The sequence below is a fragment of the Cupressus sempervirens genome, chromosome 5 (genome assembly GCF_028749045.1).
Source record: "Cupressus sempervirens isolate cs-2001-9-10 chromosome 5, ASM2874904v1, whole genome shotgun sequence".
Lineage (NCBI taxonomy): Eukaryota > Viridiplantae > Streptophyta > Pinopsida > Cupressales > Cupressaceae > Cupressus > Cupressus sempervirens.
Window position 1 is genome coordinate 965,093,838 of NC_143122.1, and position 288,358 is coordinate 965,382,195.

General features: G+C 36.6%; 1 protein-coding gene and 1 pseudogene across 1 annotated transcript; one reads left to right on the top strand and one right to left on the bottom strand.

Annotated features, from left to right (window-relative positions):
* Positions 1–1,564: 1,564 nt before the first annotated feature.
* Positions 1,565–121,241, bottom strand: LOC149559165 (protein CNGC15b-like). Its single transcript, XM_089833084.1, has 8 exons — positions 119,745–121,241; positions 119,460–119,583; positions 84,306–84,852; positions 62,157–62,369; positions 61,546–61,856; positions 56,106–56,217; positions 55,050–55,286; positions 1,565–2,542 (listed from the first exon to the last, which is right to left on the bottom strand). Exons 2-8 carry the CDS (start codon positions 119,483–119,485, stop codon positions 1,760–1,762), a joined length of 2,229 nt encoding a protein of 742 aa, XP_089689210.1. The 5' UTR covers positions 119,486–119,583; positions 119,745–121,241; the 3' UTR covers positions 1,565–1,759.
* Positions 121,242–127,214: 5,973 nt separating this feature from the next.
* Positions 127,215–238,604, top strand: LOC149559166 (uncharacterized; annotated as a pseudogene).
* Positions 238,605–288,358: the final 49,754 nt, after the last annotated feature.

Sequence of the window (288,358 nt, forward strand, 5' to 3'; positions counted from 1 at the left end):
AACTTGTATTATGAGATTAAATAAATTAAATAAATGGTGAATGTCTTGCATCTCACATTCTAAGAGGCCATTACTCTTAGAGTACTTGGTGAATATCATTGATATTCTGAGAGGCCAATACTCTTGATATCAAATGTGATATCTAAACGTTTTGAGTAAGTGGTGAATATCATTGATATTCTGGGAGGCCAAGACTCTTGATATCAAATGTGATATCTAAACGTTTTGAGTAAGTGGTGAATATCATTAATATTCTAGGAGGCCAATACTCTTGATATCAAATGTGATATCTAAACCTTGTTTTTGAGTACTTGATGAATATCGAATGTCGGTATTCTGGGAGATCAAGACTCTTGATATCAAATGTGATATCTAAACCTTGTTTTGAGTAATTGATGAATATCATATGTTGATATTTTGGAGATCAACACTCTTGATATCGTATGCAATATTAATGGTGGAAAACTTCCGAGACATCCTTAAATTCCTAATATTACCAATGGTGTAATATTTGTCTTGTGTTTATCCTCCCTTGCTAAGAGGGAGTGTTAATGTTTGGTAGCTTCTGTCGGATAACTCTATGGTTATTCATATAATTATATATGAGATATAATAATATGTGAGATATAAGTTTATTATATATATATATATATATATATATATATATATATATATATATATATAACACAATTAAGTTTGTATTATTAATTATTTGTTTATTGAATAGACATGTCGATTCATTGACCTATGCCTAATATAAATGAGAGGATGTTGCATATGGAAAACATATACCTTATTACAAGCAATGCTTAGTACATTTGCAGCAACAATCTGGGAAACTTAACAATAATCATCTACAAATATGAGACCAATACAAGCTCTTGCAAGCATAGCCATGAGACGATTATTTGCTCCTTTCAAGCAACCACACTAGAGACCATTTGTGGAAAACCAAGACTCCCAACATAGAATTTCATACTAGATGCCCCCTTGGGATTTAAGCTTGGGTTTCCATGTTTTGAAATCAATGCTTTAACCAATTAAGCTCAAATCCTCGGACTCGGCTACAATTTTCAGTCATGTATTAATGAATATACCAATTATTGAAATTAAAAGAAAAGACTCTCGACTAGTCATCTGCAAAAATATTAATGAATTCAACAAAGATATCAATGAAAAGCCTCATAGAATTGTCAATAGTAATCACAGAATCATACAGTTAGTGAATAATTACACTGAACTGCAAAGCCTTAAAGAATTGTCAATTGAAATCACAGATTCATACCATTGGTCAATTATTATGCTCAAAATTAGTGTCAATTTTCTGAAGGATATGGATCCATTCAATAAATTGCATATTTCCTTTGCACTTATACAGATTATATGTCTGAGATCCTCCCAATGTTTATGAGAATCAGATTTTAGTTTCTCGACAAAATTATTGTTCTTCCCATAAATTAGCATGCCTTACAAAGAACAGAGACTTAAATGTAAAAATCCCACATGCAAATACTGTTGTTACTGAATTGTGAGTAAATTGTTGAAGCTAGATGAACACATGATATGAAAAAACATTCTTCGAACATAATAGATAATACACAAACCAAGGTCCCTTGCAATGAAGAAACTGAAAACAGAAAATCAATTCAATGCACAAGAGATTACATGCTTTATGTTTTAGCTTCCAGAGTGAGCATTAAATATTTTACTGTAGATGAAATTTGGCACCCTATTGTAAATGTGACAATCAATAAACATGTTACTCATCCTCAACCTCAACAGAAAAATTTGGCTCTTCGGGCTTCTGTAACTTCGGCATTTGATCATTTGCGCCATGAGAACTCGTAGCCCTTGTCCTCAGAACCCCTCTCCTTGTATTTGCAGCAAAGCGAGATGCCAATAACGTAGCCCCTAGAAGGGGGTTATTCTGAGGAACTTCTGCCATGGTTGTGGAAGGGGTACCATTGCTATCAGCATTAGCATCATCTGCTGTAGTGAAAGAGTGACTGGGTTCAAATTCTTGATTTTGATAATAGCATAAGCTTTCCTTCTCAAGAAGTTCTGCTGCTAACTTTCTTTTCTTGTAACGCCGCCAGGCTGCTTGTATAAAGCAGGCTGACCACGTCCTCCACTGATGAGAGTAGAACCGAAATGTATGTTGAAGTTTCCTGCTGTGCAACCGCCTGAACTGATTTGCAACAAACTTTAGATCTTCAGCCCGCAATGCAAATGCTTCTACTTCCACCAATGCTTTAACTGTCCTCGTCGAGGATGGTAAGTTCAAGCTGGATTTTGGAAGCAGTGCCCAAGTGAGCAGCTCCTCACCACAGAAGTCACCAGGACCCAATGTAATTGAATTGAAAAAGCCAGTTCTACCTCCATTGGTTGTTGCACTGTCTAAGTAACCACGAATGATAAAGAGCATTTCATTCACTGGGTCGCCTTCCCGGACAATATATGTTCCTTCAGTGCTTAGAGCAGGTGTTAGCCGTTCACATATAGCATCAATAAGCTGATCATCCATTTGAGAGAAAAAAGGGACCTGTATATAAGAGTCTAATAAGAACATCTTTCTTTAGATCAAGGAAAAACAATGCTAACAAAAAGTTCAAATATCTTGGTAGAATGTTAAAGCTACCTACCAATGCTCTATTCTTCTGAACTATTCTGTACTGAAACAAATAATTTGGATTGCTTTCATAAATAAAATCCTAATGCACAAGAAAGATTTATCCCTTATTGTGTCTCGATACATGTGGAGGTAAATGCATTTATGCAATGTTATATTCAACAAGGGGCATTTGCAGGAACTGTAGATGAAAATGCAAGCAGCTAATGTGAATGTATATAAAATCAAGCCCAAGTTACGTAAACAGTTCCTAGCGGGCTAATCAAGCTTACTGGCTGTGGTGTTAGTTTAAATTCAATAATGTTATATTCAAAGAAAAACTTCCAGAATTTTGCTCAATTTCATCTATATGAAACTCAATTCATCAGTAATGGACCCGAACATGCAGTTTCATTACTGTAATCTGCACTCTTGAGGGTGAAAAGAGCAATTTCACAGTATAAATGAATGACACATATTTTAAATAAATGAAAGCTTTTGGTTTTAGGTTTTATTGCTGTGATGGCTGTCATTTCCCTTAGATATTTCTAGAACATGCATTTTTTTTGGGTGATTTTTTGATTTTATGCCAACTTGTACAAACATCAAATTATCAAACCACACTAACACGTAATAGTGGGTACCCTCATCTGAAATTTTCATTGATGCTGTAGCATCCAGAACAGAAAACTTATTTATATAGCAAGAAATGACAACCCACAATGTTGCCCAATACCAAATGCTCTGGAATTTCCCAAATACCAAGGAGAATGTAATGTCCGTTTTTTGGCTAAGTTGGGAAAGCTGGGACAATTACTTGAATCTCCCTTTCTACTATGTCAATTGAATATTTATTTAAGCAATTCATCGAAGATAAAATCAAAATCAATTGCAATTCCTAATATAATCAATCTAAATCACTTCAATTTATCCAGTTGTCTATCTTCTGGACAGGACTCCAACACAGGATGTTACGAAGAATACTCCATACGAAGTCCATTCTGGTAGAAAGCCTGAAATCAATCAACTGAAAGTCTTTGGTTCTTTGGCTTATGTTTGGATACTAGATGCCAAACCCTTGAAGCTGAATTACAAGAGCCAAAAGCTCATGTTCACAGGATACAGTGAAAATCACAAGGCATATTGGCTGATTGATGTAGAGTTAGACAATAACAGTCTCATATTCAGTTAAAATGTTGTCTTCGATGAAGAAAATGGGCCTTTTCAGCTCTCCTCTCCTATTTTGAGTCTTGAGGATCAGCCTCTACAGGCTAAGGATATAACTGCTAGTCTTCCATTAAGTTCCCCAGAATCTGACTCTGAAGTTTATGGAGTCTCATGGGCTTGATATTGCACCACCTAACTTTCCTCAGAAAGATATACATCATGTTGAACCTATTCCAGCCGTTCCTGGACTACAGGTTGGTACTTCTACCATCTGGCATGTTGCCAAATTCCTCCCATCATTAGAAACTTGTCAATTTCTTGTCTTTTACAGGCTTAAATGATGTTGTTCAAGTCTCTTCTCAAGTTAATTTGCGTTTTTGGCCACTTCCTACACACCTGTGAGACCCCAACAGACCACTTGTAACCATGGAAAGGAAGAAACAAATATAAATTGTAAGTTTGAAAGGAAGGGGCATAATTTTCTAGTTACACAATAGGCATCGAAACTCAACAGCCAAATTAGGACCAAAGGCATTGGCATTTCAAGGAAGTCAATCATTCAAAGTGGGTTAAATTTAGAACCGTCAAAAAATTTCTGTGGTTTTGGAGGTAGAGGCCAGCCCCAAGGGAAGTTCCAGAAGTGTAGTTAGAACCTAGTGGGGCATTTGGAACCATCATTGGACCTGCAATAGTTGAAGGAACAATCAACACCATCAAAGCCTGACAAGTCATGTGTGTTTATTTGTGGTGATTGATCAGGCAAGTACTGTACTCTTTCAATAAGCTGCACAAAAAGTTTTCGGTTAACTTGTCAAGCATTTTCGAGTTGACTCATCAACCATTTCCCAAGGTTGACTTGTCAAGCGTGTTTAGGGTTAACTTGTTAAGCCAACACAAGTCATGTAATATTGGCCTAGTGTAATGTCCCCATTTGTGACATAAGTCATGTAATATTGGTTACAGTTTTTTCGAAAGAGAATATATAGCTTCTTGCAGTGGTATTGAGTTGTAAGGGAGATTGAAGATTACAAGTGGTTGCAGTTATTGAATAATAATATTGGATTCTATTTGGTGGATGTAGCATAGGGATTGGGTGAACCACGTTAAATCTTTGTGTCTTCAATTCCTTTTATGTGTGCTTTATTCCTTTGCATTATTGGTTATATTTGCATGGAACTGTTATTTTATGTCCAAGAATGTAATGTTCCTATCATAAAATAAATAAATAAATAATCAAAGTGTTGTTTATCGACCAATTGATTTAGTATATCTTGGACCCATTTTTATTTTAAGTGTTTCTATAGATGTTGCCATCGGCTATCTTTGTAAACCCTCAGGAGTTCCTCTGAAGGGTATTTAGCACAGCATGTAGGTAGTAGTTGGTATGCAATTTTGGATTATTTCTTTGTACTACGAACTCCTGTTGGAGTTCTATGTTGTTCGCCATTTCGGAAGTGAGAGATCTTCCTTATTTGGCTATATTTCAGTTTCGTTGGGATTCAACCCTCATACTATTATGTTTTGTATTACTTGGTTTTGGATCTGGCACATCTGGAGTGCCATCTTGGTCTATTGATAAATATTCTATGTTTGGTGATAATTTGCATACATTAGTTTTCCTTGGCATATCCCTCTATCTGTGAATGTTTGATTTATATTACCTGGAGCATATACAATCTCATTGATTTTTGACTCGTAAATTGCCCGTATTGCCTGCGCAAATAATACCCAGTATCCATACAGCATTTTGTTTGTTCCACCGTACGACAATTCCATTTGCTTGTCGTATGGCGCCTCCCTCAACTTCTCACCGTATTGCCCTCTTCCCACTTTGTACGGTCCTCTTTCTGTGATGGCCTTCCACTCACTGTACAGTCAACCTACTGCTACTGTATAATCAAACCCAGCAAACATTATACAACAACATACTTTGCCGTACACAAACAGCTTCTGCATGGTATGATCAAACACTTCTCCATGTTGTATGCACGTCATTCATTCATTGGCAATGAAGTATATCCAATTTGTATCATTATCATTTAGCAAGATCGAATCGGGAATATTACAAAGAAATCCTAACAACACGAGCCACAATGCAATATATACAAGGCAAGAAAAGATGAAGATGAAGTTTGATTCCGGAACTCCTGTCAGAACTCAACAAAAAGTTTGGAACTTCAATCTTGCCAACCTGTGGACAGTGAATGAGAGTTTATTGCCCGAAGAGAAGAAGATTCAATTCGGTTGATAGAATGGTGGCAGAACCAAAACCCACAGCTGCCGAATTCGTAGCATTGCTAAGAGAACTTGCAAGGAATTAGGCACAGATCAATGATACTTAGCGACTCATGGAAGAAACTCTTAAGAAATTGGCAAACAATAAAATATCCAGTGAACAAAATGGTCACAACATAGACTCGGGGTCAGGTAAAGAAAACCCTCATCCAGCACGTTCACGACCTTCCACGTCATCTTTTCCCACATGTATGGAGGCACCATACAGATGGAAGCAACCAGCCTTTGAGGAAGTTCAAGAACATTTGAGAGAAGATTGGAAGAATGCGAATTTTGAAGAAGATAAATCTTACAAAGACTACGTAGATTTGAGAATGAGATATTCAGGAGGTAGAAACCAAGAATATTTTAACGATGATCTCATAAGGAAGTTGAGTAAAGTAAATTTGTCTCCATTTGACGGATCCGGATTCATATCTGCACAAGCGTGGGTAATGAAGGCCAATACTTACTTCCATCTTAATCCTATGCCAGAAGAAGAAGCAATCAAATTTGCGACATTACACTTGGAGGGAGTAGCGCATGAATGGTGGCATCACGACACCATCACACTGGGGCATAACCAAATAAATACTTATGCGGAATTCACTAAGAAATTGATAGATCGATTTGATGGTAAAGATCCGGAACTTAATTTCAAAGAGTTGGCACAATTGAGGCAAATTGGATTGGTCGACCAGTACATCATAGAATTTCAGAAACTCTCTATTTTGGTTACGAACATTTCTAAAAGGAGGAAAATAGTGCTCTTCATGGACGGACTAACCAAACCATTGAGAGGTTGTGTAAAAGGTTTCAATCCTGCCACCCTTTCGAAGGCTATAAAAAAGCACGAAGCATGGCATCATCATTTCCAAAGGACAAAGATAACAAACCTCTACTAAAGAAGCCTTCATTGGATGAAGCTAGCCGACAGGAGCTTGAAAAGAAGAAATTATGTTTCAATTGTAAGGAGTCATGGGAATTGGGCATAAATGCCTGGTAAAGGGGAAAATACACTCAAAGTCGTGTCTGATGATGAGGATGATCAGGAAAATATATTCATAGAGGGCAATCACCCCCACGAAGACTCCAATATGGTTAATTTGAACCGTATGGAGAGGATCATCGCATTGGTATGGTGTGGAGGAACCATCGCCCTGGCTGGGAGTCCGAGATGTACACTATTTCGAGTATGGGGAACCCTTCAAGGAAAGAGGATAATTGTGATACTGGATAGCAGAGCCACTCTAAATTTCATAAACTCATCATTGGTGAAAAGAAGAAGTCTACCTACAGAGACGCACGCAAGATTCTAGGTCGTGGTCACCAAAGGAACACTTTTACCCTATACGCACTTTGATCCCCAACTGAGGATCACCATGGCTAATCACACTGTAACAGAGGATTTCTTTATAGTGAACCTCGATGATATGGAAGTTATTCTAGGCATACAATGGATGGAGACGCTAGATGAATACACGTAGAGTTTCAAGCAGATGGACTTCACTTTTGTTGTCTCGATGGAAAGAAGGTTGTTCTCCGTAAGATGGTCAATGAGGGACCGAAAGAAGTTTCAGCACAGCGGATGGAGGTCAATTTTTGGCATGACGATATTGCATGGGTTGCACATTGTTTCATTTCAGCAGAACTTATAAAAAGACAACAGACACCCCACCACGATGATGATCTTCAAAATATCTTGAGTACCCATGATAAAGTTTTTATAGACATTCCTCCTGGCATACCTTCCCATCGTGGGTTTGAGCATACCATCAAGTCGAAAGATGGCGCCAAACCAATTATCACCATGCCATACCACCATCCTAAAAAATTTAAATATGAGATCGATAAGACAATTTAGGAGCTGCTCAAGAAAGGATGGATCTCTCCTAGCTCTAGCCCTTTTGCATCATCAGTAGTATTGTTAGAAACAAAGGATAGAATGATGCACATGTGTGTGGACTACCATGCATTGAAGGAGACATTAAAAAATAGATACCCTATTCCCAGGATCGATGAATTGTTGGATAAGCTGCATGGTGTGGTTTATTTTTCTAAAATAGATCTTCCTTCTGGATGCCATCAAATCCACGTGGAAAGAAGACGTGGAGAAGACAGCTTTTCATTGTTACTACGGGTATTATCAGTTTATTGTCATGTCATTCGGATTAATGAATGCGCCAGCTACTTTTCAGTCTTGCATGAATTGCATCTTCAACAAACAACTGTGTAAGTACTTGCTGGTATTCTTTGATGATATCCTTATCAACAACAAAACTTGGGAAGAACACCTAAGACATTTGGATGAAGTCCTAGGGATCATGAAGGCTCGGTCCTTGTTTGCCAAGCAATCGAAGTCTGAATTTGAAATGACAAAAACATTGTACCTAGGGCACGTTGTGAGTAAATATGGGGTGCAGGTCCACACCAAGAGAAGATTCAAGTTGTCCTTGATTGGCCCCCACCAAAATCACTCTCTGAGTTGTGAGGGTTCTTTGGACTATACAATTATTATCAAAAGTTTGTAAAAGGATTCTCTTAGTTTAGTGCAAGATTAACAGATCTGACTAAGAAAGGCTCTTTCCAGTGGAATAAAAAGATACAACACACTTTTGATAAGTTAAAAAAAGCAATGAGCACTTGCTCGGTTCTCACCTTACCTGACTTCACTCAACCATTCATTCTAGAGTGTGACGCATCTGGAGAGGGCACTGGCGCAGTACTGATGCAAGATAGAGACCCTATAGCCTATGAGAGTCGGAAGCTTACACAAGCGGAGCGTCTATATTCCATTTAAGACAGAGATGTTGGCAATCGTGCGTGCACTGGCCAAGTTCGACAATATCTAGTCGGTGCCAAGTTTGTCATCCGTCCCGATCATAATAGTTTGAGATATTTCTGGAGCAAAGAAATCTGAATGAAAGGCAACAAAAATGGGTAAGTAAGATTCAAGCATTTGATTTCGACATTGAATATGTGAAGGGAGAGAACAATGTGGTTGCAAATGCTTTGTCAAGAAAACCCACCATCTACTTACTGTCTCAAATTTCAGCTGACCAAAAAGCACACTTATTGGTGGAATAGTCCAAAAACACATTTGCATGTAAGTTAATGGATGACAACACTCAAAATGACCAATACAAGGTGATGGATGACATCATTTACTATAAGAATCGGATATACTTTGTGCCTAAATCCAAACTGAAGCAGAAAATCCTGACGAAAATACATGCCTCACCCTTGGTTGGGCACCTAGGGTTTCTCAAAACCTATAGATAGCTCAGGGAGATGTTTTCATGGAAGGGGCATAAAGGTGATGTTTTGTAGTACATACGGGAATGTGCAATCTACCAGCAAAACAAATCCAAACACAATTTACCTGTCGGGCTATTACAACCCTTGCCAATACCAAAATAGAAGTGAGAATGTATCTCTATGGACTTCATCATCGGACTTCCTAAGCTAAATGGAAAGGATTGTATCTTTGTGGTGGTTGACAGGTTGACGAAGTATGCAGAGTTCTTCGCCATCTTAGATTTCTAGGCCATAGAGGTTGCTAACTTATTTTTCAAATAAGCTTTTCATCTGCACGGATTACCCTGAAATATTGTTAGTGATAGGGATGGTCGGTTTATTAGTATTTTTTAGACAGAATTGTTTTGATTGGCAACAACAAAATTGTCGCCAAGTACTAGCTACCACCCTCGAACAAGTGGATAGACAGAAATTGTGAACAAGTGGTTGGAAGGCTACCTCTGAAACTACGTTTCAGCACATCCAAGACCATGGGTCAAATAGATGCATTTGGGGAAATACTTTTATAATTGTTTCGATTGGCAAGAACAAAATTGTCGCCAACTACTAGCTACCACCCTCAGACAGACGGACAAACGGAGAATGTGAACAGGTTGTTGGAAGGCTACCTCCGAAACTACGTTTTGGCACATCAACCGGCATGGGTCAAATGGATGCATGTGGGGGAATACTACTACAATACAACTTATCACATGTCTAATGGGATGGCGCCCTTCAAAGTACTATATGGGTATGAACCTTTTCATTTATCGACATGGTATTGGGTGACAATTGTGCCCCAAGGGCGAGAGATTGGTTTCAGGAAGGGCAAGGCTGTTAGAATAATTAGTCCACCAATATAACTCAGAGGGGGGGGGGTAGTCAGTTATCCAACTATTAAAGCAATTATCAACCTTATTAAACCTTAACCATATGAGCAATATAATCAGCAACCATAACAAGATACTCATACACAATAACACCAAATATGTTAACTAGGGAAATCCTTGGTCAGAGGGAAAACCCCAGTAGGTGTGGTTAGAGGATGGACCCTATTAGGAGTCTATGAAAACATTTAGTACATATCAGTCCCTATTAGGAGACTGAATCCCTCTTAGGAGTCTATGAAAACATTCAGTACATATTAGTCCCTGTTAGAAGATTCAAACCTTGTTAGGAGTTGTAGAAGGTAGATGGACCCACTGTCCAAATAGCTTCAGGGGCAAGACCAATGAACCGGCCATCCAAATGATCTTTGTATTATTCCTTGCAACATAATAGAATTGAACTATACTTCTCCTTCCTCTTTCTTTGTCCTGTCAACTAGACTTCTACTTCTGATCTCGATACCAGATCACAAACTTCGCATCTAATAATCCCTTGGGTCGCTTACTCGAATTTACCAAATACTTTGCTCTTGTTCGCAGACTTCACACTTGATTCGCATAACAATCACACACCTCTCTTTTCAAACAAGGAAAACATCTTTCCTTTATACCAAGTCCTCAAAAACAATTCTTGAGTCGACCTTAAGGCTTTCCCAATTAATTATAATAGGACCACAATAAGATAAGTAATTATTTCACAATCACGTAATATTGTTGGCTCACAGTCTATACAACTTCTCACACGTGCGACTCCAAGACTTGTGCACTTGTTGACGTTATCATCAAACTCCTTTGTCACTGTATAACTTCGCATACCCTGATTATATCTCTATTAGGAGCTACAAAAAAAAAATCAAAAACTGCTTATCAGGTACTTTGTCTCTGCACTGCTTGTAAATCGCGTATATCTTCTGTATTTCTTCGACTTGTGTTATGTGCACTTAACCTTGTCATTAGGACAAAGTGGAACATGTCCTTGACCACGCGTCACCTGACCACCAAAACTCTATCCATACGACCACGATCTCTATCTGCTACTCTGTCAATCTTCACAGAAACCATACTATGTTGTCATCAATGAAAACAACAGTCATTAATGCAACATGTAGGTTATGTCACATGCTCACCATTGCTTACGATACTCCCCCAAAGGAATACCATCAGCATTCATACTAACAAAAACATCCTAAGATTCTTGAAGGAGAACTTACAAAGTGCACAGAATCAACAAAAGATGTACACCGACAGACATCGAATCGAAAGAAGTTTTAAAGTGGGAGACTTGGTCTATCTCAGGCTCCAGCCATGCAGGCAATCCTCATTGAAGGCAAAAGGGAAAGAAAAATTGAAGCCACATTTTTATGGTCAGTATCGTGTAACTAGTTGTATCAGTAAAGTTTCCTATGAACTCGAGCTTCGAAAAAAGAGCCGCATACATAACGTCTTTCATGCCTCTTGCTTGAAAAAAGCTGTGGGACAAAACATCGCAATAACCACAGACCATCTGCCACTCAATGAAATAGGGAAGCTCGTGATAGAACTGGCTGAAATCATTGATGTACGGGAGAAGACTCTACGAAACCGTACCCTAAGGGAATACTTGGTACGCTGGAAACACTTGCCATTGGACGATGCGACTTGGGAAGGTGAACACATTCTTCAGCATCCGGCATTGCATTTGCTTGAGGGCAAGCAAATTTTGAGATAGGACTGTAATGTTCCCCTCATAAAATAAATAAATAATCAAAGCGTTGTTTAAAAGTCGATTCATTTAGTATATCTCAAACCAATTTTTATTTTAAGTGTTTTCGTAAGTGTTGTCATCACCTTTGTAAAACCTCGGCAGTTCCTCCAAAGGGTATTTAAGCACAACATGTAGGTAGTAGTTGGTATGCAATTTTGGATTATTTCTTTGTACTACGAATTCTTGTTGGAGTTCTCTATTGTACGTCATTTCGAAAGTGAGATCTTCCCTATTTGGCTATTCTGATTTCAGTGGGATTCAACCCTCACCTTATTCCATTCTGTATTACTTTGCTTCGGATCTGGCACATCTAGAGCACCATCTTGGTCTGTTGATATATATTCTATGTTTGGTGATAATTTGCATACATTAGTTTTCCTTGGCATATCCCTCTATCCGTGAATGTTTTATTTATGTTACCTGGAGCATATACAATCTCATTGATTTTTGACTTGTGAGTTGCTCGTATCGCCTATGCACATGATACCTAGTAACCGTATGACATATTGTCTGTTCCACCATACAAGAATTCCATCTACTCACCATACAACCTTTACTCCAAACCGTACGGCCCCTCCCTCGACTTCTCACCGTACTGCCCTCTTCCCACTCCATACGGTCCTCTTTCTGTGACGATCTTCCACTCACTATACGGTCAACCTACTACTACCCCACAGTCAAACCTATTGGGTAGATATTTTGCAACTAATAGTTTTGGGTAAAAATCCAATCGCAAAATAGGATGACCAGCCACAGCATGTGAGATAGTCTCTCCAACCTTAAAGAGAAGTCTCCCCCTTCTCACCGTTCCTTGGATCAACTCAAGGTAAGCAAGAAGTTGAGAGATTTTATAAAATGGGTGTTACCAATATCCTTTCTTCTTATCTTTCAAGAAAGAATCCACTTACTCGTGGACCGAGTAATGGGCAAGGTAAATCTCTAACTACACTTCTATCAAGAGCTGGAAACAATGATACCGATAAACCTTCACTAACTCAAAGGCTAGCTAAAAATGTATCAGTTTGGCGCTAAGTCCGGTCATACTTCTGTATAGAAGAGCTTTACAATTAAAGCACAAAGACTCCTAAAAGTATTAATGACAACTATTTTGCGAATTAAAAAGAAAATATAAGCTACAGACAAAGCTTCTAGCTATACACTTCCACAATTGCTCCTGGTCAAAGCTTTAGCTCCAATTCTTTCTTAACTCTTTTCTATTCAATTCACAAGATACAATCATCAAGAACATAAGATAACATGAATCAAAGATAACATAGATGAATTATAGACAAAGCTTATAACTCATGCAAGCAACAATCTCACTTAATCAAAGTTAAGTCTCAAATGCTCCTTTGTATTCACTTTCTCCAAAAATAGTGCTTACACAAACAAAGTTTTGCTGGCACAATTTCTCCAGAGCTCTCTTGCATAAAGATAATGATGATTTTACAATGAGGGGGCACTCTTTTATATAGACACAGGAGTTGAGAAAAAGGTGGAGGAAAAAGTGGGAGCAACTCAACCAACTTTGACCTAGTCTAACTACAGGAGAAAATAAAGGTTTACACGCCACTGCACATGCAACTCGCATTAAATCATTTTACATACATGTAACTCGCATTACATGTAATTACACTTTTTCATGTAATGAATCCTTTACAACTACTAACATAAAAACAAAACAACAATCTTAGAGATTGTTTCTCAGTGCCTTGAATTTGACAATGATGTCATGCACTTTGGGAAGATCAGCAATTCTCATGGTATTCGATTTGGCCTGTTCTCTTATTGCATTTGCATATGTTGATTGCACAACTTTGAAATTTGATGCCATAGTATCTAACAAGTGTTTTGTCAAGGATTTATACAAGACAAACTTTTTCATTGTATGTGAACCAAAGTCTTCAGAATCTACATCAGCATTGATCCTAATTGTATATTCTGAGCTTACTCTCTTTGTTACAATAAGATTACCAAATTCATTAGTAATATGGCATCCCATCTATTCCAAATCACAAGTAACACTTGTTTCAACTGCTTGACAATCTCCAAAGGCCACCTGTAACTTTGTGATCAGCTTCCTCAATGTTTCCTCTTTGTAACCAATGAGTCCTTGAAATCTAAAGAACATTTTATATGATGGAAGAATGTCACATGAGACCACAGCATCCAAATCAAATTTTACCATTTCATCCCAATCATCAAGGATTCCCTTCAAGTTATCCGCTTCTTGAGTCAAAGAAGAAATTAAGTTTTGCTCCATTCCATTCATCTCTTTGACACACCTAAGAACTACAAATGTCTCCGTGATGGCTCGAACTCCTTTAGAAATGATTTCCTATATCCAAGACTTGGCGGCTTCAATCAGCTTTCTCCCCTTAGATGTTTGAGACATAACAACACTTTAAGAAGATTATTTCTGAATGGCCTCATTCAGATGAGAGACCTCCTATTTCAATTGATTTTTCTTTTCCCAAAGCTCATGATTGCTCTTCGATACATTGGCCAATGTACCTTGAGCATCTTGCAAACAACTCAAACGTGATTGCTTTCCGATTTCAACCTTAGTGAACTTGTAATCAGAACGAGTAAGTTCCTCAACAGGGTTATCTACCAAGGACTCAGCAACTTCAACAAATTTGGTTTTATCTGAATCAACCAAAGTTTTGGAAACAATCTTGTCTTTTAGAATTTTGGATTTGGTCTTCTTAATAGGGAGATTGTCTAGAGGAACAACCAATTTTCTCCTCTTCGTTATTATTTTGCTCAACCATGCAAGCAAGCTAAAACCTTCATCCGTAGAAGCAGATACAATAGAGACCATTGGCATTTATCCTGATTGTATTTCCGTTGTAACAGAACAAGATTCAATCTGCACAATTGAAGGCGTAAGAACATGCTGAGAAGACTCCATCATAAAAAGCTCAAAACCTATCAAAGATGTATCAAGTTGGCAAACTTGACCATTGGTAAGAGTCTGAAAATCCTCAAACACATTTGCTAAACGTTCATATTGTTCATTTGCAAGAATGCGAGGAGCAACAGAGGAAATAGGAAGAGCCATGGTATTAACTTTCGAGACTAGAATGGAAGGAGTAAAAATGGTGGAGAATGAATCCACATCATCATCCACTTCATGCAAAAAAGACTCTTCATGTATAGAAGTTGTACAAGCTTGTGCAGGTTTTGGAGGAGATATGATCATGATTTCCCCTTCTTCATCTGAATCTTCTTTATCAGATTTTGTTTCCAATTCCTTTTCTGATTCTTCCACTGATTCTTGAATTGGTTCAAAGATTTGTCATAATTTAGCTACTTTTCCACCCTTCAATTTGAGTTTGAGGGAACCTTTAGCATCAGAAGATGAAGCACCATCTTTCCCAGTGATTTCCAGTTGTGACTTTCTGCCAAGACGACCAAAACTTCCACAATCCAAACCCATCTTAGGATTTATTCTTTTAAAGCCTTTACTTTTCAACTATTTGTCGGTGTTTACTAAAATGGATTGAAATATATCCATGATTGATGTACCTTCATTTTGGCCACTAAATAGGAAAATGACACTTCTTAGCAAAGTCGGCTTGATGAAATTCTAGATCAAAGATGTCGCCATCATCTTTAACTTGGAAATCTAAAGGGATCTCCAACATATTAAGATTGATTATTTACTGCAGGGTTAATCTGCAGTAGTTCATATTCATTATGTCAAGCTCTATTCTCATATCAATCCAAATGTCCTCAATGCGATAAACATGTGTAAGCTATTTTTATTTAAGAGTTCATCTCTCGGTAGTCAAAGTCAAATCAGGCATTAAACTTCTTCAAGGTGATCAACTGCAACTCTACTTCCATGTTCTTTGCTTTAGGCACAAAAATGATCGAATAGTTGCCAATAGCCAAAGGTTTAGTTGAGGTAATGTTGAATCCAGGCCTATGCATAGCATGTTGATCACTCTGCACGTCCATGAGCTGTCTAGCTAACTTCATCAAAATAATTCAATCTGTAGCATGCCTAGGTAAGGTATACGGCTCACCTTTGAAATACCCAACTCTCAAATATGTGAAAGTTGGAAACTGAATGAAAATACAACCGTCTTGGTTCACCTTCTCCCATGCCGCATCAGATACTCTTTTAACTAATAACTATTTATTGAATAAACACCGGAAATGCCCAAAGAAAGCATCTTGGACTCTTCTATAATGGATTTTACTATTTGCCAAAGTGATTTGGTCATAGTAATCCCAAACAAGAACCTAAAGACGATCTCCCTTGGTAGAAAGACCAGATAAAGATCCCATAGCAGCAGCAATGTAAACAAGGTAAGAATTCATATAGAAGGGTATTGAAGTTCCCACGTTGCATATCTGCTGGCAAAGTGTAGTGCTGATGAGCTCTCCGCAAAAGATGTGTTCTTTATTTTCCATGATTTGAAACATGATCTTATACATCCATGGCTCAAAATCAGTAGAATCTTTAAGGCCACAAATTTTGTTGAGAAGGATAATGAGATCCTTATATTCTTCCTTGAAATTAGACCAATGAACAGTCTTTGGCCATCTGGAAAAGTTATTTCTTTTATTTACTAACCAATAAAGGTTGACATACTTCTGATAATCACCCTTTTGCCCATTCCAACATGCCAAAGATGATTCTTTGATCAAATCTGTACATTCTTTTTTTATGTGGAACCTTGAAGATTTGTTCAATAACTTCAAGATCAAGGCTAATGATAACCTTACCATCAACATCTTTGATAGTCTTTGTGTTTGGAGTAAACCGTCGTGCACATTCGAGAATGAAGTCAGGTTCTATGGCTGCAATAGGAAATGTAGACACCAAGTGAATGTTGTTTCTCTTGATATGCTTCATTTCATGACCAACTGGAGTTTCAACTCTCTGTAGAAAATCAGCCACGTCCACATGATCAATCTTTGTGTCCATCACGTTATCCAGAATACATATGACTGATGAAGGAGCTACATGAGCCAATTCTTTTTTATATGGATATTTCATTTTCCCTTTAGATTTTGATGATGAGGACATTTCTTGTGCTTGTACTGCAACACAAAAATGTCAAAATATAAATACATCATCAGATGGAATCGCCATACAAGTTGATTTGTGATCAACAAAGATTTGGAAACAAATTGAAGACTTGGTAGATCCAACGAAATGATCTCGAAGAAATCATATGCATATGCAATGGATGGAAATGAAATAAACCGAATGCGGAATCTAGTGTTATGAAGGTGGAAAATATGGAAGATGAAATGAAACAAAATGAAATGAGAATATATAAAGGTGGAAATGCATGGGGATGTGTGCAAATGAAGATTGTTGATTTCACACGTGACTTGGGGTTTTCAAGGCATTATTGCATAAAAAATGAGTACATGTAAGTGCAACATGTAACAGGAAATGAAAGGTGAGATGAGATGCGAATGCCAAAGGAGGATGCACTTCACATGTAAGTGCGAATAGAGAATGGAATGAAAAGCATGGAAAGATGCAGAAACATGTATTTGCTCACGAAGGCACAAATGCATATGTAGGGATGGAAATGGAAAATAGAAGTGGGATAATGAGTTTTATAGTCACTTTTGGTGAAAAGGGGAAGTCAAAGTACATGGGAGATGAAAATGACATCTTTTTGACTTTTCAAAAAGTGACTTTTAATCAAAATCGGACCTTTTGGATGCAATTACACGTAAGGCATTTCATGTTATCATGTTGTGCGAATGGATGCGAAAAGTGAGATGAGTGAAAATGGAAGCGAAAAATGAGATCACATGCATGTGTAGATGGTGAATGAGATGAAAAACATGTAATCGCATTCGTTGAATGAGAGGTGAGGTGTTGTGACACGGAAACAGAATGTGGAACGTGATAATGCTTTTGCATGAAGTGAAGCAACAACAAATTCTTATAGAAGAATTTGTGACTTCTCCAAAGTGGAGAAAAACTGGCAAGCAAACACAAAACACAAAAACACAAAGAAAAACGTACATTTAGAAAGTGACTCAAATGCCAATATGCAATACACTTCAACGCTCAAATTCGAAATTGGGACTTGGGAAAGAACCAAAAATATGAAAATGAACAATTTCTTCATTTTAAAAGGAAAAATGCACTTTCCATGGCAAAGATTTCAACAAGTGGCAATCATCAAGCAATTACATGCATAAAATCAGCAAAATAAGCACAAATTAAATAGCAAGAAAGAAAGAGTCCACTTACATGAAGATTAAGTGTCAAAAATGAAGGAGAAAGATGCTCCAAAGTTGAAAAATTCTCCAAAAACGTTTGAATATTTCAATCTTTTACAAATTCGAATTGAAGAGGGCAGCAAATAAAGAAAAATTGTTGAAAGATGCCAAAAAGTGCCCTAAGATTGCTCCAAAATCCAATGTTTTTGAGATACTCATGCTTGGGACGTTTTTGGTAAAAAAAAATGTTTTCCACCATGAAGCAAGATCAAATCAATTTAGTGTTTAAATAGGAAAATGTGCACCAAGATGCCATCCAAACACCAAATAAAGCCAAATCAATTTGGAATGGAGCATAAACATGGACCAAAAATAAAGTTATTTGCTAATTTCTCCAAAAACGTGCCCTAGTTTGGAGCTTCCAAAAACACTTTTTAGCTTGTCGAATCCATTTTGAATGCAAAGAAACTCATTGCCCACCAAAAACTCTCAAATGAAAAACATTTCATGCAACCCATCAAGAAAATCTCCACTTATGATCAAAATCAAGTTCTTGGAGGGCAAAAACATGGAGTTCTTCAAAATCGGACTTTTTGGAGGCCAAAGCATATATTAAAACATGTCTTAGTATAAAATCTGACCTTTAGAGTCAAGAGCATGTTTTAAAATGTGCATACAAGCAAAATCGCACTTTTTGGAGGAGAATGCATGTTTTAAAATATGCATACAACCAAAATCGGACCTTTTGGATGAGGATGCATGTTTTAAAATACATCTCACATTTTAGATGTAAAGGCATAAAAATTTCACCCTTGATGCAGTAGCATCAAAAAGGTCCACTAATGATAGACTTTTGATGTAATGACATCAAAAAAGTCCACCAAAATGAACTTTATATGCAATGACATGTAAAATGTCCACTTTTGATGGATTTTACATGTAATTGCATATAAAATGTCCACTTTTGATGACTTTAAGTCATTTAATTCACATTTATAAAAAATGTTACCAAATAGGCCATAAACAATATTTATCTATCATATTTAAAAATATAACATATAAACATCATTTAAAAAATAACATTTAAATAAGCATTTGATTTAAAAACCAAAAATTAAACTGGAACTATATAGTTACATAGTTACTTTAAGTGAAAAATTAAAAAGTAACTCAACTTAAAATTATAACATAAAGTGCACTATAGTCACTTTAAGTTAAAAATTTAAAGTTAAAGTAATTTAAAAACATAACAAAAGTGAATATAAGTTATATTTATCAAAAAGTGAAAGTCAAATAAAAAATATAACATCATATTTTTAATTCGTGTTGTTGCACTAAAAAGATTCACTTTTGAGGCACTAAAACGGGCATATCTCTTGACTGACAACTCCGATTGAGCTCCAGGTTAGACCGAAACAAAGGGAAAATAGAAAGGCGTGACATGAGTAAAACCAAAGGACTAAAAACCAACAAACGCAAATTCATAAGCAAAGAATGGACGATGAAGGCTTCAAAAATCAAGCAAAGGCTCGACAGAAAGCAAAATGAAAAAGACTTGACGAAGGCCTCCAGTAAAATGATTTGATATACAAATTGAAATGGATTTATCGATCAACATTAAGCAATTGAATATCAAATTCAAGCTTAGAGAAATGCGAAACTAGCTTGAAAAAATTTTGTGTTGTTACCAACATTTTGTGGTAACAAAATGCAAGACAGCAAAACCCAACAAACACTATACAACAACATACTTCATCATACACCAACAGCTTATGCATGGTACGGTCAAACACTTCACGTCGTATGCACATCATTCATTCATTGGCAATGAAGTATATCCAATTAGTATCATCATCATTTAGCAAGATCAAATCGAGAATATTACAAAGAAATCCTAACAATACAAGCCACAATGCAACATATACAAGGCAAGAAAATGCGAAGATGAAGTTTGATTCTGGAACTCTTATCAGAACTCGACAGAAAGGTTGGAACTTCAAAGCTATATATATATATATAAAAACAAGCAGCAATAGTGGAGATCAATCAAACAAGTGGTTCATGTTGTTGAAAAACAATTATCAAGGTATATATGGTGATCTATGGAACATCCAAGATGTCTTGTCCATGTTGTCCTACATTTTGTCATCACAAAATGCAAGTAACAGTACGAAAATTTTTCAAATTAGTTTCACATTTCTCTAAGTTGAATTTGATATTCAATTGCTTAATATTGATCGATCAATCAACTCCAATTCGTATATCAAATTGTTTTACTAAAGGCTTTCGTCAAGTCTTTTTCATTTTTCTTTCTATCAAGCCTGTGTTTGTTTTTGAGTTTGCGTTTGTTGGGTTTTAGTCCTCTGGTCTTGCTCAAATCATGGCTTTCGATTTTCCCTTCGATTTGATCTAACCTTGAGCGTAATCGAAGTTGTGAGTCAAGAGATAACCATTTTAGTACCTAAAAAGTGGACCTTTTTGATGCAACAACACGAATTAAAAATATCATGTTATATTTTTTATTTGACATTCACTTTTTGAAAAATATAACTTAAATTCACTTTATGTTATGTTTTTAAATAACTTTATCATTAAATTTTTCACTTAAAGTAACTATAGTGCAATTTATGTTTGCATTTTAAATTGAGTTAAGTTTTGATTTTTCACTTAAAGTGACTATGTTAACTATATAGTTCAGTTTAATTTTTGATATTTGAATCAAATGCTCATTTAAATGCTACTTTTTAAATGATATTTATATGTTATTTTTTAATATGATTTATGTCTCATTAAAGTAACATTTTAATGAAATCAAATTGACATATGTTTATTTAACTACTTTAAGTTATCAAAAGTGGACATTTTATATGTCATTACATGTAAAATCCATCAAAAGTGCACATTTCACATGTCACTGCATATAAAGTTCAACTTAAAAGTATAATGTCATCATAAGTGGACCTTTTTAACGCCATTGCATTTAAAGGTGAGTTTTATGACTTAAAATGTGCTATTGTGTCCAAACATGAGCTTTCACTTAAAATATGCAATCCATCCCAAAAGGTGTGATTTCCACCAAATGCATGTTTTAAAACATGTCATGCCTCCCAAAGGTGTGATGTTCATCATAAGGAGTTTTTAAAACATGCATTGCCTCCCAAAAGGTGCGATTTGCATGTTATGCATATTTTAAAACATGTTATGGACACCAAAAGGTGTGGTTTACATCTTATGCATATTTTAAAACATGTTATGAACACCAAAAGGTGTGATTTGCACTAACGTTCATGTATTTGCTCCCAAGAAACCTGATTTTGGAAGAACACATGCAAAGAGACTCCAAGAAATCGATTTTGAAGATTGTGAGAGATTTACTTAATGATTTTTCACAAAATCTTCTCTAATAGGGTTGTTTTTGCTTAGCCATGGATTTTTCAACATTGAAAATGGATTCATCTTGCTGAGAAAGTTTTTCCAAGCTCCCTCCAAGGGCACATTTTTGGAAAAAAAAATCCAAAATGCATCATTTTTAGCTCACATTTTTGCCCAAAGAGGAATTCTTTTGGTCTTTTTTGGTGTTCTCATTGCATCTTGGTAAATGTTTTAGCTTTTGGAAGCCAAAACGTTTTGATCTCACATCTTGAGAAACACTTTTCACAAAAAACATCCCATTGCATGTGCATGTCAAAAATGTTGGATTTTGGAGCAATGATTGGGCACGTTTGTGGCATCTCCCACTAAAATGCCTTATTTGCTGCCATCTCCATTTCGATTTGCAAAGTTTGAAAGATCAAAAGTGTTTTTTGAAGAAGTTTTCAACATTGGACCTTTTCCCTCCACCATTTTTGGCACTTAATCTTCATGTAAGTGGACAATTTTTTCTTTGCTATTTAATTTGTGCTTATCTTGCTGATTTGATGCACATTATTGCTTGATGATTGCCACTTGTTGAAATTGATACCATGGAAAGTGTATTTTTCCTTAAAAAATGAAGTAATTGTTCATTTTTATATTTTTGGTTTTTCCCCGAACTCCAAATTCGAAATTGTGTGTTGAAGTGCTTTGCATATTGACATGTTTGAGTCACTTTCGAAAGGTACATTTTCTTTTGAGTTTTTGTGTTTTGTGTGCTTACATTCCGGTTTTCTCCACTTTGGAGAAGTTATAAGTTCTTTCTCAAGAACTTGTTCTTGTTCCACTTCATGCAAAAGCATCATCACATTTCACTTCCATCTTCCATGTCACAACACTTCACATCTCATCCGACAAATGTGATTACATGTTTTCCATCTAATTCACCATCTGCACATGCATGTAATCCCATTTTCCACTTCCATTTTCACTCATCTCACTTTCTGCATTCACTTGCATGACATGATTACACGAAAAGCCTTACGTGTAATTGCATCTCAAAACCTTGTTTTTGACTTAAAAGTCACTTTTTTAAAAGTCAAAAAGATGTCATTTTCATCTTCCATGTACTTTGACTTCACCTTTTCACCAAAGATGATTATAAAGTTTATTATCCCTCTTCCATTTTTCATTTTCATCTCTCCATATGTATTCGTGTCTTTTGTAATGTCCTCCACTTAGCCAGTTTGGAGATATGTTGTCATTAGCCCATTCTTGTATGGTCCCGAGGGGTAACTAGGACTTCAAAAGGGATCCTGAGGTTATTTGGCCTAGTCAAATTTAATTACAGGCCAAACAGAGTTCGTTTGTTGGGTTGTCAGGAAGACTTACTATTTTTAGTAAGCCAATAGGGGGATGCAGTGCCTTCAATTTTCAGCGACAAGATGAGATGTGTTTTGTTGGGCTCTTTCTAATGAGCTATTATATGTGGGATTTCGAGTTTATTCGGTGTATTATTTTAATATTTGAAGTTACAACGGTAAAGTGACTATTTAAATTAAATATTATAATGTTTCATAAAGTCACTTTATAAAAATCAAGAGTCCCCCTTTTGAGTACATACATGGACTTCGTAAAAAGAAAAAAAAGAAGTAATATTAAAAGTCATGTATTATCCCACATTGGCAAGACGGAAGCGTGGAGCAAGTGAGGAAGGGATTAAAAGAAAGAGGATAGCTCTCATTTATTCATGCTAGGAAATATCAAAGAAATTGGAAAATTTTTTGGAGATTATGTCTCAATAGTTTGAAGGACAAAATCCCTTCAAGCTGGAAATCTTGACGCCATTGAAAGATATGGTCTTGAGATTCAATAGGGTAGCAGTCTGAAAAAGCAGATACGAAAAGCAGTCCGAAAAAGCGGAACCGAAAAAGTAGGCCGAAGAAGCAGTCCGAAAAAGTGGAACCAAAAAAGCAGGCCGGAAAAGCAGGCCGAAAAAGCAGTCCAAAAAAGCAGTTCGAAAAAGAAAATCGGAAAACAAAAGCAGAAGGGGTAGCATTGAAGAAAATTATTACAGCTATCTACAACCAAGTTCCTTTATTAGTATTGTTTTTTTAGGGTGTTATAAGTTTCAGCTGTAAGTGTGCATTATACCAGCATTATCATTTTGTAATCCATGTAAATGCCAAAAGTCTTGGCCATATTTCATGAGCATTGTATTAGAAATTTCATTGCAAATTAAGAAGATAATAGTTGCTGGTGTCATTTAAGATATTCAATATCATTATTTATCAGCTAGTTAGTTTGCACACCAACTGTTTGTAAAAATGCCAGTTAGCTGTAGGTGTTCATTTCTCATGCTTAGATCATATATATGCACTGAATATTGTCAAAATTATTAGCATACTCATGTTAGGCCATTGTGTAGTCCATTTGGAGTCTTCTAGCACAAGATTCTCATTGATGCAAATTGAAAAAGAGTCATTGAAAGCCAGCTGAAATACTATATCAGTCATACGTCCCTTGCATGTGAATTGTTTGATGAAATTCTTTGAGCTTTCATCAGCATTTTTTGAGAGCAGATTTGAGGAGGGTCATTACAGTGGTACCGGAGCTTGTTTATCCTGCCATCCTAGTGGGTACAAACACAATGAACAGGTGGTGATATGACAAATTGGAGTGTTCGACCTTTAACTCATCACTATAATTTAAGAAGAACTAGGGCTCGTCTAAACATAGGACAAGAGGAACAGGGAAATCTAGAGGATCATATTGATACAGGTGAACAGGTTATTGGCAATATGGGAGACAGAAATGCTCGAGATCCTGGAGAGGAAAGATTCTTACAGTTTTGAGACCTTGGCATAGGGACAGCGATTAGCAGAACAAAGGGCTCAGGAACAAAATCAGAGAATGGAGCTTATGATGCAAATGATGGCTCGTCAAATGGGGTTGAATGCTAACATAGGTGGAAGAAATAATCAGAATGGTAACAATCAGAATGGGAATAATCAGGATGGGACACATAATGGAGGTGAACAAGTTGGGAACAATTTCGGTCATGCACCCCAACAAGCTAGGACAGTGAGTTCGAGGCCCATGATTCCCACATTTCCTCCTAGAGCTCCAGAGCAACCCGTACCAGAGCCCCAGATCACTGATATACAGGACCAGTTGAGGAGAGATTGGGAAGCCGGAGATCCAGATTTTACTGCTGCAATTACCTTTAGGGAGTATATGGATGTGCGGATGAAACATATGCCACGTGGACATGACAGGAACTAGAGCTATGAGCTACGAAAGAAAGTAGGGAAACTTCAGTTACCATATTATGATGGCTCGGGGAAGTCTACAGCAAGAGCTTGGGTTCAAAAGCTTGATACATACTTTCAATTGAACCCTATGCCTGAGGAAGAAGCTATTAAGTATGCAGCAATTCATCTGGATGGGTTAGCACACGAGTGGTGGCATCATGGGGGCATCATGGTATGGTCACTATGGGTCATGCACACATTACCTCATATGTGGAGTTTACGGAGAGACTGATTGGACATTTTGATAGGAAGGATCCAAAACTACAGTTCAAGGAGTTAGCTCAGCTTAAACAATGGGGATCATTGGAAACATACATTTCAAAATTTCAAAAACTTGCAGTCTTAGTAACAGATGTATCTGAACGGAGGATACTGGTTCTATTTATGGATGGGTTAGCTGATCCGTTGAGAGGGTGGATTAAAGCTCTCAATCCTCCCACTTTGCAGGAAGCCATTAAGAAATCTTGTGACATGGATTCCTCTTCAGCTTCTAAAAATAAATTCCAGGCAAAGAGTTTCCCTTTGAGGAAAGATAAGGATAGTAAACCGTTTCATAGAGAGGGTCAGCCACCTAAGGAGGAAAGTAAGAGGTTGGACAATGAGACACTTAATGATCTCAGGAAGAAGAAGCTTTGTTTTCATTGCAGGGAGCCTTGGGATTTGTCACATAAGTGTCCATTGAAAGCAAAAGACAAGCAGATGGAGTACTTTTCAGCCGAAGAGTCAGTGAATGGAGATTTAGAGCAGTCATCAGAATCAGATGGAGATGATAATTCTTCACATGAGGAAGCACACAGTGATAGCACGATAGCTCAGTTGTCCAGTATACAGGAGGCCGTCACTTTCAGAGTTAGGGGAACTTTGGATGGACAAAGATTTGTGGCACTCATTGATATAGGGGCAACACATAACTTCATTGATGAAAAGTTTGTGACACGTAGAGGGCTACATACAGAAGAGCATAGGGGATTTAAGGTGATGGTTGCCGACGGCTTCAAAATCGACTGTACCAAGAAAATCTCCAACTTGCAGCTTCATTTGGGAGATTATGACATGGTGGGAGATTTCTTTGTTGTCAACATTGGTTATCAAGATATGGTGCTTGGGATGAATTGGATGAAATCTCTGGAAGAGTTCACATTTAACCTCCAGAAAATGGAAATGAGGTTTGAGGCAAATGGTAAGAAGATAGTACTCAGAGGTTTGTCAGATGGGAGACTACGAGTGGTGTCACTCAAGCGGATGCAGAGTTTCTTCAGACACGACCAGGTGCAGTGGACAATAGAGTTCAGAGTAATGCCTGAGGTGACAGAGCAACATAAACAGGAGTATCCCCTTGATGTACAAAAAATAATAACCAAACATACTAAGGTGTTTGGTGAGATACCTCCAGGGAGACCCCCGGATAGGGGAATTGAGCATGTTATTGAGTTAGAGGAAGGGGCTAAGCCAGTCATCATCACACCCTACCGCCATCCAAAGAGATATAAAGATGAAATAGAAAAGGCAATCAAGGAGTTGATTGACATGGGGCACATACGACCAAGCAAGAGTCCTTTCGCTTCTTCAATAGTATTGGTGAAGAAGGATGGTACAATGAGGATGTGCATTGATTATAGGGAACTAAACAAGAAGACAATCAAGAACCAATACCCTATTCCGCGCATTGATGAGCTTATTGATGAATTGCACGGTGCCTGCTACTTCTCTAAGATTGATTTGAGATCTGGCTACCACCAAATACGGGTTAGAGAGGTGGATGTGGAGAAGACAGCTTTTAGATGCCACTATGGACATTTTGAGTTCTTCGTCATGCCCTTTGGGTTGACTAATGCCCCCGCCACTTTCCAGTCCTGTATGAATAGAGTATTCAGAGATCAGTTGAGGAAGTTTGTGTTGATTTTTTTTGATGATATATTGATATACAGCCGTACTTGGGAGGAACATTTGAAGCATATTGATGCAGTGCTCAGCATTCTAGAGAGGGAGTCATTATATGCCAAGATGAGTAAGTGCGAGTTCGGGATGACAGAGTTGCTCTATCTAGGGCATATTATTAGTGCAGGAAGTGTTCAGGTTGACCCAAACAAGATCAGGGCCATTCTGGATTGGCCACCGCCGAGGAACACTTCGCAACTCAAGGGGTTTCTTGGGCTTTGCGGGTTCTACCGCAGATTTGTGAAGGGATTTTCACAAATAGCAACACCACTTACAGATTTGACATAGAGAGACAATTTCAAGTGGTCAGAGAAGGCTCAGGATTGTTTTGACAGGTTCAAGGAGCTGATGAGTATATGCCCTGTTTTAGCCATTCCAGATTTCACCAGGCCTTTTAGCTGCAGTGTGATGCCTCAAGAGAGGGCGTAGGAGCTGTCCTCATGCAAGACAAACATCCCATCGCATATGAGAGCAGGAAATTACGAGGTGTTGAGAGAACTTACAGCATCTATGACAAAGAAATGCTAGCAATCATGCACGCGCTAGCTAAGTTCAGGCAATACTTAGCAAGGAGCCGATTCACAGTAAAAACAGATCATAACAGCTTGAAACATTTCCTTGGACAGAAGGATCTCAATGACAGGCAACAAAAATGGGTGAATAAGTTACAGGCTTATGATTTTGACATAGTCTATGTCAAAGGGAAGAAAAATATCGTCGCAGATGCTTTATCCAGAAGGCCTCATTTGCTTGTTGTTGGGATAGTCATGGACGATTAGAGAGAGCTGATATTGGCAGAGTATGCCAAGGATAGTTGGGCATCTAGTGTTATTGAAGGAATTATTCAAGATAGTCGATACACTGTTGTAAATGATTTGATCATCTACAAGGAAAGGATTTATTTAGTACTCGGGTCTGCTATGAAGCAGAAGATTTTGAGGGCATTTCATGATTCACCATTGGCAGGACATCCCGAATTCTTTAAAACATATCGGCAGGTGAGAGAGCGCTTCACTTGGAAAGGACTCAAAACAGAGGTGCTTCAGTTTGTTAGGGAATGCCCAGTATGTCAGCAGAACAAACAGGAACATTCCTTTCCAGGTGGTTTACTACAGCCCCTACCCATACCAGAGAAGAAGTGGGATAGCATTTCCATGGATTTCATTACAGGCCTCCCCAAGGTACAAGGTCGGGATTGTATTTTTGTTGTGGTAGACAGATTGACAAAATTTGCACATTTCTTTGCGATTTCGTCCACATATTCAGCAGTACAGATAGCAGAGCTATTCTTTCGAGAGGTATTTAGATTACATGGGATACCACGGAACATAATCAGCGACAAGGATAGTAGGTTTATGAGCCACTTTTGGCAGGAGTTGTTTAGGTTGTGTGGAACAGAGCTAACTCCGAGTACCAGTTACCACCCCCAAACTGATGGGCAGACAGAGATAGTGAATAAATGGGTTGAGGGGTACCTTCGAAACTACATTGCAGGAGAGCAGAAGGCTTGGATGAAGTGGCTGCATCTAGGGGAGTACTGCTATAATACCTCTTTCCATATGTCTATTCAAATGTCACCTTTCATGGCACTGTACGGGTATGATGCTCCTAATTTTCTGGATTTGTTATTTGGGGATAGTAGGGTGCCTAAGGCCAAGGATATATTGCAGGTGTCAGGACATTATGCGATCCTTGAAGGAAAATTTGCAAAGGGCACAAAATCAGCAGAAGCAATATGCTGATCAGCACAGGGTTGAGAGATCTTTCGAGGTAGGAGACATGGTGTACCTCATGTTACAGTCGTATAGACAGTCCTCTCTTAAGAGGAGTGGAGCAGAGAAATTGAAACCATGCTACTATGGACCATTCAAAGTAATCAGGAGAGTGGGTGAGGTAGCTTATGAGTTGCAGCTGCCTGCAGACAGTAAAGTACATAACGTGTTCCATGTGTCACACCTTAAGAAGGCATTGGGGCATAATGTGGTGCCTTCAGTAGTATTGCCACCTCTTGATGATCAGGGAAAACTTATCTTGATTCCTGAGGCTATACTTGACTCCAGGGAGAGGGTGCTTCGCAGACGGACTATCAGGGAGTACCTAGTAAAGTGGAGGAACCTACCAGTTGAGGATGCGACATGGGAGGCAAAGGAGATTATTCAGCATCCTGAGTTGAGATTGCTTGGGGACAAGCAATTTCAAGAGGGGCGAACTGTAATGTCCCCCACTTAGCCAATTTGGAGGTATGTTGTCGTTAGCCCACTCTTGTATGGTCCCGAGGGCTAACCAGGACTTCAAAAGGGATCCTGAGGTTATTTGGCCTAGTCAAATTTAATTACAGGCCAAACGGAGTTCATTTGTTGGGTTGTTAGGAAGACTTACTATTTTTAGTAAGCCAATAGGGGGATGCAGTGCCTTCAATTTTTAGTGACAGGATGAGATGCGTTTTGTTGGGCTCTTTCTAATAAGCTATTATATGTGGGATTTCGAGTTTATTTGGTATATTATTTTAATGTTTGAAGTTACAACGGTAAAGTGACGATTTAAATTAAATATTATAATGTTTCATAAAGTCACTTTATAAAAATCAAGAGTCCCCCTTTTGAGTACATACATGGACTTTGTAAAAAGAAAAAAAAGAAGTAATATTAAAAGTCATGTATTATCCCACATTGGCAAGACGAAAGCGTGGAGCAAGTGAAGAAGGGATTAAAAGAAAGAGGATAGCTCTCATTTATTCATGCTAGGAAATATCAAAGAAATTGGGAAATTTTCTGGAGATTATGTCTCAATAGTTTAAAGGATGAAATCCCTTCAAACTGGAAATCTTGACGCCATTGAAAGATATGGTCTTGAGATTCAACAGGGTAGCAGTCTGAAAAAGCAGATACGAAAAGCAGTCCGAAAAAGCAGAACCGAAAAAGTGGGCCGAAAAAGCAGTCCGAAAAAGCGGAACCAAAAAAGCAAGCCGAAAAAGCAGGCCGGAAAAGCAGGCCGAAAAAGCAATCCGAAAAAGCAGTTCGAATAAGCAAATCGGAAAAGCAAAGCAGAAGGGGTAGCATTGAAGAAAATTATTACAGCTATCTACAACCAGGTTCCTTTATTAGTATTTTTTTTTAGGTGTTATAAGTTTTAACTGTAAATGCATTATACCAGCATTATCATTTTGTAATCCATGTAAATGCCAAAAGTCTTGGCCATATTTCATGAGCATTGTATTAGAAATTTCACTGCAAATTAAGAAGATAATAGTTGCTGGTGTCATTTAAGCAATTCAATATCATTATTTATTAGCTAGTTAGTTTGTACACCAACTATTTGTAAAAATGTCAGTTGGCTGTAGGTGTTCATTTCTCATGCTTAGATCATATATATGCACTGAATATTGTCAAAAGTATTAGCATACTCATGTTAGGCCATTGTGTAGTCCATTTGGAGTCTTCTAGCACAAGATTCTCATTGATGCAAATTGAAAAAGAGTCATTTAAAGCTAGCTGAAATACTATATCAGTCATACGTCCCTTGCACGTGAATTGTTTGATGAAATTCCTTGAGCTTTCATCAGCATTTTTTGAGAGCAGATTTGAGGAGGGTCATTACATCTTCATGAGCAAATACATGTTCTCGCATTTTTCCATGCTTTGCACCTCATCGTCCATTCACACTTACATGTAAAAGCTCATCCTTCAACCGCTTTCGCATCACTTCATCCCTTGTTACATGTTACACTTACATGTAATCATTTTTCATGCAATGCCTTAAAAACCCTAAGTCACGTTTGAAAATCAACAATCTTCATTCGCACACATTCTCATGCATTCTACCTTCACACATTTTCATTCCATCTTACATTTTCCACCTTAATAACACTTTGTTCTGCATTCCGTTCATATTTCATCTTCATTCACTGCATATGCATATGATTTCTTTTTGAGATCATTTCATCGGATCTACGAAGTCTTCAATCCATTTTCGAATCTTTGTTGCCAACCACAAATCAACTTGTATGGCGATTCCTTCTGATGATGTGTTTATGTTTTGGGATTTTTATGTCTCAGCGCAAGCACAAGTAATGCCCTCACCATCAAAATCAAAATAAAAAGGCAAGATGAAATATCAATTCGATAAAGAGTTGGCTCATGCAACTCCATCATCAGTCGCATGTGTTCTTGATAATGTAATAGACGCAATGATCGGCCGTGTGGACGTGGCTGATTTTCTGCAGAGAGTTGAAACTCCTATTGGCCACGAGATGAAGCGAATCAAAAGAAGTCACATTCACTTGGTGTCTGCATTTCCTTTGGTTGCCATGGAACCTGATTTCATTCTTGAATGTGCAAGACGTTTTAGTCCAAAATCAAAGACTATCAAGGACCCTGACGGCAAGGTTGTCATTAGCTTTGATCCAGAGGTCATTGAGTAGATCTTCAATGTACCACATAAAGCAGAGAGTGTAGATCTAACCAAAGAATCATCTTTGGCAAGCTGGAATGAGAAGAAAGGTGATTATCAAAAATATGTTAACCAATACTAGTTAGACAATAAAAGGACCAACTTCTGAAGATGGCCAAAGACCGTTCATCGGTCTAACTTCAAACAAGAGTACAAAGACCTCATCATTCTACTCAATAGAGTTTGTAGTCTCAAAGATTCTACTAATTTCGAGCCATGGATGTACAAGTTCATCTTCCAAATCATGGAAAACAGAGAACACATTTTTTCGAGAGAGTTGATTAGCATTAGCTAACAGTTGCTCAACGTAGGAACTTCAACGCCTTTTTACATGAACTCTTACCTCGTCTACATTGCTGCTGCCATTGGATCTTTCTCTGGTCTCTCAACCAAAGGAGATCATCTTCAGATTCCAGTTTGGGATTACTATGACCAGATCACTGTGGCTAATAGTAAATTCCATTACGGAAGAGTCCAAGATGTTTTCTTTGGGCATTTTCGGTGCTTGTTCGATATACAGTTATCCATCAAGAGGCTATCTGATGTAGCATGGGAAAAGGTGAATCAATACAGTTGTATTTTCATTCAGTTTCCAACTTTTACATACTTGAGAGTTGGGTATTTTAAAGGTGAACTGTATACCTTACCTAAGTATGCTACAAATACAATCATCTTGATGGAGTTAGCTAGATAGCTCATGGAAGTGCAGAGTGATCAGCATACCATGCATAGGCCTGGTTTCAGTACTACTTCAGCCAAACCCTTGGCGATTGGTAACTACTTGATCAACTCTATGCACAACGCAAAGAACATGGAAGCAAAGTTGCAGTTGATCACCTTGAAGAAGTTCAAAGTCAGATTCAACTTTATTTATCGAGAAATGAATTCTCAAATGAAAAGGGCATTCACACATGTTCATCACATTGAGGATGTCTAGATTGATATGAGAACAGAGTTTGATATCATAAAGATGGACTACTGCAGATTAACCTTGCAACAAATAATTGATCTTAACATGCTAGAGATTCCTTCAGATTTCCATGTTGAAGATGATGGTAATATCCTTGATTCGGAGTTTCATCAAGCCGGTTTTGATAAGAGGTGCCCTTTTCCTCTCTAGTGGCAACATAAAGAAGGTACATCTATCTTGGATAGATTTCAATCCATTTTGGTAAATACCAACAAATTGCTGAAAAATAAAGACCTTAAAAGAGTAAATCCTAAGATGGGTTTGGATTGTGGAAGCTTTGGCCCTCCTAGCAGGAAGTCACAGTTGGAAATTACAAAGAAAGATGGTGCCTCCTCTTTGAATGCTAAGGATTCTCTCAAATTCAAATTAAAGGGTGGAAAAGGATCTAATTCATCTCAGATCTCTGAACCAATTCAAAAATCAAAGGAAAATCAGAGGAGGGACTGGAGACAGAATCGAACGAAAAAGATACAGACGAAAAAGGGTAAGTCATGATCATATCTCCCCTAAGGCCTACACAAACTCGTGCACTATCTATACATGAAGCACCTTTTTCTGGACGATGTAGATGATGATGTGGATTCATTCTCCAATGTTTTCACACCTATTCTAGTCTCGGAAGTCAATACAATGGCTCTTCCTATTTCTTGTGTTGCTCCTCTCATCCTCGCAAATGAACAATATGAGCATTTGGAAAATGTGTTTAAGGATTTTCCAACTCTTACAAGTGGTCAAGTTTCCCAACTTGATACATCTTTGATGATTTTTGATCTTTTCATGGCAGAGTCCTCTCAGCATGCTCCTATGCCTTCAGTTGTGCAAGCTGAATCTTGCCCAGTCACAATGGAGATACAATCTAGATCAATGCCAATGGCCTCCACTATACCTACTTCCGCAGATGAAAGTTTCAGCTTGCCTGCATGATTGAGCAGAATAACAACAAAAAAAAGAAAAGTGGTTGTACCTCTAAAAATCTCCCTGTCAAGAAGACCAAATCCAAATCTTTGAAAGATAAGATTGTTTCAAGGATTTTGGTTGATTCCGATAAAACCAAATTTGTTGAAGTTGTTGAACTCTTGGTGGAGAAACCTATAGAAGAACTTACTCGTTCTGATTACAAGTTTACTAAAGTTGAAATTGGGAAAATCACGTCTGAGTTGTTTACAAGATGCTCAAGATGTGTTGACCAATGTATAAAAAGAAATCATGAGCTGTGGGAGAAGAAAAATCAACTCAAACAGGAGGTTTCTCACCTGACTAAGGTCATTCGGAAACAATCTTCTCAGAGTGCAATTGTTATGTCTCAGACATCTAAGGAGAGAAAGCTGATTGAAGCCGCCAAGTCTTGGATAGGGGAAATCATCTCTGGAGGAGTTCAAGCCATCATGGAGACATTTGTAGTTCTTAGGTGTGTTGGTTCCCAAAACCACAAATTAGAAATCCAAGAGCCTGCCACTTCTCCGATAGGACTTCTCAATTAGTTCTGGCCAACGAACGGAAATCGCTTAGATTTCCCTGCTTAGATTTCCCTGCACTTCGGGCTCCGCTACACCCAGGCGGGTAAACCTTCACCTTGAACACTGACTACTCAATTCAAGGGTTTTCTATAGCGAATTTAAACTTTATGAGTTCCTCAGCTGGCAAGGTCCTTGTACTCGATAAGAATGAATCTAAGAACTGGATGCTGAATACTTGATGATTGAATGTTTTGTATAAATTTTTTAAATAATGAATTTGATGCTTGGAGGAGGAATATTATAGATTTTCTGACTTCAAATAAAAGACCAGTGCCTTCGCTTATCCGGGTGATAGAGTCAACTTCGGAGAATTTTTACATACAACTTCATAATGTTCAATGCATTTGTACTGTCAATAATTTTGATAATCTAGATGTGACAGACCAATTATGATGCAATCTTAAATTAGTCCAGATTGAATTTTAACTCTACTGAGACAAACTGGACATAACTGTGGAAACAATTAAATATTTCACAACACCTGTGATGATCAAATTTAAAATGCTTAATCGACCATGTCTACTTATCTGATAACAAAATCATGTGTAGAATTTTAAAATATATTTATGAAGGACAATTCGTCTGCAGTTTTAAATCTCCACGCCATTAAAGGTAAACAAAAGACATTTTATTTTATAATAATAAAATAATGGAACTTCATTATAAAATCATACTGAACCCTTATCCCTCCTTACAATAAATATAAAATGCCTCTTCTCAATAAGAATGTGTGTATGTTCGGATATATCCTTTTTGAATGGATAGTTTTTACATATTTATATCTTAACATTTGAAGGAAGGTGACCTTTTAGATTCAATACTAATGTCTCTTCGAAAGTAATCGCACCTTTCCATTATAGTTTGTTTACTATCGTTTTCTCTCCCTTTAATAAATTTTCGTATGATCTGCATGACTTAAGATAACCTTTGATTTTAACAGCAAATTTAAACTATCATCGCTTTTAATATTTTTGATAATCTTTTACTTGGACTTTGAATATATCAAACTTTAGAGAACCTTGTGCGACAACTGAAAACTTCACCATCCTCTTTTGTATGAATAAAAATTCGATATAAATTGTAAGAGATGGCTGTTACATAGTGCTCCCTGCCCATGGTTTCTCCCGTAGTGACTTCAACATTGACGCATACTGGAACTAATGATAATTTCAATTCATTCCGGTTTGGTATTTTTCGATATTGAATGGCCCTTTGTTGCTTATGAGGATCATCGGCGGCATATTCTGTATTCATTGCGAACTCCATTGTATCTCGTCAACATTCAAACCATCCTTTTTTGCGACTCCTGTACATTTTTCAGAACTTGACGGCTCCTCTGCTTCTATTTTTTGTGGTGTAGCGAGCATTGTCGCTGTATATGATTGGACCCTTTTGGCACCGTGTTTGGCTATTTCATCTCCAGACTCGACTCATTTTGCTTGTGCTCTATCGGGATTTGAGACTATTGCTCAATACGCTTCACTATACTGTTTGAGATCCATTGAAAATTTAAAAACACTGACCCAAAGTCGACCTTTAGATGCAGTTTTCAGTGAAATATCATCATCAAGTTTATCCATTATCCCAAGAGCTTCATCTACTTGCTCCAAAGTGGCACAAACAAATTGACATACATCAGCACTCAGGTTTTGTTGGTCAAAAAATCTGCATCACCCATTCAAAATAGTGAAACTTCCAACCAACTGTCGTATTGAGACCTAAATGTTCTAAACCTGCTTCAACAGTTAGCTCCAGCAATGCTTGACTGGTGCTCAAAAAATTATAATTTTCTCCAGAGGCAGCCCCATGAGATGAAGATGTGCACACCACTCTCCATCAATGCTTTTACCATTTCTTGAAAGCTTTTGCTGATCTGAATGCTCATCAACAGTAACAAAGAGGTTCTCAAGAACACCATATTGAAGTAGCGTTGTTGAAAGAGCAATGATATGAATAGAAAGATTTTTTGACTGATTGCCACTTTCACCCCAAAGGATCCAACTTGTAAATATTCATGCATTACTAAGCACTTCATCAGGACTTTGCAAGGTGCTCATCCAATAAAGCAAGGAAGACCGAGTTGCGACCTCGTGCACCCATGGGATCAGCTGAAGCTTTATTCTTGATACGTTGGCAAGTTGCATATTCAACTGTCCTTTAATTCTTACCACCTAACTAAGAAGAAGAAGGAAGTCTTTGGCGACTAAGCAAGGCGTTGACACTGATTGCCAAGACTTTGATGTTCTGACCCTCAAAGTCTCCAGTAGCTGCTTTTCAATGAATTCTGCAATTGTTGTATATATTTGTTCTACTATATACAATATTATAAGGAACTCTACAGAAGATTGCATTCTGAATATGATGGTGATTTGGAATTTTATCTAAGATCTTCATATCTCTTCATCAACTTATAATCATTCAAAATTTATCCATCTTTCATTTCAAGGAATCCATTGTTTACTTTGTTTTTAGTATAATCCTCTAAAAATGGGATATAAATGGAAACCTTAAATCGCAAAATTTTAGAGCTCCATCAAGGTGCGTCAAAGAGATGAATGAAATGGAGCGTAACTTAATTCCTTCTTTGACTCAAGAAGTGGATAACTTGAAAGGAATCCTTGATGATTGGGATGAAATGGTAAAATTTGATTTGGGTGCTATGGTCTCGTGTGACATTCTTCCATCATGTGAAATGTTCTTCAGATTTCAAGGACTTATTGGCTACAAGGAGGAGACATTGAGGAAGCTGATTACAAAGTTGCAGGCAACCCTTGGAGATTGTCAAGCTGTTGAAACAGGTTTTACTTGTGATTTGGAACAAATGGGATGTCAAGTTATTGATGAATCTGTTAATCTCATTGCAGTTGAAAGGGTAAGCTCGGAATATTCAATCAGATCAATGCTGATATGAATTCTGAAGATTTTGGTTCACACACAATGAACAAGTTTGTCTTGTATAAATACTTGACAAAACACTTGTTAGATTCTCTAGCAACAATTAGTGTATGCAGATGTAGTGAGGATCGAAGCCATATCAAAGACAATGGAAATTGTTGATCTTCCCACAATGCGTGATGTCATCGTCAAATTCAAGGCACTGAGAAACAATCTTTAAGATTGTTGTTTTTGCTTTTATTTGTGTCTGTAGGTTTAAAAGGATGCATTACATAAAAAATGTAATTACATGTACTTGAAAAGATGTAATGCTAGTTGCATGTGCAGTTGCATGTAACCCTATAATTTATCTTCTAGTTAGACTAGGTCAAAGTTGGTTGAGTTGCTCTCACTTTTTCCTGCATCTTTTTCTCAACCCCTATACCTATATAAAGGAGTGCCCCCTCATTGTAAAAATCATCTTTATGCAAGAGAGCTCTGGAGAAATTGTGCTAGCAGAACTTTGTTTGTGTAAGCACTATTTTGAAACAAATTTTAAAACAAAGGAGCATTTAGACTTAACTTTGATTAAGTAAGATTGTTACTTGTGTGAATTATAAGCTTTGTCTATAATTTGTCTAACTTATCTTTGATTCATGTTATCTTGTCTTCTTGGTAATTGTATCTTGTGAATTGAATATAAAAAAGTTAAGAAACAATTAGAGTCGAAGCTTTGACTAAGAGCAATTCTGGAAATATATAGCTAGAAGCTTTGTTTGTAACTTATACTTCTCTCTTAATTCGCAAAATAGTTAAGTTATTTTTACTTTTAGGAGTCTTTGTGCCCTAATTGGAAAACTTTTCCATATAGAAGTACAACTGGACTTAGAGCCAAATTGGTACGATTTCAGCTAGCCTTTGAGTTAGTGTTAGTTTATTGGTATCCCTGTTTCCAGCTTTAGATAGAAGTGTAGTTAGAAATTCACTCTGCCCATTACTCGCTCCACAAGTAAGTGGATTCTTTCTTGAAAGATAAGAAAAAAGAATATTGGTAACATCCATTTTACAAAATCTCTTGATTTCTTGCTTACCTTGAGTTTATCCAAGAAATGGTGAGAAGAGGGAGTCTTCCCTTAAGGTAGGAGAGACTCTATCTCACAAGCTATGGTTGGTCATCCTATTTTGTGACTGGGTTTTTACCCAAAACTATTGGTTGCAAAATATCCACCCAATTGTCCAAATGCAAACTTCCATCGATAAGCTTTTATCAATATAAACCATGTCCATTCTTGGTGATGGACAATTTTTTGATAGAGCCTGGGCAATCTGTGAAAGATCTTCTACGAAGTGTCTGTTATGTTTTATGCCCAGAAATTAGATAAACAACATAAGAAAATTAAATTAAATGCACAAAAAACACAAGATTTATCTTGGGAAAACCCTTCCACTTGAAGGGAAAAACCCAAGCACACCAGCAAAATATCTATTTTATTGATGACAAAATGTTTGAGTACAAGGATTTTCACTTGATTGATTTACAATATACCAAGCAATCATATAAATAGATTGCACAAGACTCTTCATCTTACATACGAAGGTCTCTTTGAGTCCCAAAAATAAGACCCTTCATATCCATACATTAACACTTTGTATTTCCATATGCATACCTCTTCGCATGACATATGACACGTCTTTTTGCATAATATTAACTTACATATAATCACAAATTTCTTTTCAGCTGAAGGTGACCATAACAGTCATAACTAACATATTTCTATCTCATAAAATCAAAGATGAAGATCTCTATTGCATCTACAAACTTCAACACTCCCTCTTAGCAAGATAGAGATGTTTAGTCAAGCATCCAACCAAAGATGATAAATTCACATAACACATATTATCTTAACATAACATAGTCCACCATAGTTACTTCATAAGCGCAAAGAATGGAGTCACACGCATGACTTTCACATTGCCTGCTCGCAGAGGTTAGAACGAAGAGTTTTATCTCAAAACATTTCCAAGAGGATGCATGTCCACCATGCCTACTCGCAAAGGGTGGAACATCGTACCTACTCGCAGAGAGTGGAATGAGGGCTTTCACCTCAAACTTCTCCCATAGAAGAATGCACTATTAGCAAATATTTTCTCTTAACAGAGACACCCTCTCAGCCAAGATAGCTTTGATAATAGAGAATCCCTCTCAGGAGTGACAACTTTAATCTCCACAATAAGATGGTTGAATATTGCACAAACTTGCAAAGGGTTGGACATCTCCCTCTGTCATGTAACGTCACTCTAAAGCTGAATAGTCTCTGTCTAAACATGCTCTTTCGCTTTTTAATGAAGATAATGTGCCACCAATTTTGTAACGTTTGCAAAAACTCTTACTATCCCATTGCACCCTACAACCAAGAGATTTATAATAACTCATAAGATCCACTTTATCATAGAGATCAAAGCAAAGGTATACTTTCTTTGCAGCAAGATACAATATCATAAAATACTTCTCTTTGAAGTTTGATCTCAACACACATGCATAAAAAATGCAGCCCAGCATTCATATGAACAAAATGTGTTACTCAATAAGAATGTTACCATAGTAATGAGAACCGGGGTCTTTTAGAATAACTTGTCAATCTAACCATAAACATTTACACAAGGTCAAGTCAACATATACATGATAACTAACAAAACTGAGCATTGAAACCTCTTATGTCTGATTATTCATTCAACCGAACATCAACAACTTGTAATCGTTATCATAACATACCAAAACCCCTTGTTATTGATACTAATCTTTATGTTGATGCTAGCCTAAAGTGCATTATTTTAATAAATCTCTTCACACATAGAGTAGCACTGCATGCACACAACAACGAAGATGCAAATAATGGTTCATCAAAAAATTTACATGCTAATAGCCTCTACTCTTGAGAATCACAACATGAATACGAGTTCTCTTTACTTAGAATATTAATTGTTTGAAACTACCTAATTACATGAACAACTATTATTTATATACAACACATACAAATAAAATTAAAATAAATCGATCTAAATAAAAACATGCAGGCTCAAGATTAGAGTAAATGATTGAAAGTACTTAGCTTACTAAGCACGATTGTCCTGTCCTGCTCTTTAAATGACCAATTTCAGCAATCCCATCATAGGATCCCTAGCATCCACTTAATTCTAGTAGATCATCCTCTATTTGGTTTTCCTTGAGAAAGAAGTGCTTGCAAGCAAGTCTCTGACCTCAACACGACAATTATTAGCAGCTCTAGGAGATATCCAATATAATCAACACCTTGAATCTTTTAGATTAAATGCAATAAAAACACCCAGTGAACTGTAGTCTGCTTGGTTAAAAGGACACTCAGCATATAATCCTGAGAAAGATTGCAACAACATATAATCCCCAGGTTGCCATAATCATCCTCCAAAGGTCACACAGACAGGCAATCGAACATGAATACCTGACATATATGCCAGAACAGACATCTTCAAAATAAAAAATAAAAAAATACGAGCTGTTCAGATACAAGACACCTTGACCAACAATTAAGCACGCATGTTACACTTTGATAACCACCAATCATGCAAACACACAGCTCTTAGTCATGAACATTCAAGTCCATCAAATATGACTAAACGTTACTTTTGTCACCGAGTAAATGAAGGGCAATCAATGTTGACAAAGAAAGACGAACAAGACAAGAGCCAGAATGCATATGCACAAAGATATCAAGAAAATGAATCACAAGAAGACAGTTAAAACAAAGAGCGAGGATTCTGATAAAGATACCCAAAAATAGTGTGACTCTCCACTGGTAGCACTCCAAAAACAAAAACAAATAATCCTCCTACAAATGCAAGTCAAAGGAAAAGGCACTAGAGCAATCAGTGGCATCTCCATTTGTATGACGTCATTGAAACTTGATTGTTCATAGAAATTTAAACTCCCTTCCAAGCATCCTAGCCAAAATTGGAATAGGCATATATAGGGCGAGATCAGATGGTCCCAAATGAAGATAATTGCAGGAGATGGGTTGGACACAACTCGACACTGCAATTCATGATTTGCCATTTCACTCCTATTGCACTTGGGCTTCGAGGCCTATGACTGCCACATCTACTTCTTTGATAGTCCATGTGCACTTTTGTAAATGCAATCGCCATTACTCACATACCCTCGATCATGGACAGCACTTTTCCTACCATAGTCATAATATGATCGACAAGACCAAGAAAAGGAACACAGGCTTCAGCTTCAGCTACAACATAGATACAACCACCTTTGAGCATCCAAACAGTCTTCTGCATTGGGATTGTCTGGCAATTTGGATGTCAAAGAAGCCATGCTTCTTCAAAATCTAAATGAACTACTATGATTTGAGGAGAGTTTGGAGATTCTACAAAGGGGGGGTTCAATTGGAAAAATAGAGAGATGTCATCCATAGACATTCCATAATTTTGACAAGGCAAAAGGTAAAAAGAGGCTCTCCTTCTGGGCTCCCATTCAAGTGACAATAAATACTCAAAACTGACGACTTCTAGTGTATATAGGACAGATCATTAGCCAACTTATGATGCCAAAGTAAAACACATCCAGACTAGAGTAAAACCTGGCCCTAATATCATGCTAAGTTTTATGCCCAGAAATTAGATAAACAGCATAAGAAAAGTAAATAAAATGCATAGGAAACACAAAAGATTTATCCTGGGAAAACCCTTCCACTTGAAGGGAAAAACCTAGCCACACTAGAAAAATATCTATTTTATTGACGATAAAATGTTTGAGTACAAGGATTTTCACTTGATTGATTTACAATAAACCAAGCAATCTTATAAACAGATTGCACAAGAGTCTTCATCTTACATACGAAGGTCTCTTTGAGTCCCAAATGTAAGACCCTTCATATTTCCATACATTAACACTTCACATTTCCATACACATGCTTCTTCGCATGACATATGACACATGTCTTTTTGCATAATATTAACTTACATATAATCACAAATATCTCTTTCAGCTAAAGGTGACCATAACAGTCATTACAAACATATTTCTATCCCATAAAATCAGAGATGAAGATCTCTATCGCAGCTACAAACTTAAACATTGTCGAAGTTATAACCTTCTTCGATAAGTAATATCAAAGGAAAATTGATTGGTCTTGCCGATGGAGGTGAGATAACATAAGATCATCAGGAGGATTCTCAAATGATCAATCGGAAGTCGACAAAAGGCAATGTAGAGATAAAATCCATTGGTAAGACAAGTGACTTTGGAGAGACTTCTTTTTGTCACGTCGACAATACAAGTCATGTCGATAATGATGAAGAGGTGGTTACAAGAAAAAAAAAGCATCTATGATTAGACATTCAAGAATCAGTTACAGGAGCAAAAACTGAAAGGTTTTTGGTAAAATTTATAAATATGTAAACAAAAGACATAGGAAGGGTCTGCATATTTATCCCCCTTGTCCTTCGAGGCATGAGTGAGACTCGATCAGAGTTCTGATCAACCTGGTTTTAGCTTTGTCAAAGGAAAAAGCAACAATGATTTCTTTATGCATATTTTGTTGTACAAGGGAAAAGGAGATTTCTGCTTTCCGGTTTCATTAAGAGAATAAAGGAGATTTTCTTGAATTTTTGCGCTCATTTGCATCTTCTTTTGATTGTAATTTTCCTTTGTGGTTATGCAATCACTCCTTAATATGAATCACGTGTAATATTAGATAATGGGTATGTTAGCTATATGAGCTTTGAGTCATAAGTTTGTTCATGTCATCTAAAAGATGTTGATTTCCTAATCGCCCTTTGTGGTTGTTGAGGTGGTGATCTTTGTATCATTTATCTTTGTTTACCTCATTATGAATTTGTGGTTGCATCCATATCATGGTGATAAAGGGGTGTTAGTTTTCCTTTTCTTCTTTCTAGTTAAAAGCATACCATGAAAATTCAAATTTTATCATACGAGGGAGTTGTACCTCTAAAATTTAGAGGAAGATCATCAATCCCATGATGATCTCTCCAACTATTGGTACTTCTCAATCCTTTCTAGCCATTCTACGTCATTTTTTATACTATCTTTGAAGGACCAATCTGCTAACCAGCATGATCCAAATGGTGGGCCAAGACCATCAATGACCTCCATGATGATGAGCACATTGAAGGTAGATTAGCTAGAAACAAGATAAAACAACAAGATATAGTTAATTTTGCTCTTATAGCCAATATTCACAGTGTTTATGAGCCTCCTCAATCTTATTAAGAAGCTAAACGAATACCTAAGTGGGAACAATTTATGAAAGTTGAACACCATAATCTTCTTACGAACAAAACTTGGGTCCATTATGATTTTCCACCTAGAAAGAAGCCCAAGCTACAAATGGGTGTACTAGTTGCTAGAGAATATTCTCAAGAGAGGGCATTGATTGTGAGGAGACTTTTGCTCCCATAGCCAAAATGAGTACCATTCGGCTCATCCTCGTCATATCAGCCTAGTTTGCATGGAAAGCCCATCAAATGGACATCAACAATACATTTCTAAATGGTGAGTTGTAGGATGAAGTCTAATACTAGCTTCTTGGTGTCAAGGTTCTTAGAAAGGAACACCAGGTATGTAAACTCGTGAAAGGACTCTAGCTTGAAACAGGTTACTCAAGTTTGGTACATAAAGATTAATAAGTACCTTGATGATCAAGGCTTTTAGAGGAGTCCATCTAATTCCAATAAGTATGTCAAAACTACTGTTAGTGATTCTTTTACTTGTCATCTATGTTAACAATCTGATTATTACTCATAGTTCAGCAATTTTGATCGAATGGATCAAACAAAGTTTGTGCCAATCATTTGACATGACAGATCTGGGACTTCTACATTACTGCTTAGGTGTTGAAGTTTGGCAAACAGATCACAGTATCTTTATACCTCAGTTGAAGTATGCCAGGAGTTTGCTAGAAAAATTTCAAATCAAAGATTACAAACCAGCATCCACACCTATGGAGTCTTAGTTGTCCACCAAAACAGATTCACCTATGGTGGATGAATCCATGTTCAAGCAACCAAAGGGTAGTCTCATCTATCTCACTTCCATTAGACCTAACCTCAATTTGTTCTGAGTTGCATCTCTTGCTCTATGAAAGCTCCTAGAGCTAAACAAGCGAAGCATGTGGTGAGGTATGCGAAGAGCACTTCTGACTTTACTATTTTGTATATCAAAAGTAAACATCCTAGACTCACTAGTTCACAGATTTAGACTAGGCAGCTTTTGTTGATAACAGTAAGTCTACATATGGGTATTTCTTGAGTCTAGGAAAAGGTGCAGTCCCATGGACCAAAAAAAAATAGCAGGCGAAAACTTTTTCCTTGACTGAAGTAGAATACCAGGGAACTGTTAAAGCAGCCTGTGAGGCGGTTTGGGTTTGACGAATGCTTTATGATATGCGCATGCCTCAAGTAGATCCCTTACCTCTATTTTGTGATAATCAAGGGGTGCTCTTGCCAAAAAATTCAGCCTTCCACAAGCAGCCCAAGCATGTTGAGCTTCATTGTCATTACATACGTAAGCTTATAGAGGATAAATTAGTTCAGTTGCATTATGTTCCACATAAGGATAATACTATAGACATTCTCACCAAGTCTCTAGGCCCTAACAAATTTGTAAAATTTTGGGGGCAACTTGGTGTAGTTGACAAATTGGCCACTATAGGAGGGTACTAGAATAAGTTATTTAATGGTCAATAATGTATTATTAGTTTGATAAGATAGTTTCTAATTTTGTCTTCAGTTATCAATTGTTTCTTTAGGAAATGTCGTATTTGTAATTGCCTATATGTCTGCATTCCATTCTTTGAATAAAGTAAGCAATTACCAATAATTTAACATGCCCCAATGCCTTTTTGAGGTTGGATATATGGAACACATTGTGTATTCTTTTGTCTTTGGAAAGATCTAAAGCATAGGCAAGTTCTACAATTTTCCTAGTTATTTTATAAGGTCTATAGGACCTTGGCTTGAGTTTTTCTGCTCCATGCTTCTCAAAAACTTGCTTGTCGTAGGGTTGTAACCCTATTCTTGTCCACATAAAGCATTTGGTGATTTTGAGCATTCTGAAGACTGTCTTTGTGTCATGTCCCCTCTTTAACTCCGTCTAGCAGAGACTTGTGAGTCGGCTTATTATGCGGTCTTGTGGGTTGACAGGGTTGGCTAGAGACCCAGTATGGTTATACAGTGATGAGAATTTGGTGTTCTAGCAGTTGTTGTTTAGTTTGGAGACATTCCTTGTTTTTAGGAGGCAGTTTCTAAAATTATGGGGGTTATTCCTACTTTTAGGAGGGATGATCATGCCCAGGGTTGGACCTCCATGAGAGGATTCCTTGAGTTCAGTTTTAGAGGAATAGGGTTTGTTTCCTAAGTTTTAGGAGCAGCCCTAGATTTTAGGAATGAGATTGCCAGTGGATCCTTGATTTCTGACTTCAATCACAGACAGATAACAGGATGATTTCATGGTTTGTGGTGTCATTGGGGCATTTTGTAGCTACTTGGGTTATATTTTTAATATTTCCTAAGTTAGCATTTAATAATTAAATAAGGCTAAGTTATAGCCATTTTGGAGTAATAAGGAGTTTTTTGGCCTCATCTGGATGCATATCCCTTGGTGTAATAGCTCGTTGGAAAGGTCTTGAACTTTTCTAAATATTTCTCTCATGGCTCAGAGCATTTCGGTGAACGGATTTCTTTCTATTGGGAAAAAGGTCATTTTCTGGATACTTGACCACTTAAAAAATGAGAAATATATTATTTTATAACCCAATGCCACATAGAGACACTTTTAGGGTTCAAGCTAAGTATGATGGGTTATAAGGAGGCGAAGACAAAGTTCTAAGGCATTATTGACATATTACATCTTGGATTTGTGATTTGGGCTCTGATTGAGCTTTCAACACTTGGGATGCCAACCCCACTTGCTTTGCCTATTTGGGACGTAGCCCCCAAAACAGTGGTTTGGATTCGTTGCAGTCAAAAGCATCTTGGAGATTGTGCATTGTTTCTTCTGGGAAACGCAGTATTGAGTTAGAGTTTTAGTTGGGGTTTGGGCATTCTATCCACATGTGGGCACTTGTAGTTGTACGGCAACACCAAGCGGCCATATTATTTCCCACGTGCAGCATTTGAGAGCTAGAATCTGGTCATAGCTTCCTTCTAGGCTCATATTTCTCCTTCATGCCTTCAGGTTGGATTTATCCTTGGTTGTAATCATCTGGATATTGTTGTAAATCTTCATCTAGTTACAAATTAGGTTTTATATTCAAAAATCTGCTTGAAGCAAAATTGCTTTGGTTGTATTTGGAATACATTTTCAGCACTAGTTCATGTTATTGTACTTTTGTTATTACTTATTGCAAAATCACCAAAAATATAAAATAATCAAACCCTTCTGCAACTTCCGTCTAGCTCTACAAGAAAATTTTAATAAACAGGGAAAACAAATTTAAAAATAATAAAATTACAGCAGATCAGCAGAAGAGATCCATCAAGGATCTTTCAGTGGTATCAGAGCCATGCTTCTTGCTAGCATGTTTGGTTAAATAGATTTTATTTCTATGCATCCGAGAAGAGCTGATGTAAACAGATTTTATACATGTAGAAGAGCTCAGAACGAGCGTGAGTTTGGAATAGACCAGGAACCTATTATGGCAAAAGAACAGGTGGGCAGCAGAGGGAATCAGGATGATGAAGATAGAGAGAGATGGTGTAGACCCTAATCACTACTCAGCCCAGGATCGTCCAAGCTTTAGACAGATTACAGGATACCTTGGAGCATTTGGAGATGGGTGGACACGGAGGCAGGCAAAGTAGATCAGTTTTAGTGGCTGGTAATCAGGTAGCCATCAGTCCCATTGTTCAGTTGGGAGCTCTCTTCATTCCTCTAGGCGGCATCGCCATCGTACACCTACTATGAATAGACCATTGCTTCCTCAGTTCATACCAGTTGAACAACCAGCGCAGGTGGAACAACCAGAGGTGGGGTTCCAGGAGTCAGTTTTGGCGGCCACAGCTGAGTGGAGAGCTCTACCCCCTGAGGTTAGGGACATCTTCCCTCTTCCCCAGTATTGTGCATAGCGTAGAGATATAGCTAGGTTCAGGGGAGATCGTGGTTATAGACCACCACAGCAGTAGCAGAACTATGACCTCAATAGAGCTACTAGGAAGATCACATTGACTACATATAATGGCTCAGGAGATGCAAGTGCATGAGCTCGGGTTCACAAGCTGGACATATATCTTTCATTGCAGCCCATGCCTGAGCGTAAGGCTATTCAGTTTGTTGTGTTGCATCTAGAGGATTGCCTATGATTGGTGGCACTATGGATTGATCACCCAAGATCACACCTTAGTACATTCCTATGCTAAGTTCACTAAGCGACTCATTACACAGTTTGACCGTAAGGATACAGAACTTTACTATAGAGAATTGGCTCATTTAAGACAAACTGATCATGTAGAAGCTTATATTAATGAGTTCTAGCGTATTGCGGTTATGGTACCTGATATGCCTCAAAAGCGTAGTGTGATGCTATTCATTGAGGGATTGCAGGACAGGCTTAACAGATTGGTTCGTGCTTTCCAACTGGCCACTCTTAAGTATGCTATTGATGTGACATTGAGACTAGACACCACTCCTACTTATCCATCGGATAAAAGGCCATTCAAAGATTCATGGCCTCCACAGAAGGCCAACACCTCATAGCTTAGGGATGGTCAGTCAGCTAGACCTCCTAGGATGGACCCAGAGACAAGGAATGATTTGAGGAGGAAGAAACTATGCTTCTCATGCAAAGAACCTTGGGAGCCAGGGCACCGTTGCATGGGTAAAGAAAAGGTTCATTTGACTGAGGTGACTTATGAGTTAGGAGATGAGGATGTGCCTGACACTGATGTTGAGGATAATACGGAGGATGTTGAGCAAGTTCAAACACAATTGGAGTTAGATACCCCTAAGCCCATGGCATCAGCCAAAGTAGCTATGGCTACTCTCTCCAGCTATCCTAAGTTTCATGCCTTCCAATTGAGAGGTACACTAAAGGGCGAGCGGGTCACAAGCTTGGTAGACACAGGTGCTACCGCGCTACGCATAACTTTATTGATCAGAAGTTGGTTGAGAGGTGTGGGTTACAGTATGAGGAGTTTGGTGGTTTCAGAGTGAAGGTGGCAGATGGTGCAGTTTTGGGTTGCACCAAACGGATTCCACAGCTTAGTATTCAGATAGGGGATTATACTTTGACCGATGATTTTTATGTGCTTCCTATAGAGGATTATGATGTGGTTTTGGGCATGTAGTGGTTATAGGGTGTTGGGCATTACATTATTGATCACCACCGTATGCAGTTAGAGTTCATTTTTGGGGGGAAGAAGATTATTTTGAGGGCAGCTTCAGATGGTGGACCTAGAGAGGTGACTTCTCGCAGGATGGAGACTATCCTTAGACATAATTATGTGCTTTGGGCTACGCATTGTTTGGTTAAGTCCAAAACACCCACACCTCAGGATGATTGTGTATTTCATGTTGACATTCAGTCAGTTATGGATCATCATGGGAGAGTTTTTGTTGACATATCTCCTAGAGTGCCTCTAGATAGAGGTTTTGACCATGGTATAGAGTTGGAGGATGGAGAAAAGCCAGTAATGACCACCATATCGTCATCCTAGAGCCTATAAGGATGAAATTGAGAAGACTATTCATGAATTGTTGGATATGGGTTTCATTCGGCCAAGTTCTAGCCCCTTTGCTTCTTTAGTAGTGCTTGTTAAGAAGAAGGCTGGGACTCTACAGATGTATGTAGATTACAAAGCATTGAACAAAAGGACAATCAAGAACAGATATCCTATTCCACGCATTAATGAGTTGTTGGATGAGCTTCATGGAGCTATTTACTTCTCTAAGATTGATCTTTACTCAAGCTACCATCAGATACGTGTACGAGCAAAGGATGTACACCAGACTGCCTTCCATTGTCACTATGGACACTACAAGTTTTTGGTAATGCCCTTTGGCCTTACCAACGCACCAGCTACTTTCCAGTCTTGTATGAACCATATCTTCAACAAGCAGTTGAGGAAGTCGGTTCTAGTATTTTTTGACAACATATTGATTTACAGTCGTACTAGGGAGGATCATATCAGACATGTTGAGGAGGTACTTAGCATAATGGAGAGTCAGTCTCTATTTGCTAAGCTATCCAAATGTGAGTTTGGATTGAGGGAGGTATTATATTTGGGTCATGTGATTAGCGCTGATGGGGTGAAGGTGCATGAGGAGAAGATTCAGGCGATTTAGAATTGGCCCAGCCCTTAGAACATTACTGAGTTACGTGGATTCCTTCGTTTGTGTGCTTATTATAGAAGATTTGTGAAAGGTTTCTCTCAGTTGGCAGCACCTTTGACAGATCTCACAAAGAAAGAGGTGTTCAAATGGGTAGAACTAGCACAGGGGGTCTTTGATAGACTCAAGGAGGTTATGAGTACTTGTCCCGTTTTGGCACTACCTGATTTCTCGCAGCCATTTGTCCTACAAGGTGATGCTTCAAGCTTGGGTATATGAGCAGTGTTGATGTAGAATAGACACCCCATTGCCTATGAGAGCAGGAAGTTGCAAAACAATGAAAGGTTGTACTCTACCTATGATAAGGAAATGTTGGCTATTATGCATGCATTAGCCAAGTTCAGACAATATCTTGTTGGCAGCAAATTTGTGGTAAGAACTGACCATAATAGTCTGAAATATTTCCTAAATCAAACTGAGCTCAATGATCGACAGCAAAAATGGGTTAGCAAAATTCATGCTTATGACTTCGATATCGAATTCATAGAGGGGAAGAATAATACTGTGGTTGATGCACTCTCTACGAAACCCTCATTGGCTGCCCTATGTTCATTGAGCGAGATTTCAGCTGATTGGAAGGCTCAACTTTTAGTTGAGTACTCCAAGAATCAGCATGGTTGTGAGATCATGGAGGGTTTGATAGTGGATGACAGATATAGTGTGGTAGATGATATTATCTACTACAAGGGCAAGGTTTATCTTGTTCCGGGTTCTTAGTTGAAGGAACAAATTTTGCATGCTCTCCATGATACTCCTACAGCAAGACATCCAGGATATGGTAAGACTTACAGGGAGGTTTGTGAGAGATTCTCTTGGAAGGGTCTCAAAGATGATGTTTTACGCCATGTCCGTGAGTGTATGACTTGTCAACAGAACAAGTCGGAGCATACCTACCCAGCGGGTTTATTGCAGCCCTTACCTATACCAAAACAGAAGTGGACAGGGATCTCTATGGATTTCATTACAGGTCTTCCTCGGGTTTAGGGGAAAGATTGTATTTATGTTGTTGTGGATAGGCTAACCAAGTATGCCCACTTCTTTTCCATTGCATTAGATTTTACAGCATCACAGGTGGCTGAGCTATTTTCAAAGAGGTGTATAGACTCCATGGTCTTCCCAAAACCATTGTGAATGACAGGGACAGCAGGTTCATGAGTTCCTTTTGGCAAGAACTTTTCAAGCTAACAGGCACTGTGTTGACACCTAGTACTAGTTACCACCCTCAAACTAATGGACAGACTGAAATAGTCAACAAGTGGGTTGAGGGATATTTGTGTAACTATGTGTCAGGGCAGCAAAAAGAATGGTTACATTGGTTGTATTTGGGCGATTATTGTTCTAATACCACGCACCATATGTCCATTGGCATGATGCCTTTCAGAGCTCTCTATGGATACAAGGCATTATTTTTCATTGATTTGGCACTTAGTGACAGTAGAGTACCCTTGGCTAAGGATTGGTTACAGGAGAACTAGGATATCATCAGATCTCTCAAGGAGAATTTATAGCAGGCTTAGAATTTGAAAAAGATATACGCTGACAGGCACAAGATTGAGAGAGCATTTGAGGTAGATGATATGGTCTTTTTGCGCTTATAACCCTATCTACAAAGCACCCTAAAAAAGGGGGGGAGCTGAAAAGCTCCAACCACATTTTTATGGTCCATATCGGGTCATCAGGCAAGTGGGGGAGGTTGCATATGAGTTTGAGTTACCTCCTGGCAGTAGAATTCATAATGTATTCCATGTATCTTGCCTGAAAAAGGCCCTTGGACAACATATTACAGTTTCACCTGAGTTACCTCCATGGATGAGGAAGGTAAATTGATTTTGGTTCCTGATGAGATTCTGGAGGTAAGGGAACGACGATTGAGAAGCAGGGTGATTTGACAACATTTGGTACGATGGAGAGATCTTCCCATAGAGGATGCCACTTCAGAGGGTGAGAGCATTTTACAGCATCCAGCATTACAGTTGCTTGTGGGCAAGCATCTCCGAGAGGGGAGGACTGTCATGTCCCCTCTTTAACTCCGTCTAACAGAGACTTGTGAGTCAGCTTATTATGGGGTCTTCTAGGCTGACGGGGCTCGATAGAGACCCAGTATGGTTATACAGTGTTGGGAATTTGGTGTTCTAGCAGTTGTTGTTCAGTTTGGAGGCATTCCTTGTTTTTAGGAGGCAGTTCCTAAAATTATGGGGGTTATTCCTACTTTATAGGAAGGATGATCATGCCCAGGGTTAGACCACCATGAGAGGATTCCTTGAGTTCAGTTTCAAAGGAATAGGGTTTGTTTCCTAAGGTTTAGGAGCATCCCTAGATTTAGGGATGAGATTGCCAGTGGATCCTTGATTTCCGACTTCGGTCACAGACAGGGGATAGAATGATTTCATGGTTTGTGGTGTCATTGGGGCATTTTGTAGCTACTTGGGTTATATTTTTAATATTTCCTAAGTTAGCGTTTAATAATTAAATAAGGCTAAGTTATAAGCATTTTGGAGTAATAAGGGGTTTTTTGGCCTCATCTGGATGCATATCCCTTGGTGTAATAGCTCGTTGGAAAGGTCTTGAACTTTTCTAAATACTTCTCTTTTGGCTCAGAGCATTTCAGCGAACAGATTTCTTTCTATTGGTGTAAAAAGGTCATTTTCTAGATACTTGACCACTTAAAAAATGAGAAATATATTATTTTATAACCCAACGCCACATGGAGACACTTTTAGGGTTCGAGCTAAGTATGATGAGTTAAAAGGACGTAAAGACAAAGCTCTAAGGCATTATTGACATATTACATCTTGGATTTGTGATTTGGGCTCTGATTGAGCTTTCAGCACTTGGGACACCAACCCCACTTGCTTTGCCTGTTTGGGACGTAGCCCCCAAAACAGTGTTTTGGATTCGTTGCAGTTAGAAGCATCTTGGAGATTGTGCATTGTTTCTTTTGGGGAACGCAATATTGAGTCAGAGTTTTAACTAGGTTTTGAGCATTCTATCCACGTGTGGGCACTTGCAGCTGTACAGCAGCACCGGGCAGCCATATTCTTTTCCACGTGCAACATTTGAGAGCTGGAATCTGGTCGTAGCTTCCTTCTGGGCTCATATTTCTCCTTCATGCCTTTAGGTTGGGTTTATCCTTGGTTGTAATCATTTGGATATTGTTGCAAATCTTCATCTGGTTACAAATTAGGTTTTATATTCAAAAATCTGCTTGAAGCAAAATTGCTTTGGTTGTATTTGGAATAAATTTCAGAACTAGTTCATGTTATTGTACTTTTGTTATTACTTATTGCAAAATCACCAAAAACATAAAATAATCAAATCCTTCTGCGATTTCCATCTAGCTCTACGAGAAAATTTTAATAAACAGGGAAAACAAATTTAGAAATAATAAAATTACAGAAAAATCAGCAAAAGAGATCAATCAAGGATCTTTCCCTTTGAGTGCCTTAAGGATATCTTGGCAATTTTGGATCCATTCTTTAGCCCTTGGAGCTTTACTTCTTCCAATACTATATCTATGAGTGAATGTGGATCACATCCATGTAGGGACTTGAAAGGAGTCATTCCGATGGACATGTGACGTGTAGTGTTATAACAATGTTTTCCTAAGTGGAGCCATTTGATCCACAAATTTTGTTGTTCTGCCACATAATTGCGTATGTATCCTTCTACCCACTTATTCACTACCTTAGTTTGTCCATCGGTCTGGGGATGGTAGCTGGTGCTAGGCGTCATTTTTGTGCCTGCTAATTTAAATAATTCTGTCCAAACCATGCTTAGGAACTTACAATCCCTAGCACTAACTACAGATTTTGGCATGCCATGAACCCAGAAATTTTCCTTAAGGAATACTTCAACTACTTGTGGTGCAGAGAATTTTGGTGTGATGGCAAAGAAGAGAGATATTTAGTTAGGCAATCGCCAAGCACATCAATGCAGGTGGTGCAGAGAATTCTGATGTCATGGCAAAGAAGTGAGATATTTAGTTACCCCCAATTTGCCTAAGCACATAAATGCAGGTGGTGCAGAGAATTCTGATGTCATGGCAAAGAAGTGAGATATTTAGTTACCCCCAAGCACATAAATGCAGGTCCTTCCCTTGAGCCTTAGGAAGTTCACTAATAAAATCCATCAATATACTCTCCCATTGTGGTTCAGGGATGGGCATGGATTGTAGTAATCCTTCTGGTAAAGAATGTCTGCCCTTATTCCCTTCACACGAAGAAAACTCCATTATAAATTTGAGTACATTGTTTAGTCCCTTCCATGAAAGCCCTTCACTCACTTGTTTACACATTTTGAAATACCCTGGATGCCCTGCCATGGGAATCTCATTTATGGCCCTTTAAAATCTTTTCCTTGAGTTTAGATTCCAGTACCAAATAGATTCTCTCTTAGTGATAAATGATTCAATATAAAACATTATAATCACAATTCTTTGCTTCAAGTAGGTTGCTCGTGTGAGTGTTTTCTGAGTATTCACCTAGGAAGTGGGCCTTCCAAACGTTGTTTATGGTGTATAGTGAACACATAGCTTCTTTTCTTGATAAAGCATAAGCTACTGCATTTTTTTTCCCTTTGACAAATCTGTACGCTGGTATTAAATAAAATTGAATGGAACTTACAAATTGCAAAGAAGTGTCATATAAAATAACAGTACCATAACCTAAGATAGAATACAATTTCTTTACAAGTGTATGAACTCAACTCATTTAATTAATAATATTGCAAACTTAAAGGACTTCATAATTAGACATTAGAATTGACCGTTAGCTTGACTCCCAAATGGTTGTCATGGTATTTTGTAACATTTTACATGTATTCATTGTTTCTGAAGCATTCAGTTTTAAGATTGTCATGAGCTGCCTGTATTTTGTCTCTTAGCTTGATAGAAAAGTTATTGGATGACTTTGACCAAGCAATGAACTCATCCCAAACAAACAGTGGTAATTGAAAATGTTCATCATATATATCACCTGACTCATATAGATTATAACCAATTACCAAAGGGAATTTGGGTGGCAGCAAGAAAAGTTGGCTCCAATTGAGTAACATTATATGCCTTTGAGCTAAAGCAAACAATGGTAAAAGCAATTCATTAGCAACAACATAATCTGTTGTCAAGATGGTTGCAGACTTGTTCTCACTTATGGAGACAAATGCTCCAATATACTCATTTTAACTTATTTGCTCCCATTCTTCCTAGATGCTTGCTAAAGCTTTCATTTTCACAGAATGAATAACCATGTTTTCCTGATTGATTTGCAAATGGTATCTCGACTATTGAAGCTATTGAACTTTAGTAACAGCAACGTTTGACATATAGGTCACCAATGATAAGTCCATCCTTGAGACACTCACATTCCATGCTCTCAATACCTCTAAATTACTTTCAAAACCCCACCCTTTACAAACCTCATAACCATTACAACCCTTGTGATGACATTTCTTAAGGCATTCTATCACCGGCTATAATGCTGTCTTTATTTCCACATTTTTCATATAAATTTACTAGGGTGGCTGCAAATATAGCATATGCTTTAGTGAGTATTAAGCCATTTTTCAATGCTCTCATTTCATAGAGGCCATGAGACGCTTGCAAATGACTGGTTTAGGCAGTTGTTCATTCACATTATATATGGTGGAATAATGTGATTACTTAATAAGGATACACATGTCCTCTATATGCTGCGAAATTCTTATTCCATGAAATGTTATCTCATTCTTTTATGTGGTAGAACAATGTATAGGCATCCACCAAAGTACTGCACCTATTTTAAGTTCCAAAACTGCCATTTTGGCATAGGTAGAGAGGCTGTCTGGAAAGGCCATGGTATTTTGGCTTCACTTATGAAAGCAATATTTGCTAGAAAAGTGTTGATTATTGTAGATTATTCCAGTCGTCGTATTTCCTAAGATGACATCCCTCCAGAATTGAGGTTTTCTTCAAATGAAATACTTTTTATAAGCTTAAATATATTATTAATAGCATACACATAATTTGAACTCTTGTAAGAAAAAGATTAGATGACACAAAACTAATCCACTTTTCAGAACATACCCGCCGTACGAGGTTCAAACACAAGTGACGTTGTATATCACGACGAAGGTCTGTAGGTAAGCCACGCAAAAGTGCCTCTTCATCTACCCCTCGAGTAGCAACCCATTTGTACTGAACATAGCGGCGAACACGTTCACGGAGATCTTGAGGTAGTTGCCGGTGTCTCATCCATTCCTCTGTATCCCTTCTTTTGACTCTCCACTCTTCAAGCCTAACTGTTAGAGACTGTAAGTAGGTCTGTAGGAAAAATCATAATGAGGTATTTAGATGAGTAACATAAGTCAATTAGATGTATCATAATGAAAAGCATGCTTCCATATCAAAACAACTACCTTAAACTTCTAACAAAGAGAAGATGATATTGCAGGGTTTAAAGCAACTTGTAAAAGAATAATATATAAATTAGACAGCAGAAAATATCCTAAGATCATTATGGTTCCTTCTTTTAAGCATATTGTATTGTATTTGGGGCAAAGAAAGACCATAACTATTCTATACCTATGTTTTTTGGTTTTTTCTTTTGCATTTCCTTCCATTATAATAAACCTGCAGTACAGCTACATTTCTCGGCATACAATTAACACAGTGAAAATGCTTTCTTATGAGATATTTCTCAATTTAATTTTTATCAGAGAGAATATAAACTCCCTTCTAGTTCTTAGCACCAAAAAGCGTAATATTGAAAATCATCAATCCCTGGCCTTAGAAAAATTTCCAATTTTGGTACAGCAGCAGTGCCTCACGTGTATGCTCAATCCGATTAAGTTATTGCCTTCTTTCACTTTAGAAATATTTCATATTCCAAAAATTGTGGTTGGATCAAACCAAGTAGAAAATTAAATGTTCAACATAATTTTATGGTAAGTGCTTAGCTTCCATCACAAGCACACTTAAGCATGATTTAAAGAGTTGATGGTGATCATGAATATTTCATTTGCATATATTAAAAAAAATCTTCCTTGAGAATCTTATTTTGTGAAAACCTCTTTATCTGTTCAAACATGTAAGCTTGCATAGATGAAAACCTTATATCAAAGATGGCAAAAGAAGTTTTACCTGCATATTTCCAATCAGATGTGCAAATAATACCAAACCAACAATGCAAATAACAATCGCAAATGAGTTCTCCCAGATATATGTGCTGGTTACAAGATTTTGCCCCACTGAACTGCAAGAACACAGCACACAAACAGTTAGATCCTATATTCTATTTTATAATCCAACGAATGTGATTTTTCATAGTGACAACTGTGTATGACATATCAGTGCAGAATTTCTCCTTCAGTGTGTCATTCTCCATTAAATCAGCCAGACTTTGCTCATTCAAAAAAATAAATGCAGAGCAAACCAAACTAAAAGCTGGTTTTCAAGTGTGATTAGCATAAAGCTAAAACCCAAACTGGTTATGAGGTGAAAGTGTTAACCACTGACTCTACACTACCAAATTAAACCGGTATTATTAACAACAATAGTTACAGTTAGCACAATAAATACCAGAGAAGCAGATATTTTCATATAGGTAATATCCTTACAACTGTTCAGTACAGCAAGGCTCAAAATCAGCATACCTTCTCTGACATGACTTTGTGTGTTAAACGAAAATACATTAGTTATGGATCATATAACCATTAACAACCAAAAATAATAAGTTACATCACTACCAAAAGCAAACAAAACATAACAGATCAGCTACAATATTATTAAGTAAATTCTATAGACTCTACATTAACCCCCTCGTAGAAAAGTCAGCCTCTCTCAAACAACACTAATAGAAAAACAATTATTTTAGCAAGAAGTTAGAAGGTGGGGGAGAAGACGTTCTCCAAGGTCTGGTGAACTAGATGTCAGCTTCTTCTCAAGATGCAATATACAGCTGCAATTGGAATAGCTTCATTGTCAGCTGATTTGTTACTTAAGCAAGACCAGATGAAATAGTGTGCGTTTTTCAAATCAGTCCAGATGGCACAAATGGACCTACATGCTCTTATACACACAAACATTAAGAAGTGTTACACATACTTTGCAATTCTTTCTAAAATTGAAGACAGATTATGTTTCATAAGCAATAGCAATTCAACACTAGGTCCTTCCCTTCTAGAGATTTGAACAGTGTGTCAACCAGTTCCTCGAAAAAGACCAAATAATTCTAAACATGGTGCGGCCAATGCATCTACACAAACAAAAGGAAGACTCTCAAGCTTTTTTCTAACATGAAACTCATGACATACAGGCACTAACAATCTATTTGCCATAAAAATTTCAACATTGTTCATGCTTGGCAGAAGTATGTCAATGTCAGGTTCTTTAGCATTAACTACGAATTTCTACACTTAAGGAGAACACACAGTGTCAACAATGGAGCATAAAACTAGTAGAGAAGTAAACCATTTAACAAACTGTAATGTCCAGTTTTAGGAACAATGCAATATAACCACAAAATGCAATGCTCTACTACCACTTGTAATGTCCCTTTTTGCGATAACTTATGAAATCGAAAAAACTACATTGCAAAATCAATTGCAACAGACTTCTTTCCTTCAACTCTCAATTATTACCATGAATTATGATCTATGATACCACTTATGAATGTTTAAGTTATGCAAGTAACAAGATATGTGTTTGTGTGTGTATTATTCAACAAAAAGTATATAGACTGGATATTGATAACTGCTGTATCTGATATGACTGATAACGATTATGCAAGGATGATCTTGAAGTTCAATATATGTTTCTGCTAAATGATATTAGCCTTCTCTAATTTGACAATGGAGAGTATGATATATTATCTTCCTATTGCTTTTAGCGATGAATGCTATTTCTGATCTGAATTTATAAATTTACAAATGTCTCTAATATCACATTAAGTGAAACAATTGCTATATCTGATTTCACTTCTTGAATATATGCAATGTATGTATATGATAATATCGCTTAGAGCGATATGGTACTGTCTCTAATCTGTAGATATGTTCTTGCAACAATAATAATGGTGCTATTTCTGATCTGTACAATTTGCTCTTGCAACATTGGTGCTGTCTCTTATTATCACTTTTAATTTATGCAACCATATTATGCCAAAAGGCTGATGCTATATGACCAAATCCAATAGCGAATAAATAAGAGAGAAAGATTACCAAATCGCATTAATGTTAATTGTTGACTTAGTTGAATGAACACATTAGCTGACCATTATGAATCATTAATCTCCAACGTCAAACAGTGTATTAGATAGTAATCTAATCAATCCTCATGGATAATATTTTTAGTTATATGTGACAGCTGCTCCATGCCCTATAATGATTGGGCTTGTTATGGTGTTTGTTAGTCACTATTTGTCGCTGCTTTTATCTTATTTGTTTATTCTACTTCACATAATGTATGGCTTGTTTATGAATGTAATCAAACCCTTGGAACTGTAGTATACTATGAAGGTAACTCTTCATTGGATTGGCATAGTATCAATTTGACCAAACAGTTGCTTGGGCAGCATGATGAGACTGATCCTTGTGTACCACAGTGAGATTTCCAACAGTTCATTAGATTGCTCTTATCAACTACTTACTCACAAAGACATGGATAACAATTTCTATCTGTAGCTCATGATGTTGATCAAAAAATCTTAAACATGGTATTGATGAAGATTTTTAAGCATGGTTGTCATTGCTGGCAAACCATTGAAGAGGTAAATTCATTATTGAAAGTTAGATCAATAGATAAATAGATATAGACAACAACTAAACAGATATACCTTATCAACGAAAAGCAGTAAACAAGTACACTAAGCACTATCGGTAAAGAGGATGGACAGGAAAAGACAAACAGGCAAAGTACTATCGGTAAATTGTAATAATAGACCTATCAGTATAAAAGAGAAAAGTCTATTATCGGTGAACTGATATTATCAGTAAAAAGAGAATGAAGTTTACAAGTAAAAGTAACAACAAGTTTGATGACATCAATGTGTGATCACAAAGGAACGAGATTCATTGAATCTGGACGAAAGATGAAACGTGTTACACAGATTGAGGAATCAAATGAAACAGTTTATAGAGATTTGTGAACAAATTTTAATGATGAACTCGAGGAAGTTTTAGTGAATGAATAATAAAAGTTACTTACCACCTCGGGAATGATATAATAGATCAGATGCAGCCAACGCAGTCAGGAATTTAGGAAAGTTTGAGAATGAGGAAGATTCTGGAGGAAGCTATGGAAGATTCTAAAATGCTAATTAGGTATTACAAGCAAAGGCAAGGGGAGATAAAAAGGGGATGAAGTATGAGGAAGAATGATTTGTTGGAGAAGTGATAACAGAACGAGTTAGAAGCAGTACCAAGGACCAATCACAGAGCAGACCACAGAAAGGGAACAGAAGGATTGGAATGACCGCAGCAGGACATAGAGGATCTGACAAGATTTTGGAGAAAGCAATTACAGGTCATACCCTTGTTTTTACTTAACAGTCTGCTACAAGTTTGTAAAATCCTTCAACCGAGTAGTTCCTAACAGGACTGAAAGTGTTTGACATGACTATTTGTAAATCCTCTAACAAGGTGAACACTGTAATAGTGGGATAAAATCTCTTAACAAAGTAGTCCGTAATAGGACTGTTAGATACTTTTAACAAGATATAAACCACTCCTAACAGGGTGAGTTACTCAGTAGTTCCTAACAGGGCAACCTTATCTACTGCAGTGATGAGTTGTAGGTACCATGCCCACTGCAAGTTTTCCCTCCAACCAAGGGTTTTCTGCGAGACCAAAAATTTGGTGTCATGTGTTAATGCTTTGTGTTGATGATTACTGCTTTACAGTTCTACATTTCAGCAAATAGATAAACTGTTTTATAGGTTTACATTTATTGCTTTAAAGTTTTACTTATCAAAAAAAAAAGCCTAAGTTCGTTTTCTGAAGCATTCAGAGCTTGTTTTATTGCAATTAAGACATAATAAATGGCAGGCTATGAAAGTCCCTATGACCATGAAGGCCACAATTTGGGCTTAGTGGCACTGCCATTCAACACAACCAAACACAATTGCCCCTAGACTCCCGCTCTAGTTTAAAAAGAAATATTGTTTTGCATTACACTAGATGAAAACCAGCATTTTTTTTCCCTTTACATGGCTTGAAATTAAAAAAATTCTAAACTGTTTTTCTCCTTCTCTGAATTTTTCTAAGATTTTAGTTTCTGAATATTTTCCAATTAAATCTTGAGAGCTTGAATTATTTATAATTTTACTTTTCAAATTACATGTAATAATACAACATAAACCAGTTTTATTCATCTTGACATTTATAATTTATCAATTGTCATTGAATCATCAATTACAAGCTATATTCTCAACAGTCAAGACCATTTAATTTTGTACACTTTGAACAAATTATGGTCATGTTTATGTTTTATATTTATATGTTTGTATTGTACAGCTGGACCCAGCCATACTGAACATGGGGAGGAAGAGACATTGCTGAACTGCCAAATCTTAACTTTAATCGGCAAAGCAGCTTTTGAAATATATGATATTATTTTGCATTTAAAAACAATCATATTACTGTTCACTTACCCTTTGGCTGGAGTAAGCTATTCCATAGGTTTTAGAAATTGTCAAGTACTCGTAAGATTTTTTCACAGCCGAGAAATTCAACAGTGTACTTGTGAATTCTTTCTGGCAAGTTTTATAAAGGCTGTGGTTAATACCCGGCAAGTCAGCATGAGCAACTCGTACATATTCTTTGTTGAGTTTTTGCCAAGTTTTAATCATTTTTGTTTTGAAGTTTTGGATATTTAAGTGTTTTTTAATTTGCTGGGTTAAGCTGACTTTATGCCAAATCACCAAATCTGATTCAAGATTTGTGTCTAGCAAGTTTTACTGATTCATGAATTTTCAGAATATTTAAATATGAGAAATTCCAAGTCCAGTAACATTATTTCTATTTTGTTAAATAGAAAATATGTAAATTTAAGGAGTGAGGTGCCATGCACACATACAATTTCATGTTGGGTATGTGTGGCAGGAAATACAGTAGTTTCTTGTAAAAATAAATCCTACTACTTCATGTCTATTCAGGAATTTTGTTATCACTTTAGGTGAAATCTTCCAATATGAGATCCATTTTGAATAGTCTAGAACTGGAATAACCAACCTAAACTATACAGAAAGGATAAGCTAAACAACAAAAAGAGATGAAACTGGATGCCTTTTTAAAGGGCATTTCTTCAAGGGGCGTTAATTAATTGAATTGACCCCAAATTTTCAATACATGCCAAGGAAAGTGGTATCTTTGGAGTTTGAGAAGATATCTTTCTTCTTTCTGCCAGTTGCTTCATCTGCACAGTATTAGACATTAAATGATTCTACAGAAATGTGAACACAACATTATGGAAAACAAACTATAAATTGGCAAATTTGGACTCTTCTGTAATATTATCGCAATTCCTTTTCTTAACTGTTGGAATCTTATACAGTTTGGTATCACAAAAGAAATTGACAGTTTACCTCAGATTTCTCAATCCCCACCAAAAGCAGAAGAAATACTTCTCGAGGAATTTCGAAGAGACAATCCCAGATTGCCAAGCATCCCCATAAATGCCAAAATTAAAACTGATGGTTGCATTATTTGCATCGCAATTATTTATTACTTGTGTAGTGTCCTTCCACAGTTGACGAGCAGAACTCAAATCACCACTCAAACTGTTACAATCTAAAAAGTCAAGTTGACAGTTTGATATTAAGTCATTTTTGCACTCGCTCCGCCAACATGTGTTTTGACGTTCAACAGACAACAGATACCAAGAAGCACCTAAAACCTGTGTATCAACAAAGCATATGTAAACATTTAACAATCCTCAAATAATATATAATGTATGATACAACTTTTTCTCCCAGTAACATGATAAAAGATTTTTAAAAAAAGGAGATATAAATCAATCTTCCAATTGTCACAGAAAAAACAAGCAAAGCAATACAACCTTAAAGAATTACAACCCATGTGTGCACTTGGAAGACTCACTATCATGTAGAAAGCACCATAATTTTTTTTATCGTACAAAAGAAAATCTCACAACCGTGATATCCCAAGCATTCTAGGAATGCATGAAAGAACTTACATGGCTAGCTAGCATGTAAAGCAATAAGTTGTACGCAGCTCCAGCCCAAGCGGTCTTGGTAACAACTCCAGTAGTTCTAACAATTTCGGATGTTAAAGGAAAGATTAAAAACAACCTAGGAAAATACTGGAACAGGACAATCATAGCCAGGACATTCTTGGTGTGATCAGCACTTGATTTTCTTAGAGCAGGTATTACACTCCAGATAACAAGCTGCAAAAACCTTTCAAGGAGTAAGCACCAGTTTAAATTATCCAAAATGAAAAGAATAAATTTCTAACCACGCAAATTTTATTTTGAGAAAACCAATTAGAGTGATTTGTGGGGAAAAAATTACAGTGCTAATTTATTTAAAACCAGTTAGATATAAAAACATTCAGGAACTTCAAACTACAAGCACGCATTGCTTATTTGATATTTCGTCAGCAACCAGACCAGCTGCCATGCCTACTATTTTATACTCGCAAAGATAATAAAATTGGTATTAAAACCAGCAAAATGGAACATCATATTGCATCGATAAATAATGTTAGGACTCTCTCTCTCTCTCTCTCTCTCTCTCTCTCTCTCTCTCTCTCTCTCTCTCTCGCTCTCTCTCTCTCTCTCTGTAATGTTTTTTGGGTTGTTTCACAGTCATGCCAAAAAACCTAATGGTGTCTTTTTGGATTCATCTAGGCCAAAAAGGCTGACACACTCATAAACTCGAGACAATATTTTTAATGCTTTTTGACAGTAGAAAAACACCTACAATTACAGACTTTAATCACCCAACTAAGAGAAGACACTGAATATTGACTAAGTTTTAACATAAGTATGCAAATGCTTGACAACGTCCAACTTGAACGGGTACATGTATCCCAAGTACTGGGTACTCAGTGGAGAGCATCATAGCTAAGGACCTTGATTAAGATTTCTGAATTTTTTTTCAGTATTTTCTTTGCATATCAGCTTGTTGTTTATCAACTTTAATTCAATACCTTATCAGTTTAAACCTTTGATACAATATTGATTAACATTAAACTTTATGACTGTTCAAGTCAGAAGTTTATCATTAGCAATATGTCATTGTCGCATGATTTATAATCTTCTTGTTCATGTTTAAAAGTCTGCCTTCTCTATTATGCATCTTAACATTTATCATATATTATTACAAACATAAAGAAAATCTGAAACTGATAACAATACATTAGATTTGTAAACTTTATCACTGTTCTTGTTTTGAAAAACCATTGTCATGACTCATTATTTCAGATTTTCTATAAATATAAAAGTATAATTAAAAATAAGGTTTGACATACCCAAGTACCCCCATCCCCTATTATGAAAAATAGTCGTACCCATGCCCTAAGTACCCCAAGTACCCTCGTCCTCATGCAACCTTGGTAATTTGTGAGCCTCTCATCTGGGAGGTCTTGGGTTCGAGTCTACTCAAGCTTAACACCTAATAATAATTAATCTCAACAAATAATAATAAATAGTCTAGGCTTCAGCCCATTACCTATCAAAAAAAGAAAATTCCAACAAGTGCGCTTAGCAATCTCATTAGGAATTTAAATGCAAATAGCATTTATTTATGATATCTATTAAAATTTATCAAAGTTGCATTGTTCGCCCTCTAGCCCTCACGACCAAGCAAAGTTCGAACCAGTTTGTGATCTTGGTATCAGAGCCGGTTGATGGGATTTCATAAAATTTGGCAAATGTTTTAAAAAAATTGAGCCTCTGCTGATATGGAATTGTTTTTTCTAATTTGCTTCTCAATTTTTACAATAAGAATTGTTAGAGGTATTTAATGAAAATTTTGTGGTTTGTCTTTGAAGATTTCTGCTAAAAATCACGAAACTTGTCAAAGAGTTTGATCGAATGATTTCTTGGTTTAAGCAGAATTCTCCAACTATCAAGGGTTGAATGTTCTTGCATGTGTTGTTTTACCACATGAAGTCTTGTGCTTTGCTGCATGTTACCACATGAAGTCTTGTGCTTTGCTGCATGAAGCTTTCAAATTTCTCTAATGGATTTTCATCAAGCTTGCACAGGGATGGGGGTATTGTGCACAAGCACCTAGGCTAACTCCTAGTCCTCGTTCCACACTTTGGTTTTTGGCTTGTACTAACCTTAGCCAAGTCAGTTGTGTTTGGACCTTAGAAGGTCATGTGTGTTTGCTCCTAGATGGATTTGACTAGGCTTAATCCATTCTAGATGTTTTGCTTACCTTGTGCTTAGGTTAGAAGCAAGATTAGAGTTATGGGTCTTATACCCTAGAAGTCTAGGGAAAGTTTGGCTTTGAGCTTAATTTGTCCTCTATGGTGTTTTTACATCTTTTTGCATAGGTTGGAGGTCATACATTGTCATTTGACACAAAGTTGAGAAAGATCTCAAAAAGTTGTCAATTGTTGCAAAAGTTGTCAAACAGGTCAAAATGGCCCAAATCAAGTGGGTTGGTGCTCCGAAGGCTAAATCATGCTTGGACATCATAAAGAGGTCATACTACGCCTATTTGGAAGTTTCCAAGGGCTAAATGTAAAAGTTGCTCGAAGATGCAAAAAGTTGTCAGCAATTTTGAAAAATTGCTTGACAATATCGTGACAAGAAAGTTGCATATCGTGGAGATGGAGTTGATGGTCAGCATAATTGTCTGAAACCTCTGAGACAACCTATAAAACCACAAAGAGACCCATCCCGAGGGTTGGACTTTGTAACAAGTGAATTTTGAAAAGCTAAAGGCATGAACTAGTGTTTAGAATTGGCAGTTTTTCATGTTTTTGATTGCTCAAGTACCATGATGGATTGAAAAACTTATGTTTGTGTTGGATCCTTGTAGTTCGTGTTCTTCCAATGCTTTTTGTTTCATATTTCAAGTTGATAGGAGTTCATTTGGTTATAGTTCTAAAAGCTTTTGTTTTCAGCCTGTCTATTGTTCTTGTTTTGGCAATTTTGGGAAAAATGGCTCCCCCATGAATTCTGACACTGGAATCATCATGGCCTTGAGGAACATGGAAGTGGAGTCCTTGCATAGTGTAAATACCAAGAGAGAAGCCTAGACAAATTGGTTTTCCATTTTTCAAGTGATGCCCTAGGCAAGCTTTCAATGCATGGCTAGGCAATCACAGTGCTTGCAAGATGATTTTGATGGATTGAATGTGTTAGATATTTCAATCTGAGAGTTGCAAAAGGGGGAGAGATGTATGAGGATGGTATGTGTGTGAGCAGAAGTTTCCAAGACAAGTTTTGTTATGCATTCCATTGGAAATTCTTGAAACCCTTGTTTTTAGGCATAAAAGTAGCAAGGTGGTGTACAAACAGGTTGAGGACCTGAGACCCACAAATTCTTGAAGTACTTCCAAAAGGGTATTCATATAGGAAGTTAGTTTTCCACCTTGTTAAGAGAAATTTGGAATTATAGTCCAAAAACTGAGTTTGGAGGCCTAATTCAACTAGGCTTGAATAGGACAGTTCTGTCAAGTTTGAAGGAATCAATAAGGAGACATGGATCTTGAGTCCAAGTGGATAGGGGAAGCCTAAAATCCCTCAAGTCAAATTCCTCACTCCAAGTTGAAGGTAGAATGACCATTCTTGATAGAATTGTGAGTTTGGAGAGCAAGTGGGAAAGACTAGGATGGATGAAAGTTGTAAACACCTTGGTGTAATTGGATAGTGGAGATTGGAGGATAGGATAGCAATCCTCTTGAGGTTAGGGTGACAAGGGGAACCCTAGTAGGTTAGAAGAGAAGCCTAGGAAAATCCTTAGTGAAGAAAAGGTCTAGTAGCAATCCAGTTACATCAGATTGGTATCAGAGCCACCAAAGATTTGGAGCTAGTGGCATGTCTTTATATACTGAAGAGTCAGTAGGGCAGGCAGACATGGTGACTAATGCAGAACTTGCCGAGGAGATGAAGGAGCAAAAGGAGAGGAATAGGCTCCTAGAGGCAGCATTAGAGGAGATGAAAACAAAATTTGAGGAAGTTGTTGAGGCAACTAAGAAGATAGATCAAGAAGGATAAACTAGTGATAAAGGTAAGGGAAAGATTGATGAGGAAGATATCATTCCTGAACTAGACCCTCCATTGATTGAGGAACCATTCCCAAAAGCCATCAAAGCATTGGGTGGAAATGCCTTAGAAGGAATCCCTTTGTTTAGTGGGAAGATGGACCCTGAACTTGTGATGGAATGGATTGAAGGGATGGAAAACCACTTTGAGTTTGAAGGGGTCAGTGAAGCACAAAAGGTTAAGGTAGCCAAATCTAGACTGAGGGGATCAGCACTAACATGGTGGAAGTGCCTCCAAGAAGAGAGGGAGAAGATGGGAAAGAAGCCAATTGCAAATTGGAAAGCCATGGTGACCAAGGTAAAGGAACAATACCTACCTAAAGATTATGAAATTCAAATACACAAGAAAAGATCAAGTTTAAAACAAAAAGATATGGATGTGGCAACATATACTGAAGAATTTCAGAAGTTGTGTTTGAGATCAGGAACCCAAAAAGAAGAGCCTCTTAAGGTGGCTAGGTATCTAGGTGGGTTGAAGTGGAACATACAAGAGGAAATCAGTTTATCGACACCTGCAACAGTCCATAAATGTTTCCAATTGGCATTGAAAGTGGAAGAGAGGAATAGAAAGAAATCAGACACCAACTTTAGAGGCAAGGGTAGAGGCAGAGATGGTAGGAATCAAAGAGGTTATGGTGGTAGAGGTTCAAATTCAAGAACCCAAGGGGAAACTAAGTTGACTAAACAACAAGAAGGGAACTCAAATAGAGGGAGTTTCAGTAGGGGAAGAAGCTTTAACAGTAGTGGAAGAGGAAGAAGCAGCAACCAAGGTAGAGGATCCTACTTTGCAACCATGAAGTGCTATAATTGCAACTAGATGGGACACTCTACATATAGGTGCCCTGAGAAAGGTTCTACTTCCCAAGGGAGTGTGAAAAGAATCAATTATGTGCAAGAAGAGTCTAGTAACAGCAGCAAACCATCTGAAGTGCCCTTAGAATCAAAAGACGGGGAAAGTCTAATGATAAGGACACTAACTAAGGAACCCATAAAAGAAGAACCAAGCCAAAGGAGAGCACTATTTAGGGTGAAGTGCAAGATGATGGGAAAAGGGGGTAAGGTTATCATAAACTCAGGTTCCACAAATAATATCATATCAGAGGAGGCAGCTAGCAAACTGAATATGAAAAGAATTCAACATACCAATCCCTATAAGGTTACATGGCTCAACAAGTGGCAACATATTCTTGTAAGTGAACAAGCATGGGTGGAATTTTCAATAGGAAGGTACAAGGACAAGGTATTATGTGACATTCTACCTATGGATGCTTGTCACCTTCAACTAGGAAGGCCATGGCAGTTTGATAGACAAGCAATGCATGATGGAGCCAAAAATGCATACTCATTCAAGAAAGATAGTGTGGCATTCAAGATTCAATCCTTAATAGAAGAGGGAGAATTGAAAACTTCAAGTCCTAATGTTCTTATGGTGGGGGAAAAGGGGTTCTTGAAGACCTTGGAAGAAGGAGTAGGGTTTGCCTTAGTGTTAAAACCTAGACAAGAAGTTGCTGACAAGGAAGGAAAGAAAACAGAGCTACCTAAGGAAGTGCAAGAAATGTTTGAAGAGCACAAGGACATTGTTAGTGATGGACAACCTGCTACCCTACCTCCCAAGAGACCTGTTAGCCATCAAATTGACTTTATTCCAGGAGCCACCCTTCCTAACAAAGCTGCCTATAAAATGACCCCTCAACAAAATGAGGAAATTGACAAGCAAATCCAAGAGCTCTTAGACCAACGCCTGGTTGGGAAAAGTATAAGCCCGTGTGTTGTGACTAGTGTTTTAGCACCCAAAAAGGGGGGAACTTGGAGATTTTGTACTGATTCAAGAGCCATTAATAGGATCACCATTAGGTATAGGTTCTCAATGCCTAGGATTGAAGACCTAATGGATTCTTTAGGGGACTTTACCAAGATAGATCTCAAAAGTGAGTACCACCAAATCAGGATAAGAGAAGGGGATGAATGGAAAACAGCCTTCAAGAACACAGAAGGTTTGTATGAATGGCTTGCAATGCCATTTGGCTTGTCAAATGCTCCCTCCACTTTTATGAGGCTTATGGACGAGGTATTGAAGGACTACATTGGTAAGTTTGTTGTTGTCTATTTAGATGACATTAATTTTCATTAAAACTAGGGAGGAGCATATTGAACATTTGCAAATTATTTTCAAGAAATTACATAAGGAAAGGCTAATGATAAATTTAGAGAAGTGTGACTTCATGAAGTAGGAGCTAGTGTACCTCAGGTTTGTTTTGTCTCAAGGGAACCTCAAGATGGATCAAAGTAAGGTGGATGCCATCTTAAATTGGCCTACTCCCAAAGTTGCAACAGAGGTGAGAAGGTTGGCCCAATATTATAGGAAGTTTATCAAACATTTCAATGTTATTTGTGCTCCTATGTCAGACACCATCAAAGGTGGAATGAAGACAAAGTTTCATTGGACACCTCAAGCAAATGATGGGTTTGAAACACTCAAAAAGAGGATAGCTACTTAGCCCATTCTTGTTTTGCCTAGTTTGGACAAGCTCTTCACAGTGGAGTGTGATGCTAGCAATGTGGCTATTGGGGCAGTCCTAAGCCAAGAAGGGAGGTCAGTGGCTTTTCATAGTCAGAAACTAAATGATGCAAAGAGGAAGTACTCTTCCTATGATCTAAAGTTATATGCTCTAGTCCAAGCTTTGAGAAAGTGGAGGCATTACTTGCTTCCAAAGGAGTTTGTGGTATATTCAGATAACCAAGCCCTCAGTTTCCTCAACTCCCAAGATAAGCCAAGTAGCAAACACATGAGTGGGTGGAATGCCTACAAGCTTACACTTTCAACATCAAGCATAAGAAAGGAGTGCAGAACAAGGTGGCTGATGCATTGAGCAGAGACTCCTCACAGTATAAGAAGTTCAGATTATAGAACATTGGTATTGATAGCTTCAAGGACCAATATGCTGATGATGAAGATTTTGTACACATTTACAAGGCATGTAAGGAGTACGAGAACAATTTTCATGGTGAATTTCTGATTACACTTTGCAAAATTATTTGTTGTTTAAAGGGAGTCAACTATGTGTTCCTAGGGGATCAATGAGGGAAAATTTGATTCAAGAAAAACACAAAGGGGCACTTAGTGGTCATTTTGGGGTCAATAAGACACAAGAGTTAGTTACTAGGTGTAAGAATTCCGCTTTGGCCAGAATTCACCCAAGAACTAAAGAACTCAACACAAGCACACGGTAGACCAAAATAGACAGAGTATGATCAGAATGATGATATTCATTCAATATGCCAGCTTAGCCCACTTAAGAGTACACTAGGAGTGCCTGTATATAAAGGCCTCTCAAGAAGCACCTAGAATGTCTCTAGAAACAACCAGGAGATAAGACAACTAAGCACCTTATCCAACATTCTAGATGAATGGATGTCATGTCCCCAATTTCTACCCTTCCTTAGTGATAACATTTCTAGCAGGGTTGATCTATTATCTGGTTCCCATAGGCCAACAGAGCGTAGAGGGAACCAACCCAGGGGCTTTGAGAGTCATGCATGAGCTTCCCAAGTAGTTTGGAGCAGTAGACAATAGTTTCCTACAATTTAGGAGGGATTCCTAATTTGTAGGGATTGACTAGGAGTGGTCTAGGAAGCATTTGGAGACCTCGGCGAACGTTTTTGGAAACTTAGAGTGCATCTCCTATTTTTTAGGAGGAACTCCCAGTTCAGTGATAGTTCTCTCAGAGGTGCACACAGTAGGGGAGAGTCATTGGGACTCAATTTGGTTGATTGGGGCTGTCTCCTACTTTTTCGGAGCATCCCTGGATTTTAGGGATGGACTGCCAGTTGACCCATCTTGTTCGACATCAGTCACAGACAGGTGACAAGGTCAGATTCATGTTTGATTGGTCATTTTGGGCCTTTTGGGACCATTTGGGAAATATTTTAATATATTTAAATATTTCCTAAGTTAGTGATTAAATAAGGTTAAGTTTTAGCCATTTTGGAGTAATAAGGGGTTTTTTGGCCTCATCTGGATGCGCATCCTTTGGTGTGATAGCTCATTGGAAAGGTCTCAAAATTCTCTAAATCTTTCTCTTTGGTCTCAGGGCATTTCAGTGAATGGAATTCTATCTATGAGGAAAAGGGTCATTTTCTAGTAACACGACCACTTTAAAAATAAGAAATTATAACATTTTCACTACACAACACCACTTGGAGACAGCTAGGGTTCGATTTACAATTGAGAGGGGGTTATAAGGAGATGGAAGCTTCATTCTAAGATCATCTTTTGCATATTGAAAAACTTGTTTTTGTGAATTGGCTCTGAGAGAGCAATTCTTCATCTGGGACGCAAACCCCAGGTTCTGGATTGGCTGGGACGTAGCCCTCAGCAGTTATTGGCATTGGATTCTTCAGACAGTGTGCATTGCTATCAGGGATAGAGTACACCATTCTTTATTGTGGATTCAGATTGCAGATTTATGATTTCAGCGTTAAAGATTGATTCTTTCAGCTGGGACGTGATTCCTTGCAGTCTTACGGCTGCCATTTGCAACAGTTTGGCATCATTGTTGGATGTAAGCTCTTTGGAACTGTATTGGATTTATTATTTGGCTTTATAAATCAGAAATCTGCTTGGTACGATTTATAGCAATTCTGATTTGGTTCTATGTTCTTATTTATTTTCAGTCTCCTCTCATGTTTATTGTTCATTATTCATTACTATTGTGAAAACTATCAAAAAACACAAAACAAAAACAAAACCTTCTGCAACTTCTGTCTATTCTCAAAGACCATCAAAAAAATCACAAGAAAATATAGTTTATTAATTTAAAAACTACAGTAGATCAGCAAGGGCATCTATCAGGGATCTTTCAATGGATAAGAATGACAAAGTGTCATATGTGTGTAGAAGATTCCTGTGTTGTCGACAACATGTGCTTAAAAGAGGTGCGGACCCCTGTGATGACATCATGACAACTCACAAGAGTGTGCATACTCCTAGGTGACTAATAAATAAATATTAATATAATGCATTAACCTAAGTACACTTAAGTGTAATAAGTAAATACTTATTTACACCAACACTAGGTTCTACTTTTGGCCTAAAATGAATGGGGATATCAGACAATATGTTTGTTTACCGCATAGGGTAAGAAGTTCAACACATGTATAACACAATTCAATTCAGAACAAGTACTTTATTCATGTATGCACTTGCAGATTACAATCCGATTACAATGACTATAATGATCCATCATGATTCCAAAGTCCATCTCGGACGTGTACATATACCTTTCCGAAGGGGTGACTAAAGCGTCATGGGCCCGTTCGGATACTACTCTACCTGTCGGCTACATTATACATTTTACCGACATCATCATCCCCCCCCCCAAAAGAAGGGTAGTCTCCGGACGACAATACAACAAAATTCATTACAAAATTTCATTAACAACAAAATACATTAACTGACTAAGTACAACAAGATAAATCTGCTTCTGCCACATCACTTTCACGTTTGTCTCATGGTTGCACCAAACTGGTCTCCAAACCACGTTGCATCTGTAGCCTCTACTAACACAATATTGTCTCCTCAGCTGACCTTGATAGCCACCCATGCCGCTTTCTCTGTTTTCAACTCCTGGGTACACTGAGCCAAGTGTCGTCGTATTGCCTTCAACTGGATGATCAACTCCTCCCGAGCTCTCTATGCATCCACCAAGACAGCCTCATATCCAACACCTACGCCAAGTGCCTCTAGTACACAGACACTCATGCCTACAGTCGTAGCTCCAAGTCTCACCAATTGGTCAAACTTTCCACGACTGATATCCGCAACAACTGGGGGCCTAGGAGGCAACGCCCCCAGCGGGGTCGAGGGGCTCGCCGCCAAGACCAAATTAACACTCTGAAACCCACACAAAACTGCATGTAACACACTATTTCTATCATTTTCTTCCAATTCCACACTCTTTCTGGCAACTGCTTATGTCTACCCTTCCCTTTGGCATCATGCATTACTCATTCTGAACAATTTCATTCTGTCGTCATTTTTTTTTTTTTTTTTTTTTTTTGCTCTTCCACTTCCTCTTTCCTGCAGACTTACTTTGTGAATCGGCTACAACAATTCCTCTTCCTTTCTTGATACCATTCGTACGGCTGTCCCATCTTCTCCCTTGCCGTACGTCGTACGACCTTCTTCTTCCCTTTCCTCTGGTCGCCCAATCCGTACAAGCAGGCCGTACGGTCTTTTTTGTTTCTTCTTTGTTATTCCTTACATATGCTCTTTTTATTTTCATTACGCCCAAAGGCCGTACGGTCATCAATGATTCACATGTATTTCGAACTTCCTTGGGTCTGTACGGTCCTTTGTATTCTTTCCCACTGGAGACCATACGGCTTATTCCTTCTATCTGCTTATTCCGTACGGTCTTTCTTATTCCTTCTATCTACTTATTCCATACGGTCTTGCTTATTCCTTCTATCTGCCGTACGGTACGGTCTTGCTCACCTCACCAAAGCTTCGAGGCCGTACAGTCATCTAGGGGCCGTACGGTCATGTAAAACTCTATTTGATTTTCAGCACAAGTTCTTTTGGGGTCGTACGATCGTCCAATAACGTCGTACGGTCCTGCAAACTACTTCCCAATTCCCTTCAAGGCCGTACGGTTCTCCTCCAGTATTTTTCAAGTCGTCCAATTAGTCATACAGTCTTTGTTATAGTCTAAGCCTTCAGTCCGTACGGTCATAAAGGAATGTTGTACGGTCATCAAAAACTCCTTTTCCATTCTTTGTAAACTCACTTTATTATTGTTTTCTCCCTTTATTATTATTTTGCTATTTTGCTCCATTTTTCTTCATACTTTTTCTTCTGATGATGTCTTCTACGATCGTGCTACAGGCTTTTGTTTCCCCCATTTAATATTCAAAATTCCAATGCGTTTTATGCTTCACGTTTCATTATTTTATCACTTCATACTTTTACAGTTTATCACTTAATATTTTAAACTATATTCGACTTTAATATTATACATATGTACATTATTTACAGACATCTTTTCTTCGTTCAATTATTTGCCCACGGAGGATCCTTCCTTTCCCTGTAAATTTTCAACTTCGATCCATTTACGGCATCTGGTATTTATTTCCCGTCTAATGTCCACAATTTAATTGCTCCGTTATATCCAACTTCCCGTATCTTGTAAGGTCCAACCCATTTAACTTTAAATTTTTCAGGCCTTATTTCATTTCGTCCATTATACTTCAGTACCAATTGACTGTGTTGAAAGTTGTTCAATTTTAAACGCTTCTGACACCATACCTTCCACCTGTTTTGTGCAACTTCCACAGCCCATGCTGCATAGTTCTTATTCCTTCGATACGGCCGCTTTCGTACGGGTACCACACCTTCGATTAATGGTATCCGGTGGACACATAGCTCTGGTGGCACTCCTTTTAAGTCCTTATATGTCTAGGCTGCCGCCTTCAATACTGGGTTCCAATCATCTCCTACAAGAATGTTCTTTGAATTTTCCTCATCACCCAAGTTTATTGTTTTCATCGTCGGCTCTTCATACTTCATTGGTTTATCTTTACTGAACGTATGGGCAAGTGTTTCATCCACCTGCACTTCTCCCTCCTTCAGTTCATTGTACTCCTTCGAAAACTCATGGCCTTCTTTTCCTTCCATGATACTCAAAATATTGCAGCTCGAAAAGACCTTCCATTTGCCAGTGTAGCAGTCCATTCACAGAATTTAGGTCGTCATCAGTGGACCCTCCTAATCTCAGCACCCCTTCATCATCTGGTTTCATCCTTTTTTTCCCTTCATCGTCATTCTTGCCTTCGCCTTCAAAGTCTGAGGACGCTTCTTCTTCTCCTACCATCTATGTATGCAAATCGATTATAAATCTCCTACCTCCTTTCTCCATTGACAGGGTATTCCTTTTCCAATCATGCTTTACCTTAGCTTGCACCAGCCACCCCCGTCCCAAGATGGCGTCGTACCCTCTTCTCTTTAGTGGAATGACCACAAAATCCAGTAAAAATGGTTGTGTCCCAATTGTTACCAGCTATGCCATCAAAGTGCCCAAAGGTTTTATCCCATGTTGATCTGCTGTAAGTAACTGAAAGGTGGGTGGCCATAGTGTTGGTTGTCCAAGTTTTTTTCAAATATCTTTCGGCATCACATTCACTCCCAATCCTCCATCTACTATTGTATCCGTTAGCATCGTACCCAAAATGCCCATCTCCACCACTGTTGGGTGTCTACCTGTCATAAGTGCTAATAACATCGAACTCTCAAGGACGATGTCATATTTATAATAGCCGTACGCAACTGTGGCATGGTGAGAAGATCATTTCATTTAATTGGCACTTCTGTTTGCATTATCTGTTTCACCATGTTTTGTTCCGCCAAGTTTCTTTTCGGAGTTTCAACAGTGTCTTTTACTTGGGACTTCTCTACTTTCATCTGCTTCTCTATCTTTGTTCGGGCTTTTTGTAACCTCTCCTTCTCTTCTTCCGCATTCAGATATTTTGCTTTCCTCGCCTGCTCCTGCGTGATCGCCAACACGTTCTCATTACTTGTTTCAATACTTAATAAATTTACGCTTTGCTTTGGACATTTCGAATCTTCATGGTCCCCTGGACCACACCATCTGCACAGTAGTTGTGGTGTCTCCTTCATAGTACAGTCCCTCGCGAAGTGACCCCAAAGATTACATGCCCAGCATTGTATCATTGGCCGTCCACTCACATCATATTGTATTCTACTCTGGCCTCCATTGTTATTGTTATTGTTTCCACCCCTTCCACGTCTATTATTATTTCGATAGCCACCTGAAGTTGCGTCATTGTCCGTGTTATTGCTATTGTTCGATGCTTCCTGCGTTATTAACACCTGCTGGTGTCCTTTTGTTTTCAAGTTAAACAGGCACTCTTTCAGGGAATGCCCCACCACCTGGCAGATGTCACAAAACTGCTTCTTTGGGCATGAACCCTTCATATGGTCGTCCTCCTTGCAATCTGTGCACCACAGTTCTCCTTTTACTGTATCTGGATTCTTTTTCAAATTTTTGAATTCTTTCATCATCCAAAGCATGTCTTTCTGTAGTGCTTTCACCTTCTTGTTTGATTGCTCATCGCTATTGCTGCTTTTCGAGGATGAATCATCCGAATCAGAGGATTTATGCTTCTTCTTCTTACTCATCTTTTGTTCACTTTCCAAATCCATGACACGAGTATACACATCGGTGTACGATGTTGGTGGTACAATCTTCATTTTCTTTTTATGAGCCAACCGTAGCCCCGCCACAAACCACCGTTTTTTCAACCCATCCGCTGGTTGACTCTACATCTTTCCGATCAATTCTAACAGTCGCCTGGCATAGGTTCGAACTGTCTCATTCTTTCCTTGTTTGGTGCTGTAGATTTCTGCCACTATTTCATTATCATCTCGGAGTAATCTGAATTTTGCTATAAAAAAAATTTAACATTCTCCCATGTATTAAGTTTCTGAGGACTAGTGTTAGAAAACCAATCTATCGCCACACCCCGTAGGGTCACTAGAAATTGTCTTACCCAATCATCCTCATCCGTCACACCATTTGCCGTCCATATGGTTTCACACGTTTTACAATGTCTGATAGGGTTTGTTGAACCATCACCGTGAAACTTGGGTAACTTTTCTTTAGGGCCAGCCATCGTTACTTGCCTTTGATTCTGAGGTACTTGTGTACCCATGTTGTTCTGAGCTCCTGCACTGTTTTGGACTCCCGCACTGTTCTGTGCTCCCACGCTGTTCTGGACTCTCGCGTTGTTCTGTGCTCCCATGCTGTTCTGGACTTCTACGTTGTTTTGGATAACAGTCTTGTTCCCAACAACTACGTTGTCTGGTGAAAAGTCTTCAAGTGATGTTCTATTCTCCGCCTGTATCCGCTCGTCCGGTGTATCGAGAAGGAAGAGATCACTCCACGCTCGTGCTCCCTCGACACTTCGAGTCGTGCGAGTTGTTTCCCTTCCGTTCGGACACTCTCCCCTCGGTGTATACAGGCTAAGGAATTCTTCCTTCTTTCCTCCACCAAATTCAAGCGTTGTCGAGTTTCTTCCAACAATTCCTCGGCACTCCTGTCTACTAGGTGAGTGCACTCCCTCCGTCTATGCCTCTTCACCCCTTCGGTGGCCCTCGACAATCTGCTGAAGTCTCTGCCTGCGCTCTACTTGCTGTGTTAAAATTAAAATTTATTTTGCTGTACTTAGTTCATTTTTATCTTTTACCTTGTTCTGATCCTTGTTTGGCAAATTCGGCATTAATCTTCATATTATTTCTTCGTTCCAGGTACGCCTGGCAACGGCGCCAAATGTTTACCGCATAGGGTAGAAGTTCAACACACGTATAACACGATTGAATTCAGAACAAGTACTTTATTCATGTATGCATTTGCAAATTACAATCCGATTACAATGACTATAATTATCCATCATGATTCCAAAGTCCATCTTGGACGTGTACATATACCTTTCCAAAGGGGTGACTCAAGCGTCACGGGCCCGTTCGGATACTACTCTACCTGTTGGCTACATTATGCATTTTACCGACAACAATGTTGAATGTTGTGTAGTGTGTCAAAAAGCAAAAGGCAAATCTTCCAATGCAAGCCTTTATCAGCCCCTTCCAATTCCTACCAAGCCATGGGACTACTTAAGTAAGGACTTTGTTGTAGGGTTACCAAGGACCAAGAAAGGGTTTGACAGTATTTATGTTGTAGTGGACAAATTCAGCAAAATGGCACATTTTATTCCTTGCAAGATAGTCCATGATGCTTGTAAAATTGCACATTTGTTCTTCAAGGAGGTGGTAAAAATCCATGGCTTACCTCTAAGTATTGTTTCAGATAGGGACACAAAGTTCATGAGCCATTTTTGGAAAACCTTGTGGCATAAACTAGGCACAAATCTGTCTTTTGGATCTGCCTATCATCCTCAGACAGATGGTCAAACTAAGGTCATAAATAGGAGTCTTGGCAACTTGCTAAGGTGCCTTACAAAGGAATATGGACATGTTTGGGATCAACTCATTGGGCAGGCTAAATATGCATAAAATGATATAGTCAATAGGTCAACTCGTACAAGACCATTTGAGATTGTCTATGGGTAGCATCCTAGAGGGGTGTTTGAACTAAGGGAGCTGAAAGATGGTGCAAAAGGTAGTGGATATGTTGAATACTTTGCCCACTCCATGAGGGAAGTCCATGAAGCAGTAAGGAAGACCTTAACTGAAAATGCCGAGAAACTCGAGCATAAGGTGTGTTGGTTCCCAAAACCGCAGATTGGAAATCCAAGAGCCTGCCACTTCTTCGATTAGGACTTCTCAATCAGTTCTGACCAACGAACGGGAATACTTCTCGATTCCCTTGCACTTCAGACTCCGCTACACCCAGGCAGGTAAACCTTCACCTCAAACGCTGACTTTCTAGTTCAAGGCTTTTCTATAGCGAATTTAAACATTTCTGAGTTCTTCGACTGGCAAGATAATAATTGAATGTTTTGTATAAGCTTTTAAAAATGGATAATGGATGTGTTGCTTGTAGAAGGAACATATAGATTTTCTGACTTCAATAATAGAAAGACCAGTGCCTCTGCTCATCCGGGCAATAGAGTCAACTTCAATGAATTTTTACATACAACTGTATATAGTTCTTTAGCACTTATACTGCCAACAATCAAATAATCAAGATGCGACAGATCAAATGTATATGCAATTTTAAACTAGTCCAAATTGAATTTTAACTCCTCTGGCAGGGAGACAAACTGGACACAGATGCGGAAACAATTATTTATTTCACAATATCTGCAATGATCAGACTTAAAATGCTAAATGACCATGTCTACTTATCCTAATATTTAAATTGATGCAGAATTCCAAAAAAATAATTACAAAGGACGATTCGCCTGCAATTTAAATCTCCATGCCATTTAAAAATAAACAAAAGACTATTTATTTTATTATTAAAATAAAATAATAGAATTTTTATTACAAAGCCATAGTGATCCCTTATTCCTCCTCACAATAAATAAATATAAAATATTTTCTCCTAAGAGAATATGGATGTCTTTTCGAATATGTCTTGATTACAAATAATTCATTTATATTTTATATCCTCCTCCTAATAGAACGTGACTTTTCAAATCTAATAACTTATGTCTCTTCAGAGATAAATCACACCTTTCAATCTTAAGTAACTTTCTTAAACTTCTGATTAACCAAATTCATGGAGATACGCAATGTTTAATATGAAAGTCTTTGCCCTCGACACATGCCATGAGTCTTTATTCAAACATCCTTTACATATATGTAGCGTATTTAAAGCTTTAGTCTTCCATTAATCAGTGATGTGGCGAATTAAGCCTATTCTGTCACGCCTTATATTTCCTTCGGTGTCTTTATTTCATTCTTTATCTGCATGGTTGTGAGTAATACGTATGTGTCAAATTCTCTGTTCCGTTTGATCCTCTGACATAGACTCTCGGTTACTAAGGGTGATAGCTTTTTATATCTCTTACTAGACGTGGCCGGTGAATGGACGACTTGGCTTTCACATTGCCTATCAATTCCTATTCATGTCCTTTATTATCGATGCTTCCAAAATTGCCGCTAGACCACATCTAGATGTATTAGTCATCTCATATCTCTAATTATGAAACAAGCCTGTCTCACAACAATACTCGACATTTATATTTTTTCTCTCTACGAAGCTAACTTATCTGAATCACTATCTTTGTACATCCAAAAGGCGTCGCTCCTTTGTGGTGAAATGATCGATCTAGGAATTCATGATCGGCTGAGCATGTTGAAACTTTTCATTTATTTTTGTTCTAGTATTGAGTTTCTGATTCCAAGCATCTAGATTGTTTATGAACCTCTAATGATATATAAAGAACTTTTCAAAGGGCATCCAACATGCGAGCGCTAATATCTGCAAGCAGTTTGGGAGGCTTTTGTGCTTTCCTACCTCCTTTTTTGTTTTCTATGTAGAAGCGTAAGATGCATTCCTTATCTTTTATTTGAGAAGAATAGTCTTCATAATGGCCAGAAAACGAAATATGAATTCTTGGCATCATTATCCTTTCTAGGAAGTCATTTGCATTCCAAATGTTAAGCCATGCTTTGGCACGCCTATATAAGTACTTGAAGCCAAAAAATGATTAGTGCCTGAGCTAATGTACTCAATTTCTTGTTGCATTCTATCAACTTATGGTCAAGGTTATTTTTAAATGCAACCTTGCAAAGTCTTATAGAACAGAGGCTTTTGCATAGAGGAGGTCACATATGAATTCTGCCGTAGGCTTATCAACTGATTTGCCATTTGTCACTACCCATCATTTCATAGAAACAAAATAATGTGGTCTGTATTTTATTTGATAAACTGACATCATATGTTTTAGCCACATTATCTACCATTCTTTCCTGATTATATGGCACACTGGATATGTAGTGGACATGCCTCTGAAGTTTACATTCCCATGCAACTGCATATTCGTGTATCTTATCAATTCTAAGAGAATTTTCTGTAAACTTTTCAACTTATTCCTCTTCTAATTGAAGGCTCTTTGACAATTATATTTATATGACCTTCATATTTTTTATGTTTTATATATTTCAGTCACCTATAGTACCAATTTTATCCATACAATGCTGAAGCTTTTTGACATTGATAATACCATTTCATCATTTATCTCCTATAAGATTTCACAAATGGAGATCAATAAAAAATTTAATATTTTGAGCTCCATCAAGGTGTATGACAATAAGAGAGATGTACAATTCCAAGTTGGGGATCTTGTGATGGTTCATCTACACAAAGCAAGGTTGTAGAAGGGAGTTCCTCATAAGCTTCAGATGAGAAGGTTGGGACCTTGCACAATACTGGCCAAGTATGGCAATAATGCATACCAAGTAGAGCTTCTTGAAGATATTGGACAATCACCAATCTTCAATGTTGCTAATATGGTTAGGTACAAAGGCCCTACTCCAGATGTTGATCAGATACTTAAGGAAGTCATTCAAGATGTGGAAGATCTGAACTTAACTCCTCCACCACTTAAGGTAGCTGAGAAGGTACTTGGCTCAAGAGTTTACAAGCAATCCAGGACAAAGGCTTATTGGGAACATCTTATAAAGTAGCATGGAAAAGATGATGCAGAGGCTACTTGGATCAAGGAAGCAGACTTCAAGAAGTTAGGCATAGACCCCAGCTTGCCAAATCCAAGGATGGATTGAACTTTTGTGTATGGGGGAGTATGGTGCAGAAGCACCTAGGCTAACTCCTATTCCTAGTTCCACAATTTGGTTTCTGGCTTGTACTAACCTTAGGCCAAGTCGGTTGTGTTTGGACCTTAGAAGGTCATGTATATTTGACCCTAGATGGATTTGACTAAGCTCAATCCATTCTAGATGTTTTGCTTACCTTGTGCTTAAGTTGTTAGGAAGCAAGATTAGGGTTACGGGTCTTATACACTAGAAGTCTAGGGAAAGTTTGGTTTTGAGCTCAATTTGTCCTCTATGGTGTTTTTACATCTTTTTGCATAGGTTGGAGGTCATACATTGTCATTTGACACAAAGTTGAGAAAGATGTCAAAAAGTTGTCAATTGTTGCAAAAGTTGTCAAATAAGTCAGAATGGCCCAAATCAGGTGATTTGGTGCTCTAAAGGCTAAATCATGCTTGGACATCATAAAGAGGTCATACTAGGCCTATTTGGAAGTTTCCAAGGGCTAAATGTAAAAGTTGTTAGGAGATGCAAAACATTGTCAGCAATTTTGAAAAATTGCTTGACAACATTGTGACAAGAAAGTTGCATATCGTGGAGATGGAGTTGATGGTTAAGATAACTATCTAAAACCTCTGAGACAACCTATAAAACCACGAAGGAGACCCATCCCAAGGGTTGGATTTTGTAACAAGTGAATTTTGAAAAGCTAAAGGCACGAACTATTGTTTAGAATTGGCAGTTTTTCATGTTTTTGATTGCTCGAGCACTATCATGGATTGAAAAACTCCTATTTGCATTGGATCCTTGTAGTTCATGTTCTTACAGTGCTTTTCATTTCATATTGCAAGTTAATAGGAGTTCATTTAGCTATAGTTCTAAAATCTTTTGTTTTCAGTCTATCTGGTGTTGTTGTTTTGGCAATTTTGGGGAAAATGGCTCCTCCATGAATCCTCACCGTGGAATCATCATGGCCTTGAGAAACATGGAAGTGGAGTCCTTATACAATGTAAATACTAAGGGAGAAGCCTGGACAAACTGGTTTGCCATTTTTCAATTGATGCCCTAGGTAAAGCTTTCAATGCATGGCTAGGCGATCACAATGCTTACAAGATGATTTTGATGGATTGAATGTGTTAGATAGTTCAATCTAAGAGTTACAAAAGGGAGAGGGACATATGAGGATGGAATGTGTGTGAGGAGAAGTTTCCAAGACAAGTTTTTCTATGCATTCCATTGGAAATTCTTGAAACCCTTGTTTTTAGGCATAAAAGTAGCAAGGTGGTGTACGTACAGGTTGAGGACCTGAGACCAACAAAATCTTGAAGTACTTCCAAAAGGGTATTCATATAGGAAGTTAGTTTTCCACCTTGTTAAGAGAAATTTGGAATTATATTCCAAAAACTAAGTTTGGAGGCCTAATTCAACTAGGCCTAAATAGGACAGTTCTGTCAAGTTTGAAGGAATTATGAGGAGACTTATAGATCTTTAGTCCAAGAGGATAGGGGAAGCCTAAAATCCCTCAAGTCGAATCCCTCACTCCCAGTTGAAGGTAGAATGACCATTCTTGATAGAATTATGAGTTTGGAGAGCAAGTGGGAAAGACTCTAGGATGAATGCAAGTTGTAAACACCTTGGTATAATTGGATAATGGAGATTGGAGGATAGGATAGCAATCCTCTTGAGGTTAGGGTGAGAAGGGGAACCCTAGTAGGCTAGAAGAGAAGCCTAGAAAAGTCCTTGGTGAAGAAAAGGGTTGGTAGCAATCCAGTTACATCAAGTACTTGGGGTACTTAGGGTACTGGTACAGGTACAGATACGGCTATTTTTCATAATAGGGGACGGGGTACTTGGGTATGTCAAACTTTGATTTTAATTATACTTTTATATTTATAGAAAATCTGAAATTATGAGTCATGACGATGGTTTTTCAAAACAAGAACAGTGATAATGTTTGCAAATGTAATGTATTGTTTTCAATTTCATATTAGCTATATGTTTGTAATAATAATATATAATCAATGTTTAGATGCATAACAGAGAAGACAGACATTACACATGAACAAGAAGATCATAAATCATATGACAATGACATATTGCAAATGATAAACTTCTGACTTGAATAGTGATAAAGTTTATTGTTAATCAATATTGTATCAAAGTTTCAAACTAATTACATATTGAATTAAGCTTGATAAACAACAAGCTGATACACAAACAAAAAACCGAAAAAAATTCAGATATCTTAATTAAGGTCCTTAGCTATGATACTCTCCACCCAACACCTGGCACTTAGGATACATGTACCCGATACTTGGGTAGGTGGGTATGAGTACCAGGGGTGTGGGTACAAGTACCCATGCAACCTTGGTTTTCATAATTTTATCCCTTAAAAAAAATTGATAGGTTTTAATATTTTTTTCCTCAAAAAATATTTGTTGGGTTTTAATAAATTTTTCCTGAAAATATCTTGTATTTTACTAATTTTTCCTCAAAAATTATCTGTTATGTTTTAGGTTTTTCCCCACAAAAACTATCTGTTTGGTTTTAACAATTTTTTCCTCAAAAAATTATATCTTGAGTTTTACTAATTTTTTCCTCGAAAATTATTTGTTAGGTTTTAATATTTTTTTCCTCAAAAATTATTTGTTGGGTTTACTAATTTTTTCCTTGAAAATTATCTATTGGTCTTTAATCATTTATTCCTCCAAAATTATCAATTTGGTTTTACCATGTTTCCTAAAAAATCAAGTCTTGTACTCTCTAATCCATGTATTGGATTTTGTTTTCTGGTTTTGATTGATTTTTCACCTCAAAGATCATGTCTGGTTTTGCAAATTCTTGGAGCATTAGTGGCACTCATCTTGGTGATGGAAAAGTCAGTGGCAAGCTCTTGTCTCTTGTTGCAAAGTATTCAAAAGGGGGCAGCCTGCTCCATCTTTTCTGGACAGATTTTGGCTACTCTTGGTCATGACATATTGTAAATCCAAGGAGGGTTTCGACTCTCAACAGTGGCAAAATGTTCTAAAAAATTATGACCACAAGACATGTATTGTCTTCTGCAAAGTAGTTAAAAGATGACCATTAAGGATAATAGAATATTGTAATATTTCTTTAATGATCATCTTAGTTAGCCTTTAGTTTTTTTTTTTTTTTTTTTTAATAGGTAATGGGCTGAAGCCTAGATTGCGTGCTAAGTTCAAGTATACTCGAACCCAAGACCTCCCAAATGAGAGGCTCTTGCCTCATTAGCCTTTAGTCTATTAAGTAGTTTCTATTTTTGACATTAGTTCACAATTGTTTCTTTTAGAAACATCGTCTTTGTAAATCTATATAAGGAGCTTTCATCTCCTATTTTTAAGAACATTGATTTACCATAACAAATATTGTCAGGGAAAAAGTTAAAAAAATACAGAATTCAAATCATAAATGCAGCGGAAAATAACCTTGTTCAAGGTGAAATTCCCACATCTGTATTTCTGCAAAGGATTGATGTGACTAATTCAAACAATAATGCAAAGTAACACTTGTAATTCTTATGCTTAGTGACACTTGTAACTCCCTTATAAGACACTGAAAGCTAAGCAAACAGCTATCTAAAAATGACCAAGCAAACAGCTCCTTAACCATGACCACCAATAGATATCCTCTATTTATTACTTTTGTCTCCGATGCAAGTTTTTGAGTCTATGGATTGGCATTTAACATTTATCTTAATTATAACCAGTGAGCCACATCTAAAACTTATCCAGATAAAAAGTAAAAATTAAATATATATTATACATTCCAAAATAGTCTAATCAAAAAAGAGAATTTGTGAAAAAGGACTAAAGGATTAAATTATACCTGAGGGAGAGGCAACAATGCAAGAAGATCTAGAAAGAAATCTGTCTTCAAATATCTCTTTGCAATTTGCGTCGGATCAGTAACAAGTTCACCCCTGCCAAAAACCCGTGAGCTTGGAGCAATATATGCAGTTCGGAACTTTAATATCATATGCAAAATGTAGAACAGGTCTGCAATTGATCGGAAAACAGTGACAACAATTGCAAGAGTCTTATCAATTTGCATACATGCAGCACCACTTCTGTATAAAGGCAGATAGAAATAAAGTGGATCAAGAAATAAGGCAGTTAAAGAAGAAACAAGAAATATTTTATTCCAACGCTGAACCAGCTCATCTCCAGGGTCCAAAATCCTCCTACTCAGTGGTACAGAATCATCAGCTAATACTTTGGATTTCCCAAAGTGAGACGGCCGTCCCAAATCTGTCAAGCCATCAGGTTTTCTGAAATGGTTGGGAGTTGATATCTGAAATGATTTCAAGCTTGTCTTGTTCATTTCATCCTTGTTTCCCCATGTAGACACTGGACTGTCCAAATCATGCTGAAACCTGGAAAGCATAAACGAAGCAGCTATTAAAGTTTTAAACAATTGCATGTTATGTTTTTCAAGGACATTTATTAGCAGTCAGAGTGTTATGCCTATTCATTTGTACAAGCAGATTCCCGTGGAAAATGGAAAATGTCAGTTATTAATATAATACGTAAATAATTAACATTTAAATTGTATTGTGAAATTTTCCATGTGTACTTCTTAACCACGCTTCTATTATTCTATATACAGAAACACAAGCATTTGTAAGAGGTTAGCATCTATTAGGTCAGATAAAATACAAGAAAAAATTCAATAAATATATATTTTGCAGATGAACAATTGTTTTCTGCACAGAACTAAGAAAAGAAGAAATGTTACTAAGTTCAGGGATTTAAAGGATTATTCTGTAAGCAATGGAAAAAGACATGAGAGTACTGTTATGAGGTCACACAAATGCCCAAAGCTTGAGCCAAACAAAGGTAGCATCAATGAATACCATGGCAAGTTCTTCAGAACAAATAATGAAGAATATGCATTATTTAAGCACCAATACTCATTACTGAACTTTAACCTTCAATTTTTTTAGATTTGGCTAGCTGAAATTAGATTCGCTTATTCGTCAACTAATTAATACCAAAAACTCCATATCTTAAAAGAATCTAAGTGGAAAAGGCCAGTTCTAGCTTGTGTTGGTTTACTTTGCAAATGCTCACTGATGATATCTTTTGGATTAAAAATATTTCAGCATAATCATTAATGACTTCAAAAACATCATTCTGTTCCAGCTAGAAGCAATGGATGAAGACAAATAATAGTTTTAGAGATTCTTTTCGTCATCTTTGGAGCAGGTTCAAATTGCAAAGTGCAGAATAGTTCAGCAAATCGGTGTTGCAGAGAAAGTTCTGTTAAGGTTGTAGCTTCAGTCGGATTGTTTGGATCTGAGATACATTATTGTTATTGGTAAATCATCATTTTCCTATATATATATATATATATATACTTATCCATGTTAAATAATATTATAGTATATAATATATATATTATTATACACATTATAGTATGTATGTATATGTATATGTGTGTGTATATATATATAATATTATATATTATTATTGTTTATGTTAATATAATATTACTGAATGATGATTAAACCATAGAGACATGTCTCTTCATGAGACATGTCTACTCCTCTCATCTATATGAGATCCAAATCTGCATTTGGAAAACATCAATTAAAATGGCCATGTTAGTACATTTGCAGAAAAGATCCATGTTCTCAACATGATATCAAAGACTAGTTGCAAATGTAAGAAAATCAGAAACTATGATAATCTGGAAGGAAGATCAGATGATGGAAAAGAAGGCTTCATATATGCAGGGCAGTGTGTGGCAGGAGGAGGATAAAGAACTGATTGATTGACGGGTCTGTTAACTATAATAGAGATTGGTTGAAAATGAACTTTTGTTGGCAATGGTGTCGATTCACTCACTATCTTTGTAGCCAAATGGTACATACCTCTTTCTAATGGAAATAGATAAATTACACCTGTGGAGGTATTTTTGAGTACACTATTGCAAAGAAGAGACCTACTGAATAACGTGAATCGTGTAGAGCATCGAAAACTATGTCTACAGAAAATTTAGCCATTAACTTCTACATTGACAACAAGGAAAAGTATTTAGAGGGATAATGAAAGAGAAAATAATTGAAGAATGGGTAAATGAGTATATACCACTCACCCAATAGGCAGTGGTGAAGCCTGCGATCCTGAAAGGGAAAATAAATAACATAACCACCAGCAAAATTGACAGCCACAAGCTTTATGTGAAAGAAACCAGTTCAAAGAAAATAATCTCCAATGGAATAAGAGAAAGTAAGTCAGAGTGGCACAAACAACATCCAAGACTAGAAGTTCATCCTACCTAGAAAAGATCCTTCCACCAGAAGCAGTATACTAGCTGTAAACACAAATTGAGAGAACATGTTGGTAGGGATGAATTTTTTATAAGTTCCCCATCAGGAAAGGAGAATGTTTTCCCTAGAGCCAAAAACTTTAAGTGACCCAAACATGGGATTGAAGGAGATATTATAGGCAAACAACATCCACATAATGACCACAACCACAAATGCATAGAGCATCATCAAAGAAGAATTGACTGTCCATTTCTTCTTCACTATGCCTCCGTATAGTGTGATGAGCCTCGATGCAGATTGCATTCCAACAAATGATCACCATCATCATCTTCCATGTGTTGTCTTCATTCTGCACCCATTTTTTCTTCACTAATGCCTCCGATCTTTAGTTTGACCCCCATATTCATAGGTGAATCGCTCCATCGCAAGTCTTGAACAACTTATAAACGTGGATCATTAAGTTCTCCCACTCTAACCATTGGTTGAGTGATCAAACATAGAAGGCATTATCACTATGGATGTTTCCCTCGATTATTACGAGTGTCCTTGTTTGAGTTCCTCGACTTTGGACATTGAAGCAATGTTGAAGTTTTGATAAATTGCGTCCTTGTGATGAGTGGTTGTGTTCGTGTTGATTACTCAGAGATATTGATTGTCTCCTCTGCTTCTATTGACAAAGGTTCAAATAGAGACTGTTCTTCTAAAGTTAATGGGGGATTATCTTTTGGCGTCGATGAATGAGTGTCACGCAGGCTCCACGGTATTCAGTGTACTGGAAATGACAAATCCTATTAAGGGGGGTGTTATAACTTCCATGGAAATGGTCTACATGATGGGTTATCACCAGCTCTATGAGGCTCTACGCAATCAAAATTTATAAACCTTGGCGCAGTTATCTCCCGCCTATGTGGCATCTCTATTGACCGACCACTCCAAATGAATTTCTTGTTTATAAGGGACAAACATTCAGTAGTGTATTCCGCTAATGACGAGGAAACATTCATGAAGATGAGATTGGGTCATCGCATGGTATGATCAGCCTTGGGGCATGTGTTAAGGGTGGAAGATTTTTGGACAACACACATAGTTAAAAGGTCATTTATACAGATAGAACCTTTCTTCACTTCTATTAATAAGTCAAGAGGTACGTTTATGAATCTATTTCATTTTTATGAACTTATGTTCATTTATATATAGAGATGTAAATGTTCATACATAATTTTAAAAGGATTATATATATATGGTGATTATAAAGAATATATATTTTCTAAATAATTTCTTATAAATATAAGTGAATATAAATTGAGATATTGATCATATAAGAAAATAATATGTTGGAAATATAGATTATAGTATGCATATAGAAGATGCAATATATGCATGTATAAAATTAATTAGATATTTATTATATTGGAATAATAGGGATCATTCTAAAAGTAATAGAGTATCACATTGGTTTCTAATTATCCACATTTTGTTGGAAAGATCTTATATTGAATACAATCTAGGTCTCTCTCTTATTTTTCCAATACGTACTATAGGAGCTATATGCCTTAATATTTTCCTTCGAGAATGTTCTTGCAGGAAAAAGACAGAGATTGAGATTCAAAGGGAGATTGACAGTTCATCAGAGGCAACCTTAAAAGAGAGGGAGCATATAGAGGATATGATATAATCAACCTTTGGTGATCTTGATCATATTAATTCAGAGGGAATAAACCACATTGTGATAGATTCACTAATGATATAAATGTGGAATACACAGATTGCAAGATGTACATAATATAGGTTTAATCAAAAGATCGAACAAACACCTTTGCATGAACAGAGGAAATTTGAGTTGTTGTGAGACATTAATGAAGCTTTTAAGAATTCATTTGAACCATATACAAGTCTCTTGTTGATGAAAGGAACTCGACATATGAGTTGTAGGTTCATTCATGTGGCACAATCATACTCAATCAAGATATTGGCATATTGTGGACAAGTTTGAGAAAATGGAAGGACATGTTCCCTTCTACTGTTAAGCTAAATGAACCTTCAATGGACAAAAAGAGAAAGTTGGAACTTAGAAAGAAGTTGTCATATTTGATACAAAATTGTTTAACGATATAAGAAAGAATGGAAATTTTACATTGTGGAGGGCAATAATAGTCAATGTTCCATTCCTACTTGAACCTTATTTAGAGGAGAGATGTTTGATTCTCAAATAATCTAAGAAGACAATTTCTGAATCTTCATCTGCAGATAAGTATTCTTATTTTTCCATTTATCTATTCATTGTAGTCTCTCTCTTATTTGTAATTCTATACATATATTATAAGGGTTATTTGCCTTGATCTTTTCCTTCATGGTTGAGTATGTTCTTACAGGAAAACAAGGTTGGTACTTTTAACATGCTACCAAATATTGTGCAGACTCAATCTAATGATAGTAGCTCCAAAGATCCTGATGATCAAGATGGATAAAGTGAGGCTCTTGAAGTAAACATCTTTGATGATTGAGATTATGAGTATCCTTCTACATTAAGAGAGAGTATGACACTTCTTTGAAGGCAACGTAGGAGCTTAGAAGATTTACACTCAGAGGGAGTCTAGAAATACATGTGTGACTGCATGATTTTGATGGGCCTACTCTTGAGTGCATCATGAGGAAGTATTGACTTATCACTAGAAAATCGGAAGATTAATATCAGATTCAAAGTAAGTCTAACAAGAATCCTTGGGGAAAGAGAGACTCTAAGGGAGTAACTAGAGGACCTGAACTCCCAGGATCATTGTTCAGAGGGAGAATTTTGAGGTGCAATCCTTTGTAAATAATATCTTCTCTATAAGGAGAAGTTCTAAGTGAAATTCTTTGTGATGCATTTTTCTATGAAAGAGAATTGAAGTGAAAAAGCCTTTGTACCACTCTTTGACTGGGTTCATGAGGTTACTATTTCACATATGATATGTAATGAAAGGTGACAATCTTTTATTGACATATATAAATAGAAGGTAACCATTGTAAGGTGACGATCTTATAAATGGTAGACCTGTTATCATGACAGACTTCATTAAGTTGTTATCCCAAAGTGTTGGAAGTCGTGATAACGAATGTATCAATCATTGTAAGGTGATGGCCTTATCAATAATTGATCTATCTCCTCACACCAAATGTGTTGAAGCAAGCGTTATCATAGTTCTTCGGGCTAGATTTTGTCGGACACCATGAAAATCAATTGTTATGGTTCTTCGGGCCAGATCATGCCGGACACCATAATTTAAATCTGTCATAGACCACACTTACAGTGGTGTTCAAATCTTGTATTATTATTGCTTCAATTCTCTTTTTGCTAAAGAGGGAGTGTTAAGAAATTTAGCCTTATAGTGAATTGAATATCATACTGAGATGATATCTCTTCATATACTTGAGAACATTATGTGTTCTACAGATCCCCCCTAGCTAAGAGGGAGTGTTAAAGTTGTAGCTTCAGTCGGATTGTTTGGATCTGAGATACATTATTGTTATTGGTAAATCACCATTTTCCTATATATATACTTATCCATGTTAAATAATATCATTGTATTTAATAGTATATAATATATATGTTACATACCAATTTTCAACCCAATTTAAAATGTGCATATAGCCATTGAGGTTCACATGAAGTCAATTGACAGCTAAATTTGTTATAATCCCGTGAAATGGTAAGATGGTTAGTCGTTATAATTTCATATATAGATAACATGCTAGTTGATTATTTATTATGAATTCATAGAATTGAAAAGGCAATTAGCCGTTATGATTATTTATGATTAATAACTTGTTATGATAATATGATTTAACTGTGGAGAATTTCCTTATAGGGAGCACATCTAAGGGGTGGAAGCATTGTCAGAAAAGAATTGGGCACAGGGGCATCACCATCACTAGGCACATGAGTATGAATCTTAAATCACCATGGTTAAGGACCTAGCGATTGCATAACAAGATACACACATTAGACACACATGAGCTATTAGATAAACATTAAAAACATTAATGATCTTAACTTAATTGAAGTACATACCTTTATTGGATTATGGTTGACATTTTCATCACTTCATTATAATACATATTTATGTACATGCACATATATATAAAAATAAAGGTGACACCATAGCATTATTTTTATACAAGATTTTATCTATTTTATACGTACATTTAAATGTGTGTACAAGAAGATAAAATAATCTACCAGATGAAACATGTATTAGATATACATATTTAAAAGGTATGACCTTGGATAAACATTTAATATGGTGTCATCTTAATAAAATATATTTAAGCCCAAGTAAATAAATATGCTTATAAATTATCCTTTTGATTTATAACTTTCAAGTTCTCTTCCATATTTATTTATTTCCTTATAAGAGGCCGAATGTACACTTGGCATATGATATCGGTGATTCAAGAAGACAAATCTTTTAACTACTCAAGAGTTACGGCTTCTTGGAAGCCTTTGGTATTTTCAAATGCCTCCTTATTTATGGAAGTCGAGTGAGGCCAAAGACATATTCTTTCCCATGATTTTACCTCTACTCTCGTACGATTATTTCCTTCTTTTACCCTTATGTCACAAGTGATTCAGACCAGTCGTAATCCATATCTACTCTAAGTTTTGCATTGGGATTGCTCACGTCAAAGAAACTGGCTGCTTAGAATTAAGCCAAGGCTCATGTCTTCTTTTATATACCAGCCAGAAGAGCAAAAAAAGCGAGACTTTTGCATCATTACTTCCGCTTCCCCTCTTTTTTCCATTAATCTTATTTGTTGTGTTTGGTTTGGCTGGAGGATACACCAAGTCACAGACTTATCTGATATAAGCTTCGTGTTGGATATGTGATTCAGAGAAGTTGGTTGAACAAAAATCAAACCAAATTTCATACCTTCGTGATCAGGTTACATGATCCACTTTTCCTTTTCTTAATGCTTTATTCATGCATTCAAAATTGCAGAAGTTATTCAATATCCCATATGACTGTATATTGAATTGCTTATTTGATAAACCTTCCTCTCCTTGATTAAGTCTATGTCAAATGTAATGCTATGCTAAGATGTCACTTGTTTCCAGTCGAATTCCATTATCAATCTATTGAATAGTAAATTCTTGAGAAGAAGTTCCTATGTCATAGGAATAGTATTATGACAGTAATGGAACCATATTATTCTTTCACTAGCTGAAGCTCAGCGAATGAGTTGAAATACTTGAGATTAAAGACCTAGGACTCACCCAGCAAAATAGCCAAGAAAAAAGGTGAAGAGGTGAGAAGAAATCTACAAGAACATGAAATCCAAATCAGAAGCGATTCATAAACTTATTACATTTTAAATAGCTCATGCATGTCCAATTCATTCTCTGTGATCAAAGTCGAGTGGTGTGATTAAGTACCAGAATGTTCAGTGGCTGACAAGATGTTCTATGTCTATTCCGGGTAGGGAGGGCCTTTCTAGTTGGAGAAAGTGTGGGGATAAGTTTAAGGTCCGTGGTTGGGTGGTTAAGCCCCTAACAATGTTTCCTCTCTCCACAAAATGTCAAGACGTGCATCAAACAAAGATAAGTTAACCATTCAAACATTTATTGGTAACAGGTATTTTACTTTTATGATGTTTATTCAAGTAGAAGATAAGATGGATTGAGTTATATCATCGTTTCAGTTATTTCTTTAAATGAAAGCAACTTCTATCGTCAATGTAATTGGCAACCAGTTAGATCGGTTGATCTTCCAACTGGACATGGAATATATCGATATGCAAGAGATATGTTTATTTCGTGGATTGTTATTTTAGTCTTCCATTTATTTGAATAATGAATATGAGCGTATTTTCCTAACCAAATGTTATTGCCCTAATTGATACAGTGGTATGCAATGCCCTAGATGATCCAATGATAATTGATGCCCTAGTTGATACAGTGGTATGTGATGCCCTAAATGATCCAATGGTAATTGATGCCCTAATTAATACAATGGTATTAAATGCCCTAGATGATATATTGGTAATTGTCATTACAATAAAGTAGTATAGCTATTTGTTCCTTGAGAGGTATTTTATGGACTAACCTAGGTTTTGTAGAAGGATCCCTAGACGATTTTCACTTTGAATTCTACCGTATGTAGATTTCAAATTCTTTGGTAAATTCATTGATGGTGTCTTCAATTGTTAGTTATGAGATTTCCGTTTAATTGATTGTAACCGTTAATCTCATTCCCATGAACATAACTGTCTTCCTATGAATATGAAGTAATAAACGTATTTCTTTGATATGTTGGTTGTTAGTTAAGACCCAGGAAAAGTGGTTGTTGCAATATATATTATATTTGTTATATATATATATATATATAAAATTCGTGTTAATAATATTATTAAATGATGATTACAACATAGAGACATTTCTCTTCTCTTCCTCTCATATTTATATAAGATCCAAACCTTCATTTGGAACACATCAATTAAAATGGCCATGTTAGTACATTTGCAAAAAAGATCCATGTTACTCAACAAGTTCCATTGGAGAGCCAAGTCACGTGATGCGCACGACAGTTAATTAGTTAGGGGCGAGTAAAGCATACCATTTTTATGGAGTCTACTCTGCAGTGAGTTTCTGCATAGTGAATCCAAAGTAGCATTTCATCAAAATAGAATTTATTTGCATCTCTCTTTTGCAAAACAACTTAAACCAGAACAGTTTGTTCATATTTTAATTTGCACCTTTGAGTGCTCCACAACACAGAATAGTGTGCAAGGTATTTCACCTCTACAAAACTCAAAGTCAGTACTTACTTTTGTTATTTGTCATAAAGGCAGTAACCATTGCATTTGAACCAAATTCGAGTGGTTCCCCGAATAAGCTTGTTAGGCCATTTGTTATCAAAGTTTTACTCTTCAAAATAACACATGCTGCAGATTGATAAAGCTTGGAACTTTTTGTTGTCAAACAAAGGCAAGACTTAGATAGGATATTAGAGCCATTCATTAGAAAGGCAGGCTGAGTTATGACTTCTCCTTCAATTCATTCCAAGCTTGGCAAGAACAAATCTGAGGTCTGCCCAGATAGAAAGTGGGAAAGTACTTTGAGCTTTCCCCCATGGCAATCATAACACAATCTCACATTTAAGTATGAAAAGCCAGCAAAATGGAGTGAGAACTCCACTTGGCTATGTGACATGATGTTAGTGCTACTTGGCAATGAAAAAGGGTGGCAAAAGCATCCAGAAGTTTCACCTAAAAGATAGATGCAGTTTAAGGGAGGACAATTTCTACCCAACACTAAAAAAAAGAAGCAAATATCAAGCAAGCATGTGTCTAGAGTTGGAATATATTAACCATTTCTAAAATTTGACACGTGAAAAAAATGGCATAAATGACTGAGATACACACCAATCTTGGTTGAGCCATTATGAAATTCAACTTGACAAAGTTATCAGAAAGTTCTGCTGTGGCACTTCAAAATTCTGCCTGGTTAGGTCACTTGAAATTACCACTTGACAGAGATGTGTTAAAGTACCACAGCAGAACTTGAGATTCTGAAGATGGTTAAGACACTTCAACTTTCCACTTGAGACCCAAAACAAGTGTAAATGCACTCCTAAGGTACACCTATCAAGCAATCCAGGGACAAATTAATAAGAAGGGAGCATCCCATTTATGAAAGTTGATCAGTTAGGCTAAAATTGACGCGACTACCATACATAGTTGTCTAGGAAAGCAATCATCAGAATTTAGGACATTAAAATTCAAGCCTTTTTCATAAAGATGCAAACCATTTTCCATTGGGTGTCTGCAGCAGAGATGCCTCCCTTTCCACTCTTGTCACAGGTCTGTCAGCAAGATTCAGCACCATCACAAGGCATTTCTGAAAGTGAAGTAGTGCTAAAAGTATTCATTACTCTTATTAAACATTTTCCTACCATTTGAAGCAAATAATCAATGCAGATATTCAGAAAATTTTGGGGTCTAGGGCTTTCTGATATGAAGACTATTTTCCAACCATCTAGGGTTTCTGACCCATAGATGCAGCCGTATTGATCTCCCGTGGTTTACTTCCCCTTAGCTACTTTCAGTCATTTAGACTTGGTTTCCATTGCCAAGATGGATGTCGAATCCTAGGGTTTGGTGTTTCCAAAGATTGTTTTGGCTATGCCCATGGCTAATCATTTGCTAGTCCCCACCTCTTTTCCTAGTTTAACCTAGTTTAGAGTCAAGATTTTTAAGAAAGAATTTCTAACTTCATCAAACACATTTAAAGAGTCAATAGTCTCATGGGACTTCGAAGATTTTAGTTCCTCAAAGCATTGGTGCACAAACACCACTTAAATCTCTCACGAACTTTGTATAAGATAGCTGGCATATGGAAACCTTTTACCACTCCTACATTAACTATTGTAGGCCATACCACAACTGCTCTCACTTTCTTTGGATCTATCTCCAATCCTTGTTTTGTGATTACAAATTCCAAATACACCAATTCTGTCTGCATGAAACTAACCGTCTCAACATTGATCAATAGATTTTCCTCTCTCAACAATAATCTACCATACTCTTAAGTATTTCTCCTTTTTTTACTAAAACTCAAAATATCATCCAAAGTACATGACCCAGCACTCGTACAATCCTTTTTCATCTCAAATGTAGTCTTCCCTTAATCTCATATAATTTTGATCTAATGATAACTACTTTTCAAATTTATCTTGGTAAAATATTTTGCAATAGTTAAACAATTCATCAAATCATTCTTCCTTGGCAATGGAAATCAATACTTGATTGTGAACTTGCTGTAGATTTTATAAAGTATTCTCCACTCATCTTCTTCCTAGTACTGCAAGTATCACACTTCAACTTTCTCTAATCAAACCCTTAAACAGTATCAGCACATGTTCAACTCTACATTCTCTACCAGTACTGTTCTATGTGCAGCTTCATTCGGTAAGCTTGCTCCTAGCATCAAATCCATATGATGGGTAATACTTTTAACTAGTGGTAATCCGACCAACATTATTTAATATGTTATCAATGTACTATGTTACAACTCCAAAATTTCCTTCTATAGCACTATTTTTCCATCTACACCACTGCATACTATAGGAAACAATGCAAAACACATTTTCCAGTGTCTCAAACCATCTAAAAACTTGCTTCCGTCCTATAAACAAATTCTAGCATCATCAAAATCCTGTTTTTCTCTCTCCTTCATTGGGCCTAAGTAGATTTCTTGACCTCTTTCATTGCAATATAAGTATTTTTTATGCCATCATGTATAGATTTCCTATCATACTACCCATGGTGTGTTCTCAGCAACTATGGCACTCAGAAATCAACATAACATACATAAAACTTCATCATGATATGTTCATATCTTAAGCTTTACCAAACAGTGCTCACTTATCAACACATTGTATTCATTTTGCAACTAGGAAATCCTATATGTACTCTGATGTTCTAGCTTCAACTTGAATTAAGCAGTTGTCTTCTCTGACAATAGATTATATGTTTTACCACCATCAATAAAAACTTTGCAACATTTGCCTTCAATCTTGCATATTGACCTAAATAAATTTCTTCTCAACTGTCAACATGAATTCCTCCTTACCTATTCCATTAGGTTTCAATAAAACTATTTTAAGGATCATTGACTCCACCTCTCTCTACGTCATCTATTAGACTGTTTTATCCTCTTGGCTTTGAGAACTTTCACATGATCTATGTCCTCTATACCATATAGCTAAAACAAGTTCCTCTAAATGATCTTCCACTACCTCTACCATATCTTACTTTCTCTTTCTAATAACCTATTCTATCATTGTGGTATGCACTGATGCTCTCTCTTGCTTTTGCATCTTCATTATTAATTCTTCTGCCACCTGCTTGATCTCTTACTCTGTAGAAACTTCCTCCCTTCCTCTTTGTCTACTCTACCTGAAGTTAGATCTTTTGTTCAACTTCTCTTCTGGCTTTAATGCAAATTGGTATGGTGCCTTTAATGTGAGTTGCTATGCATCTTCAATTTTTTGCAATTTTACCACACTTAATTTTCTTGGATAGCTACCCCTCAATGGATCTTGCAACCTTTTCCAAATCAACTTTATTATGACAAGCCCTAATTAACGAATTTTAAAACTCTCAGTATAGTTCTTCAAAATCTTCTGCTTTTCTCTAAAATTATGTAATGTTTTCAACAATTCTAACTAGTAATAAGCAGGTACAAATTGGATTTTGAGTTTTATAACCATCCTTTCCTTCCATCTGTTTTTGTTTTACCCCTCCTATTTATTTCTGATCTGTACTTATTTTCACCATATAACAACATAGACTCGCATTTAGTTTTAGCCAATCTAACCCTCTCAAGATCTAGAATTTCTTCATGCTCAAGATATTCTTCTATAATGTTTATTCAGTCAATCAATTCCACTGGATTCAACTACCTAAATGACAAGCAATATCAGTTCTGGATCTCTAACCAATTTTAGAAATGACTTTAAAAATCCTTGCTTGATTAATCTTCTTTTTCTTTTTCTTCTTCTAGGTCTTTCACATCTTGTTGAGCAACTGATGCAATCTATAGTACATTCTTCGTTCAATTTCTTCATTCTCACTTTCATTAATTCTAGAGTTATGACCTCTTCTACCTTCTTCTAACAACATCCAACTAGATCTGCACATTACTTATCGATTCAAAGATTTCTCCTATCCTTCCAACAACATTAGCAACACATTGGTTTCTACCCACTATTTGTGGAGGCATGTTGATTTGGGTCTGATGCAAATTGCCTCTAGTTTGGCAATTTGTGCAATAAATACATTGTAAATAGCCTAAAAGCAGACACTCTGTTCATAAGATTCCTTTACAGAATGTCTCAAATTCAAAAATATGTTTACAAGCAGAACCTTGAATATCTTCCAGCCCACAACACAGCTTGCCACAGAGGGTTGCAATATGAGGCCTCAACCTTCAATAATACACGTACAATCAGTGTGTAAATTACAATTTTCATAGCTGATATCCAATACAATACTCTTCAATATGCTATCAACCAAATCTTAACAAAATTTATCTTTCAAAGTTAGAGCCCCAAGAAAACTTCCTTCAAAGAGTTGCAAGTGATGTTTGTATAGGAAGCCTTAGCATCTAGAATACTCTACATCACTCAGAAGGTGGTGCAAAACTCAACGCACAATGAAATGTGTAACCATGAAGCATGCAGATGGGAACCTTCTAGAATGAGTGCGGCAAAGGATATGCAACGGATCTCACTGCAGTTCATACCACAAACCTCCTTAGAACCAATGAACTCAGGAAAGTATTCATATGTTGACACAATGCTTTGATATTTGCAGCATACTCAAATAGATCTTTCTAGAGAATTGATTCCTTGAACAAGATACAATTTTCAATTAATAATATTTTTGAAAAGACAATATACATTGATGCGGAATGATCTATCTTGAAGCCCATATATGAATTTGGACTTCTACAAATGCATTGCAATCATCTATAGCACTCTACAATGTCACAATGAAAAGAAAATCCAATTTATCTTGAAATGAGCTTGGAACCTAAGTATGCCTTTCAGATGAGAAGTATGCATGTGGTTAGCATATGATGCTTAGAACAATATTTGAAAATGTTTTTCTTTAATTCAAGCTTGCTCTTGCACCATAGATGCCCCTACATCATTATACACTGAGGAGAAGAGAGATGTGTGAAGATGAAATGCTTCGGATGAGTAGCAACCATACTTGTGGCAAGGGCATAAATCAGAATCTCATAGTTTGCAAACCCTAGGAATACTCTTAAGGTTGCTGAGAACTTTTTAGCTGGGCAAGTTTTCACAAGTTAACTCACGAGTTTTTTTTAATGCAAAAATATGTGGGTAAATATATCGACAAAGGTAAAACACTGGTTAAAATGCATTTTTTTACAATTTTTTGCTATTAAAGCATGCATCTTCTCTTCTGAGAGGTCAATTTTAATTTAAAACTGTAAGAATCTGCCTCAAGCTTGATACTATGTAAGAATTTGCCTAAGGCAAAGAATATAATGCCAAGATCTAGAAGCTCAAGAGATAGCACAAATGAGATAGGCAAAATGATTGTCAATTGATTAAGTCAATCATGGTCAAGAGTATAATGCTCAAATAGCCTATTGACTAATTGATGAAGATGTGCCTCAAATAATGCCCTAAAATTTAGTTGGAGGGTCCATGGGATCTTGAGATGCACTTCTTCTAATTTCCATTTAGGATGAATCTACACTGAACACCTAGAAAACAACAACACCCTAAGAAAAGAAAGTGTAATGTATGAAACTTCCTTCAATCAACTCCCTTATGGATTATTCCCAGAAAATAAAATATAAACACATAGCAAATGATGTATGCAAATGTGGGAAATATTAATAGAGCCAAGAGGATACAATGGATGCTAATAGCAGAAACAAGTAAAACCCTAGGATACCGATTCGTCTGGAAATGCAGAGGCTTCCGCATCGGATGCGGACGGATGCGGGATACTTCTGGAAGCCTTGTGGATGCTGGCCGGAAGCCACCTGTAGGCTCCCGGATGTGTTTGGAAGCCAGTATCCAGCTTCCAGATGCATCCGGGAGCCTGCGGGTGGCTTCCGGCCAGCATCCACAGAGCTTCCAGAAGCATCCGGGAGCATCCACGGGCCCAGTTGCATGAAAAGTGTAAAACTCATTCATGTTATTTATCTTTCCAGCATTCATGTTATTTACACACTGCTTATCTTTGTTATATATATACATATATGTTTTCTTTAAATGCCAAACTTTGATATTGCTAGTGCCTAGAATATTTGATTATTAAACAGTATGTAGATACAACTTTGTTTATGATGTATGATTCTTAATATTTGCTGCTAATCAAAATCTTTGACCAAAAGTATTCACGCAGACTGTATGTCTTTACTAGGTCTTCAATACTAGATACTCATCTCAGTTGTTATATATTAATATATATAGACATATATTAGTATATTTGATATTTCTTGGATTTCTTTGCATATATATATATACACGTTTCCTCCCGCATCCGCATCCAAAAAAAATAAAAATCCCCGCATCCCGTATCCACTTCCGGAATCCGCTTCGGAATCCGCATCCGAATCGGTAACTTAGGTAAAACCTTGTGTAGAAGGCCAAAACCTAAGAGGTGTACAAGAAAAACAATGGCCAATAGAATATCAAATGGAAGATATGGGAGCAAATAGATGACAAGAGAAAGTGACTGCAAGAGAGTATACAGAATTGGGAAAGAGAATGGACTTCTTAAAGGCTAGAGAGCTGAAGAAAATAGATGGAACCATTTATGAGCAAAGGAAAAGGGAGATGCACAAGAGCACTAGACCAAAGACAAAGCAAGTTCCAAAAGCATGAACTACAAATGGCACTAAGCTTCAACAATATTCCATCAAGAAAGCACATACAAGAGAGCACTTGCACAATAAAAATCACTACTTCAAAGTGTAAGCAACTGTGAACAGATTGATTGCAAGAATGTATCAAATGGGAGGAATGGTGGCCTCTATTTATAGGTTTACAAAAGAAACTAGTTAAGTGAACACAAGAAATGGATAGGTGGATTCCTTAATGACATCTCAATTTTGGTGGTAAATCCTACCAAAACCAAATGCACTAAATAAGAGGTGCACTTGATAGCACAGCTGGCATTTAATGCTAGGGGGCCCAGATTCACAAAAGAAAAAGCGGTCAACAATAAGCTTATAGGAGGTAGTTGCACATTACTTTGACTGTTCAGGAGCAAGATGTGAAGAAAACAACAATTCTAAACAGATGAGGAGGGAGACACCAAAATTAAAATGTTAGGCGGGGAGAGATACACAGCACATGGATAGAGATAAGGAAGGGTTATGCAAGGGGCTAAACTCATGAGAAAGGGAAAGCACAAGATTAACAAAGATGCACAAAACTATACAAAGTGTGAATGGGAATTGAACAAGGATGCACAAGTTCAGACAAGGGGTATATTAATGGTAAAAGCACATACTAAAGGGAATGCCAAAAATGAGGGAAAAACATATTAAATGAAGGTATGCAACTTCTCTCATTGCAAAGATTTCCCTATGTCACAAGTCCACTTTGTGGACATTAAATTAAACATAAGGCCTTACAAATCTAAACATTACAGAGCCAAATATCAAATACTAAATAATATAAATATTTAAATGTTTATAGCAAAGCAAAAGACTAGTGTGAACCGATCAAACATCAAATGGTTACAATCCTTAAAACTTATACTGAGAATAATTGGTAGCAATCCCCAATGAATAAATTTCCTTAAAATAAAGTTATTTGCTGCTTAGCTTCATCCGATAGATGTGTTACATCATCATTTAATACCAGACATCTTGCTATATATAAAAAGAATTCATCAAAGCACATTTAACAGTATTTGTAAAGAAACTGCCTGACGAACTAAAATGGACACCCTAGAATTGCCCAAAAACTGAACCAACTGCTCATAGGAATTTAGTCAGATAATTTGCATCCAACTCTTAATTTCTTCGTTAAATGTTTAAACCCCTTTATGGCTCCGGAAATATAATGTTTGTTTGTTTTTGTGTTATTGATTAGATTTGAAACCACATAACATGAACAAGAAGGAATTTATAATAATATGCAAACTGAAGATTGAACTGTTGCTGAAATAATATTAATTTTCAACTAGTAAAATCAAATACATAGCAGACTTTTCAACACACTAATTACTCCAACATTATAACGTAATATTTCAATAATAACTTCCCATCTTGTTGCTATAGTAATATAAATAGTGCCGTGCTACAGTGCTGCTACAATAAAATTTGCCTTCAATCAGTCCAAGACCCTCATAAAATCATCCCTTCACAATGGCATAAGCATCGGACAAAAAGCGAGAATGATATGAGCAAACACCCAATCCGCCTATAGCTGGAAATTCGCCCAATCTGCCTATTAATGAAGCTGATAGCAATGAATTTCAAAGGCCAAACTCAAAGGGAATGATGTCCAGAATGTCACAAGAGAGGATAGACATCCTCTAATGCCAAGAATGGATCTGCAACTCACACATCAAATTTCTTCTCATATTCCACCTGCCTAATGAAGCCACTAACGCTCCCTTCTATTCTTTCTCCAAGGGTCCATTCCACTCACATGAGCAATGTAGGATAAAAGATGTGCGACATAAAACATAATAAAATAATCACTTATGTCTCCCTCATGTGCCCCTTTTTATTTGCACACATTCCCATAAAATTTAATATTAAAGTAACACTTTAATATTAAATAACTAAATTAATTGCTACTTTAGTAATACTTCAAGCATAAAAATATATTAGCTATTAGACTTCGAATAGCACGAGTGATAGCTCATCGGAAAGCTCTCGCCGCGGAGTATCAAATTCAATCACCAAAACTAGCCTCCCCTGTGTCTTGTTAACTTACTAAAAATAGTAAGGATCCCTGAAACTAAGTAAATCAACTCCGTTTTGGCCCAAACTAGAGATGACTAGGCCAAAACACTCTAAGATCCCTTTAAACCTTTCGTTGGCCCTCAGGACCATGTAGAACTAGGCTAACGCACACACACTTGGTCGTATGCTAAAGTGGGGACATTACAGTCCACCCCCCTCAAAATTGTTTGTCCTCAAGCAATCTCAGTCCAGCCTACTGAATAACCTACTCACTCTCCCATGTAGCATCCTCCTCCGGCAGGTTTTTCCATCTAACCAAATACTCCTTCACTATCCTAATTCTGAGTTTCCTCTCTCGGGTGTTCAAAATAGCGTCAGGTACTAACATGAGCTTCCCCTCCTCATCCAAAGGGGGTAAATCCGTAGAAGGAACAACACTCTGACCAATTGCTTTCTTAAGCCTCGACACATGAAATACATTGTGCACCCGACTGCCCTCTGGAAGCTCAAACTCATAGGCGACTTCTCCTACTCTGCGAATCACCCTATAGGGACCATAAAATCTAGGCTTCAACTTCTCTGCTCCGCTCCTCTTGAGCAATGACTGCCTATATGGTTTTAGCCTCAAATACACCATATCCCTTACCTCGAAACTGTGCTCTACCCTATGTTGATCAGCATACAACTTCTACTGATTTTGAGCCTGTTGTATGTTCTCCTTGACTGCTCTCAGGATATCTTGACTATCCTGCAATAGGTCTTTGGCTTTGGGCACTCAACTGTTCCCCAAAACTAAATCCATGAAGCTGAGTGCTTCATGCCCATACAATGCCATAAATGGAGTCACAATGATGGTCATGTGATATGTGATATTGTAACAATACTCCCCCATGTATAACCACTTGACCCACACTCTTTGCTGCACAATCACATAATTTCGCAAATAGCCTTCCACCCATTTATTTACTATTCCCATCTGTCCATCTTTTTGAGGCTGGTAACTCGTACTAGGTGTAAGATTCGTACTGCACAACCTGAACAAGTCCTACCAAAAGATGCTCATGAACTTGCTATCCCTATCACTAGCAATAAATCTTGGTATCCCATACAACCTAAAGACCTCTCTGAAAAATAAATCTACAACTTGTGTTGCTATATAAGTAGAAGGAATAGCAAAGAAGTGAGCGAACTTTGTTAATCTGCCTACCACCACATAGATACAATCTCTTCCCTGCACTCGTGGTAAACCAGTGATGAAGTCCATAGAAATACTTTCCCATTTCCTGGTCGGAATGGGCAAGGACTATAGTAAACCTGCAGGAAATGTGTGCTCTCCCTTATTCTGCTGACAAACTACACACTCCCTGACATACTTCTAAACATTATCCTTGAGCCCTCTCCATGAGAACCGCTCTCGGATCTGCCTATAGGCCTTGAAGACCCTTGGATGCCCAGCTGTAGGTGCATCATGAAATGCCCTCAGAATCTCCTCTCTAAACTATGATATAGGGATCAAATAAACCCTGTCCTGAAATCTGATCAACCCATCCAACACCGCATACCTGTCATCCTGAATGGTGCCTGTAACTACCCCAGAAGCCCAATCATCTCTTGCATACTCTGCTGCAATTTGATCTCTCCAATCTCTTGAAACCTCTGCCAGAACACATAAGTGAGGTCTCTGAGATAAAGCATCAACCACCACATTTTTCTTACCTTTGACAAACTCTATACCAAAGTCAGAAACCTAAAATTTAGTAACCCATTTCTGTTGTCAATCATTAAGATCACACTGGCTCATGAAGTATTTAATACTATTGTGATCAATTTTGATCACAAAATGTCCACCTACCAAATATGATTGGAATTTGGCCAATGCATGCATTATGGCCAACATTTCCCTATCGTAGATCCAATGACTCCTCTCAACTTCTCGGAGCTTCCTACTCTCGAATGCAATGGGGTATCTCTCCTATATCAATACTGCTCCTATCCCATCTCCTAAAGCATCACATTGAAGCTTAAATGGCTTCATGAAATCAAGTAGAGCTAGAATTGGACAAGATGAGATCACCTGTTTGAAATGGTCAAAACATCTCTACGCTGCCTCTGTCCATGTGAAGGCTCCTTTCTTGGTAAAATTTGTCAAAGATGTGACAATCTGTGAGAATCCCCTAACGAACCTCCTGTAAAAACCACATAAACCAAAGAACTCCTTAAGCTATGTGAGGTTTGTAGGAGTAGGCCAATCCACAATAGCTCTAATCTTTTCAAGATCAACCTGTTGTCCTGCATTTTGTCACCACAAAATGTAGGTAGCGGTATGAAACTTTTTCAAACTAGTTTTGCATTTCCCTAAGTTTATATCATTATTTAATTGGTTTGTATTCATTAATCAAACAACACCAATTAATATAATGAATCCTTTTACTAAAGGCTTTCGTCAAGTCTTTTTCGTTTTGTTTTCTTTCGAGCCTTTGCTTGATTTTTGTTTTTCAAGCCTTCATTGTCCTTTCTTTGCTTTTGAATTTGCATTTGTTGGTTTTTAGTCCTTTGGTTTTGCTCATGTCATGCCTTTCGTTTTTCCCTTCGATTCGATCTAACCTAGAGTGTAATCGGAGTTGTCAGTCAAGAGATATGGCCATTTTAGTGTCTCAAAAGTGGACCTTTTTGGTGCAACAGCACGAATTAAAAATATGATATTATATTTTTTATTTGACTTTCACTTTTTGATAAATATAACTTATATTCACTTTTTGTTATGTTTTTAAGTTAATTTAACTTTAAATTTTTGACTTAAAGTGACTATAGTGCACTTTATGTTAGAATTTTAAGTTGAGTTATTTTTTAATTTTTCACTTAAAGTAACTATATAGTTTCAGTTTAATTTTTGGTTTTTAAATCAAATGTTTATTTAAATGTTACTTTTTAAATGATGTTTATATGTTATATTTTTAAATATGATAGATAAATATTGTTTATGGCCTATTTTGTAACATTTTTATAATTTTAAGTGAATTAAATAACTTAACGTCATCAAAAGTGGACATTTTACATGTCACTGCATATAAAGTTCATTTTGGTGGACCTATATGATGTCATTACATCAAAAGTCTATCATAAATGGACCTTTTTGATGCTATTGCATCAAAAGTGAAGTTTTTATGCTTTTACATCTAAAAAGTGAGAAGTATTTTAAAACATGCATCCTCCTCCAAAAGGTCTAATTTTGCTTATGTGCATATTTTAAAACATGCAATAGCACCTAAAAGGTGCGATTTTTATAAGATACATAGTTTAAAACATGCAAGTGACCCAAAAAGGTCTAATTTTGATCAAAAACATGTTTTAATATATGCAATGACACTCAAAAAGTCTGATTTTGAAGAACATGTTTTTGCCCTCCAGAACCCGATTTTGATTATAAGTAGAGATTTTCTCAATGAATTTGCATGATATTTCTTCTATTGGAGGCGTTTTTGCTTAGCCATGGATTTTCCAACATTGAAAATGGATTTATCTTGCTAAAAAATAATTTTTCAAACTCCTTCGAAGGGCATTTTTGGGAAAAAATCTTCAAATAGATCCATTTTGACTGATTTAAATCACGTTTTTGCAAGGAAAAGAGGAGTTTTGGCATCTTCAATCATTTGCAATATATCTTGGCTCACATTTTTGCACTTAGAAGCCAAAAACGAATTCATTTCATGTCTTTTATGAATCACATTTTTGCTAAAAACGCCAAGAAAATTGGGGTTTTTATCCACTTTTTTGCATTTTGGAGTCATGTTTTTGCATTTTGATCCATGTATATGCATTTGGGGAAGTTGTTTTTGCATTCACAAGTCAAAAATGACTCAAAAATATGTATTTTTTGGCCACGTTTTTGCAAAAACGGCCCAGATTTTTGCATTAAAATGTAATTTTTTTGTTCAAAAAACTCAAAAAAAAAAAAAAAAAAGCATTTCCAGCCCATACCTTTAATCAAGAGGAATTGTTTTGAGTTTTAAATGCATGTAATTGTCTTTGAAGACCATGTATTTGGCACTTTCATGTCAAATTTGACCCTTCATTGCTCATTAATTTTTGTTAAATGTAAGTACGGAAAAAGTCAAAGAGTTATATGAAAATCCGGATTTGAGGGAGAATTAGTCTTTGTTGGTGTAAACAAGTATTTACTATTTACACTTAAGTTTACTTAAGTTAATGCATTATTTAATTATTTATTAGTTAGTCACCTAAGAGTATGCGTACTCTTGTGAGTTGTCATATTGACAACATAGGAATTAGCACTCTAATTATGCACATGGTGTCTACAACATAAGAGTAAGCACTTTATTTGAGCACATGGTGTCTACAACCTCTCTGCACATGGGACACCTTATAATGCTTATCCTCTCATTGATGCACGTATATTCATGCACAATGGAGGACGTGTGCTTAGTTGTCATGCTTATCCCCTAATTCTTTCTAGAATCATTCTAAATGCATCTTAGAGGCTTTTATATACAGGCACTCCTAGTGTATATGTATATACTTGAGATAATATATTCTCATATTAATCATATTAATCATACTCTTTTAGTCTACTGTTGTGCTTGTGCTTGAGTTCCTTGATCTTGGGTTAATTTTGCTCTAAGGCAAATTCTTACATGGTATCAGAGCTCGAGGAGACTCTTTTCACATAGTCGTTCGAGACCATTCTTGTTTCAGCACCTCGACCCAAATCCGGAGAATCTGCAGATATTGGGAGTGTCTAGAGCCAAAGCAGACCTCGCCAATGCGTCTGGAACGTCGATTCGGTGAAATTAGACTATAAATTTGTCAATGTTGACTATAGTCAAAATTGAGGCAACATTTTTTTGCAAACTAGCAACCCAAAGGCCCGATTTCGAAATTAGTATGATCATTTCAGACCTGTACATTTAATTTTCAAATCTGCATTTTTTTCATCTACATCCCTGCAATTTTTTTCGGATCTACATTATTTTCCGAAATTTTTTTGGCCATCAGGCCTGTAGGAGAGATATTTTGCAAGTGAATATTGAAGCTTGCTGGTGCAAATCAGATATTTGCATCACATTCAGAAAGTCAAAAAAATCCCAAATCGACTTTTGTTTCACCAAAATCGGACATCTGAGGTGAAAGCTAAAGTCGTTTGATTTTTGGAGGCGCGATGGCAGCGATTCGGGAAAACTAATTACAGCAACAATTTTCAAACAGCGATATCTTCCTCATATGGACTCATTTTTTCGAGCAATTTTTTTTGTTTTGGGGTAGAATTTCGTAATCTACACATTGGTGCAGGTGGTTTGATATCTTTGTTCCTGAATTTTTTTGCAACTCACAAATCCCGAATTTTGCCACTTCAAATGCTTAGTACGGCTCATCTGGACTCCAAATCAGGTTCCTTTTTTTTTTTAAGTGCATATTTTTTTGTCTACTTTCTAGATCTGCAATCAGATTATAGGTTCTGTAGACAAAAATACTGTTTTCAGAAATAGGCCCTAAATTGGCTATTGTAATTGCACTAAGTGCCCAAATCATTCATTAGAGGGGGATTGATTGACTATTCTTGCATTTTGGGGGTGTATACGTATATTAATCTCATGGAGTCTTGTCACATATGTCAGTCTAGTTTAAGACAAAAGTTAACACCGAGGAATTATCAAAAATGGAGTACTTTGATGCTTGATAATCTAAGAGAACATCAGGAAGTGATTCCTTCTCTATATTCGAAGATACCACCTTCGTTTAAATATCTTCATCTTCTTCTTCGCTTTATGTATATAAGTATGAATAAGAAATCTTTTGCTCCTCTTCTTATGGCAAGTTTTCCTCATGATGTTTGGATAGCTCTTTGGGAAGCATATGGAGATCCAAATATTCCTCCCTTTCCAAGAGACATTATATCTTTAGCAGCTTTAGTAATGGTTTCTTCAACTCTAGATGAGATCACACCTCCTGATACTCCTGTTGATTCTATTGAACCAATTCCAGCCACAGATGCTTTTGATTCAGTGCAGCAGGAAATATTGTGTCTTCCTACTTCAGCATTATGAGACAACTTCCTTCCAGACATTGCAGGTTTGTTCGTGGAGTCTCACATTGAAGATGTGGGAGACATCATCGATGATATTCGTCTTCTCTTTGTTGAGGAGACTACTTTATGCATTGTGGAAACTGATCGTGACACCAACAATAGTGCTTCAACAGATTTAGATATGTGGGGTCTTATCGACAGTTGTAGCGAGAGGTCATGCCATCAGCATATTCCACATGCATATATTGCTACAGTGATAGGTCCAGCACAGCAGGGTACACCTCGTCTTCTAGCTCCAGCATCAGTGGATGACTTCTTGGCAGACATTGCAGATTTGGGAGACAGCATTGATCATATACATCTTCTCCTTGATGAAGTAAGATCTTCTTTAGTTGTCACGAGGGCTCACTCTGAACCTCTGTCCATTCTCTACATGATCGATCTTCACAGGTTGATGTGATTGTGGATACTTATGAACAACAGTTGCAGGTCTCTTTCTCATTTGAGGAGACAGATGGCTCTTTGGGACAGGTTCTACATTCATCCTCGACAAGGATTGTTGAGCAGGTTTCAAAGACATCATCCATCTATGGGATTCTTTCTACACATAGGGGAAGCATCTCATTTGTACCTTTGTCATTGTTTCTTCCAAAGGGGAAAGGGGAGGAGTAGTATTCAGCATTTCTGGATCAGCTTCTACATCGGAGCAGCTATCACTGGTCGGCACTCTTTTGTGGGAGGGGGGGACTACCTTGTCTCTCTTCTTCTTCTCATATTTCTCCTTTGTATATACTTGATGTATGTCATAATGGGGGGGGGCTCTTGATTACTCCATCCATCCATGCATCTTGTCTTTTTAACTCTTTTTTGGGAGAAGGGTTTTTCCCATAAGGTTTTCCCTCCTTCACCGCTTTATGAGAGATTGCATTTCATTATGTACATGTGTACCTAACATGGCCTAGTAGCGGGACCCATTCATGCATTTCATCCTAGATTTTGTGAGCTTAAGTGCATTCCCCTAAGTTGCACTTAAAGGGGGGTGTTGGTGTAAATAAGTATTTACTATTTACACTTACTTAAGTTTACTTAGATTAATGCATTATTTAATTATTTATTAGTTAGTCACCTAGGAGTATGCGTACTCTTGTGAGTTGTCATGTTGACAACATAGGAGTTAGCACTCTAATTATGCACATGGTGTCTACAACATAGGAGTAAGCACTTTATTTGAGCACATGGTGTCTACAACCTCTCTACACGTGGAACACCTCATCATGCTTATCCTCTCATTGATGCATGTATATTCATACACAATGGAGGACGTGTGCTTAGTTGTCATGCTTATCTCCTAATTCTTTCTAGAACCATTCTAGATGCATCTTAGAGGCCTTTATATACAGGCACTCCTAGTGTGTATGTACATACTTGAGATAATATAATTTCCTATTGATCATACTCTTTTGGTCTACTGTTGTGTTTGTGCTTGAGTTCCTTGATCTTGGGTGAATTTTGCTCTAAGGCAAATTCTTACAGTCTTCAAGTCTATAAAACTTTCTATTTTGGCGCTTTAACCTCCAAGTGGACATTTTCAAACTTGCTCATCAATTCATGTTTATCTTGCTATTTCCATGCACATTATTGCTTGATGATTGCCATTTGTTGAAATCAATGCCATGGAAAGTGCATTTTTTCTTTAAAAATAAAGAAATTGTTCATTTTCTTTTTTTTGGTTTTTTCCCAATTTCCAAATTTGAATGTGTTGAAGTGCATTACACCTTGGCATGTTTGAGTCACTTTCCAAAGGTACGTTTTTCTTTGTGTTTTTGTGTTTTGTGCTTGTTTGTCGATTTTCTCCACTTTGGAGAAATTACAAATTCTTTCCCAAGAACTTGTTCTTGTTTCACTTCATGCAAAAGCATCATCACATTCCACTCCCATCTTCCATGTCACAACACTTCACATCCCATCCAACAAATGTGATTACATGTTTTCCATCTCACTCACCATCCGCACATGCATGTAATCTCATTTTTTGCTTCTATTTTCACTCATCTCACTTTCTGCATCCACTCGCACGACACGATTGTTAAGAATCTAACCTAGATAACCTACAAGTCTGATGGTACAAACCGTACCTCCTCTTTTAGACATATATTCCTTATGAATGGCTTAGGGATAAACAAATTTGTTAGGTAGACGCCAAGGGTTATGTCCCTTGAGGGACATACCCTCTAGAAGGATATATATGCGGGTTGAGAATGTACTTTGGATGACACACATACACACAACAGTCTGATCTTCCAAGCATTCTACTTCCTTCATAGCAAAGATATTCTCATTCATTCAAGATCGAGTATAGAGGACTAGACCTGCTGTAAACATTTGCAAAAGATCCATGTAGTTAACATGGTATCAGAGCACCAGGCTGCAAATGTGCTCCCAATACAGATTGAATTCTTAAAAGCTAAGTCAAGAAAATGCTTAAAGTGTTGGCCATTGGCATCCTCTGCCGCTTCTTTCAACCTACATACCCTGAGATATAATAATCGAGGGAGTCAAGTATAATTCGGTTGGTGAAATAGATCAGGGATGCAAGATTTGGCCAATCATTGTCTACTGGGTCATTATTACGTGAGAGAGGATAATGCATCACCTCTTCATTGCATAAATTGTTGCACATGTGGGCGAAGAATTTCTCTGTGGTGTGGTTGTTGTGAGATTAGGCAAAGAAGAATAATGTGTAAGATAGTGAACATAATATTCAATGTGTATATGTATGTTGTTCTTGTAATAGTCTTGGCTGTTGCGTCAAAATCATCCAGAGATTGCGGCTTTCAAACCCTAGATCAGATCGAAATCCTGCGCTGAAGTATTGAACTCTGATTCAATGTGAGTATTGATAGCCCCAAAGAAGGCTGATTTATCTTATATGTGTTTTATTCTAGGAAACTTGGATGGTTTCCATGGGAGATGGAGGAGTTTCTTGTGTGTCGGCATCACAAAATTTTATGGAGCATTTTAACTCCTCTGAGCTCTTTTGTGGGAACCACAGATTTTTATTTTTTTTTTAAGTCAGAATTCCAGGCAGGTCCCAAGTGATGATCAACAGGTTGCGGATAATTCGCAGCAAAACAAGATAAATAAAGACACCTCGGAAGGGACCCACCTATTAGGCTAAAGTATTTAAGTGGTATGCATCAGGTTACAAATCATGTTTGTAATTAAAAGGTATGATTGCCTGTGTTACCTCTTATAAAATGTCGAGGTAATGTATTTTCTTTATATTATTATTGTTATATCTCCATTATTATGTATCATTATTCATAATTATTTCGTAGTTATATTATATGAGATAGTATAACTGAAATAATATATGGTGATTATATATGTATATAAAGTAATAACATGTGAAAACATAGATTAAAGATATATACTTAGATCACAGACTCTCATTGAGACTCGGAAGTAGATCGCAGGCCTGCAACCTAGGTTTGGTGTGCAACTTCAAACACCTATCTGGGTCGCGCATGGTTTGGAGATGACTAGACAACTAGGCAGCTATATTTGAGAAATCATTAGTTAAGCCAAATATTGCTTGTGGTTGATAAGGAACAATTTCTGTTTTCTCTATCCTGATCCAATCTAGATTCAAATTAACCTCGATGTTGAATTCATTTGGATGGGAGGATTCCTTTGGCTTATGAAATATTAGAGACTCTTGAAGCAGCTAACGTGAAACCCTTTGACACATATGGCAGTAAATAAGAAGTCTTATAAAAGCCACAAGGAAAATGCCGATCTATCTAGAGGAGACAATATGTTCTAGTGACCAATACTTAAGGGAACTCATGCATCCAAATCAGACAGATCTAAAACTCAGAACACTTGTCTTGTCAAAGTTGCAAGGAATTAACACTTCTTCTTCTTAAGTTGAAACCAATCTTGAGGAAACAATTATGTAGTTAAATAGCCCAACCTAGAGAGGGACATGTTCATTCAGTAGATTTTACTATAAGATCCAGATGAGTTTTAGATCATATTGTGATGTTGACATTGCTATGTTCATGGGTCACAAATTGGATAAAGGAAGAATCTTAGTATTCTCCGGGTTTATCCTGTATTCTGGTAGATCTTAAACTCAGGATCTCGTTGTGATATAGAAATACTAGTTTCTATGAGTCACAACATGTGTCTTATCACTAGTAGCAATGATTTGTCATATCACAGGTTTACTAATATGACTTTGTATCATGTGTTCTATGACACCACATATTAAGAAGAGACAGACAGATATAGAGTATTAATTCTTGCTTAAACATCTGTATTGGTGTTGCTAGATTTGATATCTTTCTATAGGATTATCAGGTTAAGAGGGAGTGTTAAGAATCTAACATAGATAACCTACAGGTCTGATGGTACAGACCGTACCTCCTCTTCTAGACATATATTCCTTATGAATGGCTTAGGGATAAACAAATTTGTTAGTTAGATGCCAAGGGTTATGTCCCTTAAGGGACATACCCTCTAGAAGGATATATATGCGGGTTGAGAATGTAGTTTGGATGACACACATACACACAGCAGTCTAATCTTCCAAGCATTCTACTTCCTTTATAGCAGAGATATTCTCATTCATTCAAGATCGAGTATAGAGGACTGGACCTGCTGTAAACATTTGCAGAAGATCCATGTAGTTAACAACGATTACACGAAATGCCTTACGTGTAATTGCATCTCAAAGGTTCGATTTTGATTAAAAGTCACTTTTTGAAAAGTCAAAAAGATGTCATTTTAATCTTCCATGTACTTTTACTTCATCTTTTCACCAAAGCTGACTATAAAGTTCATTATCCCTCCTCCATTTTTCATTTCCATCTCTCCATATGCATTCGTGCCTCCATGAGCAAATACATGTTTCAAGATCTTTTCATGCTTCGCACCTCATACTCCATTTGCATTTGCCTATAAAGTGCATCCTCCATCCACATTTGCATCTCATCTCATCCTTCATCCCTTGTTACATGTTGCACTTACATGTAATCATTTTTCATGCAGTAACACCTTAAAAACCCTAAGTCACATTTTGGAAATCAGCAATCTCCATTTGTACTTTTAAAAATAAAAAATAAAAGAGTTAAAGGTGTTGTTACATCCAGAGACCATCAAGAAGGTTTTCAAAGTGTCAAAGAATCCAAAATGTACCAATCTACAAAGAAGAATTCACAACCACTTGAACAAGAAATAGCTTTATCACATCAAGCTATCAAAAGACACAACACCATGGTCATCAAGGTAAATGCAGCGGTACAAAATACAGGAAGTCCCAATTTTGTTATCATCCGGGATAGCATCGCCAAGTACAAGGCCCTTCAGAATAATCCCTAGGATTGTTTTCTTATCTTTCGTCTTTTTCTTCTTCTTTCATGTTTGTAATTGAAGAGGATGTATTACATGAAAAGATGTAATTACATGTAATGCGAGTTACATGTGCATGTAAAGATGTAATGTGAGTTGTACATGCAGTTGCATGTAACCCTATATTTTCGCTTCTAGTTAGACCAGATCAAAGTTGGTTGAGTTGCTCCCACTTTTCCCTCCACCTTTTTCTCAACTCCTATGCCTATATAAAAGAGTGCCCCCTCATTGTAAAAATCGTCTTTTTTTGTATGCAAAAAAGCTCTGCCACATTTGTGCAAGCATAACTTTGATTTTGTAGTACAAATTAGGGAGAAAAGTGAACAAAAGAAGCAATTGGATTTGAAGCTTTAACTGGAAGCAATTGTGATAGAGCAAATTAGAAGCTTTGACTATAATTTATGCCTATTGTCTTGATTCATGTTATTATTGTGTGTTCGATAAAAGAGCATGGTGATTTAAGAAGCAATCAGAGCCGAAGCTTTGACTGGAAGTGGTTGTGAAAATATAAAGCTAAAAGCTTTGTCTATAGCTTATACTTCTTTCTTAATTTGCAAAATAGTTAAGTTATCCTTACTTTTAAGAGTTTTTGTGCCCTAATTGTAAAGCTTTTCCATATAGAAGTACGACCAGACTTAGAGCCAAACTGGTACATTTTTAGCTAGCCTTTGAGTTAGTGAAGGTTTATCGGTATCACTGTTTCCAGATCTTGATAGAAGTATAGTTAGAGATTCACCCTACCCATTACTCGCTCCATGAGTAAGTGGATTCTTTCTTGAAAGATAAGAAGAAATGATATTGGTAACACCCATTTTATAAAAATCTCTTGACTTCTTGCTTACCTTGAGTTGATCCAAGGAACGGTGAGAAGGGGGAGCCTTCCCTTTAAGGTAGGAGAGACTCTATCTCACACGTTGTGGCTGGTCATCCTATTTTGCGACTGGATTTTTACCCAAAACTGTTGGTTGCAAAATATCCACCCAACACAACCCGAACACCAGTGGCACTAATGATATGCCCAAGGTAAAGAAGCTTGGTCATGCCAAACTCGCATTTTGATTCCTTCGCATACAATGACTCTCTATCCAGAATAGATAACACCTCCTCCAAATGCTGCAAGTGCTCCTCCCAGGTCTTACTGAAGACCAAGATGTCATCCCAGAAGACCAACACAAATCTCCTCAATTGCCCCCTGAAAACCTGGTTCATACAACTTTGAAATGTGGCAGGTAAATTGGTTAGCCCAAATGGCATAACCATAAACTCGAAGTGACCATAGTGACTTCAAAAAGTTGTCCTCTCAATGTCCTATGCTCTCATCCTAATCTGGTGGTATCCGAATTGTAAATCAATTTTGGTGAAGAAGCGTGCACCATGCAACTCATCAATCAGTACATCAATCCTAGGAATGGGATACCTGTTTTTAATTGTTTTTTTATTTAGTGCCCTGTAATCGATGCACATGCACATCGTCCCATCCTTCTTCTTCACTAGAACTACTGCTAAAGAAAAAGGGCTTTTGCTAGACCTAATGTGCCCCATCTCCAATAGCTTCTTAATTGCCTTCTCTATCTCATCCTTGTGTTTCTTAGGATGACGATAGGGGGTTTTCATGACCGGTTTGGCTCCCTCCTCGAGCTCAATAACATGCTCTATTCCCCTGTCAGGAGGAACCCCGTGTGGAATATCGCCAAATACTTCGGCATGCCTGTCAAGAATCTCCTAGATATCTGATGGATGACTCTTTACCTATGGCTCCTGTGGGGCTGCCAAATACTTCGGCATGCCTGTCAAGAATCTCCTAGATATCCGATGGATGACTCTTTACCTATGGCTCCTGTGGGGCTAGCATGATAAAACACTTTGCTGCCCACTCTATGTCATCATGCCGAAAAAGTCTCTGCATTCTCCTTAGGGAGACTACTCTGCAACTCCCACCCGAGAGTCCTCTAATTACAACAGTTCTTCCCTCATGCTGGAATCTCATCTCTAGTTTCGCTAGGTTGAGTGTGAACTCAACTAGCAAGGCCATCCATGTCATGTCGAGGATGACATCACAGTCTCCCATGTCTACTACATAGAACTCATCCTCCAACTCAGAGCCATCTCCAAACCTGATGTGAAGATTAGATATCTTCTGAGTGCATAATAATTTGTCATCATTAGCTACCATGACTGTAAACCCAACATGCTCCTCAGTCTATAAACCTCTCGTGGCTACTAACCGTGCATCTATGAAGTTATGGGTAGCCCCAGTGTCAATGAGAGAGATCACTTTCTGCCCCTGGATAGTACCCCTGACCCCAAATGTGATAGCGTTTTGAGCCCCTATAAATCCTGCCAATGACCTATCATCCTTAGGAATGATGTTCTCCTCTGGAGTGTTACTCTCATCCGAATCAGAGTGTTGATCCTCCCCCTCCGACTATGACTCCTCTGTTGAAAAATACTCCATTTGATTTGCCTTAGCCTTGAGAGGGCACTTATGAGATAAGTCCCAAGGCTCTCTACAACGAAAACACAACTTCTTCCTCCTCAACTCATTCAGGGTGTCATTATCCAACTTCCTATTATTCCATTTTGGTTGTGCATCCTCGTAAAAGGTTTTTTGTCCTTATCCTTATCCTTCTTTGTATGTGAATCCCTAGGCTGAAATCTTCTCTTAAAAGAACGTGCTAACTCACGAACCTTCTTAGTAGCCTCTTGTAATGTAGCCGGATCATGGCCCTTGACTCAACCCCTTAAGGAATCTAAGAGTCCATCCATAAATAGCACTACTAATCTCCTCTTTGAAATATCTATAACCAACACAGCTAAACTATGAAATTCACTGATGTATGTCTCAACTAATCCCCACTGCTTGAGCTGTGCCAACTCTTTAAACTGTAACTCAAGATCTTTGGTAGAAAATCTCTCTATGAGTCTCTTAGTGAACTCTTCGTAAGATGTGATCTGATTGTGCCCCAAGGTTAACATGCCATGGTGCCACCACTCATGCGCTGGGCCATTCAAATGAATAGTCGCATACTTGATAACCTCCTCCTCAAGCATTGAATTCATCTGGAAGTATGTATCTACCTTCTGCACCCAAGCTCATGCAGTCATCTTCCCTGAGACATCATAATAATGTAATGAAAGTTTCCCAACTTTCTTTCTTAACTCAAAGTTTTGATTTCTCCCTCCTGCTCTAGGCATGTGTCTCATCCTCAAGTCTATATAATCTCTGAGGGAAATATCCACCTAAAACTTCGGTCCACTAGCCTCCCAATCCCTCTTGAACTAATCCTGTGACTTGGTGATCTGTGGTTCGTTTACTAGTTGAATCAAATCTCTGGGTGGGAAGGTGGGTAGAAGAGGTATCGAGCTCGCTGTCCGAGCTGAGCATGCAGCATGTCTAAAGTTATCAGCCTCGTTCCCATTGTTGCCATGTTCATTATTATTACCGTTAATGTTATTCTCAGGACCACTGTTGTTGCCTCGGCCTCTATTATTATCATTGCCCCCATTTTCATTGTTTGCATCACCTGGATTAATATTGACACCCATCTGTCTCGCTATAAGCTGCAACATCATATCCATTCTCCTATTTTGCTCTTGTTGCATACGCTGACCCTCCTCTAACATACCCAGTAACCATCTAAACTTTACCTCCTCCTAATCTGGACCGGCATTCCTGCCTCTGCCCAGTCTTGTATTCCTATCATCTCGATCACCCATATTATTGTCTTCTTCAAAGAATATCTCCTCTATTTTTGTATCACTGGATTCTATGTTCACCTGCACAGATGAACTAGATTGCTCGCTCTATGACTCTGAATCTTTGTTGTCTTGCTCTGGTATGGCGGAAGTTATTGGCCTCTGTCGCATGCTCAAACATACATTCTAAACCTATTTTATTTCTAACTTTAGTGTTTTTGACATTTTGTCAAACACTTTTCCCCTTATCCGGTTGTTCCAAATTGCCTCTGAGGCTTCCACAGGATAGCAGGACTTAAAGCTTTGATACCACTTAAATGGACACCCTAGAATTGCCCAAAAACTAAACCAACTACTGATAGGAATTTAGTCAAATAATTTGCATCCAACTCTTAATTTCTCTGTTAAATGTTTAAACCCCTTTATGGCTCCGGAAATAAAATGTTTGTTTGTTTTTATATCTTTGCATAGATTTGAAGCCACATAACATGAACAAGAAGGAATTTATAATAATATGCAAACTGAAGATTGAACTACTACTGAAATAATATTAATTTTCAACTAATAAAATCAAATACATAGCAGACTTTTCAACTCAGTAATTACTCCAGCATTATAACATAATATTCCAGTAATGACTTCCCATCTTGCTACTACAGTGATATGAATAGTGTCAGGCTACAATGCTGCTACAGTAAAATCTACCTTCAATCAGTCTAAGACCCTCATAAAATCACCCCTTCACAATAGCATAAGCATCAGGCAAGAAGCGAGAATGATATGAGCAAACACCCAATCTGTTTGTAGCTGGAAATGCGCCCAATCTGTCTGTTAATGAAGCTGATAGCAATGAATTCCAAAGGCCAAACCCCAAGGGAATGACGTTTAGAATGTCACACGAGAGGATAGATGTCTAGAGTGTCACACGAGAGGATAGACATCCTCTAATGCCAAGAAAGGATCTGTAACTCATAATGTGAGATAAAAGATGTGCAATATAAAACATATTAAAATAATCATTTGTCTCCCTTAGACGCCCCTTTTGATTTGCACATATCCTGAGGATAGACATCCTCTAATGCCAAGAACGGATCTGCAATTCACACCAATTTTCTTCTCATATTCCACCTGCCGAATGAAGCCACTAACGCTCTCTTTTATTCTTTCTCCAAGGGTCCATTCCACTCACATGAGCAAGGTAGGATAAAAGATGTGTGATATAAAACATATTAAAATAATCACTTATGTCTCTTTTAGGCGCCCCTTTTGATTTGCACACATCCCCATAAAATTTAATATTAAAGTAACACTTTAATATTTTACAACTAAATTAATTGTTACTTTATTAATACTTGGGGCATAAAAATATATTAGCTATTGGACTCCGAATAGCACAAGTGATAGCTCGTTGAAAAGCTCTCGCCGTGAGTATCAAATTCAATCACCAAAACTAGTCTCCCCTGTGTCCTGCTAACTTACTAAAAATAGTAAGTATGCCTGAAACTGAATAAATTAACTCATTTTTGTCCCAAACTGGAGATGACTAGGCCAAAACACTCTAAGATCCCTTTAAACCCTTTGTTAGCCCTCTAGACCATGTAGAACTAGGCTAACACACACACACTTGGTCGATTGCTAAAGTGGGGACATTACACGGACCATTTCAGTTAGGAGGAAAGAAAAGTAAACATCCAGAAGTATTTGAAGAATGCAGGTATGGAAAGTGATGGATGCAGCAATAGCAATTCTTCACCTCGTTCCTTACTGGTTCTTCAAAGAACACAGTAAATAGGTGCTCCTAGCAAATTAATTTATCATATAAAATTGAAAAGACACCAAGCGAAACTAGATAGATGCAGAACTGGAATGACCATTATCAGCAGGAAAGCAGGAAGGAAAATTTGCTTGTAGATGGATAACAGGTGAAAATTTGCTGTAAATTTAGGGGAAATAATGATGTAATTGATCAAAACCCGATAGTGCACAGTTTGCAAAACATGGATAGCATGTCTATGTCGAGAGATGAATCGTATTTCAAAAATCTGTGTACGATGATCAAATAAGGCATCTTCAAAAAGTGAATATGGAAGTAAAAGCACATACCTCACAGACTTGTTCTTGAATTCCATCGCTTGAGATGCTAATCACCCGATGCAAGCTACTCATGAATCTTCCCCAGCAGAGGTAGAATGAGACCTAAGCTAGGCCGAAGCTAAGAAAACAAACCCTGAAGAACTCCAAGGAACAATTAATCTTATCAGAAAATGGACCCAGCCAAAGCAATAACAACCCCATAATCTCAAATTGAATCCTAAAAACTTAACAACAAAATGTATAAACTACATAAAACTCATAATCATTGATGTCTCGAACAAACTTCCAACTCACCGAATTGGGTTGCTTCATTGACCATTAACAATCAAGGATCGGAACCAAACGCTTGGACCGCATGTAACATTTTCTAGCCGAAAGAATCCAACCCTATGTCTTCTCTGGTTCGCTGTCCCCTCCAGCCTTCCAGCTCTACCAAACAATAACACTTGCTTATTTCAGCTCTTTTGTACCAAATCACTGAGAACTCATAAATTCAACTCAATGTCTTCTCTGATTTGCTGTCCACTCAGACCTTGAAGCTCGGCCAATAGAGGAAGTAATCTGAGATGGATATCTTGTACGGGAGATGCTAATTAGCACTGGCGTGTGTCTGTGTTTAATCCTTTTAAACTCGACAGCTCAAAATCAACCAAAATGAACGGAAAGTTGCTGGATTTTACAGTTTACGGGATATTCTTCCTCTATCCTTCAATTAATAATATTATACAATCTCCGCCTTTTATCCTGTTTTTTCCTGCAATTGTTGGTGCAACGGAGCACATTCTTTCATTAAGGCTGTAAGCATTTGGAGAAAAAGCAACAACTTTGCGAGAGCATTTTCTTAAATTATTGTATTCAGTAGAATAAGATTGAGCCCATATAACTTCACGATCAAAAAATATATATTCTAACACATATGATTCTGCAGCCAAAGAACTCCAAGGCAACTGCAACGCCAACAAATTTCAATTATCTAACGATTGAGCCATAATTCGTCAAACCCAAAGGTCAAAAGCCCTGAATTAAAATTCAAAACCTCGCAACCCAGGCTGAATAAAACAATAATTCAGAATAACATCGCAACAGACGCTTCAAACACAATTCTGTCTAATGAAGCCCTCAAATTGCACACACAACTTAAATGCCGCACACTGAAGCTCTGCATTGAACGGAAATTTCTTCAAACCATACAAGGATACAGATTTGTTCAAAACTGTTCAATAAGCCGCTCCAAAGCTGAAATTTCAGGAATAAGCCACACTTCCTAACATCGAAGACAGCTCAAACCTCGCATCAGATCAGGGCTCCAGGCTGGTCGAAACATTTCAGTTCAAAGCGCCGTAAAATCAAAAACCACGGCCTTAAACTCAAACGGGCTACCAACGACGAAAATTAAATCCGAACCTGTCAAAATCCTAAACAAGGAAAGGGGTTTTGAACAGATCTTCGATGCTTCCGACGTGCATAAGTGCACTCACTCCAAATTGTTTTGAATTAATCCAAGTTCTTGGACACAAAATCCCTCAACGGCAAGCTCTGGATCCCAAGCTTTTCGCATGGTATCTGTCGCAAATTTGGAATATGTTCGGAAAATATAAAAGCGTTAGAAAAGTCTTCTATGGGATCCAGTTTGGCCTGCCAACTCAGCTAACCTGTAATTTCGACTCGCTGAAATATTTTACGGCCCTTTTGACCCTGCTGAGGTCAAAAGACGGGAGAAATGTAAGATGTAAGGTGTAGATTCCTTCTCGACAGTTTGGAAGCTATGTAAACATCGCATACATGTTTATTCGAGCTCCTTTAGCCACTTCTCTTTCATATTTACTTGAATCGACAAACATTTCTACTTCGTAATAGAAAATTTAGCATTCCTATTTCTTCCACTGGTAGAAAGTCATATTTAGGAGAAACTAGTTTTATATTTTATTTTATTTTTGTCTTTTTCCTCACGTAATATACATAATGTGTAAGCTGGAAAATATTTTTTAAAGAAAAATCTTAATTTAAAGATGTTAGTTTTTAGATTCTATTTATTCATAAAAGATGACTCAAATCATTTTGATTTGAAAACTACAAAATTCAATTTTCATTGCAATGTTACAGTTTGACTTTATTTTATAGAAAATATCTCTTACCTAATTACGCACTCACTTATAAGAATACAAACATGAAGAATTATGAATATAGTCATATTTCATTACTAAAATGAAAATTTTGAATTGCAAATATAGTCATACTTCATTACAAAAAACGAAAACTTTTAATTGTGAATATAGTCATATTTCATATAAAGAGAGAGGGGGTGAAAGTGAAAGATGGATATTAAAAATGTTATTAAATATGATTTGCCTTTTGCATAAGGAAGCTATAAATTGGAAATATTAAATATTATCTAGTCTTTGAGGCCTAAGTTGATTTTGGCTCGAGGGGTTGGAATTGAGCTCTTATTAATTAAATTATTACACCTTGTATGGGTACATATTATTGTTTTGTAACTAGACGGTAATTCTGATATTAATTTGCATCTTAACAAAAATAAACAATTTTCTTTTTCTTGTTTGTTAATTTGAAGAAAATTAATTTAAAATTTCAATATTAGGCATTTTATTCAAGTATCTTTGTTGGAAAATGCTGACACAAAAGTATGCACCCTTGCTTGAGGTATGACCCTCAAGCGACCTTATGTAACATGGAAACAACCTCCAAGTGTGAGACTTGCACTCTAAGGTTGAATCTCTGGAGAAGGTCGACTTCCTTACAATTAGGATTCATCTAAACTAAAGCTTGGGAGGAAAGGGGAGAAGGAATGCATGAGATTAAAATGTTGAAAAGGAAAAGGGGTGATGCACCAGATTGAAATGTGGTTACTAACTCTGCCTATAGATGCACAAAACATGAATAAAACACTTAAATACACAAATTTTGGCTCAAATCTACTCTTTCAAAATTCACATGAAGGTAAAACTAATAAGATGTTGCAACTAAACAAGTTCACAAGACAACATTCAACGATAGGCTACAAATGATAAGCAAATATGAAAGAACAAAAGGAAATAACCCAGACAAGGCAAGAGATTGCACAATGTATTAGACTAGCAAGATAAGGTAAGCAAAGATTTTCATTCATGCAAGGTAAAAGGGTTACAAATACAGAGCATAATGTTGTTGTAATGAACCAGAGAAGAACCCAGAAAAAGTTTACAACTTTGCTATTTAAAGAGTTCAAGCATAACTCAAATCTAAAAGTGAAGTTCAAACCTCAACAAGACTAGAGTTAAGAGTTGGACAAAGCAATAATAAAATATCAATATGAAATCTGATCTTACCATGCATCTTGCCCATGAAGTGATAGGAAGAGACCAAAAGAATGCATACAGTCATAAGAGGATAATATCCAATAGATTTGATCCTGAAAAACATTAAAGACGCATGGAGATGCATTGATTCCATAGAATAAGGCCTAAGAAGTCATTCAACAATAAAGAACTAGCCTTGGAAGAGTGTGGTGGCTGTAAGAAGTCAAATCGCGCCACTATCAAAAAATGTAGGATGGGATAGTATGCATATTAACCCACTTGCATAAACTATAGAGTTGACCTGTGTGGAAAAGATCAGATATGCCCCAAAAGTAGTGGATCATTGATGTGGATCTCTCCTATTGAAATGGATGGCCTAGATGCTGCAAAAATCTCCCATTAAATGATGAAAACACAACAGTAGATGAAAAACCTTTTAATCTAACGATTGGCATCTTTTTCAATGCATGGTTGAAGAAACAACATACACTTTTTCTATTTTGCAAGCTGCCCAAAATGACCTTTGTGAAATAGCGCGATGGGATAACATGAAAATTCAACCACCAACGGACATGTTAACCCACCAAAGAATCCAACCCATTGCAAATATCTTAGATTGGTTATCAATGATGGGTTGAATGGGGGTAAAAATAGCTAATATTCTTGTTGAGTCAATGGGGTGCTTTCCTACTAAGCATAGATCAATGGCCTTGAGCAATCCATTGGGCATAGAGTCACCAAAAGAGAATGACATGTTATCCCACCTACAACTTCACAAAATCTACAACTAGCAGAAAAGAAAAAGGGTTCCAAGGAGCTCCAGAAAACTCCAAAAAGTTTTGACAAAAGAAAACAATTGTGTCCATGCACTTCTTGGAAAGCTAAAAACACATACTCTGCTATGTACAAGTATTTACAAACAAAGAAATCAAACAAAGCCATTGATCAGCTTGTTGAAGTCTTTCCTTCCTCACAAGTTGATTTCTTGTTCCATGCATGTGGCAAGTCAAGTGAATTAGCAAGTATGACAAGCATATTGTTGCATGGAACATCTTCCCAATGCTAAAAACAATGAAGCATTCCATCATTGGAGCATTGTCACTTTGACCAAGACTTTCTTGCTCCTTTTGGAACTCATCCTCATGCTCAAGAGTAAGCATGATCGAGGGCAACATGATAATTTTTTGCAGAGCTAGATTCCTTATGGGGCATCCTCTTGATGGCTTTGGGTCTAAGCAATCAGCCTTGACTAGGTTGATGTGCCCTACAATGATGGTATCTTGTTGGTTTGGAAGTGGCTCCTCCTCATCTTGTAAAAAAATATTCTCCAACTTTTCTTGATTGTGTTCATGAGTCACCTCCTTGGGAGCTACCGATATGGTGTGAATCTCCACTTATTGCTATTGCAACTCATAATTATCTGATGAAGGGAAAAAATTTTGATATCCATGGATGAACAAAACATTTCTAGCTCATCCCAAAAGTTGTCTCCATCAAAATCTTCTTGCTCTGTTGCAGTAAAATACATAGGTTGAGGAGAAACATCATGCATATCAACATGTTCTTCATCAAGGATAGAGTTGTCCTTAAGGCTCTCTCTTCCATCCTCCATATCAAAGAGGATTGTTTGCTACAATAATTCATTTTCTTCTTCCTCTTTCTACAACAAAACCTCATTTCTTGTAAAGGCTCAAAAGCCATGACTTGTTCCTCAAGAGAAGGAATAACCTTGTTGTCTTTTTATTCCTCAACAAAAGAGGGAAGCTCTTCAAATAACAGGATTGGATCCTTTTCCCTTTTTTCAACAGCTACCTCTTTGTCCTCCTTGATAGGTTGCAACTCCTCCCAAGGTAGTTTTTTGGGCTTTTCTTCATTCTCCAAAATGACATATTTGGACTAGTAGGAGTCCATATGACTGGTCCACCCTCAAAGAGTGAAATGGCAATGGATGGGCTATCTTTTTGGTGTAGGGAGTAGATAAATTACAACAATAGGCTCTTGTGATGGAGGGGGCTTCTTGAAACTTGGGATGACAAATCTTGGAGAAGGGGTTGCCTATGCTTCTTTGGTCTAAAAATGAGATGACTGGAGCCTCATTTCCTTTTCCTTTTCTGTAGTAACTTGCATAGCAAGTTTCTCCTAAATATATTTATGTCTCTCCCTCTCTTATTCTTGTTGTTGGAGATAGGCTTGGTATGTCATCTCCTCCTGATGTCTCTCTATCTCTTGTTGCCTCTCAATCTCATCAAGTTACCTATCATATTTTAGAAATCGCTCATTTTGCTCATGGAACCACATGTCCACTTTCCTACATTGCTCATGAAATTTCATTTCTATTAATCTTCTCCTTTCATGAAACTTCATGTCAATCTTCTCATTTTATTCATGAATGACCTTTTCATACCACCACTATTTCATCTTAAAACTAGTAGATGTGCACTAGAGTCCCCATGGTGTTTGATGGAATGCCTCCAAAGGTCAAATTTACTAAGAAAACACCCAAATTCTCAATGAATAAATTTGAAATGGTTACCAATAGACTTATGTAGCTAAATCTATTTGTCCCATCAGGTGTGCTAAGAACTATTTATACAAAAGTCTGCACCCTTGCTTGAGGTATGACCCTCAAGCTATCTCATGTAACATGGAAACAACCTCCAAGTATGGGACTTGCACTCTAAGGTTGAATTTTCGGAGAAGGTCGACTTCCTTGCAATCAGGATGCATCTAAACTAAAACTCTTGATCTCTAAACCTATGTTTTCTATTAGTGTTAAAAAACTTAGTCATTTACTAAACAAGAATGAATGGTCATCACTGTGATCAAGTTGTTTAAGTGAAGGTAAAGCATATATAAAGACTTGAAATAAGCATCACATTTTGAGCAAGTCAATGATTGTCGAGCACCCTAGTTAAGACCGAGCGCGTATGTAAGCCGAGCTATTATAGTAGAGATTAAGTAAATAGAAAATATAGTTTTTCAAGAAAACAGAGAAGTACATATATGTAGAAGCTGAGTGCAAGTATGCATGTTATTTAGGATCGAGTGTTAGCACATTTAGATGTCGAGTAGTTCATTTTTGTCATATAAGTTTGTAATTGCACAAACAACTATGTAAATCACTTTGGTCGACTTCCATATGATATGTAATGTTTGTAGAGATAGTTAAGATGGAGAACATGTGTCATTACAAAAGGTAACAATCCCAAGGAATGTAAATCAACAAATAAAAAAATTAGAAAGAAATGAAAAAATAAAATGAAGTGTAAATCGTTGATTAAGATCTAGAACTTTCGAAAAACATCTATTTAAGGAGGATTCTAACCCTAGAAGTGTGTGTGTGTGTGTGTAATGAGAAGACAAGAATGTACAAGTGAAGAAGTAGACAAGGAAAGAATAGAGCAAGAAAGGCTAAGTCTAGAATCAATTTAGACTAGGGCAATCGAAGCAGTGAAGGACTAAAAGGAGACATCAGATTGAGAGATCATATCAAGATATTGTATAGAGGAGATCCAAAATCAAGCTTGCAAAGCAAACCAAGGATCAGGTACTGAATCTATTTTAATAAATTGAGACCAAATAGATCTCTTAATATATCTTTGTAAATCTCCTAAAAGAGTCCTTACTTAATTGTAAGTGTGAAATCCTTTAACAAGGTAGGGCTTAACAGTCTTGAAGTTTTTAACAGGGCAGACCCCTCACAGGGTAGATCACATATTATGATCAAACATTATAGCCCTAATAGGTTAACTTTATTTTTGTAATAGTAAAGATTTATGGGTTTCATCCCCCCCAGTTTTGCCTTCACATCAAAGTGTTTCCGGGTTACCAAATCATTTGTGTTATGTGTTGAATCTTTTGTGGATGTGATGTATTCATTTACTATTCAACATTATAGTTTTAATGTTATATTTAAGATATGAGATGAACCAGGTGTGAATTCAATAATTTGATTTTGTAAGTAAAATTTTAAGATCTTGATTTACACCCCACCCCCACCCCCCCAAGTGTCTTGTTTTCTGAATAATCCTTCCAACAATTGGTATCAGAGCCTAGTTCTCTTGGAAGAAGTTTAACAACTTAAGAGGATGAGATTATGGAGATAGAGGAATACATGATGGGAAAAATCATTGAGAACCAGATGATTGAAATCCAAATCATATTGCAACAACTTGAAGGAGCAAGGGAAGAGTTAAGAAAATCATTGACAAAAAGGAAAGAGATAGCAATTTAACAAAATGACACAGTATACAAGGAAGTAGACACAAAAGGACTACTTGGCAATGGAAAGACTAGTGAAAATAGTGAAGCAATAGAAAAATTACTAGAGAAGAATAGTGCTCTAAGAAAAGAGGCAAAAGAAATCAAGAGAGAATATGAAACTCAATCAGTAATACTATGTGAAGAAATAGAGAAAAAGAAGAAAGCTAAAGAAGACAAAGTTATGGGTGATGAAGACAAGAAATAGATGGCAACCAGAATCGAAGAGAGAACATTTGAGGTTGATGCAGGAGCATCCAGAGGTATAAGGGCAATCCTGTGTCACCCAAAAAAAAATGTACTTAGACTTAGTTTCTGTTTCATATCTTTACATTTTTGGATACCCATTTGGCTCAAATAAAGGTTCCAACTCTCATAGTTCAACTATCAGTGCGTTTGAAAATCCTGAAAAAATAGGAGCATGTATTTGGGCCATCATTTTGATAAACTAAAAGGTGTGAATTGGCCAGATGAATGTAATCATGATTTAGAGCATTCTAGAAAAAGAATCAGGTCAATAGGCCCCACGGTTTGAAAGTTATTGCAGTTTTTCGAGTTTTGGAGACCTCCTAAGAATGCTTCAAAGTCAGGTTTGGGGCATTAAATGACCTTGAAAAGGGTCAAAAAATGGGGTACAAGCAAAGCTTGTCCATAGGGCTATAGAGCGCTTCGAGAGCTTTCCAAAAATGTAAACGATTCGTCAATCAGAGCTACGGTTCAAAAGTTATGCCTCCCGGAAGTTTGGTTACCGTTTTTGGATTCTTCTAGATTTGCACCAACTTCTAACGCAGCTTCTGGAACCTTCTATTTCATCGGTGGATGCCTACTAGCACTTTCTAGAATGTACTCCTAGTCCTTAACCCTCCGGGGTCTATTTAAGGAGATTTCTGGCATTGTAAAAGGCAGTTCGGAGTGGAGTTTGAGAGGAGGTGCTAAAAGGAGAAATATTCTCTAGATTTATGCTATTGTAAGCCCTTAGGGCATGTTCTGAAGTTTATTTTCTCTGAACTATTTGTACTAGCTTATTTTCTTAGTTAATATAATTTTCCTTTTCTGTTGTGTCCATTCTGTTCTTGTGTTGTGTCCCCATCAAGTGGTATCAGAGTGAGTTTTCCTGAGTGTGTAGACAGAGCGTTGAACGTGAGGCAGTTTGCATCAGGACTGTGTGGTTGTGGGTTCGAGTTAGAAGATGCCTCCATGAAGAGAGTGTGGCGGAAGGGCCAGAGCTATTGATCCTGAGGACGTTAGAGCCCTCCAGAGGCAGGTACAAGCATTGCAAGAGGAGCTTCGTAGAGGAGCAAATGTTGCCGCAGGTGACCATAGTGAGGATGACAATGAAGAGGAAGTAATGGGACCAGAAGAGGAAGTTGACAGGGAAGTTCTGAATCCTGTAGAGGAAAGGCTTTTTAGGGCCATTACTAAGTTTGGGAAAAGACCTACAATTGAAGTGGGTATATTTTCAGGAAATCTGAAACCAGATGAGTTGATCGATTGGATCAATGAACTGGAAGAATACTTTGAGTATGAGGATATAAGGGACCCAGATAGGGTTAAGTTTGCAAAGGCCAAACTAAAAGGCCATGCCAAAATCTAGTGGCAAGAGGTTCAACTGGAAAGACTTAGAAGAGGAAAGGAGAAGATCACAAGATGGGATCGCATGGTGGACAAATTGAAGAAGCAGTTCATTCCTGTGGACTACGAGCTTGATCTATTTAAGAAGATGCATGGGTTAAAGCAAGTAGGAAGATCAATCCAAGAATATATAGAGGAGTTTTATCGACTCTTGATTAGAGTGAGGCATGCAGAAGCAAATAAGGAGAAGGTTGCTCGTTATATCAGTGGTTGCGACCTAGCATCTAGGAGGAATTAAGTCTGGTAAGAATGACTAGCGTTGAAGAAGCATACCAGTTTACCCTACGAGTTGAAGAGAAGCTGAGTAAAAGGTTTGAAGGAAGACAAAGAGGGCATGGTCAAGGAGGAAGGGGAAGCGGTAGATCATCTGGAGGCCGCAATGAAACTCAAAAGAAAAATGAAGATGTGGGTACTAGCAGAAACTAGAGGAATGAGGGTTTCAACCGCTCCCATGATCAAGACTTTGGAAATCAAAGAGGAAGAGGTAGAGGACGTGGACAAGGAAGAGGAGGCTTTCGTGGTACCTATTTCCATTGCAATGAAGAAGGTCATCATGCTTTTGAATGCCCTCAACGACAAGGAAGGACAGATAGGAGAGCTGAGGGCCAAGCTAGGGTTGCCCATGTGGATGAGGATGCACAATCATCACATTCAGAGGATGCAGAAAGAGGAGAGACCTTGGTAAATGAAAGAGTCCTACTAAGTGGTGAGAATGAACCAGGACAATGAAGGAGTTTGTTTCGTACCAGATGCAAGTGTGAGGATAAATGTTGTGACGTGATCATTGATGGTGGTAGCACTGATAACCTGGTATCAGAAGAGATGGTCTCTAAGCTAAAGCTCAAGAGGGAGAAACATCCCCAACCCTATCGGATTTCTTGGGTAAAAGATGACCATAAGGTCCTGGTAAGTGAACAATGTTTAGTAAAATTCAAAATTGGGATTTACCATGATGAAGTTCTCTATGATGTTATTTTGATGGATGTTTGCCATCTATTGTTGGGTAGACCATGGCAGTTTGATAGACATGCAATACATGATGGAAATGCAAACACATACTCTCTGACAAAGGATGGAGTTCGCCACAAATTGAAGCCCATGAAAAAGGAAGGTGAAAAGGTATGTAGCAGTGCTAGGATTTCTCTTGTTGATGGAAGGAAGTTTTTAGATGGCATGAAACATCAGCATATGTATTATGCTTTGATTCCTAGGAAAGATAAAGAAGGTAGTAGTGAAATACCATTTGAAGTTTCAAATTTACTAGGGGAATTTGGAGATATTATCTCTGATAATGTTCCAGATGGATTGCCACCAGTAAGGCAAATCAGTCATCAGATAGATCTGATTCCAGGAGCTAGTTTTCCTAACAAGGCTGCTCACAGGATGACTCCTACTGAAACAGAGGAGCTAAATAGATAGGTTCAGGAGTTGTTGAGGAAGGGCTTGATTCGAGAGAGCCTGAGTCCATGTGCAGTACCTGTAGTACTTGCACCAAAGAAGGATGGAGAGTGGAGGATGTGTACAGATTCTCGAGCTATAAATAGGATAACCATCAAGTACCGATTTCCTTTACCAAGGATGGATGATCTTATGGACTGCTTGAGTGGAGCTCAGTACTTCACAAAGATAGATCTGAAGAGTGGCTATCATCAAATACGGATTCGAGAAGGAGATGAGTGGAAAACAACCTTCAAGACCAAGGAGGGTCTTTATGAGTGGTTAGTCATGCCCTTTGGATTGACGAACGCCCCAAGCACCTTCATGCGGCTCATGAATGAGGTACTTAAGAAGTTCTTGGGAAAATTTGTTATTGTCTATTTGGATGATATTGTAATTTTCAGCAAGACTTTGGAAGAACATTTACTGCATATTCATAGTGTCCTTGAAAGGCTAAGGGAAGAGAAACTGTTAATTAATCTAAAGAAGTGTGTCTTTGCAAAAAGGGAATTAGTCTATTTGGGGTTTGTTATATCACCTGAAGGTCTCAAAATGGATCCAGAGAAGGTAAAAGCCATCTTGGAATGGCCTACTCCAAGGTCTGCTACTGAGGTAAGATCATTTCATGGTTTGGTTAGTTTTTATAGAAAGTTTATTAAGAATTTCAGTGGCATATGTGCACCCCTAACTGATACAATAAGAGGGGATAGAAAAGAGTTCAAATGGACTGTAGAAGCTGTGAGAAGTTTTGAATTGCTGAAGAAGAAGGTAACAGAACAACCTATGTTGGCACTTCCAAATTTTAGAAAAGTGTTCCAGGTGGATTGTGATGCTAGTGGTAGCGCTATTGGGGCTGTATTAAGCCAAGAAGGTAAGCCTATTGCATATTTTTGTGAAAAATTGAATGATGCAAAGAAGAAGTATTCTGTTTATGATCAAGAGTTCTATGCAATAGTTCAGGCCTTAAAGAAATGGAGGCATTATTTATTGCCAAAGGAATTTGTTTTGTGTACTGATCATCAGGCATTACAGTACCTAAATAGCCAAGGTAAATTGAATCAGAGGCATATGAAGTGGGTAGAATTCTTGCAGAGGTATACATTTGTGTTGAAGCATAGAAGTGGAAAATCTAACAGGGTTGCAGATGCACTAAGTAGGAGATAGTTGTTGCTTACAACAATGCAGGTTGAAGTAGTTGGATTTGATGAACTCAAGAATTTGTACCCCGAGGATCTTGATTTTGCTGAAGCATGGAAAGCTTGTAAAGAACCTATTGCTGTAGATAGAACCAAGTGGTTAGACTATTTGATTCAGGATGGCATGTTGTTCAAAGGTAGTCAATTGTGCATTCCAAGGAGTTCCATGAGGGAAAATCTGATTAAGGAGAAACACAATGGAGGGATGGCAGGACATTTTGGTCGGGATAAGACCATTGCCATTCTTAGAGAACATTATTTTTGGCCTCAAATTACACAGGATGTGAAGAAGTTCGTGCAAAGTTGCTAGGTTTGTCAAGTTGCCAAGGGGTTTAGTCAAAATACTGGCCTATATCAGCCATTGCCTGTTCCATCAAGGCCATGGGAGGACATAAGTATGGATTTTGTTCTTGGATTGCCAAGGACACAAAGGGGTAATGACTCAGTATTCGTGGTGGTTGATAGGTTCTCCAAAATGGCACATTTCATTCCATGCCACAAAACTCATGATGTTGTCCATATTGCAGACTTTTTTTTCAAAGAGGTGGTAAGACTACATGGTCTTCCAAGGAGTATAGTTTCTGACAGAGATACTAAATTTGTGGGGTATTTCTGGAGGACATTGTGGAAGAAGTTGAGAACAGACTTGAAATTCAGTTCCATGCATCACCCACAGACTGATGGCCAAACAGAAGTGGTAAATAGAAGTCTGGGCAATTTGCTGAGATGTTTAGTTGGAGATAAGCCCAAGGGATGGGATTTGATTCTACCACAGGCAGAGTTTGCTTATAATAACTCTGTAAATAGGAGTTCTGGAAAATCACCATTTCAAATTGTATATGGGAATAGCCCAAGGACTACACCAGAATTGAGGAAAATAGAACAAGGGGAGAGGACAAGTGCTGAAGCTGAGGAATTTGCTGAACATATCAAGCGTCTACATGAGGAGGTTCAAGCACACATTATCAAGATGAATCAAGAGTATAAAGCTAGGACTGATCAAAGGAGAAGACATAAGGAATTCCAAGTAGGGGATCTAGTCATGGTGCACTTACGAAAAGAAAGATTTCCAGTTGGTACTTACAACAAGCTGAAAATGAAGAAATTTGGCCCCTGCAAAATTCTGAAGAAACATGACTTAGGAAATGCATATGAGGTGGAGCTACCAGAAGGTATTCACATTTCTTCCATCTTCAACATTGCAGATTTAACAGAATATCATGATGATGGTGCAGATGAGGAGCTGGTTTTAGAGCCATGTCCAATTCCTGCTTCTAAGAAGGAGGAGATAGAAGACATTCTAGATCATCGTGCGGGTAGGAGTACCAGAAACAGGCAGTATGAAGAGTATTTGGTCAAATGGAAAGGACGACCAATCGAGGACTCAACTTGGATTTCAGCAGCTGAGGTTTCCCATTTGGGATTTCCTCTACCATCCATAAAGTGACAGGGTCACTTTTCAATCTACCCTGGGTGTCTGATGCAAGAGCATCCAGAGGTATAAGTGCAATCCTATGTCACCCAAAAAAAATGTACTTAGACTTAGTTTCTGTTTCATGTCTTTACATTTTTGGATACCCATTTGGCTCAAATAAAGGTTCCAACTCTCATAGTTCAACAATCAGTGCGTTTAAAAATCTAAAAAAAATAGGAGCATGTATTTGGGCCATCATTTCGGTAAACTAGAAGGTGTGAATTGGCCAGATGAATGTAATCATGATTTAGAGCATTCCAGAAAAAGAATCAGGTCAATAGGCCCCACGATTTGAAAGGTATTGCAGTTTTTTTGGGTTTTGGAGACCTCCTAAGAATGCTTCAAAGTCAGGTTTAGGGCATTAAATGACCTTGAAAAGGGTCGAAAAATGGGGGACGAGTGAAGCTTGTCCATAGGGCTATAGAGTGCTTCGAGAGCTTTTCGAAAATGTAAATGGTTCGTCAATCAGAGCTACGGTTCAAAAGTTATGCCTCCCGAAAGTTCGGTTACCATTTCTGGATTCTTCTAGATTTGCACCGACTTCTAACGCAGCTTCTGGAACCTTTTATTTCGTCGGTGGATGCCTACTAGCACTTTCTAGAATGTACTCCTAGTCCTTAACCCTCCGAGGTCTATTTAAGGAGATTTCTGGCATTGTAAAAGGCATTTCGGAGTGGAGTTTGAGAGGAGGTGCTAAAAGGAGAAATATTCTCCAGATTTATGCTATTGTAAGCCCTTAGGGTATGTTCTGAAGTTTATTTTCTTAGTACTATTTGTACTAGCTTATTTTCTCAATTAATATAATTTCCCTTTTCTGTTGTGTCCATTCTGTTCTTGTGTTGTGTCCCCATCAGAGGTACAAAAGCTCACAAACATACAGTTGGATATGATAAATCAATTGATAATCACAACTCAAGAAGCAAACAGAAAGGACCTAGAGATCACAAACCTAAGGTCACAAAATGAGAAACTAAGAAATGAGATATAAAATGAAAAAAAACTTCTAGAAAGGATGAGCAAACCAAGTGAGGCTATCAAATATTTTGAAGAAATAATGAGATCACCTAGATCAACAAAAAGATACTTCTGGATGGGGATGCAACAAGCACTTTTCATCTATTGAAGAAGGAGAATCATAAAAGAGTGGAGAAAAATGAAAAGCAAAATCCAAAGGCAAGCCTATGTGTCATCGTCGTGGTAAACTTGGACACATAGCAAACATTTCACAAAAGCAAGAATGTTATGCAAACTTTAAAATCCAAGTCTATTGGTAATTGTTCTAAATGCGAGAAGGTAGCACATCAAATACATGAATGTAGATGAAAGAAAAGGAATTCATTCACTACATTTAAGGGACATTGCTATAATTGTCAAAAATATGGACATAGAGCTCATGAGTGTAGATTCAAAACAAAATCTAGCTGGACTCTTGAGAAACAAGCACATGCACCTAGAAAAGGCAATTCCTACAATTGGGATTACCACACATGGTATAATTATCATTGTTGTGGAGAGTATGGAAACATTCTAGAGAATTGCATCAAGACACATTTCAGAGGAAATTATAAGAAGTGGTTGAATGGAGAATAGTATGTTTCAGTTGTCACAAAGTTGGATATACTAGTAAAAACTGTTGAACCAGAGCACCAACACCAAACAACACAAATGACAAAGTTGATGGAAAGAAAACATAGAAAGAGATAGTGAAAGCAAGGAGCAATAGAGAAAGCAAAACAAAGATCGCCTAATCTAATGGATCAGGTGATCACACCATATCTAACTAGATATAGATGGTATGTAGGAACTATATATTCAATGATATATTTTACATTAGTTCCTAACATAGATGTGCTAAAAGTTCATATTTTCATAATTAAAGATGCATTAAGAATATATCCATGGAAAGGAAAGTGAGAGAGAATCATTTACTACAAAGAGTACTGGGCATTAGTGATCTAGTCTATATTGACTGAGCATTGCATTATGGACAGAGTGATCAAGAAATTTGACATGGTGACTGAATGAATTAGTGTTGGTTGAGTGAGGTAACCTAGACTGAGTAAGTATGAAGACCAAGCCAACTGTCATACACCTACCAAGTATGGGGACATTTATTGCAGACCTAGAATGAAAATTTGAAGGTATTTATTGAATTTGAGCATTCTTTCTTATTCACCGAGTGATTTTAAAGATCACAAGTAATTAAAAGGTGATTAAGGCAATTTTAGCAATGAAGCAAGTGAATCACAGAGGAGCATTGGCAAATTTGTTAAATAATAGTAAGTGTTACTTTCAATGCTGAGTAAATTATTTTCGAAGATATCATAGAAGATTTTATTTTCCAAAACCCTAATAAAATGGCATCATCAAGAAAAATGTTGAAGGATAGAAATGCATAGATTGTGAGGAATGACTAGTGTCCTCTGCCAAATTCTAGGAACAATGTAATTGTTGAGAAGATTGCAGAGGATATTGGTGCCTTGTTGACAATTCCAACCAAAGTTTCAACTATTCAAGATATAAGATCATGCTACCTATGCAAAGTAGAAGAGATTGGAGATTTTGAAATAAGAGCACCTTATGAGAAGCTATGCAACAATAGAGTCTTGAAAGATGAAAACAAAATAGTTGTTGTAAAAGGGCTTACCTGTGCCCTAGGATTCTCAAAGGTTTTCAAGGTTGAATGGATAAAATTCATGTTGAGTTGTATCCATGACATGAACATATGGTTAGAGGGAGGACCAATTAAAATCAACAAAGCAATAATATGTTGAGTCACTGGTTATCCTACCTTGGATTGAACTAAAAGCATAAAGAGTGCAACAAAGAATAAAATTGAAAAATTAACTAAAGCAAAGTGGAATGGTAGAGGGATGTCAATTGATGGGATTGAAGATCCTATAATTGAATTTGTTGTTTATGTGATAGCACACAAGTTTTACCAATCTAGCAAATTGAACAATGTGCCTTGTGTTGCAGTAGATTTAGGATACAAAGTTTTCATGAAGGATCATGCCCATGACCTTGCCGAACTGTAACTACAACAGCTAACATAGAACTTAGAAGTTGTGAGAAAAGCAAAGAATACATCAGGTAAGTTTAGATCTTTGCTAGTATGTATATTTTTCTATGTACAAAACTTATTCTCTATGGTTTGGATAGTAGCATGGTATAGGAGTCAAACTATTATGGAGTACATAAATGATTTGATTAATAGATTGGGATAAAAAATTGAGGTTATAATGGATAATTACTTTGAAGAATTCAAAATCAAAATGAGAAATAAAATGAGGACACCTAAATAAGTCATTGATAAATATAATGATGAGATATGTTTTGTAGTGGACATAGATATTGTGCATACTTAAGCAGTAATACCAAGGATTGCATGGTTAAGGCCTATGCCTTATGAAGTAAATGTTGACAAGTTTACAATAGTGACTGCACTTTTAATTAAAGATATTGATACCATTTCCAAGCAATTTGGCACATATGAGACAATAATGGCTGAATTAACTATAGAGTCAAGCATGCCTAAGGTTGAAAAAAAAGGAAGAAAAAGGGTCTTGAGGAAAAGAATAGTGAAGAATGGGAATGATCAAAACTACCTGCTAAGGTCATTGAAGGAAAAGGAAAAGAACTGGTTGTTGTTGAGCCCAAGGAAACAAAGCAGAGGAAAGTAATAATTGTTGATCCTAATGTTAAAGGTGATCTTAATAGAGATGTGCAGAAGGATCTTACACCTCATAAACCAAAAGTAAAGATCATAACAAGATCAAAGACAACTTAGCCCCTAGCTGTGAAAACTTAAGGAAGTCCATCAAAGAAGAGAGCAACCAGCTCACCACAATAGAATATACAAAAGAAGCTGAGGAGAAAACTAATCATTGCACAGGAGGAGGAAGATGGTGAAGAGTCCAAGTATGATGAACTAAGTAAACTGCCAATTGTAAAGAGACTCCCTCCAATGACTTTAGATCATGTATGTGAAAAGATTAGGGAACTAAGAGTGTTAAATATGGGCTTATAATTCAACCGCACACTTCAACATGATCATTGTTTGTCAATAGCATCCTGGAATGAACATGAGATTATTCATTTGACATGTATGTACAAGGTGATATGTTGCCTTCTAACTAGACATGGTTTTACAATACACTCTTAGAATCAAGAGTTTAGTAACTAGACCAAACTAGTATGAAGGATTTGAATAAATGCAAATGTAAGATTAATCTATGTTTTTGATAGTTTGTATGCAAAAACATGAATTAATCTAGATGATATTAAAATTAATCTAAGAACAATAATAAGGAAATTAAGCTAAATGAATGCATTGTAATCTAGATGATGAGCATGAAAAAGCAACAAAGATTCTAATGCAAAGTGCTTGAGTGATCAATCTAACAATGATTTGATACACTTCATATGCATCCTCAAATGAGAGATCAAGGTTCTCTTTTATAAAATCTTTGACCCAATCAACACTCAAGATTAAACCAAGTGTATGGCTCAAATTGAATGTGAGATTGAGTCCTCCATTTTTATGGAGTTGAATGAGAAGAAATAGGAGACAATATTGATCCATTCAAATATGTGCTCATAATTATTTTTCTAATTAATCAAATAATTAGTTTCAACAATTATGATGAGCGTATTTCATTAAATCAATATATTTAATTCCTTTTTCATATGAGATGAATTAGGAAAGAATACCGATCCATTCAAATATGACATCGTAATAACATATTATAATTAATTAAATAATTAGTTTCAACACTTATGATATATATATTTAATTGAACCAATGTATTTAATACCTTTTTATGTGTATTAGCTAAAGAGGGTGGATTTAATTTAATTAAAGTACTTAGGACTTGTAATTAAATTAATTCAATTAGGAGGTTAATTTAGCCAATGTCAATCAATATTTAGGAATTAAATAAAGCATTTGATCAATACATATTAGGGATTTTCTATATTTGACACTTAAGTCGAGTAAAAATTATCAAAACCATAAATGCCTAGTACAATAGAACTTAATTGATCAAGAAATAGATGTTGTATGATTGATGCACCAAAATTGTTTCAAAATGCCAGTGTGCCAATTTAGGGGTATTACATTTACCCCTTTTTGAATAAATGTGTGACAAGTAGGTTGATTCAAAGAAATTGAAAGTTTGAAGTATAGAAAAAGAACTGAGATTGATGACATGGAAACCCATTGATGAATTTTTTAGAATTATCTTTAGAACAAAGCTTAATCCTCCAAAGTCTAGATAGAACACCTAGCTACTAGTCTAGTAGAACAAAGATTGTCAAAAATTGTAGGATTGTTCCTAGAATAAGAATCCATCCTCAAAAGTTAAGGTTAAAATGCACCAATACCTATCCATTAAAAGATGACAAGATTGATCACAATTCATAGGATTATCCCTAGAACGAGGCTAAACCCTCAAAAGTCAAGGTTAGAATGCCCCAATACCTGTCCATTTAATAATGATTGAAAGAAAGTTTAGAATTATCTCCAGAATGAAGCTTAATCCTCCAAAGTCCAGATAGAACACATAAATACTAGTCCATAACAAAGACAAGACCTAATTATGAGTCATAGGATTATCCTTAGGACAAGGCTTAATCCTTAGGAGTCAGGGTTAGAATGCCGCAATACCTGTCCATTGAGCTATGATTAGAATTATTATGGGTTTGGTCAATTGATCAATAAATAAGATTAGATAGCTTATGATGCCAAATAGAGGAAACAAAGATGCCCTGAGTGATGAGATGCCCCTAGTGATTAGGATATTATATTTAGATTAGGTCAAAGCCAAATTCAAAGGATTTAATGATGTAATTATTTTGCCCCTTTGGGAGTGAAATCAAAAGATGACACACTAGAATAGTGATGTAGAGCAGTAGATTAGAAGATAAAGAAGTGATCAGAGATTTAGAAGAATTTAGAATAGATCATAATTGCATGAAGAAAATTTGGAGTTGATTCATAGTGATTTCAAGGTCTGGTTGACCAAGTTTGATTAAGGTTGACCAGAGTTTACTTTTGATGAAAAAGTTAAGAATTGTGAGAAAATGTTTGAGTGATGATGGTTTGAGATTAATAAAGTATAAAAAAGATAGACTACACAAGTGTTTGATCACGTCGGTCCCAAAATTTTAAAATGTGATTTTGAGTTGTTTAAGTGTGTCGAATCTCAATTTTGAGCTATTTAAGTGTGTCAAATCTCGATTTTGATGTCGAAAATGAGTTCAGAGTGATCCAATTAGCCAAGGATGATTTTCACATCCATTAGAGTACTTTGAAAAATTAGGTCAAAACCTATATAAGGGCCTAAATCTCATTTTCAAATCATTTGATCATTTGTCTTTTGGGGAGAAGGATCTCTGACGCGAAAATGGTAGTCCCCGTGCATCTTCATTGATTTGAGTGATCTAGGTGGCATAGTCATCTGACAAACTATGAACCTCCAGTGAGTACTTAATAAACCTCTTAATCATGTCAAATTTCATACATTTCAACAGATTTTTTGTGATTTTTGGATTGTTTAAAGTTTTGAGCCATTGAGATCCTCGTGCAAGGACTTGATTTATCATGTGAGCCTCAACAAGTCCTCGCACAAGGAGTTGCTAATAGAGAACTTTCTCATGTGAGGTGTATGGTTTCCTCATGTGGGAGGCACCCATCTCTTGCTTGAATGACCCTAAAATAGGGTCATGTAAATTACATTGAGGAAGTTTTCTCGCGTGGCCCTTGGAGTTTGCTTGCATAATGATATTGCTTTGATTGCGAGATTTTAAAGTCTCATGTGAGATTTTGAAGGTTCGCATGAGCTTTTGTGTAGGATTGAGTATGTTTTAATGCACGTTAACATGTTTTTCATCCTGTTTGCGACATCTTAGGTAGTTGTAACATATTTTCAGGTGAGATCAAATACTAGTCATGTTATGTTTTTGTCATGTTTGCAAGTTGACTTTCTAGATGCAAGATTCTGGTCATATTATCTTGCCATTGGGGTGCTAATTAGGTAGCTAGATGCTACTAAGCTAACACATATCAAAGCACTTAGTCTTTCTCATCTATGTGATATCCCTAATTTGTAGGTGAATCATGTTTTGTTGATAGTGTTGGTAGAGCATTTCCACTTGGAGATGAACACTTTTCATTTGCCCCTTGGAGAGATGACTATCACACCCAAGGATATCTATAGGATTCTACGAGTCCCCTTCCATGGGCCACTAATTGAGTACGACACACAACCACAACCTGGTACATTGGCATTGAGGGTCATTTTCTAGGATGAGATCATCATGGGTAGGGCTATTTTTTGGGAGAAGTTAGTGTAGGTATATGGGCCTACACATAGATTAGGAGTGGTGCTTGGAATTTTCTTTGGATGTTATTTGATGTCCAATAGAGGTCAACATGGCCTAGAGTGCAGATGGGGTTAGATGTTGCAGAGGATGCTGAAGCAGCCAACACACTTTGGTTGGAGTCAATTCATGTTGCCCCAGATGTTCCATGAGATGTACAAGATCATGTATAGAGAGAGGAAGAGCATGGAAGTAGGGACATATGTTTTGTATATATGTATATGGGAGTGCTTACCCATCATAAGACTAATATGTGAAGACCAGTGAGAACCTCACGAGTCATATCTATCAATACAGAGAATAGATGACCCAGACTGCTTTGGTAAGATTGAGAAATCGTGAGAACAATTAGATGAGATGATAGCAGTGGTTTATCAACCCTTGCAAGAGATAGAGGTGTGGTATGATGCCCAAGTATAGCTTGGTTATATGTTTACCTCTTAGCCATTGATCGATTGATTGATTCAGGTGATTGAGTGATTTCTTTTGACTAAAGTGTGGAGGCAGTATGGCTACTCATAAGACATATCATAAGAGTACATCACATAGACCCACTTTACTAAGGACGTGAAGAATGGATGGTCAGTGAGATTGAACCCTAAGAGGTCAATGATTGATGCATGTGGTGTCACACTGACTCACTGGGACTATGTGCTAGTGGTAGCAGATGGAGGGGTGACTCTTGAGTATAGGGAGCATTTCACCCCTTTCCACATTTTATAGATCCATTAGGGATGGAAGTACCAGTTTAGCCAATCCATACCCCACAACAACCATAGTAGCAGGGTCCTTGATAGAGGACTACATATATTTTGATCCCTTGGCGATAGATGACAGTGGATCCAGGTGCTAGTGGGAGTGGTTCCAGATAGAGGAGACCATAGGGAGAGATGGGAACCTTGGGTTTCATTGGTAGTGAGGCACAAAGGCCAAGAGTGGAGGACCAACCTCTACAATAGGTAGAGCTCGAAGGACATGATGAGGAGATGTAGGATAACCTACTCCTAAGCCATAGAGCAAATATATTCTAGCATAGACATAGGATGCTCTAAGGAGATCAAGGGATCAAGTGAGGATGACACAATGACAACTTGGAGAGCTGCAGATCTAAATAGCGGTGCAAGATACATTCCTAGCAGAGTGGGATCGAGAGATCCAAAAGTTACAAGAGTAGTTAGAGCACTAGCGGGATGAGGCCCATACATAGATAGCAAGAGTGATATATTATTATGTGCCTTATGTTGGCATAGTCCTTGAGGCAGTAGAGAAGGTGCTTCATTTCTTTGAGTATGATAGAGCATTAGAGGGTGCATTTCCACTAGCTAGAGCAAAGGCACATCCTCCTACTCCTCCACTTGGGGATGAAGCAAAAGGATGCAATTAATTTACTCTCTTCTGTCTAGTTTTGATCATGGATTTTGTAATGTATTAACATCTTTTTGTATCATTGTTGAGATCGACATACATTTTGACTCCATTGGATATATATATATATATATATATATATATATATATATATATATATATATGAGCTCTTCTTTGGTACCATTGCCTGTGTTACATTTTGTTTCTCTTATGATTGTTCATACATGAGATGTGTAGCTATATGGATTTGAGTAATACAAATGGATATGATGTGTGGATACGTAGCATAGATGAGATGGATGTTGTTATGCAAATGTGATTAACGAGATGATGTATGTTTATGACATGATGTTATGATATGTAGATGAATGACATAGTAATGCAAAATGTATATGTACTAACATCTCATGTAGGGTTTATAGTTATTGATCATGATAGGTGCCTCATCAAATTTGGAAAGATTGACCAAGGAACCAAACACTTGTGTGGTCAAGATGAAATGTGATGTATGGAAGAAATCAACAACCTCTCAAGTCAAAAGATACAAGTAAAAATGTAACCAAAGTTATGCCCTAATGCAATTTGAATATGAAATGCAATCTTATGCTAGATGTAATCCCTAGGAATGGTTATTAAACTTGTAAGATATTCATCATCATGGAGTGTTTGATTTAGACCCTCAAATGTCATGCAATTTTCATTGATAGTGCAATTATGAGAATATGAATTTGAAGTGTGTCTTAATTTTATTAGAATTAGATGTAAGCATTAAGGTACAATAATTCATAATGACCATAACATTTGTCCTTTTTAATCTAGCAATAGAACATAAGCATCATAGCATAAATGCTAGGATGACTAGAATGTTTCTTGCATACAAAAACACTAGACATGTTAGAGATCCTTCTCATGCTAAGTAATCAGTAAGTATTCTGGCTGTAATGAAACTTGTGTTCATAACCTAAGACAAAAGTGCACCAAGTATACTCACAGTGACCCATACGTTCACTTGACAAGAAGAGTATCAATGTTATACTATAGCATAAAGAATTCACTCAAATAGTCAAGGAGAAGAACTAATCTCATGAAATTTTTCATATAAAATGAGTTGAGGTACACATGGCCATCCAACATGAGATAGAAGCTCTTATAGTGGACACCCCTTTTATAGGTACCCTTCAGATCATTGGGACTAAACCATCAAGTAGAAAAGAAAAGAAAGATCATGCCCCTAGTCCTCGCTTCCCTAGTTTAAATAGACATCCTTGAGTTGCTCAAGGGAGAATGGAAAAGAGAAAGAAAAACACAAAGAAAAGCTTAGCATAGCTCAAATAGATTCAAAATTTTCAATTCAATTTCAATTTCAATGGATTGATGTCAAGTATTGATGTTCAGGAACATGTGTGTAAGAAATCTCTTTGGGAGTAGAATGCCAATAGATAGACTTAGTTAGGACAATTGGTGATTGACGTCAGAGAGAAATCTTTGTTGAGAAGAATCTTAGCAAGAGATTAAATGATAGTAGACTGAGATAGCTAGAATAATTGGTAACTGACACATAAGATATCTTTTATGAGAGGAATCTTAGAGGAATCTCAGTAGTAAAGTAACCAATAGTAGACATACATAGCAAGAAAAATTGGTGACTGATGCTTAAGAGATCTTCTACGAGAGGAATCTTAGTAGTAAAGTGAGCGACAGTAGATAGACACAACTAGAACAATTGGTGACTGACCTAACAGAGATCTTTGAGAAACCATATGGTGTTGCCCTTGAGACTTATGACCAGATTTAAACAATGTGGATATCGAGAAGAGTCTCGAGTATAATTGAGAGTCTATGCATGAGTGAAAACAAAAAACTAAAGTAGGAATACAAAGTATGGAAAGTAGGAAAGCAACTGTATAGGAACTAGAAGATGCATTGTAGGATGTAGCATTTGAAACAAGAGGTCCCTATTTACCATGTTTTCACCTTCTTGATAGAGATTCTATTTTTAGTACTATGATGCCTATTTACTAGGTTTTCATCAATAACACTTTACTTATTTATTTATTTTGTATTTTTTTGATTTGGTATTATCAAGGCACCTATTGCTAAGTTTTCACCAAGATAATAGATTTTTTTAGGACTTTTGGTAATTTTTAGACTTTTTTACAGGACATTTAGATATGTACAAAGAGCTTCAAAAGTATGTTAGTTGTAGAACCTTTTTAGATGAAGGTTGTTAATTAGCTCTTTGAGCAATTCTCCTTTAGTAGTTGAAAGTTGATAAGCACCAAATCCAAACACTGCAATGATAATTTATGGACCAAGCCATTGGGTTCAAACTTCCCTTTCTATAGCTATTGTTGCTGATCCTTAGGGTTTTCCTTCCGGATGATGTCACCCACTTGGAAGTCACATGGTTTGACTTTCTTACTATAGCTTTTGGACATTCACTTTTGATAAGCTCATAGATGATCGACCACCACTTACCGACATTCATCTAGTAGTTCTAGCTCTTGTAGCTGAGATATTCCATAAACATCATTAGTAATGAGGCCTTTTAGAGAGATTCACAGAGTAGGAATCTCAATCTCAATCAAAAGCACAACATTTGCTCCATATACCAAAGCAACAGGTGTTGTTCCCATAGGATTTTTAATACTTATTCTGTAAGCCCATAGAGTTAGATTGATTTGAAGGTGTCAGTCCCTTCCATATTTGTTGATTGTGTGATGTAGTATCTTGAGAATAGCCTTATTGGATGCTTCTACTTGTCCATTACCCTAGGGGTAGTAGATGGAAGAACAATGCTGTGTGATTTTGAACTTTGAATAAAACTCTTTGAGATCCTTGTTTTTGAACTATTCTCCATTGTTAGTAATGATGGAGGATGGTACACCATACCTACAAATGATGTAGTTGAGAATGAACAAAGCCATAGTTTTTCCATTAGCCTTAGAAAGAGGGATTGTCTCTACTCATTTTGTAAAGTAGTCTTAGTTGTGATGATGAACTTGTGCCCATTCGAAGAAGATGGATGAATCTGACACACTAGATCAAAGGCCAGTTATTGGAATGGCCAAAGCATGATGAAAGGAATTAGCTCCCTAGTTGGAGCATGAATTAGATTTCCATGGAGTGCACTACTTACAAGACTTGGTGTATTTATTGCCTCTTTCTCCATTTCTAATCAATAGTAACCAACTCTAATAATTATGTGAGCTAGTGTCAAGCCATTTGAGTGTGATCCACAAATGCCTTTGTGTACCTCTATTAACACACATTTTAGCTCATCAAGTTCTAAACACCTAAGGAGTGTACCATCGAGACCTCTCCTAAATAAGTTGTTAGTAATGATGACATACCGTGAAGCATTTCAGATAAGGTGACATTTTTTTTTTTTGGGGTTAGATTGTCCAAAACAATCTAATCACACAGGTAAGAGTCTATATGATGGTAGTGAGATGAATCATGTCCTATGATAGAACATATCATTTTGATTTGGGTGAATCATAAGTAGGGTAGGATAACATCTCCAATGGGAACTCATGTTGAAAATCATTTTTTGGCATTTGTAGCATGGAAGCGAGAGTGGCCATTGCATTGACCACCTTTTTATCTACCCAAGGAATCTACTAGAAAGTGACATGTGCAAAGTACTTTTTCAAATCATCAACCATTCTTTTGTAAGGTGTCAACTTCTCATCCTTTTTCTAATAAATATTATAAACCCAATTGATTACCAACTATGAGTCACCAAAGATAGTCAGTTCGTCTACCCTCCATTCAACAATGATCTTCATGCCCTTGATTTAGGCTTCATATTTTGTAATATTGTTTGTACAGGGAAATATACTCTTGTATGCCTTAGGTAAAGCATATTTATGTAGTGTTATAAATAGAAATCCAACACCATATCCTTGTTGTGTGAAGGAGTCATCAAAGAACATCACCCATGTTTGATGTGTTATCAATAATATAGATTCATTAGGAAATTCAATATCCAGTGGTTGGTGACTTTGCATTGGTGCCTCTACTAGTTGATCAATGATTTCATGTCCTTTGATAGCTTTCCTTTTGACATATTCGATGTCAAACTCACTTAGGATCATAACCCATTTAGCCAACCTTCCTATCAGAGTAGCCTTATTGAGAAAATACTTTAATGGATCATTCTTTACAATTAGTCATGTAGTATGAGAGAGCATGTAGTGTCTCAACTTTTGAGAATTAAAAGAAACTACCACACAGGCTTTCTCAATAATATTATAGGTCATCTCATATGAGATTAATGTATGGCTAAGATAGTAAATAACTCACTCTTCATTGTTATTATCTTCTTGAGCTAGCAATATACCAAAAGATGAGTCTATTGTAGAGATATACAAAATGAGTGGCTTCCCATAAATTGGAGGCATTAGTATTCATGGATTAGCAAGATACTACTTAATATGTGTTAAGCTCTAATCAAAATCCATGTTCCAGCCATATTTCACACCTTTTTGCAAATTTTTAGTGAAAGGTTTTGATTTATCTTCTAACTATGATATGAATTGCCAAATAGATTGGATTCTTTTGTGTAGCCCCCTCATTTGACTGATGTTGTGAGGTGGAGGCATTTCCATTATAGCTTGAACCTTTTCTTGGTTCACCTCAATTCCTTTTGTAGACACAAGGTAACCAAGTAGCTTCCTTGATGTGACACCAAAAGCACATTTCTTAGGATTTAACCTGAGACTAAATTTCTTCATATGATCTAAGATAGGTCCTAGATCTTGAAGATATTTTTTTCATTGTGTACTCTTAACCAAGGTATCATCAACATAGTCTTCCATAATTTTATGCATCATTTCATGGAATATTATTGTAACTACATGTTGATAGGTAGAACTAGCATTATTTAAACTAAATGGCATTACATTCCAGCAAAAGGTGCCCCATGTACAAGTGAATCTAGTCTTCTCTTGGTCTTATAGTGCAATTTTGATTTGATTATAACCCAAAAAACCATCCATCAGTGAGTATATTTGATATTAGTTGTCATGTCCACTATCATATCAATTTTGGGTAGTGGAAAGTTATCCTTGGGACATGCTTTGTTTAAATCTTGAAAATTGGTATAAACTCTGATAGACTTGTCATGTTTTGAGATTACAACTATGTTTGAGATCCATTTAGCATAATCAATAGCACGAATGAAACCAACTTTCAATAGATTTTCTAGTTCAACTTTAACAAGTAGTGCCACATAAGGGTGCATCTTCCTAAGTTTTTGTTTGATAGGTTTCACCCTTGGTGTGATAGACAAATGATGCATTATAATATTAGCATATAATCCTAGCATATTTGAGTAGGTCCATGCAAATTTGATCTTCTTTTCCTAAAAAAATTAATAAATTTTTCTTTTTCTTTGGCTAATAAATATTGTGCAAGATGTATAATATAAGGGTGTTCCTCAGTTTGCAAATTGATTGGTTGTATTGGTTCTATAAATACTAATGATCTCTCCTGAAAGTGGCTAGGAAGTGACCAAATATCTTAGCCTTAGGCACTTTAAAGAGGTTTTCACCTTTAGATATATCTATTTTTTACTATTTTTGGTTCTGATACTGCCATAATGTGGTTTTCACCATCAAAAAGTCTATTATTTTTTTCTTTCAGTTTTATGAATGAGATATTTGGTATTAGCTTTAGTCATATTGACACTATTCTCACTAGTGGAAGAATTTATCAGTTCAACAACGTGTAGATAACAAGCAAGAGTATGGTCATTCTGGAACATGGGGACTTCACTAGATGTAGTATTGGAGTTCTAGTCTATTAACTCGAGATACATGAGTGAAAGAGAAGTGGTGGGTTTTATTGCATTCATAGAATAGTCATCAAATGCATGGACAAGTAATTCAAGATCTAGAGAGATTTTGTCCAAAGTTATGTTTGAATTCCTTTGAGTTCTAACAACATTAATTAAAGTCCCATCAACATCAGTAGGATGAGACTCATCTACCCAAACTCTAGATTGCTCTCCTATTTTGAGTTTATTTTCATATGTATGAAATTGATTGAAATCCTTAGCAGAAGTTTCCTCTAAGAGAATCAAATTCATATTCGAGAATCAGTACTACATGGAGTTGGATTGTAGAATTCCCCAACAGTTATGGGTACCCATTCTCCACTTGTATTATCATCTTGACTTTTACAAAATCGTTCAACAATGATTGTATGACTAGACTAGCCCTATTCCTATTGAAATTGGGGAGTATTAGTAGTATTATCAAAGGAATCACTGTCAACATCACCCATACTAACACATGGTACAAAGTCATTTGGTTCTACAAAGAATATAGTAAGATCTGATAGAATAGGATAAGGAAAGGTATCCTCATCATCAGCACTTTCTGCTTGATTATCAAACTTAGTTTGTGACTCATGTTCAAATGAACTATCAAATTTTGGTACAAATTTGTTGATCCCTAGATGAAAGGGAACATTCTTGAAGCCTAGGCTTGTTGTGTCACGATGCCTTGTAGATGTTTCTTTGATTGGATCTATAATGCCCCACTCGAAGATCCTTGGAAACAAGGATGAAATGCAAGCAAGATATTTAAAAAAAAAAAACAAGTGGAAGTGTACATGATAACAACATACACAAATCACAAAGATCACAACAAAGGACTGACAATCATCTAAACACCAACAGATCTCCAAACACACTACTAACCAAAAACAAAAACAAGAAAAAAATTAGAGATCAACCAAGCTAAAAGACAAAAGCTAACTCCTAAGAATTGGCTAAGTTTGAAATCCTAAAGCCTTGAAATTTAGCTAAGTTTGAATTTTTGAAGCCCTAAAATTTCCTAGAATCTTTATCTTAGCTCATAGAGGTCTGGAACCTATCTTAAAAGATTTTTTGCATATATTAAAATATATCTTAAGTATAATATAGGAAGGTGCAAAACCCAAAAGGGTATCCAAAACCAACTTTCAAACTTTTCTTTGACAAGCCTAGATAGCCCCTATTTTCTGTGCGAGAACATTCTTTGCCAGAATTTTGAGCAAAGAAGTGCATCAGGTCGTGCAAAGAAATTCCTTTTCATGTGAAAAACTGCACTTTCATGCAAGGAAGTACCTAGCAAGACACCCCAGGACTGGTGTAGGGTTTCATGCGAGAAAGTGTCAAGCTACATGAAGAAACCCTACACCTCGTGCGAAGACTTACATCCTTGCATGAGAAAGTGCATTCTCGCGCAAGATCTCGAATCAACAAGAAAGAACAAAAAGTAGAAAAAACCTAAGAAAACTACGAAACAGAGTTCCTCCACATCGAGGAGTATCAGATCCACATTTTGAGGCAAAAACACTTGAACCATAACTGAAGAATGGAAATCTAGAAATAACATCTAATCATGCTACAATCATAAGCATAAGGAAATCTAACATGCTAGTGGAAAGCATAAGATAATCCTACAAAGTAGATAACATCACCTATCAAATGCTAATCATCAAAGTAAGGAAATGTGTCAGTAAATAACATCATCTAAACATGATATACAACCATCCCAATGAAAGCATAAAAACCACAAGAAAGCATACTCCAAAACCTATAGTACTATGTGTCAACATCCAACAATGGTCATGCTAATACAAAAGACTATCTTTGTACACTAGTCCCTAGCAGTGGTGTAGGTAGCTACGCCTCCCAACCACATGACATCGATAGGTCCATACTAACCATGCTAATGGAGATAATGATCCAACCACAATACACACAAAACAACATCCATGGCTAACACACACGCTAGATAGTATGATGATTGAAACCAAGACATAGACAATGCATAAACTACAGGTCCTGGTTAGACATCTCAATAGGTTGCTAAGTAGGGGCTGACATCATGGAGAGTCACTTGGAATCAACAAGCCCAAGCTCAAATTGTGCATTTCAACTCCTCAACGGAGGGCCCCATACACACATCTTATTAACTTAAGTTTTATTACCGCCCAATGTTTTATTTAATTATCACTTACTTAAAACTTCTTCATGCCAACCCTATGGGACAAGGTCACCAGGCTATGAGATAGAAGCCCCCTCCATATGCTACCCTACCCTACCCATGTTCATCCAATGATGAGTGCTTATAGGCATGCAAATTCCAAAGCCAACCCCAATGATCATAACTTCTGGAAAATCCACGAAAGGGCAGGACCTACAGGTCGCCCGATAGATATGTACTTGAACATACTCGTGTGTAGCACACTACCATCATGAAGATCAAAGCACAAGGACTGGATGAGAACACAATACAGAAAGTCACTTAATCAGAAATAGATTTGAGAGGATGGATACAACATGCATCATAATGCAACATAAAAAGTGCAATAGTGGTTTGACAGATATCCAAATGGCTCATCCAAGTCCATGAACCACATTGTGGTGAGAAAACTTGAGAAAATAGGGCGGCACACAAAATGAGGTAAAAATAAAAAATTGTGAAACTAAAACCCATTTGGCCTTTGGGTGCAAAAACCCCAAAAATCCAAAAATAAATGAATTTGGATGTCGTGTGCAAAAATGGCTTAAAATCTCAAACCCCTATCCTGAAAATAGGGAAAATATTCATACCCGACCAATCGGGCAGAACTAGCAAACAAAAATGGAGGGGAACACTAGTTCTCAGCCTCCTCACATACTATTACAAGAAAAAAAAGCTAAAATGAAGCAAAAAAAACAAAATGGGAAGGCCCCACTTGACAAAAAAAGGGGCAAAAATTGAACTCCGCAGAATAAAATAAATACTCTATCGAAATTGTTGAAAATGATGGCAAAGCAAAACTCCCCGAGCCAGATCCAATGAGACTGATTTTGCCAAAATCCCACGTTCATAGCTCCCAGAATGAACATAAAACCAATCCTTCAGAAGAGGATTTCCAAATTAGCTCTCAAATTCTATTTCTAAAATGTGAGAAGTGAATAATGAATTCACTTTTTCAATACTTATTCACTTTACAAGTGAATAGTCGATTATGGAAAATAGCCAGCTAGAGTACCTAAACTCTAAATTGACCCAAACAAAAGCAGGTTATTCTCTGTAACAAAAATTCATCTAAGGAAAAGCTACTAGAAATTAAATCCAAAAAGAATTAAAGCCTAAAAATCCAAAATCACAGAAAATCACTTAACACTTTCGCGATAGAGAAAATCTCTAAATGCATAGACACGCTCATTGGTCTAATCACATAATGCAAATGAGTTTGGATTTACTAATCATCGAAAGGTTTTAATTAAAACAATTAAAATGAGAATATGTCGACCATACAGGGATGACATTGGTAAAATATGAACAACTAAATCACTAACTCCATGTGCCACTGCCAGGGATATAATTCCTGCACACTAAAATACATGATCAAGTACAATTGTATATAATATCATAGCCAAAGAAACATGTATTAAAATACCTATTTAATCCATTTACATCACTCATGTTCACATAAAGCATAAAGATACAAGAATGAAGTAAATAACCATAGCATAAAATTCATCTCATAACATAATCAACAATTATGTCCACTAAACCATATAATCAGATATCCTCATAGATCTACAGTCATCTCAAAATAGCATCAACATGCAAATATGATAACTGAATAGCATAGTAGTAAAGCATCTATGGTATTGAATCAAAGTATAACATCCAACCCTTGGGTCATCATAAGGTACAAAATAAGAGTACCAAGTATCTCTCAAATCAAAATAAACAACTAGAAACAGACTGCAAACATGAGAGGCACTACAAGATCAATCAGTCCTTTGTTATTACATCCCATAGGACCATTGCCTTTGTAGCCAAGGCATTTTATTAGTTTAAGATCTAGTCCATATTTTTCAGGAGTTATCTCACGAGACTGGTCTATGAGATCAGTTGGGACTTCTTCTTTGTATAACAATCAACAATGGCTATGTTTTCATCTTCATCTTCTAGAGGTACAATAGCCTTTACAAAGGAACCATTGAATATAGTATTAGGTAATAGCACAAAAGGTCTCTTCATTTTAGATGGTCTCCCATAATGAAGGGGAGATTCAGGAAGAGATGTCAAAGACAAACTTGGTTCAATATGATATTCGCCCATTCCAATATCTCTTAACTTGAGAGTCATCTCCATTTCTTTGAGCTTGTTGACATGATTGTATATAGACTCTCTATTATGAGGAACAAAATTTTCAACAAACTTGAGCATGTTACAAGTGTAAATGGTATTAGTAGGTATTTTAACTTCTAATCCTTGGAATAGAAACTTGACACATTGATTGCATGTGGAAGGTACTGCTTGCATTTCATGAATCCATAGTCTTCCTAACAATATGTTGTATGCTAAAGGAGTGTCAAGGACTTGATATATAACATCTCATTCTATAGGACCAACTTAAAGAGGCAACACAATAAGACCAAAGGATTTGTGTTCTACTTCATCATACACTTTGATGGTTATTGTTGGGTAAAATTGAGGTTCAATTTGATGGTATATTTATAGATATGATTGAATCAAAAATACCCTAAGAATGTCAATCTGGGATTCATAAACTCATGAGAGATATAACAACTATTTGCTCAAGAGGTGAAAATAATAAATAAAGAGGTTTATGAATGCAAATTACGGCTTGCTAATAAATCAAACTATCCAAATTATCACACATCTAAGATTACTACGACAAATGAATTCTCATCTAAAGCTTAGGTTATCATTGTCACTCTTCTAAATAATTAACCATCAAGCACAATGTTTTTATGAATGCTAGTGCAAAGCTTTGTCCAATTAAGAGTTGATCTAATTAAGAGTTAAAATCTACTTTTATTGCAATAGGAGATTTAGTAGTGGTAGGAGGTGTATATGAGCAATGTTAGTATGCTAATAGAAACCAAATTTAAATAAAGCTTCTACAAACTAAACAAAATTCATAAACTTCAAGATAGACTAAGATGAGCTCTCAATTAAGAATATGAGCCATTAATGGGCTCTCTCAATGAGAAGCTCTCTTGTTGAGTGGCTTTGTCTAAATAGATAGGATGTATGCTCAAGCTTATGCTTCAAAAAGGGCTTCAAATGGAGTTGGAATTTGGGTGTGAGTGTATAGTTTTGATGTAAAATGGCTTCTTAAAATGGCATTATGACTTTACTTCATGGATTGTGTTGTTTTGAAAAGGGGAAGGATCCAATTTATAGGCAAGAGGCTTGAGGGATTGGGGGCTAAGATGCAAGGATGGGAAAAAGCTCATGGAGGGCTCATATTGCATGAGAAGAGAGCACATGGATTGTGCTTCCTTACAGCCAATCAGGGAGTGACACATGTCACAGGGTGAGATGATGGAGGAAAGGGGAAGGATGAGTCAACAAAGGAGGCTCAAGGGATAAAATCTTCATAAAGACCCTCATAATGGCTTGTAAGAGCAATAAAAGGGCTTGGAAGAGTCATTTATGGCCTAGTGGGCTTCATAAAGTTTTATGGTTGGGATATTTTGAAGGAGATGAGAGGAATTTCGACTTGGGCTTGATTAGGAAGGTTTTAAGCTTGCTTAGGATTCTAAAAATGATTAGAGGATGGATTAGGATGGTTTAGGATTAGCTTAGGGATAGGCAAGTGGATGGCATTTAATGAGGGTGGGTGAAGGAGGAGATATTTGTTAACTTTGGCTTGGGTTAGTAAGTCTTAACCCATGTTTAGAGAATGTGACAAGGTTAGGAGGGGATTAGGATTAGGTTTAAAGACATCTTCTAGAAGAGTCTAGACTTTGGATGAGGATAAAGACTTTCTAGAATAGTCTAGAACTTCCTAGGATGAGGATGAAGACTTTCTAGAAGAGTCTAGAACTTCTTAGGATGAGGATAAATTAGATTTTTAGGGAATAAATAAAGTTTTATTTATTTCAAGGGTTTGGGTTGAGAAGATATTTATTAAATTTTTTTTTAATAAACATGAGGATTAACATTTAATCTTAATTAAATATTTTGAGTTGGGATTAAGGGTAGGAAATGATGGGATTAGTCTTTAATCAAAATTAAAGAAGGATTAGAAGATTTTGGAAGAGGTTAGTGGTCTTAAGGAAATTGGCCAAGTTTTGGGCAAAAAATAAATTTTTTATTTATTTTGGATTTTTTGGTCAATTTATTAATTAAATAATTAATAAATAAGGAAATAATATTTAAATAAGATTTAAACATTTTTGGGAGGGATTCCTTAATTAAATATTTTTAATTAAGATAAAGGGATTTAATGGCATAAAAGTAAATAAATAAATTAAATAATTAATTAATTAATAAATGATGATGTCATTAGGAATTTTTCAGAAAATAAAAATACTTTATTTTCTAAAGGTTTTTAGGTGTCTACATTTTGCCCCTCTTTGATGTGATGCCGCAAGTGGCAGGCATCAAAGATAAGAAAATAAGATGCCCAAGGCTAGAGCAGAAGAGGAGAGAATGGACTGCAAGATGCCCCCTTAAGAAGGCGGCAGGGAGAGAAAGCGAGGCTCGACAACTTATTGAAAAGTACAAGAATCTGAGATGTGCAAGAAGACTCAGATTGACTTAAGAGAAGAGGTTTAATTAGCTCAAACTCTCACTACGGGAGAATGATAAAGGGAGAATCAGAGGCACAAGAGGAAGCAAGCTTAAGATCTCAGGGATTACAGAGGATGAAGGAGCAGAGCACTATAAAAGGAATCCAGGATGGAGAGATAGATGAGGGGATTAAAAAACTGATGCAACAGGATTTCAAAGAGTCAGATTGGCGGAAGATGGGTTTCGAAGATCCCTAGGACTAGGATTGTGGATCTCGAAAGATGAGGCTTGGTGGATTGATTTGGATTGGTGGATCCCTAAGACTAGGATTGTGGATCCCTAAAGCTAAAGGTGAGGAGTGATTCAAAGAGACACTGATGCATAAGCTAGGGTAGGAGAGACGGATGCTGGATATGGATGGGGGATAATGGAGATGAAGGGAAACCATTGAAGCTTTTTTGAGCAGGGGGATACTTCAAAGAGACTTACCACCATGTAGTTGAGCACTAGCTTTGCTATAGGACTGTTGGTTAATTGCTAAGGTTACCAAGAACATCAAGGCATTTTCACCAACTATCTAGAGGATTGACGAACTGACTCAAAACAAAAACGCAAAGATTGCCCTAGTATCACACATGAATCCCAGAGGAAGCAGTGTGGAAACGACACTGGGTAACCCACAAGCAGAAAAGAAAACAAGCAAAAGACATGATCAAGACCTTATGCTCTGATTGCCCCATTCGCAGTATACCATGATATGGAAGATCATGGAAACGTTGAGGAGGGAACAAGGAGATTGCTTGGAAAAGATATTTCAAGACCCAACAGGGAAGAGTCCAAATCAAAAGAAAGTGAAAATCCAAAAGAGAACCATTTGCCAATGAGATGGGTAGGACGAGGTACTAACAGACCAAGATCAGACATGAGGAAAGCTATATCCTGCAAGGACCTATCGGAGAGCACCTAAGCTGGTGGATTTGGATGAGTGATGCATCTGGCAAGCTGAGCTAGGAAAGATAACACTTTGGTGACAGGAAATCTAGCTAAAGGATGTATTGGAATAGCTAACCAAGATGTGCGATGGGTGCAAGATGCTGATCAAGGATGAACTGACACGAACGCTAGATATATACAATGGTACTAACCTAAAGAGGATGTACAAGCTGATGGACCAAGATATGTTACAAATGTACAAGTTTGTTCATGTTTTGGTTTTTGTGAGATGGAAATGTTTGTGAAGGATGGGATGTCTATAATAGGTGATAGGTGGATAGGTAGATGGTTTGCGAAAAGCTTAAGTGAAAATGGGGTTTTGTGTGTGCACGTGATAGTATACAAGCTAGGATACAAGATTATTTATAGGCTAGAATATGGTACAAACTTTGGACAAGATTCGGATATACAAGGTATGGTACAAGATTTACAAGGTATAATACAAGCTTTGGTAAAATATTTTGCAAGCTGAGGTACAAGATTTTACAAGCTATACAAGAGGTATTTATAAGCTCCATTAGATTTTGGATATTTGGTTGGAACACCAAGGGAACAAGTAGGTGTTTTATTGGATGGTGGGTGAATGGATGAGGGATAGGATAGTGATAGATAATGGATTAGTCTTAGTACACAAGGTGCCTGAATTACCAGGTTTTCACCATTGGACGCTTATTTCTCTTTACTATTTTTTTTTGTATTTTTCAAAAGCTGGGTATACCAAGGATCTTCAAGCATAGAACTTCTTGAGATGAATGATGTTAGTAGGATCATTCAAGAGTTCTCCTTTCGGTGTAGATAACTGATAGGCTCTGGAGCCAAAGGAAGCAGTGACAACATAAAGACCAAGCCATGTAGGTTCAAACTTGCCTTTCTTTTCTCGATCTTCTTGGACTTTCATGTTTTCTTTGAGGACCATGTCACCTCGTTGAAAGTGTCATGGAAGCACCTTCTTGTTGACATTCCTTTTGAGATGAGTTTGATAGACTATGAGATGATCATAGGCTTGTTCTCACTTCTTGTCTAAGAGATCTAGCTGGGTGAGCCGAGCTACTCTGTATTCTTCATCTGATATTTGCCCTTGCACAGATATGCGCAAGGAGGGAAGTTCAACCTCTATAGGTAGTACTACTTCAGCAGCATAGACTAGGGAGTATGGAGTTGTGCCTATGGATGTATGAAAGGAAGTTTGATAGGCCCATAAGGCTGGATTTATTTGTAGGTGCCAATCACAGTCGGAATCATTGACAACTTTCTTTAGGATTTTGAGGAGGGTTTTGTTAGTTGCCTCTGCCTGGCCATTACCTTGTGGGAGATATGGGCTAGAAAAGTGGTGATGGATGCAGAGGGAAGTGCATAATTCTTCCATGTTGAGGTTTTCAAAGTTACCTCCGTGGTCGATGAAGATGGTGGATGGGATGCCGAAGCGGCAAACAATGTGGTACAAGATGAACTTGGAGACCTGAACTCCTGTAGCTGAGACTAGGGCGGCTGCTTCCACCCATTTAGTGAAATAGTCTATAGCTATTATTATCCATTTATTTCCATTAGATGAGAGGGGTGTGATAGTTCCAACTAGATCAAGGCCCCAACAAGCGAAAGGCCAAGGTGGTGCAATAGGCTGTAGATCCTGTGCTGGAGCGTGCACAAGATTTGCATGTTGCTGACATGGGAGACACTTTTTGACAAAGTCACAGGAGTCTTCTTCAATGGTAGGTCAATAGTAGCCTGCTCTAAGGATTTATCACACTAGGACAATACCACTCGTGTGGGCACCACAAAGTCCAGAGTGTACTTCCTTTAACACCATCGCAGCCTCGTTTTGGTCTAAACATCGAGAGAGAGTATCGTGATAACCCTGACGATATAGGGTATTGGCTATGATAACATAGCAGGATGATTTTTGAATGAGGTTCTGGCGTTGGGTACGTGTGAGGTGAGGGGATATGATACCATCATTAAGGTAAGCATGAATCTCATGGTACCAAGGGGATTGGGGACCAACCAAGATACAAACACGGTTTGAATCCTCATTCACATAGGCGGGTGTGAGGAGTTGCTCCACTAAAAACTCATACTGTGTAGCTGCTTGGGGAATTTCCAAGAGTGAGCCTATAGTAGCCATAACATCTGCTGCTTTGTTCTGTATTCGAGGCACTTGTGTAAACTGAAGCCTTGTAAAATGCTGGGTTAGCTAATCAACTAGCTCTTTGTAGGGTAATAGCTTTTCATCTTTGGTTTGATATTCATTTAGGGCTTGCTTGATGATGAGCTGAGAATCACCAAAGATTTGTAGCTCAGCAATGTTCCATTCTGCAGCTATCTTTAATCCTGCTATGAGGGCTCATATTCAGCGATATTGTTGGTGCTAGGGAATTTTAGCTTGAAGGCTTTTGGAATGTAATCTCCTTGAGGTGTGACCAAAAATATTCCTACCCCTGATCCATGAGATGTGTATGAGCCATCAAAATAAAGTTTCCATGGGGGTTGTTCTTCAATTAGATAGATATGCTCATCTAGAAATTTTGTGATCAACGGATAAGCATCTATTAGAGGTGCATCAGCTAGGTGATCTGCTATAACTTTCCCTTTGATTGCCTTTCTATCCACATGCTGGATGTCAAATTCGCTAAGGAGCATAACCCATTTGGCCAAACAGCTTGTAAGTGTTGTTCTGGAGAGCATATACTTGAGAGGGTCAATCTTGGAGACTAGTTGGATGGTATGACTTAGCATGTAATGGTGAAGCTTTTGAGTTGAGAAAACAACTGCCAAAAAAGATTTTTCCATAGGAGTGTAATTGAGTTCATAACCAACTAGGGTTCTACTGATGTAGTAGATGGCTCTTTCTCTACTGTAGTCATTGAGCTGTGCTAGAAGTGCCCCTAGAGCAGTAGGTGTTGCTGATATGTACAAAATTAGGGGACAACTAGGAACTGGTGGAACCAAGATAGGGGGATTGATGAGATACTGCTTGAGATGGTCAAAGTTGTGCTGACATAAAGGATCCCACTTGAAGTTCTCATCCTTCTTCAGTAAATGTGAAAATGGTGTACACTTTTCTACAAGCTGGGAGATGAAGCGCCGAACAGATTGAAGCTTTCCCTGAAGAGAACGAAGTTGTCGTAGTGTCTGGGGAGGAGGCATGTCTAAGATAGCCTTGACCTTCTTGGGGTCAATCTCTATACCTTGTTTAGAAACTATAAAGCCTAGAAGCTTGCCAGATGTGACCCCAAAGACACATTTCTTGGGATTCAGCATGAGATGATATTTGGCTAACCTATCAAAGACTTTCTCTAGGTTAGCAAGATGATCCATGAAGGTATGAGACTTGACCAAGATATCATCCACATAATCCTCCAAAATGCTATGGATGAAGATCATGAAAAATGGCTGTCATAGCTCTTTGATAGGTAGCCCCAACATTCTTTAGGCCAAAAGGCATCATGTTGTAGCAAAAGGTTCCCCAAGGGGTAGAGAATGCTGTCTTATGCTGATCCTCTTCTGCAATCTTGATTTGATTATACCCAAAAAATCCATCCATGAGGGACAAAATTTCATGTCCAACTGTAAGATCTACAATCATATCTATGTTGGGCAAGGGAAAATCATCTTTTGGACAAGCTTTGTTAAGATCTCTGAAATTAGTGCAGATTCTGATGTCACCAGAAGGCTTAGTGACGGGGACCATGTTGGAGATCCACTCTGAATAGTCGATAGGTCGGATAACCTTAGCAACTAACATTCTTTCTAACTCAACTTTTACCAGTAATGCCACCTTGGGGTGCATTTTTCTAAGCTTTTGTCTGACGGGCTTGATCTGTGGATTGACTGCAAGATGATGAACTACAAGCTTTGGATCAAGCCCTGGCATGTCCTGATATGGCCATGCAAATTGGCCAATGTTCTCTCTTAAGACCTCAAAGAGGAGATCAGCTTGGTCTTGTGATAGGGATGCAGCAGTGTGAACAAGCCTAGGGATCTCTGAAGAACCGATGTTGACTTCCCTAGTATCCTCAATTAGAATAGAAGATATCTCTGGTCGATTATCTTGAGGAGGTAATGCTAAATCCTCATGTTCTACTTGTGGCTCTAGATGTTCTTGCTAAGGGGTTCTCTTAGCTGCCTTAGCTAGTCTCAGATTCACCTTAGTTCCAGTTTTGGATGTATCAGAACTAGGTTGGGGATTTTCTCCAAAATACCTCTTGGGATCTAGCTTGTAGATATAGGCAAAATCTGGCTTTGTTTTCTTGTGAGGTGTTTCAGCTCCCATGAATCTTAGAAGTGCTTCCTCTGATGTGAACTCATCAATGTGTATGATGCTTGGTTGGTCCCAATCTATGAGTTGTGGATGGGCGAGTGGTAGGTCAATGAGGTGGATGGACAGTTCTTGGAGAATAGAGTCTCTGAGGGAGATTTGGTCTAAGATATTGTTGTAGGCTCTCTTTTCAACTTCCTCAGGAATGTCTTTGATTTCGACAAGGTCGCGGTGAATTTTCAAAAAAGTGTGATCGTCCGTATTGGTGCCCTCAGTTGTGGGTATGCCAAAGCCAAGACTTGACTTCGATTCCCACTTGTGTGTGTCGATGGGGCACTGCATGCCTCTTTCTTCTTGTCCTAGACCACCACCTTGATAGTTCTATTTGTCAGTGATGAGCTTATGTTCTTGGGGATACTTCTGGCTGAAGTGATCAAGGTGTGCCTGATTCCTTTAAGGTGCATTCTTATGTAACCAATTGTTGATATCTGGAGTGAGCTCCTCATGAAGAGGGATTTTCGAGGATATAAAGGTTGTGGGCCAAACTGTTTATATCGAGGAGGTGGAATCTCCTTAGCTTTGTGATATGTCAGTCATCCATGGGCATGTGGATCAAGTGGGAGTGCCCCGAAAGCAAATGCATCTGACAGACTATACTCTCCACAGCCCTTGTTATTGATCCTCACGGTAGACAGGGTAGAGGCGAGGATGGTTTCTGGGTCATTACAAGTGTGGGGTGAGCTGGCGATGGATGTGCCGATATCAATTCTAGGGCAATGGTTTGTATATGAAGCTTCAACCGCATTGCAGTAAGCAAAGGGTTCTGGATCGGCATGGATGGTTACCTCAGTGCCTTGATGCAAAAATTTGGTGCACTGATGGTAAGTGGATGGAATGATTTTCATGGCATGAATCCATGGACGACCGAGGAGGATGTTGAATGGTAGGTTTAGATCAATAACATGGTAGAGTGTTTCTTGGATGACTGGCCCAACCTTGATTGGCAGCAAAATAGTTCCTTCTGTGGTTCTTTCCAAGTTTTCATAAGCTTTGATGGTGATAACTGTAGACACCTAAAAACCTTTAGAAAATAAAGTATTTTTATTTTCTGAAAAAGTCCTGATGACATCATCATTTATTAATTAATTAATTAATTAATTAATTAATTAATTTTTATGCCATTAAATCCCTTTATCTTAATTAAAAATATTTAATTAAGGAATCCCTCCCAAAAATGTTTAAATCTTATTTAAACATTATTTCCTTATTTATTAATTATTTAATTAATAAATTGACCAAAAATCTTAAAATAAATAAAAAATTTATTTTTTGCCCAAAACTTGGCCAATTTCCTTATGACCAATAACCTCTTCCAAAACCTTCTAATCCTTCTTTAATTTTGATTAAAGGCTAATCTCATCATTTCCTACCCCTAACCCCAACTCAAAATATTTAATTAAGATTAAATATTAATCCTCATGTTTATTAAAAAAGTTTTAATAAATATCTCCTCAACCCAAACCCTTGAACTAAATAAAACTTTATTTATTTCCTAAAAATCTAATTTATCCTCATCCTAAGAAGTTCTAGACTCTTCTAGAAAGTCTTTATCCTCATCCTAGGAAATTCTAGACTATTCTAGAAAGTCTTTATCCTCATCCAAAATTTAGACTCTTCTAGAAGATGTCTTTAAACCTAATCCTAATCCCCTCCTAACCTTGTCACATTCCCTAAACATGGGTTAAAACTTACTAACCCAAGCCAAAGTTAACAAATATCTCCTCCTTCACCCACCCTCATTAAATGCCATCCACTTGCCTATCCCTAAGCTAATCCTAAACCATCCTAATCCATCCTCTAATCATTTGCACAAGCCTAAACAAGCTTAAAACCTTCCTAATCAAGTCCAAGTCGAAATTTCTCTCATCACCCTCAAAATATCTAAACCATAAAACTTTATGAAGTCTACTAGGTCATAAATGACTCTTACAAGCCCTTTTATTGCTCTTACAAGTCATTATGAGGGTCTTTATGAAGATTTTATCCCTTGAGCCTCCTTTGTTGACTCATCCTTCCCCTTTCCTCCATCCTCTCACCATGTGACATGTGTCACTCCTTGATTGGCTATAAGGAAGCACAATCCATGTGCTCTCCTCTCATGCAATCTGAGCCCTCCATGAGCTTTTTCCCATCCTTGCATCTTAGCCCTCAATCCCTCAAGCCTCTTGCCTATAAATTGGATCCTTCCCCTTTGCAAAATAACACAATCTATGAAGTAAAGTTATAATGCTATTTTGAGAGCCAAATCCATACTAAAGCCATCTATCCACACCAAAAATCCACAATCATCCATTGGAAGCCCTTTTTGAAGCATAAGCTTGAGCATACATCCTATCTATTTAGACAAAGCTACTCAACAAGAGAGCTTCTCATTGAGAGAGCCCATTAATGGCTCATATTCTCAATTGAGAGCTCATCTTAATCTATCTTGAAGTTTATGAATTTTGTTTAGTTTGTAGAAGCTTTATTTAAATTTGGTTTCTATTAGCATACTAACATTGCTCATATACATTTTGGCACGCCCGGTGGGACCCCGCATGGGTCATCTTCATTAGCTTTTTTAGTCAAGTTTTGTATGTTATTTGCTGATTTTGGCTAATTTTTCTTGTTTTTGTGATTGGTAGGATTGTATAAATTGGTTTTGTAGGTCCACATGAGCATGAAGAAGACAAAGGAACTCATAATCTATCTCATAGTGTTTGCAGATTTTTCAAGCTTATAGGTGGACAAAGAACTTGAAATTATTCTTCCTCTTCTTGTCTATATTCTTCTTATTCCATCTACTTCTTCTTCTTCTTCTTGTGGGAGATCTTGGCCAATTTTTTTTAAGGAAGCAAAATCATACACACTTCTTTTTAGTGCTTAAAATGAACCCCCAAATCATACTTAAATCCATTGAAAAATTAAAAATTTGCAAGAAAGAAAAAATCTTTTAACAAGTGAAACTAAACCAATCTAATCATTTGCATCCTTGCAACATCAAGGTTTTAGATGCATTCATGCAAAATTAGGAACACTTCATTTTTGGGAATTTAAAAAGAACTTCAAGTTTCCATTTCAAAAGGTTCAAAATCAACACTAAGTGCACACTAAAGTTCTTTTAAAAAATCTCATGAAAACCAAGAGTCCTAAATGGTTGCCAAGAATTGTCCTAAAAGCTTTGTTATTTGTTCCAAACAAATGTCTTATTGCAAAATCTTGAATGTTTCTTAGGATTTTCATGCATCAAAACAATCTAGGAATATCATTTTTGGGCTTAAAACATGCAAACTAGAACACAAAATCTTGAATGAAAAGCAAAGTCCAAAGAGTCATTTTCACTTTTGAGTCCAAAACAATCTTGAATGATCTAAGGTTAAAACAAAGCACTTCAAAGTTCTTAAAACAACACACAAAATCTCAATCTTGAATGCTCAAAAGAAAACACTTGAATGTTTAACCACTTTTCTTTGAATGCATGTTGCTAAAATCACTCTTGAATGCCATGGATTAAAATCAAATTTTTCTTGAATGCACATTAATCTTGATCACACTTTATTTGGGCATAAAAATTGGACAAATCTTAACGTGGAGGGCCTCCGGGCGCGCGCTTGAAATTGAATCTCACACACCTTTTTTTTGGGCTTAAAATAAACTCACACTCAATCTTGAATGCCTTAAAGAAAAATCAATCGATACTTGACGTGGAGGGCCTCCGGGCGCATGGGTTTACCTTCTTGTTGACCCTAACTCTTCTTCTTGTTCGCATTCTTCGATCAATTTTATTTTTGTTGACGCTTCAAAGTTGGAATAAACATTGTATCTTAAACATGAGTGCTTGCAAAGTCTAGATCAGAAAACTTAAGCGTCAGTTGGTAAAAGAACAAGCATGCTTTTTAGCCCAAGATCATCCAAGTCTTCTCTCCCCTTGTCGTCTTTCGAGGCCATCTTGGGTGCATAAGATTAGGATCCAAAATCTTGTCTTAGCTTTTTAGGAGGCCTGCTTGGGGATTTCATCACCCCTTGGGATGACCTCAACTCCAGCATTTCGGCGGAGTATAAAGATCGGGAGGTGAATCCAAAGACACCTCTCTTGGGATCAAAATTTTGTCACTCGGGCTAAGCCTCAAGGAACTTTATACCCTTGAGAAGTGAAAGAGGAGAAGTGGGTTACCGCTCCTCTCGGCTGTGTGACATCTTTTTGGTTTCATCTACGGATTTGGGCCTCATGTACCTTGCGTATATCGAGGACTCCCTAGCTATAACAAATTTCATCCTTGTAGAAAGCTTCTTAGGATGTTTGTGTGTTTGACATGCTTGCTCCAAACTTTTGTCTGCTTATTTGTTCATAACTTTTGAATGAATGTTTGCCAACTTTGGTCAAAATCCCAAAAAAAGAAAAAATCTCCCAGCTCAAGGCATACTTAGCGTAGTCACTGCCTCATCAGAAAATCATCCAAGCTCCCCTTCTACAACCAAATCTATCTAGTTCCTTGCTTTAGAACAATCCCAAATCCAAAGTCCATCCAAATCATCCCCCCAGCTAGCTAGCAACCAAATCCAAAATCACCCAAGCCTTTAAAGAGTTGTTGTCACTTTGCTAGATTTTTCTATCCAATCAATCCTACCAATCAACCAATCTCACCAAGGTTATCCCTTTGACAGAGCATTGTCTAGGGTAATCTAGCTTTGTCACTTTTATCCCTCATCACCTTGAGCTAAAGGTTGGGATCCACAAGTGATCAATCTCGTGTCATGCCCATAGGATCATTAGTCTATCCTTAAGTTGATACAATCTCCACCAATCCAGCGCATAGGAAAGCAAAAATCTCACTTTTTGACAGCATGCCCTTGAAGTCTTCCATCCACAGGAAAGCCAAAAATCTCCAGCCAATCCTCCTTAGGTCTGTCATGCAACTTTGACTCTCCCTAGGAAATCTTTCATTAGCCAATCCAAAATCTGTGCTTAACCCAAATCCAACCATGAGCTTTCGTGTTCATCCATACGCAAGACCCCATCCCCATCAAACTCATCATCAAAGCATGAAGTACCAATCCTATCATGATGTGTTTGGTCGCATTGTCCTTGCTCCCGCCACCTCCTATTCCAATGATGATGAAAATCTTGTTGACTATGACGGGTATATTGAAAGCCTTAGAAACATTCCCCCAAGCATCCCCCAAAATCCAAGAGTTATTCCAAACTATCTAGTCATGCCATCTGATATTCCAGCTTCCCCTCCATCACCCCATCAACCAAGCTTCCAATCTTCCACCCCCATCACACTAGCTATTCCTGTCAATCCACCTCCACCTTCGACACACGAGTCTCCAAGGAATCTCCTAGAGGAAATACAAGAAAAGTTGCCTCCAACAGTCGATAAGCCATGTCATCTAATCCAACCATGTGAAGTAGTTAGTGATGAAGCTTCCCCATCTATAATATCACCTACATCTCCCATAGCTATCATCCCCATACCATCCATCAAATTTCTTAAAATCCTTCCACTTCCCACAAGCATCAAAATCCCACCACCTATCAAATCCCTCCAAATCCTATCCACATCACCTCCAAGCATTTCCCAAATCTCTCGTAATGACCCTTATGCATCCATCTTCTACTCACCCATCTCCACTACTGAATCTCCCATCTATCCATCCGCTGTCTTTGAAGAATCCATCCCTTCACCTCCTATCGCACTATCCACTCCAAACCAATCCTATCAAGATCCTGCCCAAAAGCATGTTGACATCCCCCAAAGCATAAATGAAGATATCATCGTACCATGTCTTCCATCCATAGTGCAGTCACCATCTCCTCCATCTCCAAAACCTCAAGCCATATCTCCTCCACTACAAGATATCTTGTCATCCCACCAGCTACATCAAGATCCTATCCTTCCATCTCCCCCGCTCCATGCTTCCATCTTACCACCTATCCAAGCTATTCCACCATGTATAATCTACCCTCTTGGTTCACTTACATTCATCCACGGTGGCCCTCTCTCAGTAGAAGAATTAAGAACAGTATCTCCCCATTGCAATACACCTAATAAATCACTTCTACCATTTTCTGCAAGCAAAAAGTTTCCTCAGCTTGTTCAAATGCTCAATCGATGGCATTATCAAGGTCAAGGTTTAGAACCACAAGAGCAAGGAATCGGAGAGCCTATTATTGCACAAAAAAATCTAGGATTTCATGGTCTTGGATATGTATCCAAAGGCTCACCATCTAAAGGTGTTGGTACACCACACCCCCAAACCAAGCCTATCTCCAAGCCCACCATGCTAGCCTCCCATCACTCCTTCAAGAAATCTTATGTCATCCCCCCTCCACCATCTTTGCAACCCAAAACAACCTACCATATCCCCCCTTCATCCGCTAAATCCATTTTGGGTCCCTATGTCCCAAAATCTACCATCCTCCATCCTCCTATTAGCCATCATAAAAATCCTATTCCATCCATTCCCATGCAAGATCAACAAAGGCACATATCAGGGCACATCATCCATCATCATCCCCCTACATGCTCTTTCATATCCTCTCCATCTCACAAAGCTTCTCCTAACCATCTTCCCAAAGCTTACCACAACAATGTGAATGCCAACTTCAAAATGCATAAAGCTAAAAATCCACATCCTAGGCAATCATATGTCTATTCTAAAAGACATACTCCAAAAAGGCAAAATCCAATAAAAGAATGCAAAACAATGCAAAAGCCTATGAAAAGAAAATCCAAAACCATGTGGATCCCCAAGAAAAAAGTTGAAACCCAATGCATAATGGCATCCACCATTGCTAATCCCCCATCTAGTGACTCATGTCCCCCATCTCCTAACTCCATCTTGGGTGCCTATATCCCCAAGCACGCTTCCACAAATCCTCCATCACACCCGCATCTACCATCTATCCCCCATATGCTCTTTTCACACCTGTTCCAACATGTGCCAATGTTTCTCTTGCAAGCATCCCCATCTCATGCTCCTTTCTAGCATTTTCATCCCTCCATCTCCTACCATCAATCCCATCTAATCCAATCTATTGCATAAATCACACATCCGGTGTACCAACAGCTAGCAACAAAATTGAACATTCCAATAGCTAGTGAAAAATTCCAAAATAGCCAAAATAGCTGAAGAAAGCCAAAATCATTCCAGCTAAGTCCAAATTCAAAAAGTCAAAAAAGAAAAGAAAAATAAAGTGTCCACTGGTGAAAACTTGGCAGTTCAAGCACCTTGGACAAGTACCATGATGAAAACTTGGCAAACAAGCGTCATGCGTAATCCTGCCATCCCCAGCTTAGCCTATCACCCTCATGCTTTTGGTCATCTCTTGACATCCAACTCCATCTTCCAATCTATGCACCTATCCTCCATCCTCCAGCTTCCATCTCACACCATCCACTAATCTTATGCAGCTTCAGCCAATCATCTCAGCTATCATCCATCTCCCTAGCCCCTTCAGCTTTTTCCATCCTAGCTTCAATCCTATCACATCCATCATAAGACCTCCTTCCGCATGTTATCTTCTGATTGGGGGCACTATATTCCTTGGATATCTTGTCTTGTCCATCCTCCCTTGTCATTGGTATCTAGCTCTAGGCTATCCTCATGCAAACCCAATGTCATCTCTTTATATCCATCATAATCCTAGCTATCTACCATCCTATCCAGCCATCTCATCCTGCTCCTCTAGCTATCCTTGGTCACAAAATCTCTCATCATCATTGGATGCATCCTGCCAAATCCATATCTTTTGCTATCACCCCACCCTTAGCTTTCGCATCTTGCACAACATCGAACCATCCCGCTATCCTATCATCCAAAGCTTTTTGCCTACTTGTAACTATCTTGGTCAGCTTCAGCTTGTAAATATCTTGGTCCGTCAGCTTGTACATCCTCTTTAGCTTAGTACCATTGTATCTATCCAGCTTTTGTGTCAGTTCCTCCTTGATCAGCATCTTACACCCATCACACATCTTGGTTAGCTATTCCAATGCATCCTTTAGCTAGATTTCCTATCACCAAAGTGTTATCTTTCATAGTTCAGCTTGCCAGACGCATCACTCATCCAAATCCACCAGCTTAGGTGCTCTCCGATAGGTCCTTGCAGGATATAGCTTTCCTCATGTCTGATCTTGGTCTGTTAGTACCTCGTCCTACCCATGTCGTTGGCAAACGGTTCTCTTTTGGATTTTCACTTTCTTTTGATATGGGATCTTCCCTTTTGGGTCTTGAAGTATCTTTTCCAAGCAATCTCCTTGTTCCCTCCTCAAGGTTGCCACGATCTTCCATATCATGGTATGCTACGAATGGGGCAATTAGAGTGTAAGGTCTTGATCAGGTCTTTCGTTTGTTTTTCTTTTCTGCTTGTGGGTTCTCCAATGTCGTTTCCACGCTGCTTCCTCTAGGATTCATGTGTGATGTTAGAGCAATCCTTGTGTGTTTGTTTTGAGTTAGTTTGTCAATCCTTTGGACGGTTGGTGAAAAGGCCTTGATGTTCTTGGTAACCTTGGCAATTAACCAACAGTCCTATAGCAAATCTAGTGTTCAACTACATGGTGGTACTTCTCTTTGAAGTATCCCCCCACTCAAAAAGCTTCAATGGTTTTCCTTCATCTCCATTATCCCCCATCCATATCCAGCATCCATCTCTCCTACCCCAGCTTATGCATCAGTATCTCTTTGAATCACTCATCACTCTTAGCTTTAGGGATCCACAATCCTAGTTTTAGAGATCCACCAATCCAAATCAATCCACCAAGCCTCATCTTTTGAGATCCACAATCCTAGTCCTAGGGATCTCCGAAACCCATCTTCCACTAATCTGACTCTTTGAAATCCTGTTGCATCAGCTTTATAATCCCCTCATCCATCTCCCTATCTTGGATTCCTTTTTATAGCACTCTGCTCCTTCATCCTCCACCTTCCCTAAGGTCTTAAGCTTGCTTCCTCTTGTGCATCTGATTCTCCTTTATCATTCTCCCATAGTGAGAGTTTGAGCTAATTCAGCCCCTTCTCTTTGCCAATTTGAGTCTCCTTGCTCATCTCGGATTCTTGTACTTTTCAAGAAGCCATCAAGCCTCGCTTTCTCTCCTCGCTACCTTCTTGAGGGGGCATCTCATAGTCCATTCTCTCCTCTTCTGCTCTAGCCTTGGGCATCTTATTTTCTTATCTTTGATGCCATGCCACTTGCGGCATCACATCAAAGAGGGGCAAAATGTAGACACCTAAAAACCTTTAGAAAATAAAGTATTTTTATTTTCTGAAAAAGTCCTGATGACATCATCATTTATTAATTAATTAATTATTTAATTAATTAATTAATTTTTATGCCATTAAATCCCTTTATCTTAATTAAAAATATTTAATTAAGGAATCCCTCCCAAAAATGTTTAAATCTTATTTAAACATTATTTCCTTATTTATTAATTATTTAATTAATAAATTGACCAAAAATCTTAAAATAAATAAAAAATTTATTTTTTGCCCAAAACTTGGCCAATTTCCTTATGACCAATAACCTCTTCCAAAACCTTCTAATCCTTCTTTAATTTCGATTAAAGGCTAATCTCATCATTTCCTACCCCTAACCCCAACTCAAAATATTTAATTAAGATTAAATATTAATCCTCATGTTTATTAAAAAAGTTTTAATAAATATCTCCTCAACCCAAACCCTTGAACTAAATAAAACTTTATTTATTTCCTAAAAATCTAATTTATCCTCATCCTAAGAAGTTCTAGACTCTTCTAGAAAGTCTTTATCCTCATCCTAGGAAATTCTAGACTATTCTAGAAAGTCTTTATCCTCATCCAAAATTTAGACTCTTCTAGAAGATGTCTTTAAACCTAATCCTAATCCCCTCCTAACCTTGTCACATTCCCTAAACATGGGTTAAAACTTACTAACCCAAGCCAAAGTTAACAAATATCTCCTCCTTCACCCACCCTCATTAAATGCCATCCACTTGCCTATCCCTAAGCTAATCCTAAACCATCCTAATCCATCCTCTAATCATTTGCACAAGCCTAAACAAGCTTAAAACCTTCCTAATCAAGTCCAAGTCGAAATTGCTCTCATCACCCTCAAAATATCTAAACCATAAAACTTTATGAAGTCTACTAGGTCATAAATGACTCTTACAAGCCCTTTTATTGCTCTTACAAGTCATTATGAGGGTCTTTATGAAGATTTTATCCCTTGAGCCTCCTTTGTTGACTCATCCTTCCCCTTTCCTCCATCCTCTCACCATGTGACATGTGTCACTCCTTGATTGGCTATAAGGAAGCACAATCCATGTGCTCTCCTCTCATGCAATCTGAGCCCTCCATGAGCTTTTTCCCATCCTTGCATCTTAGCCCTCAATCCCTCAAGCCTCTTGCCTATAAATTGGATCCTTCCCCTTTGCAAAATAACACAATCTATGAAGTAAAGTTATAATGCTATTTTGAGAGCCAAATCCATACTAAAGCCATCTATCCACACCAAAAATTCACAATCATCCATTGGAAGCCCTTTTTGAAGCATAAGCTTGAGCATACATCCTATCTATTTAGACAAAGCTACTCAACAAGAGAGCTTCTCATTGAGAGAGCCCATTAATGGCTCATATTCTCAATTGAGAGCTCATCTTAATCTATCTTGAAGTTTATGAATTTTGTTTAGTTTGTAGAAGCTTTATTTAAATTTGGTTTCTATTAGCATACTAACATTGCTCATATACAATAACATCACTGATGATATCTGCCTCAGTATACCCAGCTTGTTTTATGAATTTTAGGGTGCAAATATTCAAGGCTAATCCATTATCTATCATTACTCTTTTCATGACAAAATTGGATACCATGATGGCCATGCAAAGCGAAAGGGTGTGATCTGGCTCGACCACGGGTATGTCGGTGGGTTTGAACGATAGGGCACATGAGGATGAAAGGTGTCCAACAAGATTACGAAAATCAATAGCATTGATATCAGAAGGGACACGGGATTCTATGAGAGCACTGTCAAGGATGTTCTTGTACACAAGAATAGTGCAAAGAAGGTCTAAAATGGAGATTTGGGCTGGCATGTTCCCAAGGTGTTCTAAGATATTGTACTGGCTTTTTGATGGAGTTGATGGTGCTGGTGAAACGGGTGGGCCTGCGATGTTAAATCAGGCTCTTTGAGTGGTGATTGCACACTCATTGTTTGGTCCTTGGATATTGATAACATTGACAGAAGGCTCTTTCTCGGATATACAACCTATAAGGGTACCATAGTCTATATAGGATGAAGTGTGGTCATTGTTCTTCCCATGCTGTTGGTTTGGCTGATGATTGTTGGTGTTGTTGTTGTTGATTTGGATAGGTGCTATTCCAGGATTTTGATTGTTGTGAGGAGGAAAAGCATTTTGATAGATCTGTAAGCCTATATTGGGAGAGGTTTGGGCACCAACAGTGATTTCCTTTCGATCAATGAGGTCCTGCACATAGTCTTTCAGTTTCATGCATCTGAGGGTAGTGTGACCTTTTACCCTATGAAATTTGCAGTACTCATTGTCTTTGTACCATGCAGCTTTGGATTGGCTTGGGTCAATTTGCTAGGTAGGAGGAAATTTGATGAGGTTTTCCTTGACTAATTTCTCAAAAATGACATCCAATGGCTCACCAAGGGGTGTATAGTTTCTAGGTGTAGGTTGGAATTTGGGCTTTTGTCCTGCAGCTACATTGATGGCATTAGCTTGATTGATAGACCCTTGAAAGTTTAGTCTTGGATTGTGGTTTTGATAGCTGTGGTTATTCTGCTATTGGTAGTTGATAGCTTGCTGATTGTTTGGTTGATAGGGTGGGTTGGACTGGTTGTGAGAAGGACCAACAATATTCACATGTCTGGTGTCAGTGATGCCATCTGTTGCAACATGCTTGTTTTTATTCCAATACCTAGACTTGTCATTGGAATGTGATTGATTTTGGTTGGCTTCCTTGTAAATCTTGACTACACCATCTTTAATGAGTCCTTGCTCAAGGATCATTCCTTTCTCTTTGATATCTTTGTAGGTCTGCAAATAGTTCATGGTCATGTGGTGAGCCAAGCTAGGATGGGCATTATCAATAAAAATTTTCACCAAATGGCGCTCTGGTGAGGTGCAAGATATGTAGGTGGTAAGGGTTTTCCATCTTTTCAAATATTCGAGAAGGCTTTCTCCACCTTTTTGCTTGGTGTGGACAAGATCAACTACTGATAGCTCTGTTTCAACAAGATGGGCATATTGGGCTACAAATGCCTCAGATAATTCAACAAAATTTTTAATTATGCCATAGGGGATTCTATAAAACCATTCAAGAGCTGGTTTGGCCAAGATTTTGGGAAAGAGACACAAGAGGAAGACGTCATCGTATGCCACTTCTTGGCAGTGCATGTAAAATTCTTTGATATGTGTGACAGGGTCTCCTTTTCCTCTAAATTTGTCAAATTTGGGTGTCTCAAAATGCTTGGGGAATGGTGTCATGGTAATGGCTCTGTCAAATGGGTAAGGACACACATTCTCAAACTTGAAAGTTTTTGGATCATTTCCCTCTTGGATGTTCTTCAAAGCTATTTTCATGGCTTCCCATTTTGAATTAATGGGCGATGGATGGGGTGCCCCCAATGTAGGAGTGCCTTGAGGTAGGTATGCACTAGGTGGGGCCACTGAATATGGATGGCTATGAGGGATTTGCTTATAGGGATTGCACATTATTTGGGCAGCTGCATGGTGGATGATGGTTTGCTGAGGGGGAGGTGGCGCATAGTGCTGCATGTGCTGCGAGGCTTGCTGTTGATATGGGATTTGAGGTTGGGATTGAGGAACATAAGTTGGCTGTGGGATATATGAATTGCTTTGTGGAGGTAAGGTATAAGATGGTTGTGAAGCTTGGGGAAAGGATCAGGGGGCTTGTGGGGTTTGACCAAGGTATGTGGGCTACGCCCCCATTTGGGATGGTACCTGCAAAAAATTGGTGGTTGGCTAGATTGGTGGGTTACCTCCTAGAAGTGGCATTGAAAAGTAGTTGGTAATAGGAGGTAATGGATTAGTTGGTGGTGGAGGTGGTGGGAATTGAAAGCTAGGAAATGGAATTGATGGGGTTTGATAGCTTGGTGGTTGGATTTGGAATCTTGGTAGAGTGATGGTGGGAGCTTGGGTCACTTGAGAACTGGGCAGAACATTGGTAGTAGCTTGTGGGGTTTGATAGCTTTGTGGATGAGGGTAGTAGCTTGTGGAATTGTGGCTAATGGCACTGAGCTCCCAAGACCTAATGGAAGTGATGGGATTGTGCTTTGGGCTGTGGTGAACAAGCTAGGGGTGATGAAAGGTTGATTACTTGGCCCCATGGGTGGCATCCCTGTTGTATATTGTTGAGGTTGGCCAAAGATGCTAGCACTGATTTGGGAGATGGGTGGATTTGGAAGGCTGGGTTGGGGAGCAGCAGCAGCAATAGTGAAGGGCATAAATGGTGAGGTGTTTTGGGTAAAGGGGGTTTGGAGCAGAGAGGTATGAACCAAGGATGGAGTGGTGGTGGCTGGGTTGGCTTGCGGCATGGAGATTTCAACTTGGGTGGATGATGGTATGTTTGGGTCTATTGGATCATATGGATTGGCTAGAGGCTCTTCTTTTGGCATATATTGAGGATAATTTGGGTCATAAGAGCCTATGGGTGGTGGCAGCTGCCCAAACAATGGGTGAGATGGATCTAATAATGGAGGGGGTCTTCCAAAGTCAAAGGTTCCTACATTGTCCCTTCGAAAATTTTCCATGATTGTCTCTTTGTTCTTGTCTATAATGGCGTTTACCAATACTGCATTTCCTGGTTGGTTCATGAAATCTTCAATGTTAGTAGATGATGGCATAGCTTTCTCTGGGCTGAAGGATGGCTGAGTGCTCAAGGGGGTTGAGGTTGTTCGATCCAAATGATAGGGCTCCATTGTTTCTTTCTTCTTGGCTAAGCGAGTGATGGGTGGCATGAAAAATGCTCCTAGGGATGAGATGCAACAAATGCTGGTGGATGCAAAAGGGAGTAAGGCTTTTCTATGCAAATGATTTCCTAGGTTGAGGCAAAGCTATATGAAAAAACCTAAGGAGGATTGGGTTGGGGATTCTAACTTCAAAGATATGTTGCCAAAGCACAAAAGGTCTGCTTTCCTATGTGCAAGCTTGGTGGTGATTGTGTCAACTTAAGGATAGACTGATGATCCTTTAGGAAGAACACGAGATTTACCACTTGTGGATCCCAACCTTTAGCTCAAGGTGATGAGGGATAACAAGTGGCAAAGCTAGATTACCCTAGACAAAGCTTTGTCAAAGGGATAACCTTGGTGAGATTGGTGGTTTTCAAAGATTTTAGGAATGGCAAACTTTTAGCAAGGTGACAACAATTTTTGAAGGCTTGGATGTGAAGATTTTGGATTGCTAGCTAGATGGTTTGGTCCTAAATGAGATGGATGAGCTAATAATGCTTAAGGAGATAACCTAAGATGGCTAACTTTTCTACAAAGATGACTCTAAGGTGAAGCTTATCCAAGAAGGTGTGGAGAAACAAGGGTGTCTAATCATAGAAATCATGCCTAGTTGGTAAGGCATAAGCAGGATTAACTCCTGGATGTTGGCTAAATTTGATAGTGCACTCTAACCAGGCCTCTTGAAGTGCTTCGTCGACAACTTTATCCTCTACTTTGTGGAGTCTGGAAATTCAATGACTTGGTGTTAGTTCCTTTCTCTTGGCTGAAAGTTCTTGGTATGCCTGAGATGGTTTGAGTTTAACTTTGTGGAACTTCTGTTTGGGTTTGGGTTGCTCTGACATCAATTCTTGAATCTTTTTGGCTTTGAGAGACCTCGGTTATTTTTCTTCAACTTGTTCAACTTCTAGAATAGGCAGTGACTACGCTAAGTGTACCCTAAGCTAGGATTGACCAAGTTTGGCAAACATTCATTCAACAAATAAAAAAGCAAGCAATAGATAGGAACAACTAGATAGTAGTTTTTGATTCTCAGAATGTGATACTTGCGCTGAGGAGTGTGTATGTTTTACAAATGTTTCAATTAGTCACTTCAAACACATTAACACTCTAGATGGTTGTCTACAAGGCTAACAGTTGGTTTAGCTAGGGAGTCCTTGATATACCCAAAGGTACGTGAGGCCCAAATCTGTAGATGAAACCAACAAGATGTCACACAGCCGAGAGGAGCGGTAACCCACATCTCCTCTTTCACTTCTCAAGGGTATAAAGTTCCTTGAGGCTTAGCTCGAGTGACAAAAATCTTGATTCCAAGAGAGGTGTCTTTTGATTCACCTCCCGATTCTTATACTCCACTAGAACGCTGGAGTTGAGGTTGTCCAAGGGGTGATGAAATCCCCAAGAAGGCCTCCTAAAAAGAAACAAGGTTTTGGATCCTAATCTTATGCACCCAAGATGGCCTCGAAAGATGACAAGGGGAGAGAAGACTTGGATGACCTTGGGCTAAAAAAAAAACATGCTTGTTCTTTTACCAATTGACTCTTATGTGTGCTAATCTAGACTTTGCAAGCACTCATGTTTAAGAGACAATGTTCAATTCCAACTTGAAGTGCCAACAAAAGTAAATTGATCGAAGAATGCAAACAAGAAGAAGAGTTAGGGTCAACAAAAGAAAACTTGCGTGCCCGGAGGCCCTCCACATCAAGTATCGATTAATTTTCTTTAAAGCATTCAAGAGTTGGTGTGATTTTGTTTTAAGCCCAAAGAAAAGATGTGTGAGACTCAATTTGTCAAGCGCACACCCGGAGGCCCTCCACGTCAATAGTTGTTCAATTTTAGTGCCCAAACTTGAAGTGTGATCGATTTAATCTAGAGTTTTGGTCATTTAAATTTTTTGATAAAGTTAAAGCAAAAATTCAAAGACCAAGTGAGTGAGTTAGATTGTGGAACATTTAACACCTTTTTCAAGTAGACCCATCCCCATAAATGACACTGAGATTGCAACCAATGGTTGAATTGATGGGTGATTAGAAAAGAGGTGAGTCCAAGGAACTACTCAAATTGATTTTTGCAAATTTTTATTTAACTTAACAAAGTTTCTTAAATGTCCAAAAATCAAACTTTACCTAAATTGCATGTGGAAAAGAGATTTGTTTTGTTCAATTTTAGAAGCTCCAAATGAAGTGTTTGATATTGCAATGGTTAATTGATCCTTGGTATTCAAGATTGGATTTGTTGTTTTAATCATGCATTCAAGGAAAATTTGATTTTAATCCATGGCATTCAAGAGTGTGTTTAGCAACATGCATTCAAGGACAAGTGATTAAACATTCAAGTTTTTTCCTTTGAGCATTCAAGATTGAGATTTTGTGTGTTGTTTTAAGAACTTTGAAGTGCTTTGTTTTAACCTTAGATCATTCAAGATTGTTTTCGACTCAAAAGTGAAAATGACTCTTTGGACTCTTTAATGGATTTAAGTATGATTTAGGGGTTCATTTTAAGCACTAAAAAGAAGTGTGTATGATTTTGCTTCCTTCAAAAAAAATGGCCAAGATCTCCCACAAGAAGAAGAAGAATAAGTAGATGGAATAAGAAGAATATAGACAAGAAGAAGAAGAATTCCAAGTGCTTTGTCCACCTATAAGCTTGAAAAATCTGCAAACACTATGAGATAGATTATGAGTTCCTTTGTCTTTTTCATGCTCATGTGGACCTACAAAACCAATTTATAAAATCCTACCAATCACAAAAACAAAAAAAATTAGCCAAAATTAGCAAATGACATACAAAACTTGACTAAAAAAGCTAATTAAGATGACCCATGCAGGGTCCCACCGGGCGTGCCAAAATGTATATGAGCATTGTTAGTATGCTAATAGAAACCAAATTTAAATAAAGATTCTACAAACTAAAAAAAATTCATAAACTTCAAGATAGACTAAGATGAGCTCTCAATTAAGAATATGAGCCATTAATGGGCTCTCTCAATGAGAAGCTCTCTTGTTGAGTGTCTTTGTGTAAGTAGATAGGATGTATGCTCAAGCTTATGCTTCAAAAAGGGCTTCAAATGGAGTTGGAATTTGGGTGTGAGTGTATGGTTTTGATGTAAAATGGCTTCTTAAAATGGCATTATGACTTTACTTCATGGATTGTGTTGTTTTGCAAAGGGGAAGGATCCAATTTATAGGCAAGAGGCTTGAGGGATTGAGGGCTAAGATGCAAGGATGGGAAAAAGCTCATGAAGGGCTCAGATTGCATGAGAAGAGAGCACATGGATTGTGCTTCCTTACAGCCAATCAGGGAGTGACACATGTCACAGGGTGAGATGATGGAGAAAAGGGGAAGGATGAGTCAACAAAAGAGGCTCAAGGGATAAAATCTTCATAAAGACCCTCATAATGGCTTATAAGAGCAATAAAAGGGCTTGGAAGATTCATTTATGGCCTAGTGGGCTTCATAAAGTTTTATGGTTGGGATATTTTGAAAGAGATGAGAGGAATTTCAACTTGGGCTTGATTAAGAAGGTTTTAAGCTTGCTTAGGATTGTGCATATGATTAGAGGATGGATTAGGATGGTTTAGGATTAGCTTAGGGATAGGCAAGTGGATGGCATTTAATGAGGGTGGGTGAAGGAGGAGATATTTGTTAACTTTGGCTTGGGTTAGTAAGTCTTAACCCATGTTTAGAGAATGTGACAAGGCTAGGAGGGGATTAGGATTAGGTTTAAAGACATCTTCTAGAAGAGTCTAGACTTTGGATGAGGATAAAGACTTTCTAGAATAGTTTGGAACTTCCTAGGATGAGGATGAAGACTTTCTAGAAGAGTCTAGAACTTCTTAGGATAAGGATAAATTAGATTTTTAGGAAATAAATAAAGTTTTATTTATTTCAAGGGTTTGGGTTGAGGAGATATTTATTAAATTTTTTTTTAATAAACATAAGGATTAATATTTAATCTTAATTAAATATTTTGAGTTGGGATTTGGGGTAGGAAATGATGGGATTAGCCTTTAATCAAAATTAAAGAAGGATTAGAAGATTTTGGAAGAGGTTAGTGGTCTTAAGGAAATTGGCCAAGTTTTGGGCAAAAAATAAATTTTTTATTTATTTTGGGTTTTTTGGTCAATTTATTAATTAAATAATTAATAAATAAGGAAATAATGTTTAAATAAGATTTAAACATTTTTGGGAGGGATTCCTTAATTAAATATTTTTAATTAAGATAAAGAGATTTAATGGCATAAAAATAAATAAATTAATTAAATAAATAATTAATTAATAAATAATGATGTCATTAGGAATTTTTCAGAAAATAAAAATACTTTATTTTCTAAAGGTTTTTAGGTGTCTACACGAGGTTGTTTACAATAGACTAGTCCTAGGTATAGAGTGCAACAGGAAGTATTATAAATAGCAACATGATGTTGTTCAATAAATGGATGGATGCGGTAAGAAGAATACAGTGAAAAGTATTCTATAATAGATGAGGGTCTGGTATTTAATGCCATAGTAGAGCAAGTTGAATAGATAAGAATTCCACAACCAATTACTTCATCGGACAATTAAATCCTTGATTAACAACATCAAGCATTGCATAGATCTTACTTAATTAACAAATGAATATGCAATAAGCTTCCTAATAGGTACATATAATTAATCAATATAAAAATGCACATATTTGATTCAATTTGGAATAAATTTCAAACATAGATAACCATCAATATGTAAAAGCACACAATTTAACACAACTTGAAATGATCTCACCAAGCTTCCCGAGAGGGGGCCCTTCCTCTGATCCATGTGGTGAGCAATATTCTAATGCTAGCTACTACAAAGACTTCACTTTTGTTAATGCCAAGAATTTTATAGATAGTTTAAATAGAGTCTTTCATATATCATATGCATATCATCTTACAATCTTAATATTTGCTTATATAGATTCCCATTTGTTTAACTAACTAATAATCGAGCTTTTATTGGCTGATGGCCTTTACCCTAAATATGCATAAGTAACAATTTGGTTTGGCTACTAGCCTCAAGTCTTTAACAAAATATGTCTGATCATGAAGTCTCTAACCATTTTGTTCAATATTTACAAAACAATTTACTCAAAATGAAATAACAAAACAATAGCTCCCAGCTATTCATTGCTTCATGTGATCGGTCCATGTTAATCCATTATCTATAGTTCCTGTAGCTGAATAAACCAAGTTGTATCAATATTTCTACATTAACCATCCGCTCTTTAGGAAATATTTCATACCTTAAAAATTTATTAAATGCATTATATTCTTTAATGATTAATGGTATAATAGGGATTAGGACAAGCTTAAAGCAAGGAAAAATGTAAAAAGAATGTACAAAAAAAAAGCACATTTACACACCCCTCATTCCCCCCAGCTTAAAGATTTTGCATGTCCTTATGCAAATGAGGTGATTGGCTAGATCCAATAGGCTTGACAATTAGTATCTTTGTATTCTCTTCAACTCTAGTTGTATCAATGGCTCCCCTGTCCTGAGAAACAAATGCTTGTAATTGCAACTGTAGCTGTTGTTTGGATTGTTGGAGTTGAGTAACAATCTTCAATAACTGTGTATTAGAGAGAAGTGGCATGCATAGCAGTGGAGTCCACTTCAAAACCTAGAGCGACAGGAGGGCCATGAGTAAGGGATGCCAAGAGAAGAGCGACAAGAACAAAGAGACCTTCCTGTTGCATTCATCAAAGTTTATTGCTAGAGGTTTTTTTTATTTATTTAAAATTTATTTACGTATAACACTAGATTGCCAAGAAGTCAATTTTCAATCAAGTGCCACCTGGAAGTGCTGGTGAACTAGTTTTCACTACCAGAGAGTCTGACAACTACAAGTTGCTGGCTCAACTAGTTTTCAACAAGTAGTTGGCCAACAATGCCAGAAGTTGGTTTTCATTATTGGATTTTTTAATTTTTTTTTTTAAATTTATTATATATATATATATATATATATATATATATATATATATATATATATATATATATATATATATATTCTATCAATGCTGAAGGAGACCAAAGGGAACCATGGTAGGTTCCTTTGCAATTTCCGAAAAGAAAGATTCCTTAGAAAGAGGCTTCTTGTATAGCTTCAGTCGATGACTATTAATGAGGAGCTTGTGACATGCAAAGTCCATGGTGCGAAGCTGAACTACACCATTTTCATATACATGCTCAATTTTGTAAGGTTCGAGCTATCTTGTATGAAACTTGCCTTTGAAATCTTAGAATCATGAATCATATAGAAGTTCCCAATCCCCAGGCTGGAAAGAATGCTAGTGAATGTGTTTGTCATGACATAGTGCTCATTGATTCTAAACAAGTTTAGTATGAAGAAGTGCTTCCTGACATAACTCATCAAGGAAGTGGAGTCACATTATACATTCCTTTTGAGCATCAGAGAAACTCAATCTGAGTTGAAGGGAAGTTTGAAGAGTCTTAATCTCAATCTCAATAGGAAGTACAACCTTCATACCATAAACCATTTCATAAGGGGTCAGACTAGTAGTGGTCTTTCATGTGGTGTGATAGGCCCACACAGCTTTAGGAAGCCATGTGGCCCAATCATGCTTATGAAGTGCAACTATTTTAGTAAGAATATTCTCCAATTCCTGATTAGTTACTTTGACTTGTCCATTGGCTCGAGGATGATAAGGTGACAATTTTCTATGGTGAATTTCATATTCTTTGATTAATGTAGTAATGAGGTCAGAAGTGAACTGGGGTCCTTGATCAGTAGTAATCTCATGGGAACACCAAAGTGAGTAAGGATTTCAAAATATAGGAAGTCAACAACTTTGGTATCTCAAGTATGCTTAAGCACAACCACCTCAACCCATTTACTGACATAATCTATACAAACAAGAATATATTCCTTGTTTTTAGAAGGTGGGTTGATAGGTCCAACAAAATCAAGATCCCATTTTTCAAAAGGTTCAATAGAGAGCTAAGGGTGAAGTGGAATTTCATTAGATCATGTAGGACAACCCATATGTTGGCATTGGTCACAATGTTGAACATAACACTTGCAATCATTATGGAGTGTAAGCTATTAATAACCTATAGTAAGAATCTTTTGAGTAGTCCATTGAGTAGCAAAGTGTCCACCACAAGGTTCAGTGTGATAGGCACAGAGAATATCAAAGACATCTTCCTCAAGAATACGTTGACGCATGACGTTATCAATGTCGATACGAAATAGAAGACCATTGATCCAAGTATACTGTCCATTGAGGCCCACCAACTTATGACACTCATGAGGAGAGAAGTGTAGTGGAAACTTGCATGTAACCAAATAGTTAGCAATTTCAGCATACCATGGACTTTTGGCCGAAATTGCTAAGAGGTGTTCATCACGGAATGAGTCATCGATAGGAACAACTTCATTATCAGGTTGCTATAACTGGGATAAGAAATTCACAACCACATTTTCTCGACCAGGCTTATCAAGTATAGTGACATCAAATTCTTGTAATAAATGCAACCACCTAATAAACATACTAGTTACTATAGGTTTATTCATTAAAAATTGAATCGCTGAGTGATTAGTATGAACAAACTTTATAACCAGTAATGTACTACCAAAATTTATTAATAGCATAAACAATAGCTAAAAATTCTTTTTCAATTATTGTATAATTTACCTCAGCACTTGTGAAGTTATTGCTAATGTAGTAGATTCAATAGAAGAGGTTGTCCTTCCTTTTGTCCAAGTACTACTCCCATTGAAAAATCAAAAGCGTTGGTATGAATATGGAATGGTAATTCCCAATTAGGACCTCTAAGAACAAGAGTAGTTACCAGCTTGGTCTTAATAGTTTCAAAGGCTTCTTGACACTCAAGGGTCCAAGTGAAAATAACATCATTAACTAATAGAGAAAACAAAGGAGAAGCAATCTTACTTAAGTTTTGAATAAATCTCCTATAGTACCCAGTATGACCAAGGAAACTCCGGGCATCTTTTTAGGTTGAAGGTATGGGGAGGTATTGAATTATTTGGACCTTTTTGGGATCAGCTTGTATACCTTTTGAGGAGATTAAGCGACCTAAAATGATTCCCTCTATCATCAACATATGCCATTTCTCATGGCTTAGACACAAATTAGTGTCGATACATCACTTAAGCACTTTCTCTAAGTTATCTTTAGCTTCATCAAAGGTATTTCCATGAACAACAAAATCATCCATATAAACTTTTGCACAATCATTAACTATATCAACAAAGATGCTTAATATTGCATGCTAGAATGTAGTAGGGGCATTACATAACCCAAAAGGGAGAACATTGTATGCAAAGGTTCCACATGGACAAGTAAAGGTAGTCTTGTCCTGATCTTCTGGGGTGATACAGATTTTATTGTACCTACTGAATCCATCCAAGAAAGAGAAGAATCATTTTCCTATAAGAGTATCCAAAACTTTATCAATAAAGGGTAATGGAAAATGATCCTTCTTAGTAGCCTTATTTAAAGCTTGATAATCAACACAAATATGCCACTTACCATTTTTCTTTAGAACAACAACCAAAGGAGATACCAACTTGCTATCTAAAATTGGATAAATGAAACCAACATTCAAGAGTTTTTGGAGTTCTTCTTTTACAATATCATGCAAGGTAGGATTGAGTCTACATTGCGGTTATTGAACTGGATGACTTCCTTCTTCTATGTAAATATGATAGGTACACGTGTTAGGATGAATACCTCACATGACTTGATATTCCCACACAAATGCATCTTTATGTTCTTTAAGCAAACCTATGAGATCTTTAACCTGAGCTAATGTTAACTATGGATTAATATTGAGGGTACACCCAAGTAGGATCTCCATAGGTTTTGACTATGTAGGAGCACTAAGGAGGGGTCTTGATGATGTTTCTGATTTTTCTAAAGACAATAATGGATTATACAAATGTTGATGTAGCAGAAGCTTATGTAATGCGAGGAAGTGTTGAATAGATTAAGGATTGCCAGCTAAAGGAAAATTCCCAAAAGGATATTCAACAGTCGCATGAGAAGGGAAAACCATAGTTTCCATGATATCATTATACTCATACCTATTCTGAAGAAAGTTCACTAAAATGGCTTCATCGGTTGGGTCTTCAAAATATTGTACTTGCTCGATGGTAAGGACTGGAACATAGTCATCAAAATCACTACCGACCCATGTTGGGTCTTCGATGTCTAATAGTGGTTGAGTAGGAGGATATACGGTCAACACTTTTATCTACTCACCATTGAAAATAATCATGTTACCTGACTAACATTTAATATGGGTATTGGCTACTACTAACCAAGGTCTTCCAAGAATGAGAGGATACCCCCCTAACTTAGCTTTGGGCTTTAGGATCATTAAAATTAGTTGGATAATCCCAACTATCAATGGAAAGAATGACATCTTCTATAACCCTCTGTGCTTTGATTAAGGATCAATCAACCATTTGAAGTACCATAGGAGTAGGTCTAAGTCCATCCAAGGATAATTTTATTTTTGTTTCATTGGTCATTACATTTATAGAAACCCCTAAATCTACAAGTGTATTGGGAATAATAATTGTACCAATACTTACCTTGATGATAGGACTACCAGGATCTGCATATTTTGGAATGCTAACATTTCCCAACATCGAGTCTACTAACTATCTAATAACTTGGATAGTCTTCGGATCCTTCTTTTTTTGGTGTCGAATACATAATTCTCATGTTGTCTTATTTTACACTAGAACATCCTTAAGAGCCTACAAAAGAAGAATTTTGATGTTAACATTGTGCAATTCATTTAAAATATTTTGAGTGTGTTTGGTCTTTAGGCTCTATTTTAGGAACAAATTAGTCTGGTAATAGAGGCTCTTTTTCTAATTCTTAGTTAGGTTCATCATGGACCTCTATAATAGTAGTTCCTTTAAGGTCCTTCCTAGATCTGAGGTGTACACCATCCAACTCAACCATGTTAACAAGATGGGTAGGAAAATTAACCATCTCACTATGATAGAGCAGTTTAGGAGGCTTATTGTTAGGATTTGGATTTGGTTGAGTTGGCATGGATGTAGGTTTAGGCTGTTGGGGTAGATTTGAAGAAGATGGAGGTATAGGGGGGAAGAAATTGTTGAGGTTGTTGGGTAGGGGCTTATCATTGGTGGTGGAGGAAATGATTGCTATGGAAGATAAGGTTGTATATAAGGTTGTGGTGGTGGATACAAAGGTTGTGGCCTCCATGTCTGATGCCATGGTTGTGTACTAGGCTGAAAATTTTGGGACCATTTCTGATAAGGTTGGGGTTTTTTACAACCTCCATACCATGGACCTTGGTTAGAGAATTGGTGAGGTGGTCCAAGAAAATATTCATTGGAGAACCCTCTAGGCAAAAATTGGCATCGTGGAGCCATATAGTAAACTAGTTCTTTGGTATATTCCATGGAAATCATTCCTTCAAGGAGAGGTTGTAATGTTGAAGTCTTGCTAGCTTCCTTGAGTGATGTTACATGAGTTCAATTATAAGGACGATCTTCCAGTCCATGCTTCTTATGACAAGTTGGGCAATATACTGCCAAGCCCTTTTCAACTTCCTCATGTTTCCTACAAGAATACAAAGTGTCAATTTGTTTACCATATGATTTAATAAGCTAGTTTTAAGATCTTCAAGTAAATTACCAATTTCACACTTGGAGATACTTGATGCATTACCCATAATGGAAAACTTACTTGAGTTCCCTCGAATAGATCGATGAGACCACAAATAGTTCCTACATATATCAAAAATATCTTCAAAGGATATTTTAGAAATATCACCTTTACCAATCAAATTTAAGGCATCCATGGTTTCATCACGAATCCCTCTTAAGAAAAGCATCTTGATGGTATTTGAAGTTAAATCAAGACACCTTGAGTGTTGTAAGCTAAAGGCAAAATGTTCCAAGAAGTCTTCAATTGACTCTTCTTCTCATTGAGTCATGCAAAAGATTTCATCCCATACTTCCTTGGTCTTACAGTACTCCTAATATTTTGCTAGAAAATAATATTTTATTTGGTTCCATGTTCTAATGTCCCTAAGACTCATAAACCATCATAATGCAACATCTTTCAAGGTAGCTGGAAAGAGCTTTAGTTTTTGTGCATCACTTTGATAGTCATAGCTATTACAAAGGAATCAAATTCAGATAGGAACATATCAGGATCCACAGAGGTTGAGCCTCTAAATATGGGAAGTGCTAAGTGAGGGATGTTTTTCATAGGATCATTATCCCCAAGAGGCTGAATAGGAAACTCAAATTTCATATTGTGTTGAACAATTGTATTCCCATTTTTTCGGCATCATTTCCTCTTGCATTGTTGTTTTCAATATTGTCAGCCATGAGTTCTTCCAAAAATTTGGTTGCCCAACATGTATAATATGTTCTAAAGGGTTGTTCTAGAGATTTTGGAGGCTTACTACACCTAATTTTGTATGACTTTGTGAATTGTTCATAAATTTTAGAAGGTGTAGTAGGAGAGGTGGATTGAGAAGATGGTTAGATTCTAACTTCATCCTTTAGTTTGATTTTAATGGTTGATGGATTTTTCTCTTTTTGTGGTTTTTGAATTTTTGAACTACCTACTGATTCTTTCTTAACAAATCTACCTTGACTTTCTCTAAGCCTGTTCATGCACCTAAATGATTTACTGGAGTGGAAATCAAAGGTAATATCCTAAGCAAGGTTGACAATTGCTCAAGACTTCTCAAGGGCTCACTGTTCTTATCCTGACCTATTATAATTTCACGTCTTTAATATTTCTCTTGGAAATGATGCCAAAAATATTGGGTAAAATTGAGGTTCAATTTGATGGTATTTTTATAGATATGATTGAATCAAAAATAACCTAAGAATGTCAATTTGGGATTCATAAACTCATGAGAGATATAATGACTATTTTCTCAAGGGATGAAAATAATAAATCAAGAGGTTTATGAATGCAAATTACTGCTTGCTAATAAATTAAGCTATCCAAATTATCACACATCTAAGATTACTAACGCACATGAATTCTAATCTAAAGCTTAGGTTCTCATTGACACTCTTCTAAACAATTAACCATCAAGCATAATGTTTTTATGAATGCTATTGCAAAAATTTGTCTGATTAAGAGTTGATCTAATTAAGAGTTGAAATCTACTTTGATTGTGACATGAGATTTAGTAGCGGTAGGAGGTTGTTTACAATAGACTGATCCTAGGTACAAAGTGTAATAGGAAGTATTATAAATAGCGACTGGAGGTTGTTCAGTAAATGGATGAATGTGGTAGGAAGAATGCAATGAAAAGTATTCTATAATAGATGAGGGTTTGGTATTTTATGTAGCAACAAAGCAAGTTGAACATATAAGAATTCCATAACCAATTACTTCATTGGATAATTAAATCCTTGATTAGCAACATTAAGCATTGCATAGATCTTACTTAATTAACAAACATATATGCAATAAGCTTCCTAATAGGTACAAACAATTAATCAATATAAAATTGCACACATTTGATTCAATCTAGAATAAACTTCAAACATAGATAACCAATCAATATGTAAATGCACACAACATAACACAACTTGAAATGATCTCACCAAGCTTCTCAAGAGGGGGCCCTTCCTCTGGTCCATGTGGTGAGCAATATTCTAATGCTGGCTACTATAGAGGCTTCACTTTTGTTAATGCCAAGAATTTTAGAGATAGTTTAAACAAAGTCTTTGATATATCATATGCATATCATCTTACATTCTTACATTTTTTATATAGATTCCCATTTGTTTAACTGACTAATAATCGAGCTTTTAATGGCTGATGGCCTTTACCATCAATATTCATACATAACAATTTGGTTTGGCTACTGGTCTCAAGTCTTTAACAAAATATAACTAATCATGAAGTCTCTAACCATTCTGTTCAATATTTACAAAACAATTTACTCAAAATGAAATAACAAAACAACGGCTCCTAGCTATTCATTGCTTCACATGATTGGTCCATGTTCATCCATTATTTGTAGTTCCTATAGTAGAATAAAGCAAGATGTATCATTATTTTTGCATTAACCATCCACTCTTTAGGAAATATTTCATACCTTAAAACTTTATTAAATGTATTAAATTCTTTAATGATTAATGGCATAATAAGGATTAGGACAAGCTTAAAGCAAGGAAAAATGTAAAAAGAATGTATAAAAACAAAGCACATTTGCACACCCATCAGTTATTTTATGGAGAGGATCAATAGACTCTTCATCATAACCCAATTGTTTCAGCAAAGTAGAAGAATATATATTAAGACAAGCTCCATTGTCTATAAGCATATGAAAAACATGTTTGTGATGTATCATGACTTCAATATAAAAATGTTGGTTATGAGGATGACTCAAAGAATTATTTTATTTAGAAAAAAATAAATAATGAGGTGAGCTCAAGTGACCTACCATATATTGAAACCTATCAAGATCAAGATCTTGAGGTTTGCTTGCCTCTATGAGAGATTTGTCAAGAATTTTCCTGTAAGCAGGTGATATTTTAAGTAGTTCAAAGATTATTATTTGAGCATTTGTTTGTTGTAATTTTTCAAGGATAATCTAGTTTGTAGCTATGGAGGATGTTGTAATTTTTGTATTTTTGCTGAATGGACTAGAAATAGGTTTATCTTTATGTTGATCTACTTTAGGACAAAAAGGTGTAGGGCTTTTGAGTACTATCTTGACATGAGAATGTGTAACAACATTGGCACAAAATTGTGACTATTTGTGATTAGATGTAAGAGATGTAGCACCTCTTAGAACAAATGGAGCCTTAGGTGTCATATTGTCATTTTTTCCTTTAATTGTGATAACATCACAATATTCGAAGTCTAAAGGTTCAACCATGCTGATTATATTATCATCAATTGTATATGTATAGTTGACCTTGTTATTGCTTTTTTGTTTAGAAATTTCTCCCTTGTCATAAGGAGGAAATGGTTTTGGTGCAAGAGCGCCTATGTAAGGCTACATGGTAACCTAGGGTTCCTAGTCAAGTTTTGGCCTATAATGGCCTTAGCCAAGCCAATAGTGTAATAAAGGGGCTAGTGAGTCCTATACGGTGACTTAGTTAGTAGGAGGTCTAATTAGGTCATTGGAAGTATTCAATGTTACTTGTTTGTCCATAGTTGCTAGGTATTGTGTAATTGTTGTCAATGTTGTCAAATATGAAATTTGGGCATTTAGAGGGGCAAATTAGACAAAGGATGACTGGAATGATGATTTCATGTCCCAAGGTTTATAATTAAGCATTTGGTAGAGTTTCATGAGAATTTGACCAAGTTTGATCTAACTATGCAAAATGTTGTCAAGTTGCATGACAACTTTGCAAAATTGCAAAAGTTGCCATGACAACTTTTGGTGCAAAAAGTGCATCTTCAAGTAATGGGTGGAATAACCACTTAAAAGAGGTTGGGAGATTTTTTTTGGAACTATATACAGCCTTCCTCAACCTATGACATGGGTTGGATGACATTTTGATGAAAAGTTGATTAATGAACAAGCAATTTGCTGAGCAATTTTTCCACAGTTAGAGCATTTTCATTTCATTGAGTCATTTAGTGGATTGATCTTTGCACTGTGACTTGTGCATGAGTTAGTAGACATAAATACTAGATATTGTGTGTGATTACATAGGTCATTTGGTTTCATTACATTTCATTTTGTAAATTATTTTGTTTTAACACTGTTGCTAGTCTGAACCAAGTAGTTTTGGATATGGAGTCATAACTCACCTTTCCATCGTTGAATCTATATGGTTCCTTGGAATATGTGAGAATACTCCTTGTACTATAAGTGTGAAAGAACTTGGTCCCTAGAGAGAAAGATTAATATTTTATAGTGATGCCCTAGGAAAGCCAAAGGAGAATGGTTAAGGATCACAGTGATTAAAATGACATTTGATGGGATTGAGTGCATTGGTTACTTCAATCCAAGTGGATGTAGAGGAGGATATAAGGGTGAAGAACCCCAATGCCCAAGGGGAAGTCTTGGTGTCATGTTTTGATAGGGATTTGAATGAATCTTTGTGAATACTATTAGCACATTGGTAAAATCCTTAATTTTAGGCTTAATTATAACAACCCATTGTATAGATAGGTTGGGGAAGTGAGATGGGGTGAATCTGAAAGGTCTTCCAAAAGGGTGTTAGTATATGAAGTTTGTTTTCCACCTTTTTAAGAAACTTTTTGAGTTGTGTGTCAAAAGGTGCATTTGGAGGCCTTAGTGCTTGTAGCCCTATTAGGCTTAGTTTGAAGTGATTTATTGAAATTGATAGAGATTTCTATGCATTGTTTGTTGATGGGCATTGGAATGGCTCCAATTCCCTAGAAAAAAACCCCTCTCTCCATTGTAGGGTAGTTTTGAGCATGTGTAGTCATTTGGTGTGGATGATCCTACAAAGCATCTAAGGATCATGATTGAGTTAATTTGATTTCGTCATTGGTGTGGACAAGTTGAAGGAGGAAAGGATATGTGACCCTTCCAAGCTAGGGTTACTAGAAGAACCCTAATAGGCTAGAGAAGTAGCCTAGAGACCCTAAGAGAAGGTAGGGTTAAGAAGAAAGACTTGTTTCTTACATCAAGTTCTTTAAAAGCTTTGTAATCCAAATTCTTGTTATGTCCACCCACAATTATTTCACCATCATCAATGAGGTCTTGAATCTTATGTCGTAGATTAATATAATTGTTTATTTTGTGACCCTTATTTTTATGGTATTCACAATACATATTCTCATTCCACCATATGGGTCATGGTTGTGGATCATAAGGATGAGAATTATCAAGTGGATTAATAATCTTGTTTTGAAGTAGAGTCTTATAGACCACATTGAGAGGCTCACCTAGAGGTGTGTGTTCATGTTTGGGTCGAGAAATCCAAGATGAGTTTTTAGCTTTGTTTATCTGTGAGATTAAAAGCCACCTTAGAAGGTTTGGGAGTGATGTTGTCTACCACTCCATCATGTACTATCTCTCAATTTTTATTAACATACTTAGACTTATCTTTGCTAGAGGTAGACCCTTGTTTGATATCTTTTTGAAGGGTTAATTCACCCTTCTTTACTGTGAAATCTTCTATTTGGATACCTTATGTAATCATGTCTTCAAAGGTATGCAAACCTTGAAGTTGTATTCTGTACCCAAAATTAGGTAAAAGATTAGCCATGAAGATATCAATTTTTTAGTTTTGGGGATCTTATGTGAGTATTTGGTATACAATTATCTCCATCTTTGTAGAAATGTTAGGAAAGGTTCTCCAATTATTTGTTTAAGGTTATACAAATCTCTTATGTTTATTAGATGTTGGATATTGTATGAGTACTATTGTATAAACATATTAGTGATCTCATCAAATGTTTTAATTCCAGATGGTAATTGTGAAAACAACTCCATAGCTTGAGCACCTAGTCTTCATGGGAACAAATGCATAAGATATATTTGATTGTGCATGAATTCCATGGAAAGAGAACCAAACTCCCTTAACTAATCTTGGGGATTAGATGTTCCTAAGTACTTGTCATATTTAGGTAGCTCAACTCCTCTAGGAAAAGGAAGGATGTAGAAATCCTTGTCAAAAGGAAATGGATAAATAATGTCTAATGTGTATTGTTTAGTTGGTTTATCTTTGTCTTTTAACATTTTGGCCAATTTATCTTGCACGGCAAGGAGTTATTTTTATAACTTTGAGGTTTCAAATTCCTCTTCTTGTGTGACAGTATTTTCAACATTGATGTGTTGAGGTAGTTTTTTTGCTTAAGAGAGTTTGAGGAAATATTTCCCTTTCTCATCATGGAGCAAGATTTCCATAACTTTTTGGAAATTCTTATCTTTACAATATTTCTCTATGTCTTCTAGGGGTATCTCTTTAGTATCCCCATAGTCATTTGTATAGTTATAAGTATCCTTGAACCTTTTAGTTATTTGGAATTCCTCTATGTTTTCTCTCCTATTATTTTCACCCATTTCTTGATCTTGATATTTCATTATAGGGGTGTAGAAGTTTTCGGTTTGTTTAGGATGTATAGGTTTTTTAAATAGAAGTTTATCTATTTTCTTGAAAGATATAAGTGTCTTGTCAATGTCTAGATCTTCTTGGAATAATGGATTCCTAACTTGTTGCAAGTTTATGGAAGACACTTGTTGAGCACTATGTGGACCGACAGGTGAAGCAGACCATGAGGACCTATCACTATACTCAGATTGTATGTATAATTAGGGATGACCTCTACCACAATTCCTTCCTCTATCTCTACCTTATCTAGGTCTATGGGGAGGAAACACGTTTCCACTCCTATTTGTAATAGTCATAAACAATGACTTATGAAAAAGTTTAAACAAGGACCACACTTAGAACATTATCTCTATTGGTGTTTCAAAACGTCATGTTTCAAAATCCCCAATGAGAACAAAATACATCTAGGGGCAGCTAATTCCCATCTACAACATACCTATTTAGACACTAGAGCCAATTGTAAGGCTATACTCCTTCTTCTTCTTCTTCTTTAGCCTTTGAAAAACCTAGGTGAGTGATCCTATAGATTCTTCATATGGTACCAGTATCAAAAGAATACAACTGAATATAGACAAAGTAGATAAAACCCTTATTTCTCCTATACTTATGCAATAATAAAGATGTACAGTAGCAAATTAAAATTCCTCTGAAATCCAAAAGCTAAGTGAGGCATCCTTTCAACTCCTAAATGGAAAGAGAAATGGATAATTGATTTAATTTTGAATTCAACAAATCCCAAATATGTAATAGTAAGAACAAGTTGATCTTGTAGCTAATCAATGCCTTATCTTTTGTGCAGTCCCATAAATCAAACACATACATCCATGATACCACTAACATATTTCATACATCAAGATTTTAGATCTACCTTATCACTTTTTGAATTAGACATCAGTAGTCATAAAGACCTCATACTCATGAGATATCCTTCTCAAATAACCAACAACCTTGTCAAATACATCAAGAATTTTCTTGGCTCTTTGTTCCAACAAAAAAATATACAAGACATACAAATTTAAGGGGATATAAAAGGGTTTAAGTTCTTTGTCCCTAAACCATAAAACATTGCAAATTATAGAGATAAGAGATTAGATTTAGAATGAAACTAAGAAGTTTGATGTTCATTGTGTTCATTTATTTGAAACTATACATTCAGGATGCATGTAAATAACTCATAAGACCACTAAATAAACCATAACTATCTATATTAGCTTCATTACTACTATTCATACAAGAGACAATGCTAAAGAATGGTGGAAACCCAACTGAGCTTGCTTAGAGAACTTGGGAACCAACCAAGTGGTATCATAGACTAATTGGAACCAACCCTTACAATGAGAGAGAAAGAGAAAGATATAGGAAAGGAAGAAGAAGCTAGATATGATCTAGAAGTGACACATGTCCACTTGAATCTCCTTCCATTGCTGTTGCAAAGCTTCTCTCTTCTCTCTATAACCAAAATTTGAAAGGAATCTCATCATTAAGCTTTGACAAACTCATAATATCTATTCTAACTGATGAGAAACCTTATCCTAGGACAAAACCCTAAATAGTTTGAATATATAGCTTCCTCTATTAAAAAACTCCAAAACTAGAAAACTCATTTGGAGACCTTTCCAACAGTATATGATAGTCCTATACCCACTTATCAAAAACACCCATAATCTCCATTTGAAAATCATGTTCCTATCATGCCTCTGAGAGCTGCACTTCATTACAAATATTTAATTTTTCCCTAAAGTCAAAACTATATAATATACCCTTTTTTGATTTAAAAGACCCATGTACACACTTTTTAAAAGGAAAATATTAAAATATTAAAAATCTTGCACTTTGAAAATTCCCCCCCCATTTTCCATCTAGGTCAAAATGCTTTGACCAACCTAACATGTGTCACCTTGTGATTTATTGGTTTCTACATTGTGACTGACACCCAGGTGCCATGTGGCACCTTCTGATTTGTCCACCTGTCATCTGACACATTGCCATGTGGCAACTTCTCATTAGATCTCCTTACATGGTCACCTCGCCACATCATCCACCTACTGGTCACCCTGCCACATCATCACCATGTGGCATTCTCTAATTGGATCAAATGTTCTATCATTTCCACCAAGGCCTACTGCCACATGGAGGCATGACATTTCCCTGCATTCCTTATCTTTCTTGCATCTTCATAATCTAGGTATGCACTAGGTGTCAGATCCACTACGTGTCACAATCTGGTGAATTCCTCCTAGAATTTTCCATGCCACCATTAAGTGCCACATGTCATCATAATGCTTTCCCACTTTTTTTAACTAGTGTGCATCTTTAAATTCTAGGGGAGCACAAATCATTGGGTCCTGCGACATGTCACCGTCCTGAGCATCATGTAACATCCACAAAATTTGTGCCACATGTCATGTTATGATTTTTCATCATGCCATATCACTACTAATGTCAACATGTTCATTCAAAATATGTTCTTAATGTCTCCAAGTCAATGGTGCCCACTATCCATTGTTTGTGGCTTGCAAAAGCTTGGTGTCTTTGAGACAATTAATAAGAGTGCGTTCATGCATATAAACAAAATGTAAATATCCAGATAGGACCAATGTGGGATTAAAATTGTAGAGATGTTTTCCATAAAAGAAACATCTTTGCATCCATTTTGATGTGTCAAATAAAATTTTATGGCCTTCAGGATGGTGCCTTCTTCACATTGCTCCTTAATCTCCCCCCCTCTAGAAACCATCCTTCAACCAAGAATCAATACAATAACATGAAAAAGGGCCTCCATCTAATTTATTGCTAGTGTTCCACCCATTGTTTTAAGGTGTCATTCAAGGAGAAGAATCAAAAGAGAAAGCATGCTCCATCTTTCAACATCCGTCTAACAATCCAAAACAATATCTCTCTGCATTCACATTTTTGCCTATACATGCCTTCCAGAGTTGTGGTTTCCTTAATGATAGGTAAGTTCCCCAAAAAATCCTCCACATTCTATCTAGAGCCCTCCTAATACTCATCCAAAATACCATGTTGTGGTTGGCACATCACTCATAAAGCAGATTTCAATTTCATAATAATCACTTTTGCGGGTATGTGAATGGGGATGCTTTGAAAATGTGCAATCAATAGACTGTGTCTCTTATAATAGACCAAGAGCAGGGCATCTTTTTGAGCTGTCCTCTAAATGGGATATCCACTTCCTCAATTTTCTTTTGAAGGAAAGTGAGTTTTTTGTGGCTAAATGCCATTATTGACATCATTTGGGATTGCCATGGAGGTACAATTCAGACATTGAGTTTGAAGTGTCACAATGCCATTAGTGACTTGTGTCATCGAATGGGCTATCACAAGAAAATTCTTTGTGATTTTAATACATGATCTAGTACTTTTGTATGATTTTGAAGATATTTCCCTAATGTAGACACTTATGCCATTGTTGGTACCTTTCTAGTTAAGAGAGCCACAATGTCCCTTCTAGTAGTGGTTCCCCACTTCTCTAACACAACCCTTCATTGTTCCTTCTTTCGTTAATAAAGTAGATTTAAGACTAACTAAGAATCATTTTGTCATTAACCTCTAGCTCATCAAGGAAGGAATGAAGATAATTTTTTGATGAAAATGGAGCATTTTCAAAAGCACCTCACAACTGAATAGACCCTAACTAAAAGGGACAGATGTAGGCTTTTCTGGACTCTGTTGGTGTTTTTTAAAAAAAAAAACTACTAAGCAACAAAATGCTCAATACCAAAATGACATCACTCATACAATCTAAGGACTAGCCAATTCCTATTAACAATTATATGTGCAAACCATTTGGACCCAACTTCAACAAAACCAAGGGTGGTTTCCTGCTCTTTAGGCTCTGCAAAACCAGGGTGGGTATATCCAGGGATGATTCTAGACTAGGAAACACTGTATCTTTATTTATTTTAGTTTCGTTGTGATTCTCATCTCAAATCCTCAAATACATGCATAATTCATGACAATTTGATAAACACATCCCACATAACAGATCTGGCCAAAATTCTTCTATAGGTCTACACATGTTCTCAACAATAGTGGCTAACTAAAGCTAAAACATTCCATGCAAACAAGTACAGGCCAATTTTGAAAATCTTTAGGAAATTAAAGTAAAATTGATTATAATTCTGCATTTGAAGACCATTTATGACACATTTCGCTTCCAGCTGAGTCAATTTGACCAGTGCCTAATCCATTGGGTTCAGAGTCTACTACAAATCCTTAGATCTAATTTGTTGCCTTATAACAAATGTTATCAGCAATTCTCATCAGAATTCATCTTTCAAAAATCCTTTCCACTACTACAACAACCTTATCAAATTCATCAAATCTTTTACTTAATCTATTGAACTAATAGCAGTGATGAACAGATATACAACCTAACTAGATTGCATTCAATTGTACAAGCCTTTACTCATACAATATCAAGATAACCAAGTAATCAAAAGGAGAAAAAATTCAAAAAGAATTGATATGGGGACAACTCATAATTTGTTTTCATTTTCTTTGAAAATTGTATACATTTATAGTAAACTTAGAATGAACCTAGGAAGAAACACAGAGATCATTCTATTATTCATGTATTCTTAGGAACTAATAGAGAAAAATACATCATAAACTTGCTCCAAACATTAGACCAAAAAAAGACTAAGTATATCACCTAGAATAGTAGAATTCAGACCTTTTCTCTAGCCCTAGGATCTCACTTATATAGTGTGAGATGCAACAAGCTTCAGGCTAAGAGAAAATGATAGGTGTCCTTTGCAAGAAATATTTACATACACCTATCACAAAATGACAAAAATGTGGGTAACAGAAGATGTCCAAATCAAAAAATTCTTTTTGGTGGGTCAGCTTCTGTCACATCTTTTAACACTGCTGAGTTGGCTGCTATTTTGATCCCTCTTTGTATGCAACAACCAAATTAGCCAATGATGAAGCTTGTTCTGATGGTGGCACACTAATCTCCACTTTGGTTGTATCAACATCCTGTGGGCCCGGACTTGCAACTGAAGGTGACAGATTATTCTTGTCTTCTTCTTCCAGTTGGGCTTGTGTAGTGATGGTGTCAATGATTTAGATCTCTTCACCCTGCACCTCATTACTGTCAGTTTCATCTTCATCAAACTATTCACCACGAGCTATTTTTGCCATCCACTTGTCAAAAAGTGTGTCATTTGGCCAATTGAATAGCAAAATATTCCTTTGCCTTTTTAGCACATACTCAGCTTCATTATTAATAGAAAAAAATTCTTGTTTTAAAGAATCAAAGAATATTTGGGCCTTCACCATTTCTTCTATTGTGGTAGCCCACCATGCATGCCCTATTTCATTTACAATTTTATTCATCCTTAAAAAAAAAATGTCATCAAGTTCCTTCGCCCATTCATCTTTGCTTTTCAAATTATTTATTTTATCTAAGGCACGAGGAAAAAAACTAAATTTTTGGCTCTTGTACTTGTTCAAATAGCCTATTATTATTCTCTATAAATGAGTCCTTTTATTGTCAAAATCAGGAAGATCAGAAACAATGCCAAAGGTTTTTTCAATTTGATCATAAGAACCCCTTATGACAAAGAAACACAAAAATGTCATCGCTTTCTCCCTCCTTGCCCATTTATTCACAATAGACTTTATACCCTCATCATTGGCTTTCAAATCTTCCCAGATACTGATCACCCTGGCCAACTGATCATGAATTAGTGGCCATTCAACTTTGTCCCCCAAATATGTGAGAGATTTTCTTAGTTTATCTTCATATTTGGACTCCAATTCTACATGTAAGGTCCACATTTTACTTTTTTCTTCTTCAAAATCCTCAGCAGTGTAGTACTATGGCCTTTGGGTTGTATCTGGTATTTCTATGAGGGGGGTAGATTTGAAGGGTTCAACTGGGGGGCGAGGGTATGCTATTCTTGGCCTAGTGGATTTTCCTAATAGCTTGTTCTAAAGATCAATTCTCTTTTTTACCTCTTTATTGTAGGCATCCACCACTGTTTCATACTTGGTCTACAACTCAGTCATCTCCTTTTCTTCCCTTTCTACAGTCGCCAAGGAAAATTGAGAACAATCCACATTCATGTGGGCTGCCTGTACATGTGAGGTATCAACAACTCTCCTCACAATGATACTCCCTGTTAGTCCTAAATCATTAGGCTGTGATGGAGCAGCCCTGGATCCTCTTCTTAATGACCACATAACAAGAGCAGCTTAGTCATTACTGAATGCAGTTCCCAAGAACTCCTTTTTATCTAGATCTTGCAATCCCAAATTATTTGACATAGAATTAAAAATCAAGGCATTAACACTGTCCCAATTGGGAAATAATAAAATATTTGCAGCCTTTACCATCTATGTCCCCTCTTCAGGGGTTATATTCTGGAACTCTGGCATCATTTGTTCCTTTATTTGATTCTGAATGGAGGCTTCATCCATTTTTGGATGCTCTGCTTTCATAATTTTACATCTTTCCTAAAAAATGTTCATGTTTTCCCTCCAAGAAAATTGATGGAAAGCCCTAGATTTTACAAAATTGTCATCAGACAAAAATTGCTGATTGGCTTGTTCCAAAATAGGGTCTAATTCCCTTCCCTTGAAATCTGCTATAGTTAACTCAAAACTTGGCACAAGAGGCTCCTGGGGGTTCCCTTCATCAATCTCTAATTGGGTAACAAAAAATCCCCCTTGTGATCCAATTTGTTCAATTTTCTCATCAGTGAATTGTTCCTCCTCAATTCTCATAGGGGTTTGGGAAGGTGAGTAATTTTCATCATGTGATTCCTCTTCCCTTATTATCTTTCTTCTCTTAGGAGAAGGTTCACGTGGCCTTTCTTCAAAAGCAACACTAGTAGATTCAACTATCTATTTTTCTTTATTCACAATGGGCCTTTGATCCTAAATGATAGTATATCCCAACCTCCTTTGCACAATTAGTGGGCCTGCCCCTATATTGGGAGTGAAACCCAATTTCCTCATTGTTTCCCTGGCTTTATCTGGAAAAGAATCAACGAAATGTTGCTTCTTCTCATTCATTACCTCCATTATTTTGGGGGAATGTACTCATAAGCTTATTTATTCTATCTACAATAGTTATAGCATTACTAAGAGGGCTGTAATCTTTGTTAAAATAATTAATAAAATCCAAAACTTTTCAATAGACTCTCCATTTTTCTTTCTTTGTTTCTTGCTCCTGCAAAGAGTACTCATTCCTTATTACATCTTCAAGGAAATAAAATTCATTCTCAACTGGATGAAGCTTGATCCTATGCCTAAGGGCCAAATTAAAGAAACCTTTTGCATCACAAAAATGAGAGTGAGATACTGCCATTTTATAATGCTCCAAAAATTTGTAGAGGAAGACCCACCCTTCCTTGGTTATTACAAACTAGTGGGCTACTATGCAAGTGGGAAAAATTAATCTTGTTCCCCTTTTGTGCAAAAAGGCTTCTTCTACTCCTCCCAACTGCCACAAGAATTCAGCTACTCTTACCTTTAAGGGCACTTGGTAAGGTAGTACATGGGGTGTTCCCTTGAATCCATAAATTCTGATAATAGTTGAAACTGAATATGGGATAATATCTCCCCAATTATGTGAAACTTTTAGATTATGGGGTTTGTCCATAGGCCTAATGAGGTGCATTAGTGCCTTAGGAATTCTGGGATTGTCACTCAATATGAGGCATCTCAGTTTGGAGGCAAAGTGCTTGTCAAATCTAACAAAACTAGCATTTTTTGCTTCCCCAGTCATATCTACACTCCATAACTAAACTAGCAGTGCTTCCCCCTCTTGTTCTCTATTGAGAACCATTTCTTTACCAAAGTATGTAGCCCCCTTAAATAGGAACATGTGTATCAACAGGGAGTATTGGCCCCAAACCTTCTCCAACTTGCCCTTAGCAATCCCCTCCTATCCATTGTGAATCTCATTAGCCAGGTAAGAAGAAAAATAAAAAATTATTTCCACACTGAATGAGGAGATTTGAGTGATCATATACATGAAGCTCACAAGGATAAAATCTTCTTCACCCTCTCCAAAAACTCTGCACAGGGTCCTGTATATCTCTACTACCCTGGCATTGAAGCATGCTTTCTTGAAAGGTTCTTTAGAGGATGATGTTATTGCTGGTAGGGTTCTAATTCTGCCAATGTGGGCCTTCAGTGCACCTTGTCTAACTACATCCTTATTTGACATATATTCTTTTTCTAAATCTGTCAAATCAATGGGCACATGATACCTAGTGAGAGGTCCCAAACAGAGAACTTCCCTAATCTCTTCTAGACTGATGGTGATTATAATTTCACTACCTACTCTTCTCACTACCCTAGTGGCTTGATCATAACTTTTCACCACAGCCTCAAGGAGGTCATAATCCATAAACACACTGGGAACAACTAGCTTTCCCAAGTCAAAATTCCATATATTGGCATGTGGGTCATATAATTTCCTTTATGCAAACCATTTCTTGAACAAATTTAAATTGATTTGCGAGGTTTGAGCATCTTGAACCCAATTACCCTTATCATATAATCCATCAGCTATCCTCAAGCTAGGGTTTAATGAGGTCAAATTTTTAACTTTCACTATCTCTATGGTAGACTTAGGCAACAACTCAAGCAAGTCATCATGTACATTTCTATCCAAGTAATTTACTTGACCTAAAAATCCCTTCTTTAGAGGCATATTTGATTATGCTTACAATAGGATTACTTACTTGAATTTTGTCCTCATTTTCCTCTGTATTCCTGCAAATTTTTCTACGAACAAACTGCTTCACAAACTTGCCAAACTCCAGCACAATTTTCTTCAATAATTGCTTCTGCTTTGAGAAAACTTGAAATCTTTGTTCGCATAAGGTGAAACTAATAAAATCTCCTATATTATACTCTATTTTTCCTCACATGTGAAACTTTCATGTCTAATTAATACATAGAGTGGCACCACCTTCTACGTTTAAATCTGCGCCATCAATCTTTAAAAATCCTACGATCATGGGATATGGAGAAAAAAAACTTGGCGTTGCACTTGAAAAGTTGGCCAGTTGATCTAATGAAAACTGCCCACGTACACAACTCCTTCCTTGATGGCACTTCTATCTGGACCCAGTGGTGATTGAGGATATTTGTCAACAGCTTGCTACTTCACTATACATAAAGAATAAGCACCTTGCCATAACGAAGCAATGACAGTCATCGATTCGATCTTGACCTTGTGGATGATATATTACTATACTTCTTAGAAGAATAGTGGTGAGCCCTCATTCGCTACATCACTATACGTATCATTCAAGTAACTCTTTATGGTGAGATAGCGATGACAGTTGATCTGAGATTAAATCAAAGGTGGAGAAATTGCACCAAGTACCCTAAAGAGTGGTGGGTCCCATACTCACTATGTCACATGGATTAAACAACTTGTAACTTTCCATAGAAAAGTAGCGAGGACTATTGATTCTAGTTTGATCTGATGATCTGGATCCCTTATGTGATTTTTGAATGGGGCATGGGTCTAGGGCACTGGTGACGTAGGAAAATCTGCATAACTGGCACAAACCAAACCTTTCTTTTAATCTTAGTCACTTGAGGTCCCACAAGATGTTCTTTTCACATTGCCTCACTAAGTATTCACTAATGGTGAGATGTCAAATTTTTTTGATAGTGAGGTAGCGAGCTCTGACAACTTTAATAAAACTTGGTGCCATGAAATATAATGACCCATCGAATCACCATTGCTCTTACTAACTGCTTCTGACAATAGTAGTTATTGCTTGTCATGCCACTTGGACAGACCATGGTTACTGAGAATTTTTGAGGCCACCATGTCTTTGATTTCATGGCACCTCACTATTTTGCTAATGGCAAGATGCTTAGTTTTTTTGATAGCAAGGTAGTGAGGCATCGAAAAGACCCTCATTCCAGTGCTGATTTTTGACTACTTCCATTGGTGTACATGACTAAAAAGTCAGCTTGAAGACAAATCTCTGACTACTGTATCTTCATTTTGCAGTCCCATTTTATAAATTTTTAGCACTCGCTACCTCGCTATACATAAAAAGTGCTCAAGTTCTTATAGTGAGGAAATGACAAGGGTAGATCTATTCAGATCAGACGGTGAGGAATCTGAGAGGAAAGGTAACTCGGGGGCGTGGAAAATAAAAAGAAAACAAAATATTCGCTCAAATTGATTTTTCAAATATTTCGCGCTTGAAAATTTATGAATGGAATCAAACGCAGGGTTTTCAAATTTTTTTTCAAAGGCTAACAAAAGGATGACTTAGCTAGAAACCCTACTCACCATTAATGGATATAATCTGAATTTTCTATACCTGGACAAAGGAATTTTATCATACAAAGATTTAGACCAATAGTGGCTCTGTCTGGGGACATTGAATCCTCTGGATTCAAATGAGGATTCAAAATTTTTGGGAGAAGTAGACCACACACCTGAGCTTTAAAATGACAACTTAGAGAGAGCAAGGATGTAGAACAGAAGAATATATAGGGACTGTACAAAAGAGACAAAGATTATACAAAAATGTACAAGGATATCTAGACTACTGTTCATGGAGAAAATAAGTATTTTTCAAGAAAAATACCTCTTCCAGAACTATCCATGAACTGGCAGTTCAAGAATATTGTCTAATAGATCTTTGAGTACATAAGAATCCTCACCCCAAGTATTTTCAATTAGATAAGTGCCTAACCAGATAGGATGAAATTTTCCATATTTTCCTTTATCTTCTATCCTGGCATTCCACATAAGGACCAAATCTCCACTTTCAAATTTCTTGCTCACTATCCTCTTATCATAGAGTGCTTTAACTTGAAGTTGCAATTTTTTGTTTCTGATTGATGCTTCTTTCTTGGTCTCAGTTAGCCCAAAAAGTTCATCCAATCTTTCTTGCATATCATCAATGATATCTTCATTATACATTTGAATGTAGTTACACAAACCTACTAGGTTGTTCTGGGGCATTCTTGCTTGAATTCCATACACCATATCAAATGGAGCTACACCAATGGCTTTCTTCACAGTTACCCTGTCAACCCATATTGCTAACTGTAACTTGGAATCCCATGCTTTCTTGTTATCATCCAAGGTTCTCTTAATAACTTTTAACAGGCTCTTATTTTTGGATTCAGCTTGTCCATTTCCTTGTGGATGATAAGGAGAAGATGATGATCTTGTTATTCCATCTTTATCACAAAATTTGATGAATTCTTCAGACCTAAAGCACATTGCATTGTCTGTTACAATTTTCTGAGGACAACCAAATCTGGAAATAATATTATTCAAAGGAAATTGTTGAAAACTTTACTTGTTGCATTTCTTATGGGGATAGCCTCTACCCACTTTGTAAAGTAGTTAGTAGCCACTAGAATCCAAGAATAGCCAGTGCTAGAATTGGGGGAAATCTCTCCTATGAAATCCATACCCCATTGTTGAAAGGGTGCTTAGACCTCCACTAGCTTCAATGGAGTATTACCTAAGAACTTTAGTTTTCCAACAAACCTCTGACAAGGGTCATATTTCCTAATCATAATTTGAGGATTCTTGAAAAGAGAGGGCCACCAAAATCCAGCCCTCATGACTTTAAGTGCAGTAGTCTTGGCCATATAGTGTCCTCCACAAACTCCAACATGCATTTCATTTAACACCTCTTTTACCTTTTCTTGATCAATACACTTCAACAACACTCCCTCAAAATTTCTCCACCACAAATTTCCTTGGACAATTATGTATCTGATGGCTTGTAATTAAGTAATCCTCTTTTCATTTTCAGGCAAATGGGGAGGAGCTTCCATGTGTTGCAGGTAGTATATAACATTAGTGTATGAATCACAATGATCCATGTCACATAAGTCAGATTTGAGGTCATTAGCTACAACATTTATTTGATTGGCATCCAAATTAGATTCATCCATGAGTTTAGCCAAACCTTGACCTCTTACCAACTGAGTTATCTATATTTCAATATTGAATTCTTGGATCCTATTGATCCATCTACACCTTTTGCCTGATACTTCCTGTTGAGAGAATATGTCCTTCACAACTGCACTGGTTACAAAGGCAATGACAATAGTACCTACTAGGTAGCATCTAAAAGAATTTACAACCTTCACTAAAGAATATGCCTATTTTTCATTTATCTCATATTTCAATTTAGTAGGCTGCAGTGACTTATTGAAGAAAGAAATGGGTTGTTCATATCCTTCTTCATTTTTCTGCAACAAGATTGTGGCTATAGTGTGAAAGGATGCAAAAGAAAAAATATGCATAGGCTTTTTGTAATCTAGAGTTCTCAGTACTGGGGCATTTTTTATTGTAGCTTCAATATCCTAGAATGCTTGTGAAGTCTCGCCATTCCAATCTATAGTAGCTTCATTCTTGAGCATCTTTGAGATAGGTCTACTAATTTCAGCAAAATTGGTAACAAACCTTCTAAGAAAATTAACTTGGCCAAAGAAGGATTGAATTCCTTTTACATTCTTTGGCTTGGGGACTTTATCAATAGCTGCTACTCTCTTAGGATCTATTTTCACCCCATCTTTTGACACTATATGTCCTAGTAATCTGCCTTTTGTCACTCCAAATGTACATTTCTTGGGGTTCAAGGATACTCCATATTCTAGTGCTTTGATAAAAAATTTCTCCAAATGCTTGCAGTGATCCTCATTCTTCTTAGAATATGTTGTAAGTTCATCTTGGTATACAACCATAAATTTGTCAATATAATCATCAAATGCCACATCCATAGCTCTTTGGAAAGTAGCTCCTGCATTAATCAAGCCAAAAGGCATCCTTACATATACATAGGTCCCCCATGGGGTATGAAGGCTGTCTTAAATTGTTCATTTTCCTTTACTAGAACTTGATTGTACCCTAAGAAACCATCCATCATGGACATTAATTCAAAACCAGTTGCTGCAACATGGCTTCCATATTTGGTAATCCATAATTATCCTTCAAGAATGCAATGTTCAAATTCTTGAAATTCACACATAATCTTATGTCTCCATTTTTCTTTCTAACATGTACCAAATTTGAAACCTAGGTGGAATGTCTAATTGGTTTGATTATCCCCCCATCCCTTAGTTTCATCAACTCTTCTTGCATTTTGGGAGCTAGGGTAGGGTTTATTGGTCTTTTTTTTTCTATCTAAAAGGTTTTAAATTATCTTTTAGTGGTATGAAATATTGGAAAAAATCTTCTCTATAAGCCTTAAGGTCATCATATGACCATGCAAAAACATGTCTATACTTCCTAATCAAGTCAATTAATGGTTTTCTGATTTTAGAAAGCAAATTTTGGCCAATATAAGCCTTTTTTGGAGCTTCATTAGTACCAAGGTTTATCTCTTCTAATTCCTAAGGCTTAGGGTCCTTAACTCTTAGTTTGACTCTATCTTGGTTATCAAAAATACTTTCCAAGACCACTAACCCCTTTGACATCTTGTTGGTTTTAAACTGCATAATCTCCTAGCCAAAAATGGTTTCCTTACCATCTATGGTTTCAATTAAATCACTGCAATCCATTTCCTGACCATGGTACTTGTCTTCATTTAACAAAAAAATTATAATGTCTTTGTCATCTTCAAAGACTTGCCAATTTTCAATGTTATCAGGTATAGAAGGTCTATTTTGTACCTCAATTTGGGGGATTCCTGCAAATGATATCTCCTTAGGTTTGATTGCTACATTTGCTAGTAAATCTGCCATTTGATTTTGAGTCCTATCTCTCCATGAGATACCAAATGCATCAAAAGATTCTATCTAGTCCCAAACATCATTTCTGTATTGCTTTAATCTCCTATTCTTGGATGCATAGGTTTCTTTTATCTGGGAGATAACTAGTTCAGAATCACCTATGACATGCAATTTCTTGATTCCATGATGTGTAGCAACTTTCAATCCTTGCAATAAGGCTTCATACTCTGCTATATTATTTGTGCAAGAAAACTTCAAGGTGAATGAGTATCTGAAAATATTTTTCTCAGGGGAAACAAAAAACTACCCTTGCCCCTGCACCCTCTTTAGACCTAGCCCCATCAAAAAACATTGTCGATAATATTGGTGAGTTTTTGCAACATTAAACTTCATGTTCAATTATAGTGGGAAATTCTCAACTTCTTTAATAATCAATTCAGCTCTGAAAGCATTCACACCAGTATCTAAGAATCAAGTGGCATCTTTGTCAATTTCTTCCCCTAAAATGTGACTAACCCTTGGCTCTCTGTTTACCTTGACAACTTTATCCCCGATGTGGAAAGTAGCATAGGTTAAGTCACATTGCAGACTACCCCCCATAGCAGCACTCCATTTTTGAGAAAGCAACATTCCATAGTGTGGAGGTATATCCACTACAAGGACTAGCATAGTTAACTCTACTTTTGAGATATGTAGCTAATTTGAATGGTAAAGTATTTATGGTACCTATGACTAGGACTTCCCTAGCATCCATTCCTCTGCATTTGCCCTACTTGGTGCCCACTTTAAACCCTAAGGCTTCCATTACTTTGAAAGGCATTATGGTGTTAGAAGCTCCTGAGTCTATCATGGAATTTTTTAGGGTCTTCCCTTTTATGATCAGACTGAGGAAAAATGGGTCGATGTCTTCTATAAATGCCACTGAGAAATCATCTAAAAACATTTGGGGAATCTGGGATATGATACCACTATCCTCTACTACTAATGGAGTTTGTTGGACAATAGTTTGTTCTACAATAGTATTATTGTTTCCTATCCCTCCCAACCATGATAAAGCCTTGCTTTTATGCTCTTCAATTCTAAGAAGCTTAGACAAAGGCTCTTTTATAGTTATCTGAGACAACATGGATATCATATCAACAGGTTCAACAATAGTGGGTTTACAAGAATACCTGGAGTTGAAGTCTTTTGAATAGAAGGCACCATTGTTTGCTTGATGGTATCAGGTCCTGATTTCTTTGGTTGCACAACTACTTTTGTTGTTTCATTTGTTTGAAACTGGACCTTCTTTTTTGGTTCCCACTTCTTAACCTTGTTGTCTTTAATCTTAGAAACATCTATATTGACTTTCTTATTTTCATCATTCATCTTATGGTTAATATCTTTGATAAATACACTGGATGGCTTTCGTGCATCATTATCTACTGTTCTATTTCTCAGATTGTTTACTGTGGACTTGGGGAAATCATTTTTGTTTTAATTTTGTCAATCTCCTCTTTGGAGGGCATTCTTAAGCTTGTGTGACCTACATCAGAAGATGTAACACATACCTTATCTACATCATAACCTTCATCATCTGAAAGCACTTGCTGATGATGTAAATGATAAGCAATTCTTTGACTAGTAATATCATTTTCAAGTTTTTCAAAATTAGAATTTGTAAAATCATCACACATGCTTACCATATTGAAACTTATATCATCATGGCTTTTCTCTTCATTTTCTTCTTGAAGTTGTGTGCCCTAATCTTGAGCAAATGATTGAGCAATAACACAATAATCAGAAGAATAAGGTAATTGACATACAATACACCATGGTACAACATCATTCATATTTATAGTGTTCCTTCGTAGGGGATCTGGGGTACCCTTATCCTTCATATTTTGTGTCTGGTTGGGGATTGGCTTACCATCTTTCCATTGGGTGGTGTAAGGGTAATTTTGCATTCTAGGTTGCCTATTGAAACTATTGTTATTCATAGGGGTTTTCTCAACAACATTTGGCTTATTGAAACTAGTGGGATTCATCTTCTTTAGTAATTCCAAAACCTAGCCTATAGTAGGTTCTTCTGGCTTCTTTCCTATAGAAATTTTATCACCCTCCCTTTTGTTATTGTTCTTGGGATTAAAAAGCTTTGGATCAACCCTCCTACCTAGTTTTCTAGATACCTTCTTATAATTCTCTATATTACTGCAACTTTATAGGCATCCCTTAAAGTTTTGGGATCCTTATCCCTCAATTGATAAGCCATTTTGCTATCAAAAGCATTGAAATATGTTGCGAGACAAACATCCTTATTCAATCTTAGAACTTGAAATAGTCTATACATACCTTTCTAGAATCTTACATTGAAGTCAAATGTGGACTCATTTGGGTTTTTGTTGATGTTATTGAATTCATTCAACATGAACCCGACATTGGTATTATCTCCATACTGATCTTTAAATAATTTCTCCAAGTCACTCCATGAGGTGATACTGTCATCAGGTAGCCTTTTGAACCAATCCCTCACATCCTCAGTTAGTGAGTGCACAAACAATTTTATTACCATATCTTCATGTTCAACTTCATAATCATTTAACATATCAATAAAAATTCTCAAATGTTCTTCACCAGTAACAATATTATTCCCAAAAAACTTAACCACTTTGTCTCTTAAATCAAACGATATGGGATGTGGAGTACCAGGGATACCGGAAAATGATATTTGTCTATACTTTTCTAAGTATACAAGTTTCTTCTGGAAACCAGGAACATTTGAGGTACTCGCTATGTTAGCTTGGTTTAGAGGAACTACATTTTGAATTTGTTGATGTTGGACAAAGGGGACTTGGGTTCTAATGGTGGATGATAAGGTAGGGGTAGATTGGGATATTCCCTGAGTTGGGATCATTGGACCACTAGCCGGTGCAGGAGTTGCAGATGAGATAGACAAATTTGGCCATGAAGCCAATGTAGAATTACATTTTATGAATTGGATTTTTCTCCTACTTTTTGCGGCTTGAGCTTCATTCTCAACCTTATCAAGTTCTTTTGCAAGATCCTCCTTCTCCTTTCTAGCCTTCTCCGAATCTAGATCTAATTTTGACATGGAGGGTTGTATGGGTTTTCTTGGTAGAGTTTGAGGTTCATTTATTTGGATTCCTATAGCTTTGCCTTTCCCTTTATCTATAGCTTTTGTAGTGGGTTCTATAAGGTCTACTTGAACAGGTTTATCGGCTTGGACTTGAGCAATAATTGGTTTTGTCCTTTGATTTAGGCATTTTTCTTGTTCTTGAACTTTAGTTCTTAGATTGCTTACATCTCCAAATACATCAGTATGGAGAGTTGTGGTATTTTCTTCCAACTTTTTATTTTGCTCCTTCAAGGCAACCATCCTTCTTAGCAGAGCATCTCTTTCTATTATGGCATCCAAGGTGGCTTGCTCCTCTTTTTCAAGACAAATGTGTTTAGCTTCTTCCTCAACAACCCATTTCTTCAGAACTCCTATCTTAGATTGCACTTCTTTAGGGTCTACAGAAGTAGCCTCTGAATTAGTAGGATCATCCAAATCTATAAGATTGGGCTCCATGTATGGGGCTGTTATGGGATTAAAAGGATCATCAAATGAAATCCTCAATCCTAGTCTACAGTTCATATCTGCTATGATATCTGGCCTTGGTGAAGCATTTCGTATTGGTGTCATATCTTTATCTTGATATGTTCTTTCATCTAGTACTGGGGTATTGAAAATGCCTCCTAAGAGTCTTGTGGTTTTGGATTCAGAACAGAGTGAAGAAGACTCTCTCCCTAATACTGGTTGATACTGGGAATTGATAGATATACTACCTCTGGGTTTCTAGGTGGGATTTGGATCTATCCTTTTCTTATTTTGGTTCTTCCTACCACCTTGGGGTAAATCAATATACATTGTTACATAAGGATTAGCTCTCATGTAAGCTCTTGTGTTCTTTCTCTTGTTAGCCATATTCACCTTTTGTTAAAAGAAGTAGTAGCTTCAAAACCTTGACTGAGTCACCACCTTATTCTTGGGAAAATACACAATGAAAATTATTCTCGACTCCAAGGAAAAAACACACAAATAAAAATAGAAATATCTGACACAGATAGACCAATCATTGAGATCATAAAACTACAACTCTATGCTCGTTAGATAAGACACTTGGATAGGTTGGATAGGTCAGTGTGTCGCTGTGGTACTTGGGCTATTCTCTCTTTAAATTCTCAAGGTTTATCACTAAAATATTCCCTTATAACCACGGGAAAACTTAGATAACTTGACACACACGTATACAGCAGGACCAAATAAATTGTCGTACTTTTCACAGATGTGTTGGACAACTCCCTAGTAGAGTCACTATTTTGTTGGTGTTTGTTTTTAAAAAAAAACTACTAAGCAAAAAAATGCTCAATACCAAAATGACATCACTCGTACAATCTAAGGACTAGCCAATTCCTATTAACAATTATTTGTGCAAACCATTTGGACCCAACTTCAACAAAACCAAGGGTGGTTTCCTGCTCTTTAGGCTCTGCAAAACTAGGGTGGGTATACCCAAGGATTGGGAAACACTATATTTGAGGATTTGAGATGAGAATCAGAATAAAACTAAATCAAATCCTCATACAACATTTCCTAGTCTAGAATCATCCCTGGGTATACCCACCTTGGTTTTGCAGAGCCTAAAGAGCAGGAAACCACCCTTGGTTTTGTTGAAGTTGGGTCCAAATGGTTTGCACATATAATTTTTAATAGGAATTGGCTAGTTTTTAGATTGTATGAGTGATGTCATTTTGGTATTGAGCATTTTTTTGCTTAGTATTTAAAAAAAAAAAAAAAAAACACCAACAGACTCCACCAGATTTATTAATTTACTTCCCTTTTTCTTTAATTGGTATTACTATTAAAGGTTTATAGAAAAATCATGAAAGACACTACAAAGGAAGTCTCCTTCATAAATCTTGGAACTTGAATGCTTGCAACTTTAGTTCATCTTTTTGAGCTTGACTTCTCTTTATCACTATGTGCTCTTCTAGAAAAATCCTTCAAGTGGTATTAATTACTATGTTTTGCTGCACTTTATTTTGGTGAAAACCTTATCACAAATAGAGGAGATACCTTTTCAAAATAATTTTCAGTAAATCTAAACATCTTTAGGAAGTCTCCTTCATCAAATCTTGGAACTTGAATGCTTGCAACTTTAGTTCATCTTTTTGAGCTTGACTTCTCTTTATCACTTTGTGCTCTTCTAGAAAAACTCTTCAAGTGGTATTAATTACTATGTTTTGCTGCACTTTATTTTGGTGAAAACCTTATCACAAATAGAGGAGATACCTTTTCAAAATAATTCTTATTTAATCTAAACATTTTCCCATCTTGATGATCTTTTAAGCTCATCTCCTTTCCATCTACATTCTTATTGCTCTTGATTGCACCCTTCTCAACATCTTGTTGATCTAATGAAATTAGTTGGGGCCCAAAGTGGGTTTGGCTAAAAAAATTATATTTCAAACAATTGACTTGTTAAAAATCTCTAATGAAAACCTAGTATTGGTCAAGATCAAATTCAACCACTGAAACATAAATTTTTAACTTAATCTTCAATCTTCTACAAACTGCCAATTTTATAACAAGGGGTCCTTTGACTAGCCCTAAAAACTAACTGAAACATTTGACTAAGTCTTGGGATTTGACATAGTGATTCTCTATTTTTCATTCTCTTACCTTGTTAGACCTTATTACATGACAACATCTGGGTCAAAATATATTGACCATCAAATTTTCCTTCGTAAAACTGGTTGCAAACAAACATGTTAGAAAACCATAAAGCACTTTCAATTTTGGCTTCAAAAATAGGTCAAATTAATACTTGAGTGCTTGAAAACTAGGGCATTAGTTTATTATCATGAGGAGAGTATAAATCTATGATTTGGGCTAATGATGAATAACTGGGCATATTTGAAAAATGTTCAAAGTAGGGTACTTGGATTTGTAGAATTGGAAACAATTGCAGAAAAGTCATTTTGCAAATGAAATGGATTTGGGAAAGTGTGTAGACAGATTCATCAAGACTTGAAAACTAGAAGACTTAAAGATTTTTTAGAGTAGAACACAGTGGTATAATTCATTTGATCTCACCTGTCATAGATTCAAAGTTATGACATATAGGGGTACCGATCAATCTACATTTCTTGAAACCAATAAAACTTCACAAATTACAAATGGAATCACATTTGAAAACTAATCAAATGGATTCATTATAAGCTCAAAACCAAAACATAACAAGTCTCTAAGCTCTAGAATGTAATGAAAAATGAAATTTCTTATTATGATCAACTAGGCCAAAGTTAAAATTGGTCAAGCAGGGCCTTCTAGAATTCTAAATAATTTACATTAGCATGACAACAATAACAATCAACATTGAGGGATTTAAAACCCAGTTAAATCATATCAAAATAACTTGAAATATGAAATATAGGTTATTTGATATACATAATAAACACTCTTAAAGTGGTGAGTCATGAAACATAACTAGGTGTAAGATATTTTATTGCTAACTAGGCTTCCCGCCACTGTTTGACACTTAGGCAAAAATGCAGATTGCAAAAATGTAGATTTAAGAAATGCTCAAAATGAAACTTCACAGAATGACTCAAAATGACAATTTATCTTTATTAGATGCATGGAAATGTTGAATGTAAGGTGTTAGAAATATTAAACACTTCATAGGCCTCAAAAAGACAACTAGGTACATGTGCATTAAATGAGCTTATAGGGCTTAATTTTAGGATGGTACTCAAAGTTAGGGCTTTAATTTTGAGTCCCAACAATATCAAAGTAATTAATTAATTAGTAAGCATGTTGTATACCCAAGTATGGGTAGTCAAAGAAATAGTTAGAATAGCCAAGAGTTTTGACTATTGTGACACAAGGTATGACATACACAAGAGAGCAAATAGGACAATAGAGTAATGAGACTAGTTCATGTATGGATCACAAGTGATCAACTAAGAAAGTTGTTTGAGTTTTAGATTGTTGCAAACAAAGGAATGACTTAATGTTTTTTGACAAAGACCAAATTTGGATTAAGTATTGAAGAAGGAGCTCATAATAGGTCACTATTTATGGACAATTTTTGACAGAATCACATGGGGAAATGACTCTGAGACTAGTAAATAATGTGAATAAAGTGAGTAAAGACCACTAACAGACTAATTTGAACAAGTTTTGATAGTTTAATGACCAAATCTCACATGAAGATCCTAGAAGACCTCCATGAGGAAGTATATAGAATTGTACAAGGAAATAGAATTAATAATTTTAAAGCATTTTGTCACACAAAGTTGTATATTGACTCGTGTGAAGAAATAACCAATTACTAGTTTGAACTACTTTTGACCAAATTTGGACAATGTTGATAATGTTTGGGATATTCTTGTGCAAGAAAAATCTAGTTTCTATGTGAGGAAGTAAAAAGGACTGCACAAGGAAGTGTATACTTATAGACCCAAAGATCTTGACTTGTACGAAATTGTACCAAAAAGTAGGCAAGTAAAGGATAGACTGATATATTTTGACTAAATTTGAAGAGATTATAATAGGTTTTGACAAGTTTTGGATAGAGTGTTGACAATGTTTGTAGTTTTTAGTCAAATATAGATATCATTTTCAGATTTGACACCATTTTGAATTGTTTTAACAAGTATACAGTTGAATTTTCAAATTTGTTTGTAAAAATAGACAAGGGAATACAAGCAGTAGTTATAAACAATCCAACCAAGGATAAAGCAACTCAGAGGGATGAGGGGGGTCTTGACCATTTATTTGGACAATTTTTGACAATTGTAGACTTGAAAAAGACACTCTTTTATCTTTATAACAAAAAATGGTTGAGGCAACAAAACCTTTGTCTCACAACTTATGTGCATGCATTCGCCTCACATAGTTGTGTCACCCCACTAGAGGGTACTCATGTTTTTGGTGTATTCCAAGGAATCAATAATATATATGTTCAAAGGTTACTCTTTAGGCAGGGGCCACTATCATATGCCACCTTCCAACATCCAAGTACATGCCTATAGTGAGGATCTATAGGAGAGATTCTTCCCCCTCCTTGCACAAAGATTATGGCCCCTTTCAAAGGTGAACTAGGTAGCAACTGACAATAAAGTTTTTAATAGGATTCCATTCACATTAATCCCTAGTGGCCTCATGAACGAGGTTAAGGCTAACATCCCACACTGACACTTGAAAATGCACACACTTGACTAGCAAGACTAGGGATGATGCCACCCAGTGTAATAGACATAACCTCCTCTTGATATGCGATATCAGAATCAAGAAGAAGAAATTGACATGGCTTTGGAGTTTTTGACTCTACAAAGCTTCTTTATTATAGTGAGGTGGAATCACCAACATTAGGTGTGTGCTCACTTGGGTCATCCCTAGATGTTGGATCACTTTGATAGGCCCTCTAAAGCTTGACTTAGACTTAGCTGGGATTCAAGGGTCCAAGTTTCTAATTTTACCAAAGGGAAAAGAGCATAGTCTTCTACCTCTTCAATTTACCCAAACATGCATAAAATATTCATCATCAAGCTAGCTTATCAATCCCAACTAGTCTTATTCCAGGATTTTGATTTTCCTAAAAGGAAAAGAGCATTAGCCCTTCATTAAGGGTGTCATTTGGGAGAACCACTACCTTTCTTGCCTCCCTTCGATACCATCTTCCAAAGGAATTTAGGGTTCTAATTTACTCTTAGGCATCACTTCCAAGTAGCAAAGAGCATAATCCCCTATTCCTTTGTCTAGAGCCCTACGAAGTTCACAAGCCCTATTAAACTATGTGTATTGAAAAGCATAGAAAAAACACATTGTTTAAGTAGGCTTGAATTGTTCTTTCAAAAGTGGATCTTTGATGAGAGTTATACAATCAAACCATTAGTATAGTTTGCATGTTCATTTCAAGGTATCTTCAACAATCATCCTACAAATCATTATTAAGTTGTTTCAAAAATTAGAAATCATAAAATAAGCACTTCAAAAATAGAGGTTAGACAAAAAATCATCAATGATAAACTTAAAATACAAATATTTAATTCTTTGTTGTCAAGTCTCACACAAGACTATGTACCTTATTGCATGAGAAAATGCTTTGCGCTGCACAAGAAAGTACTTTCACTGCATGAGCATATGCTATCCCACATGAAAATGTATAGAGAATAGCACAAAATTTTAGTTTTCTCATGTGAGGAAACCTCTTTGTGCACACAAATTCACTATTTTTTATAGACAAAAATCTAGAATGTCAAAAATGAATAAAAATGAGGCCAACAAATTAATTTCTTTGCCCTATGGTGGGTGCCATAAATGCGAGTGTTAAATATGAGCTTGTAATTCAACAACACACTTCAACATGATATTTTTTTGTCAGTAACATCTGATAATGAACATGAAATTATTAATCTGGCATGTCAACACAAGGTGATCTATTTCCTTCTAACTAGAAGGGGTTTTACTATACACTCTCAGAATCGAGAGTTCAGTAACTAGACCAAACTAGTATGAAGGATTTGAATGAATGAAAATGTAGGATTAGTAAGAGATAATTTCCATAGCAAGTCAAATTGTGATATTGCTATCAGGATTTAACTGTGTGATTTTTGAGTCAAACTTATTGACCCATGTTTCATGAGTAGTGATTCAACATGAATCCATCTCTCATGAGAATAAATGGAACACTTAGTACTCATTGGATCTAGGTGATGCTCACAGGGGTGAAGCACCGAGACTTCCCGAGAGGTCACCCATCCTAGTACTACTCCAGCCTGAGTGCGCTTAACTACGGAGTTTCCTCCATGGTTAAACCCAAAGCTTGCAACCCCATTTGCAAAACCTTCACCAAGTGTTGTTCCTTATGAACCATTCATTAGAAAGCCCCTTAAGCTCATAAATTGATAAGTAAGAGATTTTTGTAGGAAACTTCGTAGTTAACTTCATAGTTAAGCGCACTCAGGCTGGAGTAGTACTGGGATGGGTGACCTCCCGGGAAGTCCTGGTGCTTCACCCCTATGAGCATCACCTAGATCCAATGAGTGCTAAGTGTTCCATTTATTCTCATGAGAGATGGATTCATGTTAAATCACTACTCATGAAACATGGGTCAATAAGTTTGACTCAAAAATCACACAGTTAAATCCTGATAGCAATATCACAATGTAGGATTAATCTATGTTTTTGATATTTTGTATACAAAGACATGAATTAATCTAGATGATATTCAAATTAATCTAAAAATTATAATAAGAAAATTAAGCTATGAATGCATTGCAATCTAGATGATGAGTATGAAAAAGCAACAAAGATTCTAATGCAAAGTTCTTGAGTGATCAATCCAACAATGATTCAATACTCTTCATATGCATCCTCCTCAAATGAGAGGTTAGTGGTCTCTTTTATAAAATCTTGGACCTAATCAATGATCAAGATTAAACCAAGTGTATGACTCAGATTGAATGTGAGATTGAGTCCTCCATTTTTTATGGAGTTGAATGAGAAGAAATAGGAGATAATATTGATCCATTCAAATATGTGCTCATAATAATTTTTCTAGTTAATTAAATATTAGTTTCAAAATTATGTTGAGCATATTTGATTAAGTCAATATATTTAATTCCTTTTTCATATGGGATGAATTAGGAAAGAATATTGATCCATTTAAACATGACATCATAATAATATATTCTAATTAATTAAATAATTAGTTTCAAATGATATATATGCTGGAAATATAGATGAAGTAACTGGGGGGGGGGGGTTGTAAATCAGCTACCACAAAAATAAATCCACAGATCCCTTAGATATCTGATAAAACTATTTGCTGCTGTCACTCAGTAAACATACAAAAATCACTGTAACTCGATAAATGTAGTATATGTTAACTTTAACAAATCTTAAACATTTATAATGATTATCATGCAACCATAAAAGAAATAACATGAACACATGAGACACTAGATTTAACGTGGAAACCCAATATAGGAAAAACCACCAAGTAACTAGCTACTCATTTTCACTCTTCTGAAGTGAGCCCTGTTAGGAGCCAACTTGGTTAAAGGTTACAAAATACAATATTAGGTGTGACCTTGGTACAGGATTTAATCACCTTGTTAGGAGTGGCCTTACAAGAGGTCTTTAAAACAATTCAATGGAACTGTCACCTTGTTAGAGGATTTACAAATGGATGTTAAACCAACTCTACTAAGAGATTTTGGAATCACTGCTACAATGGTAAGAAAGTAACAATGAAATGACTTGAATGAGATGCAACTAAATTACTGATTACAGATCTCTATTCTACTTCATACAAGATCCTTCCTGATCAAATGAAACTTTGCTGCTCCATAAGGATATCTAACCATCCTTAAAAGTTTGCTCACACTTTCCTCTTCTAGTAATCAATACACTTGCATTCTAACTCATAATCCTAGAATTCTCAACTTGACCTTTCATTTTTACCTTTCAGATTATCAAGTCGGCTCATTTACAACTTACAATTACCAATAATCATTACCTTAGTTGGCTAGAATCAATACTTCAAATAATTAAATTTTATTCCTCAAATTAACAAAATCCTTCGTTGGCCGATCTTGCTTGCTAAACACTATTCCTAAAATGATTTCCTGTGTTAACCAACAAAAGCTCTGTTAACACTGCGAATGCTAGAAAAATCCTTTGGAGACCAAGTGAGCTCGATAAACACTAACTTTTGACTAACTTTCCTTTATTAACCATGTGAGCTTGGTTAGCACTACTTTTTGCCACATTTTCTTCAATGCCTGAGTGAGCTTGATAGACACTATCTACGTAGAGTAATTTCCAAGAATGCTCTATAGACACATAAATTTTCTTTGCTGAACAACTGAGCTTGGTAAGCACTATCTGATAACTGATATGACATTTGTGTAACATGAAAGACAACACAAAATTAGACAATTGTATCCAACAATCTCCCTCTTTGGCATTGATGGCAACACAACATGTTGTAGCACAATGAAATTTGAAAACAAGTCTTTCTCTGACAGAAAATTTTCTCCCTCTTAGATTTTATGCCACAAACTTCTCTAATGTAGTAAACTCCCTCTGTGAAGGAATTACATAGCTTCTTCTCCAAACAAAAAATTCTTCCTCAAACATATTCAAATTTTAGAAAGATATGACATTAAACTCTCCCTCTTTGACAACACATGCCAAAGACAACACATACCAAGTGAGTATCAATGTACCTTGATTACTGATTCATATGCAATGTTCCATTGATTATGCTGCATCAACTGATAGATCTTCAACTTGGTTCTTATTGATGCATCACTAAAACTTTATTTTAGTGAGCTTCAGATAGGGGAATGAATCCTAACTTACCTCTTAGATACAAGAATGCATCCTTAGGTAATGGCTCAGTGAATATGTTTGCAATTTATTCTTTTGTACAAACATATTCCAATATGATTTCCTTGTCCTGTACCAATTCTCTAACAAAGTGGTATTTTATAGCAATATGCTTGGTTTTGGAATGCATCACTAGATTCTTTGATATGTTAGTTGCACTTGTATTATCACAAAACATAACAAATGGTTCTTTGATCTCAACCTTCATGCCTTCTAACAACTATTTAAACCAAACAATATTTGAATAGTTCATTGCTGCTGCAACATACTCTACTTCTGCTGTAGATTGGGATGTGCAATTTTTCTTTTTACTTGTCCAAGATACCAACCTTTTTCCAAGAAAGAATGCTCCACCACTTGTACTCTTTCTATCATCAATGTTTCTTACCCAATCAACACCAGTAAACACTTTTAAGTCCAGATTTCCTCCAAGTTTATACCATAATCCATAATCTTCAATTCATTTCAAGTATCTCAAGATTCTTTTGATTGCCATCATATGATTTTCTCTGGGTTTTGTCGAGAATCTTGCCACTATACCAACTGCAAGAGCAATATTAGGCCTTGTATGAGCTATATATTGCAATTTTTCAATTATTAATCTATATAAGGTCTAATCTACCTCTTTTGAATCATCATCTTTGGTAAGCTTTAGTCTAGTACACATGGGGGTTCTAATTGGTTTTGAATCTTCCATACTAAACTTCTTGAGTATCTCCTTGATATACTTAGACTGAGTGATGTAGATGTCATTCTTGCTCTACTGAATCTGAAGACCAACAAAGAACTTAATCTCACCAAACATAGACATTTCAAATTCTTTGTTCATTTTCTTTAAATTTTTTTTGCATTGATTATCATTCCCTGTAAAAAAAGTATCATCCACAAATATTTCTTCCAAGACAATCTTGTTATCTAGTCCTTCCTTAATGTACATGTTACTATTATCATTAGTTCTCTGGAAACCAATCTGAATAAGGTAGTTATGCAATCTCTCATACCATGTTCTAGGAGCTTATTTTAGACCATACAATGCTTTGTTTAATTTGTAAACCATGTCTCTTTTGTTTGGATCAACAAAACCTTCAAGTTGTTCATTATAGACTTCTTCATCAAGAGTAGCATTGAGAAATGTAGATTTAACATCCATATGATATACCTTAAATCTTTTATGTGTAGCATTTGCAAGTAAGGTCCTAACACCTTCCAATCTTGCAACAAGAGCAAAAGTCTCACCATAATCTATGCCTTCTTCTTGAGAGTAGCCTCTGCACAGCAATCGAGCTTTGTTTCTTGATACCTTACCATCTTCATTCAATTTATTCTTGAATACCCATTTTGTTCCAATCACATTTTTATCTTTAGGCCTAGGTACAAGAGTCCAGGTTTTGTTCTTCTCTATTTTCTCTATCTCTTCATTCATAGCCTCAATCCAACTTTCATTTTCCAATGCATCTTTGACATTTTTGGGTTCAAAATCAACAAGTAAACAAGTACCTTTTAGCTTACTTCTTGTCATAGTACCTTCTAATTTGTCTCCAATAATCTGATCTGGTGCATGATGCCTTTTAACATACTTGGCCAATACAGGTTCCTTGCCTCTTGAATGAATTTCATTGTCATCCTCTTGAACTTCAACTTCAGGTTCTAGCTACTTAGACTCAGTAGGCATTGGCTTGGTAGCTTTAGAATGTAACTCGGGTCCTTGTTACTTAGTCTAAACTTCTTGCAACTCAGTGACTTAGGAAGACTCGGGAGTAGAAGTCTCCTAATTGAAAGATGTGCTTGGAAACATATTAGGTTCAATGTAAAAAAATCTCTTGTAATCTTTTGGTTCCTTTTTGCTTTCTTCTTCAATCCTTTCTACAAACTCATCCACTTTCACATGTGCACTTTCTATGATTTTGTGAGTAGACAAATTCAAACATCTATATGCCTTACTTTTGCAAGAATATCCTAAAAATATACCTTCATGACCCTTCACATCAAAATTTCCTTTTCTAGATTCTTTCAAGATGTAACATTTACTTCCAAATACTTTTAGGTAACTTACATTGGGTTTATAGCCATACCATAACTCATAGGGGGTTTTGAATGAGTCCTTCTTTAATTGTATTCAGTTTAAAGTATGAACTGCAGTGTTGATAGCTTCCTTCTAGTATTTGATAGCAATGTTCTTTTCAATCATTAGAGTCCTTGCACAATCCATGATAGATTTTTTCCTTCTTTCAGCTATTCCATTCTGTTCAGGAGTTCTAGGGGCTGATACCTATTGATTCCTCTTTCAATGTAAAAAATATTGAATTCATAGGAGATGAATTCACTACCTCTATCTCATCTTAGGAATTTCAATATTTTCCCTGTTTCCTTCTCTACTCTAGCCAAATACCACTTGAATTTCTCAAATACTTCTGACTTCTCTCTTAGATACATAACAGTCATCATTCTAGAGTAGTCATCAACAAAAAGAATGAAGAACTTTCCTCTAGTATAACATTCAATTTCAATAGGTCCACACAAATTAGTATGTACAATTTACAAAATATCTTTAGACAGATAATTTTTACTTTTAAAGCTAGTCTTTCCTATTTTACCAATCTGACAATTCTTGCATAAACCAACATCAGGTTTCTTCAAATTAGGAATGCCTCTTACTTTCCTAAATTTGCTTATTTTCACTATGTTATCAAAATTTACATGACATAACCTTTTGTGCCATAACCAACTTTCTTCAACTTGAGCAATAAAACATGAACACTCACCAAGATCAAGATAAAACAAGTTACCTTTTATTTGTTTGCCTGATCCAATCAGCTTTCCTTTGTCACCCAACAGTCTTGCATTGCCATGCATGAATTCCACCTTGAATCCAATATTGATTAGCTATGCCACACTCAATAGATTATGTTTTAGTCCTTCAACCCAATAGGCATTATCACATACAAGATCTTTGGTTAATGAGATTTGGCCTCTTCCTTTTATGCAACAAGGTTCATTGTTTCCAAACCTTACACTACCACTATTATAATCTTCAAAGTGTTCAAACTTGGTTTTCTCACAAGTCATATGATGTGAACATCTACTATTTATGATCCATGTATTATTTTTGCTCACATGAGAGATAAGTGCCATCTTATCTTCTTCATCATTATCAGATTCATCTTTCACAGCAATGTAAACTATTTCATCTTCACTATGATCAAAATCCTTAGAGTTCTTATCCATAAAACAAGTTTTCTTACCTTTGTCCTTGAATGACTTGAAGTCTTTCTTGCCATTGCACTTATGACCTTTCTTCTCATCCTTGCTTTTCTTGTTTGGGCACCTTGCTGCAATATGCCAAATTTCTTCACATGAAGAACATATTAGGGGAACTTTACCTTTTTGTTTTCCTTTACCTCTAGAATATTTCCTTGCAAGTAGAGCTTCAACAACTTCAAGATCACTGTCAGAACTTTCCTCTGATTCTTCTTTACTTTCTGACTGAGAGTCCTTCATTTTCTTGCCTTTTTCCTTAAGTGAATTCTTGGCTTCAAATTCAGATTCAACATTCTTGAAAGTTGGAACATAATTGTCATAGTTATCTAGCTCAAACTATGTCAATCTTCCTACTAGGGTGTTAATCATAGTTATCTTATGATTTGTCTCACATCTTCTTTCTTGAATTGCAGATACTCTAATTGCATAAATGGGAAGCAATGTTCTAAGAACTTTACTTACAACTGTTTCCTCCTTGATCTCTCCTCTAGAAGCTTTGATTACATTGACACTTGCTTTTATCCTCTCAACATATTTGGCAATTTTTTCATCCTTTCTCATTCTCATCTAATCAAATTGTCCTCTTAAACTTTCCGCTTTTGCTTTCCTCACATTGTCATCACCACTGTAGATATCCTTCAACTTGTTCACATTTCCAAGACAATTTTGTAGTCCTTGATATCACCAAATTCTTCATAGCTTAGAACAGATGCAATGTTTATCATCATGGTGTTATGAGTCTTCTTCTCAGTAATGTCATTGATAGATAATGTACCAAAAGGAGTTGTGTATTCTTCATCAAGGTATTTCAATCTTGTCTCTTCAATGAAAGCTAGATGAAGTCTCATGAGACCCTTCCATGCTAAAAAGTTATATCTGTTAAGCCTTTGAATTTCTCTCTTATAAGACATCCTGATCTTTAGCTTAGGTCCTTGAAACCCTTCTTGCAAGCACCAAAAGCTCTAATACCAATTGTTGAAAATATAGATGAAGTAACTGAGGGGGGGTGGGGTGGGTGAATTATTTACCACAAAAAAAAATCCACAAATCCCTTAGATGTCTAATAAAACTATTTGCTGCTGTCACTTGGTAAACATATAGAAATTGCTGTAACTTAGTAAATGTAGTGTATGTTAACTTTAATAGATATTAAATATTTACAGTGATTATCATGCAACCATAAAAGAAATAACATGAACACATGAGACACCAAATTTAACCTAAAAACCCAATATGAGAAAAACCACCAAGTAACTAGCTACTAATTTTCACTCTTCTGAAGTGAGCCCTGTTAAGAGCCAACCTGGTTAAAGGTTACAAAACACACTGTTAGGTATGACTTTGTTAGAGGATTCAATCACCCTATTAGGAGTGGCCTGTCAAGAGGTCTTTAGAACAATTCAATGAAACTGTCACCTTGTTAGGGGATTTACAAATGACTGTTAAACCAACTCTGCTAAGAGATTTAGGAATCACTACTACTATGGTAAGAAAGTAACAATGAAATGACCTGAATGAGATGCAACTTAATTGCTAATTATAGATCTCTATTTTTCTTCACACAAGATCGTTCCTGATCAAATGAAAATTTTCTACTCTGCAAGGATATGTGACCATCCCTCAAAGTTCATTCACACTTTCCTCTTCAAACAATCAATACACTTGCATTCTCACTCATACTCCTAGAATTCTTAACTTGACCTTTCATTTATAGCCTTACAATTATCAAGTTAGCTCATTTACAACTGACAATTACCAATAATCATTACCTTATTCGGCTAGAATCAATACTTCAAATAATTAAACTTTATTCCTCAAATTAACAAAATTCTTTATTGGCCGACCTTGTTCGATAAATACTTGTTCCTGAAATGATTTCCTATGTTAACCAATAGAAGCTTAGTTAACACTATGAATCCTACAAAAATTCTTTGGAGACCAAGTGAGCTCAGTTAAATGTACTTTCTGCCACATTTCCTCCAACACCTAAGTGAGCTTGGTAGACACTGTCTATGTAGAGTAAGTTCTAAGAATTCTCAGTAGACATAGAAATTTTCTTTGTTGACCAACTGAGCTCGATAAGCACTATCTGATAACTGATATGACATTTGTGTAACATCAAAGACAACACACAATTAGACAATTGTATCCAATAATATATATTTACTTAAACCAATGTATTTAATTCCCTTTTTATGTGTATTAGCTAAAGAGGGTGGATTTAATTTAATTAAAGTATTTAGGAATTTTAATTAAATTAATTAAATTAAGAGGTTAATTTAGCCAATTTCAATCAATATTTAGGCATTAAAATAAAGTATTTGATTAATAAATATTAGGTATTTTCTATATTTGACACTTAGGTTGAGTAAAGATGATCAAAACTAGAAATAATTAATCTTAGATTGGTTTTGACATATGAGTGTCTATACACTTAAGTCATTTACAAGTTAGAACTTAGTTCATGCTGAACAAGTAATGCATGCCAAGCATAACATGTCAGATAGTGCATGCCGAGTGAGATATTTAGTATGTGCCAGGTAAATGGTCAGTGCCAAGTCACTTAGATGTCAAGTAACTAATAGATGCTGAGTTATAACATTGAAGTTGTAGTTGATGCCAAGCATTAGGGACCTCAAGTGCTGAGTAATATAGTTTTGACATAGTTGTTTGTAATGGCAAGAACTACTATGTAAATAATTTTAGAGCTGACTTGAGGATTGTTTTGTGACCCTAGATGATAAGAATGAATCTCAATTGAGAATGCCTATGCACCACATGTAGCCAATCAATTAAAGGGAAGAATTAAGTGGAAATATGGATGAATCATTTATGTCAATTCATACCTAACCCTAAGTCACCTATGTCCTCTTAAGGAGGAAAAACCCTAAACTTGTTATGAATGTAGAAGGAAAAAAAGAGAGAAGTTTTCATACACAAATAAAGCATTCATGGTGACTAATGTATTGTGAATTAAGATACATCATAGAATCAATTAGAAGAGAACAAAGAAAAGAGGTTAGAGGATAGAAGAGATACATTTGATAAAAGGAGGATCAAGAATACATGCAAAGAGGTGATATGTTATCTAGCTACAGAGTGCTAATCGTAGGATCATTGCTGAGACATTCTAATAGGTGAATCAATTAAATCTCTTGGTAGAGTAGTCTTAACAGACTATTGTAAATCCTTTAACATGGTGCTTACTTCATTGTAAGTTAACCTTGTTTTACTAGGAACGCTTCTAAAAAGGTGTTGAAATCCTTTAACAAGGTAAGATCTAGCAATCTTGTAAGTCTTTAATAGGGCAGACATTTCATAGGGTAGATCATGTTTCATGATCAAATATTGTAACCTTCATTTGATACACTTTACAAATGTAGTAGTGAAGATTTGTGGGTGTCATTCCCACCCAATTTTACCTTCTCATTGGAGGGTTTTTGGGTAACCAAATATCTTGTGTCATACAGGTGTTGAATGTTATTTTCTTTCATACTATGGATGAATATGTTTAGCTAGCTATTTCAATTTACATGCACAATTATGAGATGAATGTGTAGTGAATGAATTTATGGTTAAAATTTTGAAGGATTGATTCACCATCCTCCCCCCCCCCCCCCCACTAGAGTTTACTTTCCCCATTGTATTTCCAATAATTAGTATCATAGCATAGTTCTTTGGAAAGGAAAGGTTTACAGCTTTGAGGAAAGATCTTGAAGATGGAAGTCTATAAGTTGGGAAAGACTATTGAGAACCAAAAGATTGAGATCTAGCTTTCCCTACATCAGCTGAATGAAGCAAGAGGTGAGTTGAAGTGATCATTGAAGAGAAGGAAATAGATAGTGTAGTGCCTCTCCCATTTGACTTCTATAAGTCATCCTGATGGATGCTGTAATATCCTCCCCTGATTTGAACTTTGACTTGCAAAAATTTAACTTAAGGAATATTGTCAAACACTTTGTATGCAAACTCATAAAGCTAATTTCCTCAATAAATTGCTTTCCAATGAGTAGATTTACGAACAACTATGAAGTGACATTAAAATGCATAATACACATCATAACATTTTCACAAACACTTGGCACACATTCAATAGTATATGAAAAATCTAGAAACTCTTTCAATCTGCTAATAAAGGGTGATTTTTAAATGTAGATGTGCACTTACAGCTGCCTTAAAGGCTGCAACAACTATTCAGACTTGTATTCAACAATTATTATGCAAAATATCAAAATTTGACAGAAGAAACCTAGAATTAGTTGCCGTAGTATTTTGCAGATGTAGTCGGCCAGCCCTCCAAACTTCTAATCAGCCGAAAAAACAAGTAAACTTGATACCAACACTGTTCATGCCGTATTGTAGCAAAATACTGTTAATGTGACACTATAGCAATAACTAACTTCAGATCTGCACCTCAAACCCTTGTAAATTTCTTTATGCAAATGCCCCAAATGAAACCCAGTGTGTTTCCTGAAGTGAAAACACCCTTGATCCTCCTGACTGTGTCTTCCAACAGCGAAGAGAATGCTAGCAAAGAGGGATTCCGTCCTCCAAGCTCGATAATGAGATATCCAACAACATACCATTAATCTTCATCCAAGCATACAAAAAAAAAGCTCTTCCATTTCTTTTATAGTGTTCTCACAAGAGCTCAATCCTTCGTTTTCTCAATGTGGGATAAAACATAACTCCCTTTATGTACCTTATGTCTCCAATGTGTTATAAAAATAAAGGGAACTCTTTTAATTTAAATATTTCCCACAAACTATAGTCTATGCATTAATAAAGTTAAATATTTAAATTTAACTTTATAAAATGGCTTTATCAATGCATAACAAATCTTATCAATGATAAATAAGTCTTCCTGTCGATTTTAAACAATTACCAGCGACATACCACTGTGACTGAATGTCTGGCCATGTCCAAGATGACTTACTATAAATAGTAAGTATGCCCAAAGTTGCCTCAGAACCCCTCAGAAAGACCTGCAACTGAAACTGTCTAGGCCAAATGGCCTCTAAGCCCCTTTAATGTCCTAGTTAGCCTACGGGACTATGGGGAAATAGGCTAACGACAACATCATGCTATGAATGCTGGAAAGGGGACATTACAGATGCAACCTTGTTGATCTATCCTTGAGAAGGGATCATGATTGGGATCATGAGTGGTCTACACCCTTGAGGTGTTTGGATTTATGCTACTGTTTCAGTTGCTTTGATTATGCTTATGGCTGATTTATGAGATTATGATGTGTTAGATGGTTCACTAAGGTTTGTGCTAGTGGTTACCAGGATTGATGTGTTATCATGAGGTTATTTTGTGATTATCATGAGATTTGTGCAGAGATTGTGTTGGTGCTCAAAATTGCATTCTCATTTTGAGTGCCTATTTGAAATTTTGAGTCAAATCAAGCCCCATAAATGCATATGTACCTGGCTATACCTTTGAGACCATTGAGGTGTTTAATGCTTCTAGCACCTTATATTCAATATATCCACTCGTTCCATGAAGTTAAACTGATATTCTGAGCCATTTTGTGAGGTCTTGTTTTAATCATTTGTCAAATCTGCATTTTCACCCAAGTGTCAGACAACGATAGGAGGCTGTGTTTGCTATTGAATATCTCACACCCAGAATTGTATCATGACCCACCACTTTGGGAATATCTAGTGTCTATACTCAAGAACCTATGTTTCAGATTTTGAGTTGTTTCAAGTTTGTTTGACTAGGTTTTGAATCCCTCAAAGTTGGTCAGTTATCAATTTCATGCTGATATGAAATGTTCATAATTCTGGGAAGCCTTGTTTGACGAATTGTAATTTTGACCCAATTGACCCAAATGTTGAAATTATTTTTGCATTGAATTTTAGATGTCAGAGACTTGTTATGATTCAAGTTTTAGCTTATGACGAATCTATTTGATTAGTTTTGAAATGCAATTTCTATCTTTTTACTGGTGTCATAAAGTGCAGATTTGTTGGAACCCCAGTTCGTGATGTCATATCTTGAAATTCATGATAGGTGAGATCAAATGGATTGTACCACTGTGTTTTTGTCCAAAATAATTTAAGTGTGTCAGTTTTCAAGTCATGATGAATCCATTTGCACACTTTTCCAAGTCAATTCCATTTGCAAAAATCATTTTCTACCATTTATTTCAATCTACAAAATTCAAATAGCCCACTTTGATTGCTCGCCATTTGTGTCCCATGATTTTTCATAAGCCTAAATCCTAGATTTATACTCAGCTCATGATAGAGAACCAATGCCCCAGTTTTCATCCTCCCATGTGTTAGTTTACCTAGAACCCAATTTAGTGTTTTCTGATATGTTTTGTTGCAAGCAGTTCAGAGAGGTCAACTTTGATAGAAAATATCTTTTGACCTCAAATTCTTCATGAGACAACATTCAAAATGGTAAAAATATGTGAAACAAAGAGCTAGTGTGTCAAATTTCAGAGCCCGGTCAAAGGTTCAGGTTAGTTTTTAAAGCCAATCAATGGACCTCTTGACATGAAATTCATAGTTTGTAGATTAATGGTAAAATGATCTTTCATTGATGGTTCGGTGTTCAAACTTGTTTCTAATCAGTATGAGATGGTTAATGGATCAATTTTCCAGTTCAATCATTTGAAAACAATTTTTTTTTTTAGCCGGACCCACTTTGGGGCCCGACTAGTTGCATCATACTGATTAGATATGGTAAAGGAAGATGTTTTTAAAAGATGTAATCATTCTTTCAATGTTGATGTTTTTGTTTGTGAACATAATTGTGAAGAGTTTTCAAGCAACAATCAAAGTCATAATGTTAAGATGCTTGAAATATTTTTTGTCACTATATCCATCAATTAGTGATCTTCCTTGGATTTTTAGAACAACAAATAATACGAAGATACATCAGGACTACTTTGGCGATGTGGATTCAATCTTCCTTTCTTATTCTATGTATAGGAGGTCATTCATAAAAAATGTTCAAATGACATTTGTTAGAGTTTGGAAAGTTTTGGAACTATGCTTCCAGCTCTTGGTTATAGAAAACAAGCAACTCAACGAGAAGTTTTTTATAGGTTTTTTTTTACTCTCCAAAGTACTTCAGTAGCCAAGTTCAAGTTTATCATGTAATACATTATTTGCATTGGTGCAATCTAGTCACCATAGCTTTTGAAATTATGGACTCCTCCACCAAATTCATCTAGAAAACTTCCACCAAAGTTTGGCTACGACATTGAAAATGGTTGAAGAGGTTTGCATGGCAGTTCAAAAACATACTTGGTCTGACGAAAGGAACAACAAAACCAGACTATGCTTTTTGTGTTAAAATATCAATAGATGCACCACTTAAAGAGATGATTCCTCCTGGTTGGCTTGTGATGCTCACACCTCTTATTGTTGGTATCTTATTTGGAGTAAAGGCGTACTTTCTGGTGCCCTTGTCTCAAGGGTTTATGTTGCCATATCAACATTCAACACCACAAAATCTTGGAGTTTGAAAAGAGTTGGAGGGAAATTCACAATGGAGAAATTCGAATAAAGGCAAGGGAGATGCCTTTGAAGGTCAAAAAACCAAGCCGCAGTCAATTAAAGAGAGACTCACGTGATTAAAGGGGAGGTCTATGATTGGTTGTAGGAACAATCAAAAGAAAAGAAAAGAAAATGCCATAGTATTAGACCTGCAATTTGTAACAAAGAAGACCAATAGACAAGGGAGCCACAACTTCCAATTTTCAAAAGAACTACCAACACATCAGTCAAATCCACCAGCACATTAGAAGAAAACCCTGTAGCATAAAAAGTCACAAGAAGAGGGACAAAACTTCACATGACAGGAAGCCTCATAGTTTGAAAGGAGATGTCTACAAAAGGAAGAAGATCACGTAGGTTAAAAGGTCGAGCATCAACGCATGAAAATGAGAAGGCCGCAATCAGCTAGGAGGAAGCGACATGAAACAGTGAGAAAGAAAGACAACAAAGGTGCCATTTTAAAAGGAGGAAGGATTCGGTTATGGAGAGCAATTTAGGCTCTTTGATTGATAGAGATGTCATTTATTCGAAGCTACATGAATTTTATACCCCTGCTTCAGAGCACAAAAAGAAAAGCAAAATATATTGTGTTTGAAGAAGCTGCCAATGAAAAGAATAGAGCCCATGCATAGACTTGTTGAAAGTCACAGCTTTTTTTTTTTGAGGATGGTTTCCCATGCTAATGAAGGAGATTGATAAATATTAAATCACCCACCTGTTACCATGGTGGTTATGAAGGTCGATTATGATGCCTTCTTCTTCGTGAGTGATATTGCCACGCTTAATACTCAGATGGAGATAGTTTACCCACCTCAATCTACAGATTTCTTCGCATCTCTACAATGCCTGCGAGATCCTCATCAACATTTTCGTGGCACGAGAGAGTACCACCATTTTAACCCTCTACCAAAATATGGGAATTCTAAGAGGAGTATTTTCAAACTTTGATCCCACATTCGTTGGACTGGGAGCTTTTTAAAAGTTTATATACAATAGCACTCAATTTGTAGAGTGTCTTAAAGACACTACCTTTTGAAAAGGTAGCACCCATGTGGTGGATCCATGGATGACATCAACTGGGTCAACTAAGAAGAAATTTTAAATAGAAACGCAAGTGCGTTAATGTGTCAGAGATGGCGCACGATCTTACCACGTGTCCAGATTTGAGGGCTGGCTCACGCTCACATTTCCAAAGTGCGAGGGGGATAGATAATGCGAGATTGTGGGTGATTGACATGTGGTAACATGGGTCCCAGACGTAGTGACATGGAAGAGATGTGCAGGTTCAAGCAGACGCACAGGATCGTGCCATGTGGCAAGATGGATGAATAACACACCCTCGAAAAAACAAGATGCTCACTGGTTAAGTATTGCGAGCATGCAAAAATCTGACATTTGGCAGAGTAGGTCTCATGTGTGATGAGTTGGCACTGACATGATGAATGATGTGGATTGAGTAGCCAATTATGGAGTGACATGTGACATCCGATCAAAGGAGGTTTGACCCAAATTCAGAGGGTAGGGGAAAATTTCAAAGGAATAAAAAATATCTTTTTTATTCATTTTTCTCAGTGGGCAGTGGGTATGCAGGTCAATTTTTTTTAATCAAAAGGGCATTTAATCTAAAGTTCTAACTTTAGATTAATTTAAATTTTTCAAATTTTAAATTTCAAAGATGTTTAGACCTGATTTTTTATTGCAGAGGAGTGATTTCAAACTGTGATTCTAGGGGTTTCTCATACTCAAAACATAGACTCTAATATACCATTAGAATTAGAAAAAGATGAGTTATCCATTTTTGGAGCTTGTTTTTACATAGGATGTCACTGGTACATGCTACAGGAGGTTTTGTCTCTTAGAGTGATTTGCATGTTTTATCAGGTGTTTCAAGTCACCAGTTGTAGAATTTAGTGGAAAAACATCATAAAGTATTTAGTGACTATTGTATCAGATTATTTTGAGATTTTGTGATGTTTTGGCTTCAATTGATAAATTTTCACATATCTGGGTTCAATTATTAGATAATTTGGCAAACAAAAGTTTTCATCATTTCGGCAAAGATATTTGCAAATCAGTTACAAGATGATGATAAAAACCATATCAGATCAAAATGGTAGAGAGAAGAGAGAGGTGATTCAGTTGCAAGAGATTGAATTTCAAGTGGACAGGTGGCAGTTGCATAACAGATCCAAGAATTCACTTCTTGCTATATCTTTCTGTCTTTCATCTATTGTAAGGGTTCTAGTTTTTCACTGTGAGACCATTGTTGGTAGGAAATTTTTAGTCATTCTGTGAGACCACTTTTTGGATCTAGAACTGTGATTCTACCTTCATTTTTCAGCAAATCTCTCTTGTATGAACATCATTAGGAAGGATAATATAGATAGTTCAGATTTGTTAGGTGTTTTCATGTTTTCATTTCATGCATATGAATGTATTGTTTCAAGGAAATTAATAAAAAGAAAAAAAAATTCATTAGTTTCATTCTGATTCTCATCTCCCTTTATTAGTGATCTTCAATGTTTTATGATCTTTGAACAAAGAGCTTAGGTTGTAGTTGTAGTCCCTTAAGGCTGTATGTTATTTCATTATTGCTTATGACTCAAGAAGTTATGTAAATGCTTTAGGGAATTAACAAGGTTGTAAGGTTACTAATGGGGATATCATGTAAGAATGAGGTTCAGATTGAGCACAGATGTTTATTTACAAGGTAAATAGATAGATCACATATCTAAATATATGAATAAGTATCAGATATCTATATGTATGCATTTGATTCATGGATTTAACCAATGGATTAGGCACTTATCAGCTACAAGATCATTAAGTCTTACTGTTGCATATCTAAGGGTTTGTTGAATTCAACATTATTAATCAAACATTCTTTCCATTTTATGTTGAAAGAGCTAGAATAGTTTAACCCTCACTCAGCTTGTGCATTCCATAGAGTTGTAATTTGCTACTACACTTATATGCTACTACATAGGTTATTAGGAGATATAAGGGTTTTTATTTTCTTTGTGACATTCAGGGATATGTTTTGCACTAGTACGATATCAATTGAATCTAAGGTCCACCTGCCTAGGTTTTGCAGAGCCTGAAGTGAAGCAGGGTCTAACCTTATAGTTGGCATGATGTCTAAAATTGCATGTTGAAAATGGGAGATAGCTGCCCCTAGATATGTCATCTTCTCATTGGGATAATTGAAAACCCTCCAACATTTTCAAACACCAACAAATTGCACTATGTACTATTACCATGCTACGTTGGACTAGGTTCCTATAGCAGTGGTTACTCATGTTTATGACTATGCTTGCTTATGTGTTTTAAGTTCCTTTACATGTTGTATAAACTACCATTATTAGATGCTTAAATAATTAGAAATAGATTGTCCATGTTGGATTCATTGGTTATGCATTGCATATATTTACCTTGTTATATTTTGATTCGAGAGATTCTTGTTACTCATGTTATGTTTTGTGTTTGAGATGACCTGAGGGTCAGATGGTATAATTGGATTTTAGTATCATAGATGTTAGACTATTATGATGTTTAGTTGATCATATTTGCATGATGATGCCATTATGAGATGATAGTATGTTTTATGATGATATCTGGTTATTTGGTATTTGGACATATCTTTGATCATGTTATGTGATGGATTTAATGCTATGGTTATTTAATTCATTCTTGCTTCATTATGCTATATGCAAATGTGAGTGATGTGTTAGTGCTCAAAATTGCAGCTCCGATTTTGAGTACCATTGAGTGTTTAAGCACTATAAATGCTTTTAAATGCATATGTACCTGACTATATTTTTGAGCCCCATGAGGTGTTTAATGTTTCTAACACCTTGTATTCAGTGTGTCTATGTGTTTCATGAAGATAAATTGCCATTCTGAATCATTTTGTGAAGTCTTGTTTTGAGTATTTGTCAAATCTGCATTTTCACTGTGTCAAACATTGACTAGAGGCCTTGTTTGCAAGTGAATATCTCATACCCAGTAATGTTTCATGACTGACTACTTTTAAAGTGTTTAGTGCCCATATTCAAGAACCTATGTTTCAGATTTTGAGTTGTTTTGAATCCATTTGAATAGGTTTTGAATCCCTCAAAGTTGGTCATTTATTGATATTATGCTGATGTGAATTGTTCTAAATTCTGGGAAGCCCTGTTTGACTTGCCATAACTTTGACCTAGTTGACCAAAATGAGAAAAATCCTTTTGTATTGCATTTTAGAGGTTAGAAACTTACAATGTTTCAAGTTTGAGCTTATGAAAAATCCATTTGATCAGTTTTCAAATACGATTCCAAATGCAATTTCTAACTTTTTACTAGTGTCAAGAAAGGCAAATTTATCAGTACCCCTATTTATGATGTCATATCTCAAAATTTGTGACAGGGGAGATAAAATGGATTGTACCATTTTTTTGTACTTTGAAAATACTACAAGTGTGCCAATTTTCAAGTCTTGATGAATCCGTCTGCAAACTTTCCCAGGTCCATTCCATTTGCAAAAATTGTTTTCTTTCAAGTGTTTCTAGTCTGCAAATCCAGGTAACTCACTTTGCATGCTTGCCAAATGTGTTCCATAATTCAGCATGAGCCCAAATCCTAGATTTATACTCTCCTCATGAGAGTGAACAAATGCCCTAGTTTTTGTTCTCCCAGGTGTCAGTTTACCCAATTTTCAAAGCCAAAACCAAACACATTTTCCAAATTTTAGACATGTTTGTTTGTAGGTGATTTTAAGTAAGCAATATTAGAGGTCAATATTTTTTGACTGAGAATTTTTCATGAGACGAGATTTGACATGATGCAAGAATGCATAATAGAGAATTAGTGTGTCAGATTTTAGAGCTCAGTCAGGTGTTTGGATCAGTTTTTAAGGCCAGTCAAAGGACCTCCTAGCATGAGATTGACAGTTGGCAAAAAATGGGTAAAGTGATTTTCAAAAGTTAAATTAATGATGAGATTGATTCAAATTATAATTAGGCATTCAATACATCATTTTGAAGGATTAGGCATTTGAAACAACTTTTTTTTAAAGTCAAACCCACTTTGGGGCCCGACTGATTTCATTAAATCAACAGGATGCTAAGGTAAGGAATGCTACAAGGTTAGGATGGAAAATTTAATGATTTCCACTACAATACTAGATCAGTGAAGTCAAAATTTGTCCATTTTTAGTTAAGGAATCTTTTTTGATGTCTTTGGACCCATCACACCTATGAAAGAGGTGGAGAAGAATCCATGGGAAGTGCAAAAATGTCTAGAGAGAATTCAAATTAGCATGATGTGTGTTAAGAACAATCTTATGGTGGCTGGTGTATTTGAGGGAGAAATGATTTCTAAGAATTTAGATAGCAATGGAGTGTCCTACTATGCAAAGATAACTCATGATGAGAATGCCATTACCAATGCTAAGGTAAGGAATACTACAAGATAAGGAAGGATGGAAAATTTTATGATTTCCACTACAATACTAGATCAGTGAAGTCAACATTTGTCCATTTTCAGTTAAGGAATCTTGTTTGATGTCTCTGGACCCATCAAACTTGTGAAAGAGGTGGAGAATAATTTATGGGTAGTGCAAAAAGGTCTTGGGAGAATTCAAATTAGCACGATGTGTGTTAAGAACAATCTTATGGTAGCTAGTGGATTTGAGGGAGAAATGATTTCTAAGAATTTAGATAGCAATGGAGTGTCCTACTGTGCAAAGATAATTCATGATGAGAATGCCATCCCCAATGCCATTGAGATCTATGATAGTACGAGTAGTGAAACACAATTGATGACCTCAAATAATGATTCTGTTGCTTGAATTTTTGATATTGAGACATTTTTCTACGTGGGCATTCTTACTATCCTTGGGCTGTGAATCATACGTTTATTAGTCTCGATAAAAAGCTTGTTTTTGTTGTTGGAGAACATGCAGATGGGATGCTTGTAGATCACCAGAAAGGAAAGGTGGTTGCTACTTTATGAGGACACTTGGATTATTCCTTTACATCTAGATGGCATCCAAATGGTCACTATTTTTCCAGTAGAAATTAGGATACCACTTGCAATATCTGGGATACCAGAAACCTGAGCTTTGCACTATCAATCTTGAAAGGGAAAATTGGTGCTATCTGCTCATTGAGGTTCTTGACTGATGGTAGTTTTCTAGAAATGGCTGAGCCAACTATTTTGTACATGTGTTTGATGTTTTACATAACTATGAACGAAGTTAGGAAATTGATCGCTTTGGAGAGATTTCTCAAATGTCATTTAGTCCAGATACAGAGTCTCTTTTCATTGGAGTAGCTCAATGAACTTGTTGGTGTTTGAAAATGCTGGAGGGTTTTCAATTATCACACTAAGAAAGTGACATGTCTAGGGGCATCTAACTCCCATTGTCAACATGCCATTTCAGACAACAGGCTAACTATAAGGCTACACTCCTTCTGCACTTCAAGCTATGCAAAACCTAGGCAGGTATACCTATAGATTATTTATATGGTACCAATTATCAAAGCATACACTGAATCTAATGTAAATAAGATGAAACCCTTATATCTCCTAGTAACTCATGAAATGACACAGATCTGTAGTAGCTAAATGCAAATCTAGAATATTCACAAGCCGAGTGAGGGTTAAACATTTAGGTCCTTCAACATAAAATGTAAAGAATGTTTTATTAAAGATGTTGAACTCAACAAAATCCTCGGATATGTAGCAGTAAGACTTATTTATCCTATATCTGATTAGTGCCTTAACCATTGGGAAAATCCATGAATCAAATGCATACATATGGATATCTGATATTTATACATATATTTAGATATATGATCTATCTATTCAACTTATAAATAGACATCTGTGCTCAATCTAAACCTCATTCTTACCTGATATCCCCCTTAATAAAACTTGCAACCCTATTGATTTACTGAAGCATTTACACAACCCCTTGAGTTATAAGCAATAATAAAACATCATACAGCCTTAAGGGACTGTAACTACGACCTAGGCTCTTTGTTCAAAGATTGTAAAACATTGAAGCTTACTAAGAAAGGAGACAAGATTCAAGATGAAACTAATGATATCCTGCAATTCTTTGTATTAATTTCTTTGAAACAATACAACCATATGCATGAAATGAAAGCATGAAAAACACCTAACATATCTGAATTATCTGTATTATCCTTCCTAATGCTATTCATACAAAAGAAATTTGCTGAAGAATGTGGTTTCACAAAAAAAATTGGAACCCTGCTGGTATTACCCAGAGAAAATTGCCAACCACTGGATTTCTTAGTAACAAAAAATAGAACCCTTACAATGAGAAAGAAAGGGAATAATATAGCAAGAAGTGAAAACTCAGATTTGTTGTAAAGATGACATGTGTCCACTCAAAAATCCTTCCCAAGAAGATGAAAAACCTCTTACTACCCCCTCTCCTTAACTGCATATCAAGTCCCATGATTCTGGCCCTTAGAAGCATAAAGAATATCAGATATTTGGTGATGAAAATGTAACTTCTTTCTAATGTTAAAAAATAAGTCACCAGGTAAAAGTAAAAGTTAGTTCAATATGACTTCAAGAAGTGAGTAAAACATTTCAGAATTGATTTTTCTCATTTTCAGGCTTCAAAAGATCCTCAAAATTGCCCTACAACCAACTCTGACGCTTCATGATCAAATATGCTCATTCCACTGAGAAAGCTCTGGGGATTAAAAAAAAGACTTATAGCTCGAATTGATGAATACTTGTGCATAATCAAATTCTAAAATGAAAAATTCATCTCTTCCCAGTTTCGATGGTATATTGGAGAGTCCACTTCGATTAAAAAATACTCCTATTATGGCCTTTTGAAGTTTGTACCTTTGTTCTATGGTTTGAACAATATTTTACAAAAAATTTAACATTTATATAGTTTAAACCATATAAAGTTTCAGACTTTGTTTAAAAGATCTCTAGACTACACATTTGGAGAAATTTTTTAAAGAATTTTTTTTGTAGCCTTTGAAATTTTCCCTCTCAAGTTTCATTCTGGGTCAAACATATTGACCAACCTATGACACATGTCAACACGAGATTCGTCCATCCTATCATTGTGTCAGTGACACATGTCATCTTCTCGCTAACTCGCTATGGTAAATCTCATGCATCTTTTTCTTGGCAAGTTAGCGATGACGCTCTGATCTAGACATGTGTCACGATCTCGTTGCAATTGGTTTGAATTCACCACATTACCTCCTCCTTACTGCCACTTGGTGCAATCTGATTCATTGTTGATCCTACAAGCGGGACCCACACTAACTTATTATCCCCTCACCAAACTTTGAAGGTTTTTTGGAAACTCGCTACCTTGCTAGCCAGAAAACCTTGTATTTTTTGGGTAACAAAGTAGCGAGGTGCCGAATTCTTGAGTTTCCCAGTGCATCCTATTTTTGTTGACATCATCATGCTTGGACTATGTTTTTGTTCAAAACTTATGGCCTGTTGCCTTCACAGCTCAACACTTGAGTTGAACCCACCACACATAGCCACAGTCTTGCCTTTTGAAGGCCCATCTCTTAATTCACGTTGCATTTCATGTAGACTTCTATTTGAACATCATAAGACATATCCGCATAAAAAATGTGGGATATGATGGAGCAAAGGAGTTTTCAAAGCCTTAGCTAAAGCTTGCCTTTCTGCACCTTCGATGTTGCTCTTGGTTCTGTTGACTAAGTGCTAGATTGCTCATTTGGGCGACTTTCAGTATATACACACTGATTTTCCCCTTTTTTATTTACGAGTGCCCTATCTTCACATAATGGTGCATACATCTTTCCCAATGCCAAGATTTTAATTGTTTATAACTAGATCTACTGTGCATGCATGGGGCTTGATTTGAAACTATCCCTTGCACATTTTAAAACATGAACATTGCCCCTTTTCACTGTGGGTTTCTCTTAAAAGTTGACTCCCCTATTATCTGACATTGACTGCTATTTATCAATGCCGACTCCTTCAAATGATCGCAAGTTTCCCTCATGCTATTGACATTTCTTTCGAATGTGTACTGCTCCCTTTGTGGCTTTAAACTCTTCCCTAACATGCCTTTGGCTACTTCCAAGCTACCTCTTTCTTTTCTATATCTTGCTTTGGCGTGAGCTCATTCCTATTTAGTTGCGTGTTCTTTTCTTAATATGCAGTGGCTTCTAATTTGCATGTGCTATGGTTTCCTTGGTTCTTAAGCATGGACACTCATTTTGTTTGGCTTGAATTAGCTTCCAATCACTGGCGGATTCTTTCATGATTGGCCTCTTCACTTTATTAATGCAGGTTTCCCTTTTTAAAACTAGTGCCTATTGCTTATGCTGTGAAACTCTTTGAAAAAGCGTGAAGACTTATCTTCTAAATCTACGTCCTTCTTCATTTTCAACTTGCATGGGTTTTGGCTTTTGTGGCATCAACTTCTCTTAAATGTGTGATTCCATGCTATTTGAAATTCTCTCAACTTGCATTTACATACCCGATGCCCCTTGATGCTTTTTCCATTTATGTGATCTAAATAGTTTGCCAAATCTTTTACTAGGTACTCGCAAATACTGCGGTAATATCTAGCCTGCTGGCTTAAAGGAGCAACTTGAGTGACAACCTGTGAGGCCAAATGAGTAAAACTACCCATTGCCTTTGACTCAGCCCTTATTTATCTAAGAACACTGCCTCTTCATTTTTCTCATAGAACATTTGATTTATAAATGATGATTGGCACACAATCATTTTGTCTTTACAAATCATCATCATCATTATAAACTTCTCCTTAGAACATCATCAAAACCTTACATTGTTCATGTCAATCTGATGTAATTTAGTAGGACCCTAAAGTGGGTCCGACTAAAAACAATTTCATTTTCGAACATTTGAACATACAAAAATAATCCATTCACCATTTGATACTGATTCAAACCAAATTCAACTGTTGAACAATCAATTTGAAACTCATTTTACCACTTCCTGTCAAACTGTCAAATTGGTGTCAGGAGGTCCATTGATTGCCCCTAAAAATTGACTCAAACCTTTGACCAGGTCCTAAAATTGAATACACCGATTCTCTGTTCTACACACTTTTACCCCATCAGATATCATCTCATGATGAATTTCTAGTCAAAAGATATTGACAGTCAAAGTTTCCTTCTTAGATTTACTTGCAAGAAAACGTTAGAAAACAACAAACTAGGTTTGGATTTGGCCTTAAAAACTAGGCAAATGGATACTTGGGAGAAAAAAAATTGGGACATTGGTTCTTTGTCATGAGGACATTATGGATCTATGATTTAGGCTCATGAAAAATAACAGGGCACAAATGGAGAGCGTTCAAAGTGGGCTACTCAGATTTTGCAAATTAAAACAATGGCAAGAAATAAATTTTTGAAAATGGAATTGACCTAGGAAAGTGTGCTAATGGATTCGTCATGACTTACAAACTGACACACTTGGAGTATTTTTAGAGGAAAATACAAGGATAGAATCCATTAAACTTGACCTATCACGGATAAGGAGATATGATGTCCCGAATAGGGGTTCCAATCAATCTACATTTTAAGGTACTAGTAAAAAGATAGAAATTCCATTTGGAATCGCATTTGAAAATTGGTCCAATGGATTTGTCATGAGCTGAAACTTGAAACATAACAAGCCTCTAATGTCTACAATGCAAAGAAAAAGGAATTTTCACATTTTGATCAGCTGGGTCAAAGTTATAACATGCCAAACAGGGCTTCCCAGAATTGTATGCAAAGTGTGACTGTATGAAAACAATAACTGACCAACTTTGAGGGATTCAAAACCTAGTAAAAAAGACTCAAAATGACTCAAAATTTGAAACATAGGTTATCAGGTATGGATATTAGATACTCCTAAAGTAGCAAGTCATGACACAATTTTGGGTGCGAGATATTCAATAGCAAACATAGCCTCTTGTCGCTGTCTAACACTTAGGTGAAAATGTAGATTTGAAACTAGCTCAAAATGAGACTTCATAGAATGGCTTAGAATGTCATTTTAACTTCATGGAATGAGTGGACGGGTTGAATTAAGGGTGTTAGAAACACTAAACACCACTTATGCATTAACTCAACAGTAGGGTACATAGGCTTCACAAAGCATTTATAGGCCTAATTTTTCTCAAATTTTTTGAAATGTGACTAAAAATGAAGCATGCAATTTTTAGTCCCAATAGAACCTATGGAAGCCTGCTTGAATATAATCATTGCCCTAAAAAATTATATCTTGATTCAATGTTGTGAGTTTGCAGAAGTTGTAAATTGCAAGCTGCCTCCATCGATACCATGGTTGCCAGAGTACATCATAAGCCTTTAAGTAGTGGTTGGAAATAAGTTTGATGAAGGCCTATATATTTAGTGGAAGTAGAGATCCATGCCAAGAGAGCAGGTAGGCATGTTAAACAGAGACCCACGCAGGTGAAAGAAGCCCACACATGGCATGAAGCTAAAGGAACGAGCTTACCTTTTATCTCACATTTACCAAGTGGGTGAGTTTGAAAGGGTTTAAATACAATTCTACACATAATGAGTAATGTCTTAAGAGAAAAGTCTTTTGGAAAGGCAAGGCTTGTGCAAGGGCCCCACTCGCATCCAGGTTGGAAGATGATGTGAACAAAATTTTGAACAGAGTAAATGGAAAATCATCAGAAATAGAGTGCTAGAAAAGTGGAGATTTCTAGTGGTTGCTATGTTACCATCGAAAAATGGCAAGATTTTCCAACATGTGACATGGCGACCTATTGAAAAATCTCAAAATCCACCGAAAAAATTAAGACCTAACAATAGTGATGTGGCAAAGTGACTCAACTAAGGTTACTACCTAAGAACAAATCACAGAAGGACAAGTGGCACCATGGTGGTTCAAATCTTGCAATGCACTAGATCATGCCATGTGGCAGATCTGACGGATGTCACTATGTTGCTAAGGTGAAGTTGCATGCCAGTTAACATAGCAACATAGTGACCATGATGTGGCATCCAGGTGGTGTGCTAATGTGGTGGTGACAAGGATGAATCAAGTGATGTCATGTGGTGCTAGCTGCGTAGGTCAGAACCAATCACATCTCACCATGTGTCAAGGTTGGTCAAACTAGGTTTGACCTAGATTGAAAAGGCAGGAGAAATTCAAAGGTTTCAAATAAAATTTTATTTTTATTTTTCTAAGAGGTTTCACATGCATGTGTAGGAGCAAAATTTTTTAAAATAAAATTTGATTTATAATATAGTCCAAATTGTAGGACAGGATTAAATTTTTGCAAAATGTTGTGCAAAGCCATGAGATAGAAGCCTGATTTTCAAATGGGCATAACAAAGGAATTTTTTTATCAAAATGGGCACTCCAATATACCGTTGGAACTAGAACGATCTAAAGTTTCTAAATCTAAGGTCATTTTTTGCACAGGTGCTCAATGGTTCATGCTATAATCCAATTTTTAATTCTTGGGGCATTCTTAGCAGAATGGGAAAAGTTTGTCATTGATCATCAAAATTGGTTAGAGGGTAGATATGAAGACTTATTTAAGCTTGAATGTAGAAAAATAAATTTGGAAAAGATTATATTGGCTTCTTGAGGTCATATTTAATTGATTTTTCACTTTTACCTTGAGTTTATTTTGGCATCAAAATCAATTATGATGTTCAATCAAATATCTCAGATATTTCTTGCTTTTGGAAACCAAATGATGAGGATTTGATTTTGTAGTTTAGGGAAGAGATTAAAGAGATGGTTTTTAACACTATCAAGAGGTTTTCCAAGTGGACACATGTCATCTTCATAATAGATCTGGGAATTCACCTCCTCTTATATGATTCTCTTTCTTTCTTGTTGTAGGGGTTCCAGTTTTTGGGAAGGAAAAGTTTGATTGTTGTGATACCATTAGGGGTTCTAGTTTTTCACTGTGAGACCATTGGCTCTAGTTTTTGAGATTTCTCCTTGACTGTAACACCATTCTTTCAGCATAATTCTCTTGTATGAATAGCAACATGAAAGATAATATAGATAGTTTAGATCTAATAGGTTTTTTCTATGTTTTAATTTTAGGCATATTAAAGTATTATTTCAAGAAAATCAATACAAGGAATAGCAAGTGTTGAGTTTCATGTTAAATCTTGTCTCCTTTATTAGTAATCTTCAATGTTTTATGATCTTTGAACAAAGAGCTTAGGTCATAGTTGTAGTCCCTTAAGGTTGTATGTTGTCTCATTGTTGCTTATAACTCAAGGAGTTATGTAAATGCTTTAGGGAATCAATAGGGTTGTAAGTTTATTGAGAAGGATATTATGTAAGAATGAGATTTAGATTGAGCATAGATGTCTATTTACAAGGTGAATGGATAGATTAGATATTCGAAGATAGGAATATGTCTTAGGTACATGTATGTATGTATTTGATTCATAGAATTGCCCAATGGATTAGGTACTAATCAATTACAAGATCACTTGTTCATGATGCTACATATTAGGGGTTTTGCTGAATTCAACATTATTAATCAAATGCTTTTCCCCCTTTCATGTTGAAGAGCTAAAAAGTATAACCCTCACTTAGCTTATGAATTTCATAGATTTGCATTTAGCTACTATAGATCTATGTCATTGCACGAGTTATGAGGAGATATAAGGGTTAAATCTGCTTAATAGATTCAAGAATATGTTTTTTGCACTGGTACCATATTAATTAAATTAGAGGTCCACTCACCTAGGTTTTGCCGAGCCTAAAGTAGAAGAAGAGTCTAGCCTTATAGTTGGCCCAGTGTCTAAAATGATGTGTTAAAGATGGGAGTTAGCTGCCCCTAGATATGTTTTTTTTCACTTAGGTTTGCACCCTTGTCTAGAGCCTATGCATGAGGACAACCTAGTGAAACTTGGAAACAACCTCCAAGTTGTGGGACTTGAACTGTGAGGTTGAGTCTCTAGAGAAGGCCAACTTCCTCTTACTATCAGAATGCACCTAACTACTCTTGGAGAGGAAAAGGGAGAAGAAGAGCATGAAAGAAAATCTACCTAATCTAATCTAAAGAGGTCATGCACCAAAATAGAGTGTTCAGACCAAACTCTACCCATATATGCACTATTGAACCAGAATGAAACCAAGGATATACACATTCAGACTTGCTTTAATCAAATAATCACATGTAGATCAGAAAACCAAGATGAAAGACACAAGGAAAGGGATATTCACTTATATATCATTCACAGGCCAGAAGAGATACAATCATGTAGATTACAGACTTTCATAGATTAATGGTGAAGGTAAAGAGTTCTTGCACTTTCATACCAATGGCTGAAGGAGATAAAGTAGAGAATCATACAGTTCAGAGGCATAGGGAAATTTACATTGGAATTGTAGAGCAATAGTAGAGAAAAATAGAGAAGGGTCTGACCTTTACAAAATTTACAAAAATTGCCTTTATAGTTCAAGCATAACTGAGATTTTCCCTCCAAAACTATCCCGCAACCACCTGCAATTAAGTCCTGCAGGGAACAATCATGGGGATTTGAGGAAAATTTGATCTTTTGGCAGATCTCGATGTAATTATTCAAAATAGGGCCTCAAGAAGATAGAAACAGTGCCATTAAATCACTCTCACCAGGTAGATAGATTGAAAAAGAGGGGGGGAGTGTTCTTCCTTGTTTAGCATTCATTTCCTGGTGGTTGGAATTGATCATGAAGATCAAATTCGTGCAAAACCCTTGATTTCTCCTGTTTCTATCTCATGAATCAGCAAGGTTAGCAAATTAACCTATCTCAACACTGGGGTGAGCCATGTGGACCAATATTATTTTATCTTTTTTTCACCCCACAAAGTCTCCCCGAGTTGACCATGCCTTTCTCTAACTAACCATGCCAACTCCTCAAATTCTAACCATGATGTTATACTAACTGCTGGCTACATCTAATCATTACTACCTTAACTAGATCCATCGAGATACGTGTCAGTGAGTCACTATCTCACTATGCATATCTTTTGAGCACCTATCAATAGCGAGGACCATTGATCTGCCATCATCTAACGGCCCTGAAGATACAATAAAACCTGTCATGTAGCCCTATGTTTTGTAGCTTGCAAGGAAATAGGACCCACAATCCATGTGTTGCCAAGTCGCTAACTCGTTATACCTAAATGACGTGCATCTTTCCATAGCAAGTTAGTGAGGACCATAGATCCATGTTGATCTAACGATAGTGAAAGAATCGCTAAAGGGACTGACCCACATTTTGCACTATCATCACCCTAGCCGATGAAGAATCAACCAACTACCAACGTGCCACTAATTTGTACACTCATTCCTGATGCATCACTAGTTTGGGGTCCACCCTGTGGCTTATGGAACAAACTTGGCCCCACAAAGGCACGCGGTAGTGAATCACTATCTCGCTATACATATCCTTCAAGCAACTTCCCATAACAAGATAACGAAAAGCCATTGATTTGAGTTCAATCCAAGGGTGAAGAAACTGCATCAGGCATTTTGAAGGTTGGTGGGTCTCATACTCGCTATGTCACTATGAGTAAACAACTTGCAACTTTCCATAGCAAGATAGCAAGGACTGTTGATTTTGCATTGATCTGGTGGTCAAAATCCCTCCTGTGTTTACAGAAGGGGCATGGGTCCAAGTATTGATGGCATCAAAAAATTTTCACAGCTAGTGAAAGAAAACCCCACTTAAGCATTGTCACTCTTCCACATCACATGAGGTCCCACCAAACACTCATTTCACAATGACTTGCTATGTCTCTAATGGAAAGATGCTTGAGTTTTCTGATAGCGAGATAGTGAGTGCTGGGGGCTTTATCAAAACTCAGCACCAGAGAAATGAAAAAACCACCATTGCCAAATAGGACCCACCATGCCATGCGGTAAAGGGCACTATATCACCATGGAAAAAACAACGTGCAACTTTCCATAGCGACATAGCACCAACCATTGATCTGAGCTGATCAGACGATGTGGGAAGTTGCACATTGGCAAGGCAAAACATTAAAATACCTTGGGCATTAAAATATCATAAATTTTGTGGGTAGCCGTTAGATGGGGCAACATTCAAAGTTCAAACTTTTGGTGGGGGGGGAAAATGGATAGCATTTCTGGTGACTCACAGGGGATGTAAGCTAGCTATGCATAAGATCAGTGGCCTGAAGCATCTGTTGGGCTATAGAGTTGAGAAGATATATAGATTATGAGCACTATGAAACCCTAACCCTGCCTCTGAGATAGCAAAACATTGAAAAACCCTGTCTGTACAATTGGAATCAGAGAACAAAAACCTTCTACAACCTTCAAAAATTTCAAAAACTTGCTATCTCACAGTGAGACAGCTGTGCTCATGCACTTCTAGGAAAAGTAGGGAACAAACAGGAAAACAAAACTAAGCTAACTATATACATGGAATCTTGAACCCTTAGAAACATGGCTTGAGATAGATCCCATTGACTGGGATGGGAAAAATTTCACCACTAGGCCTGCTTAACTAGAAAGCATTGGCCTATTTACAACTTTCAATTAGGTAGGGACCACTCCACAATGTGTCAAATTTTGATTGTCTTCCTAGTTTTACCCTATCTGTGTCCCATTTTAGAACAAAATCTCCCTCCCTGAAGATCCTAACCCTAGCCCTTTTGTCAAAACTCTTTTTGACCTACTACTAGTGTGTCTCTAGGGTCTGCATAGCTTTATTTCTCTTTTCTTCTAGCTCCATCAGTTCTACCACTCTCAATATCATGGCATCATCTTCGATTAGTTCCAACTGATGAGCTAACTCTAGGGCTAGGAACTCCAATGAAACTGGAAGCCTTGCTTCTCTACCATATACTAGCACAAATAGTGAATTCCCTATTGACCTTTTAGGTGTTATCCTATCAGCCCACAGAGCAGTCCTCAGCTTTTTATGCCAACACCTTTGGTTATCCTCTATAGTCCTTTTCATGATACTGATTAGGTTCTTGTTGGAGGACTTGGCCAAACCATTAACTTGAGGATAATAATTTGAGAATGTGCTTAAATAGATATTATGGTCCACTGCTCATGCACAAATCTGAGCTCCAAAAAAAGAATTTGCATTATCTAAAATAATGGTTGAAGGGGCACCAAACCTGGTCACAATTCCATCAAGGAACTCAACAACTAAAGATTCAGTGGCATCCTTCAATGCAACTACTTTTGTCCATCTGGTGAAGTAATCTGTAGGGCTAGAATCCACTTGTGACTAGAACTGGAGGAAGGATTGATAGGGCCTATAAAATCCAATCCCCACTAAGAAAAAGGTTGATCTACCTGAATAGGGTGAAGGGGAAGAGCTACAAGCCTTTGCTTGCCAGAGAAGAAGGAACATTTTTCACACTTCCTTATATACTTATGACAATCATGGAACAGAGATGGCCAGTAATAACCAGCCCTCATGATTTTCATTGCAGTTGTTCTAGCTAAGAAGTGGCCACCATCAGGACCATCATGAAGTTCTTTGATCATTCTTTCAGCCTAATCTATGTCAAGGAATCTCAATAGGGCTCCATTAAAATCTTTTCTAAAGAGGGTACCATCAACTATAACATAAGGGATTGACTGTAGCCTATACTATCTCCTTTTAGTCCTATCTAATCCTTGAGGGTATTCAGTCCCTAGCAAGAAACTCTTCATATCATCCATCCAACTCCTTGGGTCACCATTTCTTATCTCTTATTGCTCTATTAGTATCATAGTAGCTTCCTCATCAGGCTCTTGAGATGATAGCATCTATTTAAATAGCCCCCACCCTCTTACCAGCTTGGTAATATAAATGTCAACATCATATTCCATTACCCTTGTAATCCAATTGGCTCTTTACTCACTAACATCTTTGTTCAAAAGGAAATCCTTCACACTGGCATGGGGTACTAACAAATGGATCTTATTATGAGACAGGAGGTGTTTAAATTTCTTTAAAGCTCTAATGACTGCAAGGGCTTGCTTCTCCACCTAACTGTATTTATCTTCATACTCCTTGAGTCCTTCACTAAAGAAAGCTATGGGCCACTCTTCATCTTTGTCATTTGTTTGAGTCAAGACAATAGAGATACTTGACTCACCACCTAGAGTATAAAGAATGAAATCTTTCTCAAAATTTGGTTCATGAGAGTAGAGGCTGAGGCTATGGCTGCCTTGATCTCTTAAAAAATTTCCTTCCCTTCCTTGGTCCATGCAAAGACCATACCTTTCTTGAGCATAGCTGTAAGAGGTTTTACCATGGTAGCAAGATCAAGGATAAATCTTCTCACAAAATTTATTCTACCAAGGAAACTTTGCAGCCCTTTCTTGTGTTTAGGAAGAGGGAGGGCAAGTATTGCTTTTGTTCTCTCTGGATCAATGGTTAAGCCATCCTTACATACAATATGTCCTCATAATTTTCCTTGGTTAGTAGCAAAGATACGAAATCCCCAAACTCTCTACATCTTAGGAATACCTATCTTAGATGATCAAAATGATCTTCTACATTCTTAGAATACACTGTAATATTATCAAGGTAAACTAAGACAAACTTGTCAATCAGATTCTTGAAGGCCATCTCCATTGCCTTCTAAAATGTAGCACCTGCATTGGTTAGGCCAAATGGAATCTTACAGTAAGCATAGGTACCCCACTTGGTGGTAAATGCAATCTTGTATCTATCAGACTCCTTAACCAGCACTTGATTATAGCTAGAGAATCCATCAAGAAATGAGAATCTCTTTGAACCACTAACCTTGGATAGAATCTGCTCCATAGAAGGGAGAGGATGGTGATCTTTAAGGGAAGCTTGGTTAAGGTCCCTAAAGTCCATGCATAATCTAATTTTCCCATTCTTCTTCCTAACAGGGACAAGGTTTGCTACCCATGATGAATGTTTGATAGGGAAAATTATATTGGCCTCAATCAATTTGGATAGCTCCTTTCTCATTAGGGGTTCAATGTTGGGATTCATTGGTCTTTGTTTTTGTCTTACTGGTTTTACATCATTAATTAAATCTATGGTATGTTGAAATAACCTTGGGTCAAAACCCTTTAAGTCATCATATGTCCAAGAAAATACATCATTAAATTCTTGGCATAGATGAATAAAATTTTCTTGTTCAATTTCAAAACATACCTTCCCCATGTTTAAGGACTTTCCATCAGCAATCATGACTAGAGTATGATCATGTTCATTAGTAGCTAGGTTCATGGCCTTGCCTCTTGCTTGGTTATCAGGATTAAAAACTCTCTCTAGAGTAATGAGACCCTTCATACTGATCTTGCAGTCTTGACTGATTTCTCTTTGAAAATTCTACCTCATTCTGCAAGAAGCTCACAATTTTCTCATTAGACTCAAACACTTGCCAATGGATGTTGTTATCAGGGATGGTAGGCCTTACTACCACTCTTATTTGTTTCTTCTTCTCTTCCTCAAGATTCCCTAGCACATCATAAGATGCACCTATTGCTGCAAGTCTATTAGCATGTTTATTTTCCTTTCTAGGGATCTTTGAATATTAAATGCATTAAAACCTTCAAGAAAATCCCATACCCTATTTTTATAAGACTTGAGCAAACCATTCTTGGTGGTATTCTGATTTCTCACTTGATTAACCACCAACTCACTGTCTCCATACACCCTTAAGGCTTGGATTCCTCTTTTTTGATCAAGTAGGAGACCCTAAATCAAGGATTCATACTCAGATACATTATTAGTGCAACTAAATTGGAGCCTAAAGGAGAAGTAGTATCTTACTTGTGTAGGAGAAACCAACATCAGGCCAACTCTTGATCCATTTTTATTTCTTGAGCCATCAAATTACATACTCCATATCCCATTTATATCTACTTTAACACCCACAAGATTGGGAACTAGAGAATCTTTTTCCAATATACAATATGTGCTGAGACTTGTCTCAAGGATCTCTAATGTAGAATTGAATTGATATGCATCAGCCCATTCATCCAAGAAAAAAATAGGTATCTCTACTAGGGAAGTGGTGGGCTCATTCACTATGTCATTCTCATCCATCTCTAGAATAGGGCAATTCATGTTGATGGAATTGGGGGTGTAAGATTCAGTACAATGGAGGGTTTGAGGCTCTACTCTGATTGAATCATTGGCTCCATATCTCATCTTGAAAGACACATATGACCAATCAAAAGATATAAAACCACCTATTTGGGTAGTAAAGTTTGTTGACAAATAGATAGAAAAATATGGCTTGACCTTAGCAACAGAGCTATCTTGGGTTATAGTGCAACCAGGGCATGCATGTAAGGCCATCTCTACATTCCTAATGATCCCTACAGTCTTGAAAATACTACCATCCAACTGCAATACATCCCTAACAATGGGCTCATATTTCTTTCCTAAAGCATTAGCAACACACCTAGGCATCACTGAACTGCTAGCCCCTAAATCAATCATGCAATTATGGACTAGCTTGCCTCCTATAATTAGAGAAACATAAAATGGAGGAGGTCTAACCTTTTTAATTGTTTCTATCTCCTTTGATGGTTGTACTAGGCTTGTGGCACTTTCCATACTAGGTGTCTGATCCCTTAGTTCAATTCTTTCCAATTCTTGCTGCGGTAACCTCTTTTGCATGGGTATAGTAGCAACAACATCCCACATGGAGATAGTCACATTTGTCTTCTTCATTTTCTCTACCACACTAAATGGCATAGCAAGTGTTTTGGTAGAACCTTTGGGAGCTGCAATTGTATGAGCTTGAGATGGAATAACCTGAGGATCACATGTATCTTTTCTGCCATGATTTTGCCTTTGCTGCTGAAAGTTACTTGACTGATTATTTGCTGCTTGCTCATGAGATATTGTATTTGAAGTTGAGGCCTAATTGGGAGGAAGAGGGATAGCATCTTCCAAATCTCTTCTCTTGCTCCTAGTGTTATGAGCAATTGAATCCTGGTTTACATTATAATGCTCCTCCATCTAATGATTCATAAAAGAGAAATCACCCTATCCTTGCACATATGAGGCATCCTTAAATTGGTTCTCCTTGTATGATTGTTTTGCTACAGGTTCTTGGACTATCAAGGGCATAAAAGATTCAACCTTCTAACACATATAATAGGCATAGGAGTAGTTGTAGGATGGACAAAAATCCTGATCTTGGGCCATGTTGTTTTGAGGGGCTATGGCCCTAATTTGGTTTACATTTGAGGTTGAAGCATGGCCACCCTGCCTACTTTGATCAAAATAATTGTTCCAATGATTAGGATTTGGAGGCCTACCACTACTTGGAGTTTGATATTGCAATTGATGAGGTTTACTACCTTGAGCTTGCTGTCTTTCTAAAGTCACCACCTTGTTGCTCATTTTCTGCATCATAGAGAAATTATCCTCCAACCTCTTTCCTTGATCTTCTAACTTCTTCCCTTGATCTTGCAATTTTTTATCAAGGTTATTTTCTCTTTTATCCATGTTCTACATTAGATATTGCATCATCTCTTTGATTTCATCTATCCCATTTGAGGACGTGGAAGCTTGGGGGACTGGGACAAGGGATTGAGATGTAGAAGTTGTGGGAATGGGAGCCATTGCTAGTTGATGATTTGGAACATCATGAAAGAAGGGCATAGGAGGCCTTGGAGCTAACTTACCTTCTTGTATCAATATATTTTCAGCCCTTATTGCTATGCCATAGGCATTAGGCAAGGTATCTCCTCCTATAGTTTAGATTGTAGTGGCAAAATCACTGTTAAAAGCTCTAAGGTAATGCAAGAAGGCATTGCCAGTGGTAGGCTTCACTGAAGTAGGTATTCTATCCCATGTATTTTGAAATCTATAATTAAAATTAGTCATAAATTCATGGGGGGCTCTTTTTATAGTAGTCAACTGCTCTAAAAGTGACAAATAGTCAATTTTATCCTCAAAATGTTTGCACAATCCTGCTCCTAATCCATCCCAATTTGTTATAGAACCATGAGCTAAACCTCTGTACCATTGTATTGCTTTTCCTTTCAAGGATGAGGCTAGGAGCCTAACTACAACATCATCCTTTGTAATACCATGGATATTACAAACATTTGCAACTTTTTGAATGTGTTCTGAGGGAGAGATAGAAGTTTCACCAATAAACTCTAGTAGACTTTTGAGTGCAGCTACTAGTATGACATGTCTTTGGACTAATAATAGAGGGCTCCCAACATTAAAGGTGGAAAAAGTATGAGATCTAGGAAATGCCATATAGACAAGTGATCTATTGATGTGTATTGATGGCAGTCTAGGCTGAGATCTAATAGCAGGAGGAGTAGAGATAGATCTTGTAGGTGTATTTGTTACTACTGCACTCCTAACTGGTGATAAAGCTATTCTAGTCTTCCTTCTTCTAAGGTTTGAAAATGAAATCTCTTGATACTAAGACTTACCTCTAGAAGATGCCCTTGTTTCAGCTCTAGGCATGAATCACTGTAACTTTGGTCTGGAACCAGATATGTATTTGAAGCTCAGAGTCACCAAGTACTTTGAAGAATGAGCCTCTTGAAGGTTTAAACATCAAAGCTAGTACTATCTCTTTAATATTAATCTTGAAATCTTCTGATATTAGTCCCACTGGGTGTGCCAAAAACTATTGGTATGACCGATGGAGGTTCTAGAAACTGATTTGAATTTGACTATTAGTCCCACTGAGCGTGCCAAAAACTGTTGGTATGACCGATGGAGGTTCTAGAAACTGATTTGAATCTAACTATTAGTCCCACTAGGTGTGCCAAAAACTATTTTCACTTAGGTTTGCACCCTTTTCTAGAGCCTATGCATGAGGACAACCTAGTGAAACATGAAAACAACCTCCAAGCTGTGGGACTTGAACTATGAGGTTGAGTCTCCAGAGAAGGCCGACTTCCTCTTACTATCAGGATGCACCTAACTACTCTTGGAGAGGAAAAGGGAGAAGGATAGCATGAAAGAAAATCTACCTAATCTAATCTAAAGATGTGATGCACCAAAATAGAGTATTCAGACCAAACTCTTCCCATATATGCACTATTGAACAAAAATGAAACTAAGGATATACACATTCAGACTTGCTTTAATCAAATAATCACATGTAGATTAGAAAACCAAGATGAATGACACAAGGAAAGGGCTATTCACTTATATATCATTCACAGGCTAGAAGAGATACAGTCATGTAGATTACAAACTTTCACAAAAAAATGGCAAAGGCAAAGAGTTCTTGCACTTTCATACCAATGGCTAAAGGAGATAAAGTAGAGAATCATACAATTCAGAGGCATAGGGGAATTTACATTGGAATTGTAGAGAAATAGTAGAGAAAAATAGAGAAGGGTCTGACCTTTACAAAATTTACAAAAATTGCCTTTATAGTTTAGGCATAACTGATATTTTCTCTCCAAAACTATCCCGCAACCACCTGCCATTAAGTCTTGCAAGGAACAATCATGGGGATCTAAAGAAAATTTGATCTTTTGGCGGATCTCGACACAATGATTCAGAATAGGGCCTCGAGAAGATAGAAACAGTGCCATTAAATCACTCTGACTAGGTAGATAGAATGGAAAAGAGGGGGGGAGTGTTCTTCCTTGTTTAGCATTCATTTCCTAGTGGTTGGAATCGATCATGAAGATCAGATTGGTGCAAAACCCTTGATTTCTCCCATTTTTGTCTCATGAATCAGCAAGGTTATCAAATTAACCTATCTCAGCACTAGGGTGAGCCATGTGGACCAACAATCTTTTATCTTTTTGCCACCTTGCAAAGCCTCCCCGAGTTGACCATGCCTTTCTCTAACTAACTGTGCCAACTCCTCAAAGTCTAACTGCGATGTTATACTAACCTCTAATCGCATCTAATCATTACTACCTTAATTGGACCATTGAGACACATGTTAGCGAGTTGCTATCTCGCTATGCATATCTTTTGAGCACCTTTCAATAGCGAGATAGCGAGAACCATCGATATACCATCATCTGACAACCCTGAAGGTACAATAAAACTTGTCAGGTAGCCCTATGTTTTGTAGCTCGCAAGGAAATAGGACCCACAATCCATGTGTTGCCAGGTCACTAACTCGTTATACCTAAACAACATGCATCCTTCCATAGCGAGTTAGCAAGGACCATAGATCCATGCTGATCTGATGATAGTGAAAGACTCGCTAAAGGGACTGGCCCACATTTTGCACTATCATCACCCTAGCTGATGAGGAATCAACCAATTGCCAACATGTCATTAATCTGTACACTCATTCTTGATGCATCACTGGTTCGGGGTCCACCCTGTGGCTTATGGAAAAAACCTAGCCCCACAAGGGCACGCGACAGTGAATCACTATATCGCTATACATATCCTTCAAGAAACTTCCCATAATGAGATAGGGAAAAGCCATTGATCTGAGGTTAATCCAAGGGTGAAGAAATTGCATCAAGCATTCTGAAGGTTGGTGGGTCCCATACTTGCTATGTCACTATGAGTGAACAACTTGTAACTTTCCATAGTGAGATAGCGAGGCATGTTGATTTTGCATTGATCCGGTGGTCAGAATCCCTCCTATGTTTACAGAAGGGGCATGGGTCTAGGTACTGATGGCATCAAAAAATATGCATAGCTAGTGAATAAAAACCCCGCTTAAGCATTGTCACCCTTCCACGTCGCATGAGGTCCCACCAAACACTCATTTCATGGTGACTTGCTATGTCACTAATGGCTAGATGCTTGAGTTTTGAGATAGTGAGATAGCGAGTGCCGGGGGCTTTATCAAAACTTGGTGCTAGAGAAAAAAAAAACACCACCATTGCCAAATAGGACCCACCATGCCACACAAAAAAAGGGTGCTATATCGCTATGGAAAAAACAACGTGCAACTTTCTTTAGTGACATAGTGCCAATCGTTGATCTAAGCTGATCAAATGGCATGGGAAGTTGTACACCAGCAAGGCAAAATATTATAATACCTTGTCCATTAAAATAGCATAAATTTTGTGGGTAGCCGTTAGATGGGGCAACGTTCGAAATTCAAACTTTTGGCAAGGGCGGGGGGGGCGCAAAATGGATAACAGTATCATATTCTCATTGGGATAATTGAAAACCTATAGTATGTTTTATGATGATATCTAGTTATCTAGTATTTGAATAGATCTTTGATCATGTTATGTGATGGATTTAATTCTATGGTTATTTACTTCATTCTTGCATTATTAAGCCATATGCAAACGTGAGTGATGTAAATAGATTATTTTAGTTTAATTGAATAAATGGTTAAATTAGGTCATTTGTTACATTTATTATTTTAGTTATGTTGTTATATGCAATTGCATTTGATCATGTTGTTTAGTGTGCAGGATTTATATCCCTTGTAGTGGCACATGGAGTTAGTGATTTAGCCATTCATATTTTACCAATGTCATCCCTGTATGGTTTATGTATCCTTATTATAATTGTTTAATTAATCCTTTTAGTGATTATTAAATTTAAACTCATTTGCATTATGTGATTAGACCAGTGAGTGTATCTATGCATTTAGAGGTTTGTATTGTCACAAAAGTTGTTAAGGCAAATTCAGTATTTTTGGGTTTTTGGGCTTTATTTCATTTTAATTTCTGGTAGCTTTTCCATAAATGAATTCCTATAACTAGGAATAGCCTATTTTTGTTTGGGTCGATTCATGTTTTAACTAGGTTGGCTAGTTATTTTCCCTAATCAATTATTCACTCAAAAAATGAATAAGTATTGAAAAAGGAATTTAATTCCTCACTTCTGACTTTTGAATTAGAAAGGTTGAGAGTAAAACCCAAAATCCTCTTCATGAGGAATTACTATTTTATTATTTGTGGGAGCTATAGGCATGGGATCTTCTCGAGGTTGGTTTTATTGGATCCACCTCATGGAGACCTTGGATTGTCACAATTTTTGGCTACTTCTACAAGGTTTTTATTTTATGGTTCAGTTTTTCATTTTGCCCTTTTGGCTGTGAGGTAGGGCTCTCCTGTTTTATTATTTTTGCTCCATTTCAACTTCTATTTTTGGTATCCATTTTCTAGGAGGCTAAGAACTAGTGTTCCTTCCATTTCTATTTTTTGGTTCTATCTGGTTGGTCAAGTATGAATATTTTCCCTATTTTTGGGATGGGAGTTTGGGGTTTCGAACCATCATGCTTGCCATTTTTGCATATGATGTTTGAACCCAAATTTAATTGGATTTATAAGGTTTTTGTACCCAAAGACCAAATGGGTTTTAATTTCAAAATTTTCTAGTTTCTAGGATTTTTACCTCATTTTGTGTGCTACCTTGTTTTCTCGAGTTTTATTGGCATGAGTTTGGTCATGAACCTAGATCATCCATTTGGATGTTAGTTAGACCATTTTTGCACTTTTATATTTTCATTGGGATGCATGCCACATCCATACTCCTGACTTTGTGTTCGGTTGAGAGATTTTATACCTAGTGTTATTGTTTCTTTTGGACCCTTGTTATTGTTTTGTGGACACTAGGATTAATGTAGAATCCATACTCTCGAATTGAGGCTAGTTGAGTGAGTGGATGATGTTTGGTCTTGTTGCATCATTCAAATTTTTGTAGAATCCATAGTCTCGGATTGAGGCCGGTTGAGTGAGTTCATGATGTATGGTTTTATTATTTATTAGGATTCCTATAGAATCTATCCTGCCGAGTCTATTTTTTATTGAGTATATTTTACTTGTGTTCTCATCCAATCTTTGTGTTATGATCTTCGTGATGGTGGTGCACTACACATGAGTACATGTATGTACATTTGTTAGGTGACTTATGAGGCCTGATCTTTCATGGTACTTCTAGGAGTTATGATCATTGGGGTTGGGTTGGGAATATGTATGCCTACTAGATCTCATCATTAGATGAGCATGGGTAGGGTAGGGTAGCATATGAAGGAGGATTTTATCTCGTAGTCTGGTGTTTATGGTGCCTGAGGGTTGGTAGAGGAAGTTTTAAGTGATAACTAAATAAAATGTGTGAATGGTAATAAAACTTAAGATAATAAAAATACTTCAGTGTGAGAGCCTTTTGTTGGGAAGCTAAGTCCACATAGTTCCAAGCTTGGGCTTTTGGATGCCAAGTGATTCTCCATGATGTTAGTCCCTACATGGTAGCCCATTGAGTGTCTGACCATGACTTGTAGTTTATGCATTGCCTATGATCTTGGTTTTAGTAATCATACTATTTGGTGTGGGTGTTAGACATGGGAATTTTTCTTTATGTGTGTTTGTGGTTGGATCATTATCTCCATTATCATGGCGGGAGTGGGCCTACGAGTTGCACATAGTTGGAAGGTGTAGCTACCTATACCATTGCTAGGTACCAATGTATAGAGATGGTCTCTTGTCCTAGTACCACTATGGCTGGATGTTTTTATTTCATACTTTAGGTTTTGGAGTATGCTTTCTTGTGATTTATGCTTTCATTGGAATGCTTCTATATCATGTTTAGATGATGTTAGTATTGACACATTTCCTTATTATGATGTTTAGCATATGTTAGATGATGATAGGAATCTTATGCTTTACTTCTATCATGTTAGATTTTCTTATTCTTATGTTGTAGACATTTTAGTAGTGACATCCTCATATTATAGCACTAGAAATGTGGTCAGTAGTTTGGGATGTTATGTGCTGGGGATGGCTAGGGCCCATGATGGTCTTATGATGCTATTATGGTTGGGAGGAACCACATACTTAGTTTGGTTGTTCAGTTATTATGATGTTATTTCTATACATTGAAATGTTGCTTCTATACCTATGATGTTTCTTTTAGTATGTCCTTTTTACTACTATGGTTTAGAAGGATAGATGTTCTTCTTTTTTTATTTCATGACATCTTGTTGTTTATGTACTCGAGTGTTCTTCCCTTGATCTACATAGCTTTGGTACCCGCCATGTGGAGATTTGATTTTCTATTTTATCCCATGTTTGGGCCCTTATATTAATTCTTTCTTTCTCTAGACAACCATGCATCAACATTGGGTGATACATTAAAGTATCCCGCATCCAATGGAGAAGAATCATGTGATACTAGAAAGAATCACATGCCCTTGTAAACTCTATTGTGTGACACTTTGTTGTATCACATGCCTCTTGGAGAAAGGTCATACGATAATGGTAAAGTATCACACACCTTCACAAGAAGTATCACCCAAACCTTGATTGGATTGTATGCCTTATTTAGAAAGGTCATACAATAATGGAAAGTATCGTACTATGTTTATTTAAAGTATTTCTTGGGTTTTAGAAATAACCTGTCTAGGTAGACTATGGGAACTTTTCGATTTGACTAAAAGTTTTTTAGAGGTGTTCTCGATACCCTTTATGGTGTTCTTGAATACCTTGGATTTGTGTTTTGAATTTAGTATGTTTTAGATTCAAAATGATTTGCATCCTTCCATGGTTGGTCATTTTGGTCAGTATTGGCATTTTGAGATCCATTTGCATTTGGATGTTTGTTCAGTCTTTCATTGTGATCTTTTTGATCCTCATATGTTGTATGTTGTGTGCATCCATACTTTTTTTCTAAAGGTTTTTTGGCTTGTATTTAATCGTTTTTCCAAGGATCTCTGGGTAGGGCATTACATATAGGTTTTGAAGAGAATGACACACACTATAAAGAAATTGACAGTATTGAATTATTTGTAGATGGAAATTCAATTGAATTTGATGCAAAAATTATAGATCTAATGGAAAAGAAGGAAAACCTAATTGAAGAGGTTAGAAATCTCAAGATAGAACAATAAGTCCAATCAATATTTCTATGTGAGGTGATTGAGTAGAAAAAGAAAGTTGAAGAGGAAAAAGTCATGATTGAAGATGACAAAAGGATATTGTCCAACAGACTTGAAGAGAAGACATCAGAGGTGAATAGGATTGCTCACATGCAACTAGAAACATTGAATCAAATGATTATTGCCAATCATGAATTGAATGGAAAAGATATTGAAATCAAAACACTAGAGTTGTAAAATGAACAATTGAGAAATGAACTAAAAAGAGAAAAATATTTTTCTGAAAGTTTCAATTGACTTAGTAAAGCCATCATGTATTTTAAGAGATTTATGAGATCTCCTAGATCCAATAGTGATACTACTGGATTGGGTTACACTAGTACTAAAGAAGGAGAATCGTTCAAAAGTGGTGAAAAAATGAGCAACAATGGTAAGAACTATAAACCTACTTATTGTAATTATAGTAAGATAGGTCATACAACAAATGTTTGCAGGAGCAAGACTACAAATCAAAATCCTATGTAGAAGTTCATGGGTCACTACCACAAGTGCAACAAGTAAGGACATTGGGCACATGAATGTAGAAACAAGACCATAAGAAAACAAAGATTTGAAGGATACTGCTATAACTATTAGAAGTATGGACATAGGGAATATGAGTGTAGATCCAAGCCCAAGTGGTCATCAAACAAGAAGACAAAGGTAAAGCACAATGTAAACTCTTATAATTGGGATTATAATACTAGGTATAGTTATCACTATTACCAAGAATATGCATATGTTCTTTAGAACTACATAAGAACACTTTTTAGAAGCGATTACAATAGATGGTTAAGTCAGACTACATGTTTTAGTTGCTTAAGATTGGCCACATAAGAAAATTTTGTCAAACAAAGTCAAAGGCACCAAGAAGTGAGTTCGATAAAGGCAAAGGAAAGGTAGATGTTGAAGAAGTCAAAGTGCAAATGAACAAAACATGTAAGAGAAAGGAAGATTGTTGTACATCAAGTTCAGATGGGATCACTTCACCCAATTGGTCAGGTTATCACACCAACCTCAATTAAGTAATCAAAATTTATGCGTGGTACTAATATTTAAATGTTATATCATTCATCAATTCTAAGGATTTAGTTCTAAAATGATTGTATATGCATGAAGAAAGATGCAAAGTATTGTTTAGAATCTAGTAAAGTCTTTAAGTTTTGTTAGTTTTCATGTTTCTACCATGCATGAAAAGTTTCACCTAAGCTATTAAGTGAAATCTAGTTGATGCCAAGCTATCAAAAGTGATAGTGTTGGCCAAGCTCATAGTGATTGCTTAGTGTGAGGAAAACTACAAAGAAGCTGAGTGAGTCAAAATTGCTATTATAGCTGAGCTTACAACTGTGTAAGCACTAAGCATTAATTACAAAGTTTTGAGGGCTATATGGTTAATTTTTGATTCATTTGACATCATTCAAATTTGGAGAGAGCACAAAGAGCTTAAGAGAAATTGGAGAGATTGTTCCAAGTGTTTGTAGACTAAATTCAATGAATGTTTGATCCTATTCATTAGATTTGTGAAGGTATTTATCATGTGCCGAGATACACTATTTGAATTTGTGCAAACAATAGGTATCAAGTATGGCATCCAGTTCTTTTGCTTCTAAGGTTAAAGAGGGAAAGGAATTTTTGAATATTCAATTAATTAGTAATGAGATTAGACAACCATACTTTAAAGCAATTCTTAACATTGCATATGAACAAGATCCATTTGATGCATTATCCGTGATACCACCAAAAGTTTTAATGATTCAAGATGTAAGATGTTCTTATACATGTAAAGTGGGTAGCATAGGAGAACATGAAGAAGATATTGTTAGACACTACCACAAAGGCACAATAATGCATTCATCCTATATTGGTGAGTATATATGAAATTGAGAAGGAAGAAAAGACACTTGCAAAGGAAGAAAAATAAGCTACAACTCAAACTACTCAATTTACTGTGGTACAACATACAATGCCCATTGTAGTGTACCAAAGGAAAGAGAAAATAATGGAAAATATTAGTACAATGGTACAAAATGTGTTAGCACAAGAAGTTTCTACAGAAGCACAAGAAGGGACACAAGCTCAAATAAGTCAAGAAGATACTTCTATACCTACATCACAAACTCAAGGTGCAATTGAGATTGAAAAGCAAGAAAATAATAGGACTGAATAGTTAGTCTTGACCACCAAGCTTGAGGAGAAATTACAAATACAAACACTAGTTAGTTTGATAGAAACTGCTACTCCTCCAAGTCAAGCTCTTCATAGGTCAAGTGTAGAAGCTACAACACTATAATCATCAAGGCCTAGTCCTAGCACATCCAAGGCATATGAAGTTACATCATATGGTAATGTCAAATTGGATGAGGTGATTGTGTTGCCAAAATTTGATCTTGCAATAATCATTATTGAACATATGAGCATACTTCAAGATGCTCTTGCGAGGAAGAAGTACCAAGTGTATATGAGCAATGTCAGTATGCTAATAGAAACCAAATTTAAATAAAGCTTCTACAAACTAAACAAAATTCATAAAATTCAAGATAGACTAAGATGAACTCTCAATTGAGAATATGAGCCATTAGTGGACTCTCTCAATGAGAAGCTCTCTTGTTGAGTGGCTTTGTCTAAATATATAGGATGTATGCTCAAACTTATGCTCCAAAAGGGCTTCAAATGTAGTTGGAATTTGGGTGTGAGTGTATGGTTTTGATGTAAAATGGCTTCTTAAAATGGCATTATGACTTTACTTCATGTATTATGTTGTTTTGCAAAGGAGAAGGATCCAATTTATAGGCAAGAGGCTTGAGGGATTGAGGGCTAGATGCAAGGATGGGAAAAAGCTCATGGAGGGCTCAAATTGCATGAGAAGAGAGCACATGGATTGTGCTTCCTTACAACAAATCAAAGAGTGACACATGTCATAGGGTTAGAGGATGGAGGAAAGGGGAAGGATGAGTCAGCAAATGAGGCTCAAGGGATAAAATCTTCATAAAGACCCTCATAATGGCTTGTAAGAGCAATAAAAGGGCTTGGAAGAGTCATTTATGGCCTAGTGGGCTTCATAAAGTTTTATGGTTGAGATATTTTGAGGGAGATGAGAGCAATTTCGACTTGGGCTTGATTAGGAGAGTTTTAAGCTTGCTTAGGATTGTGCAAATGATTAGAGGATGGATTAGGATGGTTTAGGATTAGCTTAGGGATAGGCAAGTGGATGACATTTAATGAGGGTGGGTGAAGGAGGAGATATTTGTTAACTTTGGCTTGGGTTAGTAAGTCTTAACCCATGTTTAGAGAATGTGACAAGGTTAGGAGGGGATTAGGATTAGGTTTAAAGACATCTTCTAGAAGAGTCTAGACTTTGGATGAGGATAAAGACTTTCTAGAATAGTCTAGAACTTCCTAGGATGAGGATGAAGACTTTCTAGAAGAGTCTAGAACTTCTTAGGATGAGGATAAATTAGATTTTTAGGAAATAAATAAAGTTTTATTTATTTCAAGGGTTTGGGTTGAGGAGATATTTATTCAAACTTTTTAATAAACATGAGGATTAATATTTAATCTTATTTAAATATTTTGAGTTGGGATTACGAGTAGGAAATGATGTGATTAGCCTTTAATCAAAATTAAAGAAGGATTAGAATATTTTGGAAGAGGTTAGTGGTCTTAAGGAAATTGGCCAAGTTTTGGGAAAAAAATAATTTATTTATTTATTTTGGCTTTTTTGGTCAATTTATTAATCAAATAATTAATAAATAAGGAAATAATGTTTAAATAAGATTTAAACATTTTTGGGAGGGATTCCTTAATTAAATATTTTTAATTAAGATAAAGGGATTTAATGGCATAAAAATAAATAAATAAATTAAATAAATAATTAATTAATAAATGATGATGTCATCAAGAATTTTTCAGAAAATAAAAATACTTTATTTTCTAAAGGTTTTTACGTGTCTACATTTTGCCCCTCTTTGATGTGATGCCGCAAGAGGCATGGCATCAAAGATAAGAAAATAAGATGCCCAAGGCTAGAGCAGAAGAGGAGAGAATGGACTGGAAGATGCCCCCTCAAGAAGGTGGCAGGGAGAGAAAGCGAGGCTCGACGACTTCTTGAAAAGTACAAGAATATGAGATGAGCAAGAAGACTCAAATTTTCTTAAGAGAAGAGGTTTAGTTAGCCTAAACTCTCACTACGAGAGAATGATAAAGGGAGAATCAGAGGCACAAGAGGAAGCAAGCTTAAGTTCTCAGGGATTGCAGAGGATGAAGGAGCAGAGCGCTATAAAATGAATACAAGATGGGGAGATGGATGAGGGGATTATAAAGCTGATGCAACAGGATTTCAAAGAGTTAGATTGGAAAAAGATGGGTTTCGAAGATCCCTAGGACTAGGATTGTGGATCTCGAAAGATGAGGCTTGGTGGATCCCTAAGACTAGGATTGTGGATCCTTAAAGGTAAAGGTGAGGAGTGATTCAAAGAGATACTGATGCATAAGTTGGGGTAGCAGAGACAGATGTTGGATATGGATGGGGGATAATGGAGATGAAGGAAAACCATTGAAGCTTTTTGAGTGGGGGGATACTTCAAAGAGAAGTACCACCATGTAGTTGAGCACTAGATTTGCTATAGGACTGTTGGTTAATTGCCAAGGTTACCAAGAACATCAAGGCCTTTTCACCAACTATCAAGAGAACTGACGAACTGACTCAAAACAAACACACATGGATTGCCCTAGCATCACACATGATTCCTAAAGGGAGCAGTGTGGAATCGACACTGGGTAACCCACAATTAGAAAAGAAAAACAAATGAAAGACCTGATCAAGACCTTACGCTCAGATTGCCCCATTCACAGTATACCATGATATGAAAGATCATGGCAACCTTGAGGAGGAAACAAAAGGATTTCTTGGAAAAGATACTTCAAGACCCAAAAGGGAAGATTCCAAATCGAAAGAAAGTGAAAATCCAAAAGAGAACTGTTTGCCAATGAGATGGGTAGGACAAGGTACTAATGGACCAAGATTATACATGAGGAAAGCTATATCCTACAAGGATCTATCAGAGAGCACCTAATATGATAGATCTAGATGAGTGATGTGTCTAGCAAGCTGAACGAAGAAGGATAACACTTTGGTGATAGGAGATCTAGTTAAAGGATGCATTGGAATAGCTAACCAAGGGTTGTACGATGTGTGCAAGATGTTGATCAAGGAGGAACTAACACAAAAGCTAGATAGATACAATGGTACTAAGCTAAAGAGGATGTACAAGCTGACAGACCAAGATATTTACAAGTGGGCTAATCAAGATATGGTACAAGCTAATGGACCAATGATAGGTATGATATAGATGGATAAAAAGGTTAGGATGAGAGGATAACATGATGGCTCAATTTGGTGCAAGAGGAAAAAGCTAAGGATGAGGTGATAATGAAAGATATTGATTTGACAAGATGCATCCAATGATGATGATGGGGACAATGCTAAGGTTGGTGCTAGCTGAATGGATAGATGGTGCTAGAGTGAATGGCTAATGAGAGGATGACATTGGATTTGCATGAGGATATCCTACAACAGGATACTAATGACAAGGGAGGATGGAAAAGATAAGATCTCCAAGGAATACAGTGCCCCCAGTCAGAAGATGACATGTGGAAGGAGGTCTTACGATGGATGTGATAGGATTCAAGCTAGGATGGAAAAGTGAAAGGCGCTAGGGAGATGGATGATAACTAGGATGATTGGCTGAAGCTGAAGAAGATCAGTGGATGGTGTGAGATGGAAGCTGGTGGATGAAGGATAGGTGTATAGATTGGAAGATGGAGTTGGATTTCAAGATGCAACCAAAAGCATGATGATGATAGGCTAAGCTGGGGATGGCTGGATTACGCATGATGCTTGTTTGCCAAGTTTTGATCATGGTACTTGTCCAAGGCGCTTGAATTGTCAAGTTTTCACCAGTGGATGCTTTATTTTTCTTTATTTATTTTTTTGACTTTGGACTTAGCTGGAATGATTTTGGCTTTCTTCAGCTATTTTTGGCTTTTTTGGAATTTTTCACAAGCTATTGGAATGTTTAATTTTGTTGCTAGCTGTTGGTACACCAGATGTGTGATTTATGCAATAGATTGGATTAGATGGGATTGATGGTAGGAGATGGAGGGATGAAAAGGTTGGAAAGGAGCATGAGATGGGGATGCTTGCAAGAGAAACATTGGCACATGTTGGGATGGGTGTGAAAAGAGCATATGGGGGATAGATGGTAGATGCAGGCGTGATGGAGGATTTGTGGAAGCGTGCTTGGGGATATAGGCACCCAAGATGGAGTTAGGAGATGGGGGACATGAGTCACTGGATGGAGGATTAGCAATGGTGGATGCCATTATGCATTAGGTTTCAACTTTTTTCTTTGGGATCCACATGGTTTTGGATTTTCTTTTCATAGGCTTTTGCATTATTTTGCATTCTTTGATTGGATTTTTCCTTTTTTGAGTATGTCTTTTAGAATAGACATATGATTGCCTAGGATGTGGATTTTTAGCTTTATGCATTTTGAAGTTGGCATTTACATTGTTGTGGTAAGATTTGGGAAGATGGTTAGGAGAGGCTTTGTGAGATGGAGAGGATATGGGAGAGCGTGTAAGGGGATGATGATGGATGATGTGCCTCGATATGTGCCTTTGCTGATCTTGCATAGGAATGGAGGGAATAGGATTTGAATGATGGCGGATAGGAGGATGGAGGATGGTAGATTTTGGGACATAGGAACCCAAAATGGATTTAGCGGATGAAGGGGGGATATGGTAGGTTGTTTTAGGTTGCAAAGATGGTGGAGGGGGGATGACATAAGATTTATTGAAGGAGTGATGGGAGGCTGGCATGGGGGGTTTGGAGATAGGCTTGGTTTGGGGGTGTGGTGTACCAACACCTTTAGATGGTGAGCCTTTGGATACATATCCAAGACCATGAAATCCTAGATTTTTTTGTGCAATAATAGGCTTTCCGATTCCTTGCTCTTGTGGTCCTAAATCTTGACCTTGATAATGCCATCGATTGAGTATTTGAACTAGCTGAGGATACTTTTTGCTTGCATAAAATGGTGGAAGTGCTTCATCAGATGTACTGCAATAGGGAGATACTATTCTTAATTCTTCTGCTGAGAGGAGGCCACTATGGATGAATGTAAGTGAACCAAAAGGGTATATTATAGATGGTGAAATAGATTTGATAGGTGGTAAGGTGGAAGCATGGAGTGGAGGAGATGGTAGGATAGGATCTTGATTTAGCTGATGAGATGAAAAGATATCCTACAATAGAGGAGGTATGGCTTGAGGTTTTGGAGATGGAGGGGATAGTGACTGCACTATGGATGGAAGACATAGTATGATGATATCTTCGTTTATGCTTTGGAGGATGTCAACATGCTTTTGGGTAGGATCTTCAAAGGATTTTTTTGGAGTGGATGGTGTGATAGGAGGTGAAGGGATGGACTCTTCAAAGGCAGCAGATGGATAGATGGGAGATTCAGTAGTGGAGATGGGTGAGTAGAAGATGGATGCATAAGGGTCATTATGGGAGATTTGGGAAATGCTTGGAGGTGATGTGGATAGGATTTGGAGGGTTTTGATAGATGGTGGGATTTTGATGCTTGCAGGAAGTGGAAGGATTTTAAGCAATTTGATGGATGGTATGGGGATGATAGCTATGGGAGATGGAGGTGATATTATAGATGGGGAAGCTTCATTACTGACTACGTCACATGGTTGGATTAGATGAGATGGCTTATCGATTGCTGGAGGTGACTTTTCTTGTATTTCCTCTAGGAGATTCCTTGGAGACTTGTGTGTCAGAGGTGGAGGTGGATTGATAGGAATAGCTAGTGTGATGGGGGTGGAAGATTTGAAGCTTGGTTGATTGGGTGATGGAGGAGAAGCTGGGATATCAGATGGCATGACTAGATAGTTTGGAAGAATGCATGGATTTTGTGGGATTCTTGGGGGAATGTTTCTAAGGCTTTCAATATACCTGTCATAGTCAACAAGATTTTCATCATCATTGGAATAGGAGGTGGTGGGAGCAAGGACAATACGACCGAACACATCATGATAGGTTTGGGATTTCATGTTTTGATGATGAGTTGGATGGGGATGGGGTCTTGCATATGGATGAACACAGAAGCTCATGGTTGGATTTGGATTAAGTGCAGATTTTGGATTGGCTGATGAAGGATTTCCTAGGGAGAGTCAAAGCTGTATGAAAGACCTAAGGAGGATTGGTTGGAGATTTTTGGCTTTCCTGTGGATGGAAGACTTCAAGGGCATGCTGTCAAAAAGTGAGAGTTTTGTTTTCCTATGCGCTGGATTGGTGGAGATTGTGTCAACTTAAGGATAGACTAATGATCCTATGGGCATGACATGAGATTGACCACTTGTGGATCCCAACCTTTAGCTCAAGGTGATAAGGGATAACAAGTGACAAAGCTAGATTACCCTAAACAAAGCTCTATCAAAGGGATAACCTTGGTGAGGCTGGTGGATTGGTCAGATTGATTGGATAGCAAATTCTAGCAGAATGACAACAACTCTCTAAAGGCTTGGGTGTGATTTTGGATTGGGTTGCTAGCTAGCTAGGGGGGATGATTTGGAGAGACTTTGGATTTGGGATTGTTCTAAAGCAAGGAACTAGATAGATTTGGTTGTAGCGGGGGAGCTTGGATGATTTTCTAATGAGGCAGTGACTATGCTAAGTATGCCTTGAGCTGGGAGATTTCTACTTTTTTGGGATTTTGACTAAAGTTGGCAAACATTCATTCAAAAGCTATGAACAAACAAGCAGACAAAATTTTGAAGCAAGTATGTCAAACACACCAACATCCTAGGAAGCTTTCTACAAGGATGAAATTTGTTATAGCTAGGAAGTCCTCGATATATGTAAGGTACATGAGGTCCAAATCCGTAGATGAAACCAAAAAGATGTCACACAGCTGAGAGGAGTGGTAACCCACTTCTCCTCTTTCACTTCTCAAGGGTATAAAGTTCCTTGAGGCTTAGCCCGAGTGACAAAATCTTGATTCCAAGAGAGGTGTCTTTGGATTCACCTCCTGATTTTTATACTCCGTCAGAATGTAGGAGTTGAGGTCATCCCAAGGGGTGATGAAATCCCCAAGAAGGCCTCCTAAAAAGTGTAAAACAAGACCACATACATGATCTTGGGCTTTAAAAGACACACGTTTATTCCAATTGATGATTGAAGACACTTGTGATTATGGCATACACTGTTCATTCCAATTTGACAGCATTGTCAGCATAATGAAAGTCGAGAGATTGTCAACATAAGAAATGCAAATGTCATTGAAAATTCATCCAAACCATGCAAGGTTCATTGATTGTTAGAAATTCAAGATTGAGTGTGAGTTTGTTTTAAGCCCAAAACAAAGATGTGTGAAACTTGATTGCCAAGCGTGTGCCTAGAGGCCCTCAACATCAAGATTTGTCTAATTTTTATGCCCAAATAAAGTGTGAGTGAGATTAATGCACATTCAAGGAATTTTCTAACTTAGAAAAACCACTAAAGACCCAAGTGAGTGGAGTTTGATCTTTGTGGAGCACTTAACACCCTCTTAGGTGGACCCATCTCCATAGATGGCGCTAAGATTGCAACCAATGGTTAAATTGATGGGTGATTAAAGAGGGTGATTCCAACGACAAACTCACTCAAAGCATTTTTATTTGGTTTTTATAATTTAGGAAGTTCCTAGAATGTAGATTCTTTTTATGCCCCAAAAATTGAAGTGTGAGATATTGCAATGGTTAGTTGATCTTTTGCATTCAAGATTGTATTTTTTGTTTTAATCATGCATTCATAAAAAAAAAAAACTTGATTTTAATCCATGGCACTCAAGAGTGATTCTAGCAACATGCTTTCAAAGACAAGTGATTAAACATTCAAGTTTTTTCCTTTGAGCATTCAAGATTGAGATTTTGTGTGTTGTTTTAAGAACTTTGAAGTGCTTTGTTTTAACCTTAGATCATTCAAGATTGTTTTGGACTCAAAAGTGAAAATGACTCTTTGGACTTTGGTTTTCATTCAAGATTTTGTGTTCTAGTTTGCATATTTTAAGCCCAAAAATGATATTCTTAGATTGTTTTGATGCATGAAAAACCTAAGAAACATTCAAGATTTTGCAACAAGACATTTGTTTGGAACAAATAACAAAGCTTTTAGGACAATTTTTGGCAACCATTTAGGACTCTTAGTTTTCATGAGATTTTTAAAAGAACTTTAAAATATTTGCAAATGAGGTTCATTTTATCCTTGATTGATGCTTTGAGTTTGATTTAGATTTTAGTGTGCACTTAGTGTTGATTTTGAACCTTTTGAAATGGAAACTTGAAGTTCTTTTTAAATTTCCAAAAATGAAGTGTTCCTAACTTTGCATGAATGCATATAAAACCTTGATGTTGCAAGGATGCAAATGATTGAATTGGTTGAGTTTCACTTGTTAAAAGGCTTTTTTTTTTTGCAAATTTTTAGTTTTTAATGGATTTAAGTATGATTTAGGGGTTCATTTTAAGCACTAAAAAGAAGTGTGTATGATTTTGCTTCCTTAAAAAAAATGGCCAAGATCTCCCACAAGAAGAAGAAGAAGAAGTAGATGGAATAAGAAAAATATAGACAAGAAGAGGAAGAAGAATTCCAAGTGCTTTGTCCACCTATAAGCTTGAAAAATCTGCAAACACTATGAGATAGACTATGAGTTCCTTTGTCTTCTTCATGCTCATGTGGACCTACAAAACCAATTTATACAATCCTACCAATCACAAAAATAAGTAAAATTAGCCAAAATTAGCAAATGACATAAAAAACTTGACTAAAAAAGCTAATGAAGATGACCCATGCGGGGTCCCACCGGGCGTGCCAAAATGTATATGAGCAATGTTAGTATGCTAATAGAAACTAAATTTAAATAAAGCTTCTACAAACTAAACAAAATTTATAAACTTCAAGATAGACTAAGATGAACTCTTAATTGAGAATATGAGCCATTAATGGACTCTCTCAATGAGAAGCTCTCTTATTGAGTGGCTTTGTCTAAATAGATAGGATGTATGCTCAAACTTATGCTTCAAAAAGGGTTTCAAATGGAGTTGAAATTTGGGTGTGAGTGTATGGTTTTGATGTAAAATGGCTTCTTAAAATGGCATTATGACTTTACTTCATTGATTGTGTTGTTTTTCAAAGGGGAAGGATCCAATTTATAGGCAAGAGGCTTGAGGGATTGAGGGCTAAGATGCAAGGATGGGAAAAAGCTCATGGAGGGCTCAGATTCCATGAGAAGAGAGCACATGGATTGTGCTTCCTTACAGCCAATCAGGGAGTGACACATGTCACAGGGTGAGAGGATGGAGAAAAGGGGAAGGATGAGTCAACAAAGGAGGCTCAAGGGATAAAATCTTCATAAAGACCCTCATAATGGCTTGTAAGAGCAATAAAAGGCTTGGAAGAGTCATTTATGGCCTAGTGGGCTTCATAAAGTTTTATGGTTGAGATATTTTGAGGGAGATGAGAGAAATTTTGACTTGGGCTTGATTAGGAGGGTTTTAAGCTTGCTTAGAATATTGCAAATGATTAGAGGATGGATTAGGATGGTTTAGGATTAGCCTAGGGATAGGAAAGTGGGTGGCATTTAATGAGGGTTGGTGAAGGAGGAGATATTTGTTAACTTTGGCTTGGGTTAGTAAGTCTTAATCCATGTTTAGAGAATGTGACAAGGTTAGGAGGGGATTATGATTAGGTTTAAAGACATCTTCTAGAAGAGTCTAGACTTTGGATGAGGATAAAGACTTTCTAGAATAGTCTAGAACTTCTTAGGATGAGGATGAAGACTTTCTAGAAGAGTCTAGAACTTCTTAGGATGAGGATAAATTAGATTTTTAGGAAATAAATAAAGTTTTATTTATTTCAAGGGTTTGGGTTGAGGAGATATTTATTAAAACTTTTTTAATAAACACGAGGATTAATATTTAATCTTAATTAAATATTTTGAGTTGGGATTAGGGGTAGGAAATGATGGGATTAGCCTTTAATCAAAATTAAAGAAGGATTATTATATTTTGGAAGAGGTTAGTGGTCTTAAGGAAATTGGCCAAGTTTTGGGCAAAAAATAATTTATTTATTTATTTTGGGTTTTTTGGTCAATTTATTAATTAAATAATTAATAAATAAGGAAATAATGTTTAAATAAGATTTAAACATTTTTGGGAGGGATTCCTTAATTAAATATTTTTAATTAAGATAAAGGGATTTAATGGCATAAAAATAAATAAATAAATTAAATAATTAATAAATGATGATGTCATCAAAATTTTTCAAAAAATAAAAATACTTTATTTTCTAAAGGTTTTTAGGTGTCTACACCAAGAACTAGTCAGAAGGGAGCATAGGCAGAAGCAAGCATTGCAAGATATCAAGAAAATATTTCTTGGTGCATTTAGCCTACCTGCACCTGTAGAAGATAAGCCTATCATGGAGTAGTTGGAAAATATAATAGATCAAGTAAATGATATAGACTTGGATTCAAATGTTAAATTACTTGAATGGTCTAAGAGGAAATTTTAAAACCAAGTCAATGAAAAGATATCAAGTGCCATTGCACTTAATTAGGTTGAGTTTGTTGACAATTGGCTAATGAGGATATGTAATTGTTGTCATTTATTTAAACACATGATGTACATGCTCACAAGAAACCTCAAAAAAAAAAATACTTAGCTTTTGGTACTTAGAAAATTGTCTAAGTATAAATTTTGTATACAATAGTGTATTGTTTTGTTTATAACATATTGCTGATGTTATATTATGACTAGAGAATTTAGATGGAGATAGTATACATGTTGATGATGATTTGTATAACCTTAGAAGTCAATACAAACTGTATAGAAAAGAGATATTCATGTTTGAAGTGAAACAAGATAGCGAGATTAAAGGAAATGATTTTTTTTTTACAAAATAATTACATGTCCAATTAGGGCCGACATCCTAGATGTTTACTCTAAGTTGGAAAAGTGTATTGTGATCTTAGCTGACCCAACAACAATTTGTGAAAAGGCACGGTATTTATGCAAAGGACATTTTGCAATGAAAAATGAAGTACTTATGTTGAGCAATTGTATGCAAACTTTTGTGAAAGTGATATATGTAAAGTTTTATAAAAGATATTCTAAGATCTGTGATCAAGCTAAAGATTAGAGATCAATAGAGGAAGAAGTTATAGCACCTATGTTCAAAAGTATAATTACTTGTTTGGGCTATGAGCTCTTCTTGTAATTGGAAGTGCATGTTTAGGCAGTAGCTCATCTTGTATCTACTATACAACAACTCCTAATAGGGTTAGCACAACTCCTAACAGGCTCAAATCTCCTAACAAGGATTCAAAGTCTCCTAACAGGGACTCCTTATACTGAATTTTCTCATTGACTCCTAACAAGGTCCATCCTCTAACAAGGAAATTATAACAAGGAAATTATATATCAGTATATTATCTTTTGGGTATCATCCCCACTGGGGTTTTCCCTTGGCCAGAGTTTCCCTAGTTGACAAAATATGGTGTTATGAGTTATCTTTGTGCATGGTTACTGCCACTATTTAGAATTACTTTATTAGTTTGTTATGTATAGTTTAAAGTAAGAAATAACATCTAGTTGGTGACTAAAGTTTTTAGAATACTAATTCACCCCCCTCGTAATCCTTATTTCTAAAAATTGGTATCAGAGCACAGTTACTTAGAAGAGGCTTAACAACTTGAGTAAGATTCCTATAGATATAAAATAGTTGATGAAGAACCTTGAAGAGAAACTTGAAAAAATTGAACTCCTTAATAAAAAAGAAAGAAAGATAAAGGAAACATATAAAGACTCCATAATATACATCAGACAATTGATGGAAAAGATTCAACATCTCAAATCCAAGCCTAAATCTACTAAATCTGGAACTAGTGATGATGATTATTCAAAACTAAAGACAAAGTAGAAGATCTTGAAGCATGAATTAAAGAATACGAATTTGAAGTTGACTTTGAGAAATGATCCTAGAAAAATTGAATCTAATTTGAAGACTAAAAATGCAGATCTAAGAGAAATTCTAGCAAATAAGAGATTTGAGCTTGAAACATTGAAAGAAGATCATGAAGAACTTCATAAATACAATACTATTATGAAAGGTGAATTAACTCAAAGAAAGAAATAACTTGAGAAGCTTTATTATAGTAGAGAAAAGCTTGATGATTCAATGTCAATAAAAATACCTACTTATGTAAGACTAGTATTGGTTATCTAATTAACATGTCTACAAAGAAACTTGAGACTAGATCAGATCCAAAAAAAAGGGAGATAAATTTGATGATAAGATTGAATCCAGTCAATCTTCTAATAAGCCCAAATAAGTTGGACAAGACAAGGAAATTGAAATATTGGATGAACTAAAGCAAGTGGAATCTCCTAAGGAAACCATGTATGAATTTAGAGGTAACTATTTTTGATGTAATGAAATAGGTCATATGAAAAGAGATTGTACAACTAAGTCATGTAATTATGTTAAGGACTTTTATTGTTATAATTGTCAGGGTATGGGGCATAAAGAAATTTATTATAGGAAACCTAAGTATGACAATGATAGAATAAATAGTAGAATGTTTAGAAATACTAACCTTATGGATAGAAGAAGATCTAATGAAAGAACATCAAGAGAAGTAAGACCTTACGAAGATAGAAGATAGACAATGTGTTATGAGTCTAACAACTTTTGACACATAGCTCATAATTGTCATGCACCTGATGATCAGTAGAATTTTAGAAGAAGAACACTAGTATGTCAGCTATACAACAACTTTAGACATACATAAAAGTATTGCAGAATGGATAGAAACTTTGGAGATAGAAGGAACAATAGAAGAAACTTTAGAAACAGAAGGAATAATGGAAGAAATGTTAAAAATGATAGAAGGAACCATGAGAGTAACTCTGGAACTAATAAAGACAATGACGAACAAAGAAATGTAGCCAGTGAACTTTGAGAGGAACTCAATGAGGAATTTGTAAAAGGATAGGACATCTCAAAAGATAAGTTAGATGATGGTGACACTAGAAGATTGAAGTTAGTTATTGAATTTGATTCAATTAAGTTGAATTAAGCTTGTTCACAATGCCAAAATTTGAAGAATTCATTTAGAGATTGAATTAGAGGTAGTGAAATTGGAAAAAAGTGTATCACATTAAGTTTTGATGGCACCCATGCACGCTTGTGACTTGGAGCTTATCTAAACAAGATATGAAGGAAGTAAGAGTTACTATTATTATAGAGAAAGTTAATTCTGTGGTAGAAGATGAAAAATATGTTTTTGCAAATAATTTCATGAAGCAAAGTATTGAGGAGTTTTTCCATGTTGGAAGAAAGCTATGGAAAACTTTGAGTGGCATCTAAAGATCAAAAAGCTGATCTTGAGCAGTTATTTGATTTTAGAATGTGATTGATAGCTTTTTCATGTTTGCAAAGTATGCAATTAATGCAAGTTCAAGTTGTTGGAATAAATGGAGTACAGACTTGATTTTCACTTCATTCTAATCACATCAGAAGCAAAGAGCACTTAGAAGCAACTTGTTAAGGCAATTTTGAAGAAAACCTTATTTTTGGAAAGAGGTATTTTATCATTTTTTCTGCAAATTTATTTGGTAAAAGTTCATATTTGATCGAGTCATTGATATGTCAGTAGTTCACAATGTTGAGAATGAGGATAGACCTAAGTTGAAGTTTTTTTTTTGTGAAAGCTATAAAAGGAAACCCTAACTCAACATTATCCATTACTTTAAACAATGTAGTATATTTGGAAGATGTAGAAAGTTATCTTACTAGCAAGTTTGAATATATTAGGAGCGAATATACCAATAAGGATATGGAATTAGTTTTCAATCACGATATTACTATGAATACTTGAAGGAACTAGACCTAGTCAAATATCATTTCTACCATGAGTTGGATATAGATCAGTGGACATAGATCATATTAAGTAGGATACATGATGGGAAACTATGGATGCAAGATAGTGTAGTTGATATTTCTACCAACCTTATTCATGAGGTAACTGGTCTTAGTAAACAAGGTAGTGTGCCTATAGATGAGAAAATGGTTAAGAAGAAAGTTGAGAGTTATGCAAAAGAAGTATATAATAGAAAGGCCATGGTGAACAACACCATTAAGCAAGATGATGTAAGTTCCCTGAGTATAATCATTGCCTGCTTTGTCTATGCAAGTTCCAAGATTGATGAGTTGTTAGCTAGATTCATCTATGTAGCATGTAAGATATGTATTGAGAAGGAACAAGTAAATCTTAGTGAAATTTTGAGAATGAAACTACTTGAGAACCTAGAAAAGATTAAGAGGACTAAGAATGGTGTGTTTAGATTTCAGTCACTGATTAATCACATATTCTTTCAAGTGCTTAAAATATTTCCATATTTGTTAGTCATAGAGATAATGAGCAGTGATAGATGTACAATGGAGAAGATCACAAAAGTATGTAGAAGACATCCAATAGATAAGATATTACATATTGGGAACTTGATAATGAAGACATTTTAGAATGAAATGAGACAGAGGTTCAAAACTGCACTTGCAATTATAGATAGATTTAAAGAAGACATTTGTGTTATGGTTGATACAAATTATAGTTACATTCATGCAGTAGAACCTCAAGAAACATTTATTGATCCCTTAGGTTATGAATTGAGTGATGATATAATAGTTGGATATATTGATTTATTGTTGAAATTAGAGAAGGACAAAGTTGAATACAGATTTGGAACTTATGATGAGATTACCCAGTCAGCTCCTCAAGCATCCTTGGAGAAGGTATGTCACAAGAAGATAGAAACTATAATGAAGAAAGCTTTATCAGAGGCTAGTATAACTGAGAGTGAGTCATAGGTAATCAGGTAAACCATGAAGCAAGGTATACTAAATGTGCAACCTTTATCAACATCTGTTATAGAGATATCTTTAGAACAAAGGATTCCATATGTAGTAGTATGAGATGTTTAGACAAGTGAGACAAAGAGAAAATCTAAGAGATCAGTGGAAGTTGTGACCACGAAGACTAAAAGGGTCAAGCAACAAACCATAGGACCAGGAAAGAGATAAAAGACATTGTTGACAATTCTTGAGTCTAGCAAAGAAGAAGAAGAAGAAGAAGAAGTTAAATAAATAGAGAAGGTAACAACTTCAAAGAAGTCAACAAGAAAAGGTTGGCAACCCTGGAAGCCAAAGATAGAGAAGATAAACTCAACTATTACTAATGAGGGCAACTTTGTTTAGATGAACAAATTCTATGATTTGTATAATAACTTTGAGAAAGATTAGATTGATATCTCTAATGTGAGATACATTATAGAAAATAATATGAAACTAAAGGATATTGAAGGAATAGTGAACCATAAGGTCTATGATTGACTTATTAAGAAGAAGGCTCTAGCAAGAGATGAAAATTTAGAACTTCAGAGGTCTATGCTAAGAACCATATGCGAGATTGATGATGAAGAAGAAATTAAGAGATTGTTCAATAACCTTGCACCATACTTAAGGAATAAAGTGAGACCATTTTTGTTTATGGTGGGTGAGAAAGGAAAGTTAAGAAGTAAGACTGTAGCAAAAATAAGTCATATGTTGAAAGAGTCTAAGAAATATCTTCACCAACACCCAAAACCTCAAAAGCGTTAGTGATTAGTGACATTATGCAAATAGATCAAACCAATGTTACCATTAACAATGATGATAAAAATCCATTTGAAGGTTTTGAATAGAATGAACCTAATACCGAGGATATTGAAGAAAAACTAAGGAAAATTGAAGAGGAGAAGAGGCTAATATAAGAGGAGAAAAAGAAAATAGAAGAGGCCAAGAAGAAATTGCTTTATGATGAGATGAAGAAAGAAGAAGAGGAAGAAAAGAAAAGAGTAGCCAAAGAAGAAATAAGAAGGACAACAGAGGAAGACAAGAAGAAAAGGTTGAAAGAGGAAGAAGAGAGAAGAGTTAAAGAGCTAACTAAGAAGAAGCAAAGGGAGGATGACACTAAACCTTCTAGTTCATCTACTCTACTTTCACTTACCAGTTTAGGAACTGATGATGATGATCAAACTAACTTGATCTCATCCTTATCAAAACTTATTTAGAAGAATAGAACAATGAAGACCATACAGAAAACCTTGATGGAGGTTACTGAAAAACTACATAGTATTCTAGTGGTGTTCACATAAAAGTAGATCTAGAATAGAGGGAAAAAATAGTGCTAAAGTCATTTAATAAAGAATTCACTATTTTTTTGAGTGTTGCAGAAATAGAGGCACAAATTTCACATGATGCTAACTTGTTTAGCACCATTTGTCAAAATATTAAGAATGATTTGATAAGTCTTGATACTTGTATTGATGAACTTTTGAAGTGTCAATAAGATGGGAAGATACTATACATTAAGTGTGACAAGCTAACTAAGGACATTGACAGTCAGATTGAAGAGAAAAATGAGTGAGCTAGAAGCTCTATCTATCTCGATACAACATCCTGCTAGTAAAATTGATGATTTTGAAGGACAAGTGGCTAGTATTCAGAGTGATATCAGGAAATTGGAACTTCAAAGGGAAATTTTTTTAAAGAGAGAATAGGATTTTAGAGAGTCTATTTCTCTAAAAATTTCTTTTATTGAGAAATAGTTGGAGGAATGTGCCAAGACCAAGGACACTTATTCTAACTTTTTGTGCTTAGACCTTAATGTAGTTGAGATTGCATCATATGCCCTATGTGCAATTCTCACCTCTACTAAATTTATCAAAGAAACATGGAATAACAATATGGCTAGTTTGAAAGAAAATTTTGATGATTGCATAAAGATACTATTAGTATAATTTACAAAATTTTTGACAATAGATGTACAATTTTTGACAATTTTTGACATTTTGACCTTTGTCATTGATGTCAAAGGGGGAGAAGATACTATAGAAAATTGCAAGTACAATATTGTAAAGTATGAAATGATATTGTAAGGGGGATCTTAGATAAGAATGAAAAATTGTAATAGATGTAATGTGAATGTGTTGTTTATTTTAGGTTTTTGACACTTAGCCAATTTTCCCTATTTTGTTGCCATCAATGCCAAAGGGGGAGATTGTTGAAAATTGGCTAATGAGGATATGTAATTATTTTTTATTTATGGAAACATATGATGTAAATGCTCAAATGAAACCTTATAAATAAAGATACTTAGCTTTTGGTACTTAGAAAATTGTCTATGTATGAATTTGGTATACAACAATGTATTGTTTTGTTTATAACTTGTTTCTGATGTCGTATTATGACTAGCAAAGTTAGATGGAGATAATATACATGTTGATGATGATGTGTATAACCTAAAAAGTTAGTAAAAATTGTATGGAAAATATATATTCATGTTTGAAGTGAAAAAAGACAACGAAATTAAAGGAAAGGATTATTTTTTTTACAAAGTAATTACTTGTCCAATTAGGGCCGACATCCTAGATGTTTACTCTAAGTTGGACAACTGTATTGTGGTCTTAGCTGACCCAAATTTTTTTTTTGAAAAGGCATCCTATTTATGCAAAGGGTATTTTTCAATGAAAGATGAAGTAGTTATATTGAGCAATTATATGCAGACTTTTGTGAAAGAGATATATGCAAAGTTTTGTAAAAGCTATTTTGAGATTTGAGATTGAGCCAAGGATCAGAAATCAATAGAGGAAGAAGTTAAAGTACCTATATTTAGAAGTATGATTACTTTTTTGGATAGTGAGCTCTTCTTCTAATTGGAAGTGCATGTTTGGGTAGTGGGCTCATCTTGCATCTACTATACAACAAGTCCTAACAAGGTTCACATGACTCCTAATAGGGTTGGAATCTCCTAATATGGATTCAAAGTCTCCTAAAAGGGACTCCTTATACTAAATTTTCTCATTAAATTCTAATAGGGTCCATCCTCTAACAAGGAAATTATATATCTGAATATTATCTTGTGGGTATCACCCCACTGGGGTTTTCCCTTGGCCAAGGTTTCCCTAGTTAACAAAATATGGTGTTATGAGTTATCTTTGTGCATGGTTAGTATTACTATTCAACATTACTTTATTGCTTTATTATGTATGGTTTAAAGTAAGAAATAATATCCAGTTGGTGACTAAAGTTTGTAGATTACTAATTCACACCCCATCCCCCCCAAAGAAATCCGTATTTCTAATAGAGTTAGCAACCAAGATTGACAATGCAAATAAAGTTTTATAGAATATTTTCTCACTTTAAACCAAGTTGTGTGATACAACTCTATTCACACAAGAAGTGCAATGCCATATTGCAAATTTGGAGGGAGATATGAAGATTATAGGTACTACTCTACCCAATTCTCTAACTCAAATTCAAAAGAACTTTAGGAATTTGATGAATTTCCAAGGTGAGTTGGTAGCCCTGCATGCTCAAGATGAAAATATTTGGGCTTCCATGCTGACCCCACACATGGACATATTACATAAGGAACTAGCCTTTGAAGAAATACTAATGAAGAAAGATCTTGATCTTTCTACACATGAAGGCTTAGTTCACCTTGCTGCAAAGTTAGCCATCCAAATCAAATCATTAGAGGTAGCTTGTGATAACTAAGATGTAGCTTTGAAGATAATACTTGAGGTCTATAAACCTTTCTTGGATAAACAAACTATACATGTATAACCCTTTGACATCAGTGTCAAAAAGGGGGAGTAATAAGTTTTTGAGAGAGACAATGACTCCAAGGAAAGAGTGAATACGACTTTGGGGGAGACCAAAAAAAGGGGGAGTCAAAGAAAAAAATAGAGTATAATACAATTCATTATATGTATATTTACACAAGGGGAGTATAGGTTCAAATTTAGAACAACACAATCAAATAAAATTTTGAGGTATGATTGTTAAATCAAGTTTTGCACAATTTTGAAAATTTGAAATTATGTACATATGCTAAATAGAGATAGTGAACATCTAAGTTATTCTCATAAGTTAAGATTATTCATGCATGACCAGGTGTTTTTTTGCCACTCATGTCAAAGGGGGAGATTGTTAATCTTAGATTTATTTTGACATATGAGTGTCTATACACTTTAGTCATTTACAAGTTAGAACTTAGTTCATGCCAAACAAGTAATTCATGTTGAGCATAACATGTTAGATAGTGCATGCTAAGTGAGATACTTAGTATGTGTTGAGTAAATAGTTAGTGTTGAGTCACTCAGATGCCAAGTAACCAATAGATGCCAACTTACAACATTAGAGTCACAGTTGATGCTGAACATTAGGGACTTCAAGTGCCGAGTAATATAGTTTTGACATAGTTTTTTGTAAAGACACAAACTACTATGTAAACCATTTTGGAGCTGAATTGAGGATTGTTTTGTGATCCTAGATGATAAGAATGAATCTTAATTAATAATCCCTATGAAGTACATACAACTAATCAATTAAAGGGAATGATTAAGTAGCAATATGGATGAATCATTGTCGTTGATTCATTCCTAACCCTAAGTCACCTAGGTCTTCTTAAGGAGGAAAAACCTTAAACTTTTTATGAATGCGAAACAAAAAGAGAGAGAAATTTGCATGCATAAATAGATAATTCATGGTGATTAAGGTATTGTGAATTGAGATACATTACATAATTAGTTAGAAAAGAGCAAAGAAAAGAGGTTAGATTATAGAAGAGATACATTTGATCAAAGGAGGATTGAGAATACATGCAAAGAGGTGATCTGTTATCTAGCAGTAGAATGTTAGCAATAAGATCATTGCTAAGACATTCTAATAGGAAAATCAATTAAATCTCTTGATAGAGTAGTTTTAATAGGCTATTGTAAATCCTTTAATAGGGTGCTTACTTCATTGTAAGTTAAAGTCCATTTACTAGGAACACTTCTAACAAGGTAAGATCTAACAATCTTGTAAGTCTTTAATAGGGCAAACCTTTCACAAGGTAGATTATGTTTCATGATTAAACATTGTAACCTTCCTTGGATACACTTTACAATTGTAGTAGCGAGGATTTGTGGGTATCACCACTCTAGTTTTATCTTCTCATTGGAGGGTTTTTGGGTAACCAAATATCTTTATCATACATGTGTTGAATGTTATTTGCTTTCATACTATGGATGAATATGTTTAGTTAGCTATTTTAGTTTACATGGACAATTATGAGATGAATGTGTGGTGAATAAATTTATGGTTAAATTTTTGGACTGATTCACCCCACTACTCCCCCCTCCCCCCCTCCTCCTTAGAGTTTACTTTCCCTATTGTATTTCCAACAGAAATTACTTATACAATAGGACTTAATTGATCAAAAAAAAGATGTTATAATGTTGATGCATTGAAATTGGTTCAAAATACCAATGTGCCAATTTAGGGGTATTACATGAATCAATTTTTTTTATAGGACTCAAAGATACTACCTATTATTCTTTAAATAATGATGATTAAGTTAGGCTTGAAAAATATATAATTGATATGATGATCAAATTTAGACGTACACCCTTGGAACTGTAAGATGGATTCCCAATAGGCTTGTACAAATGGATAGATGCTAAATGGAAGTGGGCACTATCTATAGAAAATAAAATAAGAGAAACTACATTGGCACATGCTATGCTAGATTTAGAGAAGATGCATATGTCTATAACCCTTAAAGATTCTATGAAGAAATTTATGCCAAGATATAGGGCATACAAATTTTTAAAGAATAGAGCTCATAAAGTTGAGTAGGATAGCATTTGAGTATGGAAAGAAGTATTTGGATTGCTCATTCCAACAATAGAAGTCAAGGATGCTAGAGATGCCATAGAATTTTAAGATGCATATAAAGAAGAGGTTTCTAACCTAACACAAGAAATCAAGAAACTGGTGAACAATGTGAACAATAGGAGGTTGTTACCATCAAAGCTATATCTAACACAATTCCATAGAATCAAAATGTGTTAATTGGAAAGGATATGTAAAGCCTAATGTTAGAAACAACTTTACCTTGTACACATATAGTTTTGTAGCAAGTTGTATATTATAAAAAGATTAAGAGTGTAAAGATCGATAAAGTAGAGGCTTCATCAGTTACAGAGGATAAAAATGTCAAGAAATAGAGCAAGGCTATAATTATATTTTCACAATTAACTTGTATACCTATTCATTAGATAGAAGAGAATAAAGAAGAGGTTAAAGGCACAAAGATGGCAGAAGAAGTGGTGACACCAAAAGGATAAGCAACTTCACTAGCTCTTGTACAACTTTCAAATGCAAAGCCTACATAATCATTGACTAATATACTCGAACAATAGGTGACATCTATTCTAGGAAGGTAACAATAGGTATTGAGATTGAGTGAGAAGGGGAAACAACCACAAACATCGCTACCTACTGAAACAACCTCTAGATCTTAGGTTTTAACTCAATCAGAGGAATTTGAAGATAAGTTAGTAAGTCCAGATGAGTTAATTACTTTACCCATGTAAAACTTGAACAATTTGACACTAGAGAAAATGCAAGAGTTACAAACCTTGTTCAGCCGTAATGTAAAGCAATAATAACTAAAGAGAGAGAATAAGAAGAAATATGTATTAAATATTGTCAGAGATATTTTCGTGGATGCATTTGGCATAGCTAACTTAGATGGTTAGTATCCAATTTCAGATCAGCCAGTGTATATAGTTGATAAAGTTCAAGCAAAAGATTTTGAGACCAATGATAAATTGGTGCGGTGGTTTGAAAGAATATTTGAACATAAAGTTTTGGCAAAAGTCTCTCATGAAATTAAAAATAGACAAGCAAAGCTTTCTAATTTAATCACACAGTTAGAAACAATTTCAAAGACCACTCACTCATTATACATGAAGTTGTCTAATGTTGAGAATTTTACACTTGAGAATCATTTTGGCCAACTTCCATATGATATTTAATGTTTATAGAGATTTTTAAGATGGAGATTACACATCATTAAAAAAGGTAAGGATCCTAAGGAATGTAAATCAACCAATCAAAAAATTAGAAAGAAATGACAAAAGAAGATGAAGTGTAAATAGTGGATTAAGATCTAGAAATTCCTAAGAACATCTATTTAAGGAGGATTCTAACCTTATAAGTGTGTTTGTAAGTGTGATGAGAAGACAAGAATATGTAAGTGAAGAAGTAGACAAGAAAAAAATAGAGCAAGGAAGGCTAAGTCCGGAACTAGTTTAGAATAGGGCAATTAAAGCATTGAAGGACTAAAAGGAGACATTGGATTGAGAGATCAGATCAAGATATTGTACATAGGAGATCCAAAATCAAGATTGTAGAGAAGACTAAGGATCATGTACTAAATCAATTCTAATAGATTGAGATAGGGTAAATCTCTTAACAGAGTGGTCTTTATAGATCTTTGTAAATCTCCTAGCAAAGTCCTTACTTGATTTTAACTATGAAATCATTTAACAAGGTAGGAATTGACAATCTTAAAGATTTTAATTGGGTAGACCCCTCATAGGGTAGATCATGTTGGCTCCTAATTTGACAAGATTTAAACTACCTCTTAATATGCAAAAGAAAACCTAGGAATTAGCCAAAAGAACCATAGTGGGTTTTCCAATAAAAAAATCAAAAGGACCAACTAACAAGACTACTTTGATCTTCTCTTTGAACTCTACAAAATTTAGATAGGTGTAGCTAGGAATTTATGGCTTTTCATAGTCAAATTTTTACAATATAAATTCCTATTTAGTAGATGGATATGCCCTATCTTATTCTAATTCAAGAATTTAAGTAAAGAAAATGAGAGATGGCTAATTCTCGTTACCTCTAAAACTTTGAATCAAGTATGGGCTTTCATAATTAACTCATAATTTATGCTATGGAATCTAGTATGCTAAGAACATTAATAACTAGTCTAATATTCATAGACTAAATAACTAGTAACACATATGATTAGATGAAGGGAACAATGTGGAGGAAGGAAAACCAAGAATGGTAAGCTCTCTGAGTGTAACCTTGATACTTCAATTTGTCCAGTGATGAGGGATGTATGCTCATGTGTGCTAAAGCTTTGTGGTCAAGCATGAAGATGGGTGAAGGATTCAACATTGGAGGTGTGGATGTATTTAGACATGGTAAGGATGCAATAGCTATGTTGTGGTGCTTATTGGAGCATTGTAAGTTTTCATTAAAAGTTGATGATTTGTGAGAGGGGAAGGGTCCAATTTATAGGCTAAGGGTAGTGAGATGAAAGGTCAGAATGCAAGGATGGGAGATTGGTGAGGAAGGGCTAGGATTCAAGGAGAGGTAAGCACATGGATTGTGCATCTTCAAAGCTCTAGCCTTGTGACAAGTGTCACAAGGGGATTAGATGATCAAAGTGGAGGGTCAAATGGAGTAATGAGGGAGGAGGAGTGTGGAAGAGGGGTGTAAGAGACATTTAAGGCATGCAAGAGCCATTAATGCTCTTGGTTAAGAATGTAAGAGGGTGAGGGTAGACTTTTGAATTTGACTTGGGTTAGAAAGTCTTAAACCATGATTAAAGTTGTGTACACACTGAAAAGAGGGATTAGGCTTGGCTTAGGTGGAGGGTTAGGAGGTAAATGGTTTAACATTGATGGGATGGGTTAGTTAGTTGGCTAAATGAGGTTAGTATGGGTGAATGGGTTGGTTTAGGATTTTAGGATTTATTTATTAAATGTTTTATTTAATAAATAAGGATGTGGCATTAAATTAAATAGATTTTTGAATTTATTTAATTTAATAGGGGAATAGGGATTTAATGAAGGGTGCCCACCATAAACACATAACATTAGAAAATAAATAATAGCTATTGCAAGAAGAAAATAGGGGCTTCTTATTATTGTCACAAATGTAGAATTACAAAATTCACAAGTACAATGTGCTAACCCACATGGGTGCCTTCATTATAGTAATCTACAAGACTAAGCTATGAACTACCACCTAGAGTTGTCCTATACAATGTTCAAACCTTTCTTAAATAGGCAATTTTATGCCACTCGGGAAGGTTCTATTTAATCAAACTTAATACCTAGGGCCAACAGACCCTAACAATAATACAAAGTTGGCCAAATACATCTTTGACATTTATTTTAGAAATTTCAAGTAGCCAAACTTTGGAAGGCCATAAATCTCAAATCGTTGCTTTGATTGGCTATTATAAACACTTTTTGGAGATGCCAGCTCTTGAGCTATAGAATTAAAATCATGCAACAACTCTTTCATCGAGTTTTCAGACCTCATATGGGGCCTCTAAGGCCTTACAAACTAAGTTCAAAGATTTTTCTCCAAAAATTTTCATTGAAAATCCACAATAACTTCTTTGATACTTAAGCTGGAGCAATTAGATTTTTATGGTAGGCTTATAAATCTAAAATGAACTTTCATATAGAAAATTAGAACATTCTGAGCTCATATGAAAAACTTACCAAAAATAACAAGTTCCAAGAAATAGTAACCCCCCAATCTACTAGTCCTTATGAAAATGGAAAAGGCTGAAAATAAAAATATTTTTGGGTGATGCAAGATTGCTCGTACACCTAGGATGCTCCTACATTAGACACCCAAGGTAATTTGAGAAGTGACTCCATCATGTGTCAAGTGTTTAGAGGAAAAGCAAGATAGTTAACCTCCTCCCTTGCTAGCCATCATGAATCCTCTACTAGCCTCCCTTTCTATGTGACCATGTATTCCTTATAAGTTCTGTTCAATGCACTTTTTCCAACAAGACTATTCAATATCTCCTCAATCTCCTTCATAGCCGAACTAGCTACTAGAATACTCCACTATGCTTCTGTAACTTCATCTACATCACCTCCTTCATAATACTCTGTCAAATCTGAAATTTTAAATATTAGTGAAATATTCAATTCAATAGGAAACTCCACTTCATAAGAAATTCTAGAATTATAATAACTTTTCACTATCTTGCATGTTCTAAACTTCTTCATCTTCAATTTATTATATGTGCCCACCGAAAAACACTCCTTTCTCAAATGAACCATGAATTCATCTCTAATATGAAATTTTTGATACCTCCTTTTCACATCTACCTTAGTCTTGTACTAAGTATTCATCTTTATGATGTGCTTCCCCACCTCCTCATGGATGTTCTTGAAATGTTCAACAAATTACTCTTCTTCAACACTACTTATCTCTCCTTTATCTAATTGCCACAATTCATAAGAATTTATGGGACTTCCCATATACAATTTGGAATGGTGAATTACCAATACTCCTATTACTAAAATTATTTTATGTAAATTATTCTTATGGTAAAATTAGATCCCATCCTTTTGGTTTGTCTCCAACCAAACACTTCAACAAATTTCCCAAACTATGATTCACAACTTCTATTTGTCCATCATTCTATGGATGATGTGATGAACTAAACTTAACCTTGATCTTCAATTTCTTCCACAATGTATGCTAGAAATACCCAACAATTATGGTATCACAATTTGAAACTATACTCTTTAGCAGACCATGTGGTCTCACCACTTGTTTGAAAAAAAATTCTACCACATGAACATCATGACTAGTCTTCTTGCAAGGAATAATATGTGCCATCTTTGAAGACCTGTCAACCACCACAAAGTTAGAATCATGCCCTCAATGAGTCCTTGGTAATCCAAGAAAAAAATCCATGCTAACATCCTCCCACAACTTCTCTAGTATAGATAATGGATGATACAACCTTGTATTCTACTTCCCTCCTTTCACCATTTGACATACTCTACAGCTCTGTACAAACTTCTTCACATCTTGTTGCAACTATGGCCAACAATTCTTAGCAACCAAAGCTATGGTTTTATCTCTGCCAAAATGTCTAGCCAATCCTCCACTATACTTCTCCTTCATAAGATTATCTCTCATTAAACTTTTGGGAATGCACAACTAACTTCCTTTGAACAACATACTACCCTAGATCATGAAATCCAACCACTTTATCTTGTCAAGAATAATAGGTTCTATACAAGCCTTCCACGATTCACCAAAATTAGGATCATCTGGATACAAAGTACTAAGTTCCTTGAACCCAACCACCTCTATCTATATTTCTGTTAGCAAAAGTTGTCTTCTACTAAGAGCATCTACAACTCTATTAGACTTCCGTCTCCTATATTTCAAAACAAATGTATAACTTTACAAAAAGTCAACCCACTTCAAATGCTTTTGGTTCAATTTTCCTTGACTATTCAAACATTACAAAGCTTGATGATCAATATACAAAAGAAACTCCTTAGGAAGAGGGCAATGTCTCCATTTCTTTAATGCTTGAACTATAGCATAAAATTCTTGATCATAAACATAATATTTTCTTTTTGCACCATTCAACTTCTCACTAAAATAAGAAACAAGTCTACCTTCTTGGCTCAAAAAAATTCCTATTGTAGTACTACTAGCATCATAGTCTACTTGAAACACCTTGTTAAAATTAGGAAGTGATAAAATAGGCTACTCAACAACTTTCTGTTTCAACAGATTAAAACTCTTATATAATCCTATGATCCACTTAAATTATTTCCTACCCCCTCTCATTATTTCAGTCAGGGGTCCACAAATACTGCTAAAACCTCTTATGAAATTTCTATAAAAAATAGCTATTCCATGAAAAGATCTTACCTCTTTCACACTTCTGGGAGTAGGCCATTCAAGGATAGCCATCACTTTCTTGGGGTCCATTGTTCAGACCTTCTATTGAGACCACAAATCCTAGGTACACCAACTCCTTCTTTACAAAACTACACTTCTTCAGGTTTATCAACAACTTTTCTTCCCTCAACTTATCAAACACCTTGTGAATGTGGATCAAATACTCCTTGATTGTTTTACTAAAGATCAAAATATCATCTGGCTAAACAATGACAAACTTACCCAAAAAATCCTTCAGTACTTCATTCATGACACATGAAAGTGTTCGATGCATTGGTTAGTCTAAAAGGCATGACTAAACACTTGTATAGTCCTTCCCTTGTCTTGAAAGTAGTCTTCCACTTATCACCTTCTCTGATGAAAATCTAATGGTATCCACTCTTTAGATATATCTTTGTGAAATACTTAGCTCCACTCAAACGATCCATAATATCATCCATCCTTGGCAATGGAAATTTGTACTTGATTGTAATATTATTCATAGCACAAGAATCTATACACATTCTCCATTCTCCATTCTTCTTTGGTGCTAATACTACTAGCACACCACATCGACTTAGGCTCTCTTGAATTAACCCCTCTTGTAACAGCTAATGAACTTGCCTGTTCAACTCTTCACTTTTTGTTGGTGTCATTTTGTATGTTGCATTGTTTGATAAACTAGCTCCTAGAACCAAATCCATCCAGTGACTAATATTTCTCATTGGGGGCAATCCATCAAGTCCATTATCAAATACAATATCAAAAAACTCTCCCAACATATCTGCAACTTATATAGGTACCTCCTCTACTTCTTTATTCTCTTTTAGAATTATAGAAAAACACATATGCTCATGCTTCATACCTTTGAGAGACTCTTTTCCATCAACAAAACATATTATGGAAGCACTACATACCTTTTCTTCTTTCTCCTTCAATGACTTCAACTTATGCTTCACTCCATCCTTGGTTAGAGTGTAGGTATTTACTCGCCGATCATGTACAACATGCCTGTCAAACTACCATGGCATACCCTACAAAATATGACATATGTACATAGGTATGATATCAAAAAGTATGTCATCCTAGTAGGTTCCACTCTTGAAATTCACTAAGCACTACTCAATTACCATGACCTTATGGTCATCTTGCACCCAAGAAATATGATATAGATGTAGGTGTTTCTACCTCTTTAGCTTCAACTTTGTGACCATATTTTCTAATACCATATTGTCACTACTTCCACCATCAATAATCACATCACAATACTTATCTTCACATCTACACCCTATGCAAAATGAGCTCCTTCTTTGATCACATTCATTCTCACCACGCAACAGGACTGTTTTGTTAACTAGGACTTTTCCTCATTTGAAATATTCAGAATTTGATGATCTAGCATCTTCATCAACATGTGCAACTCTATCCTAGCCTTTTGTTCTATGATCTATTCTTCCTTCGCACTAGTAACATTCAAATGCTCTATTCCCTTCTTCTCTTTAGTGACAACATTTCCCACAAAAGCCTTCTCTTCCAAATACTTGTCCCTTGCCTCTTCCTCTCCCATCTCTATTGTTCTGATCATGGAAACAATTGGAATTATTTTCCCTCTAGTTCTAATTGCTACTTCTAGCCTCATCCTTGTTCTTCTAATCATCATTATAGCCTCCATAAGATCTTCTACCACATCTTCCACCATGACCTCTTCCACTATTCTTGTTGTCAAACTTCCCTCTCAATTTCTCCTCCACTCTTAGGGAAAACTGGTATGTCTCCTCAATATTGCTCATTCAAACTAGACTTAGCTCATCCTAGATACTCAGTCTTAACCCATTAAGATAACATACCACTTTCTCCTTATTAGCTTCTATGTGGTCAATTCTAATGAGAATTCAGTAGAACTCTTCAGTATATTCTTGAATAGATTTTACTACTTGCTTCAACCCTTGCATTTTTCTCAATAGATCAAGCTCATAATCCATTAGAATGAATTGTCACTTTAGTTTAGCTATCATCCAATCCCATTTGGTGATTTTTTCCTTTCCCCTTCTATTTTTCTCCAACTAAATCTCTTGCCACCAAATGTTTGCATGTCCCTTCAATTTTTCCTTCGCAAACTTGACCCTACTAGGATCCTCAATATCTTCATAATCAAAGTACTCCTCTAGCGCATTGATCTAGTCGATCAGCTCCTCTAGGTTAAGATTTCTTGAAAATGTGGGAACCTCAAACTTAGGTCTTTTTCCAATCTTGAAGATGGCCTTAAAAATCCTTTCTTCTTCTAGGTTTAGATCTGCCTCTACTTTGGCATTTTCTTCTTCTTCCTCCTCATCCTCTTTTTCATTTCTTATGACCATATTTATTCCTCTATGCATTTGGTCTTCCAATGCTTGCATCTATCTTTGGAGGGCTCTAAAACCCTTAGGTGTGACACCTATAGCTCTTTTTCCACACTCTCTTTATGGAGGCATTTTTTGGACTTTTGCTAAAACCCTAGTCTAACTACCTCACAAATGGTGATCTGTCTATACACTTTGCCCAGACTATGGTCCTAGTGTGAACTACCTCATAGTCGATGATTTTTCCACACACTTAAGAACTCTAGCTTTGATACCACTTGATGAAGGGTTCTCCCCTTAATACTATAAACACATAACATAAGAAAAGAAGTAATAGTAATTGTGAGAACAAAATAGGGCCTTCTTATTATTGCAAAAAATATGGAATTACAAAATTCACAAGTACAATATGCTAATTGACATGGGTGGCTTCATTATAGTAATCTACAAGACTAAGCTACCAACTACCACCTGAAGTTGTCCTATACAATGTTCTAGTCTTTCTTAAATAGGTAATTTTATGCTGCCCGAGAAGGTTCTAGATGCTCAAACTTAATACATAAGGCCGTCAGACCCTAACAATGCATATAGAGTCGGCCAAATACATCTTTGAAATTTATTTTAGAAATTTTGGGTAGCCAAACTTTGGAAGGCCATGACTCTCAAACCATTACTCCTATTGGCTATTATAACCACTTTCCTGAAATGCCAACTCCTGATCTAAATGTTTGGAATTGCACAAGTGCCATGTTGTTGAGTTTTCAGACCTCATCTAGGGCCTCTAAGGCCTTAAAAATTAAGTTCAAAGATTTTTCTCCAAAATTTTCTACCGAAAATCTGCAATAACTTCTTTGATACTTAAGTTGGAGCAATGCAATTTTTATGGAAACCTTACAATTCTAAAATGAATCTTCGTGTAGAAAACCATAACATTCTGAGCTCTATGATAAACTTACTAAAAATAGCAAGTCTCCAGAAATAGTAACCCCCCTATCTATTAGGCCTTATTAAAATAGAAAAGGATGAAAATACAAATATTTTTGGTTGATGCAAGATTGCTCTTACACCCAGGATGCTCCTGCATCAGGATTTAATTAATAAATTGATTTTGGGTTGTCATTTGATTTTATCAATTGGACTATAGTTAATCAAATAAATAAATAAACTAAGGGATGATGATTAATTAATTAAATATAAAAT

What these genes read in the sequence shown, in the direction of transcription:
- LOC149559165 (XM_089833084.1), bottom strand. Translation starts at nt 119,485, where the DNA reads ATGGAATTCAAGAACAAGTCTGTGAG. An exon ending in TTCAAGAACAAGTCTGTGAG is followed by an intron (nt 84,853 to 119,459) that starts GTATGTGCTTTT and finishes TATGCTTTCCAG; the next exon opens with GTTTCAGCATGATTTGGACA. An exon ending in ATCTGATTGGAAATATGCAG is followed by an intron (nt 55,287 to 56,105) that starts GTAAAACTTCTT and finishes TTTTTCCTACAG; the next exon opens with ACCTACTTACAGTCTCTAAC.